This window comes from Cydia splendana, chromosome 2 (genome assembly GCF_910591565.1).
Source record: "Cydia splendana chromosome 2, ilCydSple1.2, whole genome shotgun sequence".
Taxonomy (NCBI): domain Eukaryota; kingdom Metazoa; phylum Arthropoda; class Insecta; order Lepidoptera; family Tortricidae; genus Cydia; species Cydia splendana.
In genome coordinates, this window is record NC_085961.1 from 29,800,307 (window position 1) to 30,087,465 (window position 287,159).

The 287,159-nt window shown below is 38.2% G+C and overlaps 9 protein-coding genes and 1 long non-coding RNA gene across 12 annotated transcripts; 3 read left to right on the plus strand and 7 right to left on the minus strand.

Annotated features, from left to right (window-relative positions):
- The first annotated feature begins 337 nt into the window (after positions 1-337).
- LOC134806117 (FAST kinase domain-containing protein 4) lies at positions 338-14,404 on the plus strand. Its single transcript, XM_063779398.1, has 11 exons — positions 338-457; positions 663-831; positions 1,316-1,503; positions 2,258-2,485; positions 2,909-3,081; positions 3,539-3,764; positions 5,464-5,614; positions 10,356-10,583; positions 10,924-10,990; positions 11,716-11,821; positions 12,877-14,404. Exons 2-11 carry the CDS (start codon positions 663-665, stop codon positions 12,994-12,996), a joined length of 1,656 nt encoding a protein of 551 aa, XP_063635468.1. The 5' UTR covers positions 338-457; the 3' UTR covers positions 12,997-14,404.
- A 1,464-nt stretch (positions 14,405-15,868) lies between these two features.
- Positions 15,869-23,877, minus strand: LOC134806118 (putative carbonic anhydrase 3). The gene is made up of 9 exons (XM_063779399.1): positions 23,657-23,877; positions 22,983-23,138; positions 22,365-22,544; positions 21,576-21,702; positions 19,923-20,025; positions 19,160-19,284; positions 17,280-17,403; positions 16,578-16,744; positions 15,869-16,230 (listed from the first exon to the last, which is right to left on the minus strand). Exons 1-9 carry the CDS (start codon positions 23,688-23,690, stop codon positions 16,194-16,196), a joined length of 1,053 nt encoding a protein of 350 aa, XP_063635469.1. The 5' UTR covers positions 23,691-23,877; the 3' UTR covers positions 15,869-16,193.
- An 8,276-nt stretch (positions 23,878-32,153) lies between these two features.
- On the minus strand, positions 32,154-44,552 carry LOC134806119 (carbonic anhydrase-like). Its single transcript, XM_063779400.1, has 8 exons — positions 44,344-44,552; positions 37,571-37,603; positions 36,439-36,606; positions 35,904-36,027; positions 35,328-35,430; positions 34,894-35,009; positions 34,258-34,381; positions 32,154-32,610 (listed from the first exon to the last, which is right to left on the minus strand). The coding sequence occupies exons 1-8, from the start codon at positions 44,375-44,377 to the stop codon at positions 32,350-32,352; spliced, it is 963 nt and encodes a 320-aa protein (XP_063635470.1). The 5' UTR covers positions 44,378-44,552; the 3' UTR covers positions 32,154-32,349.
- Positions 44,553-53,326: 8,774 nt separating this feature from the next.
- LOC134806123 (synaptic vesicle glycoprotein 2C-like) lies at positions 53,327-64,207 on the minus strand. The gene is made up of 10 exons (XM_063779406.1): positions 64,051-64,207; positions 62,129-62,290; positions 61,164-61,326; positions 60,193-60,314; positions 59,457-59,689; positions 59,077-59,228; positions 58,183-58,303; positions 55,748-56,022; positions 55,231-55,358; positions 53,327-53,598 (listed from the first exon to the last, which is right to left on the minus strand). The coding sequence occupies exons 1-10, from the start codon at positions 64,184-64,186 to the stop codon at positions 53,546-53,548; spliced, it is 1,545 nt and encodes a 514-aa protein (XP_063635476.1). The 5' UTR covers positions 64,187-64,207; the 3' UTR covers positions 53,327-53,545.
- Positions 64,208-67,013: 2,806 nt separating this feature from the next.
- On the minus strand, positions 67,014-75,379 carry LOC134806124 (uncharacterized). The gene is made up of 10 exons (XM_063779407.1): positions 75,215-75,379; positions 73,555-73,716; positions 72,485-72,647; positions 71,862-71,983; positions 70,485-70,717; positions 69,611-69,765; positions 69,198-69,324; positions 68,548-68,828; positions 67,908-68,035; positions 67,014-67,184 (listed from the first exon to the last, which is right to left on the minus strand). Exons 1-10 carry the CDS (start codon positions 75,318-75,320, stop codon positions 67,132-67,134), a joined length of 1,530 nt encoding a protein of 509 aa, XP_063635477.1. The 5' UTR covers positions 75,321-75,379; the 3' UTR covers positions 67,014-67,131.
- Positions 75,380-77,567: 2,188 nt separating this feature from the next.
- On the minus strand, positions 77,568-154,171 carry LOC134806122 (synaptic vesicle glycoprotein 2C-like). 2 transcript variants are annotated; one of them, XM_063779404.1, is made up of 13 exons: positions 153,894-154,170; positions 143,818-143,871; positions 87,114-87,275; positions 82,890-83,034; positions 82,264-82,403; positions 81,704-81,948; positions 80,984-81,186; positions 80,561-80,654; positions 80,394-80,420; positions 79,401-79,536; positions 78,555-78,714; positions 78,113-78,240; positions 77,568-77,661 (listed from the first exon to the last, which is right to left on the minus strand). In XM_063779404.1, the coding sequence occupies exons 1-13, from the start codon at positions 153,907-153,909 to the stop codon at positions 77,603-77,605; spliced, it is 1,569 nt and encodes a 522-aa protein (XP_063635474.1). In that variant the 5' UTR covers positions 153,910-154,170; the 3' UTR covers positions 77,568-77,602. The 2 variants fall into 2 exon arrangements, with proteins under 2 accessions (XP_063635474.1, XP_063635475.1); XM_063779405.1 differs by lacking the exon at positions 80,394-80,420 and having other exon boundaries at positions 80,534-80,654; positions 153,894-154,171.
- Positions 115,795-127,080, plus strand: LOC134806129 (uncharacterized). The gene is made up of 4 exons (XR_010146465.1): positions 115,795-115,938; positions 117,802-117,911; positions 125,471-125,607; positions 126,742-127,080. It is a non-coding gene; the product is annotated as an uncharacterized LOC134806129 (long non-coding RNA).
- A 22,374-nt stretch (positions 154,172-176,545) lies between the features above and the next one.
- LOC134806121 (synaptic vesicle glycoprotein 2B-like) lies at positions 176,546-197,701 on the plus strand. Of its 2 annotated transcripts, XM_063779402.1 has the most exons (10): positions 176,546-176,703; positions 182,982-183,188; positions 189,157-189,319; positions 189,482-189,660; positions 189,963-190,147; positions 190,446-190,597; positions 193,093-193,311; positions 193,690-193,875; positions 195,497-195,624; positions 197,544-197,701. In XM_063779402.1, the coding sequence occupies exons 1-10, from the start codon at positions 176,592-176,594 to the stop codon at positions 197,597-197,599; spliced, it is 1,587 nt and encodes a 528-aa protein (XP_063635472.1). In that variant the 5' UTR covers positions 176,546-176,591; the 3' UTR covers positions 197,600-197,701. The 2 variants fall into 2 exon arrangements, with proteins under 2 accessions (XP_063635472.1, XP_063635473.1); XM_063779403.1 differs by lacking the exons at positions 176,546-176,703; positions 182,982-183,188 and adding an exon at positions 183,276-183,384 and having other exon boundaries at positions 197,544-197,698.
- Positions 197,702-198,275: 574 nt separating this feature from the next.
- LOC134806125 (mothers against decapentaplegic homolog 6) lies at positions 198,276-239,017 on the minus strand. The gene is made up of 5 exons (XM_063779408.1): positions 238,539-239,017; positions 220,458-220,511; positions 206,792-206,872; positions 204,189-204,361; positions 198,276-201,917 (listed from the first exon to the last, which is right to left on the minus strand). The coding sequence occupies exons 1-5, from the start codon at positions 238,843-238,845 to the stop codon at positions 201,573-201,575; spliced, it is 960 nt and encodes a 319-aa protein (XP_063635478.1). The 5' UTR covers positions 238,846-239,017; the 3' UTR covers positions 198,276-201,572.
- A 26,700-nt stretch (positions 239,018-265,717) lies between these two features.
- LOC134806128 (heterogeneous nuclear ribonucleoprotein H2-like) lies at positions 265,718-285,485 on the minus strand. Its single transcript, XM_063779411.1, has 8 exons — positions 285,180-285,485; positions 283,927-284,055; positions 283,461-283,625; positions 281,928-282,066; positions 278,449-278,606; positions 277,802-277,941; positions 268,281-268,388; positions 265,718-267,926 (listed from the first exon to the last, which is right to left on the minus strand). The coding sequence occupies exons 1-8, from the start codon at positions 285,295-285,297 to the stop codon at positions 267,813-267,815; spliced, it is 1,071 nt and encodes a 356-aa protein (XP_063635481.1). The 5' UTR covers positions 285,298-285,485; the 3' UTR covers positions 265,718-267,812.
- Positions 285,486-287,159: the final 1,674 nt, after the last annotated feature.

Sequence of the window (287,159 nt, forward strand, 5' to 3'; positions counted from 1 at the left end):
TGTACCGATTTAGGAACAAAACATTAATTCATGTTAAGTTAAGTTAAATACATTTTACTGGTCAGGTCTTTCTTTTAAGTAAAAAAGTATTGCATTAAGTCGAAAATGTACAACACTATCATTGCGTTTTGTTACTCCTTATATTTATTTTCCAAAACTGTTTTTAATTTATAAAATTTTGATTTATGTATTGCATTTAGTACCTATATAAACTTGATTTATTTAGTTTTAGAAAAGTTAAAGGAATGGGTGTTAACACTATTTTTATTGTAGAACACTATTCTATTATTTTTATTTATCCAGATTTATTTACAAATTTTTTCAGTAGCAACATTTTAAGAAATGTCGTGACACTTCTGTCATTCTGTCAAAAACACAAAAATTAGATTTTTCCAAATGCTCCAAAAACCTATGATCTCTGTTTACTAACTGTTGATAAACTAATTCGAACTAAAAGGTATATATTAATATTTATCATGCCCTTAAAATTCAGTTATATGTGGAATAAAAATATTGATATCTAAGCCGTGATGTAAGACGGTATTATTTCACTCTTTTTTGCCTCTTTCTTGCCTAAATTACGTTGTTTAGTGAAACAGGAGGGTTCCACCTGTTATATGCTGCTATTTGTATAAGTGGTTGATGTATAAATTCTGTTCTAGATGCTTAAATTCAGTGGGAGTGTAATTTGGAGGTTAGGAAGTCGAGCGACCCTGAGGCAGTACTCCAGTGTCGGAGCCACAGTCGCGAAGACGGACAAGCTGGAAGTTGACGGAAGTTTACCTAATAAAAATGCCCAAAGCGCAGGACACGATAAGGACACCAAGTCAGGTAAAAATCTATAGGTAGTTCAGAAGTAATTTAGACATTTCAACCGCTAATCAAAGATTTTCTAAATCTCATCAAGAATGTAACAGAATTGACATGTCCCTAGGCATTAGGGCTCATTTAGACAGTGCAAGATCATTACATTGCGTTATTTGATTGGTCGGCTGAATTGATTGAACATCAATGGTCTGCAATGTAACTAAAATCGTATACGAGTTCGCGCGCCGTCTAATTGAGCCCTGTCTAAAATGGACTTAACATTAAGTTACAATACTATTTTAATGCATCATATTCTCAATTGTTTTTTATTAGTTTGGTCTGAATGTGAGTTCCTTAAGTCAGACATATTCCAAGTAGTATCAACACATTTATTAATTATAATGATAGATACAGATAATGTTTCTAAACCATTTACTTTTCATTAAATTTATTATCATACATATTTGTGTAAGGTATACTTTACTGACAACATTGTGTCAATCCCTAGGTTTAGTAGCAGCAGCATTTGCGACACTAAATTCTCCAGAGACAGATGAACCTAAGCGGCCCAGCCCCAAGTCGGTGAAGCAGAGCCGCACGCAGCAAATGGACATGGTGATTGTTAAGGCTACAGACATTAATGGCTTGTTGGCTGTGGCGGAGAACCCGGTTGTATCAAGGAGGCATGCTTTGAAGGTAAACTTGTACATACTATACAGTATACACGGTGGCCAAAAAATAAGTGCATTCCCGTTAAAAATAAGTTGCTTAGTATAATTCGAAAACCTCCCTGGCAACGGGAATGCACTTATTTTTTGGCCACCCTGTATACTGACAAGTCTTTTATTACCTACTCTGAGTCCTTTTTTGAATCTGTTACAAGGATGTTTCAGTAATAGTAAAATAATTGCTAAATTGAAAGTTCTTTATTTTCCACTTAAGGCATAAAACATGCATTACTATTATACCAAAAAGCTGCATTTAGGTTATTAAAGAAAAAAAGGCTACCCTATGAAAAGCTAGCATTAAACTAACCCTTGTATAAGTTTCTCAAAACAGTACAAACAGTAGTTTGGCAAGGAAACATACTAAAATTACTTGTTTTAAATTTAAATTTGAAGAAAAATTACATATAATAGAAAAAAAAAGGATAAGTTAGATATCTGACTGTTCTGAATTCAAAGTTTTATATACTTTCTTTCTGAACTATTAACCAGGTCCAAACAGAACGATCCGCCTCTTGAAGAAATTGCCGTGCGAAGCAGCTTGGTCTGTGTGTCTTTGGCCATGGGCCAAGTAAATGCACTCACGGCCGCTTTGCCTGGCACGTCTCCACCGATTGAACTGCTTCATGCGGCAATTTCCTCGCGAGCCGGATCGTTCAGTGTGGACCCGACAAATGAGAAACATAGATTACAATCAATAATTGAAATCCCCTAATCATTTGCAGATGGTATCAATCCTATCAGACTGGTCCACCTCCAACAAAGTGAAGATCACAGACTTCGAGAAGGACCCTCGCTTCCTGAAACTCTGTCGGATTCTGGCACGCACCAGCACTACTCAGGCTATGAGCTCTCTCACCATGGCCGAAGATCTGAGCACTGTGCTTGGCATCACGGGGGATGATGAGGCGGCTAGATTGATTGCTAATCTCACGCTGCCGCAGATGGTTAAGGTTTGTTATTGAAACATAGTTTATTCAGTTGTAGAGCCACGTACGGCGCGCGACCATCGTGAATGCTACTCATGCACTGTTAGTGATTGAAAATGGAGACCTAGGATCTCCGAAACATCTCGCGCGAGTGACTAAAAAACACTTGTAAAATTAGCTTAAGGTAGGTTTACGCTATAACGTGATAACTGATAAAATATAGCCCATCTACAGGCTACCTACAGGATACCTACTGCTGATCATTCATTAGTGACATTAATATTATTGAGAAAGAGATTGTCTCTCTTTTATTAGAAAGTGTTGAACAAGACAGAGCAACCTATACTAATCAAGAATTCATGCTTATACTATACTATAAGAAAACCAAATACCTAATAAATTGAATGTTAGGTATATAGACTTACTATTAATGAATTATTTTGACAGGTGATGCGAGCTCTTCATCAAAAAGGCCGCCGCAGCACGCCCCTGCTCCGAGCGCTATCATACAACATAACGCGCCAGGCCGACACCATAGACCTCAAGAAATCTGCTGACCTTCTGTTCTCTATGGCCACACTTAACTTTCCCGATCCATTGTTGCTGGATAGAATATGCAAGTGAGTAGTTATGGATAAGAATTGCAACTTAATACAACAGGTTTTTTCTTTAAAATTTAAAATGTGTTAGAACGTAACCTATGAGGTTATAGGGTTATTTAGTAACATTTTTAAGTTGAAAATTGCTCGACATAGCACCATAACGAGAAGATTTATCGAGAGCCATTGACATTGGTCAGTTAATAAAGTGAACTTGGATACCAAAGCAGGCCCTAATTTAAAGGAACGATTGTGAGATACCCTTGTGTCTTACAGGTTATTATACCTTTCTTGTGGAGTCATTTTCAAATTCATCAGTCATTTTTTAAGATTTGTTGTACTAACAATTATCACAATTATGGATCTATGGATTCGAATTAAATAAATAATTGAATTGAAATATCAAATCGAATTGTGTTAACACTCAATTGTCAGACCGTTTGACATTAAGAATTTAAATTATTCTCTTTTATTTCAGAGACGTAATTGAATGCCTACCAGCCAACAAAGACAAGCCAGCAGTGGTCAACTCCATTATAGTATCCCTCGGACTTCTAAAATACCGCCATGAGCCAGCCCTCACAGCCATCACGGAGTGGATACAAACGCATATTCAAGCATGTCGCGCGGGGGACATAGCGTCTGCTGTTGTAACATTAGCTACAGTGGATTTTGAACCGCCAAATAGTGATAAATTATTCAAAGTGAGTATCCTATTTACAGGACTAAATTGTAACTACCTACCCTTCGTAGACCCACCACGAAGTCTACTCTCACAGATATCACATAGTGGATACAAACACATATGCAAGCATGTCGCGCGGGGGACTTAGCGTCCACTACAGAAACGAAGTTAGCTACCGTGGATTTTAGCCCGCCAAATAGCGAAACGTTCTTCAAAGGGTCCTGGTCACGGCACCAAATTGTAACTATCATTTAAAGTCCAACCAGTTGTCATCGAGTGGATAAAAACACATATGCAAGCGTGTCGGGCGAAGGATATACCATCCGCTGTTGTAATGTTAGCTACAATGGATTTAGTCCCGCCAAATAGCGCCAAAACTGTTCAGAGGAAGTAAAATCTCTGCTTAGACAGGCGTGGCTCACTTCGAGATTTCGTCGCTTTGCAACAGGTAGCTAAAAGTACACCCGTTCCACACCAATTTTGGTGGTTAGCCATAAGCCGCGCGTGGCGCTGTCGCCACCTAGCGGCCATATCTGTCCTGATCGTAACAGACGCGTTTTGTTAGAGAGTGAGTCTTCTGTACCTAGTACTATTATTTTTTCTGTGGCTTAGATGAAGTGGTGCTTCGAATTAGACTACCGATGTAGATGGCGTTTTATGGCTACTTACATTATGAGGTAACTCTGGTTTTCAAAAGTTGACGTTTTATAAAAATGATTTTTGTCACAAAAGTGACCACACAACATGGAGCAGTGCAGTGCCATCTATTTCAGCTCACAAACTATGTTTTTATTTCTTAGACTTGACATCTTTTCTGTCATAAATATTGGCTAAATAATTTAGACGGGTGCATTACATTTGTTATAATTACTTTTCATATATTATAGTTTGATATATCGTTATTTTGAATAACGTAATAAGTGGCATACTACCGGAATACCTAATTAACGGTATACATAATGTTATTATTGGTATAATGGTCATAAGGTATATTTACACTTCGTCTAATATACATTGCTATATTTATTACATACTCTAAAGCATATTATTTGTTATAACAAGTGACATCACATAATTATTTATGTAGCATAATAGTTGCATGACATAAATGGGTTAGGTTAGGTTGGAACTGCGACTCCGCACAAACGAATAACTACCTAACAAAAGGAGGGTTAGGTTAGGTTAGAACTATGACCCTCTGTAGAATAAAATATTCTATCAAAAAAGTGGTTTAGGTTAGGTTTGAACTGCGGTCCCCGCAGAACAAAATCCGTGAAAAAATAGGTTAGGTTAGGTTAGAACTGCGACCTCCCTAGAATAAAATAGCTAGCAAAAGCAGTAGGTCTGCGTACTAGTTATAAAAAGTATGTAAAACTTTACGTTATCAGTAAATGAAATATGACAAAAAATTTTATACGATATATGTATTTATACTTGATAAAATTGTATGAAGTATTACGTTATACAAAAATATAATATAACAAATGTCATTATAAAACATGTCTATATACTATTTGAAAATTATATTACATTAGGCATTATATCAATGAAAGTTTAGATGAAATCACTATATAATAAAGGGAACGTATAATAAAAATTACATTATAACATACAATAATATATCAAATGGCGTTATAACAAATGTATGATAGTTTTTTTATAATTATATTAAACATTACACACCCAATTTAGACTGATTTGATTTTTTCCTCTTCCAGGCAGCAGAATCCCTGAAAGAAGAGGAGATGGCCAAGTCGTCCGCGTGGTTGGATCTCGTGTTCGCCCTACTCACACTCGACAAGGCGCAGCCGCACCAACTGGTGTCCACGATTCAACCAGAATTCATCGATAAATTGCTTTCACTGGGAGGTAAGTTTTACACATTTATCACTACACCTTATAAAACAGTCGCGTCTCTCTGTTTGTGTGTTTGTTCGCGATGAACTCAAAAACTACTGAACGGATTTTCATGCGGTTTTCACCTATCAATAGAGTGATTCTCGAGGAAGGCTTATGTGGATAATTTGTTAACCGGACGGGTCGCTAGTGTGATATAAAAAGAAAACTAATGGATTTCCTCAGATTGTTCATCAACTACAACAGGCTGTTTTGAAGTATGTGTAAAAAACCTATATTAATTGATTGTAAACCGTTTTCCTACAACTGTCTCGCTCGTGCTTACGATGTAAAAGCGAAATCTATATTAATAAACGCGAGCCGCTTTGACGGAAAAACCAAAAGAAATTATGCTCAATCGAAAGAGCTTGAAAAAATATCACTTTTGAATCGAGAACATATATCCGCAAAATTCGTATTGTCGCGTATTTTGCATTTAAAAGTGAAAAAATTTCGACAAACAATACTAAAGGCTCAATTTGTTGGTTGACATTTGACAGCTATGCGTTGCGTTTAGAAACTGCAAACATGCTTACAAGTTAGGTTGGTCGTTTTTTTTAAATAAAAAGCAAGACGAATATTACTGTTTATTTGATGACTTTCCGGTATGTATAATGGTTATTATTTGCATTAAGTTTCGTTTCATATGGATATGTATACCGGTATAATTATTACATAAATTTGTTTTTAAGCCAGAACGTGCGATAGTCTGTTACGGCTTTTAAGACGATAGCAACACTGCCTAGACGTCAACGACGGCTGTTATTCGAAAATACTTTATCCGGTACTCCAGACGTGATAAAAATCTGTTAAATAGTGTATTGTGTGTGTTAACAATAAAAAATAGTCACCGAACATAGTGCAAAGTGCAAACGCCATCGTAACGTAACGAGATTTGAACTTCAAAGCGTTCCATGGGTGTATTGTGTTTAGTATAAACATCGGTCTCTCAGTTGTATTTTAATATTTCAGAATGATTCCAAATATTCTTACATGTCAAGGCACTACTAGCTACCTGGAAATGCAAGTGAAAGCAACCTTGAAGCAGCTGTGATAAACTAATAAGTGAGCGAGATGAAAATGACGTTGTTCAAAGAAACTTTGAGTTAAGTGCCAGCTGACTGTAACTCACTCTAATTAAGTACATTGCCAGTGTGAAACAGTGCAAAAAGCTACAGTGTATTGTGGACATATTTAATAACTGTGCTTTAGACTATGAATCAAATTTGAGGTGTATCGGTGAATTGGAAAGTCAACTGCATAAAGCTAATAAGTTATCTCCGGAGTCAATGTAAGTTGAATATAAGATTAAATATAATAAGATATATAGATAGTATATATGTCGCAGTCAAAAGTGTGAACTGGTCAAAAGAACTTTTAACCGACAAAAACAGGCAAAACTGCTTTTGACTGAGCATGTTGGTCAAAAGTAGTTTTACCTGAAAATCATTGGTTAATAGTAATTGTGTTGTGACTGTTACTATCAGTCAAAAGTACTCGCAGAGATAGGTAGGTTAGGGTTATTTTTTTGCTACGCCCAAAAAACGAAACTGTTCCCAGAGATAGGTAGGTTAGGGTTATTTTTTTTTTGCTACGCCCTAAAAACGAAACTGCTGCCAGAAATAGGTATGATTTTCAGGTAAAACTACTTTTGACCAATATGCTCAGTCAAAAGCAGTTTTGCCTGTTTTTGTCGGTTAAAAGTTCTTTGGCCAGTTCACACTTTTGACTGCAACAGGTTGGGCTGGACATATGGCAAGGGAAGGTAAAGATAAGTGGGATAGAGAGGAAGCGGAATGGTATCCTAGAGATGGAAAAAGGAGAGAAGGGAGACCAATAATGAGGTGGTCGGATGACATAAAGAAGCATGCGGGACCTAATTGGATAGGGACGGCAAGGGATAGAGAGCTGTGGAGAGAGCTGGGGGAGGCCTATGCCAAGAAGGCAGACTGAAATAATTATTAAAAAGCAATGACATAAAAATTGTTTAATAAAGTTACTAAGGAAAAAATATTGAAACTAATTGATATAAATGAAATGTGAATATATTTAAATGTAATATGTGCTGAAATTTAATTTTTTGGTCAATAAAGGCTATTCTATTCTATTCTATTCTAATTTGACAGGTGACAACAAAAAAAATATTAATTCCTGCTAAAATTTCAGAGTCATAGTGAAGCGTAGTACATAGTACCAAAACAAGGTTGATTTTTAGGGTTCTGTAGCCAAAGGGTAAAAACGGGACCCCTATTACGAGGACTCCAATATGTTATTAGATCAAAACAAATTATTTTCAGAAAATATTTAATTTAGGCTTAGGGATGGTGAGGCTCCATAAGCCTTCAGTAAGTAGTGCATAAGTATACTTGGAAAAATTCGACCTATGCCGCCGTGGGTGGCCCGGTGGCAGAATGGCACAGGCACCTGCTGCAATAGCAGAGGACGCTGCTTTGATTCCAGCCTAGGGCACTGGAGGCCGTGGTCACTTTTTAGGGTTGCGTACCCATAGGGTAAAAACGGGACCCTATTAAATATTAAGACTCTGCTCTCCGTCTGTCTGTCACCAGGCTGTATCTCAAGATCTCATGAACCGTGATAACTAGATTAACTAGACAGTTTCAATTTTCACAAATGATGTATTTCTGTTGCCGCTATAACAACAAATACTAAAAACAAATTAAAGAAATATTTAAGCGGGGCCAATGCAATGCTAGGCTGGATATGACTGATGAAATGAGTAAATTTTTATTAATATGTTTTAATATGACATGTTGGTGGCAAACAAGCATACAAGGCTGTTAATGCCGATGGTAAGTGGGAGTTTAGACTAGACCTCTGCTTCTCCAAGGGACTCACATTGCTGACCGAGTAAATTTTTATTAATATGTTTTAATATGACATGTTGGTGGCAAACAAGCATACAAGGCTGTTAATGCCAATGGTAAGTGGGAGTTTAGACTAGACCTCTGCTTCTCCAAGGGACTCACATTGCTGACCGAGTAATTATTTATTAATATGTTTTAATATGACATGTTGGTGGCAAACAAGCATACAAGGCTGTTAATGCCGATGGTAAGTGGGAGTTTAGACTAGACCTCTGCTTCTCCAAGGGACTCACATTGCTGACCGAGTAAATTTTTATTAATATGTTTTAACATGGCATGTTGGTGGCAAACAAGCATACAACTCATACAGGGCTGTTAATGCCGATGGTAAGTGGGAGTTTAGACTAGACCTCTGATTCTCCAAGGGACTCACATTGTTGATCGAGTAAATTTTTATTAATATGTTTTAATATGACATGTTGGTGGCAAACAAGAATACAAGGCTGTTAATGCCGATGGTAAGTGGGGGTTTAGACTAGACCTCTGCTTCTCCAAGGGACTCACATTGCTGACCGGTTACAAATCTATTACACTCATACTAGGGTTCCGTACCTGAAGGGTAACTAAAAAACGGGAACCTATTAGCGATTCCGACTCGCACTTGGCCGGTTTTTCTTAGTAGGTATATGACATTTATTTCAGTTTTACTTCATTGTCCGTCTGTCTGTGTGTCTGTCTGTCTGTCACCAGGCTGTATCTCATGAACCGTGATAGGCCTAGGCAGTTGAAATTTTCACAGATGATGTATTTCTGTTACCGCTATAACAACAAATACTAAAAAGTATGGAACCCTTCGTGCGCGAGCACTTGCCCGGTTTGACATTTCAGGCTCCGTCACACAGGCGCGTTTCGCGTGCGGCGCGTGAGCGGGGCGCGCCGCTTTTTCATATAAAACGCTCAGGCCCGGCTCTGAAATCGCGCCGGTGTGACGGAACCTTTATTTCAGTTTACTCCACTGTCCCTCTGTCACCAGGCTGTATCTCATGAACCGTGATAGCTAGACAGTTGAAATTTTCACACATGATGTATTTCTGTTGCCGCTATAACAACAAATATTAAAAAGTGTTCCGTTCTTGATGGGTGAGTCCGACTCGCACTTATTCAGTTTTTTTTTGTAAACGAATTTAATATTAACGGATAGGCATTAATATTAAAGAATGAAATAGTAGTGATAATTTCCATACTTTCACTTTAGTGCCATGAAGGGTAGGTACAAAAGGGTTCCCTCTTTTGAGATTGGAAAGTGGGCTAGGTTATAAATGCGGCCTTCACAGAACCGATCTGCGACCAGAAAAGTGGGTCAGGTTAGAACTGTGATCCTTATAGAACCAAACTGCAACCAGAAGTAAGTTAGGTTAGAACTGCGACCCTTACAGAACCGAACTGCTACCAGAAAAGCGGATTAGGTTTTTTTAATTACATATTTGTTTTTAGATATATCGGAATAGTAAATTTTTCGAGTTATGATTGTATGTTACGGATTTAAAGTTTTCTGAGATGAGATAGGTTTGTAATCGCCTTGATGAAGGTATGAAGTCTAAAAGTAAATAATTACTTAATTCAAAATGAGTATTACCTATTACTATTATTTATTTTACCCGAGCGAAGCCGGGTTTTCATCTAGTACATTATAAACAGATTGACATAATTCAGTGACTGATTGGTAAATACGCAGGGTTACCGTACCTACGTTTTTTATTGCAATATTTTCTCGTGAATAAATGCCATCTAGATTAGACTATAGTTTGGTTATAATCGTTAGCGACTACATTTGTCAATCTCAAATTGTCTTCTAACGTTTATTAATTTATATATTATTCTTGTTTCAGAGATCCTCATCCCCTCCCGCCGCAAGCTAATGGCCATCGACGCGTACCTCCAGCTAACCACCCCCTCCTCCCCGCGCCTCCCCTCCGACATCTCCGTCGGCGTGCCCCTGGTGTACACTAAGGAGAAGACGCTATACGTGCACTCCATCATGGACACTTTTAGAAGTTTGGTGTCCGCTGATGCGTTTATGAAACGGGAGTGTAATAGCGGCATGGGATTTCTGTATGGTGAGCTAAATACACTACAATACAATAAATATATTTGTCAACACCACATGGAGTTTACACTTGGAGCGTACCATATTTTATTACTTAATTTAAAACTCTCTCCGGTACTTTAATGCGAGATATTTAAATTAAGTATCCTGGTCAAAGCACCCAACTGTAACTACCCATCTTATAGCATACTTACGAGACCTATTTTACTTTTCCTTGGAGCTTTCTTATTTATTTGGACCGTGCCACTATTTATTTGTATTTTGTTTACGTCCAAGCCGTATTCATTCAAACGGTAACATTTAATATTATAAGATCTACGTATAAGTATATATATTTTCTTTTGTTACAGACGCGGAATTCGCGATAGATTCAAAATGTCATCCAGTACCATTAGAAAAAGCAGCAAATGACAAAAGGTATAAAAATCATCACATATTTTAAAATAAATTACAGTGATAATGTAACGCTATATTCGTCTCAATGACGATTATTGACAAGTAATAAATAAGTTGTTAAATACTAAAGAATTCATGTAGTTGCCGTAAAAAATAGTTATTTCATTACATTACCTATGTCTCCCATACTGTATTCAATATAATATTGTATGATCTAGAGCAGCGGTCGGCAACCCGCGGCCCGCGAACCTCTCACTTGCGGCCCGCGAGCTTCCCTGGCTACTTTGTATGTAATATTGACAAATGACAATGTCTGATAAAGTCATAAATATTAACAAAGTGCGGCCCGCGTCTACTTCGTTAACTGCTGTGTGGCCCTTGGCTGCTAAAAGGTTGCCGACCGCTGATCTAGAGCAACGGTCGGCAACCTTTTAGCAGCCAAGGGCCACATAGTAGTTAACGGAGGTGACGCGGGCCGTACTTTGTTAATATTTATGACTTTATGAGACATTGTCGTTTGTCCCTATTACATACAAAATAGCCAAGGCGCCTCTCGGGCCGCAAGTGACAGTTTCGCGAGCCGCATGCGGCCCGCGGGCCGCAGGTTGCCGACCGCAGATCTAGAGCCTCGCGTTTGATGATTGGTTCTCTTATTTTCAAAACTCATAGACGTCATAAACATAGACCATCTTTGAAAATCGGGACTCTTTTTGCAGTACTTGTACTAACGACTGCTTCTATTACAGCGTATTCAGGATAGCAGTGCTGGGCCTGGATTACCACGACCTCACGAGAAAGTCAGCGGTGCCGCTCGGCATCTACCAACTATACACCAGGATGTTACAACTTAAGGTACATAGGCATTTCATTCGCGACTCATGTGGCCCCTTGCCGGGGTACCTACTAGGACCGATAGGTTGCCGTGGTTGCTTTGGGTGTTTATGTTTAACATACTTCAAAATTTAAAATCTAATCTCTGTATCTTTAGGTATTTAAATAAAAGTAAACAAAATCTACCCTCAAATGGCTCCTTAAGCCAGTTGAGGGTAGATAAAAACATTACACGATCAAATAATGTAGGTGAAAGTCGGGTCGTTCAGTGACTGATCCAGGCGGTTTTGTAATTGGTTGGTTAACCAATAAATGTTATAACTACCCGAAAATGTACAAATTGTTTGTTTACTTTTATTTAAATACCTAAAGATACAGAGTATAAATGGGGAAGGCTACTGTCAAAGTGCCATCGCTCACACTGTGACAGATGTAGTGAATAATTATTTTCCATCGTATTTTCACGGAGACGTACGAACGTGTCTCGCTATTTCAGTCAGTCTCGGTACAAAAAGTACTGAGGTTGACCGGGGTAGCATGACAAATAAGAACGTCTTCGAGAAAATACGAAGGAAAACAATTATGCGCTACATCTGTAACATGTTCATCGGTGGACCTTAGGCCTTTTGTAATAAGGAGTGTTTCTGTTTGTACCATTGCCAACATTAGTCCGTAAATAAGTAATTTTGTTTGGAGGGAAGTATTTTTAGGGTTCCGTACCCAAAGGGTAAAGACGGGACCCTATTACTAAGACTCCGCTGTCCGTCCGTCCGTCCGTCCGTCTGTCACCAGGCTGTATTTTCAAATTTTCACAGATGATGTATTTCTGTTGCCGCTATAACAACAAATACTAAAAAGTACGGAACCCTCGGTGGGCGAGTCTGACTCGCACTTGTCCGGTTTTTTTTCTAGAATGACTCAATGTCTCATTCCGAGTTGCTACTTAAAATTCAAAGATAGTGGGTAAAAGGTGTGTTCTATTTCTTTTTCTTATCGTATTAAATACCTAGAATTACATGACTGTATAGAATTAGCGCCATCTACAGGTAACTTTCACAATTCTATTTTGTTTCTAGGGCTTCAAAGTGCTACAAATCCCATACACGGAGTTCAACCCGCGCGACAAACTGGTCACACGAGTGCAATACATCGAGAAGCGACTAAAGGAGATTATTAGCGATAAGTCCGCCTCATAGAGCCGCGAACAATGTAAATGTGTACAGAGTTAAGTATCTGTTTTATTAGTAGAAGAATTTATATATGGATGAAATGTATTATGTTAGGGACCGTCCGTAGTGTCTGCCAACTTGTGCTAAATCGATATTAAAAATTTGGCATTGACATTTCGCACTAATAAATAGGGTGATCTTGTGCTGTCCCTACATTTCAAGTATGGTCCCTTGCGCGTTAGGATCTGCCATCTTGTGCTCTTAATCAGAATGAAAAACTAAACTAAACGTCATTAAACACGAGACTTCTGTGCTTGAAGTTCACGCATGATCCGTACGTCATAAGTTCATAGAAGTTTGACGTTTAAAATAACACTTGCACTGCGTGTGCTATCAAAAAAAAAAAAAAAAAAATTCAAAACATATTTATTTCATAGCTTGGATGATACATAGGTGAAGTACAGTGATCCCCACACTAGGCTTAGCCTGTGACGTTAAATCGTTGCAGACTTTTCTTGGTCTAACTCTAGGGATTTAATAACATTTTGCAAATATGTTCGCGCTCTAGTGTATATTTAGGGAAACATATTGAAACTAACTGGGGTTATTGTTTATTAATTTATTGTTGACTAAATCAACTTTAAGTATATTTTTTCATTTAATGTTGTTCTATTTATGTACTCGATAAATAACATACATTTTAGGATCAATGTTTGTTCTTTAAAACACACGTACGTAGAGTATAAATGTGTCGCTTAGCTTCAATCTCGGATAAATCCAATCTCCACACTCTTAGGAAATATATATCTGCCCTTATTACCTTTTCTACCAAAATCCCAAAATTATCAGTTGGATTTATCAGATTTTGAAGTTGAGCGAGTCAAATATGTGGTGCTCACATCACATATGAAGAAAAATACAGAAAATCTGTTTTCAAAGTAATGCATGTACAGTCAGTTCAAAATGATCTTGACGCGACTTTATTGTTAAGAGAATAAGAGCGTGTCAAGGTAATTTTGAACACCTCGCCCGCATAGCAACTTCTGCTGCTGACTGTACTGTAGGGCACTTATATATATGGTAACATCAGTTGAGTTTTTTTTAACTCGGCGCTAAGTTATCATTGAACGCTGTGAATAATCGTATGTACAAATATCATCCTTATTGTATTATCATTAGAATCCATGTTGCATTAGCACTGTAATGGCCCTCTTATCGTTTTTCTTGTCATACTTATACATAATTAATTAATTAATTAATTACAGACTTAATATACCTAAATTTGTTACAGTACTCGTAATGTTCAATTTGGCGATCAGAGGGTGATCCATTCACATAGTTTTACATATTTGTTGACTAGTAAAATTTGACTACGTAAGAGTATGAATGTAAAGCCCTCGGGGTCAGAATCGGAATTCAGTTTTAAGTTTTAAACTTTAAGATCGTTTTCACTTCTCATGCTCGTAAAGTTCGACTTTAACGACATAAAGTTGCTTATTATGTTCTAGAGTATAAAGTAAAATCATCTATTACGACCCTTTTATTGACTTAGCAATAAAGTCCAAATTCTGCCATACAAACTGTCAGCCCTGCCGGCGCGCCCCGGCCCGAGTACAATTTTCTTTAATCTTGAATAAATACGGTAAAATAACCTGAAAAATTTGATAATTTTGTATATTTTACTCACAATCGAAGTGAAAAGCAGAGTGCATCAGGCATAAATGTCAATTTTTGCTTCGGATAAAAATGGATCGCTAGACAAGACAAGACAAGACAAATTATTTATTTGTAAACATAGGTAACAGTGTTGGATAGGTACAAAAAGTATTTGAGAACGCTATGTTTCGCCGACAGGCATACAAATTAGAAATTAGGTATACACATACCAATTAAATTACATTACATTATTTTACATTACATTATTACAAGCAAATATACTTAACTAAAGAAATTAATCAATTATACAATAACTTAATCATAATTGCGCGTATTACAAATTCATAATTATTTATTAAAATCTATTCATATTTTTATGTCAATAAGTCATGCATATATACGCTTATGCCCTTATACAATTTACTATTTTTGGCTGTCAGTTAATATCGGTCTTCAGTCTGCAATGAAGCGTGTCTCTGGATACAATGGTAAATCGAGCTCTATTATCAGTATCAGGCCTTTCATTTGTTCGAAAGAGTCTTATGTTCATGATCTAAAAGTGCGTCTTGAAGTCAAAGTGATGATTTCTGAATAATTCCGAGCGGCTGTAGGTTGAGTGCGGAGTTAACATTGCTGTTGTGATGTTGGTAGCGCTGCTCAGATGTCAAGGAAAATGTTCTTTAACATATGCATGTTCAACAGACACCTGACCTTAACTGTCCTTATAGCAGTTATAGCCGTAACACACTACAGCACCGCACCGCGACCTTGGTGCGGTGCGGTAGTGTGTTACGGTCATTACGTTTTCTATCGAATAAGGTTTACAATTTGTGATGGTACGATGGTAAACTAACAAAATGTTGGAGACCATTTACTTTGACGTCTGTGAGCGTTGTTCAAAGAGTTGGCGTGGTTATAGGTAAATGTATGTAACTTGAGGAAGTATTTAATAAATGCGATTTTAACGTAAATAATTTTTTGTTTACTTTATACTCCATATAACTCAAATTCACTCGAAAAAGATAAAGAAACAACAACGAACACAGGAAGAAAAATAAAAAAGATGCTCTTTCCGTATTAATTTATTTACAACAATTTCGCTTAAAAATAAAAGTGAATTATTTCAAACTACCATGGTTTTATCACGAACGATGTTGAAGATAATGAAGACCATGCGAAGTGGAGGACAAAAAATCCGCTAAATACACTATTTTTTACACTTTGAAGTGGGCTTTGTTCTTGAACTGAACCATATTGGTATCAGATTTGTGCTGTGACTAATTCTATTTGTCACTACTATGCAGGGATCGGAACCGGAAAACTTAGAAATAACCATATATTTCGAATTATTTTATACTCCAAATGTAGGACTCAGTTGTGTTTTTAGGTAACGTAACGACATCGTATTATTAGATTCCCCAATTAGAAATGAAATAATTAACAAAGAACGAAACAATACCGTTTTCGTTCCCATACTATAAATACCGGTATCCGATCCCTGCTACTATGTACCTACGTCTTCCGAAATAAGTAGGTAGGTACCTAATCCATGCGTCAACATGACTTTGCTAATATTGCGTATTAACTGGCTCGCTTTTCATCATCCTGAAAGAAAAATACCACATTAAAAACAAATGTGAAAATGGGAGCAAAGCTCAACAGTAAAATATGCACGGTTGTGGACTTTATCGACAAAAGCACTGATCTAAATGGAATGGATGTGTATTTCAATGTTATGACGACCAGTGGCGCTGGGCGTGGGCGAATGGTGCCTTCATCCACGGCCTCGCACGTAGGGGGGCATCGCAATGACAACCTTTTTATTGCCTTGGGAAAACACATTGAAAAGGGCCTCGCAGATGTGGCTAGATTGGTTCATGCTATGCCACAGATGACGATCTAAAGCTACAAACGTGTAGGTAGAAGTACCTACCCTCGAACCAAACACTCACCTATTCATGTTTTTGAGGAAGCTAGCAACATAATTGTACATGTTGGCGAAGACGCCGAAGATCATTGGTTTTGGTAACCTCGAGCCCGGTCGGTACATCGTGATGTTGGAGTCTTGGAGGTCACGGTAGTTGTACCGGGTCTTGGCCAGGTATGAGAAGTCTTTGTACTGAAAAATAGGAAGGTGTCAGCTGGCTGTTGCAGAGGGGAAGATTGAAGGTAAAAGAAAGATCGAAGCAGGGAAGAAGAAATTACCCATTACTATGTTCATGTTATTTATAGGTACCTACCAGAAAGTAAAAGGAAAAAAATCATCGTAGATATGTGGCAAGGTTCTCGTGAGAATCACTTTTTTGCCTATTTTAAAGTTTAAGCTATGATTCCAGAGCTTTTAAATTGAAGGAATTAGGTTATTTATGATTTTAGATGTTATAAGCAGTAGCCGGGTCCACACAGAGCGAGCATATGCGCGAGGTAATTTCCTCGCGTACAAAATGGCCAGTGTAGACGTGCTTCGCGCGTGCCGCCTCGGCCGAAGCACGTTACACTGGCCGTAGTGGCGTAACTAAGGTCCGTGGCAAATTTATCAAATCTTGGGAGAAATAGGGGTCCCCAATGTGAGCCTCTCTGTCCCCCCGAGCCGCGGCATTTTGCCCGCTTTGCCATCCTATAGTTACGCCTCTAGTTATATAAACCATCACTACCTGTCCGTAAGTCATGAAGACGGGGTTGTCCAGTATGATCCACGTGACAGCTTCGTTGCACTCTGGTGACGTCAGAGATCCGGAGTACGTTACGTAAGACTGCTGGTTTGCCGTTAGAAGCTTTCTGAAAATATTAATTCAATTAATATTACTTTTTAATACAGATATTTATCATTACACAAATTAATACACACAAGCTCATCATGTGTTAGTGTCTTAGATATTATTGCAGGTGACTACTTAAGCTAATTTTGCAACCAACTTTTCGACGATCACAACAAAGTTAAGGTGTTATTGTAAACATCATAAATTTTTATAGAAATGTGATAATCACGTTAACATGGCCACACGTCATTGTAAATGCCCTGCAGAGTTAGCTTGGTCACTATATAGCTAAGTACGAGTCGGGGTTTCTACCCACGATTTCCGGTTTATTTGAACAATTTTCTGTAATTCCTTCCAGGCGAATTATCCTATTTGGTTAATCTTTGACGGGATACTTGCATTTGCAGTATAATTGGAAATCAATTTACTTACAAGTAGCAATCATTAAGTTAGCTTATTGGCTGCCCTAGTTGGCACTGTAACTTGTCAACACGTATTTATTATTATTATTATTTCGTTTTAGACAGGCAGCTGATGCTGGTACGTCTAAATCATAGTTCACTTAGCACGATTTCACTGTTTGTCCAGTCTATTTTTAAATTGATTCACGCTTGTAGAGTTCACAACTTCAGAGGGTAATTTATTCCAAGCATTTACTATTCGGTTTGCAATGAAGTTCTTATTTCCACCGTGTTAAAAAAACTTGGATAAACCGACTACATAGGTAATTGTACAGACCAGACGCGAGGCTCAGTGAAAATTATACGATTTACAATCTTTAATCACGACCATTAACTTCGTTACCTATAAGCACCTATATATGTTATAAACAGACATCGTAAATTTTATACGATGAAGGTTCCGTCGTTCTCTATCTGATTTATCTCCGACTTTATAATGTCCGCTTAAGTATCTAGACTAGAGGAGTAAAGTTACTGTAATGTGTACTATGTAATGTGTCAACGTACGACATGTTCAACACGATCCCGCTGAGCTGGTCCCCGTACCGGTTAAGCTGCGGCAGTTGTCGCACCACCTCCTACATCATCTCGCTCGCTATGAAGGTTCCGTCGTTCTCTATGTCCGACTTTATAATGTCTGCATAAGTATCTAGACTAGGAGGAGTAAAGTTAGTGTAATGTGTACTATGTAATGTGTCAACGTACGACATATTCAACACGATTCCACTGAGCTGGTCCCCGTACCGGTTCAGCTGCGGCAGTTGTCGCACCACCTCCTCCATCATCTCGCTCGCTATGAAGGTCTCGTCGTTCTCTATCTCCGACTTTATAATGTCCGCTTAAGTATCTAATCTAGACTAGAGGAGTAAATTTACTGTAATGTGTACTATGTAATGCGTCAACATACGACATATTCAACACGATCCCGCTGAGCCGGTCCCCGTACCGGTTCAGCTGCGGCAGTTGTCGCACCACCTCCTCCATCATCTCGCTCGCTATGAAGGTCTCGTCGTTCTCTATCTCCGACTTTATAATGTCCGCTTAAGTATCTAATCTAGACTAGAGGAGTAAATTTACTGTAATGTGTACTATGTAATGCGTCAACATACGACATGTTCAACACGATCCCGCTGAGCCGGTCCCCGTACCGGTTCAGGTGCGGCAGTTGTCGCACCACCTCCTACATCATCTCGCTCGCTATGAAGATCTCGTCGTTCTCTATCTCCGACTTTATAATGTCCGCTTAAGTATCTAGACTAGAGGAGTAAAGTTAGTGTAATATGTACTATGTAATGTGCTAATGTGTCAACGTACGACATGTTCAACACGATCCCGCTGAGCTGGTCCCCGTACCGGTTCAGCTGCGGCAGTTGTCTCACCACCTCCTCCATCATCTCGCTCGCTATAAAGTTCTCGTCGTTTTCTATCTCCGACTTTATCTGTTTATCAAACAGGGCCCTTACCACGATGTCCTAAACAGAATCGCAACAAGGACATCACGGTAAGGCCCCAGTTCATGTATTCATATATAAATGGGGTAAATATGTAACTTTTTTGGTTCACATACAAACTTTATTCACAGAGGAAACTCTTGCTTGCTTGCTTGCTTGCTTGGAAATTGTGCTTAATTTATTAATTAAATTCTTTAAAGTTAACAAATATAATTCTGGCCATCTGCTAAGAAAGTTTTGTTCTTCATAATTTGAACTGCCCTTACATAAGGTATATTATAATTTTGGATGGGGTAGTAGTGGAAATGACTAACGAGACTGAGAGGATAGGGGCAGGCGTGGAAGATGAAGGCAGAGGGTGGTGGTTGACGGGTCTGAGGTTTGGGGTTGAGGGGTTGGGGCTTTTAGACATAAAGCTGATTATTATTGACCGGTACTGTTAATATTTGTCTCGGCATCGACTTTAAACATATCAGTTGTTAAGGAATAAACTTAAATAGGATAATATTTGATTTTCTCCTTTATGAAGTCGATTTCCTTTTTTTATTATTTTTTTATGTAATTAAACATACTGTTAGGTGTAGGGTGTAGGTAATACATTTGAATTCCAAGAAAATCTTACTCACAGTTCCAAATACAGCAATTATGGCAATGCCATCTCGCTTCCGCAGGGCCTCACTTGGAGAAAGATCAGCCCGGATGTGGACAAAGTGGATCTCCATAGGATACCTGTGTTAGAAATAATGTACATAATGATTAAGAAGCAATATCATAATTTCGAGAATAATTAAAAGGTGTCTAATGTATATCCTTCTAAACATATTAGGTACCTATACATATAATACCAATATAATTAAATTATCGTGTTGAAATGTGTCTTATACCTAACATGCTTGTCTAAACAATCTACCTAGGATAGTAGGAGATCCCACATATGAATGACCTTCACCAATCTGTCTGACGGATGAAACTATGAAAGAAAATATGTTCCAGAACATAAATAAATAGGGTTGCCTTAAGAAATATGGTCAAGGCTATTTTTAATAAATTTTTGAAAAAAAATTTTTTTCGGTAAATTTCACCGATTTGTCTGACGAACGAAATAAGTTTCAATGGAAAGTATACAACTTGTACAACATAAATCAACTAGGTTGCCTATCTTTTTCCGGTCACTATTATGTGGTTGCCGTGTTTAAAGAGGTGATTTCATATCGATATTTGCACTCATCTGTCTGAGGCTTGCATTATACATCAAAATGATGGTAATTTTATTGCAAATACAATGGTATAGGGTTGCCTGCGAAAATCCGGTCATAAATAAGGGTTGCCAGGCTTTTAATTAAAATAAGAAGGTAAGACTTTTAGCGATAACTCATAAACGGCTTAACTGATCAAGTTTGTTTTAATTTTATTTGATTAAGTTTTTTAAGCACTATTTCCATGATTTTTTTAATATTTTTTGGACACATGGTTCAAAAGTTAGAAGGAAAAACCTTTTTTTTTTCTTTCTAAACGATTATTTCCGAAATGATTCACTTTATCAAGAAATATTGTTTAAAGACCCCTATTTATTTTGAAAGGCCTATCCAACGACACCCCACACTATAAGGTTGAAACAATAAAAAAATTGTCACACACATTTTGTTTCTTTCAAAGCGATTATTTCCGAAAATATTCACTTTATCAAAAAATGTTCTTCTAAAACCCCTATTCATTTTGAAAGACCTTTTCAACAACATCCCACACCCTAAGGGTAGACACGAAAAAAAAATCTCACGTACATTTTGTTTCTTTCGAGGCGATTATTTCCTAAAATATTCACTTTATCAAAAAATGTTTTTTAAAAACCCTATTTTGAAGATTGGTGAAGTCGACCATATATGTGGGATCTCCTACTAGGAGCACCAGCTCCTATGGTTATCAGTAGACATTACCATTCCATTGTCACTTTTCTTTAAAGCTAACGTTGTTTCGGAGCACACAGCGTAATAGCTCAGGGGAGCCATTTTGTACTAAGTCACCGGTGTATTACGCTGCGTCTTACGTAAGCGAACAACTCGCGAACGCGACGCAACCGCGACGGCGACGCGGCGCGGCGCGGCGGGCCCAAGGCGTTCGCGTTCGCAACGAGATCGCCCACGTAGGACACTTCTATAGGTATCAAAGGATTGATTCACCCCGCGCCGCATCGTTTCGCTTCGCGTTCGTGTGTTGTTTGCCTACGTAGTATGCTGCGTTACTTATGCTTAATAGTGGACTGCGCGAGTTACTCGACTTACTTGTATCCGTTGACGGCGTGCTCAGATAGCCAGTGGAAGTGCAGCTGCTCGAGTCTGTAGAGGTACTGCAGTGGGCCTCCGGTCAATGTTGGGTGCATGGCTTCATCGCCTTCCATTGTGAACTGGACTGTAATTATGGTGTTAAATATGGTGTTAATCTAACACCAAGATTAAGCAAGACAAATGGTGGAAAACCAAAAGCCGCGTCGAAGATCTTAATAAGGCCCAGTTTTCCTTTTTGCTTCCTAAGGCCAGAAGGAATTCGTTTTGGTAAAAACAATTCGAAGACTTCTGTCTTTCTAGACAATTCTTCAGATTAGGTTGCCAGGTGGACGGACCCCAGGATCCCCAAGTCCGCCGTGGCAAAAATGCCGCGAGACGCTAGGAAGATGATGGTTATGAAAATCGATTAATTACTATGTAAAAGCCACAGTTTCAACTTGGATTAGGGTCGAAAGCGCGGGTTAAAATACCTCATACCTAATAGGTATATTTTCTTTTGCGTCCATTCGCATGATTTTTTTAGTGGAGTCTTTTGTCTAGGTCAGCCGTCGGCAACCTTTTAGCAGCCAAGGGCCACATAGTAGTTAACGAAGTTGACGCGGGCCGGGCTTTGGTAATATTTGTGACTTTAGCAAACATTGTCGTTTGTCAATATTACATACAAAATAGCCAGGGAGGCTCGCGGGCCGCAAGCGAGAGGCCCGCGGGCCGCCTGTTGCCGACCCCTGCTCTAGCTAATACGGGCTGGTAGCTAAAGTTACTACTAAAAATAGTTGAATTGCTTACTCGTCCGTCCATTGTTGACTCCAGACACTAGCACGCTCTGGTAGCCATGCAGCCGTAGCGGGCCGTACTTGATGAATTCTTTGCCCGAGTCAGGCTTTACCAACTCTGTCCTGATGTTGATGGGGGATTGCCGCTTTCCTGCTCCCTCGCGGCAGAGGCGGCCTGGCCAGTTTGCTACAGCTAAACGAACAAAATAATTTGATACAGTAGTTATAATTATAAAGAATATCTGAGAGACCGAGCTTAGCTCGGAAAACATGTAAACTCAAAAATGCACTTTTTCCCAGAGATAAGACCTAGCTAGATCGATTTATCGCCCCCGAAAACCCCCGTATAGCAAATTTCATCGACGACGATTTCGACGACGGACGCGGCGCGCGATGCGGTGCGATGCGGTGAGTGATGGAATGGCACTGTTACATTCCGCAATTTGTAGGTGGAGCTAAATAGGTAATACTTAAACTAATACCTAGCATAATTTAGATTTAAGACTATTGCTGTGCCCTGTCATAGACAAAGGAAAGCATAATTCTCTTTGGCCCTACCAGGGTCCATGTGAAACTCACTATTACTCTGTAACACCGTTGTAACAACCATGGATGCAATAAATATACTTACTATCATACCGCCATTCAGTCCGCACTGGCTCGGGCTCTATGGACAACTTGACAGGACGATGTGTGTGGGAGTTACGGACGGTCGTGGCGGTGTAGAGCCTGTTCATGGGGATACTGTTACGAGCGCTGCCGGTGCTCTTTGCTGTTACCGCGATTTCTGTAAACAATAATCAAATTAAGTAAGAACATAATTTGACTGGTGCTCGCGACGCGGTCCCAGTACCTAGGATATGTCATCTTGAACTTTAAGTCATTGTCAATAGTCTCTTTCCGAATTCTGTCAAGCCCGGGAAGCGCTTTTTTAGCGTTTTTGTCGAGGCCGGGGCAATAAGAACTAAATAGAAAAAAAAAACACAAAAAACAATAGGTGTTATTAAATTGTACTAAGTAAAAATTATTGTTAGGTATTAACTTGCTTTAACCCGCGCGTACGTGGGCATACGTCACTGACATCCGGATAAAAGCAACACTGTGAATCCTACAATAATAATCTGGATTCCAAAATGCCATCTAATATAATCAATTGAACATCATCACTTCATAATATTAGTCTAAGCATGGGCCTCCTTCTTATGGAGGTAACTACAACTACCTCGTAATAAATCGTTACTATGCTTGGATAAGGGTATTTTCTTTTAACCTTTTAACATCTTGAACACAATCATGTAAACTTACTTATAGCTAAACTGAAGATATAAAGCCACAACATTGCTAAACGTCGGTTTAAATTATTTTAATTAAAACTGGAATTTCTCTAGATCTCTTTCACTACAATCCTGCTGCTGTTACAGCTATGCGTGAACTGATTTTCAATAGCCATTGAGTAAAGAACTGATGCCCGCTGTTTGTATACAGATCAATTAAATTATAAACATCCAGTGTGATTGGATATTATATGTCCTGTGATATCTAATACACGCATAACGTAATATACGGCGCAATTCGGGAAATGGATTAGAGATTAACTAACTTGATACGATATAGTAAAGATATGTGACGTTCCAGGGGTAAAGGTATTGCAGCGCTATGCGACGTAAGCGCCAGCCGCCATAAGGTACCTTTTGCCGTGGAACGTCACATATCTTTACTATTTCATATCTAGTGAATCTCTAATTCATTTCCCGAATCGAGCCGGATGAAGTTGATGAGCTAGCAAGTGTTTAAGGCAGTGTAGGTTCAGTCAGCAGATTTTTGAAAAATCGTAGAGCTTTTTAGGGTTCCGTACCCAAAGGGTAAAAACGGGACCCTATTACTAAGACTCCGCTGTCCGTCCGTCCTTCTGTCACCAGGCTGTATCTCATGAACCGTGATAGCTAGGCAGTTGAAATTTTCACAGATGATGTATTTCTGTTGCCGCTATAACAACAAATACTAAAAACAGAATAAAATAAAGATTTAAATGGGGCTCCCATACAACAAACGTGATTTTTGACCAAAGTTAAGCAACGTCGGGAGTGGTCAGTACTTGGATGGGTGACCGTTTTTTTTTTTGCTTTTTTTTCGTTTTTTTTTTTGCATTATGGTACGGAACCCTTCGTGCGCGAGTCCGACTCGCACTTGCCCGGTTTTTTTAGATCACAATTGAGGTCTTTCTCTAGTAACTTCATTAATGCGATCTGATTTCTTGACTTTTGCGTTATAGAAAAAAAAAATCACAAAATTCTCACATTCTAAAAATGAACTACTATAAGTAGGAACTTAACTTTGGTGTGGCCTACCTATTATAGATCAATGCACAATGCTGCAGTGACTCAACCAATGATTCAAAGATGATATGGATTTTTACGACTTGAAGGCGAAGTTTTACCTTTGTAATGTATGCATGCGCTTTGCCCTAGTAATTAGCTACTTATTTTTAGGGTTCCGTGGTCAACTAGGAACCCTAACCTAATAGTTTCGCCATGTCCGTCTGTGCAGGTATCCATGGATAACGATACTTTCTTGGTTACCTGATGGCAATGGCGATCCGTCCGCTCGTTTGCCTGTCATAAAAAAACTCAAAGACTTGTTTTAATATATATAAATGATTTATTTATTTCAGCGGCTGTGCAGTTAGTTTTATAAGGTAATCGCATTTGTCCGGCTACAGTGACGCACGACTGGCTTCCGGGCTGCCGGTTACCTACCTATAGGCACGTGATTTCCTATCCCTCCTGGCCCCAATTTCACCACGGCTATATGTCAGTGACATATGTCGAGCGACAATTGTCAAGCGACAGATGACATATTACAATTTTATAAAATATTTTCTATAGAAATACTTATAAATATGACAGGCATTTTGCTACAATTGTGTGTTACAATTGTGTTGTGAAACAAGAATTATTTTTTCTAGTCGACATATTTGTAGAATTGTCGGTGAATCTTGACAAGAAATGAGTTATATGTCGGAATTTCGTGACAATTGTCGTGTTTCTTGTGACAATTGTCATAAACTTAGCAAGAGAAATATCTGTTTTTTTCCGATATAATAATTAATAAAGTTTTTTTTAATAATACAATGATGGTGGCAAACAGGATTACGGCCCGCCCGATGGTAAGCGGTAACCGTAGCCCACGGATGCCTGTGACGTCAGCAACAGTGATGTTTTACAATTGTCGCACCTGTCACCGTGGTGAAATTGGGGCCAGGGCCTGCAAATCCAAACGTATAACTCTATTAAAAACTCCTTATAAAATTATTTTATATTGAAGATAGATTAATTTGACTTGAGACCTTTGTGAGATTGTACCCGCATCTTCAACTCAAGCACTAAATTTATTTAAATTATAGAAACCCTACCCATAAAATCGACGAACTGTTTACTGTTTAAGAATACTCTACTGCAATAACTCCGCCTTTTGTGCCATAAATGTAAATAAATAAATAAGTAATCAAGATAAATAATGATCCACCGTTCAAACGAGGTAGGTACCTATTGCCAACGTTTTGAACTTTGTTTACATACTGCTCGTAAGTAGGTAACCTAAAGCATCCCATTACAGTTTTTTCAGTCCATAAAAAATAGTTATACTCGTTGTTAACACATTCGGTGCGGCAGCGCAAAACCCAAACTTACTGCCAGTGCTATACGAGTCATATAGGTACTTCCCGTATTGAGAAAGCCAGATTTGCGGCACGACCTACATTTTCCCGTACCATGTCCTGACTTTAAAGGTCCCTACAGACCTGGAATGTAATCGATTTGAAATAAAAAGTAATTCTGATCAATAGACTATATCTTTGTGTATATACAGCTGCCGTCGCCCGCGGATCTATATAAAATTAAAAATGATATAGGCGTTTTTCATAACCCTTAATTTTACGGGAATATACTTCCCTTGCCGCACAGGCCGTATATAATACTAGTGATGGGATACAAAAAAATCGATAACGACTTTTATAATCGACAAAATTATTTATTATCGTCATCGTGTCTGTACGTAATCAAAACAAATACTATTCATCCTCATATAATTATAAACAGTTTAGTTTAGTTTTATTTTAGAATAGTTTTGTATTTAGTTTAAAATTGTAATTTTAAGTTGTTTTTGGGCATGTTTTTGTACCATATATATGAATAAAAGTAAATTATAAACAGGGGTCGGACTTTTAGAGTAGGTAATTTTCAATATAGATGTCATAGTCTTGAATTGTCGCATTAATAAAATGTCGTATCGACGCGGAAGCGTGAACAATGCGCAGCACTATGACCAATCTGAGCGCTGCGTAGGTACCCACCTTTCGGTGCGGTACGGGGTGATGGAGTACGGACAAATAGTACCCGTGCCGCGCCAGAGAAAAAAAAATACCTTTCAGTGCGTTACGCAAAAATACTTCCCGTACATTTTCTCTTTTGTAATGGAATATACTTGAAGTAAGAATATCGGGAGTATAGTCATCTTTCTCTTCCTCACACGGGAACATAGAAAAACCACCGCCGCACCGGGGGTAAGACAAGCGCAGATAGCTGCCGCACCGGCGGAAAGTCAAATACGGCCAAATGCTTCCCGTAACGCAGCGAATGTGTTAAACAAGGTTAAACATAAGTTTTCTCTTCCTCTTTCGGTGTGCCGGAGCTCTTTAGCACGTGCGCATTTCTCATTTGCCTAGGCGCGTCTAAAGGCAACTTGTACAATTTGTACAAGGTAAGGTAGAAGTACTAGTGCTCGACGCTGCGCTAGTATTCGACATGGGCACTTTATGTCAAAGTAATATAGGTTAAATTTGAACGGCGAATATTTTTCTGTATTCAAATTTAATCCTTGTCACTTTGACATAAAGTGCCCATGTCGAATACTAGCGCAGCGTCGAGCACTAGTACTTCTACCTTAAGCGCTTCAAGTCTGGAACGCCTACAACCTATCTGGAATTAAATATCATTGTGCTCTATGAAGTGCCGGATGCCTTGGCCCGGACCGTTCTAGCATGATGGGTCATCCTTAAGGGTTCCTAGTTGACAAGGGAACCCTGATAAAATAAATATGTTATAATCGGAAATGCCAGGCATACCAATCAAAGAACGTCGAATTACTGGAAAAACACTGACTTAAGATCATTTTTCATAACAATTATGAGGAATTTTATAATATTAGTCTTAAACCATTTAAATTAAACTTGTTTTTTCTACATTGCTAATACTTAATGGTTCATTAAAGGCAAATTTAAATTTTGATCCCTATCTTTTATACTCTGGCACACCAACTATGTCAGTAGACTCAGTAGAAAACTGTGCGAAATTCAAAATTTGTATTACATTTGCGTACATTTTTCAATTGTGCCGCCTTTATTACTGACAAACCTGGCTTGCTAGTTGCTAGAGCGTACCAACAGTTTGGGGTCCAGGTGTCGGTAAAAGACACTATTATACCAAAGATTGTGAATTTCTACTGCACAAAAGGGAATTTCGCAGGCAAACTATTAATTAGTAGGTACCATCACGCTCCGCGATTGTTGCGCTATTTAGGGTCCTAGCTAAATTGGTTGGTCAATACTTACACTACAGAATTTCAAATTTAGCAAGAACCCTAAATGGCATAACAATCTGATGTGGTGACTGTATATTGATGTGGTGACTGTATCTAAATAAAGACATTGAATGTAGGTATATCCTCCAATTGAGGGGGGATTTAAATCTTCTCGAGGCAGAGGTGTAGGGTTGGAGCTGGTGTAGCTTTATTTGACGTTCATGAGCTCATTGTAATATGCCTACTTGATTAATAAAAAAAAATAATCCCAGATTAATCTGATCGCATCTGGCCTTGTACAGTTAGCAACAATAGGTGGCATATGAAATATGGAACAACGCACCAAAATTTATCTAGCACCCAGGAATACTTTTCAAAATAATGATACCTATTTATTAATATAATGAATATGCATAATTGTTAGCCTAATTATAGCTGTGTCTGGTTGACTTTACATGTAACTTGTGTGTATTGACCTTAAATCTATTACCTCGTTAGAACCGTGTTCCCCGGCAACACAACACGCCGTATCACCTCTCGATTGGATAATGCCGGTGCAATCTGTATCGTTGTGCTACATGTAGATCGTAGGCTTCCTGTAAGGTAGACTGGTTAGTGTCCTAGGATCAGGGAAGTCACGAGTGTAGAGGCCTAGTACTGTCGCCATCAGAAATATCGGAGCGGTCAAGGTGTTCACAAATATTTGAACACGCCTCTATTGTCAAGGCGCTAGAATGCGTGTTCAGATATTTTTGAGCACCTCGGCCGCTCCGGTATATCTGATAGTGGCTGTACTGTACCTATCTACAAGTAGTGGTTATGCTGTAACTTGAAAAAAAAAACCCAATGAAGACAGTTGGAGCATAGTATTAGCAGCAAGAATATTAATAAGTGGTGGACATTATGTCTTATCTTTGCTATAAGATTGCAAATTTTCACAAAATAGCGTGGAAGATGATAAGCCCATAGGGCAAATGTTTAACCCCCGACCCGACGCAAAAAGAGGGGTGTTATGAGTTTGACGCCAATGTATGTCTGTCTGTCTGTGGCATCGTATTTCTCTAAAGGATAGACTGATTTCGTACCGGGTTTTTAACGTGAAAGCGAATTTTCTTGCGTTGGTCTTTAGCTATGTCTGATAAAAATCAATCACACATTTAAAGAGTATCAGCTGTTTTCCAAGTGATGTAAGGTATTTTTCGCATAAAATTTATTTTTTTAGATAATGCGTAGGGGGTATTAATTTTTTTAATTTAATAGTTATTATTCCAAGTCAAAATTTGTCTTCCTGTCATTTCTGAAAGTACATTTGAGACAATCATACAACACATCATAAAATTCATAAGACTTTCGATGTAAACTCTAAATCATAATTAGATTCCAAAAATGTTGCCACTGCAATAATTTGTTTGTAAAATAGTAAATTCCCTTTTATAAATAAATACGCTAAGATAATTTATTTATTGGTAATTTTACGCCTACGATTTAAAAAAGTACTTTTATGTACTTATTTTTACATAAATACAAGACGCGCTAGTAAAAAGTGGCAACATTGTCTTACTTTTTTTGGAATCTAATTATGATTTAGAGTATAATCATAAATAAAAGGTCATTGAGTATAATGTGATGTCGGCCGTCTGATATCCTCATTAGGTAGGTATATTAATATTTTCGTGACTATTCTTTATATTCAAGCAAACGTGTTATCCTTATAACATTACTATGACATAGATATAGGCACTCAACGAGATAATGACTACATTCAATCGGTGCAATCTAGACTAGATCATTGTGCTGCATATAGACTCTAGGTCGCACTTCCTGCAGCTATAATACCTTAGGGTCACATGTGACAGAGAACTTGTAGGTACCTACCGTTAGTGGTAGCGTCATATGTGGCAAAACACTTGTTTTCTGGACAGAAAAGCAAAAAAAATGTCCAGACAAAAAATATTTTTATAAAAGTTTAGCCTCTTTTCCCTGCTCAATCAAGGCGGATGGACTGTGAGCCAATTAGACAATCGAAACCCATGTATTTATATTACGTGTTTTATTTAAAAAGACAAAGAGAAAGTCCGAGAAAGGGGCCAGCACGCGGTTGGTATTCCGTACTTCAGGAAATATTGCCGGCCCGTTGAGTTGGGTTGGCTGGCAATATTTCCGGGAACAGGAATATAGTGTAGGTACTTATATGAGTTATATGTAAATGTTATTGGAATAAGTATTTAGGTTTAATGTGTGACCGTTAACTATTGCAATGATGGTAAAATAATGTCGATTTACAATGCTTTTAACCTAAATAGTTTTAAATTTTATTGTGGTTTTAATGTTAAACCACATAAAAATATTAGTAGTTACTAAGTTTTTAAGTTTTATGTTTTCTCAAAGGTGGCTATAATATTTGTGTATTTCTTTTGCGTTTAGGATACTTGTAAGAAACTAGGTTAGTTCTCTCGTAATAGGGTAGTAAAAACAAAAAATATGTACTTAATATGTTCATATACTTATTTATTGACTGGTTTCCTTAATATGCTAGGACAAAACACATACAACTTATAAATAAAATATTGTACTAAACAATTCTGCCAATTCCAGCAAACATCGATAGAACAAGATAAAAATATGTTCAAACTTACTTAGATAATCTGAAATATAATTCATTTAAAATGTATCGTTTAATGCTGACATAACATAGTTTACTGGGTTGCTGACATGAAAAACCTTCAGTTATCTGTTGTCATAATATGTTATGGCACTATTTGCCATTTATTAGTTTTAAATAATTCCAAAAAAAACTAAATTTTATCTACTTTACAGGTAATTAAAATGAAGCAAAATGTAGAATGCAACCTTATAAACAAATCAAGTCGCTAACAATACTTAGTTAACATTTACCGAATTACAATAATCTTACTTATTGAGCAATCCAAATATGTAATAATTCTTAACATATTGCCTATCTCATCAGTTCTAAAATCGGCCTTATGACTTATGACAAAGATGTACGAGATTTCGACTTGCCTATTTGAATTGCTCACTGCAAACTGACTTAAAATCCAGACAGTCCAGCATTAAATATAAATTAAATAATAAATATAGTAGAGTCACAGCCAACACGATAACTAATTTACAACTTATGTACCTAACGATTATTCATAAAGTGTTTTACAACTCGGCATAAATCATATTTAGATTATGTTTATCTCCAGACATCAGCCGTAACATTGTTAAATGTTGAGATATAGATTGCATCTATATTATTGATTAGGCATATAATATGCAGCTTAAATTTTAATCTTCTATAATGTAATGTCATGATTCATGCGCACATCACGTGCAATTTAGATTTCAACATGGATATAATAAAAAATATTTTATCTTTAAAACGAAATTTCGAAAAAAAAACTCAAAACTAAGTTAAGTGAGCAAAAACAATTTTAGTGTGATAAATTACCGTTAACCGTTCAAAGTTTTAAATCGAATCTTAACTTCAAACATGTCAATACTTTGTCAGTTACTAATTACATTAATAATATTTTAAGCAACTAACCTTAATGCTATTTATTATATACATATACATATATCTTACATGTTGTCATTACAATAGCCATGTATTAATTTAAATTAATTTATAAATATTGCCACTGCATCTACAATTATAATTTTCATTCAGTTTCATTCTTAAATTTTAGAAATTGTCTGTCGAGCCTATAAAACAGTGAGTTACAACTTAATCACTCGTATCATGATTATTTTATGACCGGATCTGACAATATTGGTCGTAAATGAATTTTGTTGAGCTCTTATATGACGTCAGATTGATTATACAAATTAAGTATTAATCTTTATTACTTTACGTATATTTACAATACTTAGGATAATTATAATACTTTGGATTAGTTGAAGATTAGTAAAATGGTATTTAATTTTTACTTAAATGTTCTTTAAGTGTTTTTTGACGTGTGTCATTAATTCATTATTATGCATTTATTATTTATATGCATGTAAACATTTCTGGATAGTAGTAATTTCAATAGATAGGTAAGTAGCTCAATTATAATTAACTAGCTCGAATAATCTATAAGAGTTCGTTTTATATATATTTACATGCAGTCATGCACATTTACAAGTTTACTATATATGAAAAAATTAATAATTAGATAAAACTACGTACATATATCTGTTCGTTAAAATTAAAACGCTTTCATTATTATTATTACACGACATGTACATACAGCCACAGACCACAGATTTTCCACACACTTCGTACAAACAGACACAGTCTACACAAACTTATTGTACTCTGTAATCCATGTGAGCACTATCTTCTTTATATTATTACACGACCAGAATAACGACGATGTCTATTAAAAATGAAAAGGAAGCTATTAAAATATGAATGGAAAAGACGTCGAAGACAATCAGTCAAGCTTACTGCATTCCTTAATGCTATATCCAAAAAGTCTCCTTTTCATATTTGTAATAATACAGACGCCTTTGATCAGTGTGGTCGCCATGATGGACTTGGCGCACATGACGATGGAGAGAAGAAAACCAATGAAAGTTGGAGAGGTGATGGAAGCGCAGGAGGCCATGGAGCGGTAGACGATGCGGTTAGCGGGGTGCAGGCTGCGGTAGTTGAACGTATTCCCGCCGATGTCGATCTTGCTGAACAGTTTGTACTGGAAAGAGAGGAAGAATTTAGATTTGATGCCGATAGTGTTGGTTTAAATAAAACTTGCATTACTGTTGTTGCGGCGTAGTTGTTGCCGCCGCTCCTTGATAAAATGGGTGACGGAATGTATATCATTATTGTGGCAGTATTGCAGCGACAAACATCGCTCATTTTATCAAGGAAATTGATAGATATGTACAGCGGCGGCAACAACAGTATGTACCTAATTCAGGTGCAGTTGAAAGCTTTGGACGCTTATTAGAGCCATCTTGGAATGAGAACAATACATTTTCCAGATCTGAGAAAGCGAGAGAATGCAAAGGAGAGAGAGAAGGGATAGACAAAAGCTGATATTATAACTAATAACAATTAACTGATATTTTTCTACAATACCTAAATACTGATTAGAAACTGGTTTTAAAGATAGTAGATGATTAGAAAAATGACTTTCAATTTCGATATTTCTAGTTATCAAGCTTATTAAATATCAGTATGGCGGTGCCTATTTAATTGTCGTCACTCGTTAGCATAATAATATTATATGCAAATATGACAGGCATGTGCTTAAGGGCATTTAATAGGTACGCGCAAAGCTTGGCCGAGCGTAAAGGTTGTAATATAAATAAGAGATATTATACATAAGTATGTATTTATAATTGGATGCGTGATCAGCGTGATAATAATACTCGTACAGGCGACGGTAATGCGTAAGACAATTAACAGAGCATGAATGAATAAGGATTACTCGACGGAAACAATCAGAAATTACACCACCTCGGAAGATATGGTCTTATAGTTTATTGAGGATTAGATTTATTAGGATTTATGGGCAAGTTATTCTAGTTTTAGTGATTACACTTTATACTGAAATATTTTTTTGCAAAACAGTAACAAAATTTGTTACTACTAACTTAAGAATTGGGACTATTTGTCGGCCAACAGGGCAATTTGTAATAACAATCGGTTTAGGATATTGGTTAAAATTTATTATACTATTACTTAAGTTCCGTTATTTTTTGAATCACCCAATGAGTTCAGCTAATTATTGTTTTCAGTGTTGATTTATATTAATAGTGATAATTTCTAACAAATTATTATAAAACTCCTACTTATCAAGACCTGTCAGTGAACGGAAATTATACCATGCTTGTAAACCGTGAAAATCCAACGCGAGCTGGTATGTGTACCTATTGGTTATTACATTGAAGGAAACAGATTAATCCATCAAGAACGAATTTGCACGCCCACGGGATTATGACTTCTGTTGGCACATAGGCATAGGTAGTCTTTTGAATAGTTCACTATGCAGGGTTATTTTTTTTAAACGGTCGAATATTGAAGGAGTGTTCATTGCCATATTGCAAATAAAAAAAATGAGGTGTTAAATTGAAGAGTGTAATGTATTAACGCATATTATCCAATCTATCCATAGTAATAAAGTTGGCTTAAAACTAAAAAACTAAATAGATTAACAGTTGATAATATTGAAAATAGAAACTAGGTATTTCATAATTTAAAAGTAGAGAAAATATAGCTGGCAATTTTGACGTGGAACAACAATATGCTAATATTTTGCCACAACTACTCTTCAGCTGTGAAAATATATATTATTTGAAGTAAGATTATGCTATAGAAATAGCCGTTGTACTCGTACCTGATTATCAGAGATTACTAGCGGCTTGTCCATTACAATCCAGGTGACGGATTCCTGGCACTGGGGCGTGGTCAGCGAGCCGTGGTACGTGTAGAACGACTGTGGGTCCGGGCTTAGGAGGCGGCTACAAATTATTCAAAAATTAATTAGGTGAATAAAGTGGTTTGGCAATATTTCCGCGGGGAATAGTTTTCGGCAACATTTATGAAAATAATTATGTTTAAAAAAAATATGGAAAAGTACCTAATAATTACTAGTCAAAATTAGAGGAAGGATGAAAATACTTATAAGTAGGTATAATGCTTTAAATGTAGATTTATAAACCGACTTGTAACGACGTTACTAATAAATATTTTGCTTTTCTTTTTCTTTACATACACTAAAAAAATTATCAAAAGTATATATAGGTACAGCAGCATTGACTGATAATAAAACGTTTTTGGATGTTTCCAATGTTTTTAAAAACAATGCCCTTTTCCGTCACTAATGGGCGAAACAATGGCGAAACGAAAGGCCGATCGGAGAGTAATTCGAGAAAGATAGGAAGTTTTAGACACGGCCTATTCATCTTGTACTTGAGAGGGATTTTCTAAGCCTTGAGGTAAATAACACTGCGACAATAGGAAAGGTACTTACGATAAATCGATGATTTCAGCCATGGTTTGGTTGTTAGGATCCATACGGTAGGTCAGCTCAGGTAGAGAAGGAACGATTTGAGCAAGGGCATGTTCTGCTGCTGCCCCACTCTTCAACTGAAAATAATCACATTTTAATATGTTTGACTGATAAAAGTGTTCTTAGTAAGCGAGAATAAACTTCGTTCTCCATATTCAGTAAGTCTACACAGACAGAGTCAACGAAAATGTTGACCATATATTATCTTCTTAAAATGTAACCATGCATGTCAAGAATTAAGTAATAAGTAGTACAGAACAGGAAGCAAACATAATGTAATATGTAATTGATAGGTTGCCTTATATCTAATATGATATATAATACCTATTGGTCACCTAATATCAGGGATTATTACGTTAACAGGTTTATACGAAGTTAAGAGAGACCTCACTTACCACGCAAAGCACCCCTATAACAGCGAGTCCATCAGGGCGCGCCAGGGCCTCCTCTATTTTTAGCCCAGTCTTGACATGTACCATGTGGATCTCCAAGGGATACCTATGAAGTTAATCAAAAGTGTTATTAAAACAGCCGATCTATTTCATTTGGCGGAAGAATTCTCATTCGGGTTACTGTCAAATATTACATTGGGCTCGTGGTCACCGGCGTAAGGGTCTACCGGGATGTGAACACTCTATTCATTGAATTGGCTGCCAACTGATGTCTTACCGTAAGACTTAAACTATGAGCCTAAATGGAGCCCAATGTCAACATGCCGTCGTAATAAAAAAGCTTATAGCGGTACCACAACCCCAGGGTTTGCAGAAAGTAACTCATTTCATTTATATGAATCAATGTTTCATATAAATGACTCCGTCGGTATTCCCTGACAAATATGACCTCGGTCTCTTTAAAGGCTATTACTGAACTGGTGAGCTCAATCTTAGGTTCTGCTTTCACTTTCTATCAGGTATGACTAGGGTCAATCACCGGTCAGTTCATAATAAAAGAAATATCTTACTATTACTTACTTGAAACCATCGATAGCGTGTTCAGATAGCCAATGAAGATGGAACTGGAGAAAGGTGTAGTTCCCTCTTAGGGGACCGCCAGACAATACGGGGGCTGCCGTTCCGGGAACTGCAGACCATTGTACTACGGACAAAAATAATAAATGTATCTATAGGCAATTGTTAAAACACAAATTGATAAAACCTCGCAGTAAGGTCATAAGATTTGGCTATTGTGGGTACATAGATCCACAATATCTATTATCTAGATTATTCTGAGAATGTTAGGGAGCTAATTGATTTAACATCACTATTTTTAAACCCTATTAATTATTTTTAATGCAATCGGATTGCGATACGATTCTGACAGATCAGTACCGTATCGGAACCAGATGGCACAACTAAAACCCGAATTGGCCCGTAAGAGCCACGAAATATGGACGATTTTTTTCAGAGACATTAAAAAAGTACATGTAGCGTTCGTAAGCGGCATTCTATTGTGGAAAGCTCTTGCATCTCCAGCTATCTGTAACATGTAGTAAATAAATATACTCACAGGTATGTCCATTGTTGTGTGCCGTGGTGGTGACCTGCTCATAGCCCCGGAAGACCAAAGGGCCCCGGATGTGAGCTTGGTGCCGGTCTACCACCGCGTCCCGCGTCGAGATGTCGATGGGCGACTGCTGGGTGCCAGAACTGCAAACGCCGGGCCATTGATGCTCGCCTGTTCAAGCAAATTGTCTTTAATTTTCCATATATTTAATATGTATGCTAGTTTTAAGGTATTTATGTATGGGCCACTAGTTGCCTGAAATAAAAAAATTCATTCATTCATTGTGTGTGGTGGCCAAAAATCATGGGTTCAATTCAGACCTCGATTGTGCTGTAGAATAGAAAAATTCGTTCCAGGAAAATGGTGATGAGATGATGAGGTTAGATGAGAATGATTACTAAAATTCGGAAATTAAAGGGATTTTTTTCCATTTATTTTATGCGTTGTCTCTATACCAAAACAATTCAGCGGCATTTTTTCATCAATATTCTAAAAACCGTGTTTTTGTTTTTTACTGATTTACCTACTAAAAAGCATGTTAAAGGAAGTTTTGATCATAATTTTATCACCCGTGTAGGTTGCGTGTAGGTATTAAATTAATTACCTAGAGTTACACCAAGAAAAGTCTGCAGCGCTTTTGATAGCCCACACAGTGCAAGTGTTATTTATAAATCATAATTTCATAGAAGTTTGACACTTAAAATAACACTTGCACTGCGTGGGCTATCAAACGCGCTGCAGATTTTTCTTGGTCTAACTCTACCTATTTTACAAAATTTAATATGTATTTACTAGAAATTAAATAATTTTCATTTCATACATTGTTCAATCACAATGATGAACAAACCACTTATATTGGGTTGTATGAAATGTCTGTTATGTCTATTAATGCTTCTGAATGTTTAAAACATGTCTGGCTAAGTCCAATTTTTCAATCAGCTGCTAATCTAGGCTATCCGTCTAGTTTTAAGGGGACCAAGGCCTGTGGATATATTCTGGGTAGGTAGATATTATGTTCTAGCACTTTTGTTAAATTATTCATCTGGGAAATATTGCCGACAATGAATACTAAACTATAACTGTACGAAAAAAACAAATAATTACTTTAATACCAAACAAATAAAACATTGTTTACCTTCATAACTCCATTCAGCTTCATAACTTAAACCTGAAACAAAACAGACAAGATAATAATTATAAAGATTTAATCAAAATTAGCTTTCATCGCTTTCATATTGTTTACTATACATACATAATATATATTTGTGTACATAATTCAACTATGTTCTCGCAATAAAAAATATTGATTGATTGATTGGTTGATTGATTTATAATGAAAATTGAAAACTTTACTGATACCAGTATATTCCGCAAACTGTCATTATGTCACTAACTGTATTTTCTCACACATTATAGTTTGAACTTGTGCAATGTAGGTATCAACTCTAGGTTATTTAAAATTTTAATCTATGTACATTCAGAATCAATATTAGAAGATTAACTATGCGTCAAATGTATCTGCCACCCTGGCTAACTTTTGTAGAGATAAATTTCTACAGTTTGCGTTCAAAAGTACCTACCTGTTACAGTCTAATTGTTCTACATATAGAGACATCTATTTTGTTAAGCAGTTAAGGGGCCCACTGATTAACAGTCCGCCGGACGGTATCGGCCTGTCAGTTAGAACAAAATTTTGACAGTTCCGAACAACTGTCAGGCCGATACCGTCCGGCGGACTGTTAATCAGTGGGCCCCTTTAGAGAATGGTAGACACTTTTGACGCGTAGTCTGATCCGCTACTTTTGATGCTGACTCTACTTAATTGAACAATTATGATGTCATTGGCCTCACACGTTAAATTGTTCGAGTCTATGATAAAGATGGACAAGTTAATGTTCCAATCAAAACCAAAATGGCGTATGTCATTGTGAAACGTATGTTGATAGAACTTTATTCGACGGGTGTACAATAGTGCTCGTGCCATTATGTCGTCGATACATCACCTCAAAGGGAGCCATATCAAGGCTGGACAAGTGGACATTGTCGCTCGAGTTGATAATGGGAACTTTTGATTTGTTACTACGAGTAACTTGTCGGGTGATCAATGGAGGTGTACAGTGATCGGACAAATCATCGCAAAACCATCAAAAATCATTTATATCTCAAAATAGGACAAGATTTATTAAACTCATATTATGTACCTACCTACACAGTATCTTTCAAAATTTCCAGATTATACTCAAAAACTTCAGTTCAAAATTGTTAAAAAAATTGTATCATGTTCCATACAATATTTATTTTTATCAATGTCACATTAAATTACGTCACGTTAAAGGAGTGTCATTTTATTTTTATTTATTTAAAGGAGTGTCATACTGAAATACATAGTCTGAAATTGGGTTTAACTATGTTTAACCTAGCATTATGCCAAAGAAAAAAATTCATAAATCGCAATGTTCCCATGAAATGTTCTCGGAATTTTAATTTTGCGTGTTTATTGTCAAACATTGTTACAGTCAGTTACAATTTCTATGACACTTAAAAAAGAATAAGTGACGTTAATGTTAAATGAAACAATCATCTATAGTTAAGAACATTAAGTAATACTTATTCCTTAATCTGAATGGGAAGTTTCTAAGTGGAAACTTGCATGAAAATTTTATTATGTTTCCAGAATGTTCCGATTTTTTTTAAATATTCTGCAATTTGCACATTGTTAGTTTAACCTACTGCATTTGTATTCGATTGCGACCATAAGAAACAAATTTTTGATAATCATTATTGGATTATAATTTAAATAGGAAAGGCACAATGCAGCCATTATCTGAGCACGTGTGTGAGCATAATTTATGCCTTTACGTATTATCATACTTATTATTTTATCAAGTATTTCAATTTTATTATGAATACGGATCAATAATTATTAGTGACTAAGTAAGATGTTATCAGTTATAGAGATTAATCAAATTTAAGTAATGATTATCGTGAAATGAGTTTTTGCAGGAAGATTTTAATCAAATAAGTGAGGTTCTAAAAATAAACATCTTAATTTTACAATGTGCAGATATTCTATTAAAGCATTATGGGTAATACTACCGAGTGTGTACTCTGGGCTCCGGAGCAGTACCTAGCTGGCTTATAGGTACGACTAGGTAAAATGGTGGGGTTATTCATAAACGTTTTATGAATAAAGGGGCAAGACGAGGAAGAAACTAGATAGGTAAGATATATTATATTTATTATTTAAATATCGGTGCGGTCATAAATAGGTATTATCATTTATTTAAAGAAACAATAAGGTTTTAATGGCCAGGATCGAATTCAATTCTTTCGGTAATCCTTATCGTCACGTGGCCAACTTCGATATGATTTATGTAAAATATTTTTTGTTTTTATATTAGGGGTCATCCATTAATTACATCACACGTTTAGGGGGAGGGAGGGGGTCAAGATAATGTGACATGTTGTGACAAGGGGGAGGGGGGAGTCACAAACTTTGTGACGTCACTTTAACTTCATCAGTAACCGAAATTTATTTAGATTACTTTATCCGCTATACAGTGAAATAACAAGTTTTTGGAACGATAATCGTTTTTATTCATATAATTTTCTTACCTTATCAGTTTTCCGTTATAAAATTACTAATATTTAGTTCGTCAAAAATATTTTTATAAAATATTAATGGTAACACTTAATTCGATTTGCCGATTTCGTTGAGAAAATGTGACGTCACCCCAGGGGGGAGGGGTTTGCCAAATGTGACCAAGCGTGACAAGGAGGGGGGGAGGGGTCTAAAAACTTAGAAATTCGTGTGACGTAATTAATGGATGACCCCTTAGATATATTTTTGATAAGCATTTAAAAGATCTGACCTCAGCCACGGGACGGCTTGGTCACATTGGCTTTGCAATATTTCCCGATGTTTAAACCTTTTGGCAATATTTCCTGTATTTAACCTGATAAAACTAATATTAATATTGACGAAAGAAAACAAATGAGCGAATCAATATAATTTTTAAAATATGCGATAAAAAAACCAAAATGTTGTAGGTATGAACTTTTTATTAATTTTAGATTATATTTTTATTTGATGGTACAAAACCATTTCTAACAGAGTAAGTTAGAACATCAACAAAGTGTTGTATTAAAAACTAATATATTAATTCATTAAACATTTCTGTGTGTATTTGTTTTCGTTTTATTTTGGTTGGTTTTCGTTTGGTTTCATAATTTACATTATTACATTTACTCATATTACAGGCCACACCCGGTAGATGGCAAAGGCTGTAGTAAATAAATAAAAATAAAAAGCCTTTTATTTCGTTGCAGATTACAAAAATTTAAAAACAAAAAAGTTAAATCTAATAAGTTAGTAATTCATTTTGTTAGTAATAGAGTTATTAGTGATTTAAAATATAATTTTTCTCAAAAATGGACGGCAAAGTCGACTTTGCCGTTTAAAAAATAGGTTGCGAAGCGCGTAGTTTATGGTCAGTCAAAAATTAAAAAGTTAAAAACATTGCAGTCTCGATTTTGGGACTGCAATGTTGCATACAAATTCCATTATTTGTCGAGTTCCAAACTTTTTAAAAGTTGAAATGGCCATATCAAATGAAGGCACAGGCCCATTAAACAGCCAAACAGATGATTAGTACCGCGACTATTTAGCTGTCTCAAATAGGTTGGCGTATTTTCGGCAGAAAAATACACTTCTATTTTTTTTATTAAAAAAATAAAAAGGCGGCAAAGCTAATTTTTTCAATTGTTTCTACTTTTTTCTGTGAAAATATATACGTAAGAAAGTTGCTTTTGTAAAATATTTCTATGATATTTATATTTCTTGCACCATTTTTGAGAAAAGCACTATATATGACTCGGCTGGAAGGCTACTTGCTGGCTTCGGATTCAATTAAACGGACTCCCAAGGTCGTCCGTTTAAAACGAATCCTCAGCCTGCAAGTAGCTACTTCCGAGCCTCGACAATAATGTACTATTTATTTAAATGTTCGTATTATTGATACAATTTTAATCGGCAAGAACCCCTCTGCAGGTGAAGGCCTCCTCCAAAGATAGCCAGTCCTCTCTAGATTGAAAATTGAATAATCGCATAAAACTGGTCAAAAATGCAGACACATAAGGTGAAAGGAGAGGATCTGTCCTTATACGGATCTCTTCCTGCTAACCTTTCAGAAAGCGGAGACGATGTTTTGCGAGCAATTAAGATATTTTATATTGTATTTTTTTTAGTTTATTGGAAGAGCATATACAGTTGCTGATACAAAAAAATAATAATAAAAAATGAAAGCATACTCACGCTCACTCTGAGCGCAAAGCGACTACGTCGCAGCTTGAGCAAATCGCTATCGTATTTTTCGATCCGATCCGAATGAGTTTATTTATTATCGAATCTGGTTTTTATCCAAAATGGTTGAGCCATTGGAATATGTGATGTCTGTGCAACTGCACTATATATTACTATAACTTACAAACACAAAAACAACACCAGCGTTTATTGCTTTGCAGCTTCTTTATTTAATTATTTTAAATTACGACTTTATTTATCATATACTCGTAGGTACCTAGGTAGGTACATAACATTTTAATATACAGAAGTAATTATGATGTGTTATTTGTTATTTATTTACGACTTTTTACTGCTTGAAGTTTTTATTTATTAAAACTAAATTAAATAAACAATAACCAACATAATAAAACTTAATACTAAGTACTTAACCTAACTACAGGTAAAAAAATTGCCCTAAATCGCCGTCAACGGGCAAGGTGCCCAGAAGGCTGGCCGCATTTCCTCGCTGTATAGCTAAGCTAATGCGCTGTGCGAAATACTGGCCAGCCCTCTGGTCACCCGAGGCCTCTATTAGGCGCGTCGATAGATCTTTATATAGCCGACGCGCACTTGGCCCCCATGGCCCCAATGTTTCCACGCCAAACGCCGCAAACATGTAGCTGGTTCCTAGGGCGGCATATTTGCGGCGTTTGAGGCTTTCGGCCGAGGATGCCGCAGCGCCAGCAGCAGCGCTGGTGCTTGGAACATGGGACGGTGCCAGGGTGTCAACGCAAGTAGCATCCCAAACTAGCGGCCGACCCATGCTCCAAGGCACCAGCGTCATTCCGTCAGGCCTCTTGCCGTCGTTCCGGGCCAGCCCGCTGGGCTCGAGGATTGCCGGCACTTTCGCACTAACAAGGGCCCGACGGATGACATCGTTTATACTGGCGTGGCGGGAGAGCCTACCAGCGCTGCGGACACATGAGAGGCCATGGTGGCCCAGTGTGTCCACCATGGTGCCGCATTGACAGCGATGAGCCTGGTTTGTTGATGCCCCCAAACGTAAGCTAGCTGCCAGGCGGAAGTTGGTGTTATCACTTTACGACGTATACAACAGATAATGATATTGAATCTAGGTTATAGTTTACCAACCGTTTGGTTGACACCGTCGAGTTTTTGACCGCCTCAAGGTAAAACTGTACAAGTAAATAAAGAAAAATTCCAAAACAAGATGTCTCCTTAATATTTATCTTCCGATAACGTCTTGATTGCGCAAATTTACGATTTGTGTAAATTTAATTGCTTTTTAACGATGTAGATTGGTTTTAAAGGTAAATACAATTTAACAATGGTTTACTTTTTGATATAGATATGATTTTTGTGATGTAAGAAAGTTTGCATAATATTTCTTAGTTACATTGTACCTCTTATCACTACACCTTATAAAACAAGGTCCCCTGCCGCGTCTGTCTGTTTATGTGAATGTTTGTTCGCGATAAACTCGAAAACTACTGAACAGATTATCATGCGGTTTTCATCTATCAATAGAGTGATTCTTGAGGATGGTTTAGGTGTAATAATTTGTTAGGTTTTGTGTAACCCGTGCGAAGCCGGGGCGAGTCGCTAGTGTCATATATATCTCGTCAATGTGCCTAGAAGTTTCTGTAGTTAAAGCTAATGAACTTTCTTTGACTTTAAATTAGGTGTAGTAATTAAGTAGTTGAAGATTGCTTCAGTTATACAGAGTGATTTCTTTGTGTCTGGCCATCCATTTTTTGTGTAAATCCCGGGACATAATATTTGGCACAATTGAACAAGGAATAGCAATGTTTATGCATTGCATAGAATAGAGGCAACATTAGGTATCTGTCAGTTCATTTAAATGTAGTTTAAGTATAGTTTAATAAAATAAAAAAACTGATTTGTAAGTTAATGGGACTTTGGATATTGCGATGTTAATAATAGGAAAAGTTATATGACAATAATAGGTAAATATTATATAATTAATAATAGTTCTAATAGATTTAACAGACAGGGTGGATTTTTTAAATGGGGCACTAAAGGCAGCTCCTAGATCCCTTGCTGCTGTACCAAAATGATCTCTCACATGATTGATATTTTTCAGTGACCTCTATTATTATAATAAAATAAGGGTGACAGCTGGTAGCTACAGTTACCAAAAGCAAGTGAGTGGTTATGAGACTACCCCTAACATTTTAATTATTTAAAGACCAACTTAGGATAGGGCACAAGAAAAGTTGCAAATGGAAAATATTTTTATTTTAATTAAGCATTAATTTCTTAATTTAAAGGTAGGGGAAAGTTTTCTAAGACCATTTTTCGCGTAGCAGCACGGGGCCTGGTAGCTGCAAACAGTACCTCATTTAAAAAATCCACACTTCTGTCTATTAAATTGTTTATGCAAGACGACCTTATTTTTAAATTGTTATTATTAAATATGACATCTTTATTTAATGAAATATTTTAAATAGCTCTGTTTGTAACTTACTGTATAAAAGTGAATAAATAATTGATTGACTGTGACGTATCAATTAATATTTTTAATTTCAATGTGAATTGTAAAAAATAAACATGTGTACCAATTCATTAAAAAAACATCTTACCTATACAGCAAATAATAACAAAAAACGACTTCATTTTCACACGTAATCCAAATCAAGAAAGCTCTAAATTTGAATTTATAAGTTCACATGCACACATGCACACGGGCCCACGACAACTGAGCTGTGACAGTTTGTTGTCAACTTTTTATACATTTTGCGTATTTTTTGTTTTTATTTTTTTTTATCGCGAACCGGCGCGCACCGTGTGAGTCGCGCTCTGACGTTACGAGTCTAGGCTCGGCGCGGTACAGCGGCGGGCGGAGCGGAATGGTCAATAGACACACGGAAAGACTACAATGCAAAACAGATCGACAAAACGGGCATTAGAACTAGGGAACGCAAATCGGTTATTTTTTGTATGGAAATAATCGGTTTTTAACCGAAACCGCGGTTATTTCCATACAAAAAATAACCGATTTGCATTCCTTAATTAGAACCCTATGTTACGCTCTAAATATCATTCAGCGATAAATTTTGTTTCCTGGCAGTAAAGTGCAGTAAACACCTCTGTAATGAACGTGCCAGACCAATTAGATTATCTTTCACTAACACGTCAAATAAAGACGAATTTGACATTCAACTTGTGAAATTCAAAAATATTCTAAATTTTCTTTGAGGTGTTCTCATGATTGGTGTCGTTCCAATAACTAGTTTATACCTAATACAGGCGTGGTTCTTATGGGTGCAAATGCATGTGGGAACCGTTTTCGGAAATATTGGCTGACTCGTTAATATTGCCGAGAATATACAGTAGGTATACTGTCGGTAACGTCCAACTTTCTACTTATAACAAAATACAAATAAAAACTATAAATTGTAATAATGTGGTACGTCCCACAATAAAAAAGGAAAAATATATGAACAAATAAAAACGAATAAAAACCACAATCTGTACCTAGCAAAATGCTTAACAAAAACATACCCTCATACGTACCTATAAATCTCGTAAAAGAAACTAGGAATAAAAAATAAAAAAATCTGATTCTAATCAGATCAGTTTGTCGAACTGTTGGTCTGTGTGTCCGTGCGCCGTGCACAGGTCACCAATTTACTAATAAAAATCACACTCAGGAAGTTAGGGTATAGCGGCCTATTTCAAACCCCGATTATAGTAAAGAAACACGACAAAAAATACCTAAATTGCGAAGAAAAAAAGTTTGAAAATTGTTCATTTGTTACCATACCCAGGGGGCCGATTTTTGAAATTCGACCGCTCGATTTCGTATATTTCGTTCAATAATATCTCCACTACTAGGTATTTAAATTCTACTAATAGAATTGAAAACGAGTGGTCAATATCACTAGATTCCAAATTTCTATCGCTCGTATTTCAAAAATTAGTATATCGCTATTTTCCACCGATTTCCGAGTGACGAAATCAAGCGATCGAATTTCAAAAATCGCCACCCAGGACCCGGTGCTATTATAAGTTTTAATGAAAGCTTGTGATTTCAAACACAATCGAAAGACTCTTTCTATAAGTTTAATTAATAGGAGTTAAAAGACCTGGGGCTATTAATTCCTCAAAAGCTGGTAATTTGTAAATTTTTGGTGGGTCGCTGAAAATTAAGAATATTACCTTATAGAAACTGCCTGTGCAGACTCAATGACCTGTAATGGCGGAGGTCGGATTCGAAACTTAACTTATGCCTTATTCTAAAGTAGCTACCTAGTTTTTTCCCAAATAAGGGCTTTAGTCGCTTACCTATGTTGTATAATTATGAGTGTGCAATAAAATATTGTATTGACAGGTATAGTAGATTTTACCCTACCAGAAAGGACGTGATTCCTGTCGGTAACGTAAATGTTTTTTTTATAGAATGATTGTAGGGCAGGGTCAACGATCATCCTCCACTTGTGTCACAAAAGTGACTTTACCTGACCTTATGTACGTACCTATATTATGAGATCTATTTTGAGTAGCTTAAATCTAAAATAGGCCCTTGAGGCATTGTACCAAGGATGCTGGCGGCATTTCCTCGCTGTATCGCAATGCTGATACGTTTTGAGTAGGTATCGAATTTGAACAATCAGATAAAGTGAGTTTAGGACGTAATGTTTTGGAGGTTACGTAACAAACATCAAAAATTTTAAGACTTGGGAGTATACTGTTCTTCAAATATACAACATGCACAATTCATACCTAATAACGATAATGATAAAGTAATGATGTGACTGATAACATTTTGATTATTTACGAAATTATCGTTTTGATTTATGCCGCTCGAGTAATAAGATTCTGTGTGCGTTAGAGTTAATAGAGTTATTCCAGATACGAAATTACTTAAGCCTTAATTAAATATGTTAATAAGTATCGGAAACAATATGGCTGCTAGGTCCAGTCAAGTTATTAATAATCGACACACAATCTGCCAAAAATATGTACACTCTACCTTAATGTTTAGGAAATAAGGTCGTGTATACATTTTTGACACTTTGTTCGTATTGATATAAAATATGTACCTTGACTGAACAAATTTTAATAAAATGTACCTAAATTTACGTCGTAATTAATACCTACTCGTGCCTAGACAGTAGGTAGGTATAACTCTGGACAAGAAGGATCACAATCAAGAAGATGCATCCCGACGATGAAAAAAAAAGCGATGCCCCGGAAGAAGTCACCGTCAGCGAAGCGTTCAAAATTAAAACGACGTTAGAGGACCTCGCGCTGCTCGCCGACAAAATGTTGGAGCACACGCCAACATCAGCGTCGCACCAAATCGCCGCAGTTTCTACTCCCGCAGTCTTACCACCTTCGCTACCAACACCTCCACCGTCTACGTCAGCTCTCGACGCACAGTACCTCATCGGCGAGATTAGACGGCTATCGCTCGAAGTCGCCGAGCTCCGTTCGAGACCCCGCGAAAACTATAATCAACGCTACAGCCGCTCGCACCGCCGTTTCCCATCGCGCCCACGAAACCAATAGCAAGACCGAAGCCCACGCAGCCGCAGAAGCTCGCCGATGCCGTATTGCCATTACCACCGCCGTTTCGGGATGGACGCTCAGAAATGCGCACAGCCGTGCAGCTTCAAACCGATACCGGCAACACCATCAACAGCGGAAGACTAGACGTAACGCTGGATGCGGCGGAAACCAGCGTTACAACAAGATCTCACCGCCTCTTCGTACGTGACCGAACCAGCAAGCTCGTTTTCTTGGTTGACACGGGAGCCAACATCTCCGTCCTGCCAAGAACACCCGGCACGAAGGCGCAACCCCTACCCTTTTTAACTGTACGCCGCCAATAATACAGTTATTCCCACCTACGGCGAGAAGACGCTGGACCTCGATCTCAACCTACGCAGACCATTCCGGTGGAAGTTCATCATCGCTGCAGTATCGAAACCCATCATCGGTGCAGACTTCCTGGACTACCACCACATCATAGTCGACATCACCAGGAGGCGACTAATCGACGGCAAAACCCTACTATATACGAACGCACAACTCTGTACCGCAAACATACCTACCGTGCGCAGTATAGACGTGCAACAGTCGTACCACAACATACTTGCCGACTACCCTGGTACAACTCGTCTCACCTCCATGAAGCTCAGCCCGAAACACAACGTCGAGCATTTCATCGAAACAACCGGACCACCACTTCACTGCAGACCACGTCCGATTGCACCGCACCGCTACGAACTCGTGAAGAAAGAATTTGCCAACATGATGGAACAGGGCCTATGCAGACCAAGCAAAAGCCCTTGGGCATCACCTCTTCACGTCGTACCGAAGAAGAATGGCGAATTACGTGTGTGTGGCGATTACCGACGGCTTAACGCAATCACTAAGCCCGACCGCACATAACTATACTTGGTCAAGCAGATCTTGTCAGTAGAAAAAGGCGGCAAATTTGAAAAATGTAGGCGCGAAGGGATATCGTCCCATAGAAAATTTGAATTTCGCGCCTTTTTCTACTGACAAGATTTGCTTGACCATCTATACCTATTAAATTAAAAAGTTTACGCTATTGCCAAAAAATCTTTTATGCCAAAAATGAATAACATCACATGGAAAAGAGCTGATACTCTTCAAACTACTGGGTCGATTTCTATCAAACATAGCTCAGAACCACCTCAAAAATCTTGTTTTCACGTAAAAAAAACCATATCGAAATCGGTCCTCCGTTAAGCCCGCTCGAAACTCGCGTTCGCGGCTTCGCACCGCGATTCGCACACGAGTGTGGAGCGGGCTTTAGAGAGTTACAAAGCCACAGACAGACATACAGAGATTGGCAACAAATTTATTTTAAGCACTCTCTTTGCATCGGGGGTTAAAAACCGATTTGAATTAAACGTGGCGTCTAAGATAGTATAGGATTGATAACGCTAGACTCGCAAAGGACAAAAATAGCCTCTTGATAAAAGCTTAAATAGACGATATTTATCTAGCGGGCTTATAAAAGATTCGATAACGCGTCTTTTATATGCCCGTGATAGGTAATCGTCTCTTTATATAAAGCTACATATGTCAAAAAGTGACGTTTTCGAAAATCAAGTTATGCAAATATATTTTCTACAATGTTAATATCCAGAGAGGAAAATGGAGACCACGTTTGTATGGAGAAGCAATCACACCACTTCGTCTCCTTTCGTCTTAAAGACAGATCATGTTATGTCCGGTCGGTCTCTGCGCTCCTGCAAGACCTGCATCCTCATCTTGCACTTTCCGTTGTAAGCTGCTACTACTGTCCCAATAGATGGTACTGGATGGTACTCCTGACAAACAAGGATGTCAACTACATAGAATCCAGATGTTAAACATTAGGATGTTTACCATGTTAGGGTTACCACCCATCAGGGTCCAATCCAATCCAATTCCATCGGCCCAATTTCTTTGTCCAATGTCATTACGTCTCACTCTCTCATTAAGCAAAATGTAAGACGCAATACACATTGGACAAAGATATTGGACCGATGGAATACTACCCTGGCAAAGATTCCCTTACTTTTAGGGGCTTCTCGGCACCAAAGCAGAATTTTCGTGGCTTCATAATTGTGTGATTGTCAACGTTCTGTAATAGCGTAAGAAAAAAAGATTTTTCTCTATATGTAGAACGATTAGACTTTAAACTATATATAACTGATATTTTTAAATGCGAACTCCAGAGGGGCATATTCTTTTGGCGCGTTGTTTCTGATGCTTACTTGTAACAATATCGTATAGTCTTACGATTTGATTTATAGTTTATAACGTAGGTGTAATTCAATAATAGATCAAACGGATTAGTTAAATCTATCCATGTCTACATACCAGTCTGTCTCGTGTGAATGATGGGAACACAACCAACTTCTCATTACCAGCGACCAATTCACAATTCCCATACTAACCTCATGCTGTTAGCGCCGTGTACAACTGTAAACGTAAGTTGGTCGGCGTAAGTGGATTTAAACGGATAGAAGCTAGTGAAATGTGGAGTCTAATTGGTACTTAACCTGATGTATTTTGCGCCTTTACTAAAAGGCATTAAGTAATTATAGGTGTTCTAAAAGCAACCTTATTATAAAGCGTGTAAGTTGAAAATGGAAAGAAAAAAGAAGTACCTAACTCTCTTTAGACATTGAATACAGATTCGTAGTATGGTTGATTAGGATGGTGTTAGGTGACAGGTGACATTGTCTTCGCTAGATTATGTATCTGACCAGCTGATATAAGATTTTTTATTATTGCCTGCTTAACTGATCAGATATATCGGAGCGGCCGAGGTGCTCAAAAAGATATGACCACGCACTCTAACGTCTTGACAATAGAGGCGTGTTCAGATATTTGTGAAGACCTTGGGTGCTCCGATATATCTGATGGCGACTGTACTTGCATACCTAAACATCTTTTAGTCAAAACACTAAAAGGAGCCCGATTCTGATAAAAAATCTGTTATTATGTAGAACTGGTTTTGATACGACCTTTACGATCGTCTTGGTGACGCTACGCACGACTTTCACTTCATTTAGCATGGAGCCATTCATTTATTACGTAAGACGATTTAGGGGTCGAACATATGTTATCTTTTTTCTTACAAGGGGGAGGGAGTTATACTGGGTATTCTCCGCAAGTCGACAATCGTTGTGCCTATTTGTGGGGGGAGGGGGTTTTCATACTTCTTACGTAAGATCACAAAGATGCCATTTTTTTCTATGAAATTATGACGTTTAAAATAATACTTCCATACTCTAACTATGCTATCAAACACGGTGCAGAGTTAGCTTAAACGGACTCCAGTACCTTTGTAGCTACAAATAAACATTCCAACAATGTTTTTTTTGAAAAATAAGTAAACGCTAAAACAAACCAAACAATCATTTTTTCCTTTAGATTCTTACGTAATATATGGTAATGTAGGGGGGAGGGGGTCAGCCTATTTTTTTTCTTACATAGGACGGGGTCATAAACTGGCAAAAATCGTCTTACGTAATAAATAAATGGCGCCCATGCACCGATCAGCGTAAACGATCTTCGTATCCATGGTATAATAATATACTCCGCCTGGTACTCTCTTCCGACCACGTGGCTGACACAAGCCTACGTCATCATGCGACAGCGCTATATGAAAATATGCAATAGCGCTATATAAAGTGGCAATGTTATTGTGACCTAGGCTTGTGTCACTCTGGGAAGAGAAGACCATGTTTTATTAGACTATGGTCGTATCGAAATAAAATCAACACCGTAAAAGATGTTAAATCCAGGATGCAGACTAACGGGCCAATACGAGTTTTAGATATTAGATCCGATGCCAATACGATACAGACAGATCAGTATCGTATCGGAGTCGGATCTAAGTAATAACTAAAACTCGAATGAGCCCATAAGTTCATAGTAAAAATAAATTACAATACCTAAGGTTATAACTTATAAATATTATGCGTATTGATAGGTGCCCTATTGATATTCCGAGAAAAATTACGCCGATTTTTGTTTCGCCGACAACGATTCGCAGACGGGTTGCTTGGCAGAGTAACGATTGGCCGAATCTCATTACGCATAGTAGTCGTTTGCGAGAGTAGTCAATAAGCAGAACATTGATAACTACGCATATTTACTATTCGTAGAATAATAATTTAGTAACTGTCATAATTACCCGAGACACCATTGGTCAAAACACAATAGGTCGAATGTTCATTAGGCATTAATATTGACTAGCAGAACTTCTCTCTTATATATGACTAGACTAGGACATGACTATTGACTAACCTACATAACAACTTTTAGTTTGAGTCTCATAAACATGGTTTTAGATAGGTAAGTACATTTAATTATCTACTTATTTTCACGTAGGTACACAAATGACCATAAAATGTATGTATGTTGCATAGATACAATATACATCTATTATGCTTTTGTTCATATTTAGGTTAAAAATTGATTAAAACTCAAACCAGAAGCAATCACGGTATTCTATGCCGGTACTAGTTTTTTTTTGACACAAACTATAGTTCGTTTTTTTAGCATTAGAAAGAAGGTAAGCGATCTTGACATGCCTTTTAATTGAAAAACGCTTTTTTTTAATTAGTAATTATTACTTATGAAAGCAGAAGAATATAAATGATCGTATTAGATTCATAATTGTTACATATTTGCCGTGACTTATTTTTAAAACGTGTTTTTCAATAAAAAGACACATCAAGATTGTTTACCTTATTTCTAATGCTAAAAACTTTGCTAAAAACACGAAATATAACAACGGCAGCAGGATGTAAGTATGAGATTCTTAGGTAGAACTAACAAGAGGAAAAGGATACATTAAAAAAAAACATATAAATATAATAATTTTAATAATTTTTATAAATCATCATTTACCTACTTAAAAAAGGATAATATTTTATTTCATCCTTTTGGATGTGGGTTTTCTTTATTTTTGCAAAAAGATTTTGTTTTGAAAATAACGACTTATATATGTAAAATGTGAAACGTTATTCGATTAAACATTGCTTAAACGAAACGATTACTCTGCCAAATGGAAATCGTCCAATAATAGTTCTGCTAATTTACACAGAAGCGAACTGAACGGTGTGTGAACCAAAAGTATCGTTAGTCGACCAAAAGTTACATTTACAAATAAATGACTCTGCGAAACGATGTTCGGCGAATCGTTGTCGGCGAATCGATAATCTGCTAAAAGTTTCTCGGAGAATCATTAGGTACCCACAGACAACAACAGCAAGGATATAAGAAATCAATAAATGTGCATCACGAAATGGACCCAACTTCAGCATAATGCTAGCTATAAATCCAGCGCTGCATATTACGTATTTCCAAAATGAATAGCCGGTAACAATATTAGGTATCATGTATCATTGATAAGTTTTAACAATCTACAATTAAAGCTTATATTTTAAAAATAAACCGTCTAAAAATAGCTGTGATGTGCAGATAGGATTACGATAGGAAAGATTAAGAATATTTCAAAGGAAATGACTGCTAATATTTAGGTAGATAACATTTATTATGATTAATTAGTAGGAAATTTTTATAGATCTAAAGAATTAACTTATTTAATGTAAATAATACTGACGTGATAACTGATAAGTAACTAATCGACTTCACTGGTGACCGAAGAGCTGGCAGCTTTCTCGCTCAACGTATAACATCGCAATACAGCGGGGAAATGCTGCCAGCGTCCCCGGCACCATGCCAAAGGGGCCCAATTTCTCAGATGTATTTTAATTTTATTTAGTATTAGTTTATAGTTTTAATACAGTTTTATTTTATAGATAAGTTAGTTTATTTTTCTTTTTAATGTATCTACCTGAAACTGAAAATAAACATCTCTTCCAAATATCTCATAGCAAATAATATGAAAATTGTAATCTAGTAGTATTGGGTAAAATCAAACGAAATAGATAAAATAATACATTTATTGGCGTAACTATAACTCCATAACTAGCTTGTATGTAGTTAACATAATTATTCATTAGTTTAAGTAGTTGTGGTTATAATATGGTGTCTTTTTAAAAAGTCTGTTTTCTCTATAAACATTATTAGGTATTTCTCTAATGATCTAATGATGATATCTGGTTTTTCACAGAACTATAGGATGTGAATAATATCATTGAATTTGTAATGCCAGTAAGTTAAGTACCTTAATTTCGTGTAAACTTGTATTGTATTAATTAATGGTAAATCGTGATACTTATCTTAAGCTTTTAGCTTAAAGCTAATAATTTAAAAACCTAAATTTATGGTAAAATATAACTAAGTCTTCTTTTTGCCATCGGCAGGCAGGAAGAACGAAGCTACGAGACCACCTGTAACAAATAATGTTTACTTCAACAACATGTTGCTATAAAAATAAGTGCAGGCGCTTACAGTTCCAAACTATTTTTTGGCTGCTATTTAACTGATCACCAGATTTAGTAAAATTTAATACCAAAAAAATCTATTTTACCACCCTAAAATCATGAATGATCACCAAAATTATAACACCATTTTAATGTGAAATGATTACCAATTTTATTACATTTTACTATCCTTTTAAAGGAAATGACACCAAAATAATCATTATTAACCCAAAAATAGTCAATTATTACCAAATTTCAATCCCCATTTTAATGTGAAATGATAACCAAATTTTTACATCTTGCTATCCTATTAAAGAAAATGACACCAAAATAATCATTGTAAACCCAAAAATAGTAAATGACCACCAAAATTAGAACTCCATTTTAATGTAAAATGATAACCAAATTTTTAAATCTTGCTATCCTATTAAAGCAAATGGCTCCAAAATAATCATTGTAAACGCAAAAATAGTAAATGATCACAAAATTGTAACCACATTTTAATTAAAAATGTGCAATCATTTAATATATCGTTATCCTATTAAATTAATTAATCCACTTCGTCACCTTTTTCTAGTAGCATTTTATTTCTGTAACAGTCGCAGTTCTAACCTAACCTAACCCACTTTTCTAGTAGCATTTTGTTTCTGTAAGGGTCGCAGTTCAAACCTAACCTAACCCACTTTTCTAGTAGCAATTCTTTTCTGCAAGGGTCGCAGTTCAAACCTAACCTAACCCACTTTTCTAGTAGCATTTCGTTTCTGTATGGGTCGCAGTTCAAACCTAACCTAACCCACTTTTCTAGTAGCATTTCTTTTCTGTAAGGGTCGCAGTTCAAACCTAACCTAACCCACTTAACTGATAGCAGTTTAACTTACTTTTCTAGTAGCATAACGAAATGCTACTAGAAAAGTAGATTAGGTTAGGTAGGTATGCGGTGCGGGCTACGGGGGATTGAGCGGGAGGGGCTAGTAATTTTGGCATCAGTTTACTTTATTTGGTAATATGTATAAATTTTTTGGTAATCATAGTGGTTTATTTAGGTGAAAATATCGCATTAATTTGGTCTTCAAGATTTGGTGATCATTAATGATTTTTGGTGATCATTCAATATATTTGGTATTTGAATACAATTTGAAGTGCAGTCGTAATTAAAGTGGTGGTACTTTTGTATTTTTAGGCCTTATTTTTTTGGTGTTCAGTATTTTTTTTTGGTAAGCATGATTTTTTTATTTAGGGTACCAAAGTATTTTTTGGTGGTCATTATATTTGTAGCCCTATTTTTTGTAGCTCTTCGCCTGGTTGTTTCCGACAGACATGTTATAAAGCTACGGGCCTACGGGTGCCTCTTAAGTTTGTATTATGTAGGTAATTTAATACGTTTATCCGCTATCGTTACCGCTTGAGTATACACTCAGTTTGCACAGATTTTGTACTTACTTCATCCATCTTATTGAAATAAATTATTCTTGTACAGCCTGTAAAGATATAAGAGCCGAGTATGTTGATGGTTACCAGGGAGCTCGCTCTATGACCAACCCGAGACACACCCATGCCACTGGATAAATATATCCTTGTCCACCCTGTAGTATTGCTTACTGAAGATGTAGGCAGTGAAAGCGTAGAAGCACTGATGGCAACTCGTCGTGATGTAGGAGCTGAGGAGGTTGATGGCGATAAGGACACTGGTCCGCGCCACGACCACTCCGAGACACGCCGACATGCCACTGAAAACATAGTTATAGTTACAAAGCAAATATCGATTTTCATCACGATCGTACGGAAAATTAAGAAGTTCAGGAGTCATATGGAATCGAATCCACAGAAATTGATTTTTACACGATCAGCCAAAATAAAATAAATAATTCAAAATAGCGTTCATTTTTACAATTATCAGTTTTCAACGTTATTTGCCAAAGACTAAGTTTAAATGGCTGCGCAAAACGTCGGGCGAAGCCCGAATTTAGGAGCGCGCTTCGTGCGCTCCGAAATTCAAACACACACACACGGGATACCTGCTGCACTGTTAGTAGGTAACTATAAGTTAGCAAGCTTGACATTCGGATGCATACTCCTATTGATTGAGTATTTCTATTAAATATTTTGAAACCCTCACAGATAAGACGTCGGATACAGCTCAACAAAGTACGAGGACACAATTCCAATCCCCAACACCTGGCCCATTATCCCGAGAAACAGGACGAAGCTAGCCACCTTGTTGGTGACGACGATAATCCCAGTCCCACACGCGACTGCCGCCACTAGTATAACTATCAGCATGAGCTTCATGCGAGCGAGACGGGACATTAGCCCGTTCACTAGACCGAAGGAGACGGATTGTCCAACGCTGAATATGGTGGTGAGGTATTCCAGTTTTGAAGAGCAAGCGGCCTGGGGACAAAAGTAATTAAGTAGGTATTAAAAAAAACTGGTCTAACTAACTTTTTTTTTTTTTTTTTTTTAATTTATTTAGGTAAACAAACAGCCACTACAAATGGTACTTATTAAACTAATTACTTATAATCACTACAATATGTGTGGCCCACACCGCTTACCACTTATTGCTATGAGTAATGTTCATTCAGAGCCAAACTAATCACCGTCAGTCTTAAGGACTCCCGGTGCCAACAACAACATAGAATGGTTAGTTATATAAATATACATTTATTGTGTAGGTAGGTACTTGAAATACAGTGCGAGAAAGTAGAAGAAGTACTTAGGTTGTAGGGCGTGTTAAAGCATCAATAATATGTTTTTTATAAACACTTAAACTACAACCAAAAATGTCTATGTGGTTAAATTTTTTATTGTATGTACTGACAAGTCTGCGCAGAGGAGCGCGCTCGCCAGCGTGCGTGCGGCAGCGGCCGGTTACAAACAGCTGGTGAGGGCGCGCCTCTCGCTGTCTACTGCGGGTGGGTACTCTATAGCTAAGTTTGTTGTTAAGAGCAATACAGTCAAACTGATTATTACAGATGCCGTATAGTACTAATGCTTCAAGTAATGAGCGCCTAGAACTAAGATCTAACATGCAATATTTCTTAAGTAACTCTGGATAAGATAATCTACTGCGATGACAACGATAATACATAGTATTTAGAAACTTTTTTTGAACGGTCTCGAGGGCCTCGTTATATTTATTGTAATAAGGGTTCCAAACAGATACATTGTGTTCTAGTTGAGAGCGAATTAGTGACTTGAATAGGTGTAGATATGTGTTCGGATGACGAAATTCGGTACTAGAGCGCATTACAAAACCATACATCTTGAACGCTTTACTGATTACATTATTTACATGTTGATCAAGATGTAACTTTGAATCAAATGTAATTCCAAGATCTCTTATTGAATGGACTATGGTTAGTTTGGTGTTACATAAGTAATATGAGTCATCTAGAGTTAGTCTTTTTTTTGTAAATTTGATGAGTTTACATTTGTCCATATTGAGTCTAAGTTTATTGGCATGACAATAGTCCGAGAAGCGATTTAAGTCCTGCTGAAATTTCTCACAGTCGTTGTGATTACTAACGGTATGATATATTTTGAGGTCATCTGCATAGAGTAGGATATTACAATAGTTAAAGCAGGAACTTATGTCATTTATAAATATTGCGAATAGCAGTGGACCCAATATGGATCCCTGTGGGACTCCGGAACTGATTGTAGTAGCATGTGACTCATATCCCTTTATGGTAATTTTTTGAGAGCGGTTTGTAATATAAGATTTGAACCAACGCCATAAGTTTCCACGTATCCCATTAAAAGCTATTTTTTCCAGAAGCAATTGGTGGTCCACCCTGTCAAAGGCTTTTCTGAAGTCAGTGTAAACACTGTCTACCTGTAAGTTATTATCTAGGCTTTCGAATAAGTACGTTGTATAGACAAGAAGATTCGTAGTTGTTGAACGACGTTGAACGAAACCATGCTGATTTGAAATTAGTTGATTATGTATAACTTTGTACTAAGAATTGGGCATTAGTTCTCCTAAAGCTTTTGAATTTATTGAAAAACAAATGTGGGTTTCCTCACCAATTTTTCATTCTTTCACAAGCTATTGGTAAATATGAAATCCTGACGAATTTAGAACTTCCAGAAAGGAAAGTTTGAAGGCAAGTAGGTAAACACTGTTGAATAGATGTGGCTTATTGAATACTTAGAATAACTTTAAAAGTGGAAACATTATACCTACTGTCTAGGGTGAGACTTGAATTCACGACCACTGGATCACTAGCCCAGTGCCTGCCATCTGAGCCACCAAGACTTCACTCGTGGACATCAAATATTTCCACCATGTGGGCCTTTTGGCGGAATAGTTTTTTAATAGCATCGTTTCTGCTTGATACAAGATTAATTTACTGTTGAATGAAGTTGTTGATTTGGTTGGTCAGTCGAGGGATACTTTCAGGTCGATTTTTCTGTCTCTGTCAACGACTCACTTCTCAGTGAATATACATCTCTTAGGTAATTATGCTACATCCAACAACGCATCGGCACTTACCATCAGGTGAGATTGTGGTCAAATGGTTTTTTTTTATAAAAAAAAGGACTTACCGGTTGAACATCACCGGTGTTGTTCTGCATGCTGAGGACGTCACAAACGCTGCCTTCGCTGGCGCCGTCCGCCAAAACCGTGTTGGCTATGAACGGCAGCCACATCAGCAAGCTGTTGTTACTGTGGGTGGGTGGGTTCAAGTATTTTGTATGTACGGTTATTATAATCTATTAAATCAATGGTAAATGTAAAGAGCGACATGATAGCGGGTGTAGGTATAATAATAACCGGCACTGAAGTTAAAACAGTTTATTAAACTTAATGAACACATATGATACAATACAGTCCACTAGGTATACTTTAAAATACTAAAACTATTACAATTGAGCAAAGTTATGAACGGTCGTAGGGTCGGATACGCGCACACGTTTATACCATACGGTACCGGCTACCGAACTGAACTCGCGCGCAGCGTCTGCGCGATACAACAACATGGCGGCGCACGGGCCCACTATAAGTTGACCCGCGGCTTAATCTGTTAATACGCGAGCCGGGGTCTACCTAGATTGGCTCTATTCGGACGACGCCCATTAGGAGTGCTATCTCGTTCTAACGCACGCTTAGTCATACGCTATAATATTCAAAAAGGTATTTGAATTTACATCCTTATACCCTCTCAGATTCTGTCACACATTTATGTTTTGGTTAAAGTACCTAATATTTACTTTTATGAGGTAGGCGAAAGCGGGGCATATCAGGTTATCTAACAAGAGGTCAAAGAAAGAAATACACCCAGACAGACCGAAATAAATGTCATATAAAATTACCAAGGCCTCCAGTGTCCAAGGCTGCCCACCAACTACACACACAGACTGCTTCACCAACAAGAACTTTAATAACTATAATGTTTATGATGATGATGGATGATGCGAAGGGCAATGCAGAGTACATACACGCTGTAGACCACCGTAGTAATGTAGTACAACTGTAAGGTCCTCCACAGCAGAGGAGTTTGGAACAGCGGCGCGGTTTGTTGCCAAAGAGACCGCAACAGCGGCTGGCCTTGGGCCGGCGCACAGTCTTCATTTAGGATCAGCTTTTTCACCTGGAATGTGAGCAGTTTTTATTTTCATTCTTTAAAACATTCTTCTTATAGAATGTAACTATATTACATAGCCTTAGGGCATTTAATAACTGGAGACGTCATCGCTGTCATTCTCTGTACGAATCAGTCTGCCGACTTTGCGGGGGACGGGACGTCAAATGTATTGCTACTCGTATTTCTACATGATTTGTACGTAACGTACGTATGATATAGAAATAGTTTACTCACAGGATAATGATCCTTTCCACCGTTTCTCTTCCAAATCTTTCTGAGCAGTTCCACCGCCTGGTCTTCTCTACCAGCATTGGCCAGGAACTTGGGGCTCTCGTAAAACCAGTGCAGCACCAGCGAGCTGATCCCCGCGGGCAGCGCCAGGGCTAGCACCAGGAGACGCCATGGCACGAAGCTGATAAAGCCCAGGTCGATGGAGTACTCCATGTTTAGGAGGAAATAACCTACCGCTGGAATGTTATGACGAGTTGGGTTTAGATTTTGGTTTCACAGCCCTGTGTGTCTTAATAGTAAAAACTAATCAGGTAGGTATATGCATTATTTTTGTCCTGCAAAAATTTGCTTAAAACCTGTGTATCGAAAAAGAATTATTAAAGGCTAGTAATCCATAACGAAAGCAGGATGGTTTCTATAGCTCCTTGCTAGGATCATGGTACGAGTATGCTACTGTTTAGTAGACACACCCACAGTGACAAAGTCCTCACAAGGTCCTTCGTGGCCACTCTATGCGCTTGCGACACTGCACCCTAAACCATGGTGCACCTGCTGCTGGACTGCCCCCGTGCGCGCACTCCTGCTCTGAATCTGACCTGAGAAATACCACGGTCCGGGCTGTCAGCACCGCTGCTTTCTGAGCATCCACTGTTTAGGGGAACCTCAACACGAGATAAGGACAAATCCCTCAGATGGCCAGGTAAAAGTGTCACTGATAGTAGGCACAGGCATTACTTACTATAGTAGTAGGTAGACGCGAGCATAATCACACTGGTCATGATGAGCATGTAGCTCCCGCGCACGCGCTGCCCGCTGGATTCTCCTAACAGCGCGTATGTCGTAAACTGCGCGCAACTGGAACTGAAATGTAACAATCACTCTCGTTTAGGCGGTTATCACACCGGTTGCGAATCGCTCGCCGATATTTGTGCAAGACAACTCAGACAACTCTATGCGCGTATAGCGACATCGGAGCGACGTGCGAATCGCATCCAGTGTGATAACCGCCTTAGAATACTGTCAAAAGTAATCAGGCTCAATTATTTTTTTACTTTAACAGATTAAATAAAAATTAATACCAAAATATTATTTTGCTATTCCTAATCTAATCTTTGATAATTTATTATTTGCTTTGGTAATCAAAATATTACGTTATCTTTTCGCGGATTAGCAAAGTAATATTTTGATTTTAATTAATATGGATTTTCGCAAAGCAACGTCTGATTCTATTCACTACTTTAACAGAGCCATGGCTAACGAAATGACGGTTATTGAGAAATAAAGTAAAAATTACCGCCTTGGCTACTTATCGTAGATTATATACCCGATTGCGTCTTTTGAGAGATTAGTCGGTATATCAGGCATGTGAGTCTTGCCTGAGGTGGTGAATGTTTGCAATTTTTCTTATTTCCAAAATTTGTAAAATGTCTCGAGTGTGAGGAACATTGTATACTGCTGGAACATGACTGCACGTTGATTAAACATGTTATGTCAACTTTAACCAGAATCATCGCCCACACTGTTAACTGTACATCGGTGGATCTTGAAATAAGGTCTAAAATTAATTTCTAAATGAATGACGACATATGTATTTATATTTATAATTGTAATCTTTATTAGAATGTAAAGTGTGCTAAACAGAAAATGTTAAATGACGTGTAACGCTTGTTATCAATAAACGATTGATTGATTGTTGCTGTTTGTACATACCAACTGGTGCTTAAAAACTTGAGCACAGCCAGCATGATCCAGTTCGGAGACAGGGAGCTGATGACTGTGGCCACGAAGCTACAGCTCATAGCCAGGAGGAGGCATTTCTTGCGGCCCTGCGTGTCGCTGAAGTAACCCCATGGATATGACATTATTATTGGACCTGGAACCATCATCATCATCACTAAGCTGCGTGAAGATCACGAGCAAATTGCACCTGACTCACAATCTGTGCGTAAAGCAATTGTGAGTACTTCCTGCAGGCGCACAAGTGATTGTGTATTTTCATCACCTGGCACTACTTTTCCCCCAAATAAAACGCCTGGCATTGTTATATTTGAATTAAATACATAATTAGCTATTATATCACACCAAACACAGAGCTCTATAAATTGCACACCTTCAATTGATTTTACAACCACTTTGTTGCCCATCCACTCCCACACCCACCGCTAGACAGCTGCCAGGCGCCCGGATTAATTAATAATGATAGTATGGCATACTAACTAGAGGGATTTCGTTACTATATAAATTGCATACCTATTTCTGTGGCAAGCTCTTAGACTATTCAGCGTTAAGGATGACTCACGTTAGACCGGGCCGACCGGGCCGTGTCCGAGCCAGAGCTTCCGGCACTTACTTTTTTATGACAGATGAAGGTAGAAAACGAAACTCCGGAGCTCCGGCCCGGACACGGCCCGGTCTAACGTGAGCCATCCTTTATCCGAAAATTAATCATCATCTCCTAGCCGTTTTCCGCCATAGCGACTGCATTTTACCGCTGAGAGCGTCGCTGGTGCGCTCTCAGGTGACTGACGTAGCCAATATTTGCAGAAAAATGTGCGGCCTCACTCGCTGCAGTACCCTTCCGATGTAATTATAATATATGATTGCCACAGGTGACTGGCCGAAAATTAATAATTAAATAAGGTTAATAAGGAAACCTGAAAGTAAGTAAAACTTACCAAGAAAAGGCATAGACATGAGAGTGCTCCTCTGGGTCGGCGTGAATTGAAGATCACACTGGCTCCCAGCCAACACCACGGAGAAGCCGAACATGTCGCAGCCCATCGAGAGGAGCGTAAGGCTCAGCACCGCCAGTAGCCCGTATGTGTAGCTGCCATTGCCTGAATTACAATATTTGTACCTAATTTAAATTATGACCATCACCTTAAAAGCCCAGCCTTATGCTATTGGTTGATTTCCGCACGTCTCCTCACATCTCCGCTCTTTTCTGTCTCAGTGAAAATTTTGATTCGGATGCATACATACCGAGCATCTTGGTTATCGATTAACATTCTATCATGCTGGTTAGTTATCTGGCTTACAAACTCATTGATTTTAACCTATAATATTACAGATCTGAACATATGCCTCCCCCTTTTTGGGGGAGGCCTATGTTCAGCAGTGGACGTCTTATGGCTGAGATGATGATGATGATGATTACAGATCTAAAATGTAATAGTAAGCGTCATTTTAGATTTGTGACTAATATCTTCTTCTAAGTCGGTCCCTCACTGCTGAGGATCGTGACTCCGCTTGCTAATTTTTCCTATGGCAGCTCCCTGTCGGTTGCTTTGTGGAAAGCATTGCTTAGTGTGATGTCCATCTGGGCGGATATTTGGTCACACCATCTCGTTGGACTTGGTCCTCTAGGCGACGGCCTACGGCAGACGTGCAGACGTGCCGTCCACCTTTCCCATCACTACAAGTGTCTTCAAGTTGTCAGGGTCTCTGCGAGCTATGTGACCGAAGTATCTCAGTACTCGTTGAAGACAGATGGTGGATAGTCTAGGTTCCTTTTCCAATTTGAGCTGCGCTAATATGGATACATTAGTGCGGCGTGCCGTCCAGGGTATTCGGAGCATGCGCCGCCACACCCACATCTCAAAGGCATCGACTTTTTTCCGAAGATCCACTTTCAGTGTCCAGGTTTCCGCCCCGTAGAGAAATATGGGACAGACAAGAGTTCTAACTATTCTGATTTTGGTTTTGTTGAGAATATACCTGTCTTTCCATATTCTTTGCAGCAGAGACATTGCCGATTTTGCCATACCGGTTCTTTGTCTGATTTCAGCCTCAGATCCGCCCCTGTTGCTCAGAACAGCGCCTAGGTATGTGAACTCTTCAACTATTTCATAGCTGTTAAGGCTGTGACTAATATAGTTACATTTTATTTTCTATTGAGTTGAATTGTGCTATTTGTTCGATAAAGCAAAATTGAATTAGCAACTTCTTTTGCTTTGTTTAGTGGTTAGTGCACAATGCAATGTCGTGACAATTTTATAAATTGTTTTAGCAAAAGCGGAAACTGCCGCCTACCGCCTACGTCATTTTTTCTTGCTAATAATGTATCGGTACCTAGGTAATTCATTTTGTTAATATTATCTACCTCTAACTGACTCTTGCAAAGGTCCTAGAAGATGCCGTTTCTCTGATATAATAATGATAACAACAGACAATTCATAAATTGTTTTGTTTTAAAATAAATAAAGTGTGTTGTGGATTATAATAAAACAATTCGTGTTGGGATTCAGAGTGTATTGTGTCGAAGTTCTGTGTTGTGGACATTTCGCAATAGTCGAAACCGTTCTTAGATCGCACAGAGACCATTGGTCACGATCTCATGAATAGAAGGTAAGTGTAGAATACCTATAAAGTCCGCCATGCCTCTCTGTCCAAAGCCCTTTCTGTACGACGGCGGCAAGATCGCTAAGGTCTTTTTGCATTTCGACTTTTCAGCCGACATAGATTACTTAATGAATGTATAAGAAGAATGGCGACGGGTTGTGAAGCTTGCCACCGGCCCTGATATGACGACCACGACCGCTCTGACAAGAGTGTGACGAGAAAGAAGAAGAAGAAGATTACTTAAATATGTACTTACCTGCCAAAGTGATAGCTTCTTCATAAGTATAAGCTTTGTCTTCCTTCTTCCCAGTCACAGTCCACACTCCACAATCCGTATTCTTGTCTATATTATAGTCTTTCACATCCGCAGTAAATCCTTCATTTGTCGTCATTGCGATTAATATTTATTGGGAATAACTCTTTTATTTTAGTTTTAAATGTAGTTCTTCGTATCAACCCGTATGTGTCGTGACTAACGTAATAACACGCTGTGGTTATTATTTAAAAGGTAATATATATTTTTATCGGTATTGTTCATTTTCTGCATCATTTCTAATGTGAATTAGATACATAAAGAATATGGCTATTTAGATTATTTGATCCAACTTTTAGAAGGAGGATGGTCGATTCGATTTACAGTAAACTCGTGCATTGGTTCTCGAAAACCGAAATAGTGTGGTGTCATTCTTTGATTTGGTGTAAATCGCATGTCGCTCGCGTTTTTTGGTACTAAACGAAGTTGGATCTTTACCGTGTCTTATACTTATATACAGGCCGTTTTCCATTTCACATTATCTTAAGAAGTTCTATGTTTTTTAAGGCTCCAAAGGGTCAAAATGTCACTACCAACGCGTGTCGCCTGACCAGATTTCATCAAAACATGAGCTAAGAGTCAATTTAAATGTAACTTTATGGCTAGTATTTACTAAGTGCCTAAAACTATATTAGTTAGTACATTCATTATTGATTGCACAAATTAAATTGAGTCGTATAGAACTAAATGGCAACATCGAACTTTTCCGGCCTCGCGGTACCGTCATTTCCGTGGATGCTACTTGCACATCATATAGCTGTTCAATAGAAGGCCGAGCTGAGATCCTGCCGCTGCCCCCGCGCGCCCTTCGTCGCCTAGTAATCGACAGTGGGAACACAGTTCAACATTTGTGCCCGCATATATTTTATTTTTAAATAACAAGTTATATTACCGTGGTTTCGTGCAAAAAAAAATTTCGGTTCCGTATGTCTTATTTCTCGGTAAGTGGAAGTCATTTTAATACGAATCCTATTTGATACAATAACTTATTCGAATTTTTATGACGTAATTGGAAGAATGTTCTGGAACATTAACTATGTTTAGGGTTATGAGACAAAATGTTAGTTTTATCATTACTACCACGGTAAGAACATGAAATGCTTTTTTATTGTTTATGTTCTCTTTTAACAATATTTGTCGAAGGAGAGTTATTTTTTTTTGTTGTATTTTATTCATATATTATAATATTTCACTTAAAGTGAGAAAAATGTATATGGTAAAAATGATAATTTAATTTTCACTAAGTACCATGCATTAATACCATACTAAGCACATAAAATGTCATCATCATAACACTTTAAAATTGCGAGGTCCATATCGTCGCAGATAGTTTCACAGAAAGGGACCAAAACGTTTTTCAACATCCGTGCATCCTAAACATTTGATTATGGTCAAACAAATACCTAAAATAAAGATTTTTTAATTTTTTACCGTGGACTTGCCAATTTACACCAAATCAAATAATGACCCTTTTGTGAAGTGGATCTGCTGATGAAGATCGAAAACTGATGGCACACGGTTTTGTGAAGCCGGTCCTTATTTTGTTAATGATTATATTTATTTAGAAACGAGATCGTAAAACGTAACAACACATCAGTTATTTTATTAAACGTTTTGATTTAAAATCCATGGATTATAAATTGCATGTGCACTCTTGCAAGACTATTACACAAGTGCTTAGGTATGAGTTTGGATGACACGAATAATGGCGCTTTTTAATGTTATCTTTTATTACTGTTTTAATTACTTTTCTACTTATTTTTATCTATGAATTTACTTATAGGTACTATTATTTACTACCGTAAAATGGGGTGAGTAGGATTCGCGGGGAGAGTTGGGTTATGAATGGGAAGAGAAGGATTTAAAGGGGGGTGAGATGGGATTTTAAGGCTACTGCTACAAAAATAATGTATTCCAATTTTAAATGGAGTTATAGTAATAGGTACTCATAATATAAAAAAAAACGATCCAACAATCTTCCAAAATCACCTTTGTATGAAAACCCAACTAACCCCAAATACGAGGGACTACGGGGTGAGGTGGGATTTCCTATTTATCGTCAAAGTTATGAAATGGAACTACCCAAAATAAAATAAAAACTAAAATACAAACGTTCGGAACACTTATTATATACTTACACTAATCAGTTTGCATATGTAAAAATAAAATGTTATCGAGGTTTGAATGTCAGTTTTACACCTACTCACCCCATTTTACGGTACTCCGCCGTCTTTAGTGCTATATCAAACATCTTGTCCGTGTATAATAATAATAATCCTGACAGAATGTTTAGTCACCTTTAAGGATGACTCACGCTAGACCGAGCCGGGGCCGGGCCGGAGCTTCCGGCGCTTCGTTTTCTATGGAAAGCACCACGCCACGAGATCACCGATCAGCCGTCATAGAATATGACATGTCGGATGCCACGGTCCGCGCGGGCACGGGCCGGTCTAGCGTGAGTCATCCTTTATGCATTTTATTCGAGGACGGTTTTTTCTGCTCTATACAGAAAAACCGAGGTTTGAATCTACGTATTTTGAACACACACATAATGATAGGTTTAAACTACGAAATTACTAGCACTGTATCCTTTTACAATAATTGGCATTATCTCTTATACTTAACATTTTAAACAACATTTACAACGATTTAAATGATAGTCCTATTTACTACAAACAAGCAACGGATTGTAATCAGTACCAACTGGTACCTTCTCGTATCACAACCAATTTTCACTTCCTAGGCGGCACATATATCTTTTGTGCGCCGATTTTAATCATTCCATATGTATTGGGACAAGGATTGAAGAAAAGTCAAAGTTATTGTTTAAGTACGTACCTATATTTATTGAGTATCATTATCTCTATTGGTATAATTCCGGTGTATGGCTCCACCAAGAGCCAGCTTCACCACAAATCACAGACTGATCGACGTCACCCAGCTAAGAACTATGAAACTTTCCATAAAAATTGTGCGAAAGTTTTAGCGGTGACAAACGGTTTGACGGAACCGGTCCTAAGTGACCTAAGTCTTCTTCTTTGCGTCGGAAGGCAGGAAGAACGAAACGACTAGACCACCTGTAACAAGATTTAGATTGGTTTAGGTTCTTATTTTAAAGATGTTGGATTATAATGACAGGTGTTATTAGGGTTCCGTACCCAAAGGGTAAAAACGGGGCCCTATTACTAAGACTCCGCTGTCCGTCTGTCTGTCCGTCTTTCCGTATATCTGTCTGTCACCAGGCTGTGTCTCATGAACCATGCGATAGCTAGGCAGTTGAAATTTTCACAGATGATGTATTTCTGTTGCCGCTATAACAACAAATACTAAAAACAAAATTTAATAAAAATTTAAGTGTGGCTCCCATACAATAAACGTGATTTTTTTGCCGTTTTTTGCGTAAATGTAACGGAACCCTTCGTGCCCGACGACGACGACGTGAGTCCGACTCGCACTTGGCCGGTATTTTTTAGCATCAGGTCATAATCTCGGAGAAGATATTGCTATTTGCCACGTTCCTATTATACTCCCGCCATTATGTATGTACCTATGTAAGTATTTCTTTATTTCAGACTTTGTTGTCCATAGGGTAGAGGGTAGGGTAGGGTAGGGTAGGGTATGTGCAACTCGTGGTTTGATAATGCAAAATACGTTCCTTGCTTCCCCTGCCGCCGCGCCGCTGTCGCTCGCGAAGAGTAATCGATTACATGCAGAGAGAGAGAGCTTGCAATTTGCGTCGGTCAGCCAACGCGACTGGATTGCGATAGCCTTATAGGTTTATAGGTAATAAAAATGCTTACTAAAGATGTAGGCTGTGTATGCGTAGAAGCATTGGTGGCAGCTCGTCGTGATGTTGGAGCCGAGGATATTGATGGCCGTCAGCGCGCTTCCTCGCGCCATGATCACGGCCAGACATGCTGCCATTCCACTGAAAATATAGAAAAGAATATTTTAGGGCAGCTTTGTCCTGATTTTTTCACTAAAGATGTTGTTCAAACCTACCTACCCAAAATCACACCTAGCCGTCCAAGAATTTTAGTATATTTATAAATATTTTGTAAGATAAACATAGAATAAAACCTTAATTTGTTCAAACGCTGAAGAATGGCATGGTGCTATCATAATTGAGTTTTGCGTATGGTAAGGTACTTTTAGTTGGGTTAAGAAGTAAGTACTGCTTTGTTAATGTGGCGGCAAATTTGTAGAATCCCTCTTAAGGGAAAATGTGTGTGATTACTGATTAGAAAAGAGAAGAGTCGTGGAATGTATGGGGCCCAATACATTCCACGACTCTTCTCTTCCCGAACAGACTCTACATACATTTTACCTAGCGCTTGTCTGTATTAAGTTGTCGAGTCCATATTCAAACAAATGTCTTATGTTAAGGATTAACTCTGCGTCCTTAGTCCTAGGGTAGGTAGTAGGTAGGAAAAATCTTACCGGTACGATGTGGGATACAGCTCAATGAAATAAGAGAAAATGACTCCAATCCCAAGCCCCGGCGTCATAATCCCAAGGAAGAATAGGAAACTAATGGTATTGTTCGTGGTCAGTATGATGACCACACCGGACGCGGCGGCCACGGTCAGGATGGTCACCAGCATGAGCTTCATGCGGCCAGCGAAGCGGGACATGAAGACGTTTATCAGCGTGAACGACAAAGAGTGGGTGATGCTGAACAAGGTTGTGAAGTAGTCGAGCTTCGAGAAGCAGACGGAAGCCTGGAACCAAATAATGAGACACTGTTACCTACATTGTTTGAGACTCTGCTATCGAGAGTCAAGAGAAAACTGCAAGGCTAACTGTACCTACAGTATTTCAAGATCTGACCGGCTAGAGTTAGACCCAGAAAAGTCTGCAGCGATTTTGATAGCCCACGCAGTGCAAGTGTTATTTATACGTCATAATTTCATAGAAGTCTGACGTTTAAAATGACACTTGCACTGCGTGGGCTATCAAAATCGCTGCAGACTTTTCTTGGTCTAACTCTAGTATGGTTTGAAGTCGCGCTAGATGTATAGTCGCGTGGGAGAACGCAACTCATGCTAGCAAGTCTGATGGAATTAAAGATTATGATACTATTTACTAACTTGTTGGATATGAGATGCGTCTTGCGAGCGAAGGATCATGTTGCAGAGGCCGCCTTGGTCTGCAGAGCCATCATCTGTCAGAAATACGTTCAGCAAGAATGGGTACCACATCAGCAAGCTGTTGTTCCTGTAAACAAGATGCTCATTATTAAAAGACTACTTACTGGATACGACTTTCCCAAGGATGGCCAGAATCAATTCTCATGTCGTCTTCAAACAAATCGTTTCTTGACTTAACTAAAACGTTGGCCCCTTCTTGTCGTCTCGGAATGCGATGGCTATTCAAGAATCACTCTCACAGCATGAACAATGATGTGCCTTAACTATTATTTAAGTCTGGCGACTTAGTTAGATCTCATATTAAGTTTCAGCTAGGATTTCTACATGAAGGATCCAAAAAGTCTAATACGTACACGGCATAGAGCATGGCGGTGATGTAGTAGAGCTGCAGGGTCCGCCAGAGCAGCGGGGGTCGGAAGAGGGGGGCAGTCTGCGCCCACAACGATTGAAGCAATGGAAGCTTCTGCGCAGGCGCCGTGGAGTCCTCGTTAAGGATTATCTTTTTAACCTGAAATAAACACACAATGCTTAGAGGCACAAACCAGCCAGAAACCATTTCAGATAAACTTTACTGAGAATGTGACTTCAAATAGACAAAACAGAATTGAGAGTCGGCGCGACTATGTGCTCTGATGATTTCAAATCTAATATCTATAATATAGATCTAACAACTAACGAATTTGCTCAGAGCCAATATAATAGATAACCTGGCACAATTCAAATTTTATTGTGGTGGCTCTTAAAGAAAGGCTACTTAAAAATTTACCTATACAAGATATGCAGCAAGAACTTCAAAAGTTAATTGCACCGTGGTTATCCCACAAAGTTAGTAAAGGATCCTTTAACCCTATTATTCCACGATCAATTTAGTGAATCGTCAAACTCATATTAAAGATTGGCAATGCTTTATATCCATATACCACCCTCTTGCATGAGCGTCAAAATTGCTGGACCCATTAAGCTTATTTCTAAGAGTTCACGTGGAACGTGTACACAGAAATTTATAAGATGTCACGCTGTATTGAGGATAATTTGAATTTACTATTTTTTGTATTTAGATGAAATAGCATTTGGTAAACTTACAGGATACGCATCCTTCCTACCGTTTCTCCTCCATATATTTTCTAGCAACTTACCGCCTAGTCTTCCCTGCCAGCATTAAATTTCTTTAATGACCCGCTGTTAAATGTGGTTGAGTCTCATAGAAGTTTTTTTTAATGAACTTACGGGATATTTCCCCTTTCCACCGTTCCGCTTCCATATTTTTGCAAGCAACTCCACCGCCTGATCTTCTCTGCCAGCATTGGCGAGGAACTTGGGGCTCTCGTAGAAGTTGAGCAGTACCAGCCAGCTCATCCCCATGGGCAGGGCCATCACCAGAACCAGCAGACGCCAGGGCATGAAGCTGATAAAGCCCAGGTCCAAAGAAAACTCCAGGTTCAGGACAAAATAGCCCGCCACTGGAAAGTAAAATGTTATGTTATAACGGATTTACCTACATTGAAGACGATATTAATCGGCTAATAGTTATCGTTTCTGAGTTCGTGTGTAACACGGAGGTACAGTCACTATAGTCAGTTATCTGCTTGAATTCTTGCATAACAATAACGTGCGAAAATATATTAATTGTGCAACTTACTGTACTTTTCCAGTTAAAAAGTTTTTTACAGTCATACCTACATATTCAAGAATGATGACATTCCACTTTTATTCATTCAGTAAAACGGTATTTGTGTTGTAAATTTTTTGCTTGTTCTATTTTCATTCAGATAATTATAATAATACGTAATCTACAATCTACGTACAGCTAAAGCGTAGGTGTACTATTTGCTATTCTTTGTATAAATAGTGATAAAGAATGTCAAGACCTACTACACTAAACAAAAATGACTTTGCATGTTTTAATTGAAACATGTATACATATGTTGGTATCCAACTAGTATACCTCTAGATCAGCTCCGTGATGAGCTAAAATTATTTTATTTTTTACCTAAGCCGCTCAAACGAATTTCGCTTCTTGAAACAGGTAAACAAAATTGCATTTGTCAAGAAACTACGAAAGACAAGTTTGTGCTAACTCTACACATCATCATACGGGTCAAAAGACCGAAACTTGGAAAAGCACGAATATCATAAAATATTCGCATTATCAATGGCCACTGCATCCCTGACGGATGATTGTTGCAACGCTGTGTCAAGAGCGGTTTAGACGGCCTATCGCAGCACGGCACTTCTTGCCGCAGAAGGGTAACATTCCATTTCTGACCGCAGCTGCACTACTGGTACTGAACGCGTCGGTGTTATTGTCAATTTCCATAGTAAAATGAACAGTAGTGCAGCTGTCGTTGGAAATGGACTGTTACCTTCATTCGCATGTGTGAATTTGTTGAGCCTCTGGATTTGAGACCAGGCTACCAGCCCGATGACGCCTGTGCCTTTTATGTCTCAAGTTTTCCAGCCACACTTCGTCGTGCTTCTTCACTCCCACCTCCCACGCATACCTAGGTCTCTACGCTACTCAGGTCTCATTGCAGCATGTTCCTCCCAGCCGTCGGTACGGTTGAAAGGAACAAAGTCAAAATGGCAACTATGGGAGCAACTCACCGAAGTAGAAAGTGGGTGTGAGCATAAGCACACTGGTCATGATGAGCATGTAGGTGCCGCGCACGCGCTGCGAGCTCGACTCGCCCAACAGCGCGTACGTTGCTGACTGCGCGCAACTGCAGCTGAAATGCAAAAAAATCTTTTAGAAAAAATGCCGGTGTACAGTGACATGGAGTTCTTCAAGGAGTATATTATCTGTATTGTAATAAATAAACCAACGCTGAAAAAGTTACTAGAAAATACCCAACTTTTTCAATTGTTGCGTTTCAAGACCGTCATAGGTGTACCAACAAGGAGAAGCCAAGTAGGTACACACATAACAATACCTCGAGTAGTAGATAACATTTGAAATCTACAATATTTGATTATCTCGATATAATTTGTATCAATATGCAATCAATGCTAACCCATATATATAACTGCAACTACGAGTAAAGACGCGGAATCGAAGTGGATTTCAATGGCGATACTCTAGCTTTATAGACGATGATTTTTAGTGCATTAGGCTGTGCATCCGTGATGAGACTATTGACTCCATCTGACAGTCATATTGACAGTTTCAACCACGAGACCACAAATGCTGGTTAGATTAGAAGGAAGCGCTAAAAAAACAGATAGCTTACCAACTGGTGCTCAGGAACCGGAGTATAGCGAGCACAATCCAGTTTGGTGACAGTGCGCTGGCGACTGAGGCCAAAAAACCACAACTCATAGCGAGAAGGAGACATTTTCGTCGGCCCCGCGTGTCACTGAAGAAGCCCCACGGGTATGACATGACTACTGGGCCTGGAAACATTCAAGAACTCATTTTAGCTCATCATGGGAGGATTACCATCGCAGAAGGTGGCAGAATAATCGAGACTTCTCTCCTTCTTTGTAGGTCCCTCATTACTGAGGATCGTGATCACTTGGTTTTACAGTTCCTGTGATTTATCTCCATCGGTCTTGATCTGGCGTAGTCCTCACCGCATGAGGGAGTTTGCCTGAGGTGGCCTTTTTAACTTGGTCAGACCATCTTGTTGGTAATTAGTTGCAGACTGACTATACGATCCCTCTCATCAGGGTGTGTAGCCAGTGCCAATCGTTTAAGCTCCGTAGCGAACAAACCGCAACTGTCTCTGTCGCACTAATTTGGAAGAGTGACAGAGAGCGTTAACGATTTGCAAGTTGGCAAGGGACCTTGATGTGAGGACGCAAACATTTATATACATAACGCATAAAGATACTTGTACAATTACATATGTACAAATGTAATATCTCGCATCGGGTTGGAACAATCGGCAGATGTCAAATTATATTTCGTACATAAGTAGGTACATTAAGTACCTACGTAAAGGATCAAACCAAAAATCCATCTCCGTCTTGTAGCATTTTCAAAAGAGTTACATTCTTAAGCTACACTGGGTCGTATGTAATGCTCCTGGCTTAGAGCATTTAGTAACCGGAGTCGCCTTTAAGAGCTTACCCCTCTGCCGAAAACCTTGCACAACTGTGCAATCTTTTGTATGCCCTGAAGTTTATCTGACATGGCTATTTGTACGTTATCACTTATCATGTAGAAATAGCCATACATTTGACGTGCCCCTCCGCCCCTTCCCCCGCATAATCGGCAGAGTGTATTTTACAGAAAATGAAAGCCAAGGCGTCTCCAGTTACTAAATGCTCTAAGGCTCCTGGGTATTGTTGGTCTTACCAAGGAAAGGCATGGACATCAGTACGTTCCTCTGGCCAGGTGTGAGCTGGAGATCGCACTGGCTGCCAACCACCACCACGGAGAAGCCGATCATGTCGGTGCCCATCGCCAAGATTGAAAGGCTGACTACCGCCAGCAGTCCATATGTGTAGCGGCCATTGCCTAACAAGAAGAAAAAAAAACGGTCAAGTGCGAGTCGGGCTCGCGTTCGCGTACATTACCCAATTATTAACAATGTATTTATTTATGTAGATTGTGAATCAAATGTCTTTAAAAACCCGTAGGGGTCGGATCAAAAACTAAATAATTAGGTCCGACTCACGCTTGACTGCACATTTCTAATAGGTTTTCCTGTCATCTATAGGTAAAGAACTATAAATAAACAGAGTTTCCCGTTGATCATGAACGCTTTATAAGATCCCAAACGTATAGTTTTAGCCTAGGCTTATACATATAAATATAAGTTTATACACAGTAGTTTTACGCAGTGTAAGAAATATGGAATTATTTAATACCAATGGTGTTATCTAATCAGCATGCCTTGAACTTTTGGTGTCATTTGATGTCACGATGCATAATATTATGTGATTTCAACTAGTTTTATGGTACAGTCGCAATCAGATAACGATATATCAACCAACCAAAACCACCGATCCGCTCCGATGAGCGGACAAGCTGTTCACTATATCTGAACACGCGCTACATATAGCCGGTCAAACAAGTTTGTCAGTAGAAAAAGGCGTGAAATTCAAATTTTCTATGGGGCGATAACCCTTCGCCTAAATTTTATAAATTTGCCTCTCTTTTCTACTGACGGAAATTGCTTGACAGAGTATATAATTACTTATTAAATACTGCTTCAACACACTTAATAGATGTAAGGGTTATTAGAAAACCAATTTGAATTAGGAACTTATTGCACTACAATTAAGTAGACAATTGAGCGAATTTTTAATGACTGTTACGTCTGTTGTATGAAAAATTGTATTATTCGTGCCGAAAATATTTCTTTTTCCAATTTTCGGTTATACGAAAAAAATTCGAATAAAATATAATTTGTGTTGTAAATATAAAGTTGCTTTTCTCGGAGCTTTTAATTCTTTAACCCCTGGAGCACGTACGAGTGAATTGCATAAAAAAATGTACGTAATTAAGCGCAGTTAAGAAGCTGTAATTATAGTCTTAACTTAATTGATTCATTTGTGTTAGGAAAATTAACTATGTAAATTGTATTGTATTGTATTTATTGTACTTAATTCGTACACATATATAATAAGTCTATAGCATACGCTAACATAATTTCATGCACCTAACTTAAATAGAAATGGCTTAACTGTGGTAAGACAAATTTAATCAATTAACTTTAGACTAATTACAGGTGCTTAACTATGGACAATTTTTTTGCAATTCACTCGTACGTTGATGCTGTTAATAGTTAACCCATGCAAACGCTAGCGTTTCGTGGCCATTGGACCTTAGAAAGAAAGGAGAACTTCACATTCCGACACACATTAATGATTTTTTAAAGAAAGTACCACCGGGAAAAAGCCTTCGTCAAATGGTTTTTAAATTTTCGAGGACAACTCACTCATACTAACTGCCTTTACATTCTTATAAACATTGAGAGTATAGGTAATAAAAGCTTGTAAAAATGTCTCACCTGCCAAAGTAATAGCTTCTTCATAGCTATATACTTTATCCTCTTTCTTTACCGCCATTTTGTCAGTTTTCAGGTCGTTTTCAGTGAACGCTTCGTTAGTAGCCATTTTTAGAGGTACACTGACTTTTTGATAGTCTCAGATTTATACCCTGTGTTACCCCTGACGAGTCGTGATCGCGACTGCTTTGATTTCACAATGCGAACTTTTATTTGTTATCGTTACCTATTCTTATCGGATTCTGTTTGATTTGAGCTTAGTTTCTAGTTGTTTTAGATAGGTAGATACTTATTTGAAAAAATCGTCATCATTTATAATAAACCTAGAAAAGTAAATAATTAAAATATCATAATGTAAAGACTTTATTTATAGTCCATACTAGTACATGTTAACGTATTAGTTTTTTACAAGAAATTATATACCTACAATTATTTATTTCCGTGGCTGGTATCTTATCAGCAGGGTTTGAACTCTTGATGTCATAATTTGATGTACATATTACCTAATGTGGTATGATTTTAACTAGACTAATAGTAGTAAATACAGTTTTTCATCATTGTGCAATATGTATGATTCATATATTTACAATACATGTCAGTTAATATTGTAGTAGGTATTAAAAAGTATTTATTTTAAGATTATTAGAGCAATTCTCAAAAAGTTTGTACATTTCGATCACATCTTAGATCTCTATAAAACTTGGTATGCTGGTAAAGTACATAAAGCTGAACAACTTCCACCACATTTCCCAAAATGTCCCAGAAAGTTTCTAAGAAACATTCCTTTTTTGTTACCGTAAAACGGGGTCAACAGAAATCGCGGGGTGAATAGAGAAATTTTGAACTTTTTCTTTCAAGTTGTTATATTTAAAAACGTACATCTCGAAAATTAGATTTTTTGGAATGCGTATATAGTAGACTATTTATTCTCTACATTGATATCAAAAGAACTTAATCAAACTGCCTAAAAGTTAGATTTTTTTGACTCTAAAGTAAGGTCTCGCCGAGGTAAGAAATGAAGCCTGTCTGAACTTTGTTCTAACGGTAAATGTTTTGATATTAACTAAGTAAAAGTTAGCTAATCTGGTAATATAGTATCTGTAGTACCTAAATAATAAATAATATCACTAATTTCTCTATAAAGAAGCATTTTTTGCAAAAAACTAATAACAAGGAATTTAACGTGATAAAGGGGTCAGTGGACACGCATATGGGGTGAATAGTTACGCCATAGGGGGTGATTAGATACAACAAAGGGGTGTAAAGACACGCCTTGAGGGTTAAAAGACACGAACAAATAATTTTGTGTGAAATAGCTGTTTAACAGATATATATACCATTTACCAATAGAGTATCAGCATAATAATGATGATTTTCGATGCCTATGACAACTAAAACTTAATATTTCTATTCACCCCTTCCTTGTGTCTATCGACCCCGTTTTAAGGATATGGAGAAAACAGGCAGTTTTCTTTGATTTTCTCCGAATTGAGTAAGTAAATATTTATTTCACAAATGCAAAATTGAAGAACTAACTAAGACTCAAAAAATGATATCAAAATTTTTACTTTTATCATTTGATTATTGGCGAAAATCGTCCTTGAAGTTTCTTTTCACCCCGTTTTACGGTACCAAATGTGTAAGGAAAGGAAATCTGATTTTTATAGAAATCTAAGATGTGATCGAAATGTACAAACTTTTTGAGAATTGCTCATTACAGTGGAACCTCGATATCACCAATCTCAAGGGAAACGCCAAAATTTGTTTTCACGTTTGTAAAATGACGACGCCGTTTGTAAACGGCGGATTCTTACAATTTGACTGCGATATACAAGACGAAAATATTTCACAATTTTACCACAAATAGGTATGCCAAATGTGTTAAAATCAAAATACTAGACCCATAAATAAAATAAGCGTAGTAATTGTATATGTATTATGTAAATGTACCTAAAACATGAATTTTACATGAAGCAATGCATTTTGAAATGAGTGTTTTTCTTATATATTCGACGATTTTTATATATATTCATGTAAATTTATAATGCAATGCTATTGTGAAATAGATAGATGTACTATAAACCACCACGTATTATCTGATAGCGTAGTGTATGTATCTATGTACATATACCTACTTATAATATACATTATAAGCTAGCTGGGAGCCTAGATGAAAATCGTTTGCACTAGCTACGCTAACGAAACGCTATATGTTTATCTATCACTCTACCATATTCGTAGATAGAGAGACACATAATATAGTCCGTCGTCGAAGCGCGAAAGATTGTCATCTTGGCTAGACTGCCTTGGGCTCAACTCCCAACGCCATTACTTGTGTTAGGAATAAAAGACCGTATTACTATAGACATAGAGTTTATTAACAAATACAGGTTACTCCGGCCGCTCCGGCCGTGTGCTCTTCGGGAGGATGATGCAGAGAAGTCCGCTGGCTGCAACAAACATTAATAATTAATCGGGGTTCTTTTTAGTATGAAGCCTGGGGGCTTAACCAAGTTGTCAATCGTTGATAGAAAACGCCAATAGAAACTTCAGGGTGCGTAGACAACATGTCAATCGTTAACGCTCCGTAGCGTATCGTAGTTATCTCTCTCTATCACTCTTCTGTTGATATGTTTAGAGTTAGACCCAAGAAAATTCTCCAACGATTTTGATAGCATACGCAGTGCAAGTGTTATTTATACGTCATAATTTCATAAAAGTTTGACGTTTAAAATAACGCTTGCACTGCGTGTGCTATCAAAATCGTTGCATGCAGGCTTTTCTTGGTCCAACTCTTCACTTTTGCACCTTACTTCTTTGCAGTAAGGCGAAAAACGTAAACATATTATCTTTCACGTCGATTGTACATATAAATGATTAAGTAAAAGGTTATATACGTACATATAAGTAATCCCCCGAAGATATATATAGGCACGACGCAATGCTGGTCCACTAGTGCTCCGAATACCACGTTGCCGACGATGGCTCCGACTCGACCGCACATCACCGCCACTGCCATTGCAGTTGCTCTGAAATATACATTTAATAGTCATTAGATAAACGCAAGGGCGGCGCCAGCTGATGGGCTGGGGGTGACGAGGGGGGGGGGGGAGGTTCAGTTCATACAAGGGTTCAAGGGGAGGGGGAAGGGTATACATTTAGTTAGTCTTAGCGACGCCCCTTGGATAGACGTTCAGGTGTTTGACAACTTTAGAGCATCTGTGTCATATTCTGGGATATTTACGTTAGCTTATTCTTTTTGTTTGGTGGTTGGGGTCTTTTTTAACAAGGCAGGACATCGACATAATAAGAATAAAGATTTCCATTCACATAATATACTTACGCTACTTTGGTGGGGAAGATTTCACAGATGACACAGAACAGCACAGCCTCGGTGCAGCTGACGATGGATTCGAAGACGCATGAGAGGATCAGGTTCTCCAGCGCGGAGCGCACCAAGCTCATGCCCAGCACGGCCAGCCCTGAGCTCATTAACATCATCACTGAAAGAAGAAAAGTAATTCGTATTTTGTACCGGCTTTTCGAGAATATTAGACTTAGTGCTTCTGCTGTTTTGCGCATAGTTTGAGCAACGCTAACTGACGCAGACGCGTGCGATGGATTTTATCCGCTACATATGGTAGCCGTGGGCGTGCACCCGCTCCGTATACTCGCGTAAGGCAGCGGAGGCAGTTGGAACCATTAAAATTGGCCATCCATAGTAAATAGGTAGGTAAGTAATAAATAATCCCACACAACTATCTGCTGTTCTCAATGTTCTCTCACTCTTCTCATACCTGTTCTACCATAATTAATTCACAGATCACATAAATAAATGATGAGAGAGAGGCTGTAACCTCAAGGAGTTCAGACCAAAAACCAGTTATGGTTAAGTTTACATTGGTTAGGATGCAACCATCTCACTGTGGAACGACGCCATACTTGTGGTTGAACATCAGAATGTTTTGTTTTTGGAGGACATTTTTTTGGGGGTGGATAAAGAATCGTAAAATTGGGAGGGATAGTCCTGTTCAGATTCCCAAGATCCTTTCTTCATAGATTTTTGCTGGGAGAATAGAAAGTTATCGTCGGAAAACAGAACATTCTCATGTCCAACCGGAAGTATGGCGTTGTTCCACTGTGCATCTGCTGAGATTGACCGCCTAGTGCCTGTGAAGATATTCCTCACCGAGCATGACCTTCTTGCCGACCATGTTGATGAAGACGCCCACACCCAGCGCCACGGGCACGCAGCTCAACGCGACCACTAGCGTGTGTTGGTATACTTGGGATGCGACCGTCTGCTGGCATTGACCGTCTAGTGCCTGCGAAGGAAACAAACGACATGAAAGTAAGGTAATGGCTCTTGTATATGGCTCGTGTATTACTGTTATAAATATGCAGAGAAGGCCCGGCTTTTAGTGATACGAATAAGTTACCTTACGCCTAACTATAGTATCTAGGTATAAAAATATTTTTGACTAAAGTTAATAAAAAAAAACAAAAAATAATAATGGGACAATTATGATATGCCTCTATTTTAGTTACCTACAGGCATTGAATCTTAATTAAGCTTAAAATACTGTTACAATTACGATTTTAGGCCGAGAACACATAAAGAGATTTGTGAATAAATAGGCCTACCTATATATATACTTAACTCTTACGAGTGTGAAGATAACTAAGCAAAATAAATATTATACTTATTTAAAATATATCAAACAGATCTTACTAAAAGAGAAACTAATGTAAGTAAGAGACTTGTTTCACAATTTTATAAACAAATTCCATGTCCGCCTGTTTGTCTGTCTGCCCGCAGCTTTGGTCCGTGCTCGTTAGCAAAGCTGCAATTTGACATGGACAAAGTGGTAAAATAAAAACTAGAAAAATTTTTTTAGGGGAACCACCCCTCCCCTACACGAATAGTGGGAATGATTTAGTAGCTGGAAGAGTACGTTAAGCGGTCTTACCTCAGTGTTCGAGATGTTGGCGGACACCTCGCATACGCCGGCAGGTCACCACATCATGTAGTTTAGGATGATATTCCACCTATCCAATTTCTTTGTCCAATGTCATTGCGTCTCATTATCTCATTAAGCAAGAGACGCAATACACATTGGATAAAGATATTCGATAGATGGAATACCACCCTTAACTGGAAGAGCACGTTAAGTGATCTTACCTCAGTGTGCGAGATGTTGGCGGACACCTCGCATACGCCGGCGGGGACGTTAGGGTTGCCCGTTGTGAACTGACTGAACCGCTCGAAGAGTCACATCCACATTATGTAGTTAGTTGGAAGAGCACGTTTAGTGATCTTACCTCAATGTGTGAGATGTTGGCCGACACCTCACAGACGCCGGCGGGGACGTCAGGATTGCCCGCTGTGAACTGACTGAACCGCTCGAAGAGGTCAGGGAACCACATCATGAGTGTGTAGTAACTGAAAGCAGAACATTTCATGTGAAATTTTTATGAAATTTTCGAAAACTTTTTGAAAACATTTACATTTGTATACTTAACTAGCTTTTACCCCCGACTTCGTCTGCGTGGAGTTAGTAATTTGGGTAGCTTATTTTTTATCCAAACAGCTTTTTATCGATTCCCCATACAAACATCCACCCCCTTTTTACCCCCTTAAAGGATGATTTCTGGGATAAAAACTACCAAATTTCAACTAAATCGGTTCAGCAGTTTAAGCGTGAAAAGGTACCTAACAGATAGACAGGTAGACACACTTTCGCATTTAAAATATTAGTATGGATTATCAACCTGAACATGAGGCCGAAGTCCACGAAGCAGCATAGGATAAGCAGGCCGATGAAGGGCTGGGTGGTGAGCATCTTCTTGCGGATCCAGAAGTTCTGCCAGCGCTGCTTCCAGGTGAGGGCCGCCTTAGTCTCGTTCCCGTTGTTGTCTGCTGTCACTATCTCCTCCTCGTCGTCGCCTTCGCCGGCGCTTATCATGGATTCCACCTGGAATTACGATGTTTACAATTAAGGACTGTATCGTATCGAAAAAGAAAATATACAACTTTAATAGGATTCTATCTACTATAAATACGTATACGCAACTTCAATGAATAAACTCTTGTATTTGTGGATTCTATGGGTATGTGTCAGAAACAATATGATATTTGTTTAAAATTGTCAAACGCGTTATTTAGAGAAAAGGAATACCATTTTGGACGACTGGTGCAAAACTAAAGGTATACCAATTGGAAGGATTTACTGGAGTCAAAAATTTGAAGCTCCCATTTATGATTGAAATTGCAATTAAAAGCTCCTGCAACCGTATTTAAATGGGCTTTTTCGACTACCTACTGTATATCATTATTAGCATCTTAAGAGCTCTGCTCTTGTCGGTGGAGTAATCGGCACTCATTTATTTCATGGACCAGTCTGTTGTACAGAAGCTTCAAACCCCTCAAGCTACATCACTATTTTTGAAGAAAGTTTAGCAGGAATCGTACATAACTAAGCAAATACTTACTGGGAAATCCTTAGCGCTCATCCTAGTATTGACCACGAAGATTTTCTGCAGCACCTGCAGCGCCTGCTCAGGCTGGTTCACATACAGCAGGAACCTTGGACTCTCTGGAAACGGCAGCAGCAGCAACACCACCAGCAGACTTGGGATTCCGCAGGCTGCCACGAAGACGCGCCATTGGTTGAACTTGAAGTCTTCTGTGTCCGCCCAGATGAAGCGAGGGTCTTGGATGATTAGCCAGGCTATGCCTGGAATAAGATGCAGAAAATTCGTAATATATAAGACTGGTTAGATGGAAGTGCGAATAATGTGGGGGACTTAATATTAATGGCGAAAAGGGCGAAAAGGGACAAACCGAAAAATCAAAGTGGTTTAGATTCTAGTTCCCACTTTCCGTATTCTTCATCAATACTAACCCAGTAAGCTAACTTCGGTTTTGTCATCACGTTCTCAAAGATTGAGCGACATGTTTCGCTTTATGACGAGGAATCTACCACTTAAAATACCTATTTGAGTGACCCCATTTAATATATTTAAGATACATAATGTTTAAAGAAACTCACAAGGCAGCAATATACACCCAAGCGTCCAGAACACCTCAAGCCGGCACAGCATGACGTCCCGATGCCGCAGGGAGAGGAAGTCCCCGAAGTAGGGGAAGATGAGGCCCGTGGCGCCGATGATCCCGAATCCGGAGAAGAACCTGCGGACGGCCACGTCTACAAACAATAGGTAAACAGGCTGCTGGGGAACGTGGACTGAACAGAGCCAGGACATTTTGCAGTCTATGAGCTGATTTTGAGTTCTATGTCATCCAAATAAGACTGGGCTCGAACTGGACTATCGCAAATTCAGAAAACGTGACCTCCGAATCACGCCTTCAGCCAGGAATTCGGCCGCGGTACGCGCACCACAAAAGAGTTAAAGTGCACGTGCGATCGAAGCTGGAACACCCTCAGCTAATCTTCTAGTGTAGGTACATACTCCTCCACTTCAGCAGGCATAATACAGCACCAATGCAATGGAAGGGCAATACGCAACAACTTTGAAAAAATGTAGACTTGGTAATTTGTATCGGTACCGTAAGTCCGATTAGACCATGCTGGACATGAAAGCTGCCAGTGCGTCCAGTAGGGTTCCAATTTATTGCCTTCTTGGCTGCTGCAGTAGTAAGAGCCTCAATAGATACCTGCAGGCCAGGAAAGCGGGGTAGCTCTGCACTACGCTGGACACAAAGGCAGCCAGCGCGTCCAGCAGCAGGGCTCCGATGATGGCCTTTTTACGGCCCCGGGCGTCCGCCAGGTTGCCCCAGAAGTAGGAGCCCACACACATGCCTGAAACAGCGGTTAAGCATTATTTTTAGCTCCACGGGAGTAAATTCCCCTTAAACCGCACAGTGCTCCTTTTAGTTGTAGGTTTATATAAAGTTATATACTTACTGAGTATAATTGCATGAATTATATAGTATTTTAAATTGTATTTTTCTTATTTACTGCATGTTAATTATAAGATGTAATAATGTTTCGAAAAGATATGTCCCGCCGAGTTTGTTGCCGGTCCCGTATTGGTATACCCTCCTCCAATTGAGGGGGGATTTAAATCTTCTCGAGGCAGAGGTGTACGGTTGGAGCCGGTATAGTTTTATCCCATCAAAAACATAAATGTAAAAAAGGAGAGCCAAGTTCAATACAAAAATTATGCTTGGCTGTGGGGTTCGCCGCAAAAAGAATGGAGATCTAAATGAGTGCCAAGTTCTATGCAAAATCCAAATATGTATTTATAAGAACAAAATAACATTATAAACAAGTATTAAACTCTATTTCTTTGCTTTATTGGATACCTATAACAATTGCTGTTATTTAAAAAAAATGTGAGATCTTAAAGTAGGTTAGATTTGACTTGGCCAGTTTTCATTACATCAGTCATTTTATAAAGTTATTCAACATATATATATATATATATATATATATATATATATATATATATATATATTGTAATTCTGATAAAAACTAGCCAAGCCAAATCTAACCTACTTTAAGATCTCACATTTTTAGGGTTCCGTACCTCAAAAGGAAAAAAACGGAACCCTTATAGGATCACTCGTGCGTCTGTCTGTCTGTCTGTCTGTCTGTCTGTCTGTCTGTCTGTCTGTCCGTCTGTCACAGCCGATTTTCTCCGGAACTACTGGACCAATCAAGTTGAAATTTGGTACACATATGTAAGTTTGTGACCCGAATACGGACATGTAACGTAAACAAATGAATTTTAAACATGGGGGCCACTTTTAAGGGGTAAATGAAAAAATGAAAAAAAAAAATTTTCAAACTATATCATGTTACATATCAAATGAAAGAGCTTATTGTAAGGATTTCAAATATTTTTTTTTTATAATTTTCGAATCAACAGTTTAGAAGTTATTCAAGAAAATAGGCAAAAAATGACCATTCCCCCCCCCTTATCTCCGAAACTACTAGGTCTAACATTTTGAAAAAAATACATAAAATAGATCTATACCTATAGATGACAGGAAAACCTATTAGAAATGTACAGTCAAGCGTGAGTCGGACTTAATTACAGTTTTTAATCCGACCCCTACGGATTTTTTAAAGAGATTTCACTCACGTTTCACATAAAAAATACATTGTTAACAGTGCCGGATTACTTAGAGTAGTAGTTTTCTTAGAGTAATTGGTGATAATTTTCTGATAAGATAATCATTTTAAATATTTAACGGTCTTACCTACTTACGAGTAATTGTAAGGTCAAATTAAAAATAATGTTTAAAAAAAATGTTAAATTGAGAGCTAGCTTAAAGTTTTTTGTACTCGTCGACTTTAATGGTTGAATTAATAAAGACTTTGTAACCAATAAGCAAAACAAGCACGTGCTTACGGCACCACGTTCAGGGAGGGCACCAAAATGCCAGGTTGAAAAAGGTGAACAAATTTTAAAATTAGGGACAGACACATCGTTTTTACCACACGATTTTTTTAGCTGTCCAAAAGCTAATTTGCAAAAATAATGGCGCGTAATTCTTTGGGAAACAATCGGTAGCAGTAGAAGAGTCGTGATTACATGCATAGATTCGATTTCAACCCACTCTTTTGCGGTTCGGCGTTAGGTCTTATGCGAGGCCTTCTGCCTTACGGCAAAGTTGATCTTCTGCCTTAATTACACTTGGGCGTGGATCCAAATCCAAGCTTTCCTCTTTCGCAACTGGGCCTACTGCCTTTCTCACACTTCGCCAATTCAATTCCAAGCTCTCTGCTTTCTTGCATATTTTATGCATGAAAACAACCTCGCTGAGACCCTTAAATATCGAGCCCTATGTGAAGCTAGGCTGATAGAAAACTGTCCCATCCCTTCTCTGTATGAAATCCTGGATTCGCGCCTGGTTGGGACTAAAATTAAAATTGCGTTTTTATATCGAAAAATTTTCGCGCTCCCTTCGCTCGCGTTTTCAATTACTTTATAAGGATATATGATAAAGGTGACATTCGGGTGGCGACTGCAGCAACATTACTCTGTTGCAACGTTACTGCTGCAGTACTGTCAACTTCCGTGATAAAATGATGTGACTGATTTCCATACTAAAAGTAAAAATGTACAACTGTCTATCATATTGCGTTTTTATATCGAAAAATTTCCGCGCTCGCTTCGCTCGCGTTTCTATTACTTTCTACGCTATGATAAAGGTGACATTCGGGTGGCGACTGCAACAGCATTAGGTACTCTGTTGCAACATTACTGCTGCGGCACTGTCAATTTTCGTGATAAAATGATGTGACTGATTTCCATTCTCAGCTGTAATGCGGCAATGAACTTCTCTCAATTTACCAAAAAATCAATGTAATCTTGATGACCCTAGGGAGAGGGGGCACCTAGAAATGCTTAGGGCATCAAAATATCTTAATCCGGCACTGATTGTTAAAAATTGTGTAATATACGGAACCCTTGGAACGCGAGTCCGACTCGCACTTGGCCGGTTTTTTTTAAATAACAGCAATTGTTATAGGTATCCAATAAAGCAAAGAAATAGAGTTTAATACTTGTTTATAATGTTATTTTGTTCTTATAAATACATATTTGGATTTTGCATAGAACTTGGCACTCATTTAGATCTCCATTCTTTTTGCGGCGAACCCCACAGCCAAGCATAATTTTTGTATTGAACTTGGCTCTCCTTTTTTACATTTATGTTTTTGATGGGATATCAATACTTTTTGTAAAGAAAACAAGGCAGGTATTGAGATTTAATGTTTTTTCTTGTGTTTCCGCCGCATGTTTTTTCACTTCTTATCTTTGTATTAATTATGTGGTGCCGCGCGCCGCCAACGACACACCGTTGGCCGGTCGTTTAACGCGTATTACAAGTTTTTTGTATGGGGACACCACTTATTTTTTGACTTAACTTTATTTTTATATTTCTTTTATATAGCAAATATAATAATACATATATTGGGATAGTTTCAAATATCTGCTTGTAACGGTTCCAACGCTACAATTAAAAAATATTTTTTTGTATGGGGACCCCCCTATTTTTTACCTTTTTTTATTTTTAGATTTTTTCCTACGCTTACACACAATTACCGAGCTGGATTCCAAATTTCATCCTTCTAGGTCATCTGGAAGTAGGTTAGGTTTAGGTACTATATGTCAGTCACAATAAATAAAAAAATTGTATGGGGACCCCCCCTATTTATTAACTTTTTTTTATTTTTAGATTTTTTCCTACGCTTACACACAATAACCGAGCTGGATTCCAAATTTCATCCTTCTAGGTCATCTGGAAGTAGGTTAGGTTTAGGTACTTATATGTCAGTCACAATAAAAAATGGTTTTTTTGTATGGGGACCCCCCCTATTTTTTAACTTTTTTTTATTTTTAGATTTTTTCCTACGCTTACACACAATAACCGAGCTGGATTCCAAATTTCATCCTTCTAGGTCATCTGGAAGTAGGTTAGGTTTAGGTACTATAAGTCAGTCAGTCAGTCCCAAAATTTACGACTTTTTGACCTTCATATCTTTATAACCGTTTGAGCTAGCTTCATGAAATTTGGGCTTCTAGATGTCCTTATGGATATAATTAAACACACGTAGTTTTATGTGTTTACGTTAAATATGTTTTGAGTTATAGAAGGGTCAAAAGTGGCACCAAGTGGTTCGTGTAAAGATACACTCGGCGCTGGCTAGCCAGTTCCTTTGCTTGAACTTGGCTTGACACGCTGCCGCGTGTCTAGATTTGACGCAAGCGCATTGTAATATGCCTACTTGAATAAACTATTTTTAGTGTTCCGTACAAAACTTTGTTCACGGAACACTTATGGGATCACTTCGGTCTTGAAAATCAGTTAAATGCGTTTTTTATCTTTTATCTTTTATAGGTACGAGTATAGGGTGTAGGGTATTACCTATAAGTGGCGTGGCGGTGAGGCTGCCCTTGTCCGCGGACTTGAGTTTGAAGTCGCACTCAGCCGCCGGCAGCACGAAGCTGAGGGTGGTGGTGCTGAGAGCGCACACGGCGTACACTGCGCCGCACGAGAGGAGTAGCATCCATTGGAAACAACCGTAACCTGCAAGTAGAAACTTGTTTAGGGCATGAATACCATCCGGAATCCCGGCATACTTGGTCACAAAAATATGTCTGAATCTCAGCAAATAGGCCATGTTTGTTACAATTTCTAAAGCGCACAGATTTGAATTTCTTTCCTTTCTTTTCTGAGGATACCGAGATAAAATGTCGGATTTTGGACTTTACATTTTGAAGTTTGTATATAAACACTGGTTGTGATAGACCGATTACCAATTATAATTGGTAAACAAAACAATATATTATTTACATATAAATATTAACGGCCTCCCAGCCTGGCCGGTAGTGCATTCATGAGTAGTAGTAGTAGTGCCTAAGGACTTTTGCAGCTGTGTAAAGCAAGTGTTATAATACGGAAAAAGTGCAAATATTTTACGTTATAAATATTTAGTTAGTTTATTTTGGCGTCCATCGTAATTTGTCGCGAATCAAACCCATCGCAAACACGCTCGGCCTTGCCACGCCCGCCATTCTATTAATTGGATGAGCGTTTGTGACTAAATCCCATTTGGTTCTGCCGACTACGCTATTTCGGGGTCATTATCAGAAACCACTAAAGATACCAGCGTTTCTTCTGTACACTTACATAAGCCTTCTGAGTCGATCACGGAGTCAATGTTTAACACGTTCCCTGTCCGGGTGCCCCATGTGGGGTCATGAACTCATGAAGCTTTTTTTCAAAGAGTCCGTGCGTCCACTATGGGGTCACAACTTCAAAAAACCTTACAACTTGGGCGTGTGTCTTTGTCATGTCATTTTGTATGGGGACAGTGAATGTGTTAACAATAATCGAAATTAAACTTTCGTGAGACATATTTTAAACTGTTTAGAATGTAGTTTGTGTTTGTTTCGGGCCAAAACATGTCACCAATAGCGACTAAAAATTCAAGTGAGTGAAACCGTTGTCGTCTAAACAGTGTTAACAATATTATACCTATAAATATGTCGAATATACTGAAAAAGAAAACACTTGACTAGGATTAATTTTTATCACGCTACGCCTGCGAGCGATACTACATTTTTTATATTAAAGAAAAAAATTAAAACGAGGGCCCGACTTTCTTGAAGTAGTGATTTTTTAAAGTTTTTCTATTATTAAAGGGTGGACCTTAACGCGCTTCAGCGAAATTATCTGCTTTTGCGAAGGTCGTTAGACGTTTTTGAAGGTCGGTACTGTGCAGGTGGCGTAGCCAACCTAACCCATGACAAATTTGAGTTCTCTGAAGAGAACTCAAGTCTCTACAACAGACTGAGGTCTCAAACAAGTTGAAATAACTCGAGTTTCCACTTAATTATAAGAGTCTGAAAAATTTAGTCGACTCTTAAAGCAGAGGGCTCAAAGGAGTCTAAAAATAATGTGACAGGATTAAATAAATACATACAATTTCTACTCGTATTGGAATCTTAATTACTTAATTAATTTAGGATTACTTAGTACAATTTGTCCCCAAAGAGGGTACAGACAGATCTCACAAAAGAAAGTTCTTAGGTACCCCATTTAGGGCAATTTACTAGGGTTAGCCAACTAACTCGGAGCTAACCATTTATACAGGGTTAAACTGTAGGTACTGTATAAACGGTTAACTCCGAGTTAGTTAACTAATAAACAAATCTACAAGATTCTCATAGGCGTCGGCTGCTAAATATTACATAAGCAAACAAACTGTTTGTTTGTTATATCCCACGTGCCACGACTTTGGACTTTGTCACCGGCGTCTATTTTTGCGCGTGACGCCAAGACAGACAAACGTATATATTTATATATAAGCCGCAAGGTTACCGTAATGGACTTCCCGCCCTGTTGTTTCCTTCCGTGTACTAAAAATTTGTAGATAAATTGATGATGTAGATTAACTTACCTATAGTCTGTATTTTTAGGTATTTAAATAAGGCTACAAATATAATGACCACCAAAAAATACTTTGGTACCCTAAATAAAAAAATCATGCTTACCAAAAAAAATTACTGAACACCAAAAAAATAAGGCCTAAAAATACAAAAGTACCACCATTTTAATTACGACTGCACTTCAAATTGTATTCAAATACCAAATATATTGAATGATCACCAAAAATCATTAATGATCACCAAATCTTGAAGACCAAATTAATGCGATATTTACACCTAAATAAACCACTATGATTACCAAAAAATGTATACATATTACCAAATAAAGTAAACTGATGCCAAAATTACTAGCCCCTCCCGCTCAACCGCCCGTACCCCGCACCGCATACCTACCTTACCTAATCTACTTTTCTAGTAGCATTTCGTTATGCTACTAGAAAAGTAAGTCAAACTGCTATCAGTTAAGTGGGTTAGGTTAGCACTGCGACCCTTACAGAAACGAAATGGTACTAGAAAAGTAGGTTAGGTTAGGTTTGAACTGCGACCTTTACAGAAACGAAATGCTAGTATATAAGTGGGTTAGGTTAGGTTAGAACTGCGATCCTCACAGAACCGAAATGCTACTAAAAAAGTGGGCTAGGTTAAGTTTCAACTGTTACCCATACAGATACTAAATGCTACTAGAAAAGTGGGTTAGGTTAGGTTTGAACTGCGACACATACAGAAACGAAATGCTACTAGAAAAGTGGGTTAGGTTTGCTATCCTATGAAAGCAAATGACTCCAAAATAATAATTATTCTAGAAACGAAATGCTACTAGAAAAGTGGGTTAGGTTAGGTTTGAACTGCGTCACATACAGAACCAAACTGCTATCAGAAAAGTGGGTTAGGTTAGGTTTGAACTGCGACCCTTACAGAAACCAAATGCTACTAGAAAAATGGGTTAGGTTAGGTTTGAACTGCGACTCTAACAGAAAATAAATGCTACTAGAAAAGTGGGTTAGGTTAGGTTTGAACTGCGACCCTTACAGAAAAGAAATGCTACTAGAAAAGTGGGATAGGTTAGGTTTAAACTGCGACCTTTACAGAAAAGAAATGCTACTAGTAAAGTGGGTTAGGTTAGGTTTGAACTGCGACCCTTGCAGAAAAGAAATGCTACTAGAAAAGTGGGTTAGGTTAGGTTTGAACTGCGACCCTTACAGGAAAGAAATGCTACTAGAAAAGTGGGTTAGGTTAGGTTTGAACTGCGACCCTTACAGAAAAAAAATGCTACTAGAAAAGTGGGTTAGGTTAGGTTTGAAAGGCGACCCATACAGAAACGAAATGCTACTAGAAAAGTGGGTTAGGTTAGGTTTGAACTGCGACCCTTGCAGAAAAGAAATGCTACTAGAAAAGTGGGTTAGGTTAGGTTTGAACTGCGACCCTTACAGGAAAGAAATGCTACTAGAAAAGTGGGTTAGGTTAGGTTTGAACTGCGACCCTTACAGAAAAAAAATGCTACTAGAAAAGTGGGTTAGGTTAGGTTTGAAAGGCGACCCATACAGAAACGAAATGCTACTAGAAAAGTGGGTTAGGTTAGGTTTGAACTGCGAACCTTGCAGAAAAGAAATGCTACTAGAAAAGTGGGTTAGGTTAGGTTAGGTTTGAACTGTGACCCTTACAGAAACGAAATGCTACTAGAAAAGTGGGTTAGGTTAGGTTAGAACTGCGACTGTTACAGAAATAAAATGCTACTAGAAAAAGGTGACAAAGTGGATTAATTAATTTAATAGGATAACGAAAATTATATTAAAAATTTGCACATTTTTAATTAAAATGTGGTTACAATTTTGGTGGTCATTTACTATTTTTGGGTTTACAATGATTATTTTGGAGTCATTTGCTTTAATATGATATCAAGATTTAAAAATTTGGTTATAATTTTACATTAAAATGGAGTTCTAATTTTGGTGGTTATTTACTATTTTTGGGTTTACAATGATTATATTGGTGTCATTTCCTTTAATAGGATAGCAAGATATAAAAATATGGTTATCATTTCACATTAAAATGGGTTTGAAATTTGGTAATCATTTTCTATTTTTGGGTTAATAATGATTAGTTTGGTGTCATTTCCTTTAAAAGGATAGTAAAATGTAATAAAATTGGTAATCATTTCACATTAAAATGGTGTTATAATTTTGGTGATCATTCATTATTTTAGGGTGGTAAAATAGATTTTTTTGGTATTAAATTTTACTAAATCTGGTGATCAGTTAAATAGCAGCCTTTAAATAAAAGTAAACAAAATCTACTATTACCCTCAAATGGTTCCTTAAGCCAGTTGAGGGTAGATGGAAACATTGCATGATAAAATAATGTAGGTTTTAAGTCAGGGGGCCAATTCCAGAAGGCACATTTGACGTTTCGATGGAATATCCAGTTGACGCGGATAATTCGTCACTTGTCGAATTGCGTACACTTGCCATCTGTCAGTGAACTATATCCTCACTAGAGGTGGGGCGTTGTACTGAAATAGTTTTTGGGACAGGTTTTTCTTAATGGACGACTTTTTGTTTGTCGAGTATTTAAAAGCACGGACTTTAATTTTCAAAATATAACAAATATGAAGTTGCCAACACCTCGTACCTCCATTCTTACCTTTACTTTAAGTAAAATATTTTTTTGTTAACTGACAGTCGTACGGGTATCTGTTGGATCAAAAAATAATGGAAATAATTTTTACATTGTTAATATGTCATTTGATTAATGGCCTTGACTCAAAACGTCACCATACGTCGGATTCCTACTAATGAAAAGTCGATATTTGCATAAATAACCCTTATTTGTAAGACGCTTAAGTACGGTAAACACTTAAATTGCCTATTTGGGGTGGTACATGTAAAACTGGTATTTTCATAGAAACGTACTTTTGGTACGCATTTTGCCAACGTGTCCCAGCTCTAGTTAGGATCGCAATGGATCGCAAGTTGTTGCATTTGACAGCGTGCGATCGTAACTGTCAATGAAATCACATCATCACTAGACTTTTTTGTCGATGGGTGTGGCCGCCATATTTGGATTTATGACATTCAAAAGGGGATCCTACGGCATAGAGTAAACTGCATTCTTATTTTTCTACAATATTTTGATTCTTCTACTGGACGCAAGATGGAGTTAGCATCTTGGCGTTATAAAAATAAACCGCAAGAACATGACATGCAGTTGCGTGTGGTTGCGTGGGTGTAGATCTATCATGAAAACGAACATGACTGTGACAATTGTCTATGATTAAAAAAATAATTGACAAATATCATAAAGCAATACATATACTCCAAAATGGCAAAAAGAAAACAGATTTATTATAAACATACTTACAAATGATATAGGTAAAAAGTTTGATTTGTAAACCAATGGTCGTGGGTCCTAACCCCGGCTATTATTAACAATGAACTTGTTGTAACTATCTTAACCGATTGCTTTTCGGTGAAGTAAAATATCACGAGGAAGACGGAGTAGCTACTATAAGGTATATATTTTTCCCCTCTGGGTTAGATGGCAGGGAGAGATAGTGAAGAATGCCTGAAAATAAGCATTTATTTTGTTGTTAGACTAGTTTTCTTTTATAAAATTTTTAATTGTCACAACAGCAAGCTAAAAGCCCTAAGCCATGAGCCAGGGTATGTTAGGTGCAGGCTTAGGGGCTAATCTCGAGGAAACCGGAGCTTCGGCGACTAGCTGCCAACTTTCCCAACTCACTTTTACATCAGCTCCTTTGATTAATAAATTCAGGTAAAATTCGTAAGAACTAGTGCCTGTGCCATACTCTACATTGGACGCTATGCCTAATTAGTTGTTATTAATGTTGAATTTTCAATGGCATATAAGACACCGGTCGTATACCAACTTAGAAATTTGGATTTTCTCAGTTTGAATGAATAGCAAACTGGAGAGTTTTAGATTAATTTAAAACTTTACTTATTATTCATTTTAGGTATTTTGTGAAGAAAGGTCTTCACAGACATTGACAGAAAATCGGGAAACACCGGCCAGGTGCGTCAGACCACGCAAAATATGCCCACTTCTTTTACCATGTATATCCATATATCATTAAAATACCGTCTTCGCAGCACTACACTTCAGTCCTTTTATTAGAAAAGTAATATGTTTACTTGTTTAGGTACCTATATGTAAGTAATTTTGTTCTGTGAAACTTATTGTTTGTGTTACGAGACTTACGAGTAGGTAACTTTGGCACAATAAAGCCTAGATCCCAATAAGGCCTAGTTTACCCTCTGGGTTGGAAGGTCAGAAGGCAGTCGCTTTCGTAAAAACTGGTGCCTACGCCCATTATTGGGATTAGTTGTCAAGTAGACCCCAGGCTCTCTCTTATGAGCCGTGGCAATTATGCCGGGATAACACAATAAAGAATATTTGGCTAAATAGTTAAATCCTTATTTGATTAGACTCGTGTATTTAACCTACTCGTATTTTGCCACCTAGTAGGCTCGAATTGGTTGTTATTTGTGGCTTTCCATAAAATAAGGGCACGTCTTTATGCTTCAAGTGCAATAAGGACGTTTTCATCAGAAATTCCAATAGAAATTGGACTAAATTGAACTAAAAGCCACATTTTTACAAGTTTTTATGTAGTTTCACTTTCACCTGTCCCGTTGTCTGTTTGTAACAATCAAACCTAAAGACCCACTTTCCGGATGTTCAATGAACCTGAAAATTTGCATACATAAGTAATCAAGTTTTCACAGATGTTCCGAATAAATATAGTTTTTTCAAAGGACTGTCTCATTTCAATCGTATACAGAGACAATCATACTATCTTTGTCTTACACATTACACTAGTACTAGCATCCAAAAGAAAAGGACGACTATAGTTTTCCCGGTTCTTACTGACTGATAAATTGGTTTGACCAACTATATAACATTGATGGATCAAGGCGGTTTGTTTACAGAGGGCTTGCGGCGAAACCCGAAAATCGAAATCTCTTTATCTGCCACTCTATCGCTCGGATATGCAAGAGTGATAGAGAGGCAGTTAACAAAATTTGGAATTTTGTGTTTCACGGTAGGCCCATTGTTTGTGGTAATTTTTCCGCAAAGACGAAGTACGCACGATAAACGCCAAAAAGTTAGTATTTAAATGTTTATGATATTCATTTAAATCGTCGTTGGTGGTTCTTGCTTGTGTGAGTCCTAATGTCACTGTACTATCACCTGCGTACTCAACCTTCACGTTATAATTTTTTTTTTTAATATTAACGCTGTCATAGTAACGAAAATAATAAACACGTCAATCGAAGTAAAGAATTTAATATCCAAGAAAAAAATGCTGAATATGTAAAGCATCATTTATTATAGAATTAAAATGATATACCAATTATACGGGTTACATCTTAAAAAAGATGATTATCTTGGAAAGGATACACAGGTGAACAAAGTTAAGGTAAAATAGGTACATAATTCACTCGGCTTGCCTGGCCCACGCATGCTGCACCTACCACAACCACAGCCCGTAGAAACCTGGGGGCCCGTAGAGGCGCAAACCGGCGGAGCGCAGCGCAGATCACTTTAAAATTATCAATGTATTTTCTTCCCTATTTCAATTACCTTCAGGTATAAATTTAAATGCTTTGAGACCGACTTCGGAGCATCACGGAGGATTGTTACTCCGTGGCATCGAGGAGCACGTTAGAGGATACCGCGGCGGTAGGCGCCGGCATGCCGCGGCATCCCCCGGCATGCGCCGAGGCCTCCCGCGGCGTGCGCCGGAGTAGCGCCGGGACGACGGGGGAGAACTCGTGCACACTAGTCACTAATCCCTTGTGATAGAGTACACGCGGCGGCATTTCCCGGCCTGCGCCGAAGTGCTCTCTGGTGCGCCGGCCGCCAGCGCTTGGGCTGTGCGCGCTCGCGATATCGCGGGGGATTTCACCTCGCCGGTGAGCGCTGCGCGGCGTAAATCCTCCTCGGTGATCTGCGCTGCGCTCCGCCGGTTTGCGCTGGCCTTTATACCTATATGCTTCTGGTAATGCTCTAGGTAATGGGACGAACATCCACTTTGGTGGACACGTTCAGAAAAAGGAGAATATTATACAATGAGCTTTATTTCCATATGACCCAAGACTCTTTCGAAGATTTCAGAAACCAATATCCAGCAAGCACCGTCTGGCTTTCCGCTTGGAAGATATGGAAATACAATGCACGTACCTACATATATAAATATGTGTAATCATGTGCCGAAGCATATTAAGTTATTAAGAGGAAAGGGGATGACCGGTTCTCCATACAAACGTAGTCCCCATTTTCCTCTCTGGATATTTATATTATGGAATATAGGTAGTTAGCCATCAACAAACTGTAGTGCCCAATGCATTTTGCTACATTGTACAAATTTAGATTTCAGTTTGTCAGGTTTTGGCATTATTTTCTTCCATCAATCCCACGTTCTTCAGTGTTCATGTGTACAGATTTTTTCAGTTTCAGGAACGCGTGAAAATCTAAAGTTTAAATAAAAGAGAAGAAATTTCCGATGGCTGTGGGAATGTAACAAAATTTTAAAGTAGCGATTTAAGATAATCAATCATCTACAAACACGTTTTCGGCCACAGCGAATACGTTCACCACTAAGAATGTCGGTGGTGCGCTCTCAAAGTAAAAAAAAAGAGTAAGTAAATATTAACTACTAGCTGTGCCCGCGGCTCCGCCCGCGTGGAATTCGGTCTGTGTCAGTAAGCGGCTAATTTCTAATCCTAATTTCTCTCCCTCTCCCCTGGAGGCGGAACTTGAAGTAAAGTTGACAGATGGATATGCTAGAGGATTGCATGTAGTCCAGATAAAATATTTTACAGTTACCACTAAATAAAACTACACTCCAAAATCAATAGTTTTTTTCACCCTTATTCAAATTTTACACGTGATTTAAACGACAGAGTAGTAGCTAGGTGTACCTATATCGGACGATACAGTAAGGTATACGCGCGCGAGCGATAGCGAAGAGGCCTACCTGGCTAGAGCGCCACTCACCGTGGTCTTCTTCAGACTCCTGAGGAAGACCACGTGCCCCTTGTAACCTCAATGCGTTGCGAGACTTTCGCGAATGATTCGATTTTTAGGGTTCCGTACCTCAAAAGGAAAAAAACGGAACCCTTATAGGATCACTCGTGCGTCTGTCTGTCTGTCTGTCTGTCTGTCTGTCTGTCTGTCTGTCTGTCCGTCTGTCACAGCCGATTTTCTCCGGAACTACTGGACCAATCAAGTTGAAATTTGGTACACATATGTAAGTTTGTGACCCGAATACGGACATGTAACGTAAACAAATGAATTTTAAACATGGGGGCCACTTTTAAGGGGTAAATGAAAAAATGAAAAAAAAAAATTTTCAAACTATATCATGTTACATATCAAATGAAAGAGCTTATTGTAAGGATTTCAAATATTTTTTTTTTATAATTTTCGAATCAACAGTTTAGAAGTTATTCAAGAAAATAGGCAAAAAATGACCATTCCCCCCCCCTTATCTCCGAAACTACTAGGTCTAACATTTTGAAAAAAATACATAAAATAGATCTATACCTATAGATGACAGAAAAACCTATTAGAAATGTACAGTCAAGCGTGAGTCGGACTTAATTACAGTTTTTAATCCGACCCCTACGGATTTTTTAAAGAGATTTCACTCACGTTTCACATAAAAAATACATTGTTAACAGTGCCGGATTACTTAGAGTAGTAGTTTTCTTAGAGTAATTGGTGATAATTTTCTGATAAGATAATCATTTTAAATATTTAACGGTCTTACCTACTTACGAGTAATTGTAAGGTCAAATTAAAAATAATGTTTAAAAAAAATGTTAAATTGAGAGCTAGCTTAAAGTTTTTTGTACTCGTCGACTTTAATGGTTGAATTAATAAAGACTTTGTAACCAATAAGCAAAACAAGCACGTGCTTACGGCACCACGTTCAGGGAGGGCACCAAAATGCCAGGTTGAAAAAGGTGAACAAATTTTAAAATTAGGGACAGACACATCGTTTTTACCACACGATTTTTTTAGCTGTCCAAAAGCTAATTTGCAAAAATAATGGCGCGTAATTCTTTGGGAAACAATCGGTAGCAGTAGAAGAGTCGTGATTACATGCATAGATTCGATTTCAACCCACTCTTTTGCGGTTCGGCGTTAGGTCTTATGCGAGGCCTTCTGCCTTACGGCAAAGTTGATCTTCTGCCTTAATTACACTTGGGCGTGGATCCAAATCCAAGCTTTCCTCTTTCGCAACTGGGCCTACTGCCTTTCTCACACTTCGCCAATTCAATTCCAAGCTCTCTGCTTTCTTGCATATTTTATGCATGAAAACAACCTCGCTGAGACCCTTAAATATCGAGCCCTATGTGAAGCTAGGCTGATAGAAAACTGTCCCATCCCTTCTCTGTATGAAATCCTGGATTCGCGCCTGGTTGGGACTAAAATTAAAATTGCGTTTTTATATCGAAAAATTTTCGCGCTCCCTTCGCTCGCGTTTTCAATTACTTTATAAGGATATATGATAAAGGTGACATTCGGGTGGCGACTGCAGCAACATTACTCTGTTGCAACGTTACTGCTGCAGTACTGTCAACTTCCGTGATAAAATGATGTGACTGATTTCCATACTAAAAGTAAAAATGTACAACTGTCTATCATATTGCGTTTTTATATCGAAAAATTTCCGCGCTCGCTTCGCTCGCGTTTCTATTACTTTCTACGCTATGATAAAGGTGACATTCGGGTGGCGACTGCAACAGCATTAGGTACTCTGTTGCAACATTACTGCTGCGGCACTGTCAATTTTCGTGATAAAATGATGTGACTGATTTCCATTCTCAGCTGTAATGCGGCAATGAACTTCTCTCAATTTACCAAAAAATCAATGTAATCTTGATGACCCTAGGGAGAGGGGGCACCTAGAAATGCTTAGGGCATCAAAATATCTTAATCCGGCACTGATTGTTAAAAATTGTGTAATATACGGAACCCTTGGAACGCGAGTCCGACTCGCACTTGGCCGGTTTTTTTTCGGGAAGGCATGGAAATGCGTATAAAATGCGAGTCCCAAATCGTTTGACTCCGCAAACGACCAGGGCCGGATTAAGTTATTTTGATGCCCTAAGCATTTCTAGACCATGGTGCCCCCTCTCCCTAGGGTCATCAAGATTACATTGATTTTTATTTGGTAAATTAACGTTCATTGCCGCATTACAGCTGAGAATGGAAATCAGTCACATCATTTTATCACGAAAATTGACAGTGCCGCATCAGTAACGTTGCAACAGAGTACCTAATGATGCTGCAGTCGCCACCCGAATGTTACCTTTATCATATCTTAGAATGTTATGTTATAGAAAACGCGGGCGAAGCGTGCGCAAAAATTTTTCGATATAAAAACGCAATTTGATAGACAGTTAGTTGGTTATACATTTTTACTTTTAGTATGGAAATCAGTTACATAATTTTATCACGATAATTGACAGTGTTGCAGCAGTAACGTAGCAACAGAGTAATGCTGCTGCAGTCGCCACCCGAATGTCACCTTTGTCACATAATAGAAAGTAATTGAAAACGTGAGCGAAGCGAGCGCGAAAATTTTTCGATTTAAAAAACGCAATTTGATAGACAGTTGTACAATTTTACTTTTAGTATGGAATCTTTCATTTTATCACGAAAATTGACGATGACAGTGCTGCAGCAGTAACGTTGTAACAGAATAATGCTGCTGCAGTCGCCACCCGAATGTCACCATTATCATATATTAGGAAGTTATTGAAAACGCGAGCGAAGCGAGCGAGAAAATTTTTCGATATAAAAAACGCAATTTGATAGACAGTTGTACATTTTTACTTTTAGTATGGAAATCAGTCACATCATTATATCACGAAAATTGACAGTGCTGCAGCAGTAACGTTACAGCAGAATAATGCTAAATTTTTCGATACAAAAAAAAAACACAATTTAATAGACAGTTGTACATTTTTACTTTTACCTAATGCTGCTGTAGTCGTCACCCGAATGTCACCTTTATTATATCTCAAAAAGGCATTGAAAACGCGAGCGAAGCGAGCGCGAAAATTTTTCGATATAATAACCACAATTTGATAGACAGTTGTACATTTTTACTGTTAGTCCCACCCAGGCGCGAATCCAGGATTTCATACAGAGAAGGGATGGGATAGATTTTTATCAGCCTAGCTTCGCATAGGGCTCGATATTTAAGGGTCTTTTTTTGCCTACGGTTTTGGTGCCCCCTAGACGTGGTGCCCTAAGCAAGTGCTTATTTTGCTTAAAAAGGTTAATACGGCACTGCAAATGACAGAGGTCAATGTTTTTTTTTTCAAAGTACCCACCTTCGTGGCCGGCGATACGTATGAATATGGATTTGATATGGATGCGATATAATTACAATCAGGTATAATTCATGACGGAGAAAATTAATAATTTTAAATAATTATACAATTATACGCGTGTTGATATGTGTGTTTATTTTACCACTACGTAACTACGTAAACTCATTTTTAGTTTTCTTGATTACTTAATGTTTACTCAGTACCCCAAAAGATGGCACTGTGCAATGAGGGGCAATTAATTTACTGTCGTTTAATTTTGTTGTATTATTAAATCAACATAATTATTCAATTAAATTTGTTGATATCCATACACCCTCTTCTAAACTTAGAGTTAATTTGGCAAAATCCCTCCTCGGTGGCTTATTCAGGTCAACACGTATTAAATTCAGCGCCATCTGTTAGTTTACCAGGGTACTCTATAGTGGTAGCACATATTTGAAAAAAGTTTGCCCCTCCTTCCTGAGTAGCGCCATAAGATTCAGGGGCAAACTTAAGTCAGTCGAGTATTGTGGCTACCCCCCCTTTTAGGGGTTGAATTTTTATAGCCTATAACCTGGCCGGGGATGTTCTTGACAGATTAGTTAAGTTTGCATCAAAATCCGTTCAGCCGTTTTCACGTGATGCGCGTTCAAATAAACAGACAAACAGATAAACAGATAAACATACAAACATACAAACAGACAAAAATTCTAAAAACTGTTGGAACGTGTTCTGTTATCGATTCTAAGTATCCCCAGCCAACTTTTTTTCAAATATCTTCCATGTACAGACTTTCGACCCTCTTCAGCTTTATTATATGTATAGATTAAGCTCATTACACGAATTGTCTAACAGTTACAAAAAATAAACTACATACTTATTGGGAAAAATATTTTGTTTGTCGATAATAGGTAGTTGAAATTTACTAAGCACTGTAAGTTTAGGGTTCCGTAGCAATAATGGCAAAAACGGAACACTAACAGTTTCGTCATGCATCTGTCTGTCTGTCCATAATATGTCACAGCAATTTTACTCAAAACTATAAGATAATGAAGGGAAGGTCACTGTGGGCAAGTCCGTCTACAAGGCAAGCCCGTCAACATCAAAGAGATACCTAATCACTACGTTTTAAGAGACGGGACTTCCATACTAGCGACTGGAATCAGTTTTTGTCAGTCTTTGGTTCTCCAACCATACCAACATGTACGACAAAGAACTGTCAAAGAACAATAGTACCAACATAACAGAGTCCAGGGCTCGGAACCGGTATTGATACACCGGTTAATATCGTTCATAAACCGTTATATTATTTCGTTCATTAATAAACCGGTTAATTGATGGAACGCGAACTTTAAAATTTAGTTCTCTCTTCTAACCGGTTAGTTGAGAGAACCAAATGTTTTCGTTCTCGAGGATCGATATAATACCGGTTAATCTCAGCCGTCTACAATATTAATACATTACCGGCTTCCCGCTCTAAGTACTCGATCTCGATGTTGACTTGACGGTGCTGCTTGCTGACTGAATTGTTTATTTTTAGGGTTCCGTACCCAAAGGGTAAAACTATTACTAAGACTTCGCTGTCCGTCCGTCCGTCCGTCCGACCGTCCGTCCGTCCGACCGTCCGTCCGTCCGACCGTCCGTCCGTCCGTCCGTCCGTCCGTCCGTCCGTCCGTCCGTCTGTCTGTCACCAGGCTGTATCTCACGAACCGTGATAGCTAGACAGTTGAAATTTTCACAGATGATGTATTTCTGTTGCCGCTATAACAACAAATACTAAAAACAGAATAAAATAAAGATTTAAATGGGGCTCCCATACAACAAACGTGATTTTTGACCAAAGTTAAGCAACGTCGGGCGTGGTCAGTACTTGAATGGGTGACCGTTTTTTTTTGCATTTTTTTTCCGTTTTTTTTTTTGAATTATGGTACGGAACCCTTGGTGCGCGAGTCCGACTCGCACTTGCCCAGTTTTTCTTATTTATACTTTTTGGGCGTGTGAGTTTTGACTGTTGGTGTTGGTGGTGTTTTGTTACATTTAAAATGGATTCACAAAGTTGTAAATATATTCCGGACAGTCAACCATTTTTCAATGAAGAAGAGACCGATAATTTCGATTCTGACAACTGTGAGTAAAATAAGTGGGTACACATTTTTTGATAATCCTAGTCTGAAAGGATATAACGCTTTGAATTGTATTATCAGCTTCTCCTCCTCTCCTCCTTGCATTTTGTATGCAAATTAAAAAGAATATGAAATGTTGGTGGACGTAATTAAGCAAACATGCTGACACGCTGGCGTGCAAATTATTTATTGTCTATAGATATTCATTTTGAATTTTGTTAATCCTTTTTAACCGAGTTCCAAATCCCAAAGGAGGAGGTTATCAATTCGATTGTATGTTTTTTTTTATGTTTGTTACTCCATATCTTCGTCATTACTTAATTACTGGACCGATTTTGAAAATTATTTTATGATTGTACGTATATGCATACAGATTGGTCCCGTTTTTGTCAAAACCCAGTTCTGATGATGGGATCCATGAGGAATCGAGGGAACTCCTCAAATCTTAAGGGCATACATATAGTGATTTTTGGGTTTTTATCAACAAAATAAGCATATACATCCAAAAAAGTGACATTTGATGAAGTGGAACTGCTGATGATGATCAGAACGGAACTCTTCAACGACGCATAGTTCACGTTTGGCGATTTGTCGTCTTTGTTATGTTTGTTAAGCAAGTTAAGTTTTTAAGCCACATTTTTGTCAAGCTCGAGTTCTGATGACGGGATTCATGAGGAATCGAGGGAACTCTTCAAATCTTAAAGGCATGCGTATAGAGATTTTTGTATTTACATCAGAAAATCAAGCATTTTCATTAAAAACTGTCGCATTTGATGAAGTGGAACTGCTGATGATGACTAGAACAGAACTCTTTAACGACGCATAGTTCACGTTTGGTGATTTCGAATTTCGATTTTGACTTGGACTGCGACCCGGACGCGAAACCAGAACCGGACTCATACCCGGATCCGGTTCGGACCTGGACCCGGACCTGGACTCGGACCCGGATTCGGACCCGGACTCGGACCCCGGACTCGGACCCGGACTCGGACCCGGACTCGGACCCGGACACGGACCCGGAACCGGATTCGGACCCGAGCTCGGAACCGGACTCGGACCCGGACTCGGACCCGAACTCGGACCCGGACTCGGACTCGGACTCGGACCCGGACTCGGACCCGGACTCAGACTCGGAACCGAACTCGGACCCGGACTCGGACCCGGACACGATCCCGGACTCGGAACCGAACTCGGACCCGGACTCGGAACCGGACCATGACTCGGACTCGGACTCGGAACCGCACTCGGACCCGGACTTGAACCCGGACTTGGACTCGGACCCGGACTCGGACCCGGACTCGGACCCGGCCTCGGACTCGGACTCGGACCCGGACTCGGACTCGGACTCGGACCCGGCCTCGGACCCGGACCTTGACCCGGATAACCACTATGATACCTTAACTAAACATGGGGGCCACTTTTAGGGGGTCAATGAGAAAATTTAAAAATAAAAAAGTTCAAACTAAATCGTGTTGATATGTATCAAATAAAAGTTGTGAGAATCCAAATATATTTTTTTTATAATTTTAGGATAAACATTTTAGAAGTTATTCAAGTAAATAGGCAAAAACTGACCATTCCTCCCTTTATCTCCGACACTACTGGGTCTTTCAAAAGTTTTTTTGAATAAAATTCATAAAATAAGGTAAGTACCCCTATTAACGACCCCATTAAAATTGGCATTCATTACCGCGGTATGTACGAAATAGCGTTTAATAAGAAAGCTTATTAACTTTCTTTGAATCTAAGAACACAGAAATAAAGCCTTATCTTTTGACTGTCGAATAAGTATAACATTACTACGAAAACATCACGCAAAAAGTCGAAAATCGTAAACCAGCGCATCAGGAGCGCAAGATTTGGTTGCTCCATACTAACACGCAACACCTCAAGTAAGTAAACGCGTATTCTATTTAGTGATTAGCGTAATAATAGTAAATATTATGGAAAGACTAAGACTTGAGATTGATTCTTAGTTATTATCTTTATGATTCCCAAATACTTTATTTGTGATATTTGCTCGGCAATAGGAAAAAAAATGGAAATTAAAAACCTCGGTGTTAGGTTCCATTTTCTTTGTGTGACACCTAATTTCGAGGTATACCTCGGTAATAACCGAAACAGTATTTTAGATTCGAGCGATCTTATATTCATATATAAATGCACATTTCCTTGACTTTTGATGTTATTGAAATATTTAACCACCTATAAAGCTAAAGAGCTATTAACGTGATATGAAATCTATGCAAGAACTCTTAATTTTGGTTACAATTTTAGACACCTTCTCAGACGTTTTCTAGAAACCCTTATATGAGAAACTCGTTCAAGTATTCATATAAAAACAGAAGTATGGATATAAAGTTTATTTTAACCATTGTTTTGTAATATTTGAAATCATCTATACTGATTGTATTTAAAAAATACGAGATAACTATTTATTTTTAGGGTTCCGTACCTCAAAAGGAAAAAAAACCGGCCAAGTGCGAGTCGGACTCGCGTTCCAAGGGTTCCGTATATTACACAATTTTTAACAATCAGTGCCGGATTAAGATATTTTGATGCCCTAAGCATTTCTAGGTGCCCCCTCTCCCTAGGGTCATCAAGATTACATTGATTTTTTGGTAAATTGAGAGAAGTTCATTGCCGCATTACAGCTGAGAATGGAAATCAGTCACATCATTTTATCACGAAAATTGACAGTGCCGCAGCAGTAATGTTGCAACAGAGTACCTAATGCTGTTGCAGTCGCCACCCGAATGTCACCTTTATCATAGCGTAGAAAGTAATAGAAACGCGAGCGAAGCGAGCGCGGAAATTTTTCGATATAAAAACGCAATATGATAGACAGTTGTACATTTTTACTTTTAGTATGGAAATCAGTCACATCATTTTATCACGGAAGTTGACAGTACTGCAGCAGTAACGTTGCAACAGAGTAATGTTGCTGCAGTCGCCACCCGAATGTCACCTTTATCATATATCCTTATAAAGTAATTGAAAACGCGAGCGAAGGGAGCGCGAAAATTTTTCGATATAAAAACGCAATTTTAATTTTAGTCCCAACCAGGCGCGAATCCAGGATTTCATACAGAGAAGGGATGGGACAGTTTTCTATCAGCCTAGCTTCACATAGGGCTCGATATTTAAGGGTCTCAGCGAGGTTGTTTTCATGCATAAAATATGCAAGAAAGCAGAGAGCTTGGAATTGAATTGGCGAAGTGTGAGAAAGGCAGTAGGCCCAGTTGCGAAAGAGGAAAGCTTGGATTTGGATCCACGCCCAAGTGTAATTAAGGCAGAAGATCAACTTTGCCGTAAGGCAGAAGGCCTCGCATAAGACCTAACGCCGAACCCCAAAAGAGTGGGTTGAAATCGAATCTATGCATGTAATCACGACTCTTCTACTGCTACCGATTGTTTCCCAAAGAATTACGCGCCATTATTTTTGCAAATTAGCTTTTGGACAGCTAAAAAAATCGTGTGGTAAAAACGATGTGTCTGTCCCTAATTTTAAAATTTGTTCACCTTTTTCAACCTGGCATTTTGGTGCCCTCCCTGAACGTGGTGCCGTAAGCACGTGCTTGTTTTGCTTATTGGTTACAAAGTCTTTATTAATTCAACCATTAAAGTCGACGAGTACAAAAAACTTTAAGCTAGCTCTCAATTTAACATTTTTTTTAAACATTATTTTTAATTTGACCTTACAATTACTCGTAAGTAGGTAAGACCGTTAAATATTTAAAATGATTATCTTATCAGAAAATTATCACCAATTACTCTAAGAAAACTACTACTCTAAGTAATCCGGCACTGTTAACAATGTATTTTTTATGTGAAACGTGAGTGAAATCTCTTTAAAAAATCCGTAGGGGTCGGATTAAAAACTGTAATTAAGTCCGACTCACGCTTGACTGTACATTTCTAATAGGTTTTTCTGTCATCTATAGGTATAGATCTATTTTATGTATTTTTTTCAAAATGTTAGACCTAGTAGTTTCGGAGATAAGGGGGGGGGAATGGTCATTTTTTGCCTATTTTCTTGAATAACTTCTAAACTGTTGATTCGAAAATTATAAAAAAAAAATATTTGAAATCCTTACAATAAGCTCTTTCATTTGATATGTAACATGATATAGTTTGAAAATTTTTTTTTTTCATTTTTTCATTTACCCCTTAAAAGTGGCCCCCATGTTTAAAATTCATTTGTTTACGTTACATGTCCGTATTCGGGTCACAAACTTACATATGTGTACCAAATTTCAACTTGATTGGTCCAGTAGTTCCGGAGAAAATCGGCTGTGACAGACGGACAGACAGACAGACAGACAGACAGACAGACAGACAGACAGACAGACAGACGCACGAGTGATCCTATAAGGGTTCCGTTTTTTTGCTTTTGAGGTACGGAACCCTAAAAACGGAACCCTTATAGGATCACTCGTGCGTCTGTCTGTCTGTCTGTCTGTCTGTCTGTCTGTCTGTCTGTCTGTCCGTCTGTCACAGCCGATTTTCTCCGGAACTACTGGACCAATCAAGTTGAAATTTGGTACACATATGTAAGTTTGTGACCCGAATACGGACATGTAACGTAAACAAATGAATTTTAAACATGGGGGCCACTTTTAAGGGGTAAATGAAAAAATGAAAAAAAAAATTTTTCAAACTATATCATGTTACATATCAAATGAAAGAGCTTATTGTAAGGATTTCAAATATTTTTTTTTTATAATTTTCGAATCAACAGTTTAGAAGTTATTCAAGAAAATAGGCAAAAAATGACCATTCCCCCCCCCTTATCTCCGAAACTACTAGGTCTAACATTTTGAAAAAAATACATAAAATAGATCTATACCTATAGATGACAGGAAAACCTATTAGAAATGTACAGTCAAGCGTGAGTCGGACTTAATTACAGTTTTTAATCCGACCCCTACGGATTTTTTAAAGAGATTTCACTCACGTTTCACATAAAAAATACATTGTTAACAGTGCCGGATTACTTAGAGTAGTAGTTTTCTTAGAGTAATTGGTGATAATTTTCTGATAAGATAATCATTTTAAATATTTAACGGTCTTACCTACTTACGAGTAATTGTAAGGTCAAATTAAAAATAATGTTTAAAAAAAATGTTAAATTGAGAGCTAGCTTAAAGTTTTTTGTACTCGTCGACTTTAATGGTTGAATTAATAAAGACTTTGTAACCAATAAGCAAAACAAGCACGTGCTTACGGCACCACGTTCAGGGAGGGCACCAAAATGCCAGGTTGAAAAAGGTGAACAAATTTTAAAATTAGGGACAGACACATCGTTTTTACCACACGATTTTTTTAGCTGTCCAAAAGCTAATTTGCAAAAATAATGGCGCGTAATTCTTTGGGAAACAATCGGTAGCAGTAGAAGAGTCGTGATTACATGCATAGATTCGATTTCAACCCACTCTTTTGCGGTTCGGCGTTAGGTCTTATGCGAGGCCTTCTGCCTTACGGCAAAGTTGATCTTCTGCCTTAATTACACTTGGGCGTGGATCCAAATCCAAGCTTTCCTCTTTCGCAACTGGGCCTACTGCCTTTCTCACACTTCGCCAATTCAATTCCAAGCTCTCTGCTTTCTTGCATATTTTATGCATGAAAACAACCTCGCTGAGACCCTTAAATATCGAGCCCTATGTGAAGCTAGGCTGATAGAAAACTGTCCCATCCCTTCTCTGTATGAAATCCTGGATTCGCGCCTGGTTGGGACTAAAATTAAAATTGCGTTTTTATATCGAAAAATTTTCGCGCTCCCTTCGCTCGCGTTTTCAATTACTTTATAAGGATATATGATAAAGGTGACATTCGGGTGGCGACTGCAGCAACATTACTCTGTTGCAACGTTACTGCTGCAGTACTGTCAACTTCCGTGATAAAATGATGTGACTGATTTCCATACTAAAAGTAAAAATGTACAACTGTCTATCATATTGCGTTTTTATATCGAAAAATTTCCGCGCTCGCTTCGCTCGCGTTTCTATTACTTTCTACGCTATGATAAAGGTGACATTCGGGTGGCGACTGCAACAGCATTAGGTACTCTGTTGCAACATTACTGCTGCGGCACTGTCAATTTTCGTGATAAAATGATGTGACTGATTTCCATTCTCAGCTGTAATGCGGCAATGAACTTCTCTCAATTTACCAAAAAATCAATGTAATCTTGATGACCCTAGGGAGAGGGGGCACCTAGAAATGCTTAGGGCATCAAAATATCTTAATCCGGCACTGATTGTTAAAAATTGTGTAATATACGGAACCCTTGGAACGCGAGTCCGACTCGCACTTGGCCGGTTTTATTAGTCGTAAATGCGTTTTTAAATTATTTGAATTGAACCGTTTAACGATGGTTAGAAAAGACATCACTCGGTAATAAGCTGTATGAGAACCTAATACAGACCCAAAATTTTAATGTAGGTACCGTTGCACACAATATTGTTTCAAAGGCAGCAAACATAAAAGGATATATGTAATTATAAATAAAGTCAAAGTAAATATTGGTTTTTAGATTTTTGCCTAGAAGTTAGCATTTTTTTATACAACACTTGGCTATTGTGATCTTATAGACAAAGGAATCATATAGGTAGTATTATATAGAAGTGCTGGAGTAGAAAAATAAATTTTATGTTATTTTAATAACAAAATAGACACACAAACATACAGCATTAACATTAACTTACACAGATCTTGTATATTTATATTGTGTAGAATATAATTGTGATAGCTTAAACTTTTTGGCGCAACTTGCCCTCCATGTCCGGTTGAAATAATTAAGTACCGATTTATTTAACGTAGATAGGTAATCAATTAAACAAGAATTTCGACAGCATCACACTTGCTCGTAAAGGGTAGGTAACCCACGATGTTATTAGCGTTAAAGGAACCAACTATTTTTAATTAAATTTATTAATTAAGTCTTATAATATGAAAAGCGTACTGTACTGAATACCTATACCATTTTTTATCCATTATTGTCAAATAAATATTATTTATCATAATTATGGAACTAAAAATGTGACGGGTTATCCACCCTCGTAAAAAGGAACCCACATCCGCGGTATTTGGGTCACAGTGGTCCATTACCACGGTAATAGGCGATTCCGACATGTTAGTTTTGATAATTATTTTTTCCTTTATAAGTTTCTAAAACAAGGCCAGAAACTAAAATAATATAAACTTTAATTAACAAACTAACATAAAAAAATATGTCTTGGTTCATACACCGCCGGTTTATGCTTAATTTTTGGCTCTTTTTGGAATACTTGCTTAACCCCCTCGTTAATAGGGGTACTTACCTTAGTTCTTTACCTATTAGATGACAGGAAAATCTATTAGAAATGTGCAGTCCAGCGTGAGTCGGACTTAATTACTTCGTTTTTGATCCGACCCTACGGGTTTTTCACTCACGTTTCACATAAAAAATACATTGTTAAAAATTGTGTAATGTTACATTTCTAATGTACGAACGGAACCCTTGCAACGCGAGTCTGACTCGCACTTGGCCGGTTTTTTTTTTAATTTTCAAGCAGATGGGCTAATTGATGGTGGCAAATATGAAACTGATTAGTTTTCTTGTATAAATAAATAATTGGTTGATTTTAATCAATAATAAAAATAATTAATAATACCTTCTTCTATAATCATTCTAAAGCTGCTATAAAAAAAATTATTAAATAAAATTATAAAATAAAACATCTGAAACTATTATTTATTAACAAACAGGAAAAACATGTAACAAACATGCACTAATTAATTAATAAGTAGAAAAGTAATAAAAAAACAATAAACAAAAAACACATATTTCGGCACACACAGCGTACTGCAGGACGCAAAAGGATTCCTACGCAGCGATACGCTTCGCTTTTTCGAGGAAAGCACTGATATTCTGCCGGTTACAAATAATAATACTCATTTTATCTTGCTGCGACGTTTTCAATTTAACCGGTTTATTTCGTTCCTCAAGAGAGCGTAATTGGTGTAAACCGTTATTTCAAAAGAACAGTTCTTTAACCGGTAACCGCAAACGGAAACGAAATCCATTTCGTTCCCGGGCAAATGAACGAAACCGGTTTGAGCGTTGAGAACGGTTTCCGAGCCCTGTAACAGACTTAAATAGTGTAGTATGCTACATGCTTGCGTATTTTATCGATATCGATAAATTGGGGAGGGTTGAAACATAGGCCTGGTTAGGCATAGGTTAGAATCGATCACTGCGCACGACGGCCTTTCAGTCCTGCTTGTGACCAGTTAGAACTGTTTGACGGGATGACGAATAGGAACAGATTTGCCGTGTGACCAATAGCTACAAAACTATGATGTGACTTAATGACTGACGCTGACGCTTTTGTGATGATGCTGATGATGTGACTTTTTTTTGAGAACTCAATTTACTTGTGAAGAATTGAAACAAATAATTTCGCTTTTGGCGGTGTGACAGGTTATAACAAAATTTTGGTGTGACGAGTTGATGCCTGAATCCTTTTTGCATGGTGTTAGGTACTTTATTAAATTTTGATCTCAGTAAATTAAAAGAAACGATTGAAATTCAGTTTAAATGACTATTGATCCTTTATTTCGGAAATCAAAAAAATAATTACCTACGTGTAATTATTTGCCAAAAAAGGTTTACCACCCCATTTTCGTAGTATATGGGCGACTTGCCTTTGTATTAGAAAAATGGTGTTTATTTCTAATCTACACCCCATATTAACAAGTTTAAAGTACACTTTTCATTGTCTTGATTCGTTCCTTTTAGGAATTTGACTACGAACATAATATACGCACCCATAGATTGGCTGATATCATTACTAGACGGACTTCCCTTAAACTGCACGGGAAGTCCGTCTACTCGCCAAATTAAAAAAAAAACTATTGTTTTTGCTTAATTTGTGTTTGAAATGATCTGTCACTAAAGCTAAACTATTAATCGAACGAGCGAGCGAAGCGAAGTACTTACATTCGACTTTGAACACGCGGCTGGCTAGGGGCACGTCCTGGCATTTCGATGTTTTTAAGCTGAACTGGCAGAAGATAGTTTGATACTCAATAACTTAAGTAAATTTGTTCTAATTTAAATGAAATTAGGTAAACGTGTAGTCGAGGGCATTATATTTTAGTCATTAAATTATGAGCAGGCCCGATCAAGGGGTTATTGAGCTAGAAGAGCTTAGAAGGCCAAAAAGCTGTTTGTAAGAGGTCTTGCTATTCTGGTAATTTTAATTGCAAGAAACATGGTCGAGTTTGGTATCAAATGAAAGTGCTTGGTTTACACTTTTATAATATCGTTTTTAAATTTACCATTTTGGAATAATTAGCAAGATAAAAATAAAATAAACATAAGTATTTGACATTTGACAGGAAATGTTTCAGGTTAGCACAGATACAGTTTATTTTTAACCGACTTCAATTTCATAGAAGGAGGAGGTTCTGTATTCGGTTGTGGCTATTTTTTTTTTTCTATGTACGTTCACCGATTACTCCGACATCCGTAGTCCGATTTGAGTAATTATTTTTTTGTTTGAAAGGAGCTACCTCCGAGTTGGTCCCATTTTAATTTGGTTCTGTTCTGATGATGGGATCCATGAGGAATTGAGGGAACTCCTCAATTTTTAAAGGCACATGCATGGTGTTTTGGGCGTCTTCTTAAGCAACTCGAGCATTTTCTCCCGAAAACCACCAATTTGATGAAGTAGACCTGATGATGATGATTATTTTGATGATAATGATGATGATTTCTTTAAATGTAAGTATGTTCAGCGATTACTCCGGCACCTGTGATCCGATTTGAGTAATTCTTTTTTTGTTTGGAAGAAGTTACCTCCAAGGTGTTTCCGTATTATTTTTGGTTCTGGTCTGATGATGGAATCCATGAGGAATTGAGGGAACTCCTCAATTTTTAAAGGCACGTGTTAAGTGATTTCGGGGTTTTCTAAAGTAACTCGAGCATTTGCTTCCGAAAACCACCAATTTGATGTACTGCAACTGTAGCCTTACCACGAGTTTGACATTGACACATTCGCTAACAAGTCGTTATTCCCTAACAAGATGCATCTAAATGTAACTTTTTATGCATCTCGCTCACACTAAGGTTAGTACGAGCGAGATGCATAGGAAGCAAGTTACAAACATGCTAGCGAATATATCAATGTCAAACTCGTGGTAAGCTGGTAAGGCTACTGATCGGGGATTAGGGTTAGGAGTTAAGGGGTCAGGGATTAAGGGGTCGGGGAATGGCGGTTGAAGGGTTGCTGGTTCAGGATCGAGGGGTTCCTGGATCAGGGGTTGATGTGCTGTGAGGTTGAGTGATCGGGGGGCTGAGGGATTGGGTCAGTGGCGGGGCGGGCGGATGGATTTAGTTGACAGGAATTATAATTTCCTAGACGGACTCGAGAAAATTTCTGGTTCAGGGTCGAGGGGTTCCTGGATCAGGGGTTGATGCGCTGTGAGATTGAGTGATTGGGGCGTTGAGGGATTGGGTCAGTGGCGGGGCGGAGGATGGATTTAGTGTAGTAGTGACAGGAATTATAATTTCCCAGACGGACTCGAGAAAATTCCTGATTACATATTTATTAAAGAAATAGGTACACGAATTTAGTGTTAAACATGATCTTGTTTTTCATTCATGCGTCGCGCTCTTAACAATGCGTTAAAACTAAAAATGGAAAAATAAAAACTTTTTACAAAAAAAAGCAAACCGACTTCAAAAAGGATGAAATAAAATATTATCCTTTTTGAAGTCTATGCGTTACCAACTGATATGTTTGAAGTCGGTGCCAAGCCAAGTAGTAACAATACCAGTCAAAAATAATCAGCTTTATGGCTATAAATCCCATTAGAACTGTACTAATAACTATTACAAATGTGTAAGTAATTCTGTCTGCCTCTTTGTCGCCTTTTCATGGCTAAACAACTGAACCGCTTTAGGTGAAATTTGGCAAGAAGGTAAATTTCTTGAATTGTTTTATATTTTGAAATGTAGTCCTCTGGATAAGGGACGGGAAATTACTCAGTCCCAATCTCACACTTGCGTGCTATAGACTGTTCGAGCATTAGTAAGAAATGCTCTTTAAAAAATACGACGGAAAAAAAATGCATTGGATTTCCACTAATGTGCCGACAAACATGGTACAGACTGCGCCAAGAAGGTTTGATCGTGTGTTCTGAGGTGTGTTCTTAGATACAATCGACGTCAAAGATATGTTTACACTTTTGCACCTTACTCCTTTGTTATAAGGCGAAAAGTGTAAACATATTTTTAACGTCGACTGTACCTACAGAAAGTATGTTCATTGTCGTCGTGTAAGGCAATCCAACGTAGGTACATCCTTATCGAATCGCACCAAAATCATGGTATGCTTCAAAATTTGGCTTGGCACCGACTTCAAACATATCAGTTGGTAACGCATAGACTTCAAAAAGGATAATATTTTATTTCATCCTTTTTGAAGTCGGTTTGCTTTTTTTTGTAAAAAGTTTTTATTATCTCTATGGTGGTGACTTAAGTCCAGGGGAGGGACAGCCGTATACAAAGCCCTTTATTCGAAAAAATAGCGCCATCTATATTACTTAACGCTAAACTTTTTTTTGTTAATATGGCTTCACTTTATTTCGTCAGAACGTCTTAAAAGTCTTGTATCCAGGGCATGAAACAAACAAATAAACATCTGATAGAACAGATTATTTATCGCGTTGCCATACTTGCCATGGAGGCAATTGTCACAAAAAAACAACTTTGTCGAATAAAACTCAAAATATTATAACACCGTATTTATAGTCTGTACTACGACATAATTCATATAAATAAAAATACTTTCAGTTTTACAATGTTAAAAGAAACAAAGTTTTCATACGCCATCACAGTTGCTGAGAACTTTATTATCAGAAAATTCAGAAAAAATCAGGGCGGGTAGATTCACAACCTGTGCTGCGTTCAATTGTGTTTTGTGGTCAATTGTGTGTTATTCCAGCCGTGTATGATAGGTACTTTATTTACATCAACAGTCAAGTTAAAAGTACCTAATCTGTTTTCGTGTATTAATAAATATCCTGAAGCCTTTCTTCAAAGTCGAAGTTTTTTACGTTCGCAACATAGGTCCTTAGACGCTATTTATGCCCCTTCACCCCTGATATTGACGTTGATGTTTCTGGTTAAGAATTACAGATGGCGCTTCAAAATTGATGCAAAAAAGTTCCACTAGAAGTTCTCTTTGTCCTATACAGGGTGTCCCTAGCCATTGGACAAAGCCGAAATGTACATATGCATCAGGGTATTTAGAACCAGTATACAAAGTATCATAACAATCGGTGTAGCGGTTACGAATAAATTAACAAATTACAATTTTTTTACTTTGGAGCAACCTCTGTGTCAATAGCTCCTGAGGTAATAAATAGTATAAAACCTTCTTGGACCGTTTTGATTATCTTTTTTATTTATGACATTAATAAGATTCTGACTTTTGACAAATGTCATCATTGTCGCACATTTTCAAAAAAAATGCCAAAAGCACTGCCAATGATTAATACAGTATGTTTCTTTTTGTTGTCGATTATTGTTAATAACTTTTGTATGATAATTTTTTTTTTTTAATTAAAATAATAATAACCGTTAGAGCATTTCTGCGAAGTAACCCTACGTGGGATATCAGGGTTTGTCCAATGGCTAAGGTCACCCTGTATATAGATGGTCAAGCAAATCTTGTCAGTAGAAAAAGGCGTGAAATTCAAATTTTGTATCAGACGATATCCCTTCGCGCCTACATTTTTCAAATTTTGTTCTATATATAGATGGTCAAGCAAATCTTGTCAGTGGAAAAAGGCGTGAAATTCAAATTTTGTATCGGACGATATCCCATCGCGCCTACATTTTTCAAATTTGCCGCCTTTTTCTACTGACAAGATCTGCTTGACCAACTATATTATACATACTACTCTTTGCTTAAATCTGTCAGTTGCCGCCTATAGTGCGACATAAAATAGTAGAAATTAAATAAAATGGAACTCAAAAATGTCCATACTAAATTGTTGCCATGTGTAAGCATTTTACGTCAAAAATGTGACAGTTACGTAGAAACTGGCGCCCTCATTTATTTTCTATTATTTTATGTCACTATACGAGTACCTAAGTAGGTGCAACAAAGTCAATCGCTATATAATTTTTGGTTAACCGCGAGTTCTCAGTTCGGGGCGAACTACTAGTTATTAAATTCTTCATCGTATGCGATTACAAGCGTTAATGTAGGTTAATAATTAACGGTACTAGATCACTCCAAAGTGAAAAAAAAGTATGCCGGTCTTGCCCACAGTGACCTTAAGTATATTTAATTTTGTAAACCTCTACTTAGGTTACAAGTTCAACCGGTTGGTGGTGGTGAACCGATTTGGAAAATTAGTTTTTAGTTTGGAAGTATATACATAGTTCCAAGTTGGTCCCGTTTTTATCCCAGTTCTGATGATGGGATCCATGAGGAATCCACGGAACTCTTCGAATCTTATAGGCATACATATAGCGTTTTTTGTGTTTTCATCAATAAAGCAAGTAGGTATTTACATTCAGTTTTTATTTATATCAGTTAAAGTGACAATTAACGAAATGGAACTGCTGACGATGATTAAAACGGAACTCTTTAACGATGCATAGTTCACTTTGGCGATTTGTACTCTTGGTTAAGTTTACTAAGCCCGTAAGATTTATAAAGAACATTTTTATCAAGGTTTAGTCTGATGATAGGTTCCATGAGGGATTGAGGGAACTCCTCAAATCTTATAAGCATACATACAGCGAGTTTTGTATTTTCATCAACTAAATAACTAAGCATTTACAGTTACAAAGTGCCATTTGATAAAGTGGAACTGCTGATGAAGGCTTGAAGTCGGTTTTACTTTTTTTAGGGTTCCGTACCCAAAGGGTAAAAACGGGACCCTTTACTAAGACTCCGCTGTCCGTCCGTCCGCCCGTCTGTCACCAGGCTGTATCTCATGAACCGTGATAGCTAGGCAGTTGAAATTTTCACAGATGATGTATTTCTGTTGCCGCTATAACAAGAAATACTAAAAAGTACGGAACCCTCGGTGGGCGAGTCCGACTCGCACTTGTCCGGTTTTTTCTTAATTATCTTAAGCCTTTTTACGTAATTATATACTTTTTTCGACTTTTAAATATTTGACGCTGTCATGTTTTTCGAATAGTAAAATAAACATGTCAAGAGAAAAAATAGTGATCTTATTTATAGAAATCTACTAAAGTATGAATAAATACCTACGCAAGAGTAACATAACAACATAAAATGTACTAATTAAGGTATTTGCTTAAGTAATTAAGGTATTTGGTATATCGTGTAGGTTGTTTGTGTTATCCGCCTGTATTTTAGGATTTCGTTATCTATCCGAAACATGCGCACCCAAGTTATTTCCATGTTTTTGTCCCCCAAAACCCTGATCGTGTGAAGAGATTTTATTTACTTTGACAAATAGAGCATTTGCATTAACTACAGATATGAAAAAACGGGACCCTTTAGGTATCACTTCGTTGTCCGTCCGCCTGTCGGTGGGTCTATCCGTCCGTCTATCCGTGTATCCGTCCGTCCGTCCGTCCGTCCGTCCGTCTGTCAAGACCCTTGATCTCGGGAACGGGTGGAGGTATCGAGTTGAAGAGGAATAAAGTAAATACGAGTATTATTATTTACTAGGTATACAGTATGTCCAAAGGAAGAGTGCTATGATAAGCAGAAGTAATTTTTTAGGGTCCGGTACCTCAAAAGGAAAAAACGGGACTCTTTAAGGATCAATTCGTTTTCCGTCCGTCCGTCTGTCCGTCTGTCCGTCTGTCCGTCTGTGAGTCCGTCCGTCTGTGTGTCTATCTTTCTTTCCGTCTGTCCATCCGTCCGTCTGTCCGTCCGTCCGTCTGTATGTCAAGACCCTTTATCTCGGGAAAGGGTGGAGGTATCGAGTTGAAGAGGAATAAAGTAAATACGATTATTATTTACTGTACAGTAGGTATGTCCAAAGATTTTCAAATCTTTTATATACAGGTACTTATAGTATATTTTTTCCACGACAAAGCATGGTTTCATGAAACATTTCCCGAAAACGCGTAAAGAGGCACAATCCACCTGATGATGCCGACATGGCTCCCAGCTTCAACTGCCACAAATGCGGTCGCAAATGCCGGTCCCGCATTGGCTTATACAGCCACGAGAGACGTTGTTCCTCGCTTACAGACGCTGCATAAATCATCTGTCAAGATGTTAAAGGCCTGAATGATGATAGTATTTTTTTTAAAAAGCTTTTATTAGGTAGACCTGTATGTAACTAACTATGTAATGGAATCTAAGGTAACTAATTTAACCATCTTCCAAGGATCGTAGCGTCATGAAAATTGGCAGCTGTATGTAGTTCTGATGACAATACAATAATATTATGGTACTGTCGAACTGATCTGATGATGGAGACAGCAGGTGGCCATAGGAACTCTGTGATGAAACAAAGCAACCTAATTGTGTGTGTAGGGAACTTGTCCATGACAAGTATTTAATAGGTGTTTGGGCTTAGGCTTTTAATTATTTATTATTTATATCCTCCCGGGTGGGGAGAGACGAAGGAAGAGACATTGACCAAATTCCACACGGGCAAAGCCTTGGCCACAGCGAGTATATAATCACTCCACCTTATAAAACAAAGTCCCCCGCCGCGTCTGTTTGTGTGTCTGTTCGCGATAGACCCAAAAACTACGGATCGAATTTTCATGCGGTTTTCACCTATCAACGGAGTGATTCTTGAGGAAGATTTAGGTGTATAATTTGTTAAGGTATTGTGTAACCCGTGCGGAGCCGGGGCGGGATGCTAGTACCAAAAATGGCGTAGTTGGTGTCAATTTTACGTAGGTTTAGGTAGAGAATCTTCAAAAATAAAACAATAGATACCTACAAAGCAGTTGTTATTGGCCCGTCTTTATACACCTGTATACAGTTATACATACACCATACGGAACATTTCATTTAATTGGATGGGTGATGGGAGGCATGTTTGACCTTATAAATGACTGTGCCCAAACATTTCCGAAACATATCGAACGTTTTAGTTGCAGTTTTCAGTAGTGTAAAATAATTGGTATATTTATAGTACCTCCTGTTATAAATGTAAGTATAATATATTATTTTTTAAGGTTCAATGGACTGGCACTGGTTTCACCAAGAACGATGAGCGAGAAGCGATTGGAGCTACAAAATAAGAAATGAGTTGGCGCGCGAGCAGCGAGAAGCGAGTATAGTTCTGGTACTTACTTCTGATAGTTTTGTCGCCCGGCTATAAAGCGAGTGGTCGAATACGAGTTTGACGTTTTAAACACTGTATTTAAGGTTAATAAGGTCTACAAGGAAATATCAGCCTTCGTGAATTAAGTATTGTAACCTTAGTCACAGAATAGAAGTACAATGGAACCTCGATAGCACGGATCTCAAGGGAAACGCCAAAAACTTCGTGTTAACGAGGTTTCGTCTTATAGAGGGCATCGACTTAGAGAGGTTCTTGTAGGTTTTTGTTCGTCTTAAAAACGCATTAAAAATTCGTATTAGGCAGGTAATTATAGAAACGTAGAAATACAGTTTCTTTTTTTCGAGTTACAGAGGTTCGTTAGTAATATCGATATAGATGTGGTAAAACAATACGACTATTTTTTCTAGTTGCATGGTCTCTCCGACCGCCAAGCGAACATCGCTTCGCGAGTACCTACCGCTGAGCGATTTTATCGTTGACAGCTTTTATCGCTGCGAGTAAAGAGTGTAATAGTGCACTGCCTTATGGGAATTTAGTTCAGATTCGGAAACCGCTACCAACTTTTAGTATGTTGTTGGGCATGGCATTGGGTCTCGAAAACTGCCGGGAAACAGCGGCGCCGACCATCTACTTCATTCAGCCTCGATTAGCCTTTTATAGAAGCAAATTTTAACTACGAGCGTAGCGAGTAGTTCGAAAAGTGGAATCTTGAGTGTTGCAAGGGCTTCAAGGCTGTGAAGGCTGGCAGTATTTTCCCTCTGATCCTCTGAAATACATACAGGTCAGCCCTCTGGTCATTTGAAACCTCCATAAGGCATCTTGCTAACTCATAGAGGCGACGCCCGCTAAGCCCCTAACAGTTACTCTATGGCCTGAGGGTTTCAATGTTAGAAAAATTATGTACTACCTACTGCTTTTTATTTCTCTTAGAGTCTGTGCGGAGAGAGACGACTCATAGAATGTATTGATTCCCTTATGTTCCACGACTCTTCTCTTTCCGCACAGAGTTTATAGTTTATATTTGTAGTGCCAGGCAATGATAATAAAGGTCTAATTAATTTTAATCTTTTGCTCGACTACGGCAGAATTTGCTGTCTATGCGTGCATGTACTGTTTACATGAAACTACTGAACTTATTTAATAAATGAGGTGTCAATTCATTCGTGTTTGTAGCCCAGGTGACAAAAGCCACATTTTAACCAACTATCAAAGGAGGAAGGTACAGTTCGTTTGCTTGTTTAACAAGCAAATTCAATTTATAAATTAAGATTCCAGTCGAAAATGTCGTTTTCATGTATTTTATGTAATGTCCTTTCATTTAATACTCGATAATTAGAACAATTCTTTGCATAATAAGAGCGCATTAAGATAGAATTGTACAAATACAAATACAAAAATAATAGAAATGTTGGCGCGCTTTAGTTTTTTTTCTACAACTTTCACAGTTTTTATCGGAAATTTAAAATTTAAATTGTAATGTATAGTTGAATAACTGGTTTCTTTAATATTATACGCAACATTTTATTAACGTTTTTAGTTTAGCCAGGGGTGCGAAACTCCTGACTTCGGCCAAACTCGGCTCCGCTCGGCTCAGCATTGCTCCGAGCAATTATTAGGGTTGGCACCACTTGACTTCCTTTTGCATGCACGACCACAGATAAGATAATCACTTGAATTTTGACAACCCTAAATAGCAGAAAGAGATAGTGCCATATATTAGAAAGGGATAGCATGATTCGACCCTGAACCGCTGTCAAACTTCGGTTTTGTAGGAAGTTTCCTTTCTGTACGATAGTACTATTATTTGAGTCGCTTAAGTTCAAACTCGGGTAAATCCATCTGTCAGATTATGCGATTTTGGTATTAAGAAAAGGTAATAGGGTAGATATTTGCTGAGAGGGTCGAATGGATTTACCCGAGTTTGAAGTTAAGCGACACATTTATTCTGTGGTTTAGCTATAAAATCGATATACACCTACTTTTTTCATAAAAAATGGTATTCCTGTGTTTATAGCTCTTAAACCATATTTTTTTTCTGCAAACAATGTTTAGGTGACTTATAATACATTTCATTTCATAATTTCCACATATTTGGTCAAATTTGGATTTTTTTGATATCAGTGTATGCCTTGAGATGTCATCTTTAATGTTGTGGTACATTTCTTTAACGTCCGACTTTTGGTTTGGTTATAAAATCCAAATAATCGAATATTTTTTTACCTCATTTTGTTTATTTTGTAAATAGCTCTTAAACTGTTGTATATTTTGGTACACACTGTATAAATGAAGTATAGAATATTTCATTAGCTTTCATTTAATACCCCACACGTGTATGTGCCATGCATAGTTTGGGTGCAATATGCAATATTCGCAACGAGACGGGAGTCATTTTGATGATATCATTCCGCTGAAGGCCTGAAGTAGATGGCCGGCGCCGCTGTCTCCCGGCAGTTTTGGAGACCCAATACCATGCGCAACAACATACTAAAAGTTGGTAGCGGTTTCCGGATCTGAGCTATCTCTTCGACTGTTTCCCATAAGGCATAGTACTTTAAAGAGAGTCCTCGTGCAATGTGAACAGCCAGCGATCAACTATTAATATACCTATCTATCTCTTTTACCGACACGGAATCTCTATCTTATCGCTTACGGGTCATTTTATTTAAAGTTGTCCCCTACACTTTTTTTTTAATATGGGAAATTTTATGTTATTTCTACTCAGAATCACGAGCTCTTTCTATCCTAATAGAAGAAAAAAAGTGTGCCAAGGTTTTTATTTCCATTCCGGTACCGTTTTTCATAGACTTTGTATGGCAGTCACGGAATGTAAAGATCGAAAATTTTATGGGAATTTCGGGACACTTTTTTTCTCCTATTAGGATCAAAAAAAGCTCATGATTCTGAGTAGAAATAACATAAAAAATCCCAAATATGAAAAAGAAAGTGTATGGGACAACTTTAAATAAAATGGCCCTTACACGTCCTTGAACTAGTGCATATCCATCCATACTAATATTATAAAGGCGAAAGTGTGGCTGTCTGTCTGTCTGTTACCTCTTCACGCTTAAGCCGCTGAACCGATTTATTTGAAATTTGGTATAGAGATTGTTTGAGTCCCGAGGAAGGACATAGGATAGTTTTTATTTCAGAAATCATCCCTTAAAGGGGTGGTGTTTTGTATGGGGACTTAACACCAACTGCACAACAAACTTTGTCAATAGGAACTGTCCCGCCCGCGCGGTGTAGTACCGGCGCTGGTGCACGATTTAGTTGGGTATAGAATAGGGTTTACTAACGAATGGGCCAAAAACGTTTCCCAAAGTATCACATCCCAAACTATGTTTCCCAAATTATCATTTCCCAAAAAAATGTTTGGCAAAACAACTTATCGCAATTTTTCAGTTAGCAATAGTCTTTTTTGGCAAGTTATTGTTTAGCAAATAATTACTTGGACAAGTTTCATTTTACCAAGTATTATTTAGTCAAATAAGCATAACATTGCATGGCATACAGTTTACATACCAATAGATATTTTTATTTTTGTTTTATTTGAAATACTTAATCCCGACCTTGGTATTTTTATCATTTTGGTTATGTTTTACGCATAGGGGGAAGCGGGGCAGATAGGCACAAGGGGCAGTTTTGAACACCCACACTAATTCCTTAACTAAAAACTTATGTTCACCTTCTGCAACACTAAAACGTGGCTTTGTATGTGTGATTGAGGTACCAGCTTCGGCACATCTCTCCTGCCAGCCGTTGCCGCTTAGTGCGTGAAAACGTGTTTCCGCGGTCGCATAGTAAATAAATTATGATTTTTTTATCGAGTTGTGGTGCGAAATTTTAGACTTTACCGGATGAACATCATAATGAGCGCTTAGTACGTTTATTCAGTAATAGAGTAAGCTTATTATTTTAATAGTATATTTTTAATAAATTATTTTTCATTTATTTGACCATTGGGGTACTTTGGTACAATAAAGATTGGGGCAGTTTTGAACATGTCAAAGTGCCCCTCTAGTGTATCTAAGTGCCCCTGCCAGTTTTTTTGTTGTGAAATTTTTTTTTACTGAATAGTGCGAACGTACAAAGAGAAAAAAAAATGACAAAGAAAAGTTAAAACAACCAAAGTAGCTTTTTGTGAAAAACTGACACTGATTTCATTTTTTGTAGTTTTAGTGCACCTGCTTAATAACTGGTTGTCAGCACTTTTTATTTTACTTCGTGTAAAAAAACGCCGAAATAACTATATACCAACATGACAAACATAATTAACTTTAACTTACGAATGTAACATATTGAATATAAAATAACTTATTAAAACAAACTAAAACTACAAAGAAATTAAAATTAAAACTAAAATAAAAGAAACTTACCTATAAAATAAAAACCTAATTATAAAAAGAATACCCCCTCTAGCAGGTCCGCCTGTGGCATGGTACCCATTACGCTGGCGGCGTTTCCTCGCTGAACCGCCAGGGCGATTCGTTGCGAGAAATACGCGCCAGCTCTGGGGTCCCCTGTGGCGTCAATCAGCCGCCCCGACAGGGCCCTCACAAAGGCCTGCATGTCGGCTGACCAAGGGCCCAGTGTCTCTACCGCGAGCGCCGCAAACTCGTAGTCCTTAAGTAAGGACGAATATTTGCGGCGCCTGAGAACCTGGGCCTGGTCAGCCGCGCCGCCGGCCTGGGTGCGGGTCGCCTGGATATGGGACTGTGCGAAGGTATCTACGCACGTTGCGTCCCACACCAGGGCCCTACCTAGTTTCCACGGCACCAATGTGGCCCCGTCGGGGCGCCTGCCATCGTCCCTCGCCATGCCCGCGGGTTCGAGAATCGCAGGCACAGACGCGGTGGCAAGCGACCGACGGACCAAATCATTGATGGTACCGTGGCGAAATAGGCGGCCGGCGCTTTTGGGGCATGAAAGGCCATGTCGGCCCAGCTGATCGACGTTTTTGCCACAGGCGCAAGTGTGAGGGACACATATTTTGGACCCAAGCCTTAAGCATATAGCTATTCTCAAGTTACTTGGGTCAAAAACGGTGCCTATTTGACGGGAAGGGAGTGCTCGTAGCCAATAGCCCGACTCGGGGGCTGATACGGCTAGAATTCGGGCACGTTCGAAGTCGTCCGGACTATCCTGAAGAAGTGTGGTATGAGCTGCTTTTAAGGGAGGGGAGTCCCAAGCCCGCTGAATGTGACGGGCGACTGGGATGTCCTCACCCGGACACGACTCACACCAGGCCTCCCTGGCCTCACTTAGATTCGCTATCTCATCGTCAGGTATCTGAGGAAGGTTTAAAATAATACCGACGAGAGATAGCGAGCCGTATACTGAGGACAGGAACGCGGGTAGAGCCAAACTGGCCGAAGTGCGAACGCCCAGTCCACCCAGCCTTATGGGTAGAACCGCTTGGGTCCATGAACTATTGTCGAGATGAATGTTCAGTGTTTTGGAAAGGCTTGCCTGAAGGGAGGAGTCTATGGAAGACAGGATGGACGGAAATTTCCAAATTGGGCAACTGCGGAGTAAATACATAAATTTGGGTGTAAATAAGCAAAAACGAATGAGGAAAAGAGCCATATGGGGATTTATTTTAAATAGGAGGTCTGATGTATTATTGAATAAATTTAATTTACAGTTAATGACGGGTGCGATTGATTCGTCAAAAATTGGTGAGCCTAAAAGGGTGAGGGATGTTTTTGAATGAATGGAAATATTAGGTAAAACTGCGTTAAAATTTGTTAGTATATCTATTTTTGTATTCAATGGAACGTGATCTGGAATAAAAATTTCGCATTTAGTGAAATTTAATGCAAGCCCGATTTTCGAAAATTTATCTATGATAGATTGTATATCTTGTAGTACGGTTAGTGCGTCTCCGCCAAGGGAGCCGTCATCTAAGTACCAACAATTGAATTTTGAATTTAGACTAGAGATGATGGGGTGAATGACCAAACTAAAAATGGCAGGCCCAAGCGGATCTCCCTGTTGGCAGCCCATACTTGACAAGATAATATCATTTCCAAAAAGTAATTTTGAAGGTGCTCCGTAGCATTGCCAAATGTATTTGTAAAGTTCTGGTAGCTCTTTTTTTACTTCTGCTAACAGAGCACCGCGGTCGACCGAATTAAATGCATTTTTGACATAACTGTAGTATGTTCTAATAGCACCGCACTTAATAGACGTTTTGTAATGTTTAAAAAGTTTACTACTGGTCAGCTAACTGAGTTGATCTGTAAAGTGTGCTCTGCGGGGCAGTTTGAAACACTTACGGGGCACTTTGATTCACGTGCCAAAGTACCCCAAAACGATGTATCAAAGTGTCCCATGTAATGTATCAAAGTGTTTAAAGTTCATTTTGAGGCCTAAAATCGATTTCAAAAAAAGGTGTACCAAGCTGCCCCGCTTCCCCCTACGGATGTGATTAGTTGAACCATAAACATTATAATTTTTAAGAAAAAAAATACCGATTTCTATGGGGGCCGGTGAAAGATTATTGTAGATGGTGCACTATGTAGAAAAGGAGGTAAAACCACCCACTTTTCTAGTAGCATTTCGTTTCTGTAAGGGTCTTAGTTCTAGCCTAACCTAACCCACTTCTCTGATAGCAGTTCGGTTCTGTGAGGATCGCAGTTCGAACCTAAACAAACCCACTTTTCTAGTAGCATTTCGTTTCTGTAAACCTAACCTAACCCACTTAACGGCTTTTTTGGAATATAATATTAGCCAATAAAAATCGTAATTAAATAATTTTTTATCCTAACAACATTTGACAAAGTAAAATCATGCCAAGTGATAATTTGACCAAATAAATTATATGCGAAGTGTAACTTTGCTAAAGGTTCCTTTGGGAAATGAAACTATTGCGATAAGTTTGTTGGGAAGTGAAATTTGGCAAAAGGTATTTGGCCCAAACGAAAGTACACCATAGAATAGAGATAGTTTGACTCCCGGGGAACGACAAAGGTTTATTTTCATTCAAGAAATCACCCTTTAACTGATTGAATAAAATAATAGCTACCTACCTAAATTAATAATTCCACGCTGACGAAGTCGCGGGCAAAAGCTAGTATATATATAACAGTAAGCTACAGAGATGAGCCACTGAAAATATCATTGATACACAATTAGACACCTAACCTATTTTTGTAAGGATATATTATTATCACTGCCAAAATAAGTGGGCAGTCAACGTGAAATATGTTCAAATGCTGGAAAGTGCAGGGGTCAAAATGTCCATACGGAACCGGCTGTCTATGTGGCAAAAAGTAGGTAGGTTAGGTTCGTTAGGTAGCTTCAGATGCCCGAAGGGCAAACCGCCGAGAAATAGGAGCCCCGCGAAGCGGGGCTCCGTCTAGTTACGTCTAGTTGCATAGACAGCCGGTTCCGTATGGACATTTTGACCCCTGCACTTTCCAGCGTTTGAACATTTTTTAACGTTGACTGCCCACTCCCGGAATGCCCTCTAGTAGTAGAAGGTATTGTCATACAATGAATGGTATTATATTTTTTTTTTCATATATATACTATGGACATTCCTCGATGGCATCAAGTTGCAACCGGAAAGCGATGATCACACGGCAAATCAAATCCTGAAGACTATAGCAGCCACGTCAAAGAAAGATATACCTATCTACCTACCTACCTACCTACCTATTAAAAAAAATGTTTATTCTTTCTCGTTTGATATGTAAGAATGTATGTCAATAAGATGTTATTCGTTAAGACTGCGTCGACCGTCCAATGGCACCCTCATTGGGGCAATTATGATTTCTAAAAAATACAAGGCAATTAATTAAACTATCATATAAATGATCATATTAATATAATATGGGATCCTATTTGAAAGCAATTTTACAATCATGATCATACACGCCATATTTGTTAAAATTGTTGTTATTTAATTACCCTATGATTAAAAATTAAATTAAATTGATTTAAGACCAACAAAGGATCAATTTCGTCATTTTAATTTTAATCTTTCAACGAATGTTAGTAGGCATACGCACAAATTTATTAACTAACTACATATTTACAGATGATGGTGTAATAACAACAATTTTGTGTGGTACTATACAGCACGTCCACGGATGATTTTATTATTTCTTTTGCGGTACATATTCATGAAAAGAAAATTTTTAATCATGACAGCGATTTTTGCAGTATGACTGTCACATTTTGATGTGCTTGTACATAGTACAATTTGAGTACATTTGTTTTGTATTCATTTGACATTAAATTAACCATAAATATAGTGTGGTCGTGCCAGGCAGTATCTACCCAGCACGACCACGACCTGTATGTCGCTATGCCAAAACCGTGCGAGTACATTTTTTAAAAACATAAGTACATAAAAGTACATTTCTTTTCATGAATATGTACCGCAAAAGAATTAATAAAATCATCCGTGGACGTGCTGTATAGTACCACACACAATTTTAACAAATTTGGCGTGTATGATCATAATTGTAGGATTGCTATCAAATAGGGTTCCATATATATGATCATTTCTATGATCTCATTGCGGCCTTTGTATTAGAACAATAATAATCCAACCTAAATTTCGGGTCGACTATTGAGTCCAGGACTGCTGCCAAGAAACTTGATGTCCTAATATTTAAGGTGAGGCGGCACCAAGCATAGGTCCCTTCGTGCATGGAATACTGCTGCAACCTATGGGACGGTTCCGCCAAGTATCAGCTGGCAGCCCTGGACTCGATAGAGCGCCGGGCTCATATACTTTTTGGCGATGGCTGTCAAATCAAAGTTACAAAGTCTTGTTCATATCATCGCCGACGAGTTACATGTCTATCGGTGTTTCTAGGGAGTGCGCAAAAGAATTGCACGACCTGATCCCAGCTTTCCCTTTCCGGACGTCCAGGCGCGAGGAGCGAATGCACCCGTTCGTTGTTAATATTCCATTTGTCCGCACAAAACGATTTGCCTCATCTTTTTTGGTAAGGACGATTAAGGAATGGAATGCGCTTCCGTCATCTGTGTTTCCTGGGAAATTTGACCTCGGTCTCTTTAAAGCAAGAGTGAATAGGCTATTACTTACTGAGCCGGTAAGCTCCATCATCTTAGGCTCTGTTTTCACTTTCCATCAGGTGTGACTAGAGCCAATGCCCGTTCAGTTTATTATAAAAAATATATATACAAAGAGTACTATTGTATTATTTCAGTAGTTAGTGCCTTTGGGTATAGTGCGACATAAAATAGTAATTAAATAAACTGGAACTATAAATATTCAATACTAAATTGTTGCCATGTTTAAGCATTTTACGTCAAAAAAGGGATAGTAACGTAGAAAGTGGCGCCCTCATTTATTTTCTACTGGTTTCTGTCGCACTGTAGTTTGAGGCAGGAAATAGCCAATATTACGCAAAACCCTGCGTAGAGGGCGTTACCGTCCGTGCATTACATGACATGCACCGTCAAACTATTTGTATTTGTGCATTACCTGTAATGCACGGACGTATCGGTCCATGTCAGTAGTGAAGGCGAGGGACAGTTAGTGTTAATAATAATAGCACAACCCAGGGCCTATCACTCTTGGCCATTCGATCGACAGAGAGGCAGACAACGAAATTTCGATTAACGCGTTTTGCGGTAGGCCATCTGTAAACATAGGTACTGTAAACAAATCACCTTGATGCATCAATATCATAGTGAAAATTGTGAAGAAACTCCGGGGGGTCAGGGCTTTGCACATAGCAAGACCGGGCCGGGCCCGCACCGTGCCATTCCCGAGCCCTGCATGGTGATGACATAACGCTTTGCATAGAAAACGAAGCTCCGGAAGCTCCGGCCCGGCCACAGCCCGGTCTAACATGAGTCATCCTAAACTGGAAAAAAACCGGAAAAACTAAATTTTGTGAAATGATCGATAAGCATTTGATTTTTTCCGGGATTTTCATCCCTAATTCCACCCAGTAATAAAAAAACGGACTTTTCTAAATATGGTTAAAGTACAACTTGGTTTATGAACGTGAATAAGCATTTTTGAGCGTTCATAGGTGAATGTGTGGAGCGAGCATTATTTGACGTATAGGTGTGGGTTTAACAAAAAGAACGCTTGTCAATAAGGCGTTCGTGCTGTTAAAATTCAATTAATAATAGCCTTTATCGACCATCAACAGTGTAGTCCCCTTTTGATTGATGGAAATTGTCACGTATAGTTCCACTACTCGCCGCCGCACCGTGAATAGCGCGTTAGTTCATCTATCGCTCACAAGATGTCATTAATTCCTGTAAACGTATATACTAAAAAAAAAAGCTTTACTCTATGCTATAAAATACCCTTTCGCACGTCAAAAACTCCAAGATGGTGCCCAAGCCCATGGACAAAAAAGTCTAGCGATAGTATCCACACCTGTCAAAATTTGACATTAGCAATCCACAGTTAGGTGACAACGAAACCAAACCGACGTAACCGACATACCCCGAGTTCAAAGTTATAATAAACCGTATAGTAGTAATAAAACAAAGTTGATTTTTTCTTACTTATTTTTTCGATCGCATGTTTGCGATAGAATGCGATTCGACGAACATGCGATACAATCAACTGAGGATATGAAGTGGATTTCAAATGTCAGATAAGTACGTCTCGAATTAGGCCCCTGGTCGTTCAGTGACAGATCCGGGCGTTTTTGTATTTGGTTGACTATAACCAATAAATGTTATAACTACCCGAAAATGTACAAATTGTTTGTTTACTTTTATTTAAATACCTAAAGATACAGAGTAATATACATTGTAACATGTTTTGTAATTGTAAGTAGGTACATGGTCTAATAAAACATGGTCTTCCATTCCCAGAGTGACACGCGATTACGTCACAATAACATTGCCACTTTATTTCAACATAACATGTTACATGGGTACATTATACCTATGGTTAATAAGTTAAAATATTTCTTTATAATTTTATAATTTTCATTTATATGTATTTTAGCTTAAATTTTACAATAACACGTCATTTTTAATTACTCGTTAGCAATATCTTCCGATTCACGAAAGAAATTTCAGACTTTCGGGTAATTCTGTTTATACTACTGGCAACACAGGATAGCGCTGTGGACATTTGACAATTCGGATCTAGATAACTTCATGCCCTGACCGTCATCCTTGTCGAACGCGTGTTAATTGTTATTTCCTTCTCGCTCAGTGTCAGCAGTCGCAGTGTTTTCCAAACTTTTCACGTCGTAAGCTTGGTAATTAATGTGTAACTGTGAATTAGTTTTTTAAACGTTTGTCTTGTATAGATAAATAAAGTTTAATTTAATACATTAGATTTGTTTTATTTTACTATGTTTCTACATGAATAACTTAAAATTAATGCCGTTAAAATAATTTTCACCGTTGGTTAAAATTCTACCACATTTCAAAGTTTGAGAACCTGTAAACAGCATGATGACGTAGGCGCGTGTCAGTTAGGTCATACGCGAATCTCGGAATGGAGTACCAGGCGGAGTATATTATTATACCATGAGTAGGTAGTTATTCGTTGTAATTTAATTTTGGTAGTATACAGCAAACTTTCCTTAGTCATAATAACATAATAGTAATATTTTCGCTAGGTACACCTGTTCCTAAGTAAAGGCACTCTTTGTACCTAGATACTTCAAAAACTAAAGAGAACATTGCATTTTGTCCACAAGATAAGTATGTTTTGAGTTGTTTCCTCAAGTTGGCTGGTTGAATTAACTTATAACTTAATGTTGATTTTGAATGATTTGTAATGTTTTACAAGTACCTAGTATTTTCCTCAAACAACAACTTTGCCTCCTTAAAATAAATAATTATTTCCAAAATCCTGTCATCGTAGTGCCTATTTTGGGACACCACTTTACTACGCTCGTATTGATCGTTTCAAACGACTCATAATACTAATATTCCCTGTTTGTTTGTGCCGACACATAATAAACCTGCTTTACGATCCCCGTAATGGCCAGCATGTTACGTCCACATAGTTAATTGTCCATTCGTAAACCCTATTACCAAGTGCATAAGGTCGACCAAAGGCCTGCGTTTTCTGCCATCATTGACTCAGTTAGTTGACTATGGATAGTCCTTATTTCTAGGAGATAATGACTACCAGTGGATAGTTAAATGTGTTTAATTACCGGTATTGAGTCGTTGGGATACTTTGAGTAATAAAATGGTTTTGGAATAAACCAGCTGAACGCGTGGAATAGTACTGGGATGTACCTAAACTCATGCTATGGCTAATTAAAAGTATTGGAGGTTTTGCGGAAACTGCTACGATATAAATATAATATAAAACATGTACAGTTTAGTACTGTGCAACTTTTTGTGTCAAAAGATTAACTTACATCAAAGTTTTTGAAATGATTAAATGACAAATGTCAAAAAACAAAAGTGATTTTTTATTACTAGTGGCTCCGTGAGCTGTAGACTTTGCGATAGGGGTAAAAAAAACTTCGTTGAGTCATTATTGCAGCGACCTCACAATAGTTATAAGTGCCACTGGCGCTTAAGTCCTTTAGACAAATTTCCACCATTTTTAACACTTTCCACAAAAACATGCTCACAAATTTCACGAGATCCGTTTAACAAATGCGTCCTGCAGTGAAGAACATCCGGACATGCAAAGTATAAGCTGAAACGGAGACCCTCGCTCACGCTCGGTCAAAAATACAGCCCGAACGTTCGTGGTCCAAAATTTACTACTAAACCACAGATGCATTCTAATAACTTATCAAATTCATTATTTATGCCGCCGGTGATTTCAATTGACATCCTTAGAATAATCAATTCATTAAAAAATACGAGAAGCACTGGCTACGATGACATTGATACTACGATTCTGAAAAGCGTTGGTCATATAGTGGCACCAGTTATCAGTCATTTAATGAATCTATGCATAGTAAATGGAGTTTTTCCTGATAAATTAAAAATAACTAAAGTAGTCCCACTATACAAAAACGGAGACAAAAATGATTTGGAAAAATTATAGACCAATAGCCTTGCTATCAATTATATCTAAATTTTTTGAGAAGGTGATTTATTCAAATATTTACAACTATTTTGAAACAAAAGGATTACTTGCTTCAGAACAAGAAGGCTTTCGTAAAAATCGGTCCATTGACGAAGCGATATATGAACTGGTGTCAAAAGTTGTAGTTAGCATGGACAAACGAATACCCGTAACAGCAATGTATATGGACTTGACGAAAGCGTTTGACTGCGTGCATCCCAAGATCTTAATAAATAAGCTAAGAACATATGGTATTAGAGGCAACGTACTAAACCTAATTGAGTCATATATTAGTGATAGGAAGCAGTATACAGTAATAACGAAGCTATGTTATGAAACAAAAACAGAAGTCACATATTCGTCGGATTTGAGAGAATCTTTTTATGGGGTGCCGCAAGGAAGCATGTTAGGGCCCCTGCTCTTTATTATCTATATAAATGAGTAAATGACCTTCCCAAAATTACTAAATATCCAATGGTTCTCTTTACGGATGATAGCACCGCTATTTTCACTGGTACAAGTTTGAATAATTATGACTTTGATATTAATTTCGAAATGAGTAATGCTTTGGAATGTATTGTAAAGTGGCTTAATGAAAACAATCTAAAAATAAATATTGAAAAAACAAAAATAATGAATTTTAGACAAAGGAAGAACGAACTGGAAGATTTAGATGTCAAATATAAGGGGCAACAACTTGTAGAAGTCTACAACACAACATTTTTAGGATTGGTTTTAAACAGCAACATGAATTGGAAAGGTCAGATTGATAATTTATGTAAAAAGTTAAGTCGTTACTCCTATGCACTGTATATGCTAAATAAAGTATAGTGCGTCAAGCAAATCTTGTCAGTAGCAATGTAAAGCAAACTAAAGTGGGGCAACACTCAAAGAGTAGTATTGCGCTAAAAAAAGCAGCAATGTACAATGTACATCGAACCAAAACTTTTTTTTCCGCTGAAATCCCCCGCCCGTCAATTCAAATTGTCACTCGCGGATTCTCTATTGAAAATATTTGAATTTGTTATTTAGGTATAGACGGACAATTTAAAAGCGGTGTGTGATGTTGATAAAAATGATTAATTAATTTGAAGATCTCAAAATAAAATTAGAAGTGGACTATGCCGTTAAACAAGAATGTATGAATAAAATCATTGCTTCAGCAGGTAGTTGTCCTACTAAATTTTAATATTTTATTAGATTTCTCAGTTGGCACTGTAGGCATTGTAGGCATCTTAGCTTTGATTAAGCACAACCTTATTTAAAATATTGGTATTTAATGGTGACACAGCAGAAATATCTCTTGAAATAGAATCGATTCAGAATGTAAACAAAGATGATGGCTGTCATTCGCGATCCACATTCCACAGATAAAACACAGATGACACGCGATTTTCGAATTATTCGAACACAGTGTTGCTAACCCGCGATTTTTCAAATTTGCCGCCGTTTGCTACTGACAAGATTTGCTTGACCCAGTATAGCTAGCCAATCTGTTGTGTTAACCGCTTATCATGCATATGTATCTTCTAGTCTCCGATATGGCATCATTTTCTGGGGGAATTCGACTGACTGGTACCTGGCTTTCAAAGCTCAGAAAAGATGCCTTAGAGCGACTCATCATCTACTGCCCACAGTATCATGTAAGCCATATTTCGTAAATTTAAAAATATTAACTTTTCCTTGTATGTACATCTATGAACTAGTAATTTTTGTGAAGAAACATCCAGATATATTTCGATGTCTTAATAGTCAACGTCTGCAACACATGGTCTGTGCACATCCGAGAACTGCTTGTCAAAAAGCGTTCTCGGTATGGCTCCTAGAGTTTATAACAAGTTACCTGAACATATAAGGAAAGTGTGTGACATAAATAGATTTAAAAAACCTGTAAAAGTATTTTTGGTTAGGAAGGCTTTCTACTCATGTAATGAATTTCTCATTGACAACCTTTACTGAATCATTATTATTAAATTGAAAATGTGATATGTATAATGATATATTTTTTTTATGATTTTTATATTATTTTTAATTGATATTACATATTTGGACATTTTACTTAATTTATTGTTTGACATACACACTGCCTGAAAATCTTAATTTAGTGCATGGTGCATGCTAATTGCTATTAGCAATCAAACTTAATTTCGTATGCCCTTGGGTACGACATAGTGGAACAATTTTCCTTTTTTACCATCTTATGCAATATCATGTTGTGTACACCTATGATCGACGAAAAAAGCATTTGTATTTGTATTTCCATTACAAATCCTACGTTTATCTTATATAACATTAGGAAAAAAAAATGTAACAATGAAAAATTGGCCGCATACATCAGGAACAACACGCCAGACAGCACATGAGACGAAAAATTCCACAGTAAAATATAATTGGACGGCATTTTCATGGCGCTTCGTCAAGGACGTCTGGCGTTAGAGCTACAGGCCCTAACGTGAAAAATGAAATTTAGCTATAATGTTAATATCCAGAGAGGAAAATGAGGACTACGTTTGTATGGAGAATTCTCCTCTTTTTAAATCAATCGACAGAAGCAATCATAAAAGTTTTCCGACTGCCGGGTCAATGGCCGCCGCCTACGCACATGTGACATTTCAGGCGTACATATACATATATTTGAATATACGGATACTCAGTGCACAATTGTAAACACTTTACAAATTAAATAAAGGTCTTACATACCCTGTGAACACCATTATTTTCCATATCTCATAATGTCGCATACGCCTCCATCATTGGTAAAAGCTAATAAATTAACCTTACCTAAGACCGCCTGATGCTACCTTTATTTATATTGTAAGTCTGTTTTGAATTTGTTTTGTATGTGGTGCAATAATAGTACATTACGATACAAGTGCATAAAATAGGGAATTCGCAACGAGTGGCGGTAAATTAAAACACGACTGAAGGGAGACAAACGTACAGTCACGCGTGGCTCAGTCCGTGATTTCGTCGTGTCGCTACAAGTACATGCAGCCCACACCAATTTTGGTGTCTATCCATTGTAGTTGCACTACAGGAACTGACGCCTGCTCGCGCTTACGCCACCTAGCGGTCATATCTGTCGTAATAGACGTAGACGCGTTTTGTTAAAGAGTGAACCTTCTGTACCTAGTACTGTAGCATACTCTATAAACGCACCTGTCACAACATCCTTTGTAAACACAACGTGCTGTCAAACCTTAGCAAGTGTCACTGTGACAGCACCCTCTTGCGATATATCCTTGACACGGGACATAGCTCGCTCTAACATAATATTAACAATATTGTAAATATCTTTAAGTGGACGTTAATAATAAATACCCGAAGACTTTCCTACATTCGTTTTATTGATTTTATTTTATTTATTCTGTGACTCTACTCCTGCGACTATTGTTACAGAATAAATTATAGTACTAGTTAGGTACAGAAGATTCACTCTGTAACAAAACGCGTCTATTACGACAGATATGACCGCATGTACTTCAAGCGACGCGACGAAATCGTAGAGTGAGCCACGCCTGGTACAGTATACATGTACTTGTATACATATACATATAGTCGTGAAATGTATATGGTCGGTGAACGACCCAGCCCAGCGTAACTAAATAAATAAGTAAATGACACCTACATTCATGTGGGCGGTGAAATAATATAATTTTAGAAGTATGTTAAATTAATGATATCTTTTTTAATCACCATTGCCGAGTGATGAAAGTATTACGACATTTATTTCACTCAAAAACTTCAGTCGTGGGATGAAAGGAATAACGCTTTTTACTAGCGAGGAGAGTGGCATGCGAAAATTGGTTTATTTTAGTGACTAATATATGGAAGACCGCGCTTTGCTCGGAAAACATATAAAAACTCAAAAATGCTCGTTTTCCCAGAGATAAGACCTAGCCAGATCGATTTATCGCCCTCGAAAACCCCCACATAGCACATTTAATTGAAATCGTTAGAGCCGTTTCCGAGATCCCAGAAATATATACCTATATATATTTTTAAACAAACATATAAATATTTAAACAAGAATTGCTCGTTTAAAGGTTAAATTAATTAGTCAATCGTAGGCGACAACACATTTATTTTACACTTTTTCTGTTAATGATTTTCTGAGTTACACTTTAATTGGTCACTAATACTCACATGATAATACCGCGAATTGTAAAAAAATAACCAAGCTTATCAAAACGAGATCTAAGACAACGCAAATTCGTAACGATTGACGAAAGTTAAGAATAGCCACAATAACAGTAAAAGAGCAGACAATGAAAAACTACGTTAAATGAAAGAAAAACAATTGAAACATAACATCGTTAAACGGATGATTACCAGCAACTCTGTACGATGATAATAAAACAACTTCTAATAAGTATAGGGGTTCCGTAGTTTATTTTGAACATTTTGAACTAGTGGTTCTGTGAGAGGTAGACCTAGCAAATCTTATGGCTCCGCCATTTTGAAAAAAAAATTAAACCACAATAGAACATTAAATTATCGAGTCTGCTAAAATTTCACGAGAATCCGTTTAGAAATACGACATGTAGGAGACAACATACGAAAGCATTTTTGCTCGCTCTTCACGCTCGCTTGTTCAAAAATGCAACTACAGTTTCATTTAATATCTTAATTTAGACAAAACTTATATCTATCTATCTAATATCTTTAAAGGAGCAATTCTTGTTTAAATATTTATATGTTTCTTTAAAAAAATATATATAGGTATATATTTCCGGGATCTCGGAAACGGCTCTAACGATTTCAATTAAATTTACTTTAAGGGGGTTTTCGGGGGCGTATAAATTGATCTAGCTAGGTCTGATCTCTGGGAAAACGCGCATATTTGAGTTTTTATGATAATATGTTTGCGAGCAAAGCTCGGTCCCCCAGATATTGTATAATTGTATACCAACAACACCTTTTGGAAAGGAGTTTAATAACTTGCCTTTTTGCATTTGATTCATTAGCTCATTGCTACGCGTAGCTACGACGTAGCAATGCTACGGGTCTACAGCCGTATACGGCCCCTGTAGACCCCTTATAAGGGGTCCAATCGTCTATTCGAACTTCTTGACAAGCATCATACACAAATATCATAAAAATTATCAAATGAGATGTTAAACTCTTAAATTGACAACGTGATTCTATATGTACTCATTGAAATAAAATAGCCTCGGAGTAATTAACAATGGAGCCGCCATTAACAGGCGTTCCCCTCTGTCGAAAATAGGCGGCCAATGGTCAACCATATGTATGGACTGACGTTTATCTGACATGACGTACCTATACATTTGATGTGCCCCTCCCCCGCAAAAAACGGCAGACTATTTTGTACCGAAAATTTTAGACATGGCGTCTCCGTTGGTTATATCCTCTAAGAAAATAGCTTATTTGCTTAAAATTATTACCTACTCTAAGTTTTTGTCAGGCAGTGTATGTAAATAGTTGTAATGTTAGGCCTCCGTTGCATTTCATACGGATCTCTAAAAAAGCTCGCGTGGTTATTTTCGCCTGACAATGCGCAGTTGTTTGTAATTACCTCAAAATACAATCGGCCGCTGCCTCGAGCTTTGCAGTTTTTGCGTTAAGGCGAGGTATTCTCGGGCCGGTTAGTGATCGTAACGACGACGAGTTTTAAACTAGCGACATAACTTGCATGTTTAATTCAGCTTTATTTCAATAGCTAGTATATCGATATCGATAGTATGACGATGAACTTTTACGCAAACTGGGAATTGTTCAGGCTACGCTACGTACTTTATTTTTCACTTATTAATCACGTTAATATTTCTAACAGTTTTTTGAGATACAGTTTGTTTAACATTAGTGCGAAAATCTGTGTGTTTCAACCCTAGCAAGTAGATCCTATTGAATGACATGTCATGTGTCAATTTAAATTGTAAATAACTTTGTAGGGTTGTCACTGATATAAAAATATTAAATTTTAATGATATAACGATTTTGTTTTCTTTTAAATCCAGCTTTACGAGTATAACAACTCGATTGCAGATCACTTAGATAATACTATCCTTTCAGCTCAGACTCTAGAAATGTTCCAACCTGTATAATTTCAACAGAAATCACACTCCGCGAGAAGAATGTGTTGTCTAAAAGTCGTCATATGGGAACAAAGCTGAAAAACAGTCTGTTAACGTCGTTTGTAAATTTGCTTGTATGAAAACTTTGACAGTTCTCTATGTGATGACAACTCTGCTGCCACCGCCATGTTTAACGTTGATCCATTTCGTTGCTTGTTGTTAACCTACCCCACCAGTCTTCATTATTCACTGGTCTCTGCTTCAACCCTTGTTCTGAACGCTAGTATTTGTATGTATTTGTCGGGGGGTTTTCATAATTGCCGGGGATTCCCCTCTGGCGCCGCGCTGCCAGGCTTCAGTGCGTGATTACTGATTAGTTTATAGTATGTTGAAATCTATAAGGCAGATATGGTACAGAGAACTTAAATCATGGTTATAATGGCGTATAATAATAGATTAACCAAGTAAAAAAACGGACGACTATTTAATTTGAACGCGAACGAATTGAATATTTAATTTAATTTATACAGTCGATAAAGTGATAGTGAGCTTCTTCTATAGATATGTCATGTCGCTAATTATGTCTATATTATCTGTGTACAAGTACATATTATTGACCATATACCTACGTACAGTACTGATGTACCCAGTAACGATTGTTTTTGCGTGGGCGACTGCTATTAGCTAACGAAGGGAGCGTCCTATCGCGACGTCACGCGGATACATCCTAATCACCCGGATCGGGTTTCACGGGTCAATATTATTGATGGCACGTCAATAATTTAGCGATTAAGAGCTATTATGTACAGCTTTATACTTGCGCCGATAGAATCTTGTTAAAATTGTATTATATCCCTAATTATGAATGGCGTTAATAATAAACGTCTTTGAAATGTAACGGTATAAAGGATAACTCGTGTTAGACCGGGCCGTGTCCGGGCCGGAGCTTCCGGCGCATCGTTATGGAAAGCATCACGTGATCACTTGTCATGTAATAAAAAAAGTAAGCCCCGGAAGCTCCGGCCCGGACACGGCCCGGTCTAATCATCATCTTCAAACCGGTTTTGCCTATTTATTTGTGATGATGGTGTGATGTCATATTGATGTTGGTGTTTGTATGAGACTAAATTTTATAGAGCTTTAGTCAGTACACAAAAGTAATAAATGCAAGTTAACAATCAAATAAAGGTGTGCTGGAAAATTAAGTGTCTTGGGTTGAATTTTTATCGAACAAATGAACCGTCTTCCGGCTGACATGGTTATTATGATGATAGTACAAATAGGTATTTAAAAAAAACTTACACTGAAAAAAAAAATGAGCTATCGAGCACACATTAAAATTATTTCATTAAGATTAACTGCTATTACAATATCAACTAATCTACGGTCGTTCGTACGTAACGTACAAACAGTAAACTTTACTGCTTGGTTCGGTAGGCTCATATGGAACTGTTTAAAGCATTAAACGTTAATGCAATTTCAATTATTTTAATAGTTATTTGTACAACAAGAGATCAAAGTTTGATATTTCTTCGAGTGCTTATTTTGAGTCCCGTGCAAGCGAAAGATTCTATAATAATCTAATTTAGAATCTTGAGCGTAGTAAGGGATTCAAAAGCGCACGAGATGTAAATAACTTTGATCTCCTGTAGTACATAAAATTTTTCACCTGAGCAGTGAGAACATACCTATTAGACAACTTGAAAAATGTAATCATTCTTCGTCACTTAATACCTATGCACTCATACTTTCTTAACATATACCTACTAACAATTAAGTTTAATTACCGCAATCGAACACAAAAACAAAACGTAATAATAAACTTCAGTAAAATAATATGGAAATAACGAACATCAACTGACACTTCAATGTGCAACTTTTTTTGTAAAAAAAAACCTCGTAAGATACGGTCCGAATTGCGGATACGTACTATTTGTCAACTATAGTAGAAAGTCTTAAAAGTAGAATAATTAATTTTGCTTGATAATTTTTTGAGTTCATTATTTTAATTGTACAATAAAATAGCTAAAATATTGTGTTTTTACTACTAAATGTATTTAAACTTTATTTATATTAATTAATTATTAAGAATTCATACTCGTACGTGGTTTGGAACGATGCGTTCTAACGTTTTTCGGGGGTCTATTATAAACCGTCAATATACCGTTGAATGTCGTTTGAACTTTTTTTTGTCTATTTACTTTTGCTAACAGTGTGAAAGGAATAGAACCCAAGTATTTCGAACTTGTATTAGACCCCGCATGTTGAAATGACATTTGACTATAAAGGTCACTTGAATGTCATTTTGTCTCACTCAGTGAGCAAAATCGCATTTTGCTCACTGTTTTTAAGAAGCATAGTACCCTTGTTCGAGCAGCTGAGGTGAAAACGATTTTTTTTCTCAGTGTAATAGTGTCCGTACCCGTGTTTGAAAAAAAAAGCATCAAAGTGATAGCGTTTGTAAAAATACTCTTGAGTTTCTGCTTTCATTTTCCGTCTTTTTCCTTACGATGCTATTTTTGTCTGAGCAACGACGCTGACTGCCACGTTTGAAAGTGAAAATGTATGAAGTGAAATACAACGTAGACTAAACCAAAGTTTCGTCGAAAGCAATTACTGCTAGTAAACAAAAGAAGGATACCATTCAACTGTCTGTCGCTTCTTTGATCTTGTAGTATTGTATAACCTGACATCGTCAATTTTGTAACAATTTCGGTGCAGCGTAGTTGAATTACTTAATGCATTCACTGCCACTCCCACTCCCGTTTCATGGATATTCGCCAGGTGAGGCACTTTTCTGGATGCCCCAAACGGACATGTGAATTCAACTAACTATTACCCAGTGCCTCAAACGCAGATATGAGTGCATACTAGACAAAGGTAGAACATAGAAGTATATCGACTGCGTTATGGACCGTGATTACCTTTTGTATTGTGTTCGAGCTCCCGATATTAATCGCGAAACTAACCGTGAATCATTCACCATTCATAACTATTAAAAGTAGAACATTTCAAAATTTTGATGTCACATAATATGCGTTGAAAGCACTGGGCGAAAGTCAATAAATATATGTATGTACTCACAGACGCGTTCAAGGCACTGGGTGGACTTTCGCTCTACACGTGACGAAATCATGCAGGACTCGTGGTATTCGTAATGTCTTGGATAGCACGAAAACGAGCTCATTATTAATTCATAAGAAGTAACTTATTTTAACAAGAAATCCAGTAATTAATTGGGACTATTATTGCCTACTATTGCCTGGCGGTCTAGCCAAGATGATAAGTAATCTTTGATAGAAAACGCCAATCGAAACTTACATAATGTATGGAAATATGTAGTCACGTGACTTTTCGAAGCATCTGTCAAACCGATAAATTTATTTTCGATTGGCGTTTGTTGTTTGTTTGTAATAATATGTTAGAGTCGGACCAAAAAAAGTCTGCAGCGGATTTGATAGCCCACGCAGTGCAAGTGTCATTTATACGTCTTAATTTCATAGAAGTTTGACGTTTAAAATAACACTTTCACTATCAAATCCGCTGCAGACTATTCTTGGTCTGACTTTTCAGTTGTTACACAACGAATATCGCAAAAATATCTGACACGATCTTATTTGTAGTGACATAAAAGCGTGTCACATATGTATTTTTGCGGACTTTGAAGAGTAACATACTATTGCAGAAACTGTAAGATGGGCTACACTATACTGCAAAACGTAATTCAAGACCAAAAAAAGTAAGAAATGTTGTCACTTTTTTACTAGCGCGTCTTGTATTTACGTACAAATAAGTAAATAAAAGTACTTTTTTAAATAGTAGGAGTAAAATTACTAATGAATAAATTATCTTAGCGTGATTATTTATCAAAAGAAATTTACTATTTTACAAACAAATTATTGCAATGGCAACATTGTCCTACTTTTTTTGGTCTTGAATTACGTTTTGCAGTATAGGTACACTTAACGACATAACCATAGGTACTTTTATTTCTCCCCACATTCCACGACGGTACACCCAACTAGGTACTACCTAATACGTTTACTATATGACTACGACGTAACGAATGTATCTACATGTGTGTCGATAACGGTTGTGACCGCTCGTTACTTTGTTTGCAAAGTTACGAAGCTCTAAAGGTCAGAGACAAGGGCCGGCGAGGTTATAGACATACAGGCAAACCGTCCATTTTGTTCGGGGAGTGAATCTCGTTGAGAATCAGGTATATTGGTTATAGTTTGGAGATAAAAAAAAAAAAAAAAAAAAAAAAAAAAAAATTATAGGACATTTTTTACACAAATCGACTAAGCCCCACGGTAAGCTCAAGAAGGCTTGTGTTGTGGGTACTCAGACAACGATATATATAATATATAAATACTTAAATACATAGAAAACAACCATGACTCAGGAACAAATATCTGTATCATCATACAAATAAATGCCCTTACCGGGATTCGAACCCGGGACCATCGGCTTCGTAGGCAGGGTCACTACCCACTAGGCCAGACCGGGCGTCAAACGAAACGCCTGCAAATATCTTTTTATCTAGAAACAATGTTAACATCAAGTTGCTTTTTGTTTTATAAAGGAATAATATCTGTCATCCATACAAAGTTTGGTTGGTAGATTTATATGATAAGTACCCATAAAAGTACAATATTTACAAGTTATCGATTCGCTAAGGCTTTCATCATGCAGCTTTTAATGTTTTTTAATAGGAAGCTTTTTACCATGCCGATATTATAAAAGTTTAGCAAGCAACCTAGAACCTACTTAAAGTCTATTTACCTATTTTATGATGTCCGCAGCAAAGACTTTTACAAAAAATACCTCAAGTAAAAACATTCTGCGCAGTAGCTAATACCCGAATGGCACCATTTAGTTGTTAAAGCAATCACTAAAGTTTATTAAGGAAGATAACGACAGCTAATTGTCGTGAGCCGGCTATTAGCGGCCACAGTCAGGGTGCGGTCGGGGCCACGGAGTGTTAGTCGTAGACGGAGTGAGGGTGTGACGGCCACGGGGTATTTTGAAGCGGCCATGAGATCGCTGCAGGGTGCAGCTGCGGACCAGAGCTTGTAGACAACATGGCAGTCGTTAACGCTCCGTAGTCATACTATATCTCTATCACTCTTCCATATTAGTGCCAGTTTCGTTGTCTACGGAGCGTTAACGATTGGCATGTTGTCTACGTAGTGATCCAAAGGACTCGAGCCTTTTAGCTCTTTTTTTAGGGCTCGCCTCATTTCTTGACGCCTAAATGGCTAAAAGCCTATTTAGCTCTTTAGCCCCCGAGCCTAGTTCTATTTAAGATCCTAGACTCTTGGGGCTAATAACCTTATTAAGGCTTGGGGCTAAAGAGCTAAATATGCTTTTTTTTAGGGGCTTAATAAGGTTATTAGCCCCAAGAGTCTAGGCTCTTAAATAGAACTAGGCTCGGGGGCTAAACAGCTAAATAGGCTTTTAGCCTTTTATGCGTCAAGAGATGAGGCGAGCCCTAAAAAATAGAGCTCCAAAGGCTCGAGTCTTTTGGATCACTATGTCTACGTGTTTATAGGCCGATTCTGAATTTAAAAAAAAAAATATGGTTGGCTGTAAAGTCGGTTTATGGACGATAATTTTGCGTGATAACGTCATAAGACAACATTAATACATTACGTAACGTTACCATGGAAATTTGGCCACAACGTTACCATGGAGATCCGTCCACAACGTGACACTTTTTCGTGCATGCTACCGGTGTTCATCGATTTATAAGACGTTATCACGTCAAAATGACAGTGAAATCGCCCGTGTCAACCCTGTTGCAGCCGGTTGCCACCGTTTGGTTGTGCATTGCATTGCTTATCACTATCTAAGTAACAAAACTGTGTAGGTATATATTTAGAAAACTAGATAAATTATACATTATGTGGCCTAGACCTAAGAAGTCAGTTTCCGCATGGCAACATTCCGTTACTTTATTAGATAGGTAGTTTATGTCTACCTTGACCGTTGCCAGAGCTGGCCCTTTTTAGTACCGACCCTTTAAAGCCAGTGATGGTCATTGAACAAACCTGTCCACGACCATATACGTTTTATACCTTTAATGAAATATACATAAAGTTTTTGTTTCTCATAATATTTACGTATATCGCTAGTAACTGATAATTTTATTTCATTTAAAGTAAATCATGGTAAGTAATCTATAGAATATAGACCTGACATTGTAAGGCAATGGGGTTGGCAACTGTCAAAGGTTTGCATAGATAGCGCCATCATAGCTTGCCCCTTTCACTATGAGATTTGGCTTAAAGATATCCAGGGCACAAATTCCAATAAAAAACAAAAATTTGACACAATTCTAGGGATTTACAGGGCAAGCTATGCTGGCGCCATCTGATATTTACTTCGACCGGCCACCCCATTAGGTTTTTGGGCATTTTCATTTTAACTTGCACTTTAAAGCGCGACTTAAGTCGTGTTTCAGTAACGTCTAACCGTAGCCTGACAAAATGTATGGGATTTGACATTGACCATCAGTTTTGTAACGATTGCTAACCGGCCGTTAAAGGTGCACAGTTAAGTGAAAATGCCCTTTTACAAATGATTTGACGACCGGTCTGGCCTAGTGGATAGTGACCCTGCCTGCGAAGCCGATGGTCCTGGGTTCGAATCCCAGTAAGGGCATTTATTTGTGTGATGAACACTAATATTTGTTCCTGAGTCATGGGTGTTTTCTATGTATATGAGTATGTATTTATCTATATAAGTAGGTATATCGTCGCCTAGCACCCATAGTACAAGCTTTGCTTAGTTTGGGGCTAGGTTGATCTGTGTAAGATGTCCCCTAATATTTATTTATTTAATTTAGTGTACTCACCGGCATGGTGCAGCGCGGTCTCGAAGGGCGCCCGGCGCACGCGCTCCTTGCTCTCTGCCAACAAACGGATTTAGATCAGCAATGTGCCAACTGGACGGGTAAAACATGCCCCGCACGGGACAATGGGAATCTTTACTGGTGGACTAACATTAGTAAATAATAAGTTTATAAATAACTAGGGATTAAGGTGGTGGTACTAGTGCTCGACATGCTAATGCCCAATAGATGACATCCTGCTGTCACCTCTATTGACAATGACTTCAAGAAGGCTGATTGAAGTTTCAAGATGACATGTACTGGGACCGCGTCGAGCACCAGTACCACCACCTTATATCAAATTATTTTCATTTAGTATTTTGATTTGTATTCTAAGTACACACACTCTTATATTATAAATAGTAAATTGAAATAGAAGTCATATACAAATTTTCTATCCCCCCCAACCCCCACCAAACAAATTTCTATGCAGCGCGGGGGGGGGGGGGGGTCACTTAACTCTGCAGCTTACATTGTACAAGGTTTCATTAGCATTATACAAATCTCTTAGTAACACTCTACAATTTGCTCGGACTAGCGAAATTTATTTCTGTCTCGGGGTCTATAAATTTTCGGGGTAGTCTAAGGGCCAGTTGCACCAACCACATTTGACAAACTGATCAACGTCAGCCGGCGCGCCCCCCCAACGCTTTAGTATGAAACTTTCCATACATAAAAATTTAGCGAACTCTTTAACGATACGAACAGTTTGGTGCAACCGACCCTAAGAGTCTTCATTATTATGACGTTAGATAAAAGTGAAAAGCCGTGCACTTGGCCGAGATGCGCGCGAGTGGAAATAGCACCGCGACCTGCGCACTGCGCGCACACATTACCGCTTCATTCAAGTAGGTAGGTATGTTGCTATTACACACTGTAACTAAACTACTGAGTGTCTACCGCGAACCATGTTCGACGTGTTGCCTCTTTGTCGCTCTCGTAAATTCGTACGTTAGTGTGAGAGGGAGGCAACACGTCGAACGTGGTTCGCGGTAGGCCTTCTGGGGCGGCGTTCGAACTACGAACCTAGCCGAAATTATGCTCTCATTTTAATATAATTATGCTCTTATTTTTTTATAATGCTCAGGCTTGTATAAAAAGTATTAATGTATTTATTTGTTAATTTAATTGTTATTAGGTCCTTACCTATGAAATTGGCGTTTTTGTTCATAGATATAAGTCTGATCCTAGTTTTTTTTTTTTTACAAAAGTACATACACAATTACAATAAAACTACAGTGCACTCAATAAACAACGATTTTACATACAATTAATTGTTATTTTTTATTGTTAAGTGTTCAGAATTAAGCCTTGAAAATAGGTCTTTTCATGTGCTGTCGGTTCGAGTATTAAAATTACTTATATTTTTCTAATGGTACCAATTTTCAAGAAATGGAGATATTGAAAACATACCTTAAAGGTGTCAAAAATTACTGGAAAAATTTTGTTTGGTTTGAATTAGCCATCAAAAAAATATCCGCAAAATTAATTGTATGGAAATTCGTGTTTCGTTGAAATTCTCCGTACAAAACGCCAATTTCATAGGTAATGACCTAATATTAGTTTATTACCTTCTGTATACTAGCATAGACTAAGGCATTGTTAATAACAACTTTTTATGGGCCACAGGCTTGAATTGAAGGAATATTTAATTTAATGTTTTTTAAACGACATTCTGAAATAGAGTCGAACCAAGATAAGTCTGCAACGATTGAACTTCAGATATTTAACGTTGTAATTCTTCTACTTTTTTCTTACGCACTATGTTTAGCAAAACTGTAGGTGTGATATGACCTAAAATCGCTCTCTCCATTAAAAATCTCTTAGCACAAAAGACAGACACAACAATTGGCACTGTTAATGTTATGAAAACATTGAAGAACTATTCCTTCTTGAGAAGATCTAAACAGAGTTTGTGATTGAAATATAATTTAATTCGTTGACTGTACTCTTATTCTTATCAGTCATATCTATATATCGGGAAAATTCTGACAAAAATACTCGTATAATACACTTACAACAAGTCAACAATGTTTTTGAAGGTAGGACGAAAGTGGTTGATTTATTATGTAGTTTTTTATAGCTACTAAGGTAAACGTACGGAATAAAGCCCATCATCATCAGCCCGACATCTGTTCGCCACGGGCACACTTAACTACGCCTGCCAGTTTTGCGGTCGTGGTTGCCGCTCCCGTATTGGCTTATACAGCCATGAAAAACGTTGTCGCCCTGCCTGACACTGTTTGTATAGTCTGCAATAGACTGAAAGGCCTGTGTGTGTGTAAGGTAAACGTACTAGTGCTCGACATGCTAATGCCCAATAGATGACACCTTGCTGTCACCTTTACTGACAATGACTTAAGTTTCAAGATGACATGTACTGGGACCGCGTCGAGCACCAGTACGTTTACCTTATAAGGTTTTATGTTATGTCGGCTATGTCATCTCATGAGGAATGAGGATGGGTTATTTCATATAACATTATCTATAACCACGTACGACAATGTAACAAAACAACCGTTACTAAAGTCTAGACAATAATGAAAGACTACAAGATTTTCAGCAGATTAGATATGCAACCAACAATCTTGTCTCACCAAACGATCGTTTTGTTTAATCCTTTTCAACCTTACAAAATTGTATTTTATGTAAAGAACAAATTAGTTTGTTAATTGGCTGTTATTTTGCTTAAACATCTACTTCAGACGTTACAGAGAATGTTATGTGGCTTCGCAAATTATGCTACTTTGTTAGATGATTTCATGCTGAAAAAAGATAATAGTTTTACACTCTTTTGGGTTATAAAATGTAATTTTATTGATAGAACTAATTTTATAGGAACTAAGGCGCCGAAGTGTGCACATTATGCATATTTGTGTCCTTACTATCTACATATGTTACGTAGTGATTTAGATGAATGAGGTATCAATCGTTTCGTTTTGCTCTGTTCAAGACTGGAAACCATCGGATGAAGGCAGTACCCGATTGTTCTTAAAATTCAGAGGCGTTGCCAAGTAACAGTCGTTTAAATAGAAAACACCAATATAAACTTAAATAATCTATGGAAACACAGTCATATGCCTTTTCGTTCGCATCCGTCATCCCGATACATTGTTACTTTTCAGTTGGAATTTGTCGAAAAAACACTGTCTACTAGGCTATGATGGTGACAAATACTTCTTTTATTAACAGCAGAGATGCGCCCATGATTTTGTGTTTGCACTCCATTAACTAAAGTCAACAGGCTGATTGTGGCAGTTAAAACTAACACTCACTGTAATCTCAATGGGAGCGATTATCAACGATACAATTATTAATTGTGCTGGATTAGCCACAATTGCAAAGAGCTGTTTAATTGTTCGCACACATTCTGCCAGCTAAATGTCACCGCCGAAAATAACTCATTAATTTATTGTATTTTTTTATGAAACAACACACAGTCACGGCAAAGATCTAAGAATGGCTGAGGCCTTGATCTCCGGTTTGGAAAAATAAAACCATTAAGTTTTTTAGAAACCGAGTTTCTTTGGAAGCTATTTGATTTCATTTGACCAATTCAGTGGGTATATCATGCTTTCACAAAATACTAGACCTAACCAAACTGAACCTAACCTAGCATGTTCTACCCCAATTATGACTGGATTTGTTTTAATTGCCTGCAACGTTCACTGGTTACAGGGCGGCTGAAGTTGATATGAATTGGATTGGCTGTAATTAAGTAGAATTATTGGTTCAAAGATGCACGACTCCGCTGGTTCGGTCACCTGGAGAGGATGGGGGAGGATCGTGCTGTGAGAAGAGCGTATGTGGGGCACCTGGGCGGAAAACGTCAGTCTGGGCGTCCCAGATACCGCTGAACGAAGCTCTAAAAGACCTGTCCGCCCTAGGAATACCCAACTGGCGTGAAGTGGTGCAGAATAGGGCAGAGTGGCGCTCTCTTGTGTCGGAGCCCAAGATCTTTTTTGGGTCACTGAGATGGTAAGTGAAGTAAGTGAGTATTGGTTCAAACCGATGAGTTTCTTGGGACTTATGTAGAAAACAGTGAAAGAACAAAACTTGTAGGTTCCTATGCTTCTGTCGAACAACGAAGGCCGAGTAGCTGGAAGGGGTCACACTATGTAACGCACACACGTTTCTCGTACAAAGTACCTTACTACAAATACATAGTAAGTAAGTAAATATTCTTTATTGCACCTATAATTATACATTTTACATAACTACATGTAAAACTACACAGAAATTTTAACGGAAAAAATAGAACCCGGTAACAACAGGCGGGTTAAATATATACCTCTCTGGTATCGTCTACCCTTATTTTTTAATTGATAAGGTAATTGTAGGGCTTCAACCCCCTTTACATATACATATATCCAATTTTTTGCGCATAGTTGTGACATCTAGAGCCGGCATAGTAAGCATACCCGTTCCCGAGTACGTCAACGCCGCCCTTCAGGGCAACTTTAGGGCGCACAATTTGACAACACCAGAGGGCCTAGACAAGATTCCAATCGTTTGCGCCGTAGCGAACAAAACGCTTATGTCTCTCTGTCGCACTTATATGGAAGAGTGATAGAAAGACGGATCGAACGATTGGCATCTTGTAACCCAGGTACCTAATATGTCCCTGAAATTCGTCTCCTTTCAGTAGCTATCGCTTATCACGTGATAACGTGGTAACGATGAGCCTATCGACGTCACGGTGCTCGGGCAGTGGCCCGACAGGCTTTATCTATTTAATAACATACGCTGTCGATGTAATATCATGTGTCAACGAGTACTACGATTAAGGACAAAGGATTTTTAGTTTAGTTTAATATCTCATCGGTGCAACTTTCATGCTTATCTATCTGTTCATTTGTACAGTCGACGTCAAAGATATGTTTACACTTTTTGCCTTATTACAAAGGAGCAAGGTGCAAAAGTGTAAACATATTTTTGACGTCGACTGTACAGAACACTTTTTACCGCAGATGTTACTTTTTGTACCTAGTAGTTTTTATGTGAATCTAGGCAATACAAAGAAAAACTTTCCTACCTACCTATATCACCTTAAAAACTTGTTTTTAGTCACTGATTTTTTTTTAACAATTAGTCGAAACTAGTTTTCACCAAGGGCTTTACGGAAAACTAGTGACAACACGTTTTCACGGAAGCGATACGGAAAACTAGTTTTAATTGGGGAAAACGCGTTTTCATTTACAACAGTTTTTTCCGGTAACATAATTAAATATGTATTTAAATTTATAATATGAGTTTCATTTTTTTATCTTTTTATTTTTGTCAAAATAATTTGATTCAACCGTATATAAACGTGTGCAACATGAAACAGCTAGATGTAAAAATTATAATTTAATTACAAGCATGGCAATTACAAATTATATTTCCCTGCCTTCATAATATTTAAATTCAACATCCGAGTCGCTTTAAAAAATTCCATCATTAACACAATAAGGCCAAATAAATATATAAAAGCTGCTAATTCCTAAAACCAACCATTTCCAGTTCATACAAGTCAAAGCAATCCTTATTTGCGGCAATGTTTTTCCTGCTAGTTATCGAATGCCTAACAAGACTCGTTGTAACAGCGATGGATACAAAAATAATGGCGTGTCAAAAGGTACCCGTCTATAGCGCCGCGAGTGCGCGCTGATGTTTTCTACACATTGCGCGCCTGGTTAGCACAACTCATGTAGAGCTCGCATAAAGCGTGCAATGTATAGAATACATACAGAACTGGAAGTGCCATCCAATCATTCCCATGTATGCATCGCCTTGGCATTGGCGTCGGTATGTTACGCAAGAATAGAACTAGACTGTGTCGGGACTTTGCCCGTGTGTGAGTTTACCTGATGCACAGATGTTTTTATTGGGGTTACTAATAACAAGAGCCCAATTCAGATATGATAATTTGTTACGTTTTAGATTTTATTTTTATACGATCTACACGGTATGAAAATCGGAATAATAAGTAGGTTTAGTATAGAGTTGTTTTTTTATAGCCTATTTTGTGTCCCACTGCTGGGCAAAGGCATAGAATATATGGGAATCGAGATGATACTTACCTGACTCAAAATAATTCCTATATTTCGGTAGGTATTGTATTGGTATTATATTTAAACCGTATTTACCGTCATATCGGTTTTATAATGTATAATTATGTATCTATAAGTACGTACGTTATAATAATACATAATATGTTATAATACCGCTGCCACCGCTTTCCGAAAGGGTTAAACACAATTAAGAAAAAAGTCACTTCTGTGGACAATACGATGAAAGTTGACGACCCGGGTACATATATATCACGTTTTTCTTATTTGAGTCGCAAGTAGGTACTGAAAAGATGTATCTCGCCTTTACGTGCACCGGGTGCTGCGTAAAAATTAACTTTTGTTTATCTTAACTTTGAAATATCTACAGGAAAGACACGAACGAGTTAACTAAAGTAATAAAATGTGAATAACTCAAACCTACACCATGTTACGGTACAAGGTTTTTATCACCAAATTGCTTAGAGCATTCAATAACTGCAGTCGCCTTTAAGAGCTTACCCCTCTGCCGAAAACCTTGCACAATTGTGCAAACTTTTGTATGGACTGACATGGCAATGTGTACGTTACGTACAAATCATGTAGAAATAGCAATACATTTGACGTCCCCTCCCCCGCAAAAATCGGCAGACTGTTTCATACAGAAAATGACAGCCATGACGTCTCCAGTTACTAAATGCTCTAAGCCAAATTGCATTGTACCCCAGCCAAGGTTAGGGTGACCCTTGGAAGCTTGATTGGCCGTGTAGGGTCTACAGTCGGTTATTTCGTAGTTTATCTAGAAATGTCTGCTTGATATCGCCTTACCCCGAATTGTGCACAGGCGATAGCGCGGTGAATCAACCCGTATTATGACGGGTGTTATGTCAACAATAACATTACTTGTTTACTATGAATATTGATAATTTGCTCGCATTTTTGACCTTTTTAACAATTTAAACCTATATTAAAAGCTAGCTATTTTGATTCAGAAAATAATAAAAAACAACGGGTTGCACTCCGGGAGTGCCGGCAGAAGTGAAAACTCAATGACATTGTAACAGTTTTTCGATCAGGTCACGTGTCCGTCTTACGTCTTACCAAAGAGAATATATAGTATAGAGGGGTCCTGTCATAGTTAATTTTGTAGTCACAGTAAATTGACTGCCATCTATCGACACACGACTAAAACTCAAAATGAAAATGTATAAAATTATCAAAAAAATGTATATATAAATGGATAAATGATTTTATTTTTGTATATAATTTTGACCCACGTTCATTCACTGATATCTATGTGTTAAAATTGTTAAATATGAAACGGTGTCGTCAGGCCATCTAGCCGACCATAGGCCAAAGGTGTGTGCGCCATCTATCCGAGAATGACTTTTTCTTGATTTCCGAGGCACGTTTTTTTCTTAGACTTTATTCATCTTATACGGAGTTACATATGTCTTTGGTCTTAGGAATCTTACGGTCACGTGACCTGTCGCGAGTTTAACAGTTTTTCCCCATCAAAAAAAGTGCACAGCGCCGCTAAAGAAGTTTTCACTTCAAAAACTTAGTTTTACGATTTATGATAATTATAGCAGGCATTCAAACAGATAAAACGCCTGACGGTAACCGACAAACAATCAAGAAATCATTTTATTTCGTCATCATAGGTGTAAGTACCAGGCGCCAGTTTGTAAGTTTAATATTTAAAAAGAGTAATTTAAGTTTGTAAGTATATTGGAGAGATACAAAACATTGTAGTGCAGTTTAGCGCATTCTCTGCCAGCCCGAGCTACGCGCTACGAGCGTAGCCGATAACATGGTTTTTCTGTTTGTAGCGAAAAGCGCCTACGAACGGAGCGGGCAGTGAATATGCTAGTTGATAATTATGTAAAATATGCTCTTTTCTAGAGTCTGGCCAGCGGAGCGTGTGACAAGCTAAAGCTTAAATTTTATAAGGCAAGAATTTGGCCTATATATTTATTTCAAGCTATCAATTAAATTTTCTACTACTTTGATTTCCAGGTAAGTGTTTTTTTTAATTTACCGTCTTTGCCTTATGAAACGTATTTATGAAACAACTTGCCGGCTATATATCGTATGTATTGTCATATTTTTTTAGATCTTAGAATTTGAAAATTAGTCATGACTTTAGTATAGTTAACTAGGTAAATTTGAAATGATAATTTCTAAGATCTAGCCACGACATATTATTTATACATCATTATTCGTTATAATTTAGTATTTTAAAATTCCTTGTGTGTTGGCGTAAGCTGTAAACTTATGAAAGAGGCTTGTGAAATAAACAATGAACAATATCCCATTTACGCTATAATTGTTCTACACAACCTGAATAGGCTGCACAGCCAATTGAGTGTAGGCTCTCAATAAAATCTATTAACGCTCAATAACTCTTATCTATCGACTGTTACGTAGTTTTATTTGTAACCCTTCAACTATTATATTGTGAATTTATTTTATTTTTATTACATATATGGAAAACCAACAGCTATAAACATCTCTAAAAGCTACAATAGATTACAGAGCCAATTACAGGTTCTCACTTATAAAAATTATTTTACTACTAAACTACTTACTTTTACTAAACTAAATTACTTACTTTTATAACTTTTACTTGTAAGAGAATTCGTGAAGCTAAATTGAAGTTGATGGAAATTATCATTACGTATTATAAGTCCTATACCCACTGAGGAAAAGCACCCACGAGATGGTCAGATGTTGTGAAAAGGGTGGTGGGCGGCAACATGCAGTGCGTGACCCATATGGCCTATGATCGCACACTGTGGAGACGTAGCATACATGGTCGCGATCCTCAGCAATGAGGGACCGAGGAGGAAGAAGAAGATTATAAGTCCTAAGAATCAGCCTACATTAAGGGCGTCTAGTCAACTCTATTGTCTGCTGCTCGACGCAACGTTGACGCAGCTGCGCCGCGACGCCATTTTTCATAGCGCCTACTAGACGCCGACGCTCAAAAGACGCTAGTGTGAGGTGGCCCTAAAACAACGTTTTGTCTTATATTTAAAAAAATACATCTACTTGATCTAATTACTTTGTATTATATTTTACTTTATATTTCATATTTCAAAGTTGCAAAAAAGCAAACTCCGTCTTTGAACCCACACCCTTCAACTTATCTTATCCATTTGCTTTGTTTTGTTTTCCTTTTAATTAATGCAGCAGCATTAACCTCATTTTTTATCGGTTGCTTATTTTAAGAGCAAAAGCTTTTGCGGTTAAAAGTTTCTTGAGCTATTCGATTAAATTCTTTAGATACCAAATTATGAGCCAATTTTTATTTGGTTGTCGATTTTTTTTCGTCAGATTTCGATTAAGTTTGGTGAATATATAGAGTTCCCTATTCTGTACAATATAAGCGCAATTTCACCGTGCATTTGACATGCTAAAAATCTTTCTCTGAGTTAAAAAAACGTATGGTATTTTCGTAGCTCAACGGAAAAAATACGAAATCAAAACATGTCCTGAACAAAAATGTATGTATGTAACATTTTTGTTCAGGACATGTTTTGATTTCGTATTTTTTCCGCCCAGAAAAAGGAGCTTTTGAAACCAGTCACATGCGCATCTACGACCCCCAAAATTCAAATAATACAACGATATTTTTATAAAATGTTAATAAAATTAAAAACACTTAAAGTGCGATGCGCTCAAAAACTTTTTTACTATGAGTTAAGATTGCATATTTTCCGTGGACAGTTTGAAACAAACGGACTCTAAAGCCTAACTTTCTTACTTTATCATTGTAGGTATCTTATAACCTTCCATTTCTTAAAAGTTGTAAGTATGTATGATAAAAATCTTAGAAAAATGTATCCAGACCGTTAACTTTTGTAATGTCCACAGAAAAAGACGTCGGTTTTCCCCGAACGTTTTCGACCCGTTTTTTTTAATGTGATAGTCAGCAAACGAGCAGACCCGATGCGACAACAGTTCCAAAAATAATTATTTTGATTAAGATAAAAAAAAGTTACATACCTCCTTGCTCTTCCATTGCTCACTAAACACAAAAAATCACAACACTACAAAACTAAACTTAAAAGCTAATATCACACCTGAATAAAATAAATTAAAAAACAAAAGTCACTTCAAGTCTTTTCAATTTTAAAACGTCTTTTAAAAGTTCGCTTATCCCATTTGTTTTTAAATTTTTTTTTCTATTTATCTGTGGTGCTTGAGTCGTATCTTGAACCTTGGCAGCATTGGTCAGACGTGTGAGGCGTGCGAGGAATCATTGGCAACTGAGTTGACCGCTGCCGATTCGTTGCTATCTGTCCGTACGACTTTTTCTACATGCCTTCACTCACATACTTTTATTTTGAATTAGGAATAGACTAGCATATAAATAATTCAGGCTTATTAGTTAAGGCGTTGAGCCACTTGCCAGCACCAGGTTTAAATTAATAAATAATATTTTTTTGTCAATCTTGACACAGAAAGAATATATTTTACTACTTACAGAATAAAATGAATTTGAAGATGAACCCAATTTTTTTTCTAACTATGGATAGGTACGAGTAATACGAGTAGAGTAGGTCCCTATTATGTAATTTTGATTTATCAAACCCTTAAACATGTTCGACTAAGCTGAAACATATATATACTGGAGACATATTCAAATTGTAATAATAAATTATGAATTTGGTCTGGATTTTTTATGGATATGATGCGTCAGTGTCAAAAGGGACATTATTTCAAGCAGACACTCACTTTCACACTCACAGACACTTCACTTCACTTTTGACACTGACAGATTATATCCATAACACATCTAGATCAAATTCGTAACCTGTTGTTACAATCAAAATACGCCTCCTGGAATTTAAACTGTTGTGAGACATACTAGAGTCAGACCAAGAATAGTCTGCAGTGGATTTGATAGCCCACGCAGTGAAAGTGTTATTTTAAACGTCAAACTTCTATGAAATTATGACGTATAAATGACACTTGCACTGCGTGGGCTATCAAATCCGCTACAGACTTTTTTTGGTCCAACTCTAACATTTAATCAATGCATTTTACGGCTTTTTATTTTATTTTATTTATAAGGCACACTATACAGACGACATTCAATAAATACATGATTACATTAAAAGTGGTAGGCTTTATATAGAAATGCCAAAAATAAGTGAGCACAGCAAGAACAATAAATAACAACGAGCAAAAAATATCCTTAAATTATAAAAAAAAGACAAAATATCTTAAAAACATACTAAATTTTAAAATTACATAAATGATCGTAACATGTAAAATTGCTTACTATTGTTGTTGTGTAGTATGATGGCCAAGAACTCTATCGATTTGCCTCTTGAAAACCGCTAGCCGTGAGTTGAAAATATCGACGTCTCTTTATTGTGAAACTAAATATTGTGAAGGTTTAGAGTCTAAACTTTAGACTCTAAACCGTATAATTACGCCTCCAGAAGCACTACCACCAGTTTTAACATTGACATATTCACTCACGTTTAAGTAACTTACTTTCTATGCATCTCGCTCGTACTCGCATATTAGTGCAAGCGAGATGTATAGAAAGTAATGTACGTAGACGCGAGTTAATCTGTCAATGTCAAAACTGGTGGTAGCCGTACTGATTTGTACATATATTGAAGTAGGGGTGAAGGGTGAGCTTTGTGAACGTAAATGGGGCGGCATAGTAGTTCCTTCGAATGGTTACTTTTCAGTTGGTTCTGGGCGGAAGCAAAATTTGAGTTTCCGGATTAATCTCGATACGTTCCCGTTTCAGCTTCGGGAAAATGCTTGCGATTCTCCAACTGTCTGGCTAATTTCCTCTACAGATCGAATTTTTCCATCAATTCTCGTGAAATTTTGTATGCAGTTTCATTAATTATAATAGGTTATTTTATCAATTCAAGTTTTAGATTTTATTTTGAATAGCGGGACCATGGGAGAGGTCTACATTCTCTACATACAGCTCATAGAGCCCCTGCTGGTAATATCAGAATTATACTCTGAAATAGATAAAATTTATTTTTACTGACTACCTAAATGTGGCTTTCCATCGGCGAATGGTTCTTTCCATCAGAAATCAGTCCTATTACACATTTTCTGATCGAAAGGTCCGGATGCACACAAGCACAATGACGCCTCTCTATGGAAAGTCACAAGTAACCCTATTAACACGCTGTACAAGACAGCCGCAAATGAGGTCACCACCTAATAATAACTTTTAATTTCACACTTTTTTATTTATAGCAAGCAGTTAATGGAGTAGCTAGATGGACTGATGATGTTTAACTAGTACAGTCGCCATCAGATATATCGGAGCGGCCAAGGTGCTCACAAATATCGGAACACGCCTCTATTGTCAGGGCGTTAGAGCGCGTGTTCAGATATTGTGAACACCTTGGCCGCTCCTATATATCTGATGGCGACTGTACAGTCACAGGCGATAATATCTTATAATGTCTTGTAATGTAGGTCGAGTCGGCTATTTTTGTGCGCATCGTCGTGTAAGATATTATTGTAGGTGAGTATACCGTAATATAGGTAATAATAATTCGGCCTATAATAGGTACAGTCAGCAAAACTATTACTAGATGTGGTTGTGAAATAAACTAACTCCGTATTGAGGTTTGCTCGAGGGATTGTAGTAAATATAATTTTTAACAAATACGGGGCTTAACTATGTAAACTTATGTTTTTTTATATATTTGGTTTAAATCAACGGATTATAGAATGTCCCTGGTTCATTAGCTATCGAAGTATAAAATTCAATTGGCTAATTGCAACTGGCCAATTCTTTTCCACGAGAAATGTCATACTAAGAAAGCTCTACGTCGACGGCTGGACTTGCTGGCACCAATGATGAGACTGAAATTAAACCACAAATCCTGTAGTTTTTAAACACTGGCACCATTTTACCACTAACAAGACTCATAGGGCTACTTAAGTTTAACGTTTCATTAATTTTTAATTGTCTGTTTAAAAATGACGCCATACTGTACATGACTTGAGAAACAAAACATATTTTCAATTTGCTAATTTTATTTATTTATTTATAACTTAGCAACAAGGTTCATATTACAAATAAATACCTTACAGACTAACATACATAATGTAATAAACTTAAAACTAAACACTATATTTATGCGACAAACCGGCGTGGCTCCGTTGAATCGGCTGCTCTTGAGTCGGATTCGGCAGTTTGCCCCGGAACCTCCGAAACACGACACCCTTCCGCCAGAAGTCGGCCAGAAGGTTTACTGGTACATCAGTAAAATATCAAAAGCCCTCCATCATTTCTGTTAAATGTCTCATGATTGGTGCCGTATGTTACTCATGGCGGGTGGATGACAAACAGGGTCACAGTTCGCGTCACGGGGTGGATGGCAAATACAGCGTGTTTGCCGACGCCCTTCGCCCGACCCGTGGCCTTGCCTTGACTGTCCGGCTAATCCGTCTTTAGTATCCTCTAAATTGCGTATCGGAACGCAATTTTGCCGTCAAAAAATACAATAAAACCATACGAATTTTATAGCAAAACACGAACCACCTTCACAAAACAGTAGGTATGACATCATATACATTGATCTTCTTTAAAAATTCCACTTTCTAAGAGCAAATGGATGAGTTTCTACTCAGCAGTCAGTTTTTGCACAAAGTCAACAAGCTTGGTCTAGTAGGTACCTACCTACTTGTGATGCATTTTGAGTTCAAAATCACTAGAAAACAGACTTGTCTTATGACTGAAAAGGCCCGGCTGCTGGAGTGTTGCCGTTTTTGCCGTTTCTTTGGGAAAGCATATCATTGGCAAATATATTATAATTTAGTTTTCACCTCAGAAGCTCGAACAAGGGTACTTTGCTTCTTAAAAACAATGAGCAAAATGCGATTTTGCTCACTGAGTAATTTTGTCTCACGCAGTGAGCAAAATCGCATTTTGCTCACTGAGTGTGTCTCACTCAGTGAGCAAAAAGCGATTTTGCTCACTGAGTGAGACAAAAATATATTCAAGTTACCTTTATAGTCAAATGTCATTTCAACATGCGGGGTCTAATACAAGTTCGATATACTGGGGTTCTATTATCTCTGTCCCTCTTGGTATGTTCTCACTGCTTAGGGTGAAAAAATTTGTGTACTACACGAGATCAAAGTTATTTACATCTCGTGCGCTTTTGAATCCCTTACTACGCTCAAGATTCTAAATTAGATTCACTCGCTACGCTCGTGAATCTATTATAGAATCTTTCGCTTGCACGGGACTCAAAATAAGCACTCGAAGAAATATCAAACTTTCATCTCTTGTTGTACAAATAACTATTCTTTCGTTTTATCAAACACATAAAGGTTTTTTTTTCAATAAGGATACACGATCAATAACGATTTTGGATTTGACTCGTTTATAAATAGCGCCATAATTAGTCTCCATATCTGCACGGTTTAGGCGGAGTATGTCACTTTCTTAGGAGGTCACTTTCGAGTTAGGTCACGTTCTGAGGACGTCACATTCTGAGGAAGTCACATTCTGAGTTCGTCACTTTCTGAGGTCGTCACATTCTGAGTACGTCACTTTCTGAAAACACCACTATCTGAGGACGTCACTTTCTGAGTTCGTCACTTTCTGAGTACGTCACTTTTTTTCATAGTAAGATTTAAGCGTAACAATGGATACAAGCAATTAGCTGTTACGGCATACTGCCGTTTTTATGTATGATATACATGATGTTTTTTGCAGTGGCCATTGAAGGGAAATACGAATCTATAGACGATAACGGGAAAATGTCTTAAGGTACCTTTCGGATCCAGACTGCACCTGCTGCCACAAATGTAAAAAATCGGGGTAGCACTATCGATATGTCACCCTGTATGTCATACATAAAAGTGGCCTTATGCCGTACAGCTAATATAATTGCTGGTATCAATTGTTCGTGCAGGCGCACGTTGCACGTGCATGCTAAAAAAAGTGACGTACTCAAAAAGTGAAGAACTGCGAATGTGACGTCCTCAGAAAGTGGCGTTCTCAGAAAGTGACGTACTCAGAATGTGACGACCTCAGAAAGTGACAAACTCAGAATGTGACGTCCTCAGAAAGTGACGTCCTCAGAACGTGACCTAACTCGAAAGTGACCTCCTAAGAAAGTGACATACTCCGCCTAAACCATCTGCACAATGAACTCCTAGAACATAATAAAAGTAAAGGCGCATGTGACCGACACCATTCACAGCGAAGTAATGGAAAATACAGCACAGCGTGACGCCTAGAGTCCATTAGCAGACAAAGGGTTAAGAATAGGATTATTCTACAACCTAAGTAACGGGTTTGCACTGACGTCATTGTTGCCTGTACATCATCATCATTCTCTTGCCCTTGTCCCATTCACTTGGGGTCGGCGCAGCATGTCTTTCTCTTCCACACCTCTCTGTCGTTCGTTTCATATCATCTCTTACACAGTCCATTCACCTTTTCCTCGGTTTTCCTTTCCTTGTTCCTTGTTCTTTCATTGTTGCCTGTACATGTTCGTACATTAAAACCAAAATATTACTTTGCTAATCCGCGAATTAGTAAAGTAATATTTTGGTTTTAATGAATTTCCGCAAAGTAACGCCTGAATCTATTCACTATGTTCGTACATGTTTGTGGATGACTGTCACGAATAAATGTCTTTTATCTTTATCTTTATCAAATATTCGGACACCATTGTTTCAAAAATATATAAAAATAAAGATAGTATCTACATTTCAACCTAACACTTCGTAAGTTACGTCACGCGGTCACCGCGTGCTCACACCAATCAGCATTTGTACAGATTCTTATTAACACTAATATGGCCCTAGGGTTGTCACTGCACTGTTACACATGCCTTATGCCAGTATGGAATTACGAGAGCTGCTACACACCCAGAAACAACTCGTATATCGATAGCGCCGAGTTTCTAGCAACAAAACATTTTACAAGGTGGAGGCCTGGAGGGAAAAATTTCCAGCATGCTGCCGGCAGTGTCCATTTTTTTTCGGATTACCTCCACATCTGACAAAAAAACCGGTCAAGTGAGAGTCGGACTCGCGTTCCAAAGGTTCCGTACATTACCTACACAATTTTGAACAATGTATTTTTTATATAAGTGAAACGTGAGTGAAATATCTTTATAAAACCCGTAGGGGTCGGATCGGAAACTAAGTAATTATTTTATTTTATTTTATTTTATTAAGGTTCACCAACAATTGTTGACATCGATACATTTAAAACGTACAAGCTAATACATGTAGGGAGTGATGTCACAATCACTTACAGGTAAACACCGCATGAAAAATATATATAAGTAAACATCTAAATTTAAACTTATTTTCTAATTATTTATGTTTTAGGAAATATTTTCGGACAGATGTTATAAATGCGACTCTCGCTTGGCTACATATATCTAATAGGTTTTCCTGTCATCTGTTTGTTAATTTTTTTCAAAATTTTAGACTCAGTAATAGTTTCGGAGATAAAGGGTGGGTGGTGGTAATTTTTTTGCCTATTTTCTTGAATAACTTCTTAACTGTTTATTTTAAAATTATAAAAAAATAAACTTGATATTCTCACAATGAGCTCTTTTATTTGATATGTAACACGATAATATAGTTTGAAAAACCATTTTTTTTTTTAATTTCGGCATTTACCTCCTAAAAATGCCCCCCTTGTTTTAAATTCATTTGTTTACGTTACATGTCCGTCTTTGGTTATCTTTGGGTGTTACCTTTGAGCCATCTTAGATGAAGGCTTATGGGGCCCATGGTGCAAGTAAGATACCATTTCTAGGCAGTTTTTAGGCTTGATTAGACAGGTGTCCGATTTTTCAATCAATGGCCCGGTAGTAAGTCCTCAAGGCATGAGGATAACATCCGCTCGGCTGACCCATTACATTCCATTATGTTGCCGAATGGTCCGTATGAAAATGTAAAAAGGAGGGATTCTTTTATAAAATAAATATAAATGCTTTGGTAGCCCTGATTGGACTTTGATCACGGTCAAAGTCCACATCCAGATGTCCCAACTTATTTGTGAGCCATCCAACTCCTTACTACCGTGCCTTAAGGTCTATTTTAACTAGTTTCTTTTCGCAAACAATTTGGTTAAGATGTTCGATAGATGGACAACGCAGAATCATATAAAATGGCCAAGGTTTCATTTACTCATATCAATAAACACACTGTGGACTTTGCTTTATTGAGATTTGTACCCACGATTCACATGAGTGACCCATTATGGACTTTAATGCAACGTACTTAATAATAATCCAGTAGTCGAATTCTGGAGTATTTCATGTTTAGATAAATAGGTACATAGGTATATGTACTTATAGACTCTGACCAAGCTAATTTTGCAGGGCGGTGGCAATGTCATATCTAAACAAAGCAGATCTAGAACTAAGAATATTAGAATAAGGAAATATGTACAACATTTTGTCAAAAACTATTATGGTGGAAGAACAGATTTTTTGGTCCCAAAAATATATAATGAAATAGAATGGTTAAGAGAGGAAAATAAATATATCATAATGGAAGTATTAAATAAAATAAAAAAAAAACACTTTTAGATACGAGTACCACTTACCTTGACGTCAGCCACCGTGTATTATTATTAAAATTAGATTTGATGTTTTTGCACAGTACCTATATCTTATTTATTTTCTGAGAATAACTTTAATGTTAGATTTAGGGTAAGCATAGAATGATAACAACTAAGTAGGTGCATAAAATTGTAAAAAATGAGCGCTGTCTCGCCAACACACTGCATTTTAAGTAGTTTGGCGAGTAACCTTAAAATTGATTATGTATGTGCCGTTGAAAAAAAATTCACAGATTTCGTGCCTCACACGACTATCGAGCACATTGGAAATGAATCTACGGAATTCGAAAAAATATTGTAGCTGAGCGACGAGAAAGTCTGGATAAGGCAAAAGTTACAAAATAAAACTACAACGTTGAATGATAATTATTTTATTCTTAGACTAACACAAGTATCCTGGACATAACGCATGTGAACAAACAAATTGCAAAATTTCCACACGCGTATCCAAGTTTGAATAATTGTCGCCGTGGCGCATAAGTATAGGTACATATTTCATTTTTCGATTAATAAGCAGGATATATTAATGTTCAATGTACAAGAAAATTATTACACGGCAAATCCGTAGTCAACTCGAGAAGTGGTGATCGGCAGCGGCCCATTTGCTGCAAGATATGAAATTTTCTTGACAGCAGTTTGACGCGACGAGAGATGACCATAACAGCGTTTGTCTATGTTGCACCAAACCTGAGTTCCAATAGGTACTACCAGGGTTCAGCATCAGCTATCTTGGGTAATGCTCTACCATGTGCTCATCATGACGAATCGGGTGTCCAAAACAGCGTGTGCCTATGTTGCACCAAACCTGAGTTCCGCTAGGTACAACCAGGGTTCAGCATCAGCTCTATCTTGGGTACTACTCTCCTAAGTGCTCATCGAGACGAGTCCGATGACCAAAACAGCGTGTGTTTATGTTGTATTAAACCCGAGCTCCACTAGGTACTGCCAGGGTTCAGCATCAGCTATCTGCTAGCAGCATGCTGAGGTGAGACCATTTCGTGGCACTTTTTCTTTTTTATGTTTCTCCCTCTCCCTCTCCCTCTCCCTCTCCCTCTCCCTCTCCCTCTCCCTCTCCCTCTCCCTCTCCCTCTCCCTCTCCCTCTCCCTCTCCCTCTCCCTCTCCCTCTCCCTCTCCCTCTCCCTCTCCCTCTCCCTCTCCCTCTCCCTCTCCCTCTCCCTCTCCCTCTCCCTCTCCCTCTCCCTCTCCCTCTCCCTCTCCCTCTCCCTCTCCCTCTCCCTCTCCCTCTCCCTCTCCCTCTCCCTCTCCCTCTCCCTCTCCCTCTCCCTCTCCCTCTCCCTCTCCCTCTCCCTCTCCCTCTCCCTCTCCCTCTCCCTCTCCCTCTCCCTCTCCCTCTCCCTCTCCCTCTCCCTCTCCCTCTCCCTCTCCCTCTCCCTCTCCCTCTCCCTCTCCCTCTCCCTCTCCCTCTCCCTCTCCCTCTCCCTCTCCCTCTCCCTCTCCCTCTCCCTCTCCCTCTCCCTCTCCCTCTCCCTCTCCCTCTCCCTCTCCCTCTCCCTCTCCCTCTCCCTCTCCCTCTCCCTCTCCCTCTCCCTCTCCCTCTCCCTCTCCCTCTCCCTCTCCCTCTCCCTCTCCCTCTCCCTCTCCCTCTCCCTCTCCCTCTCCCTCTCCCTCTCCCTCTCCCTCTCCCTCTCCCTCTCCCTCTCCCTCTCCCTCTCCCTCTCCCTCTCCCTCTCCCTCTCCCTCTCCCTCTCCCTCTCCCTCTCCCTCTCCCTCTCCCTCTCCCTCTCCCTCTCCCTCTCCCTCTCCCTCTCCCTCTCCCTCTCCCTCTCCCTCTCCCTCTCCCTCTCCCTCTATTTCTATTTCCACCACCACAATAATGCATAGATTGTCGAATAGTGCGTTATCTACGCCCGTCTCAAACAGGACAGATAGAGTTAGACCAAGAAAAATCTGCAGCGATTTTGAAAGCCCACGCAGTGCAAGTGTTATTCTGCCGTCATAATCCCGATAATTCACAACAAACACCGATAACGAACTCTGCGAAACATGAAGTCATAAATGTCCTGTGAAAAATGTCGTTCTGACTTTTTGACTATTTTAAGGTTAGGCTACAGGGCAAACCCTTAACCCGATCGTCTTTGTTTTAGGCTCAAATTGTAGCTGACTAAATTGTCCAGAGCCGTTTTTCTCAAATTTTTGATATCATTCTTCGTTTCCAAATTATCGAGCACCAAAATCAAAAATTCGGAAAAAATTGAATTTTATTTTCACTATTTCGACCATAACTTTTTTTGTTTTTGACTTTCTCGAATAATTATTTTTGAACCTTACAGCTCTCGTGATTATGCGTCTTTTGAGCCTATTTTTTAATATCATATCTTCACAACTTTCGGAGATATAAGGGGATCGCACTTTTTCGTGAAATCGGACCGTATACTGGAGCGAACGAAAAGACATTTCCAATGTCAAAAAATGTAAACTTTATATGAACATATGACATTTATGATGACACTCCTTAACTTTAAGGGGCCCACTGATTACTCCGCCGGACGATATCGGCCTGTCAGTTAAAAGCACAATTTGACAGCTCCGAACAACTGACAGGCTGATATCGTCCGGCGAACTGGGAGCCGATTTTTGAATTTCGAACGTTCGATTTCGTCACTCGAATATCGGTGGAAAACGGTGAAATGCAAATTTTTGAAATACAAGCGATAGAAATTGGGAATCGAGTGGTATTGACCACTCGTTTCCAATTTTATTAGTAATCTTTAACTGCCTAGTAGTGGAGATATTATTGAACGAAATACACGAAATCGAGTGGTCGAAATTCAAAAATCGGCCCCCTGGTGATCTGTGGACCCCTTTTCTCTAAGCTTCAGCTCGGTCGTGGTGTGCGTGCCTCGGCCGCTGCTGGAAACCATCGCGAGCGCGTACTGCTGGCCGAAGGGTGTGGTATTTCGGCGGTTCCGCGGTAATCTGCCGAATCCTGCACCGGGACACGCGACGCAACACAAAACAAAAATAAAGAAAAGCTGGTGCAACTCAGCTGAAACGTCGGAATTAAAGGTAAAAACAATGAAATTATATCGCGGTAGACCCGTTTGTGCAATTAAATATGTGTACAAAACGCGAGAGTTTAAAGTGTTAAAAATAAGAACAAAGAATAAACTGTGTCGCCTAAATAATGTTTAGCTTTTAAGGTTTTTATTATTGGATATTATGTTAGTTATTAAGGTAATCGATGAGAATGAAAAACATTTATTAATATAAATTATTAAAGAACATGAAAAGGAATATAAAACTAAAACTAACTACAATTAAAATTAATAAAACTAAAAATTAAAAATACCTTTCAAAATTTGGTGTCCTTGCCCAACACGCAGGTATTATAAGGTATTATATCGGTATAGGTATTATATATAGTTATTAAGATATATTGTATAATATGTATGTTAGTTTTAAGGTTTTATCCATGGGCCTTAGTTGCCTGATAATAAATGATATTTAATTTTAATTTAATATTTTCATTTATTCACTGACCAAAACAAAATTTAAAAAAAAAATAGTTTATATGTAAGAAATCCGCAACGCAGGCTGCAGGTTTTTATATTTTTGTTTTAATTGAAACATTTTCTTCATCAGCTCTACAAAGACCGGATAATGAAATGAAAATCTTTATTTTCAGGCAAATAGATGAAATGCCCTAAAACTAACATACATATTATACAATACCGTAAAACGGGGTGAGTAGGTTTCGCGGGGAGCTATGGGTTATGAATGGGGAGAGAAGGATTGAGAGGGTGAGAAGTGTGAGGTGGGTTTTTAAGGCTACTGCTACAAAAATAATGTATTCCAATTTAAAATGGAGCTATAGTAATATTCATAAAAAAAAAATCGATCCAACAATCTTCCAAAATCACCTTTGTATGAAAACCCCTCTCACCCCAAATACGAGGCACTACGGGGTGAGGTGGGTTTTCCTCTTTATCGTCAAAGTTATGAAATGGAACTAGCCAAAATAAAATACAAACGTCCGAACCACTTATTATATACATCATTCAGTTTTCACATGTAAAAATACAATTTTATCGATGTTTGAAAGTCAAATTTCACCCAACTCACCCCATTTTACGGTATATCTTAAAAACTAAAACACACACTATGACTGCGATGCATTTCGCAACCCAGCTGTATCATAATATTCATAATGTTTTGAAAGTCAACAAATGGTAAAAATAGGGCTTTTTACTTCCACGCGCATGAAGGCGCGAGCGCAGGCTAATTAATATATGATAAATAAATAGTAATGCGACATTTGTAAGTTGACAAATCGAATAACGCAAAACAACATTCTTTCCCGCGCGATCCATCGCCAGCCAAAGTCCAATGCTCTTGTTTACATGACTGTTTGGACGTCTGCCCACTTCTGTCTACGCACCTGTAGCGTAAGATACACTAAAACCATAAAGGGACTGAAAAAACAAATATTTACTTTATTTGTTGCCTAGGTACCGATGGATCAATGAGGTCCAGAAAGACCTGTGTGACATCCAAGCGGCTGAATGGCGTCAGATCGCACAGGACAGGAACGAATGGCGAAATCTAGTGTCGAAGGCGAAGATCCACTACAGGTCGCTGAGCCAGCGAAGTAAGTAAGTAAGTATTTTATTCCCGACAACTATTTATGTCGTCGTAGCCGTCGCCTCCTAGCGAATAAAACCTCTCACACAGTACACCAGTACTCTCCAATCGTCCGCTCCCGGACACTTCTTGCTGCACACTGCGACTTGTTAGCTTAATTATTTAATTATTGTCATATTAATCATATAATTTTATTACTATAGCTTTTCTAGTACATATTTAATTTTACATCGCATTGGCCTCATTGGCGCCCCTAGCTTTAACGCTGTAAGATTATATCTTAATAATTAAATATCAATATCAAATATCAAAATTATGGCGGTCGTCTGAGCGAGATAAAGACAATGTCCATCTATCATTTAATCATTTAATCATTTAATCATTGCAATCATTGCAATCATGTACAACATTAACAGTATACAAGGTAGGTACACATATGTGAACATAAACCCAGACAGGGTATAGCAATTAATTTAAATCTTATACTAAAGTCTTATCACAATAAATGCTCGTAGTTTATACAAAAAACATAACAATGTATAGAATTTACATTACATAAACCAACAATTACTCTAATTAGGTCTTAGATGTATGTATTTGTAAGATTATGAAAAATAGAGCATATCATTATAGAGTTAAAAAATACTCTAATTATGTGTAAGAAACCCGCAACGCAGGCTTCGTCCGGTGGCTACAAATGCAAATCTGCAACATGCTTCGTCCCAAACATAACAAGGATGATATACGCAACAGGCTTCGTCATTATAAAATCTAAGTTAAACAATACTTAACCGTCACGAATCGTACCTGGCTCAAAGCTGTCGTGGCTGACTGGTATTATACACCGTGTTTTTATTAAATTCCGTTAACTTCGGGGTATGGTAAAGTACGTTTAAGAGAACTAAATGGCATAGTTAATAAAAAAAAATATTTTGCTTAAAAAAAATAAAAATTAAGTTTAAAAAGTAATTCAATGTAGCATATAGCGTTGTTGTAACACGGGCATTACATTTAACTCAACCAAACAATTGAAATCCGTGACATATCAATGTCATTTCGAACATCGATCGGCCGAGATCGTACTTAAGGCGCGGTATGTAGTAAAATGCGCTTTTTTGTCACCATATTTACAGACTTTTACATAGATTTCATGCATTATTTTCTAGTATGTATAACTTCAGTCCTTGAACTACGTTATTGCTTGTCAGAAACACGACGGCTCATAATTTTCTCGATAGAATCTTAAGTTGAAAACATGCCTAACACTGTCTTTATTTCCTTATGTTAGAAGTACTACGACGAAAATGTATATGAAACTTACTTCAGTCGATAGCTTTTAAGTAAATCTTCATTATTGCTTGTCCTTTTATCGAAACGTTAATGTTTTCATTCATCATTTGATGAATTCAACATTTTGCTTACTAAATTACACCCTACGCGGCAATACCTTGCGCCCATTCCTCACGCCAGTACGCCCGTGACCACTGTCGGCGTCGGACCTATGCTAGTTTAGCGGACGTTTCATAAAATGGGTAATCACAGTATAAATATGCAAATATGTTATACACACAATGTTTTTCAACATGCTTACGAAGAAAAGCAAAATAATTCTTAAATACGGTGACATTTCAGACATTCGTCCGTCATATTGTCATTTTATAACAAGTTGGGCAGCAAAGGCACACACCCATCTAACCAATCCGGAATTCAGTCACGATTGATAAATTGTGTTAACATATTTTAAAAGGCTATAAAATTAATCAAATTGAATAATTTTTAAACATAGATATACAGGATTCAAATATTTTAGACTGGTCATATTTTTCATAATATCGATTTCGACTGGCAAATCGTATTACTTTTTGGCAACCGGGTTTTTTAACCTAATTAGACCCCGCTGAATCCGAATTTGCCGGTTGCTTGATCGAATTCTTGACCGGAAGTGAGATATTTGATATTAAAGGACCCTTTTTTTAGTTTTTCGTAAATAACTCTTAAACGGTGGCACATAGCAAAACATATTCTATTACATAAGTAATCTGCATAAAATTGCCTACAAGAAAGATTTAGTACAATTTTTTGCTAGGATCAATATTCAAAGAGATATTAACGCGGGAAATTCAATTATAATCACTTCTAAGGTCCCTTTTTTTAGTTTTTCGTAAATAACTCGTAAACGGTGGCCAATATCAAAAAATGTTGTAAAACGTTAATAATCTACACAAAATTTTTACAAAAAAGATTTAGTACACTTTTCGCAGGGATCAATATTTAAAAAGATAATAAAGAAGGAAAGTTAATTATAATAAATTCTAAGGTTCCTTGTTTGTATTTTTTCGTTAATAATTTGAAAAGTATGACTTATTGCAAAAAAAATCTTATACATAAATAACAACTTACCCGCTGCTTTGTCTTTTTAGGGTTCCGTACCCAAAGGGTAAAACGGGACCCTATTACTAAGACTTCGCTGTCCGTCCGTCCGTCCGTCCGTCCGTCCGTCCGTCCGTCCGTCCGTCCGTCTGTCACCAGGCTGTATCTCACGAACCGTGATAGCTAGACAGTTGAAATTTTCACAGATGATGTATTTCTATTGCCGCTATAACAACAAATACTAAAAACAGAATAAAATAAAGATTTAAGTGGGGCTCCCATACCGCAAACGTGATTTTTGACCAAAGTTAAGCAACGTCGGGCGTGGTCAGTACTTGGATGGGTGACCGTTTTCTTTTTGCATTTTTTTCCGTTTTTTTTTTGCATTATGGTACGGAACCCTTCGTGCGCGAGTCCGACTCGCACTTGCCCGGTTTTTTTTAATATTGATCCTAGCGAAAAGTGTCCTACATGTTTCTTGTAGGAAATGTTATGTTTATTATTTATGTATAAGATTTTTTTTGCTATGAGTCATACTTTTCAAATTATTAACGAATAAATAAAAACAAGGAACCTTAGAATTCAATATAATTAACTTTCTCTCTTTATTATCTTTTTAAATATTGATCCCTGCTAAAAGTGTACTGAATCTTTTTTGTACAAAATTTTGTGTAGATTATTAACGTTTAACAAGATTTTTTTATATTGGCCACCATTTATGAGTTATTTACGAAAAACTAAAAAAGGGACCTTCACCCCCCCCCTCACCCCTACACCCTCAGCACACCCGCTAAGCTCGAGGACATTAAGTATGGTTATCTGGACACCACAAGGTATAACTGTGCCAATTTTCAAAATTATACGAATTATTTCCGCAGATTTTTTTTATTTTCTTGAGCTATTAACTAACTCGAATGTCGAAGTAGAAGTGTTTTTTGTCATTACAATCTTTAAATGCTTGACTTTTACTCGTCAATTCAAAATTAGAAAAATATTAAGTATTACAGTTAGAGTTATAAATTGTTATAATTCTTTCTTGTGAAGACAGCTAATTTTATGTACTTATTGGAGCTATGCATAACTCAATAGTCCCACAAATTATCTTAGCTTTGCTAGTATTCTTCCTTATTTTCACTACCTACTTGCCCGAAATTGACTGCTAGAGTTAGACCAAGTCTGCAACGATTTTGATAGCATAGGCAGTGCAAGTGTTATTCATAATTTTATAGAAGATTGACGTTTAAAATAACACTTGCACTGCGTGTGCAATCAAAATCGTTGCAGATTTTTCTTGGTCTAGCTTTATTACATTTTTAATGTCTATTAGTATAAGTACTATTTGTCTCATAATAATTTGGTATCATTTGATTAGATTCTCAGTTTGTCGCGGTATACACTTATATTGTATATAATTAATAATTATTTACACTCACCGTCTTACCTACCATTTTTAATTTCATTAAGTACTCATCAAAATTCGAATTTGCTAATAAATCTTATTCAATATTAATTGCCGGAAAAAATCCCGGAACTGACAATTCAGAATACCGATGTCGTCAGAATAAGGACGTAGACGTGCTGCGCGGGCATGGTGCGGTGCGCCGCGCGGGGCGCCCGCCTGCCCGTTCTACCACGCGTCTGCTTCACCCCCTTGAAAACGTAAAACTCGAGTATAAGAGCGCCTTAAGTTTAGTAGCAAATGTATGGACTCATTCTAAACACTAATCAATATGTAAACCGGCCCTAAGGCAAGTGTACACGCTTGTAGAGGCCTTATAGGGAAAAATTAATTATTGATTATCTCCGAAATGGAGTTAATTAGAATATCGGTGTCTTTGAGAAAGTTTCTTGATTTAAGCTTAGGAATGCACCCTTGAAATTAACGAAAATAAAAAAAACACGGTGTGGAGTGTGTGTGTGTATAAGATTGTTATTCCTTTATTTATAAGTAGTTGTTTCAATTTGTTAACAAATGTATCATAATTTTCTTCTGTTATAATTTTCTTTCTTCTTAAATCTCTTTCAATGGAGTGGTGTTAAAGTTGACACTTATTTCAACACGTGAAAAAACCCGTCCATAATTAATAGAAGCCGATTCTACGCCTTATCTTAGCGAGACCTTTATTTACATAATAGATAGGTACCTTATATACAGAGGTATCGCGGGTTCAAACCCCGGCTCGTACCAATGAGTTTTTCGGAACTTATGTACCAAATATCATTTGATATTTACCAGTCGGTTTTCGGTGGAGGAAAACATCGTGAGGAAACCGGACTAATCCCAATAAGGCCTAGTTTACCCTCTGGGTTGGAAGGTCAGATGGCAGTTGCTTTCGTAAAAAGAAGTGCCTACGCCAATTCTTGAGATTAGTTCCCAAAGCGGACCCCAAGCACAAGTAGACCCTAGGTTCTCATGAGCCGTGGCAAAATGCCGGAACAACGCGAGGAAGATGAGACTACATTTTTAAGGGATCGGCAACGCGCTTTTGACACAAGTTCAGTTGCAAACATCTATGGATTAGTAACTGCTTAGTAACGGACTGTACGCTTGTTTGCCACAACCAAGAGCCACTCCCCTGCCACGCCTCCGCCACGCAACTGCGACGCAACACAAAGCAAATATCGTCGTAATGTGACTCCGCTGTCGTCTCGTTTACTTTGTGATGTTTACATCTAACACAATGATTTGTAATTGTTATAACTGTTTTGGTCAACAACGCCACTGCTTTTTGCATTTGGAATTGCCTGGCTAAAAATAACCGGCCAAGTGCGAGTCGGACTCGCGCACGAAGTTAGTTGTATGGGAGCCCCATTTAAATATTTATTTTATGCTGTTTTTAGTATTTGTTACAGCGGCAACAAAAATACATCCTCTGTGAAAATTTCAACTGTCTAGCTATCGCGGTTCATGTGATACAGCCTGATGACAGACAGACAGACGGACAGAGGAGTCTTAGTACTAGGGTCCCGTTTTTACCCTTTGGGTACGGAACCCTAAAAACTGCTATCTACGGTTAGCTTTTCAACACAAGCCTGAAGTACCAAAACCCAGAAGCTAAACATTTTGTATGTACCTAATGAGATAATACTTGAAATAAGTTTTTGGCAAAAATTTCATTTTTGGTACAAGCTTTTATCGCTGACTGTACTTTTCTTCCCACAGGTAACTAATACTCATCGAGACAATTCTAAATACCCCAAACACAATTAGGTTTCGTTGTTTTATCACAGAGTTCCTATGGCCACCTCCGGTCTCCATCATCAGATCAGCTCGATGACACCATAATATTGCATTGTCACCCGACTTACGTATGTATGCAAAATTTCAGCTCAATCGGAAACCGGGAAGTGGATCAAATTTAACTTTAACAAGATTTGATTACAGACCGACAACGGGACAGGTGAAAGTAAATAAAAGCTTGTAAAATATTAACTCACATTTATAGACGGGTCTAACGCGAATTTTATTCAATTACCTTGATTTACCGACGTTTCGACACAGGTTTCACTGGTCGTGGTCGCGGCTGCCTGATGTCCCAGCAAAATGACAAAACAGAGATTTGTGCAACTACCCGACGAAAAGTGTATGGAAAAGTTTGGCCACGACCAGTGAAACCTGTGTGTGAAACGTCGGTAAATCAAGGTAGGTAATTGAATAAAATTCGCGTTAGAACCGTCTATAAATGTGAGTTAATATGTGTTCAAAACGCGAAAGTTTAAAATATTATATAGCTTGTAAAATCATACAAATTTACACAACACATGTGGAAGCTGCAGAAAATTTGCAAAATATTTGAAAATTTCGCGGAAAGTTCAGCCAAATTTCCGAAGAAATAAATAAAGTTGCATCTCGGAAACGCAAAATATCGTTTCTCATGGAAAATTAACAATTTTGGAAACTTACCGATGGCACATTAGTATTTTACACATAATAAGTAGGTACTATTTACGTGCTTGTAAAAACCTACATTAAACGAAATGCACCCGTTAACCTCCTAAGTCCTGAGTTCCTTTAAAAAGAACAAATTAAAATCGAATTTTGAACTATAATGGAATAAAAGAAGGTTCCGAATTCAAAACTGCAAAAATGACTCTGGGTCTTCGGAGGATCTAGAGAGCTACTTTACATCTTCGCAGTTTACCACATACAGATGTAGTGCATAATTATTTTCCATCGTATTTTCACGTTCGTAACGTGTCTTGCTATTTCAATCAGTCTCGGTACAAAAAGTACTGAGGTTGACTGAAGCAGCATGACAAATACAAACGTTTCCGAGAAAATACGGTGGAAAACAATTATGCACTACATCTCTACCATTATTCATGAACCAATTTGACCAAATACTAGAAGGTTTTTTTGCGTAACTGAAATCATTTCATTTAAATTTATTTTACAGACAGACAGACAGGCAAAGTCAAACAAACGTCTCGGTAAACATAACGCATGTGATTTAAAATCAAGATCACATTAACACGATATTTGTGTCAATATTTAATCTTTGTATTAATAATTTCCCCTGTTTTGCACAGGTACAATCGAATGTTGAAAATGTTTGCGGAGCCATATATAGCCGGGTCGTAGTGAAGAGAGAAAAAGCAGGCAGTGACAATTTTATACCCAATTAGTACTAAGTAAGGTGTTGGTTGGTACTGGTGCTCGACGCGGTCCCAGTACATGTCAACAAGAAACTTAAGGCATTGTCAATAGAGATGACAGCAGGGTGTCATCTATTGGGCATTAGCATGTCGAGCACTAGTACTACCATAGTATGTAATGACGTTATGTTACAGCTACATAATACCTAATTATGTACAGTTACATACACCGCTTTATCTACATACATATTATAAACTCTATAATGTGTTCAGGACCATGTTACGACTGCGGCATTTGATTTCCTAGTTTAATATTCTTCTACTCAGCATCAGACAGACTCAAGCTAAGCTGTCGTTGTTGTCGCATGTTGCGCAAGCATTTCTTCGAGAAGCTCAGGCTTAGTGGTTAAATTGTCCATTGTAATCATAGTATTTTTTGTATTGGGTACATAATGAACTCTATTTAATTATGGCATATATTATAAATCGTTCTATTGTTTGTTTTATGTTACCTATCTATTCTTTTTTTTTGTTTATTGCCTGCACATACTACTGTTCCTTTTAGGCATTAAGTCCGCCATTTGTACCCTTTTTACCCGACTACGGCAACGCAAAAGGAGGGTTATGATTTTGACCGGTATGTATGTGGGTATGTATGTATGTATGTATGTTCATCTGTTCCCTCATAACTTCTAAAGTACTTATTGAAATTTGACAAACGACCTGTCATTCGAATCGTCTTAATCGTCCGCTGGTTATAGGCTATATGACGTCACAAAAAAATGAACACGGCGCCCTCTAGAGGTCATAAAGTCACGAACCAAAAAAATTAAAATAAGTAATGATGACGTGATGTATATCATTTGAAAGAGCTCAATTAGCACATTTCAAATATATACATATTGTTAGCTTTTGCACCCGGTTTTGCTTGCATGCACCCGATAAAACATTAATTTATCTGGTAGGTAATTCGAACTACGAATCTACAATCGCTCTGGATTCTCCCTATCCGCGTGTTACGCGACTACGGCGACACAAGAAGGATTTTCAAAAGAAATTTGTTTGGCCGCTATTCCGGGTGTGGCCTGTAACACGAGCAAATAATTAAAACATAGATTGTACTCCTCAAACGGTGAAACTTTTGTTCAACAACTTTTAAAACTTATGAAGTATTTAGATTCCCTATTTTTCATACAAAATAAATATTATCTTCAATGGACGCCATCGCCATATCATTGTGATTGACGTTGCTTGTCACGCCTTAAACATAACAAAATTCGCAATACATTGCGTCTTAGAATAAACTTTAAACTGTATTAAAAATCAAACCATAAGTTATTTTTAAAAGTCGCTGTATGAGGAGTGCAGCCTACAGTTTAATTTTTTGCTCATATTACAGGCCACACCCGGTATACATGGTGTTTTTTAATGACCTGCAATATTTTATAACGTGAATAGGTATAGAAGTCCAGATCAGCAAATTTTTTTACGAGATCGGGTTTGGTCCCATGGTAAAAGTTGCTTAGTATATTCACCTCGTAAAATTCGCAGTGGTCAGGCGAAGCATACTGAAACGTACCTATGTGACGCACCGGACTCGGTCTAAAGGGCGACACTAAAAGGGTCAGGCGTAGCCCGATGTACGTGGCGCGCTGTACGCGGTCCAAAGCCGGGCGCTAAAAGAGTCGGGCGTAACCCGACGTACGAGGATTGATGTACGCGTTCCAAAGCCGGGCGCCTTTGGCGCCCTCATACTAAAAGAGTCGGGCGTAGCCCGACGTACGAGGCATGATGTACGCGTTCCAAAGCCGGGCGACTTCGGTGCCCTCATACAAAAAGAGTCGGGCGTAGCCCAACGTACGAGGCCTGATGTACGCGTTCCAAAGCCGGGCGCCTTCGGCGCCCTCATACTAAAAGAGTCGGGCTTAGCCCGACGTACGAGGCACGATGTGCGCGTTCCAAAGCCGGGCGCCTTCGGCGCCCTCATACTAAAAGAGTCGGGCGTAGCCCAACGTATGAGGCCTGATGTACGCGTTCCAAAGCCGGGTGCCTTCGGCGCACTCATACTAAAAGAGTCGGGCGTAGCCCCACGTACGAGGCCTGATGTACGCGTTCCAAAGCCGGGCGCCTTCGGCGCCCTCATACTAAAAGAGGCTACAAAGCCGGGCGCCTTCGGCGCCCTCATACTAAAAGAGTCGGGCATATCCCGACGTACGAGGCTCGCTGTACGCGTTCCAAAGCCGGGCGCCTTCGGCGCCCTCATACCAAAAGAGTCGGGCGCAGCCCGACGTACGAGGCACGATGTACGCGTTCCAAAGCCGGGCGCCTTCGGCGCCCTCATACTAAAAGAGTCGGGCATAGCCCGACGGACGAGGCTCGCTGTACGCGTTCCAAAGCCGGGCGCCTTCGGCGCCCTCATACCAAAAGAGTCGGGCGTAGCCCGACGTACGAGGCACGATGTACGCGTTCCAAAGCCGGGCGCCTTCGGCGCCCTCATACTAAAAGAGTCGGGCGTAGCCCAACGTACGAGGCCTGATGTACGCGTTCCAAAGCCGGGCGCCTTCGGCGCCCTCATACTAAAAGAGTTGGGCGTAGCCCAACGTACGAGGCCTGATGTACGCGTTCCAAAGCCGGGCGCCTTCGGCGCCCCGGGCGCCCTCATACTAAAAGAGTCGGGCGTAGCCCGACGTACGAAGCTCGCTGTACGCGTACCAAAGCCCAGCGCCGTAGGCGCCTTCATGCCAAAGGTTGTCGGGCGTAGCCCGATATATTCGGCGCTCTGGGGGCCGATTTTTGAATTTCGATCGCTCGGTTTCGTCACTCGAAAATCGGTGGAAAACGATGAAATGCTAATTTTTGAAATACGAGCGATCGAAATTTGGAATCTAGTGGTATTGACCACACGATTTCAATTCTATTAGTAGAATTTAAATGCCTAGTAGTGAAGATATTATTGAACGAATTACTCGAAATCGAGTGGTCGAAATGAAAAAATCGGCCCCCTGCGTGCATTTCTGTACTGAGGACGCCCTCGCAAAAGTAATATAAAGTGACTTCAAATATTATTAGTAAGTAACGAACTTACTTTACCACTTTACCTTAAAGTTTATAATCGTGGCATACTTCCACGGCGATCCTTTGAATATCTCTGTAAATATATAAAAAAATGATAACTCTTATAATTTTCCTGTAGGATAATTTCAGATAAGAATTCTATCTTGTTTCATACTTTTTAGAGCGCGATTTGCAGTAGTCGGGTTTTAGTTTTTGAACTTATTTTTTATTCTTAATGCAGTAAAATTTTAATGAAAAAAAAAATATTCAATACTACTCGTACTTTTCTCTCCTCACTACGGACGGAGGAATACTGGCAAACTTACTGTACACACAAGAAAATCCCTCTTCAAACATCGAAGATACATGCGAGAGATATAATATACCGTACGATCAGCTGTGATCTCATTGCCTCCAAGAATGCCTCGGGACAATTCGGTGGGTTTACACTTTAGGACTAAATTCAGTTTTTGCTGATAAGATGGTGGCAGGGAACGATGTGGAGGCTTCGGGGAGGAAGGAGGAGATTCCTCACGACCACCTTTTTATGGTGACGGGGTTGTCTTCGTCGAATTTGGAGAAGCTGGCGCATGGTAAGTGTTTACTTATGTTTATACTTTTAGCTTGGCAAGCCATTTCCATCAGTAGAAAAAGGCAGTTGAAAATTTAGGCCTGCCTTAGAAAAATTAAATTTCACGTGTTTTCCTACTGACAAATTGGGTTTGCCAGGGTATAGTTAGTCTTTTGTCTTTGTTTTTACAAATTTTTGAACTCTTATCCAAGGATCTTAACCTATTGTCTGTGCTGATAAGGATTCTGACCGAATGTTTAGTTAACTTCTTAATTTTTTTTTCAAGAACGATTTTTTCTGCTCTGTAGGTACCTATAGGCACCTAGGTACATATATTTGGCTACCACATATATATGAAAGGTTAAGTGATTTGTTTCCGAAGGAATTATTTTGTTAGTCACCTAGTGCAGTGCAATATGATGCAAATAATGTACACTATTACGTTAAATTAAAACTATCACTACTATCAGTAGCGAACAATACGGGTATTTGACTGTAAACATTGATGTCTGTAATATTTCTACTTATCTAAACAAGCAAGAAGATTCTTCAAATAGTAACAGCATAATAGCAGTACGTAGTAACAATAACAGTAGAGTAACAGAGGTAACTTATAACCCACATAAACTGAACATATTTTAATTAACTTCACGCTGGATTACATATATTTTTTATAATTTAAACTTTTTAAAAGATTTATAAGTCATCAAAATAAAATTATTGAAGACGCGCTAGCCACAACTCCTACCGCTACTTAACAATACAAATATAGAACACAAATGCAATGAAAAGGTTTCCCTTCGGTGGTAAATTTTCATGAAATTTTTATTGCTTTTAAACAGAAAATCAATCGGAAAAACTCATTTTTTTTAATTTACATCATACAACCGAACTCATGTCAATATCTCTCTTAAAACTCGGAATGCGACGCACGCGCACGCTTTTAACGTGTGTCTCCTCAAGAACATTGATAACAAAAATACACGGAATGTGAACGACCGGGGACCTGACACTGAAGTGCCCCCAAGGTCCAACCGGGAATAGCAGTGGCCGTGGTTCGACTTTGTAGCACCCGTAAATTAACCACGATGACGTCAATGGCGATGGTGTATTTTAATATTGCTTATAATTATCGATGTGGCGCAAAATTCATTAAAAGTTGAAAAAAAAAAATAAGAAATTAAATTTTTAATGATACTTTTTTGTAATTGAAGAAATCGTGCTCTTCAATCAGATCAAATCATTTAGCGACCAATATTATAAAAAAAGTTATTTATACCTTACTACCTATTCATTTGACAGAATAAGTATTTCATCCACCTAAAAATTCCTATTTGCTCCGGGCACCACTGGCAATCATCATCATGGCTTGTCGCGTCTATCGCATAAAATATCTGCGTGCTTTATTTTTTGTGTTGCGTTGCGTTGAAATAAATAAAGTCTTATAGCATCGTGTGCATCTGTTTGTATAGGTAATATATCTGCAACGAAATTGCAAGGTGTGTGTGAAATCCCCGGTTTGAATTGGGCTAAATCTTTTTGTACTTACATACAATGAGACGAGGCATACCCAATGACTAACAGAGCATATGGTTTCTAATAGTTACCAGTTTGCTTTTCTGAACATGTTTTAGACCACGTCCGAGTCTCCCACAAAAATATGCTCAGAAAATCGTCAACAAGGTTAAGTACGTTAAATAATTGACCCATAAAAGCGTAGATCAAAACAAAATACGTCTCAGACTAGTCTACTCTACATAACTGCCATATTGTTGCCGTCTTTTTCACCCAGTTAAATAATAAAATATGAGTGATAAAGATAGACTGATTGATGGTTGGAAGTTGTTTCAGTGGTTGACGCTCTGGCGTATTGCCAGGCTATAACCTAAGCGTATGTTCTCATTGATAGATTTTCAACGGCGAGAAGAGGTGATGCTTCAGCCCAGTGTAACGTGAACTCTTGCCCTATAGCAAAATAAACGTAGTTCTTATACTGGTTTAGACGAACTATGAATTCGCTTGCGCTTTTCAAGCGGCTGTAATGAAACTGAGCGAATGACATTCTCGCACTTTATATTCGAATGGTTATTTAACGGTAAAGTATTTATAATTTATTATGCCGAAAGTACCCATTTGGTGCAAGTGACGTCAATTGACTTTATTTATGGCAAAATTTAATTATAATGAGACGCTTTAATTTTTTATAGGAGTTTAAAACAGTGATTATTTAAAAGTGTTATTTTTTTCGACTTGTTAGGTCATACTATTAGAAGTATTAGAACAAATTAAATCCAGCCTGGGGCACTGGAGGCCTTGGTCACTTTTTCTTACTATATGACATTTATTTCAGTTTGTTAGGTCATGATATCACCAGGCTACACGTGTCCCACTGCTGGGCATTTTCCCATATTCATAAGAGTTATTGAGGTATAGCCACGACGCTACCCCAAGGCGATATATCCACATATTTTGTTTGGGAGTGCCTACTATTTAATTACATATATAGGACAACGTTTGCAAGGACAAATTATAACACAATACGTGACATTGTATTATTTGTATTATTATCTGGAACAAACAAACATGTACCTACAGTCAAATTATGTATTTGCACTGTATCACACTGCATCTAACACAAATATATTTTGTAACGTTTCAAGGCAGGTATTACGTTGAATCAAAGGTAAATGGCACAGCAGGGTCGTATGCATTGAATCTACAGAGTTACATGTTACTAAGTAACTAAACTAATAATGACTAAATTTTCTGCAAATGTTCATAGGGAGTTGACGTAATATAAGTGTTTTTTTTGTTACATACGTTTTTTTGTATAATTGATGAAGCCTAATAAATTTAAATACTTATTGATAAAATTAATATCCTAAATTATATTTTCTGGATCGCAACGGTTTACTAGGTCCATATATGTATATATGTCGCAGTCGGATCGTATAATCCGCCGTATTACATTACGGCTAGCCGTTTTCAAAAACAGGGGCGTTTTGAAATGCGGCGGTTCAACGATTAGCCGGATTGAATGCGGCTGAATGAGAATCCGCCGGAATGTATTCGGCGCCATACGTTCTTCAACACAGCTAGCCGTAATGTAATACAGCGAGTCATTAGCCGCCGCTTTGACAGTTTTTCGTTCCAATATTTAACACTCGTGGCGCTGCCTGACAACAACAACAACAAACTATGAAAAACGCTGGGGTGTCCATCAAATCTGGAGTTCGTCGGACTGTTTCTTTTCAAAAAACATTTCCTTCACAACTTAAATAGACGGAGCCCCGCTTTGCGGCTCATTTGGGGCTCCTATTTCTTGGCGGTTTGCCCTTCGGGCATCTGAAGCTACCTAATGCACCTAACCTACCTACCTATTGATTTAGTGAGACGTCCGTGAAAACATTACACTTTGGGGAAAAAAGCGTAGGTAGGTAAGTAGGTTAGGTTCGTTAGGTAGCTTCAGATGCCCGAAGGGCAAACCGCCCAGAAATAGGAGCCCCGCAAAGCGGGGCTCCGTCTATTTAAGTTGTGAAGGAAATGTTTTGGAAAAGAAACACATGTAGTGCGGTGGGACCATGGTAAAAATAAATTAAATTGCAAACATTGTCAAACTCCGGTTACGTAGTCGACCGAAAGAACTGGTCACTCTACAATCTAAATAGTAGTACGATGCGGCTAAACGTAGGCCGCCTTATTGAAGAACGTATCGCAATGACAATCCGGCTAATCGTCGAGCCGCCGCATTTCAAAACGCCCCTGTTTTTGAAAACGGCTAGCCGTAATGTAATACAGCGGATTATACGATCTGACTACGACATATATATGATCTAAATATTTATAGGTATGTCTTTGACGCACCGGAAAATGTTCCATACAAAAATCGTATATTTTTAATGCTTATACCTATCGACAGAAGTAGAGATAAGTAGGTACTGCGTAAAAAAACAAAAAAGTTAGTTTTGAAACAAAAATTATTTCGTTCAAAATATCTCGATCGCCCTTATTAATTGAAGTACCTAATATTATTTGGGTTGGGGGCAGCCCACTTTTGCGAGGGGGGTAGCCCGGGACGGGTTTCAGTAGGTAGTTTATATTTATACATATTTAGTTTAAGTATCTATATTTAAGTTCAGTTTTTAATTAATTTTATGTGTTATTAATAAAACTTTCTCCTATTAATAAATCTTATTCCTACATTATTGTTACGCATTTAAATGCAACAAAAGGACATATGAGTCAATCAGATAAAGAGTTCAACACCGTTCCGGGCAGTCACCGATTTTGCGCCGACCTTAGTTGGGGTATGCCGTTATCAGCTGGAGGTGGATTGACCCAGAGACCTAGACCTAGACCCATGGTTCATTAAATAAAACAAAGGATCGGAAAGGAGTAGTGAAGTCGTGCAATTCTCACCTCTTTTAAAAAGATCTATTCTTATTTTTTTACATATATCCTGAATTATAGATTGACAAAGTAAAGTAAAATTTTATTTTCTGAAATCAGGCAGTTACATATATATCATTTTAGTGGATCACACTAGGCTAAGCCTGTCCTGTGACTTCACGTTTGCGCATTATGTTAAGAGCAATTAAATACCTACCATACCTACATTAAATTTATATAGTTACAATTAATACATCAAATTTTTAAACGTATATCTAGTATTAGTTAGTATAAAAATGCAGCAAATTAAAAAAATATAGGCGCGAGGAGTTGAACTCCATTAGAAAATTATAATTTTGCGCCTTCTTCTACTGACAAAGTGAGTTTGCCAGAGTTTATATTCAATGATAACTAGGAGGCCGATTCAAATGTAAGATTTTGTTATGGTTTCAATACGACCCTGATGATCGTCTTGATGATTTGAAGCGCATCTCGCGCACGATTTTCACTTCGTTTCGCGTGCACCAACCAGAGTCGGCTCCAATTGGTGTGATAAATAAAAATCTGGTGATATAAAGTCCCAGATCATGACTCATTAAAATCTATATATTCTATATTTGCTGGCTATGGATGAGGTCTTGGTGGCTCAGATGGCAAAGCTCTGGCTGATGGAGTATCGATCCAGAGGCTGTGAATTCAAGTCTCAACCAAGACAGTAATTTTTCCACTTTTAAAATTTATTCTAAGCTTAATAGCATCGTTCGCAGACGTTTCTGCTTGTTAAAAATTTTAATCATTAAAATCTATTGAACAATTAATGAATCTATAAATTATATCTTGAATGTTACCTCTTTCATCTACAGGTATGTAGTTTGTATTGACAGTACAATCAATGCAATGCTATGTGAAGCGGCAAGAATTCTCAAAGATAACATCTAATACCTATGCCCAAACAACCCAGCAAAGTGCAAAACAGTTACACGTAATATTGAGCTGGTATCTGGAAAGTTTAATTATAACATTATGTTGCGCCACAGTTCGCAAACAAAAGTTTCGAGTTACCGGCAACGTTTCATTAGCAACCAAATTTCGTGGTTTAAAATGTCTGTAGATAATTATTTAAAAACATTTAATACTGTGCGATCCAGTATAATAAGGTTCCTGGGTCTAAACTTTTCGGAAAAATACTCGTCGCGACTTTCTTTTCTTGGACTTTACAAAATTGAACGAATACAATAACTAGGTGCATATTTATCATACAAAGACACTTATCATACAACTTTTACAAAGTAGAAGGTTTTAATCTGCTTTTAAGGATAAAGTAAGAAAATTCGTCTTTAAAGTCCGTACCTATATTTTAATGTCCATAGAAAAACGCTTAACTCATAGTAAAAACGTTTTTTACCACCCTAGATTCTTAATACCATGATACCAACCATGCCACCATACCATGTTACCAACCAGGCTTTAAACAAGTCTTTTAGTGGAATGGTCAGTTAACTTTGTAAATAGCACATTTTAGTATCCTGGATTACGGATGACTCACACTCCGATGTTGACAACACGTGAATAATATTTTTGTTTTCGCACTGATTTGGCTGAATATACCTACTCGTACGTGCACGTTTGTATTTATTTAGAATGCGGTTTTAAAAGAACAAATCCTTAAATATTCCTTAGGGAAATATGTTTAACATACAATGGCTTTTGGATGGTTCAGCGTTGGTGGAATTGGATGGTACAGTTAGTAAAAAGAATCCATACTCTAAAAATTTGTCATTTAATTTAAATGATTGATTTTGTTTGCTATTTTTAAGAAGCATTTCTTCAACTGTATCATGTTAAGCATATTAAAAACACGTTATTGTTGTGAAAATGTTAGTTATAAATGTACTTTTTTGTATTTTACAGTACCAGAACCGCCATCAGACTTCGAAACGGCCATCGCTGCCACAGGCTCCGGCCGCTTCAACGTGGCGCTGATGCTGTGCACCTTCCCCGCCTTCTGGAGTGCCATCTCCGTCACTAGCTCCACTAGTTACATCTTCACCAGGGCCAAATGTGATATGCAGCTTAGCTTGCTTGACATGGGCACTGTTAACGCCATCACCTATGGAGGTATGTATATCACATCACTTACTTAGGTACTAATACACCTTCATACATTTACGTTAGGTACTATATATCTTCCTTATACTTTTCTGGAGTGCTGTGTCTATCACCAGCTCCACTAGTTACATCTTCACCAGGACCAAATGTGATATGCAGCTTAGCTTGCTTGACATGGGCACTGTTAACGCCATCACCTATGGAGGTATATACCTACCATCACATCACTACATAAGTTTCCTTACCTACTATGTTTTCTTTGATGTCTCACGAGAATCTCATAAGTCCGTGCTGCGAGCCTAGCCAAGATGACATACCTTAATAGAAAACGCCAATAGAAACTCAAATAATCTATGGAATTTGTCAGTGACTTAATTTTCGTAGCATGTCTTATCGATACATTTTTCACTTTTCGTTTGGCGTTTGGCGATGTACGGTTGTCAATTTATCTAGGCCCCCAGGGCAACTTACAGTTTGGAACGCACTTATAGATCGGTTTCCAAGGCTTGAGTGCAAATATACCTTTCTAAGTAAGGGAACTGACTGACATACCCGTAGTCTCAAGAGGCGTGCCTCAGGGTTCAATCATAGGCCCTTATTTTATTTCATGTTATAAGTTTAATCACTACTCAATAGTCTAATAATACGCAATTAAATAGAAAAATATAACAGGTTGCCGACTTAAGACTATCTTTGTCGTTCGTTTGATGCACTGTTTACGCCTAAACTTCCAATTAAACCCAATATTCTTATTCCATCTCCCGCAGGAAAATACAGTAAAGCAGGATGACACTTCAGTTACAATATCTATAGTAGATAATGGTTCGCAACAATGCGAAATATATCAGACGAGCAGAGACACGCGAGTCAGCGATAACGTTATTAATTGATACTTGTGGTCGTAATGTTGTGACTGATGTCGGTACATCAATAACCGAGGTGGAGTCGTGACCTTCGACCTGTTTGTAAAAAAAAGTTTTTTATTACTGAACTGATAGCTAGTACAGAGGTAGGATAATAGCTTGAATTAATGCTTCATAAGGCTTCTGTAAAATCTCTAAAAAGCCAATAATATACTTCAGGCTTCCTAGATAAATATTAACTACATACCTACTAATTAAAAATACTTAGTTACAGAAACTACCGTTGCTGGTTTACAAGGTGGCCTAAAAATACGTTGTTTTTATACCGTACAATATTGTTGATTTTACCAAATGTTTGCGTTTGTGTATCAATTCCAACGGAGAATATTTTGAAGATAATATTATACGCTAGTGTAGATTTAATTTTGTAAAAGACAGGTGTGTAATAAAAATATTTAATTTTTTTTTAGTCACCATTACTTATTTTTGTGCCAACCTGTAATGGGCCATGGCATAGGTAGCGTTGCATAAATAAGGATAGGTAGGTAGCTAAAATCAAAGAAACCCGTTGGATCATTTGCGAAAATTGTTTTTCATCAGTCCGTTATTTGTTAGGTCAGTCCCATGACTGTGACATTGACAATAGGTATTATTATGTACACGTGTAACGTGTAAGGAAACACCGGAAAGTTTGCAAGCCAGCGTGTATGAGTGACGTTCAAATCCTCCGGCAAACGGTCACGACGTGTAGGTAAACGTAGAAGTCGTAGCACCGTGACGTTAGCTACCGATAACCTAGTCTGGCTTTAAAACCAAAAACAAGGTAGAACTTAATTTTTGTGATAAAAGCATCGGTGGGTTTGGGGGCAGATTTTGCCACTAAAAATATAAACAATAAAACTCTCATGCAAATTACCACTTACAAAGTTCCCGGTTAGATTAGCCATTATTAATTTATTACCTACTCAATGTTTTTAACTGTTGACGACTGTTTCATTTTAACATTTACGTCACCTATTGGCTTCTATTTAATAAGAGGGTTTGCCAATAAACGCTCGCAAACAAAAATACCGAGAACATTTCATTCATTCTTTTAAAATTATGGCTTCAGCCCATTGGGGCTATTTCGCCAGTGTCAAGGTCGTAGTAGCAGGGTAAAACGATTTAAATTGTACGGTTAGTACAAGACAGTGTACGGTGGTTTAGCTCTTGTAAAGCGATAGCGGGCTTTACAAGAAACACGTGGACAACCGGCCGTTGACTCCAAAATGATGGTTAAACGTGCTTCAAGATAAATTCTCCATTCACTGCACACTACCACATTAGTTTACTGTATAATAGGCTATCGATATTACACTTTAAACAATATTAATGAGCAAAAAACAAAGCAATTGATCCCGACGAGTGCCATCAAGATGGCGCTCGAACCGGAAGTCGAGAACATTTCATAGCATTGCGGAGTATATTCACAAGTGCGCTGACAGCAGACGCGAGATTTATATTGAACTGTCAAAAATTTTATGTAAAATCCGTGCTAGCTTAGTTGAAACAATCTTTTAGCTTTACGTATAGGATTTTTTTGAAGCAGAAAAACTATAAATGCCATATAAAGGTCTCTAGTTGACTACGGAACCATAATAAATGCACATCCAGTGAAAGAAATAATACTTTATGTATGTTTTTGTTACATCTACGAAAATAAACTTTATCTGAATATTGAAAGTCATGATAACACGTGTTATTTTCAATTAAAAATAACAAAGGAACATTCCAAAAAAGGAGTATTTACTTAAGTTATGACTGCTTAGTCAATATTAATTGTTGCTAATATTATAGAACAAAGGTAATTAAACTAACTTAATTAAATAATTACCTAGCCGACATAAATAAGCTAAATAAGGAGCGTGTACACCGCCAACAATATAAACGGTAATTCGCAAAGTCACATAGAGTAAATAACGCTGAAATTATCGCGGGAAAGTTTGTTTTCAGATTACTATTGCTCGTGAACATTAAGTAATATCTAGTATATTAGGACTACTGGTATGTTAGGACATAATAATCAATCCCATCAAAAACATTACATGTAAAAAGATGCAAGTCTCGCAATGCAATTCTTCTACTACAAAAAAGTTTTGAGATGTTATGTGAAACCAAGTCGGTTATTTTAGTCAGTGCCAGGGGGTGTTAAACCGTATCAATAAGATATCTTTAATTTTTAATACGTATAATAATAAATAATCATAATCTGTTCTCGAGAATGGTCGTGCCACGCTCTATTGGGATCGATCTATCATCACTGACAGAACTATTGTAGCCAATAAGCCTGACATCGTGATAATAGATCGATCGCAACGTCGGGCCGTGCTCGTTGACATCACCATCCCCCATGATGAGAATCTCGTGAAAGCCGAGAAGGACAAGTCCAGTAAGTACCTAGACTTGGCTCACGAGATAACCGCCATGTGGGATGTTGATTCGACGATCATTGTCCCGATAGTCGTTTCAGTGAACGGTCTAATAGCGAAGAGTCTCGACCAACATCTTGAGAGACTCTCGCTAGGTGGTTGGATCAAGGGTCAGATGCAGAAGGCGGTGATCTTGGACACGGCGCGGATAGTCCGCCGGTTCCTCTCTCTGCGGCCCTGACCACCGGTAGCTTGGGCCCTGCCCCGCTGCTGGCGGCACCCTAGGTTAGGTTTTTTATAATGTGTTTATATTATTTTTTATTGTTTTGTAAGTGTTTTTATATTTTACTTTTATATTCATATTATAAATAACCTAACTTAAGATGAGAAATGAATAAAGAGAATAATAATAAATAAATAATTTCTTTATTCAGACAAATACAGTCCACATTTGTTAATCTGCTACTTATAAACTAGGTTAATTGTACTTACATAGGTACTTATACTAAAATTATACAGGTATTTTATTTAACCCCTTACCGCACACGAAGCCATTTATGGCGGATATAATATTCAACTCTATTGACAGCTATTAAAGTTCACATTTAGAACAACAAAATTTTCAAAATTTTTTTTTTATGTGCAGTACTGGGTTAGTTTATATAATAAACATCCCCAATATGGGGGTTTATTAGTGCGGACATCCAGTGTCTTTGCAAAAGACTGTCTGGCCTATCCGCTAACATATTTAGAATGCTGTTGGGACTACCCTGGATTCTGCTTCTAATAGACACAATCTTTTTGCGCATTACGGCGTGGAAGTCCTCTACGTGGGCGTCAGCGAACATTTCAGATGCGCTGCAGAATCTAGGGAGTCCCATCAGGACCCTAAACATGTTATTATAGAGGACTCGTAAGGCGTTGAGTGCTCTCTGAGTGTAACTAACCCACAGGCCGCTGGTGTAAAACGATTGACAGAAGGACTTGAACAAGGTTCTTTTTACTTCCCCTGTACAATGCGCGAACCTGCGAGCCAGCATATTCCCCCGAACAGCCAACGCCCTACGCTCCCTCTCTATATCACTGTCGTCTTGACATCGTATAATGACTTGGCCATCGCACGGCTGCATAATGACACAAGAATCATCGTCAGCGCGCTAGCGTTACGTTTATAACGCTAACGCGCGGTAACCGCATGCAGTTTAAGTATTATACATATTTCCGATTACGAGTACGAGTAAAATGAATGAAATGAATGAATGAAATTAATTTATTCCAGAATGTGAATCCATATGTGATTAAAACATTTAAAACTAATTACATAATAAAATATTATGATTAAATTAAATTAAATTAAAGACGTACACAAACACAACAATTAATTATAAGGACCGGAGTCTCGGGTCACCCCGACCCCGATACGACAGGCTTGTGGTAGGCCCTCCATCGCTCGTGCAGCGGACTGGCGTCCCACTCTCTGACCGCCGACAGTAGTGTTGGTAAAGCATTATGTGCGATTGCCAAGTCATTATATGTATTAAAAATTAAAGATATCTTATTGATACGGTTTAACACCCCCTGGCACTGACTAAAATAACCGACTTGGTTTCACATAACATCTCAAAACTTTTTTGTATTAGAAGAATTGCATTGCGAGACTTGCATATCTTTTTGATGGGATCTCGTCTCTTTTTGTATGTAGTCCATCTTTTCGGGTACCACTTCTTGTACGTCAGCTATCACTTTTATCAAAGCTCATACCCATCCCGCACTATACTCGTACACCTATACAATACTCATGGCCATACCAAACTATACTTGTACTCATACAATACTCAATACCCAAGTACCCATCCTACAACTCCCACACCATACCCGCACTCATACCTATGCCATATTCATATCCTTACCATACTCATAGCCGTACCATACCTACTCGTACTATACATATATAATAACTACATATACACATCGTACATCCATCACAGACCTTTACTTTACCTACTATTTGTTGGAACTGCAACAGTAACTTTGTAATAGCATATATTTATATGGGACTACAAACTTACTTATGCAGTTCTTAAATCTTTAAAACGTGACTGATATTGCTATATTTTTAGGTTTTCTATAGCTTCATAAGCTGAAAACGACTTATGTTTAAAATTTGAAGCTTGTGGGTATGCTAGAAGTACCTTAGAATTATGATGATCGTGAGTGAGTGAGTGAGTGTGTCAGTGTCGAAACTAAGGAACTTTGACGTACAATAATTCTTAAACTACAAGTTCAAATTGAATGTTTTTGAGAATATATCTAAAGCATGTTAAGACCTATATGTCACTGAAAATTCAGGGTTCTAGCTTTAGCCAGCACACAATTACAGGACGTCGAAAATCGCCTGAATCGCTTCGGGAAAAGGATGGTACGGTCGTGCGTCTTTGTCTGGCTCGATTTGGCGGGGACACTGCCGTGCCCCCAGATTTTTACGTGAATCGTGGTCGCAATCTTCGTCCGCGTATAAAAAAACTGATTCTCAACAATCGGCCGACGGATGGCATGCCCGGTTTTGCGGTGTAGCGCCGTTTATTCCAGGTACAAACGATGGTACTGCATTCATGGCAGTGATATCCGATTAAGTCTGGCAAAACTTAAAAAAAACAATTATAAGTCGTGTAAACCTCCTAAAACATTTGCTTCCCGTTGTTCCAGGAATGATCTCATCGGCAATGATCTGGGGGTTCTTGTCTGACACACTGGGCCGGCGCCGCATAATGGTGTGGGGCTTCTTCTGCGCGGGGCTGGTCGAGGTGGCCGCCAGCATGAGCCAGAACTTCCCCATGCTGCTGGTCACCAGGTTCGCCAGCGGGTTCCTGTAAGTCACTGTCTTCTGGTCGGACACTTTGGGCCGGCGCCGCATCCTACTTTATTTTATCGACTTTATTTCCATTGATTTTAATATTTCTGAAACGACGCTAAGTTACGTAGGTACCTATATTCACAAAATCTAATAAATTTTCTTTTCTTGACTTCCCAGCTTCAACGGCCCGTTCGCAGTCCTGATCTCATACTTGGCGGAGATGCACCGCACGGAGCTGCGCGCGCGCGTCATCCTGCTAACCAGCCTCTTCTACACATTCGCTAACTCCACCCTTCCTCTACTAGCCTGGGGGGTGCTTACACATGACTGGACTTTCCAGATCACTGAGAAATTCGGTAAGAATCACTAGCCTTTTCTTCACGTTCGCTAACACCACACTACCCTTTCTCGCCTGGGGAATGCTTACACATGACTGGACCTTCCACATAACTAAGTCAGTGGTAGTAGTCATAACTATACTGATCAACATCATCTTTACATCGACCAACAACATAGGTACCTGCTCGTATGTGCCAAACTCAAACATGACCGAATGTTCCAAATACCTTACTGATAAGTTAGGTAAAATGTATCACCAAAAAAATATATTTGCCATTTGGTTTCAAAAATACTTGATAATTGAAATTTCTGTCCTCAGTGATCCACTCCTGGAATCTGTTCCTCCTGGCGACAGCTCTGATGCCGCTCCTCACGGGTCTGGTCTTCCTCTTTCTGCCGGAGAGCCCCAAGTTCCTGATGTCGCGCGGCCGGAATGAGGAGGCCATGCAGGTGTTCAGGAAGATATACAGGCTCAATACGGGGAACCCGAAGGAGGATTATCCGGTAATTTTCGTTATTATTCATAGGCATATCCAACATGGCAATCTTTTATTGTCAAAAACTAATTGAAAAGATTACACAATCAAGCCTAAACTATAAAATATAAATAAACTTAAAAATAATCTAAGTCACTGCCGATGGGCAAGTGTGTCCAAAAGGCTGCCCGCATTGCCAAGTTGGATGGCATGATGCTAATCCTTTGAGCAAAATACTGGCCAGGGCCACATGTGAATGAAAAGTAACATGTGATTTCTATAAATGTTACATTCTTATGAAGTTTTTCTTCGTCTCATACTTTCAGATCAAATGTCTAGTGGAAGAAAAGACAGAGCAGCAGGCGAGTGGCGTGGCAGCACTCAGGGGTGGTTGGGCACAGCTGGCCCCCCTCTTCCGGATGCCTCACGTCAAGTGGCTGGCGCTCATCTGTGCCATTCACGTTTTCACCATGTTTGGGTAAGTTCCAAATGTTTGACATAAAGTCAACATAAACAGCCGATGGAGGATTAGCTGGATTGAAAGGAAGACAAATGAAGAGGTCCTGAGTATGATAGGAGAAAAGCGATGCTTGTTAAATGCAATAAGGACGACCGGTCTGGCCTAGTGGGTAGTGACCCTGCCTACGAAGCCGATGGTCCCGGGTTCGAATCCCGGTAAGGGCATTTATTTGTATGATGATACAGATATTTGTTCCTGAGTCATGGTTGTTTTCTATGTATTTAAGTATTTATATATTATATATATCGTTGTCTGAGTACCCACAACACAAGCCTTCTTGAGCTTACCGTGGGGCTTAGTCGATTTGTGTAAAAAATGTCCTATAATATTTATTTTATTTTTATTCAATTAGGGTCTTAGGTTAGGGTTTTACAATGTGAGTATAAAAGTAAAATATAAAAACACTTACAAAACATAACAAAAATATATAAACACATTATAAAAAACCTAACCTAGGGTGCCGCCGGCAGCGGGGCAGGGTCCAAGCTGCCGGTGGTCAGGGCCGCAGAGTGAGGAATCGACGTACTATACGCGCCGTGTCCAAAATTACCGCCTTCTGCATCTGACCCTTGATCCAACCATCCAGCGAGAGTCTCTCTAGGTGTTGGTCGAGACTCTTCGCTATGAGACCGTTCGCTGACACGACTATAGGAACAATGATCGTCGAGTCAACATCCCACATAGCGGTTATCTCGTGGGCTAAGTCTAGGTACTTGCTGGACTTGTCCTTCTCGGCCTTCACGAGATTCTCATCATGGGGGATGGTGACGTCGACGAGCACGGTCCGGCGCTGCGATCGATCTATCAGCACGATGTCAGGCTTATTGGCTACAATAGTCCTGTCAGTGATGATAGATCGATCCCAGTAGAGCGTGGCACGACCATTTTCGAGAACTGGCGCAGGTGAGTACTTGTAGTACGGCACTTCGCGGTCCACAAGGCCGTATAGGAGGGCAAGCTGCTGGTGAATAATTCTGGCTACGAGGTTATGTCTGTGCAAGTACTCGCCGTTAGCAAGATGAGAACAACCGGAGATAATATGCCTGAGTGACTCTCCGGGACGGCGGCATGCCCGACAAATGTCGACCGTACCGTCCTTCAGGATATATTTCCGATAGTTGTTCGTCATCATCACTTCGTCCGCAATTGCACAGGCAAAACCCTCGGTTTCTCCGAAGAGGTCCCCGAATCGTAACCAGTTCACCGACGCGAGCAGGTCCACATCGGGTCCCGTGAGGGCCTTGTAGAACCGCCCGTGTAGCTGCTTATCCTTCCATACCGCCTTGCGGTCCTCGGTGCTTAGTACTACAGGTTTGCGCCAGTTCTCGTTCGCCAAGGAGAGCGGCGTGAGGCCCTTGTCAGCTGCCACCACATCACGATGCATCCCACACTCGTTGTTGAGGAAATAATTCCTGAGATTGTACAACTCACGGTTGTGGAGATTTTTGGCGTTTAGAAAGCCGCGACCTCCACATTTCCGTGGGATGTACAATCTCATAACAGACGAGCGTGGGTGCAACATACGGTGAGTGGTGAGCAGCTGTCGGACCCTCCGATCCAGGGCATCCAGCTCGGTCTGAGTCCACCTTAGTATGCCAAAGGAGTATGTGAGTAGAGGCATTACCCAGGCGTTGAAGGCGCGCACTTTGTTGCCTCCTGACAAAAGACTGTTGAGTACTTTTGTGAGCCGACTGAAAAAGCGCTCCTTCACCGACCGTCTAATACCTTCTTCCTCAATACCCAACGACTGTGACATGCCAAGGTATTTATAGGTTTCTGATTCAGAGATGGATCTGAAAGACATTGTCTCAGAAAGTTGTAAATTTGTTGAATTTACAACTTTCCCCCGCTGTACATGCATAACCGCACATTTATCGACACCAAACTCCATGTTGATGGCATTACTGAAGACTTCGGTAGTTTTCAGTAGCTCCACCAAGTCTTGGCTATTTGGTGCAAATAATTTGAGATTTTTAATATTTATTTATTATTATTATTTATAATAAGAAATAGGAGAGGCGTGATGTTAGGACACCTTATACGGCATGATAACTTTTTCCTAAACATCCTGGAAGGCAGGATTGAAAAGACAAGAGAAGAAGGGAGACCTAGAATCACTTATCTCAGCCAAATAAAAAATAATGCGTCGTATGAGGAAATTAAAAGACTGGCACAAGAAAGAAATGATTGGCGATTACTCCACCGACAGGAGCAAAGCTCTTAAGTTATGGTGATGATGATGACATAAAGTCAATGTGGTGAAGACCAGCATTAATAACAAAAGAAAATAAATAATAAAACTAACGTACGTAGCATGCTCTACTTGGCTCTTCCAGCAACCACTTCGACTTTAAACTTAGTAATTGGGCAATCGAGGCGCTCGGCCAACACCCTGAGAAGACTGCCTTTTTACTTGATGGATCGTTGACTACATAAACACTAATTATTTACAGGTCCAACACTCTTCGCCTCTGGTACCCCCAGCTCGCTGCCATGATCAACTCAGACTCTTCAGAGAGCCTCTGCTCGGCCATAGCTCCTTCTAACGTAACAGTTGTCTTTGAGGAAGGCTGCCAGCCCATACAGACGGACATGATGACGTATATGCAGAGTGTTATAGTGGGCGCTGGCTCGGCACTAACCTATGGGATTGGAGGAATTCTGGTTAATCGGTAAGGGTCTTCTATAAAGCGAAATAGGGTAAATTCTCTTACTGAGCAATCATAGATAAATGATACAAAATGGCCAGAGAGGAAAGTCTAGAATTCTAATTAAATATTTAAGTAGTCCACTCATTATAAATTATAGGTACCCTTTTAGGAGAAGAAGTCCAGGATAAAAGTACGGGTATCCTGTCCTTTTCTAGGTTAAAAACTATGTGTTATCTGTGTGCCAGTTTCATTGGATTCGATGATTTTTGCGTAATGGAGGAACAAACCTATAAACTATCACATTGATTTTATTTTCAAAACAAAGTGTTTATAACTCTTAGCAATAAACCTTGCTTAGTCGTTATTCAGTATGATGCATATTAAATTTGTGAATTCCAGGTGCGGTAAGAAGCTAGTGTCAGCGGCGTGCAGCATCACCAGCGCCGTGGTCGTGATCCTGATGCCGTTCCTCGGCAACAGCGCTGATGCTGTAGTGGCTCTGATGACCACAGCCTTGGCGCTTACGTCGCTCAGCGGGGCTGCGCTGTCCAGCATCACCGTAGACCTGTTCCCTACTTCTCTAAGGTAATGTTTTGTTTCTAAGGCATCATGATTATCATCCTGATGCTCCTCGGCATCAGCGCTGATGCTGTAGTGGCTCTGATGACCACAGTTTTGGCGCTTACGTCGCTCAGCGGGGCTGCGCTGTCCAGCATCACTGTGGACTTGTTCCCTACTTGTCTCAGGTAACATTACAATTACAATGTGTATACCTACTTGAAATAAAACCTCTAAGCGCCACTTGCATCGTACCACTAACCCGGGGTTAACGGCTTAACTGGTTAACCCCGGGTTAGTGGAATAGTGCAAGTGGCCCTAAGAGAGTGAAAATGAGGTTGAAAAAGTTTGAACATTTCTACACCGACTCTCTCCCATTAGGAGGATGAAAGTAGGGGTAATAGTAGTTTATGTGACTGCTACATAATGAAAGGCATTAAAATACGAGTGTGGGTTTATGAAACGAATGAAATGAGTTTCATAATAGTATCACACGAGTGTTTTAATGCCTAATTATGTACAGTTACATACACTGCTTTATCTACACACATATTATAAACTTTCTATGATATATTCACTAACCTCATATTACAGCCGACATTGGGGCACTTTGCTCTCTGGCGGAACTCGCGGATATGAGATGGCGTCTCCGAAATATCTTTATCGCACATTTTACACGAAACTTTTGTTATAGTTACTTTAAAAACAACAGAACAAATTATTTTTTACTTACAAACTAATTAAAAGATAAACTGTACGTCAAATGGCGGCAAATGAAAACTTTTTTCACGCACGTCACGCATCCATAGTTTTTTTTTAATTCAAAGACAAACTAGAGTCGGGGTCGATTACCATATCGTCCGATACCAACTTACATGCGAGATTTGTTAATATTGTATGCAATTGTCATTTGATTTCGAATAAAACGTCATCTCGACTGATATTAGAATAGGGGTCAAATCAATTTGCTTTTTTTTCAGAGATGTTCGAAATTTGAATGCATTACCAAATCGATTTTGATATAGTAATGAAGCTATTACCACATTTTCACAGATAAGAAATTTGCTGTAACAAAACAGTTTATCGTAATGTGGGCCATTATTTACGGATTTTGAAGGCATCATGGGTCAAACAGATCACTGTGTTATGTCTTTCCTGTAGACATACACAAGAGTTAAGGGCTATAAAGGTTAATTTTCTTATTTAACCCTTATCCACGTGAAAAGGTCCTCCTTTTATTTAGAGAACTATGATAAAATCATTGCTTACATGCCCACAAGCTGTTAACTATTGCCCACAGGAGAGAAAGAAAAATGTACTGTTCGCGATAACACACTAGTTTTCTCTCCTGTGGGCAATAGTTAACAGCTTGTGGGCATGTAAGTAATGATTTTATCATAGTTCTTTAAATAAAAGGAGGACCTTTTCACGTGGATAAGGGTTAAATAAGAAAATTAACCTTTATAGCCCTTAACTCTTGTGTATGTCTACAGGAAAGACATAACATAGTGATCTGTTTGACCCTCATAGAGAGTTTATGATATGTGTGTAGATAAAAGTTTTTGGCGGCTTATTTTCGGACGATATCACGGGCAGCCTCCGCCCTTTCCACCCTGTAATTACTTATAAAAATGTCATTATGTTACAGGGTGATGGCGATGGCGACATTCTTGATGATGGGGCGAATGGGCACCATAACCGGGACGGTCACCTTCCCCGCACTCATCGACTTCGGCTGCCTTCCACCTTTTATCACCATCTGCACCGTCTTAGCTGGTAATTATACTTCTTCTTTTATGCCTTCTAGTACATAGTTATGGTGAAAATTGGAATTAGCTACGAGTAGTTACAGCTTCGAGTCGGTTCGAGCAGTTCAACTTCACAATAATTTTCAATGCGACTTAGTATGCGATCTTTATATGGTCTACTTCAGGCACTTCAGCAGTTACGTTTTATCAAATGTAGGTAGTATTCTGAGAGAAAATACACTAGGTTTTTTTATTAATACGTCGGTGATCACTGTAGTAGCTAGCTAGCTAGCTATACCTATGGACACATGCGCATTGCCGACCTTTAAAACCCTGTACAGTTGTATACTCTTTTTAGGGTTCCGTAGCCAAATGGCAAAAAACGGAACCCTTATGGATTCGTCATGTCTGTCTATCTGTCTGTCCGTCCGTATGTCACAGCCACTTCTTTCCGAAACTATAAGAAGTATACTGTTGAAACTTGGTAAGTAGATGTATTCTGTGAACCGCATTAAGGTTTTCACACAAAAATAGAAAAAAAAACAATAAATTTTGGGGGTTCCCCATACTTAGAACTGAAACTCAATTTTTTTTCATCAAACCCATACGTGTGGTATATCTATGGATAGGTCTTCAAATATTATAATGAGGTTTCTAATATATTTTTTTTCTAAACTAAATAGTTTGCGCGAGAGACACTTCCAAAGTGGTAAAATGTGTGTAATTTTATTATGTTACTTGCTGCTACGGAACCCTTCATGGGCGAGTCCGACTCGCACTTGGCCGCTTTTTTGAAGAACTCCATACTGTAGTCTCTCAAGTCAACCTCTACTATAAAAATACACAGTCACTATAGGAAAACTTTTCCTATACTGCCCTCTTAAGCTAAAAAGCCGTATTTGCATTCAGTTTTCATACGAATTGACTGCAAATACGGCTTTTTAGCTTAGGAGGGCAGTATAATAATTGATGAGTTTTCTCGACTTCTCCAGGATCCCGTTATGAGATCCTGATGAATGAACAAACTAATTAATTCTAATATTTCAACATCCCAACCTTAGAACATAAGGGATTCCCCGTTTTACAACGATATTCATGAGTAGTGACATCTAGTAAATCCTGTTAACACTAAGTTATCAAATTTTGTTCTTTACCTCACTATGATAGGGTACAATTAGTAGGTAGTAAGTAGTAAACTCAGTTTGGCGCATTTCTGTTCAACGCAAGCTACGTGTGTGCAACTGTGCACAAAATGGAACGAGCGAGTTCAAAGAATGCACGATAGATGACGCTATTCTTAATACAAAGTTAATAAACTTTGGGGGAAGGAGAAAAATAATTATGCTTAATCATTTGTTTCTTTATCACTTCCTGTAGTCTGAATCGCTAAACCCGTTTATTAGTCATTATTTACCTACTTAGGTATGCCAAGCACCAAGGGTACATAGAAGTAGGTAGGTACAGTCACCTGCACTAGTATGTTACTATCCGAAGGCGCCAAAAATATGTGACATGCTCTTAAGGCTCTACAAATAAGATCGTGTCAGATATTTTTGCAGCCTTCGAAGAGTAACATACTATTGCAGGTGACTGTACAAATGTGCAAGTTGCAGAAAGTTGAAAAAAAATTGAAAAGTTCTCGGAAGTATCTTGAAAATTTCACAAACTTAAGAAATTTTCATTTAATTTTTCGGAAACTTTCAATAACCATAAGATACCTGTTACCATATTCTAGCAAATAAAGATATTTTGATTTGATTTGATTTTGATCCCCGTATAATTTAGTAGCTAATAAATTCCTACTACACGTGACATTTGTGTGTGAAATTTTAAAAACTTACGTGTTTTTTATACTTCCTAGAGTTGTTAGATCCAGTCATGTCACTAGTCATAAATTATAGGATTATTCGGACTTTTAAAACTTAACCGTAACTATGTTGTTTACAGTTTGTGGCGTTGCTTGTTTCCTTCTGCCGAATACAACGTTGAAGAAATTGGAATAAAATTTACCTAGAAGCTTTGTTTTTATATTACTAAAACCACTAAAACCAACTAAAACTAAAATATAAGTACAGGTTCAATGGCTACCTGGGATATAAAAGCTTGGATATGAGATTTTTATTTTTATATTTGGGTACTGCCAGGTACCTACTGCCTAAAATTTATATTATGAATTTTCGTGTTTTGTGACTTTTATCATTTGGTTATAGTACTTTGTGTACCTACATACTCGTATTTAGTCTAGATATGTGATAATGTGAACTGTTATTAGCGTAAATATGTGTGCTGTATACGGTCAAATGGGGTAAGACAAACTCTGGGACAAGAGTAACACTTGTAGGGAATCCTCATACTGTTACTCTTGCCCCGACTAAAATAAACTATGTCTATCTTACCCCACATGACCTTAGTATGTTTAAGAAAACTTCTTGTCATTCCTGGCCCCGTAGACAACATGCCAATCGCTAACGCTCCGTAGCTAACGAAACGCATCTGTCACTGTCGCACTAATATTGAAGAGTCATAGAGAGACAAAGTGATTCGATGGCGAAGCGCAAGCGATTGTCACCTTAGCTAGGCCGCCTGTTTTATTCTATTCCATTTTGTAAATATATTTATGTTGTATTTGTTTCTATCAACCGTCCACGCTAGGGATAAAAAATAATTAAAACTCAAGTGTAAAAATAATCTGTTCTTTTATTTAATTCCATTTTGATCTCAGGCGCTCACAACTTAGGTCTTAATCAGGGATAACAATTACTACCTATCTACATTATTTAAAATTTATATTATTATTTTTTATTATCAACATATTTTTAAGTAATGTATGTAAGTTGTGTAGGGTCCGTGCACTTTGTGCGTGGACTTTAGAGTCCGTCTAAGCTAAGTGTGCAATCTGACATCGACAAAGTGTAACCGCGCCACTATAAATGCCATATTTTCATAGGAATAAGACATTTATAACAGCACTGCCACACTCTTGTCGCTTCCGAAATCGATGCAAACTTATCTTCTAAATTTTAGGGGTCAACATTAAAAGACAACTAGAGTTCCCATATCGATAACCTATCGATACTTTTCCAATTTCAGTCAATTAATTTAATTTCATTATCATTTCGTAACTTGTCACGGTGACTATCAATATAAAAGTAAGTAAGGACCTCATACCTATTATCGTCCCTGTGACAAGGTACGAATTGATACTGTAATAACTCCTTGACCGTGACCGTACTAGTGATCGCTCCCAGCATTCAAAGTGTTATTTTTAGTATTATTATCGAGTAAGTGATACGGAACCTTCAAATTATCGCCAGATTCTGTCATTTAATTTTGCCCCCCAAAATCCGATTTCTCCTCATCTTAGACGGGATCTATACATTGTTTAAAAATACGTGTATTTGTTAAGGCGTACATCAGTCTAATGCAATGACTAAACAGCACATTATCTTTTAAACAACATTCGGTCCTACCTAATGCTTTAAAATCAACATTATGCTTCAAAACATTCAAAAATTTTGTGACCGCGTAAACAAGAGGCGTTCTATCTAGATAGGCACAATCTTAACAAGGTCAATATGGGGAAGACCGTCTACAAGCGCTTTCGTCGCTTTTAACCATTACATTTGTTCACATAGATAATTCTTACAGATGGTCGGTAGAGCAGGAGTGAATCTTCCTCTCAGACTGTGTCTGAGCGAAGTACGCATACAAAGGCATCGGTCATATGACGGTCTTCCCAGTAATAAACTTATCCGATCTTCCCTATATTGACCTTATTTTTTTATAGTGACTGAAATTTCAATGGCTATTATCAGCTAAATGTATCTATTACTGGCATGTTATTACCGTTATAAATAATATTTTAACAAAACTATTGGATTTTATAGACCTATCAAACGGTTTTAAAAACAGTTTTTTTTATGTAAAATTAAACTCTTGGACAGTTCAAGTGTGACAAAAGTTTGATTTAAATATAATATTGGTCAGTGGTCATTATAATTTCAAGATTCTCTATTGTCTAAATGGAGCTACGTGTAAATATGTAGCCGCGATAGCTTATTAATTCAGAGGGCCTAGCAAATATGCCAATCGTTTGCGCCGTAACGAAACGGTAATGTCTCTCTATCACACTTCTGTGCGACAGAGAGACATAACCGTTTCTTTGCAAACATTTGGCATCTTGGCTAGGCCCCCGGAATGAAACAATGAATACATTGAGCAGTGCCTAGTAAAGTTACATAGAATTCGCAACAAAGATAGTCACAAGTAGCCGCACAGTTCAAGTCATTTCTTTATCTGTTCCTTTAGAAAGACGGGTACCAATCGTTGCTTGAAAAATGCGAATTAATAGGTAATACTAATAAGAATCCAAAACAGTAAGTATTAAAAAACGTTTAAATTATTAGACCAAAGGATTAAACATGGATTAAGCCGACCGGCTACTTGTGATTTTATATCTACATAAAAAAACTACTCCCTACCGAATCGGCCAAAATGCATGCAAGTATTCTTAAAAGTGAAACTACACATCAGTTTCATCTGGTTTGCATATACATAGAAATGCCGAAAAAATATTTTTAGAAACAGTCAATAGTGAAACCGGTAGTGACAGCAAACGGTAACGGTAGTGACATTGACAGCGAGTCACCCTGGCCGAGACGGCAGCCGCGGATAACGAAGCAAGACCTTTAAAGACTAGATAAACTTTATTGTCATCGACTCACTCGGTCCTAAAGCGTGTTATGTATATACTTTACCCTTAAATTCGAGCTTTTCCATTCAAACATTTGTATAACTATGTAAAGACTTAACTTTATAGGCCAGTGAAATTGACAGTAGTATCCTACGTAAATTTTGGATTTATTATAGGTACTTGAATACAACGCAAGGCACAATGTTTATTCTGTAGACATTACCTATCTATTTTTAAATCGTTTTATTATAAAATTGGCAGATCTTCGTAGTTTAAGAGTAGTGTCACGTCGGTCGGTTGACAGGAATGTCAGCACTGTTTAGTGACATCGCCATGGTTCCCGGTGTAGCTCGGCGCAAGGCCGCTTAAAAATGCTTACACAGCCTTCACATTAAACAAACTATCTCGCAATACATCAGTGTCAATTACTGTACAAAAAGAACTCTATACACTAACTCTTAAATAATTGTACAATCTAAGGTAAGGCATATTTTAAAATATAAATAGTTTAATTACATATTTATAGTACATAATTGTAAGTATTAATTTATTATTTACAGTCTCGCGTTGTCTTAAGTCGAGTGCTATACATAATACAATCCATACAATTGTATAGGTGACTATACATGGTGCACACAGCGTTGACAGTAAGGCCTCATAAATATCATGACTTTCAAAAGTGCTACGTATCACACGACTTGCCACTACAAATATATCAGCTACGAAAATATGTCATGTTACTCCTTAAAAACAGGAAAAACATGACGGTATATAAACATAACTGAAATGAAGGCTATTGACACGTGTTAAAAATGTTATCAAAATGTAACCACCTCACTCGTGGGTATTGATCTGTCCTGAAAGGGTTAATGTCAAAATGAAGCTGACATATTCGTAGATGTAAACATGTGATACAGAGCAATGCTCACAGAAAACGCAGCAACGAATAGAGGCAATAAGTCGCACTCCACAAAAAATTGGCTTTTCCAATTTCAGCGAGTTACTTCACGAAAAATGGCGTGACATGGTGATGACTCGAAGTGACATGGTAATGACATGAAGTAATGCGGTAATGACAATGGTGGCTCTCCTAACGTCCCGCGTCTCCCGTGAGTACACATTCACACAATAAATTCATTAAAATCACTGGTTACAAGGCCTCTCCACATAAACCTGTTTAAATTTTAACATCACATAAATAATTGGTTAAGTTCATAAACACCGCGTCCGTAAAAACGTTTATAAAAACACAATCCCGTATAAAAGTTTTACAAGCACTAGGGTCAGCTGGGGGGCGCGAGGAGGACTTCGAGCCAGCAGGGGCAGGCGGTGACGTCCCGGCGCGAGTACTTGGGGCCCCAGCCTTTGGCGAAGGAGATCCGCACGGAGCGCGGGTCCACGGGGCCCACGTGCGGCAGCGAGGCCGCGGGCGGCGGCGCGGCGGGGTCGAACACGCGCAGGCAGTGCCCGGGCGGCACGCGCCACACCAGCAGCGCGCGCGCGGCCGCCGCGTCCAGCGCGGGCGAGCTGCAGAACACGGGCTGCTGGCTCCTATTGTATAGCCACACGCCGTCTGACTCTAGGGAGAGAGTCACGCCCAGACCGATTTTGGAACGGATCTTCTTCACCTGGAACCAAATAAATGGTTTCGTTAGTTCTCATAAACTATTATTAACTTATCTGATGACGCTCCTTCAGGTTTCTACAGTAGGTACCTACAGAGCATTTTCCTATACCTATTTTAAATGCGAAAGTAACTCTTTCTGTCTGTCTGTTCGCTCTTCACGCATAAACCGGTCGATCGCTTGCCTGGGGTAGGACATAGGACAGTTTTTATCAATCTTCATCATCATTTCACGGAGACGAAGTCGCGGGCAAAAGCTAGTTCATCATAAAAAATATGTTTAACCGCGAGTAGGTATGCTAGTTAAATGACTAGGGCCATATATAACGTTTGGGGTTATGAAAATGCATAATTTTATTTTAATTATTGAACCTATTTACTAGTACGCTAAGTGGTACTAAAATGGTACTCATTTCATTAGCTGCGTACCTAATTAATACTCGAATTCTAGTTATTACTACTGTTAGGTTATAATTATAATAGATCACGATCACGATCGTCGCTCTCACTAGCCAGTAAATACCCAGTCGCCGAGGCCGAAACCGGCTAGGACAGGATGATGATGATGATGATGATGATAATAGATTAAGCAATTAAAATTTTAGAGCGCTGATGTAAATAAATTCTCTTCGTGTTTCGAAAGATATTGAAATCCTGTAGAGGTATAATTGTAGACAAATATTTATACCTACAGAGTAATTTAACAACAGATGTGGGTCAATATTAAACGATATTGTAGTACAGAACAGTCAATAAAAAACACTGATTTAAACTTTCACGATTATCAAACATTAAACGTGATTATTAAACGTCGATTAAACGTGATTATTAAACGTCGATTAAACGTGATTATTAAACGTCGGAGGTAAATTTTAAAACTTAGATACGCGATTAAGTCCCGATTGCAGTTTGATAAGTTCTAATGAAATGTAAAATAATATGCAAGCACGTTATTTAGGTGCAAGTGATACATAGTATGATAAATACAATCTTTATCAAACTAAATTTAGCACTGTTTTCAATACTGCTCGTAGTAAGACACGATAACCTTTGGATCACTAGAATCATTGTATAAGTCTATACGGCCTTTATTATTTTGCAGGCAAGCGTTAGTAGCTTTTAAAATTTAAAGATCGTATTATGTACAAACTCGTGCATTATCGAAACGCAGTTAGTTTTAGGTCTTAAAATTTTGTGAGAGACGAATTAAACGAATGAAATCATACACGCGAATTTAGTAAAACGTGTATGGAGGTAAGATTTCTAAATTAACCTTTTGGACGCCAATGACCGATATATCCGCACGGCGTCTTATTTATAGGCTGAATTATTGTTGAGAAATCACCGTCCACACTATTTTATTTTACCATTGACGAATCGTAACCCTCATTGCAAAGCCGTAGAGTTGACCGATGGTCAATTGGTCAGCTAAATAGTTTTGCTGTTGGTACATGCTTCAATTAATAAACACCAGAGGAAATCTGCCACCGGTTCAAACGGCCCGAACGATTACCCTGATGTGATAATTGTCGACCATTAATTCCGTAAATGGTTACAAAAGTGCTTTAATTGCATAATTTCTTCATTCTTAAGAGTTAAGATATTTATATTTTACACTATTAGATACCTAAAGATGATAAAGTGTCTTACAATGCGTGGATACATTTAAAAACCATGTAAGTTTACGTACTTACTTAAATTGGGTTTTTTTTACTGAGTTTAATTTAGAATTGATCTTGTTATGAAATCAGAATCTGATAAAGGAATTTAGAATAAACTGAATCCAAAGTCTGGAAATATTATTAAAGGCATACCTACAATAGTAACTGAGTTATTTCTATGGGCCACCCTACACTAGCGTCTTTTGGGCGTCAGCGTCTAATAGGCGGCGCTATGGAAAATGACGTCACTGCGCAGTTGCGCCAACGATGCGTCGAGCAGCAGCCATAGAGTTGACTAGAAGCCGACGCTTGGGAGACGCTAGTGCGGAGTGGCTCTAAAGCAACTTTATCGTTTGGTCCCAGTTGGTAAAGCGGAACTACTAATGAGGTCCATAAAACCTGAACGACTAAACAGTAGGTATGCTATGTTTTCTTGTTATTTAGACTGACTTGCATTTGGTGAAGTAAACATGAAATTATTTATTTATTTATTATTAAATACAGCAACTATTTTTACATGTAGATCCTAATACAATAGTGTCTTTAAATTAAATGAACCTTATTTCTACTTACTTATGGCTTTGTTAAATCTTTTTCTGTTAAAGGTTGTTTACCTGATCAGCTTTAGTGGCGTCCTCCAACGCGTCGAGACAGAGGCCGGCGCGGCCGGCGCCAGCGCCGCCGAACACGTCGACGCAGCGCACCCGCACGCCGAACTGGCGGCCCACGCGTCGCGCCAGCTCCCAATACGCTAGCCGGCACCACTCCGTTTCCCATGTGCCTTTCTCTGGAATTGGGAAAAATACAATAAGTTTCTAAACAACAGGAATTCACAAGCATGGCGGCTGCCAAATAGTTAATGAACTATGAACTGCATTGCCAAAATCGAGTATTTCCATGCATTATTTCAGTTAAGACTGGCATTTTCTTCAAATGTCGTCATTCCCTATGAGACAACAAATTTTGGAGTTTTTACGTTTGATCCCATGATAAAAGTTGTTCACCTATGTATTACCTATTCATCTCGCAAATTATAGCTAGAGATGATATGAAATAGTTCAGTTCATGTATTTCAAGTATGCACGCTAGTGCATAAACAGGTGAGTTCAAAGTTCTTATTTATAACCCCGCAAGGAATCCGGGCTCGCCGTGACAGCAGCATTAATATTAGGGATTACATCACTCATTGTTGTCGGATGTCGGTTCCAGCAGAGCATGCCAAGGTAGAAAGTCCACGGTAACTGGCGTGTAACGTATGGAAAGCGTTTTCACGCCGGCTAGTTTTGTTTTAGAGATTACCACATCCTAGGTTTGAATCCTTAGTTTCAGTCAGACTGTGATTGGTTATGGCAAGAGGGCGAACATAAAATAGTTGAAATATTGTAACTTGATAGACTGACAGTATGATAACAGTCCTTATAGTAGGTTTTAACATAAGTAAACCTTACGGGATATCGATTTATCTAAATATTTTATCTGGGTAACATTTAATGTAGGCACCAGGTAACCGTGGAAGATAGTCATTTTTCGATTGAGGTATTTCACTAACGATCTACGCCCAGGGGGGCGATTTTTGAAATTCGATCGCTCGATTTCATCACTCGAAAATCGGTGGAAAACTCGTGGAAAACGGCGAAATGCTAATTTTATAATACGAGCGATAGAAATTTGGAATCGAGTGGTATTGACCACTCGTTTTCAATTCTATTAGTAGAATTTAAATGCCTAGTAGTGGAGAGATATTATTCAACGAAATACACGAAATCGAGCGGTCGAATTTCAAAAATCGGCCCCCAGGAGACTCTAGACAACACAAAATCAAAATCCCACGTTCCCCAGTAGACATCGCAGTCCCACGCCGCCGGCGTGGTGGCGCCGGGGCGGCGGCGATCGATCGTCAAGGTTACACACGTGGTGCCACGGCCCTGGGTTTCTGGGCGGATCATGCTGGTGTAATACGCGAAAATTGTGTTTTGACGGGAAATACTTCGCCTCGAAGAGACCTAGCAACATATTTAACTATGTAGCTCTAACTACTTATTTTCGAAAATTACATATATACAATCCAGCCCGTTAAAAACTTTAAAAAGGTAGCCAAGGCTTCACGGCCTAAAAAGTTTGGAATCCCTTGCTCTAACTGCTTTAACCTTCTGGCCCAAACTTCCCATATTTGAACATGTTTCAAAATGTTCCTGTCAAATGTCATGAAGTTTTGTATAGTAAATGTTAATTCCCATAAAATAATTACTCTACCATACTGTTCTGTCAAACTCATTGCAGAATTAACTTAGACGGACTTCATCAACAAAAAAAATTCAATTCGAAATCAAAGTTCGAATTCCACTCCTATTCTCCTCCACGTATCTTCACCTAGTTACGAGTTATCAGGAACTAAGTTCGAGTGCGAGGCCGTTGCTCCGAGATTTAACTTTAAACCGTGTTTGTCCATACGTGACGTTATCTGCTTTATAATAGGTTATAAAGGGCTAGCCCTACTTACATAATAGATAAATGATGTTAAAATGTATAAAGTGCAGGCGAGGTTCGGTCAATGTTTGTTGATACTTTTGATATACCAGGCCGCCGGTGGCAATCTTGCAACCAAGGCGGTTGGAAAGCGATCACCATAGCCTAATATAGATGCTTGCGAATGCAGAGGTACTACTACTCTGTACGTTGCTCGTTGCCGATCGTTTAAAAACCTGTTGTTCCATTCTTTGAAGAACTCGTTACCTCTCTACAAACCTCTGCGGGTTAGCCAAAGATCTGGCTTCGGCCAGAAGTCGACGCACTCGCTGGCCTTCTGTAGAGGTAGCGGTACGCGCACCACTAAAGAGTTGAAGTGCACGAGTGGCGCGATCGAAGGTAGAACAAACTCAGCGTGTAACCAGTGTTCTGATGTACATACTCCACCACTTCAGCAGCCGTGGCGGTATGATGCAAGCGCGACACATAAAACGCCTTACTCGGTAGTGATTTGTATGACGCCTCGACACTGAAAGGCTTACTTTCGGAAGATACTACCACTACTACTACTTAATGGCGCAGCGACCCAAAATGGGTCTTGGCCTCCGACACGAGTAAACGCCAGTGGTCTCGATCCTGCGCAATCTCCCGTCAGTTATCGGCTCGAAGATCGCGCGAGTCCGCTTTAAACCTCATCGCCCCAGCGATACCATAGTCGATAAAATAGTAGATAGGATAGTAGGATAGTTACCTTCGCCGTCAGTGGCGAGGGAGCCCGCAGTTAGCCGCTCGTGGTCCGTCCTCCTCGCGTCTGCTGTGCTCTCTCCGTGGTCTGGAAACAAACAAACATACATCGTTAAAGAAACGAGAAGAAATGCAGACCTGCAAATGGGGCAGAATGACATATGGCAACCCTAGCTACATATGCTAGTAGGGTGTCATCAGTGTCAGGATTGCCCCTGCCATGTCAGGATTGCCCCTAACATGTCAGGATTTTTAGTCCTTCGTCAGGATTGCGGGGGGACTTAGCGAGTGTCAGGTTTTTTTTTGGAAACCTCACCAGAATATAGTTAATAGTTCAAAGTAGGGCAGAGGAAAGGGCGGCGTGATCCACGAGGTTTTGGAATAAAGAATTTTATTTGAACTAACAAGTTATCGTATTATTAACACCGCTCAGGCCTGTGTAGCAAAACTTACAGTAATAAATCAAGTTGTGAGTCACTTTCGTACGTCAAAAATAAAGTTTCATTTAGGTAGTTATATAGCCTCTTTATGACTTTTGCCTTTATCAATGACTGATTTAAATATAGTTTAAATTATCATTCAAAAAAACTCAAGGAAAAATCCTGAGCCATAACCAAAAAAACATACGATCATATATCGACTATAGGACCTGTCTCGAGATGACATCACATAAGGACACCTGTGGAGAGGCGGTCCAAAAACAAAAGATCAGTCACTCCAGGATTCTAGACTTAATTGATGTTGCATAAGATCGAGATTAGATTGGCCTTGACTGTGGATTTATGTCGTTATTGGTTCTACGCAGGCGTGTGTGCGTGTACGCACACGGCCGCGTCGCAGACGGCTTTATAGACCGTCTTATACTTGTTTATTGCGAGGTTCGGTACTGATGAATGATTTTGGTGATATGTGATTTCTTTTATATTATACTAGCCGTGTCTGCGGCTCCGCCTGAGGGGAAATGTGTCATTTCATCTCCCCGAAAAGGGTAATTTCCAAAATTATAACCCACGTCCATCCTATGGGCTTGCACTCTCTATATACCGTATGATTCAGAATATTTGAATGTTAGCGTAACATCAATAGCTGAAAAACTGAAATAAACATATTAAAAAACTTGGAGAATAGTAAAAAAGCAATCTAATTACTTAAGTCGCCAAGTAGAGTAAAATAACTGCCTATAAATTACTAGGACAACTTTTTCCTGACAGTATGATAATAGTCATTCGACTAAAAGAACCACACAATACAGAAAAGTTAGTTGCTTGATCGTGCAATTAAAATGTATACAAACAGTATATATTAGGCTTATATATTATAGTATATAATCAAGAAACATACACAGGTATTAGCATTTAATCGACCAAATGAAGGTCGTATAGCTTATATACGTTGTAATTATGTAAAACTCAGACCACACCTATTCTACTCATAATACAAAATAATAATGAATTAAAACGTACTTTAATACTGATACATATCTTATTTTATAACATGATAAAACGTATAATTAAGTGCTTTGAAATTGGCCATGTTTAAGGTAATATTGCGATTTTGATGATAAAATCTGTATCATACAAGGTGTAACAAAAAATAGTGGGGATCCGTTTAAGGGCATATTCGGTATCTTGTTCTGATTAGGAAAAAGTTGAACATTTTTTTTCGCGCCAAAATAAATTTTCCTAAAAAAAAAAAATATACGGCCCAGGAATGATTTTTTTGCATTTGAACCCTTAAGAGAGTCATCACCTGACACATTTTTTTGTTAGTTAGGTAGTTAGGCACGTTCTATTACATTCTTGAGTCAAATCGGGCCTCACCGCTCTCAACATTTCATGTAGAAATGCTATGTTTGGAAATGCCGACACGTGTACATGACATAACGCTGTACTGGAAGAAACTGTTCTTTAACAACATACTCTCTGTTTTTAACTCTACATAATAATGGGCGCTGGAATGTCACGCTTGGTGAAGCTTTGAGTTTACCGAAACGCGATTTAGAAAGTAAGTATAATTGTTTTAAAGTCCGACTGATTGGATTTTTTGTTGGATATTTTGCTAAATAATTCCAACAAAAAAGATAGAGATGAAAAATTATTTTAACTGCATAAAACATTTAAGGATGACTCACGTTAGACCGGGCCGTGGTCGGGCCGGAGCTTCCGAAGCTTCGTTTTCCATGGAAAGCAGCACGTGATCACCGATCAGCCGTCATAGAAAATTACATGTCGGACGCCACGGTCCGGTCTAGCGTGAGTCATCCTTTAGGCACTTTCATCGACAAAACGACTTCAGGGATTGCGTAGCATTTCAATATACAATGATTTGAAATTAGTCTTTGACATATGTACCAATATTTTGTTTGACTATACATGATGTACGCACATCATTGCCATATTATGTACACTGCTTGTAACGACACTATCGGCTCGATTCGGAAAATGAATTAGATTTCTACTACTTCAACAAGTAATACGGATAATTTAAAGATATTTGTAAGATAGATATGTCAAATTTGACGTTTCCGCGATTCTGGAGGTCCTCTTGAACGATTTCGACAAGTTATGACTTAGATATCCAAGTCACATCTAGTCGATATCTAATGTAGATAAGAGCCTCGGTAGAGAGTACCATTTTGTACCATTTGGTGTTGAAACTCTAGGTCCATGGGGTCCCAGCGCGCATAAGTTGTTTGCAGAAATCGCGAAGCGTCTGGTTGACGTAACTGGTGACCGAAGAGCTGGCGGCTACCTCGCACAACGTATCAGCATTGCGATACAGCGAGGAAATGCCGCCAGCATCCTTGGTACAATGCCTCAAGGGCCTATTTTAGATTTAAGCTAGTTATTAATTTCGTTTAGTAGTACCACTGTATATATATTGTATGTAAATAAAAAAATGTAGATCTAGTTGATCTCTAAATCGTCTCAAGATCTTGTGATTATCTCGAAATCCGAATAGGCCTGTATCTCAGTTATATAATCTTTTTAGGCTTGGAAACGAAGTTGAAAGAAAATTCTCAAATGAAAATCAAGCATAGTTTGAAAATCGATAGGTTAGTATAGCATTAAAAAAATAGAGAATAGTGATGTAGTGCCGAGCGTAGCGGGAAGTGCAATAAAAAGCTACGTGGGCATTCCTCGGCCGCCGTGTCATTGAGCTTTCAACTATTCGGCGCCGGCGCACAGGGCCGTCATACAACTTATTCTTGACCGAGCGAAGCACGAGCGAAGCGTTCAGCAAAAAAGCTCCTTTCTCTTCTCTATACATAGATCGCATTTCTCAACAGATTCTCGTGAACTTTTGTGAGCAGCCGGCGTATTATAGATGGCTTTATCCATCTTTATCCACGTGATAAAATAACTGTCACTTTTTAACACCGTGGGATAGAAAGTGACGCACACCGTTTTATCACGCTGTCACGTAGAGAAGAAGTGACCATCATAGCCGTACAGGTTCGAATTTTGGATTTTTTGTCGATTTTTTAAATTACAAAATGGCTGAGCCATGATGTAGGTACCTACTTATTTTTTGATTTTTCAAATTGTTATTATCTTGTTTGATGTTATATTGGTTACAGTTATAGTAGTGCGAGTATGATACGACGACTTGGCTCATTCAAACATGGCAATAATGATAAATAAATCAAGAAAATCTGAAACATATCAAAAACTTAGGAAGCGACAGCCCTGGAAGCAGCGTGTGAATTTCCGCGCCATGGTAGCGACAGCGACTAACGATAAGCGGATAACGACAGACATATATCGCTAGCCTTCATAAGATATACGTTTAAAACCAATAATACAAAAAATGGAACCTGTGATTTTGTCTAGGGTTAGGGCGACCAAATTTACTGCCCAAAAGTACCTAGCCTAAAAAAACCTAGCCTAGCCTGCCCAAAAAAACTCTTACACGGGAATACAAAGATAACAGACAAATTACCATGCAAATAAAAATAAACAAAATAAAAGTACATGATAAGATGTGCAAATAAAGGGGCCCACTGATTAACAGTCCGCCGGACGGTATCGGCCTGTCAGTTCTTCGGAACTGTCATAATTTTGTTCTAACTGACAGGCCGATACCGTCCGGCGGACTGTTAATCAGTGGGCCCCTTTATTAGCACATCTTATCATGTACTTTTATTTTATGTATTTTTATTTGCATGGTAATTTGTCTGTTATCTGTGTATTCCCGTGTAAGAGTTTTATTTTCTATGACAAATGGTCATAAATATGATGCTTCAAATGCCGAAACAAAAGTCGCAACTCAGGAAATAAAATACATACCTATGTATGGGACGGTCCGTGAAATTGCAAGTTTTTCATAAGAACACTAAAATAAAACCCACTAACTTTTATTTTGCCCCATAACTTAAAGTAATCACGTTAATGCACAATTTTGTCGAAACTCCAGTTAGGTGGTTTGTTTCTGGCCATAAATCAGCTGTGACGTGTTAAATCGACCACACCTCGGACACGCGACCCGTAGAACGAAGTTCCGTTTTTAGGGTTCCGTAGCCGAAATGGTAAAAACGGAACGGTCACTTCCATTATACCACGTCAGTGGCAAGTCTTGTCTGTCTGTATGTCACAGTCATTTTAACTTTGTAGGATTCTGCTCGGTACATTTCTAAAAGGCATCCGACCTTCTTAGGTTTACTAAAGATAGAGTTTTGTACAATTTTGAGAATGACGTTTGGTTTTACGCTTATACTATGTCCAGATGTTTCGCTATACGATTTACATAGTACGATTTTTTTTTGTGTGATATTGTCTTGTTCGCAAACCGCAAATTTTCTTGTAGTATTTGTCAGCAGTCGTAATTGTTACTCGAGAGGATCGGGTAAATTTGTCCAAACCATAAGCTTTACGTCGAGGTCCCAGGACGAAATGTGTTCCTTATTAAAGCCCTAATTAAAGACATGTGTAATTACGAAATAAAAATATAATACAAAAAAAAAACGGCTAAGTAAAGTTGTCCCTATAATTAACGATACGGTCTTTACCTACTTACATAAATTTTAAAAATTTGGTCACTTTAATAGTTTACTTAGATTCGAGTTTATGAGGGTACAATTTTGAGAATGACGTTTGGTTTTACGCTATACACGTTCAAAAAAAATTACTACCTACCTAATCAGTTTCATCAGGCTCCTTTAACATAAATTCTAGTAGAATCACTTATAATTTTACAGTAGAACTCTACCGTTACTAGCTTTTACAGTACCGCAATAAAAAATAATGTAGACTACAAATAAAAATACAGTTAACCCTTTAAAACTAAACAATTAAACATACCACTAACATGTTTCCCACTTATACACTCAAGAGCAGTGAAAACGAGTCAGTTTGTACACAAATTGCCATACAAAGTGACCAATTTTCATTGCTATTGAGTGTATGTTTATCAAACCCCATCCGAAACTTAAAAGCGCTCTTAAGAACTTAGAAACGCTCAGAAGCATTACGGTTTCGTGCAGAGATAATCATCAGTATCAATGGAAAATTAACCTTAAGCGTTTGCGCTTAAGGTCTTATTTTAACAAACAAATCTCAACTCTATCATTTGTGATAGAGTTGAGATTTGTTTGTTAAAATAAGACAGAGCAGGAAGATATAAAATATGCTTAATTTTGAAAAAGGTTTTTTCACATCACCTAATCAGAAAATGGATTTTTCTTCCCTGCTAGGATGGATCAAAGTGGCACTTTTCTGTTCAAGGACATTTCATTGCCAGTATAAAATATTAATATAATTAACTATGAACTTCGTATGTACAGCCTGGCAAAAGAGAGTAGAAATTAAAAAGTGGCAACACTGTAGTGTCAACATTAAGATTTTTTTATTTTCCTCATAGTTGATGTGAAAAGCAGTATGTGTCACACGGTATCAAAATTATTTCGTCTTGGGCGTTAACTCTTCAATCCCTCATTACGCTCAGGATTCTACTTTAGAATCCCTGACTACGTTCGGGAGTCTATTGTAGACTCCATCGCTTCATTCAGGATTCAATGTACGCCCTTGACGGAAATATATAATTTTGATCCCTTGTAACCTTCGAGCAACACCGGCTTCCGACACATCGGAAGGGAGGGGCCCAAGCGATATCTCACCGTACAAATCTTTCTGCCATTTTTCGCGGGGGGAAAGGTGCACACAGTCGCACTTCTCACACACTTACATACAAAATCCAATCTGTAATGACGACACAAATACATAGAAAATGACACACGTCAAAGACAAATCTTGCAAACCTCGATCTCTTTTTGTGTACGGACGTGTGACAAGTGTCACAACACGCACACTAACACATTTTCGTTGAAGTATGTTATTGTATTCTGAGAGATGAGAAGTCGGATTTGTCGCTCGACCGATCCGAAATTTGTACTGAGCGAGCAAAATCGATAAATCCAACAATTACATGAGACTAAAATATAATAATTGTGTTTGAATGTAATTAAACGTATGATATGTAAAAAAAAATATTACATGTGAAATGTAACACTTTCTTTTTGTAGATTTGATGTCCCCGACCTCTTTTTATAACAAAAAACCGAGCAAACAAGCATTTTAGTGCAGCAGTGTTCACGCGCGCGTCTGGACTCGGTCTAGTGAAAAATCCAAGTGCAACTAGTTTTATTACCCGCGTTAGATTAGATTGACGCGCTAATCTTGTACCTCGGCAGAGGGGAAATAGTGCGAATGCCGCCTCCCTTCCGTGTTGCTCGAAGCTTGTAACACAAACTACTATTAATCTAAGAGTTAATGCATCCAGCCAGCCTTATTGAGAGCTAAATCCGTTCTAAACAAGGTTTTTATAGCCTGAATGTTCATATTACATAAGTACATATATAAATTTTAATAAATGCCCGCATGCCGGTAACACATTGTATACTTACATCATTTTAAAAATTTGGTCACTTTAATAGTTTACTTAGATTCGAGTTTATGAGTGTACCTAACCTACTACTAAAAGCTATCTCTTTTAGGGGTCATCCATTAATTACGTCACACGTTTAGGGGGAGGGCGGGGGTCAAGAAAATGTGACATATTGTGACATGGGGGAGGGGGAGACACAATCTTTGTGACGTCACTTTAACTTCATCAGTAACCGAATTTCTTTTTGATTATTTTATTCGCTGTACATTTAAATAACAAGTTTTTAAAACGATAATCGTTTTTATTCTTTTAATTTTCTTTCCTAAGCAGTTTTGGGTTATAAAATAACTAATATTTATATCGTCAAAAATATTTAGATCAAATATTAATAATACTTAGGTACTTACTTAATTCGATTTGGCGATTTCGTAGAAAAAATGTGACGTCACACTAGGGGGGAGGGGTTAGCCAAATGTGACAAGGGGGGGGGAGGGGTAAAAAAACCTAGAAATTCGTGTGACGTAATTAATGGATGACCCCTTATGAACAAAACTGGACCCTAAATATACCTATCTATACATGACGTAACTTTAGACATTTGGAGATATTAGTAGGTACCTACTTCAGATAAAGGCAGAGCCTTGAACCCAAAAAAAAAACAGATTAGGAACTGAGGTTTCAAAACAAGTCCCAACAAGTAAAATGAGACGATTTCAAAAAACACTTAGCCCGCTATCGTTTTCCGAAAACTAATTGATTCAATAGATAGGAACGCAGTTTCCTCTCAATGGACCTTATTTTTTTCTTTCAAATTCCTTTCGGCTCCATTACTTGATGACAAAATCAAAAGCGTTCGTCCCTCATCTTAAGACAATGGATTAGAGTTCATTTTGATAGAATGCGAGAGAAAAAACAAAACAAACATCTGAAACATACAAGTAAAACCAAAGCGTTCATTACCGCTTTTAAAGATAACCTGTTAAAGTTCAATTTTGAACAATCCAAATACAAAAGAATCTACAACGTCTATGTGCTTGCATTGCCACCTTTAAATCAATGTATTAAAGTCTATATTCAAGTTAAATAACCGTATAATCGAAAAGTCTTCTCACGTGTGTTTCTTCGAATTCATTCATTTACATCTCCGAGTTTTGAAATTCGAATGTCATTCGAATTTCAGACGTTGGTCTTCGAAGTGTGCCTTAGATGCTGAAAGATTTTGAGTCGTATTATGTAGGTTTTAAGGTTGATTTGGGGTTGTGAGTAGTTTAGGTCCTGTTACTAAGTGCTCTCGTATCGGTTGTGATAAGAGTCCATTAATGCTATCATGGTACCGAAGCGCCGGCTGTAGGTGTTCCTACGCCCGTCCTAACACGCAACTTCAGACTTTTGGTCGTTGGGATAAAATCTGAATTCGAGTGAGAGATTACGATACTTTTAACGTGTTTAATATACTGTGGGAGTATGAGAATCCCATTGATATTCTGTTTACAAAGTATAGGTAGAAGGCATCCTCTGCGCTCTACGCAATATAGTATCTAAAATCGAAAGACAATATTAGATTGTTAACCAAGGGATGAAAATCTACCCACTGGGCCATAATGGTCGTCAATATTTGCCTTAACATAATTATGCCTAGTTACTATTCGTAACAAAGCAATCCTATTTAATTCCCCTATTTGACTAGAAAATATTAGCAAAATGGCGAATCGCGGCGTCCAGAGGGGCGAAAAGGGGAAACCCTATGATGAATCCTGGTTTCCCCACAAGCGTACGGGATTTTCCTCCATCTGTCTGGCTCGATCATTGGATAAGTACTACACTCGAGAGCAGTGAAAACGGTTTGGTTTAAAAGTACATTTATTTACGAGCTAATTAGTGTGTTAATTTTTCTCGGATGGAGGCATCGGAGTCTTGTTTCGTTTGAGACTTAGAATAGTTAAAATTGATGCTGTGGAAAGTTATGTTACGAGTATAAGTCCCAATTCTAGGCATAGTTCTTTTACAGCGGAGGGGAATCTAGGGAATAGTATGAAGTAGGTACATATTTATTTTTTTATTACGCTGACATCTATGATTCCTTGAAAGCATTCCTTTGCTAAAAAACAAGATAAATATATACCTACGGCAAAAATGTACACCCTATAACGTCATCTTTTTTAATTTTTTAAGGACTTTAAAGAGGCGCTGAGGCTTGAATCGTGTATTTTTTTATCCGGACCGTTAAGGGCTTAAACTTACTTCGAGTTTTGAAAGCCTAAGTTATACGTTAACCAGGCACATTAGAAGACCACCAAGTCATATACGAACGTTGCGGTCCACAGAGCCCGAGTCAAAAGGTAGATAACCAAAAGCGGTGCGAGCTGCGCCGGAGTGGAATCCAGTGCGCTGTTCCCACAGCTTAGCTAGCGAATCGGGTAACCAGTATAAACGCCTCTGCACCTTGCAACAAATCACATGCGATCAGATTTGCCGGCTAAATGGTTCAGCGAATTAAAATTCGATTAAAGGCTCAATGTATCCAAAATAGTATGAAAATTTGAAGCCACTAAAATTTTCTTAAGCGCTTGTATGAGTAAGGGTACATTACATTCTACCCAAGAGGCGAACGAAAGGAATACCTTACATATGTCTCTAGGGGAGCGGAGGGGGGTGAGGGGGGATCGCCCTGCAAAAGCTCCCCTTTTAGATATACCTACTTATCTCAGATGCTTAAATGACAGCTCGATTATCCACTTTGTATCTTTAATTCTTACCACCCACTAGATATCTTTAATTCTTATGATGAGCGACAAAATCGGACAACCAAACAAAAATCAGGGATAAAAAAAGGTTTAGCGAGTAATGTCAATATAAGCTAATTTTTAAGCTTGAGCTAAACTTCCACTGGTTAACAACATCGTCAACATCCCACCGCTCGTCAGCCACCGGGAATGTGCCGCCGGGCGGCGCCCGCGCTTCCCGGAACACTCGCTAGAGATAGGCCCAGTCGATAACGCTCACGATAAAAAATATAAACGCCCTCAACTATTTTAAGGGTTGATCGGACCGTACTGACAGCTCGGATCAGCTATTTTATGCATTCCGCCATCGATTAAGAACGTTACGATTCTTTTTTTCTGAGAATGCTAGGAAGCAAAGGTTTGAGTTAGTTATATGTATTTTTAAGTAAATTTTCTACTATTTTAAGATGTAGGTACCTACCTATACCTATATTAATAGCGTAGCGTTCGTAAGTCGTGAACTACCCTAGCTAAGTATCGTAGAATGCTCTTATTACCTCATCGCCTTTCAAATGGGATTAAATATTTAAATACAAGCTGTCAATGCAAGAAATAAAAGATCAGCTTATAACATCAGATCAGCAGAACTGTAGGTATTTGCAGTTTGACTGCAAGTACAATATTCGCAGGGACAAATGGTAAAATAGTAGTCATTATTAAATGTAGTTCCCATTATTAAGATAGCTGCTTTCGATTTAAAACAACTTGTTATTAATCGAGAGGTCACATCGGTCAATTTCGCGTTGTATATGTAATTGCTACCTATACATTACTATCTCAGCATGCATGTACCGCGATAAACTAAAATAATCAGCTACTTATACATGATGCATACTTAGTTATACATGCCCTAAGCTCCCGATTGTATATTATATCAATTATACTATGTATAAAATGGCGCCTGCGCGTTCTATAGTTCGCTGAGACGAGTGAATCACGAGCGATAACTGATAACATTATCGGTGCTAATTAAATACTCGCATGTCCATCGACAGGCTATTCAACTAATTAGAAATAAGTATACTTTGTATAGATCTCACTATCCTTACATCGAATCAATCTGAATGATGCATATTCGTGAACAATACCTCGGACGAAAAGTATTGTAGGTACTTGCAAGGTAAACGGGCCGATAATTTTTGTTTTCGATTTTTTTTAATTAGATTTCGATGATATTTGGTGGATAGAGTATTCTGTACAATATAAGCGCAATTTCACCATATGTCCTAAAAATTGTTCCTCTGAGTTACGAAAATATAACTCAACGAAAAATTACAAAAGTACCTAATTTTTTCAAGTTGTGATTTCGTATTTATTACACTCAAAATGAGGAGAAATAGCAAAAAATCCTACAAATAAAACCCAAACCCAGTAGTTTCGGAAATAAAGGGTAATTTTTTGGCTATTTTCTTATATAACTTCGAACCCGTATTTTAAAATTATAAAAAAATTATATTTGAAATTCTCAAGATGAGCTCTTTAATTTACGATATAGTTTGATAAACTTTATTTTTAGACTTTTTAATTTGCCCCCCAAGAGTGACCACATGTTTAAAATTCATTTGTTTACGTTACATGTCCATCTTTGGGTCACTAATTTACACATATGTACCAAATTTCAACTTAATTGGTCCAGTAGTTTCCGAGAAAATAGGCTGTGACAGACGGATAGACAGACAGACGCACGAGTGATCCTATAAGGGTTCCGTTTTTTCCTTTTGAGGTACGGAACCCTAAAAATGTGCCCACACATCAGACTAAACAAATCTTACTTTAGTAAGAGTTATAAGACCATCCCCGAGATCGCGATTTTTTTTTACTGTTCCATTAAAAACATCGACATGACCAGCCAAAATGCCAATGTTTCTCCGCAATTTCTGAGAGGATTCCATAGCATAAATTGTTCAGGCAATAGAAATCACCTCAGACTACATGATTTAAAGGTTGAAAAACCATATATTAAGATATATAATTATTTCCTTTTAGACAGATAGCAGGCACTGGTACTTATCTACATTTATAATTCACTTAACACGATTTTACTGTTTTAGATACGTATTATTCCATAGAATTATCTACTGGGAACACCCGATAGTTCACGATTAGGATTCGGGTCTAAGTCCATCTCGTCATTGAAATTGCGATCCGGATATGACGTCAAATAGAAAACGGACCTTTTCTAGGCAGATAACACCAATAACAATATCTGCATCCGTGTACTTTATTCGTAAACATATTCAACATACGCAGGTTCAAAATCAGAAGTAGTAAACAGTCACATAAAGAACGAATTCACGATATAATATTCTAAGAATGTTGATTTACTCGACTACTTATCTAAAGAAGCCAAAAATCTGAAAAAAAAAGACAGAGCTTGAGCAGCATTGAGCATTTTCCGTACAAACACGATTTTTTAAAGAATTTAAAGAGGGCTCAATATTAACGCGGAAAATCATGTGACGGAAGAAGAATGCGTTTAGAATTTGAAGAGATAAACCATAAAAATAACCAGGTTTCAAATTGTCAAACTAAACAATCCTGTAAAAGCTGTAGGTAAGAAAATAATTTAAGGTATACCTACATAAAGATGTTTTGTCTGACACTAATATTTTAAGCCTAGCCATTAAATATACTGAGATTACAAATTACAAATAGAGATGATATCTTGAAGTAATGTAAAAATATTTCTAAATCGAAAATATCGTGCTCAAAACTGCATCGAAATCGAGTGCGTCTCATCCCTACCGCGCATTCCATCGGGCCGCCATCTTTAAACTACATTATTAATGTGTACTGCCCCGGTAAACATCAAGTGGCGTTTTTAGGCACCACGCTGGGGCAGATATATTTGTTTTTAATCTACTTGCCCGACGCTAGGGATGTGTCAATCGGTTTGGGGCATAAAGGGGCACGTGGGAACGGATTGTTGTGATTTATCGACGGAAATAGTGAAGGGATGATTATCGGCAATATTGTGGCATATTGCCTTCTAATCCACAGTCAAACAAAATGTAGTTTTGTGGAGCATTGTCCTTAACAAAAAAGTTGTAACTTCTTATATAATAAATAACTAAAATAATAAAAAAATAATAATAAATGGAAATAAATATGGAACTCTATTAAACTTTTCGGTTCATTACTATTCGTATTCGTACACTACAACTCTTGCATGAATCTAAATGCTTTAAGTAGTAGTAGTATATTAAGACGAAACATAATTTTCTACAAACCCTATGTTACCTTAGACGTCAAGAAAAATAGTGTGCGTTAAATTTTATTACTAATACGAGTACTTGTCCTCGCCCTACCGAAAGCTTAGGTTTCTTTAAAAATTAAATATACCTAGTTAAACTATATTTCATTTTATCAACCCTAAATATAACAGACCCTACAGATTTGAACTGACAATCCTAGTTGTACACTTTTGACCCGATATACTTTAGTATTGGATTTTCGTAGAGCCCTTTTATATAAGTACGTAGATAATATTTTCTAGGAAATAGATGTTTCTTGTAGAACTACTTCTTCACATTCCTAACTAGTTTATTTTATGATATACATTTACATATGAGGCAAACGAGCAGACTCATCCCCAGATGACAAACAATTACCATAGCCCATGGATACCTGCAACCCCAGAGGGGTTGCAAGTGCTTGCCGGGCATTTAAGATTCACGCTCTTTTCTTAAAGGTTTGAAGGTCGTATCGGCAGGGGTGCGAAACTCCTGCCTTCGGGCAAACTCGGCTCCGTTCGGCTCAGCATTGCTCCGAGCAATTATTAGCGTTGACACAACTTGACGTCCCTTTGCGTGCTCGACCACAGATAAGATAATGGCTTGAATTTTGACAACCCTAAATAGCAGAAAGGGATAGTGTCATATATTAGAAAGGGACAGCATGATTCGACCCTGAACCGCTGTGAAACTTCGGTTTTGTAGGAAGTTTAGCCAAGCAAGGCAGAAAGAATCCTTTTCCTACTTTATTTTATTACTTAAACTTAAAACTCACCCTTAGTTTTAACGTCATCCATCGCGTACGGCGTGTATGGCGGGGGAGGGATTTCTGTAACAAACATACAACATTATAGCTTCATACAAAACGTCATCGTTTATGTCATTGCAAAAATCCTCTCTATATATTATTTTAGATAGGAGTTTTACACGACTCTACATTCTAAAGAGACCCAGCTCATTCCATGGGAAATTAACACATTCAATACCACTAAGTGCTACGGGTTACGCTCGTAGCGCATAGCCACGGTTTCGTCGTATGTAGCGCGTAGTCGCTACGAACAGTGTACCCGACAGTCGGGTTCTTGGTGTTGAATGTGTTAAATTAGTTTTACAAGAAATTTCATTCAACGTAAGTAGGTATGTCGTTTTAAAATAAAAGGCAGCTTAGACTGTTGGCTTAGAACAGTCTAAGCTGCCTTTTATTTTAAAACGACATACCTACTTACGTTGAATGAAATTTCTTATAAAACTAATTTAATTTCCCATGGAATGAGCTGGGTCTCTTTAGAATGTAGAGTCGTGTAAAACTCCTATCTAAAATAATATTTTTTAAGCAATAACTTATTGACTCACATTTATAGACGGGTCTATCGCGAATTTATTTTATTACCTTTATTTACCGACGTTTCGACACAGGTTTCACTGGTCGTGGTCGCGACTGACTGATGTCCCAGCAAAATGTCAAAACAAAGATTTTTGCAACTACCCGACGAAAAGTGTATAAAGCGATAGACCCGTCTATAAATGTGAGTTAATATGTGCACAAACCGCGAAAGGTTTAAATATTATAACAACTTCTTGATTTTAAAGCAACCCCGCTACAGAATAGACTCTCTACCAATGAAAGAAGCGAAGAATTCCTGAAGCATCTTGACCAATTAGAGCAAAGAAGAACAAATAACCTCTAAATCTACCCAAGACCAAGCCAAACCCAAACAAGATTATGCAAATAATTAATCAGTTTTAAAAACAATAAAAGTTCTAATTTCAAACTCGCCCGACCAGTCCGGCCAACCGCGTTACGTCAAAAAAAGAACGTTAAACAAACATGGCGCAGGTAGGATTCCGACCGTAATTACCCGCCGGGAACCGAACCTTGATCCTCGACAACCTATACTTTGACCTAGTAAAAATTTTGTTTGGGAACTGTCATTTTCGTAATGTTGGTTGTTAGAGTTGAATTACAGAAATAATTTCGTAAAAGTGGTGTTTTTGTTGCGTGGAATCGTCTTTGAACCTATTATAGTGTGCTTAAGGTTTTCTGATTGGTATCTAATATGTATAAGAAGTTTTTTTATTAGAAATTATAGAATACTGTAATAGTCGTAATACCTTTATGAGACTCTATTTCAACCTTCTTTTATTTTTAAACGAAGAGTTAAAGATCCATCCAATAAGGGCAATAAGTAAGAAGTAACCATCATGAAGTACCCTAAACATTTCAACACGAGATAATATGTATTTGATCTTCTACTTCTATCATAATAGAAAATCAAAGAATATTAATTTTAACTAAGCTCCCTTGAGACTCGAACATATTACAATATATTTAAACGTTTATTCGACTTTATTCGAGAGTGGCGCTTAAAATAATAATAAAAAAAAATTATATAAGAATATTAAATGAATGAATTAGAGACACTATGTGAAACCTGTAAAACGCTATAACGAATTAAAAAGTAAAAGAAATTACTTATGTGTGTGAAGGGAAAAAAATAACCTTTAAAACCCTTAATATACTTATTATTTATGCGAGTAATTATTGACATCATATTGAAGAAAAATCAGCCAACAACGGGGCCTCGAAATATGTTTTTTTATAAGGAAGGTAGTTATTTGCTCTCAAACAGAAGCCGAGACACAAATTGCCGATGTTGAACGCCAAGCACGCAATCGGTGATTTCCAATTTGGCGCCACCGGGTACGTGTCGCCAACCATTTGGGTTCCGCACATAATATATCAATGAACCACTACACTCTTTATTCCTAAAAACACTTTGTCAACGTGTTTTGGGTCACCTTGTACAAAGTCAGTACCGTAACATGGGGTGAGTAGGGTTCGCGGGGAAAGTTGAATGAGGAGAGAAGGAATGAAAGGGGGGTGAGATGGGATTTTAAGGCTACTGCTACAAAAATAATGTATTCCGATTTAAAATGGAGCTATAGTAATACTCATAATAAAAAAAATCGATCCATCAATCTTCCAAAATCACCTTTCTATGAAAACCCAACTCACCCCAAATACGAGGGACTACGGGGTGAGGGGGATTTCCTGTTTATCGTCAAAGTTATGAAATGGAACTACCCAAAATAAAATAAAAACCATTCAGTTTGCATATGTAAAAATAAAATGTTATCGAGGTTTGAATGTCAGTTTTGCACCTACTCACCCCATTTTACGGTTTCAACCCCCTATCCCAAGTTATTTCAAATAAAACTAGTTCGCGTTCCCAGCCTGTTGTTGCGACAACTGCAGGCAATAAAATACAACGTGAGTCAGCGGCTGAAAGCAGAAAAAGACGAAGTAAATGACCCTAAACGCATCATGTTAGAAATAATATCAGTTCTAACGCGGGAGCTATGTGTAGTGCGCGGGTATTGCAAATGCTTCGCGAGCTTAGCGATTAGGGAAACTAGTTTTTATAACACGTCGGTGGTAAATAAGCATAAGAACCCCTTGAGAAAACCTCGGCAGCTCATTCCACAGCCGGAGCGTCCGCGGCAGAAAACTCGTCTTAAGCCGCACAGTAGTGTAAATGTTGTTTTTAGATAAAGTAAAAATTTGAAAAATATAGTTGAACTTGTGGCTTCAGGATACCGGTCCATAACTCTACCAACTTAGCCACAGTATCTTTGACCTAAGACTTGTTATACCTAACTAGTTAAGTAGAGTTAAGTAGCTCATGAGCTCTACTTGTAGCGATACGTAAACGCCTTTAATCTTATTTTGTGTTTTCTTTTATACTATGTACTGTTCCGATTGTTTGTGCTTACGAATAAATCTATTCTATTCTATTCTATTCTATTCTATTCCTAATATGTATATTATGTAACCTCTCCGATCCGACATAGTTTTTAAAGATCTCAAAGTTATGTTACGCTGGTTACCCTGAGACCTCGGCTCAGGCAACTCTTGTAACCAATAAGAATGAACGAGCAGTGCCCATAGTTTAGAGGCGAAGCGCCGACGAGGTTGTCGAGCCCGCCGCGATATCGTACGCTCTTCAACGAGATCGCCAGTACACATAGTAATGTGTATAAATACAAAGTGGCGTGACTGAAATTTCTCCTCAAACTATTACGTCATAACCACCAAAACGGGCCTAGGGAAAACCAACTTTACATTTCAGGAATAAAGCGCAATTTTAATCACGTCTTAATTACAAGTCATTAGCTCATTCCCTCAAAGCTTAAACAAACACGTCGCGATTTAAAACGAATTGAAACCACATAATTTCAAGGTTCAAATTGCAATGTGCGTGCGTGATATATCGTGTTTCAATTATTGAAGAAATCAGTCAATGAAGAATGGGTTCTGTTTAAATTTAGATAGAGTCTAAATTAGATAGGCGGTGATCGGAATGCTGGCTGATGAGAGAGAACGGTGGCGAGTACGGCATGTGTAATTAATCTGAACATTCAATCTATACAATAAATACCGACGGTATGTCCTTCGCCGAGTAACTGGCGAACTGGTCAATCTAGACTCCCTTATTGATTGCTTTATCGATGGAAAACTGACGTTCGCCCTTAGGTAACCTCTTGTGTTGACTAGGGCTCGCGGTCGTGTCCGGGTTTCGTGTACACGTGTTCGGTACCCGTTTCCGAACTACACGTACACGGTTTTCTGACCCGTTCTACACGTGTAGTCGTGCACACGTGTAATTAAGATCCGTGTATCCGGGTACCCATGTACCCGTGTACACGGCGAAACGGACCTTAAATACACGCGGGCCTAACCCGTCCTTGGCGTGTAGCGGAGATTGTAGTAATGTATATATGGATGTTCAATGTGATTGATATGTGTTGTACCAATTTAATTTATTTTTCACCTCAGCAGCTCGAACAAGGGTACTTTGCTAACAGTGAGCAAACTGCGATTTTGTTAAAGGAAAATATAACATATTCCGTTCGTGGTAGTTTCAGTCAGAGATGGGCAAAATTCATTTGAATGACGAATTACGAATGAGAATTACCAAATCATTCGCGAATGACGAATAAATTTTTCGAATGATCATTCGTGTTCAATTCATTCGCGAATAATTTATTCGGCGAATAAAATAGCCCACGAATAAATTATTTGCGAATAATATTGTCGAATAGTTAGCTTACAAAATAACTATTTAGCTGTTTTATATCCCAATAGTAAAAAGAAAATGTTTTCTATCGGTTTATCTGGTTGGTTGATTTGAGGTGTGGAAACTGGGAATACGCCTCATGTATTGGCGGTCACGTGGGGCGAGAACAACTGGAAATACACCAATAATGGGGTATTCCCGTTTGTCCCCTTCGGGAATATGTGGGAAAAGACAAACAATCTTTCCCATTTGTCCCCACTTCATTGAAGCAGGGACAAATAGGAACACACCTTTAACGGGTGTATTCTTATTGTTCCCCGCCGGGAACAGATGGGAATAGGCGCTGCATATAAAACATTTCCATTTGTCCCTCATGTATAGCGTAGGTCACGTGGATAGGGGACAAATGGGATTACATCAATAATGCACCCATTATAACCAATAATGGGTGTATGCCCATTTGTCCCCGCGGGGAACATATAGGAAAAGAAGCCGCATATAAATATTTCCCATTTGTTCCCACCTTATTTTTGTAAGGACAAAAGGGAACACACCATTTTCGGATGTGTTCCCATTTGTCCCCGCCGGGTACAGAAGTGATAGGATTTGCATATAAATATTTCCCATCTGTACCCTCCTTATTGGTGTGGGGACAAATGGGAACACACCATTTTCGGAAGAATTCCTATTTGTCCACGCCGCGAGAGACATTTGGGAAAAGACGCTGCATAGAAATCTTTTGTATCGGCACCAAATGGGAACACCAATATCGGGGACAAATGGGAACACCAAAACTCATATAAAACATTCCCATTTGTCCCCGCCTCATGTATGGCGTAGTTCACGTGAATCGGGGACAAATGGGAATACACCAATAATGCACCCATCATTACCAATAATGGGTGAATTCCCATTTGTCTCCGCGGGGAACATATGTGAAGACCCTGCATAAAAATATTTTCCATTTTTCCCCACCTTATTGGGGTGGGGATAATTGGGAACACAATTTTCGGATGTATTCCCATTTGTCTACGTCGGGAACTGATGGAATAGGTGCTGCATATAAATCGTACCCATTTGTCTCCGCCTCGGGGACAAATGGGAACACCAATATCGGGGACAAATGGGAACACCAAAACTCATATACAACATGCCCATTTGTCCCCGCCTCATGTATGGTGTAGGTCACGTGAATCGGGGACAAATGGGAATACACAAATAATGCACCCATCATTACCAATAATGGTCGAATTCCCATTTGTCTCCGCGGGGAACATATGTGAAGACCCTGCATAAAAATATTTTCCATTTTTCCCCACCTTATTGGGGTGGGGATAATTGGGAACACAATTTTCGGATGTATTCCCATTTGTCTACGTCGGGAACTGATGGAATAGGTGCTGCATATAAATCGTACCCATTTGTCTCCGCCTCACGTATGGCGGCGGTCACGTAGGGCAGGAACAAATAGGAATACACCAATAAAGAGTGTATTCCCATTTGTTCCCGCGAGAAACTTATGGGGAAAGACGCTGCATAGAAATCTTTTGAGGTGGGGACAAATGGCAACGCCAATATCGGGACAAATGGGAACACCAAAATTCATATAAACATTCCCATTTGTCCCCGCCTCGTGCATGGCGTAGGTCACGTGAATTGGAGACAAATGGGAATACACCAATAATGCACCCATTATTGGTGTATTCCCATATTACTAATAATTACCAATAATGGGTGAATTCCCATTTATCTCCGCGGGGAACATATGGGTAGACCCTACATAATAATATTTTACACAAATATCGGATGTATTCTCACTTGTCCCGGCCGGGAACAAATGGGAATAGGCACTGCATATAAACAATTCCCATTTGTCCCCACCATGGATGGCGACGGTCAGTTGGGGCCTTTCCCAAAATTTTGCTTGGCTGTAAAATACGCTGCAGTTGCATACCTATTCAGATTTGCCATCTGAGTGTGTATTACAAAAATCCTTCGTGTAATTTATTCGAATAATTCATTTGTTATTCGAAATTCTAAACGAATGGTTTATTCGCGAATAATTTATTCGCGAATATTAATCTCACCATAATTATTTAGATTAAAAATGATTCGAATAATGCCCAACTCTGGTTTCAGTAAGCATAACTATCTACTTTTGTATTAAATAATCATTTAGGTTTATATAACACTTTAAACTCTCGCGTTTTGTACACATAATTACACAAACGGGTCTACCGCGATATAATTTCATTGTTTTTACATTTAATTCCGACGTTTCAGCTGAGTTGCACCAGCTGTGGTCACGGAAAGACTGACGTCCCAACAAATGGTAACATGGTGGTGGTGGTATTTAGGTTTACTTTAATTATCAAAAAACTACATCAATGAAGAAACTGAAATACCAACAATGAAGTCAACGGTTACTGAGATATTGTTAATATTAATCTTGATTATTGAAACAAATTGTACTTACCTACCTATTATTGACATTACAAATCAATCCAGTAAAACTGCAAAGTAGGTAATCGAATCTTCCTAACCTTCCACATATTCAATCGTATGTCTTCATAGCACGAATCTCCGCTACACGAGAGTGAAGGGTCGAACCGGCGGGTAAATAAGATCCGTTATTTCGTGTATCCGTGTACCCGTGTACACGGGTACCCGTGTAAACGTTTCCGAATCCGGGCGGGTTCGTGTAGTTCGGGTTCTTAAGCCCGGCGGGCTTAAGAACACGGGTACCCGTGTCAGCGTGTAACACGTGTATCGGGAGCTCTAGTGTTGACGTACGAGGCGTTATTATTTAGTTCCTGATTACTGTAAGTGTTTACTTCAAGCCAAATTAAATGGATCTTCTGTAAATAGCTAGGCCAATCAGAGTTACACGCAGTGCTCCTACTACACCAAGTGTTGAAGAAAATCAAATGGGAGATTTTAATTCATATAAAGAAAATACAGTTAACAAAACGCGGTGACTAAGTGATTACTACGTCAGATCTTTCGACTGTATTCCATTATTGTGTAACCTTTTGTATGTAAATAAATCTTGAATTTGGTGTTTATTACCCGTACTTGAATGATGAAATAAGCATATAAGTACAGTTAAAGATGGATGCGTGTGTGTTTCTTTAAATGTTTTATGACAAAAGTTATGGTGTGTCAAATTTAATCTGTATCTTATTTATAATCGCCGGAGATATAGTAATCATTATTTTAAGAAGTTATCATTTCATAGCCGATGATTTATGTTCAATTCTTTAATGTAGTTAAGACTTAAGACATATCTAAACATTTAATAATTAATTATACTATTTGTCTTAAAAGTGAAAATAAATGATAAATAAGAATGAAATCCAGTCTTAAAAAATCATAATATACGAGAAATCTCAAATATAAATCGGTATGCAAAATAAACAAATAATAAATTCAATTTAAAATGCTATAAATCAGAGCGGGCGAGCTAAATATTCCGGCGTTTGGGTCGCGGGCAGTGTCTCAAGGACAGAAAACAGGAACGAATCAAAACTTTACTTTTAAGTCTAGCTTATGAATTTACTATATTATAGAGGTGTAGGGTTGGAGCCGGTGTAGCTTTATTTAACGTTCATAAGCGCATTGTAATATGCCTACTTGGTGAATAAACTGGCTTTATCTTTATCTTTGTTACTTGTAACTTTATCCTTCTTCTTAAGGGGCCCACTGATTAACAGTCCGCCGGCTGGTATCGGCCTGTCAGTTAGTACAAAATTTTGACAGTTCCGAACAACTGACAGGCCGATACCGTCCGGCGGACTGTTAATCAGTGGGCCCCCTTTAATTTCAAAACAGTGTAAGGAGATTGCAGAAATACGTTAAGGTTGGATAATTAATACATACCTATGTCTAAATTGAAAAATGCCAAATTTATAATCCAAATACATATTAAGTTAAGTTATGATGTAGACTAAAGTTAAATAGAAGAGTTAAGTAAAACATGAAAAAGTAAGGCGCGTGAAATTCCCGAATGACCCGAAAGAGAAATAATCCAGTAGAAAGCAAGGTGATAACGCCACGGTAAATCAAACAATAACGCACCCCACCTAAAGCTTCTAAAATTCGAAAAACGAACGCGTGTGAATCGCTCGAAATAGCCCGCCCGAATTATAACATGGGTGGCGCCAGCGGCGGCGCCGGCGCCCACGCGTTGCTTAGTGTTCTGTAGTGCTGCCACCTGTCGGACAGCTGCGTCTAGCCTAGGAGCTTGTCCGGATCCAGACTTTAATGACAGCTCATTTTGTCGCCGGTAAAAAGCATGAGTTTAGATTTGATCTCAGATTTTCTTTTCAGTTTGCTAATATTTACTTGGAATCATACTCATTGTGAGTGACTTCCTGGAAGTTTGAGAGCCGGAACAGATAGGCAATTCCAACGTCCAACAATAGTATCAGTGTAGGAAGATTGACGCTAAATGTTTATAGTTTTTGCTCGGAGGATTATTTTTTTTTTATGTTTAATTTCGTTTTAATGATGTCACTTTAAACAAAAAATTATAAGAAGATATATTATATAAGCACAACAGTCTTAAACTTGAATCATCAAAATTCTTGATATTTTTTTCATTTTCATAAAAAGAAGACAGACGTCGCTACTCAAGAACCTCAGGCCGTCCATCAACTAGAATCTGCACTTTGATTTCCAGCCAGATTATTACGTGCACGAGCTGAAATATTACAGCCGGCTGGTCCAAGTCCAAAAATTCTTAGGGATCGTTGACTCTCGGCGATAGAATGTAGTGTGACGCGAGTGGACCTTGCCAGCACACCGGAAACATTGCATACGGAAGGAATCCGTCGCCATGTTAAGCTAAACGTTAACCTATTTTGGATCTGCTTAGATGTAAACAACAGTACAGTTGGACATAGAAAACTAAGATTCTAAGTATGCCCACGACAGCTTTCAACGTTCGCTTGACGTCTTTAAATTTCTTGTGTTGCGTCAATCGCATGCCAGAGTGATTGCTACTACGCATGTAACTTAATGGCATTTTGGGCATCCATTTCTGGCAAATAGGTATTAACATAAAAGAACATTGGACCAGTTGGGTAACAAAACAGAACAACTCCAAACGGCTATAAGCAATAATTAGATAACAATGCACATACTTAAGTAATAGTAATGTTCGATGTTCGATGTTCTAAAAACTCGATTAGAAATTAATGATGCCATCAAGTAACAGGATGAGGTAAAGTAATAGCCAAATGCTCAATAAGGAGACAATTGAAATTCTCCTCACATAGCCGGTAAGACGACATACGACGCCAGGAAAAAGTTAATTTATGCCCGTTTGCAATAAAACTGCAATTCCTGGCTCCATTGAATTTTAATGTCAAACTAAGCAAGTTTCACGTAGAGATGAATTACTAATTACAGTTAATTAGTCTCTACATTGGTGGACTGAACGTGGCGGCGGTTCTTTAGAAGAATTAATTAACACTCATTAGTAAAACACCAAATGAGCAGAAATTTTGTTTCCACACAAGTGTTGTTTTCTTATGAATTTTATAGTGGGAAGTGTGATTGTGGAATCTAATCATTAGACAAATAAGCTGTGTGTAATGTACGAATTCTCGCATAACAATTACAGGAATATATAACTTTTAAGTCCGTGCTTTGTCAATTACAATACAATTTATACAGTTAACAGTTACAGCAAGAGCCAATAATGTAGACCTTTATATTATAGTGTTTAAACTGCAGGATTTCTTAGATATGATTCTGAGATCATAAATTCTTAATATTATGGTTGTTTCCAGCGATTTATCAAACATTTCAGGTGATAAATATGTTAGTTCCCGGCCGGTACTACAGTTAATAATGTTATGGATTGGATCACGTTTTGGGGATAAAGTATTGTTAATTTAACAACTGTTAAAAATGATAGAAACTGTAAATTAGAATGCCTAGAAAAATACCTACTCATATTCATGACTAATGCTGTATTAGTATTAAGACTATTAAGTAGATAATTATATATATACTACTTATGTATATAAACCTGTGTATATAACTTTAAAAGCTAAAAAGAGAAAGTACTTATAAAGGATTGAATCACATAATGTCAAGTGCGCAGGAGCGCCTCATAAAGCAAAATCCCTATTTTATTGCCGTCGCCTAGGTAGGGCCCTCAGGTTTTCCTGGTAAGATCTAATAAAGCTTGATTTAGTGACTGGTTTGTTGGTTTTACGAGCTGTCTCTGGGCCCCTCCGATCGCTTTGCGAATACCTAAACACGATATTTTTTCCAGTTTCGCAAGCACGGGAGCAACCGGTTCCGCTCAGGCGCCTGTCAATGGGCCTCGCTCAATAGTTCTCTAAACATTCGACCGATAAACGTCTAGAAAACCATAGTGTTATAATACCTAAACTTTAAACAGGCGACGGTGCCAGACTTCCGCATAAAAGAGTCGTAAACAACGTCGATAATAAGACAGCCATTCACAAATCCAACAAAACCCAAAAACATCAGACAATCGAAAAAAAAACCAATCACGAAAATCGAGTTGAGCTTACGCAGTGTGGTGATCGTACCTGCGCCGACGCACCCCCCTCCGGCGGGGCCCCCGCCCCCCGCGCGCGCCGCCCCGCGCGGGCGGCTGCGCGGCGCGCCTGGCGCCGGCGCCAGCCAGCCGACAAGCAATTATGGCTAAATAAATATCGGCCATGCCGCCGCCGACGCGTCGCTAACAGATGGATTCTTATACGGTTATATCTAGACGACATCATTAAATTTTGGCTGTTGTAATGGCCAGGTGAAATGGCGTGTGGGCACAGAATCACTTGTAAATGGTGGTTACGAGACGATAACGTCGCCGGCTAATTGCCTGAGTAATGGACACCGATTTTGTTGTATCGGGATTAGCGGACGATGAGCGATGTTTGTCGGTGAGGCAGCGTCGCGGCGTCGGCGCCGATAAGATAACGATCCCGCGTCGCGCTGACGCCGGCTCTCATAAGAACATTTACAAATAAAGGCCGCCAGCACCGAGATTGGCGCCGAAACGCGAATAAACGCCTTGAGCATAAACTTACTGTACGTTCGAGCGATTCGTGCGAGAGTTTTGAATTTGCGAATTTATGCCTGCAATAAAATCGCGGAAAATGTTGCGAACCCGGCAGGTGTACACGTAACAGCTGTTAGTAAAGATGGTGAAGTAAATCTTTTACAGACAGGTTCGTTTCATAGTTTTAACGAAACACGGTGACATAATAATTTAAACGGCGCTGCCAAAAGCCGGGATGACAAATGATCGGCGTGTCGACCTGTAGTCAAGGGAAAAAAACAGAAACAAAACAACGGCGGTTGAAAAAGTGCACGCAAGTCGAAAGAATGACGATTAAGACGGCGTCGACGGTATATTTAGCGGCGTCTGTGGGAACCGCCGCGAAAGTTGACAAAAACAGTGGCGGCAGTCGCGAGTCTTGCACCGCCACAAAAAACGGCGCAGGTGAGGTCCGCTGACAACCGACATTGCCTCCGGATGTGCTCACTGCACCCATAAGGGAAATTTGAGACGAAATTACAAAGAAGACTCCAACTGGACAAAGCTAGACCCTAAATCACCAAGATACGGACAATAAATCAACCATGCCGGCAATAATTCAGTGAAATTAATAAATATATCGCTCATGATTACTGTAAAGACACTAGCCGGACCACCATTTATAGAAGCTATAAAACTTGAAATTTTATTGACCACGCTATCAGATTATTCTCACGAACAAGCGTCTGTATGGAGAGGCATTAAGTACCTATTTCCTCGGCTTTCTTCTTAATTAATATGCTAATAGGCATTGTCAACACACCTACGTGGCTCCTAAGTACTACACGTGGTGTGGGCGGCGGCTGTGCGTTCGTTGATGTCATGGCCACTCATTACTTACAAACTGATTCTGTAGAGATTGACATGGTAGTTAGTTTTGGAATCGAATTTAGACGAATTCAGCAGAATCTTGCTACCTTTTATATGGCACAATCTGATATAAGGCAAAAATGAACAGCATATGAGGAGGAAGTCGCAATCTAACATTAAAATGTTGTAGCGATTGACATGGCGAATAGTTTTGGAATCAAATGTTGACGATTACAGCTAAATCTTTTAAGAATGTAGACATTGAATACTAAATTTAATTAACAACATCAAGAGCTTAATACAAGATCAAAAATAACGGAGAAGACGCAATTGTGGTATGTAAACAGCTAGAACCCTGAACCGAAATATATTGAAAGCAATTTAGTTCACGAGTATGCCGCATTCCACACCAATGAGAAACAAATGAAATATGTTAACATGTCAAACGATTATGTCGCATATTTAGTCCGCATACCAATTTACAATGTGGTAACATTAAACGAATACAATATTATTGAAACATATTTAAAAATTATTTGTGATCATCGAAATCTAAAGCGAGATTTTGAGTCTCCCGAAAAATCTTAACTTCGAAATTCTTAACTTTAAGACCTTTTAGCTAACTTAACCGATCCTACAACAAGTAAACAGTTTCGTTTCATAATTTACTTTGTAACAAACCTTGTTTATAAAACTATATTACTGTATGCTATAGTAACATTATACACTCAGCGTCAAAAAAATCGCACACCTTAACTTTTTTCTTTCAAGCCGTTTTAAACCTTATATTATATAAGGCAAGATAAGACTATGGGACCTTATTTGAAAGGTTATGAAACCCTCTATTGGAAAATGTCATAAAATTGATGATCTACCGCATAAAAAAGCCTTTTTTCAGGAAAAAGGAATCAACGTGTATTCAGGTTAAAATGACAAAGAATAAAAAACACTACAAAATCAACAAATACAGAAAAAAATTACTTAAAACTAAACTTAAAAGCTAGTGCTACCTCCTCTTGCCCTCCGAGTAGCTTTCATGCGATCAGTCATGACTGTCATGAGTGCCACGATGCGTTTTGAGGAAAGTTGTTCCACTCCTCAATAATGGCGTCTTGAAGCTTGTGGAGAGTGACAGAAGCAGGATCATGCGACCGCACCCGCCGTTTTAGCTGATCCCAGAGATGTTCGATTGGGTTCAGGTCAGGGCTCCTTGCTGGCCACTCCGTTACGGTGATCCCAACCTCACGCAGGTAGTTTCGCACAATCATCGCAGTGTGGCAGCGGGCGTTGTCATGCATAAACTGCAAGTTGGGTCCAACAAAACCAGCATACGGGACCACATGCTCCTCCAAGATCTCCGTTATGTAACGCCGAGCAGTCAGGGATCCCTGGCTGTGACCACATTCAGTGCGGGAAATGCACACGAGATCAGTTTTCCCGTCGGTCGAAATGCCGTCCCAGAACATGCGAGATCCGCGCCCTTAGCAGACGGTCTCTTCGGTGCAGGCTTGCGCGAATTGCTTTCCCTGCGTCCTGTACACCCTCCTGCACCTGTTGTTGGTGCAAAGGCACACCCTCGTCTAGTCGGAAAAGAGGACATTCCTCTATTGTTCAATCGTCCAATCTTCGTACAGTCGGGAAAATTGCCTCCAGGCTATTCGATGAAGATTGCTTTAATTGGGGGCCTGTAGCAGCTCTACGGGGCAACATCCTCTTCTCTTCCAGCCTTCTTCCGATCGTAGAAATGCTTACTGCTGTTATTCGAGCTGCTTGAAGCTGCTGTTGCAGCTTAACAGCGTCGGAGAAACGGTTCTGCAAAGAGTTCGATAAAATGTACCGGTTGTCTCTAGCGGAAGAACAGCGTTATCTTCCAGATCCAGACTTCATGATGTAATCACTAGCGAGACTCGACGCACTCGGAAACCGCTTATGTTAAATTTTTCAGCATCTTGATACTGCCATAGTCCTGTTTGCAGCAGTGCCACCTCTTGAGCTACTTCTTCTGGCCTGGTATCCATGTCCAAGGGTTTTTTCTTGCTGTAACTGTTCAGTAGTGACCTCAGTGACCTCTGGAGAGCGAATAACCCATAACTAACCTTTACCCCCCATTTTATACCCGTCCAAGTTTGCACAAGAAGGGATCCATTAAAATCGGATCTCGGCCCTTTTTTAAACAAACCGCCGATGTTTGGCGATGGTTGGTTTTACGGAAAATGACGATGCATCTTTTTAAAGTTCATTAATTGCGCTTTCAAATGATACCAATATTGACAGGGTACGATGTATAAGATAAGAGCTATATTTGCTTGAAACAAATTTTTGGTTAGGTGCGTTTTTTTTGACGCCGAGTGTATGTATTAGTTTCCTTCACTTATTTTGTTCAATCTCGTCATACCAATATTAACTACACACTAAATGAGCGCGTGCTCGGTTTTACAAGTTCTTTATCTTGTTATTTTGTATAAAGTACATTTAGATATTTGGTAAAGATTTGATAGAGAATTAGATATACACGATACACTGAAGAAAAACAGTGATTACATAAGGTAAAAGAATAATATATAGATAGCGAAAAAAGTACTGGCATTGAATTCCTAAAGAAGTTAAGTATATTTTGTTTGTGCCAGTTAAAACTAAATCAATGTACTGATTGTTTGAAAAAAAGGTTTTAATTTAGTAGGTACACTTGAAACAAAACCCGATCGACTATAACGCACAAGCCCGTCTCAGCATGGTAGCATTTTTTAAAACAAAAAAGTCTTGAACAAAGACGGGCCTCAATTTCTTGGGCCGGGAATTAAAAACTTGACTTGGCATGCATTGTGGACAAGTTCTGCTACTTTTCATTTTGTGCCCGTCGTTTTCAATTGGCATTCCTTCCATTAGCTTACCCGTCTACTAGATTTCAAGGAACTTGATAAAACATACGTTTTTTTTTGTGTTGCAACGTTCCTCTCATGCTCCGACACATTTCTTATTTTAAATACAATATAACAGGTATGTATGAATGGATCGATTATCACAATCAGTTTGATTGCAAAAGTATGATTGGTTTTAGCTGATTTAAATTAGCTGTGGGTTTATTTTTTATTTATTTTACGTTTCATGAAATTGAGCCCCAAACCCCAAGTCCCCAAGGGGACTAAAAAACGAGTTGAACGTTTTTAACGACTTCTACGCAGACTACGATCTCAAAAAATACAACAAACCGTCAACAATATTCATTTAAAACATAGCAAACCTTAAATATTGTCTCAAATATTGGGTAGGGGAAAAATTACCAACGATTTTACATTTGACAGAATAACGCCAGTATAATCGAAAACGAGATTCTTCGTAGTTTATTTCGCGATCCAGCTGGATGCGCGAGCGTCGCGTCAGGGCGGCGCCGGCGCGACCTTGCCTGCTATCGCCGAGTGACCCTCGCAGATTAGCTGATTGCAGGGTTACCATGCCGTTTGTATGGTGACTAAACCATACTAAACACAAATAAATATTAGTTTCTCAAAAAATCGGTTTAGGAAAATTTCAAGATAAGACAGGTGTCTTGAAATTTCCAAAAATTTGGCATTGAACTTGTGGACATTAGTGTAGTACTTGTAGTTGTAGTACTAGCTAGACTCTAGTTGGGTGGTTTGGGTTTACTGAAATGAAATTTCAAGATTTGCCCAGTCATTTTAAATCAGTCAACAAGATTTTTCTGATACATCAGGCCCTACTTCAGGGTACGTCATGTCAACAAGTTTCTAGTAGTTAGTTTCTTCATTTGGTCGCTTATTTTAACTTGTCTTGAAAATCGGCTTTTTGATAAATAGATGGATGGAGATGCTTGTTTTGTTCAGGTATATTGATCATTCTTTTAGATAAATGCTTTTTTTAATGGCAAGCTCCTAGTATAAACACAATGGCATGTCGATATTAAAGGTGCCATATCAAAGCTACGAAATAAGATGATTGTCTCTAAATTTTGAACAATCCTCGTCGTCATATCATATCTTCTAAAACTGAATTAGCCTGAAGAGTGACCTTTTATTAAGGCTGTAAGTTTCTTGGACAGATTAAGAAGATATAGGCACATAATTACGAGTAGATTGCGGAATTATTTGAGAAGGTACTATTTCAGAATCACTTCTGGATTGAAATGGTGTTGGACTATCCAGACAACACTGCAAGATGAATAGACAATATGAGAAATTTTAAAAGGACGTTATATAAATAAACAAGTATATTCTTAGATTCTTTAGACACATCCTGTGATACTGTGTGAGCTATAGATTTCTTAGTCATGTTAGGAACTTCGTATAAATGATACCATGCCAAATTGATATATCAAATATCAGACTAGGATCAAATAACTATGTGTAAGTATTTAGGAATGCCAATGGAATCATCTGTATAGTAACATAGAAGCCATTGCCATGGAACCATCTGCTGATACTGCTTAGACGAGAATTCCTTTTGCTTTTTCTCAGAACTACTTTAAGCATACAAATGTACGTTCATATATTTTTCTTTATAGGTAATTGTACTAACATAACGCAATCGTTGGTTTTTTGTTTACGTGGTGTCATATTCATGTTAAATACAAAATTCTACAGATTCGACAATTTGGCTTGATTTAAATTCGTCTTCTTTTAGCATGAGTAATAATGTCTGAATAAGTAAAACTAACAGAATGGCGTTAAATAGTAATCGTCAGCTTAATATTATGAATGGCGTGGTTTTAGATGACACGTAGAAACGTGAGAATCCAGAATTTGATGATAAAGGATTTCCAGCAAATAATGAATGGAACGATTAAAGGAAATTATGATGAAATAATGTTTTGTTTTCGTAGTACGATAATATAGTTAGACAAGGAGGAACACGTGGTGGCTGATATCATAATTGGGGAGTATATAATTATGTGTTAGTCATATTTAACGTAACTTTGAATTTGATAATGTGTTATAGCACAACATTTGTCATTTGCTTTAATGAAAAATCTGATGGGCATCTAAGTGAAGTCTTATAAGAAATATTTGAACATGAGAGCCAGAGAGCCTCGTACATCATTTTGAAGATGTTTTTATGGGGGATGTAAGTTTTCTTATAACAATTGACGCTCAACACTTTTAACTTAGGTATTCAACAAGTGCTAGTAAGTTTTAACGGATCTTATTGGATCTACCTACACTTGTATCGAAACATTTGAACTTAAGAGTTTTCCGTTACATTAGTTGATAACAACTTCTCAGCAACCATAATGTCCATGGTGCTTGAAAAGTTTTTGATGCATGTACGGGGTAAACTCCTGTTCCAACATGAATTGGACTGGATGGCATTGAAAACGATGTAATCATAAAAACTGGACCCTTTAGATTTTGTTTAGAAGTTTTAGAACACGTTCAGACGCTGATGTAAGCCGCTAAAAATAGACGCGCACGGAAATGTTTACTATCCCTCGTAGATACAACCGAGTAACTACCAGTAATCAATGATATACATCTTTTAAAAGATAAATTCTAAAATGTTGAACATACTTTTAGGAAAAAATTGCTTAGTAATTGATAGATTTTAAATTCAGCGTGGTATTTGACGCAACTGCTATGTAGGTATTCCCACGCTTCATACTCAAGAGCAGTCTAAAGGTTTACACTAACGATGGCAACACTCTAAACAACCGAAATGAAGAAAGCAATGCTTGACGTGACGTCACTATAACGTAACGAAGCTGATACAGAGACAAACAGCAGTGATAAGTGGTGATAATGATTTGCACTGATACCGCTGCAACGGCAAGCACGTGAAGAAAAATCCAGGGAATATGCTATTTCAACGCAGAACACAGCACTGAACACTTCACTGTTTACTTCACTTGTTGCTCGGGTCAACGCCCTTCACGTACCGGGTTCCGACAGTCTGCTCCAATGGTGAGGATTGCAGCAGTTCTGCTCCCGGCACACCGGGAGGCGCCTCAGCTCGTTGAGGTCCCTCAAGTCGGGGAATCTGAACAGTCTGGTCACAACGAGTTTGAGATTGGGGTCCGCTGGCACACATTCTGAGGCGGGTGGAGTGTCCAGCGCGCGAGAGAGTCTCCTGAGAGTGTCGTCGGGGATGTGGTTTGCGCCGGCGGCTGCTAGCCGCCGCCGCAGCGCGCGTCTCCGGAACATCACATGCCGGCAGCGCTCACGAGGCGCGGGACGGCCGCGCATCACCCGCGCACGACATTGCTCGCCGCGTGCGCCCGCTCGACTGGCCGCGTCCGGCCACTGACGCGGCGGCGCTGTGTTGCCGGCGTCTACTTTTTAATGGCAGAGATAATAGTTTGAGTTTCAATGTCTACGAGTTGAATTGACGCCGCTTGAACTGGAGCGACCTTTTATGTCCCCCAGATTACTTAGTCTTTGTGAGTGCTACAACAAGAGTGTACTACTCATAACAAAGTCATTATTGGTAATTTTTTCATAGATTGTATTTTATAAAAAGTTGTAAAAAATTGCACATAAACATTATTTAATTTATAAATTTATCAAGGCCTTTTAAGAAGTCTTAACATGTCTTAAATCTTAGCGAATATTTAAAGTGTCATGTAAATGATTTTCAAAACAAAATTTATCTAAATTTCAATTGATATAAATACTGAGTTACTGACTCAAAATGTTTAGATTTTTTTTTTTCAACCAAATGTCAATATAAAAGTACACAATCTTTGAAACTCATGTAGAGTTTACAAAAATATTCAAAATGGATAAATAGTAATAAAGAATGTTCAACGGCTAGAATCACTAAAATATAGTAAAATATTTTAGATTGAGTTACAAACCCAACAAGACTTAAAGAATGATACCTAGAGTCAGACCAAGAAAAGTCTGCAGCGGATCTGATGGCCCACGCAGTGCACGTGTTATTTTAAACATCAAACTTCTATGAAAAAATGACGTATAAATAACATTTACACTACGTGGGCTATCAAATCCGCTGCAGACTTTTCTTGGTCCGACTCTATGTCTCTCTGAATCTGAATGAACGTGCATAGAAGAAAATTCTAGGAAACCTATGCACTATTAAAAAAAAATCTCCTCAAAGCCTATAGTTCTAAAATAGTCTTCCTAATAAATCCTGAAATATTTAAAAAGAGTCAACTAATGAGTTAAGCGACTCTAGCTTGACTAGCTTATAGCTATAATTATCAAAACAATCGCAACTATTTTAATTTTTAAAAATCTCGACTCTCTCCAAACCGCTTAACCCTGGCCACCCCACGGCGGGTACCGACGCGCGGGGGGGCTGGCGCCACCGGCGGCGTCAGGTGCCTACTCGTGTGTGCGTGAGGCGCCACAACCGCGCCGAGATTATACAGCCAGACGGGACACACGGTGACTGTTTGTAGAGCTTGTTTTGTGAGCCTCTGAAAGGGCAGGTAGTTTAATATCTTCTCAAAGACTCACGTGCTGTAGAACTAGTGCCATTCGTGTGTGCGTGAGGCGCCACAACCGCGCCGAGATTATACAGGCAGACGGGACAGACGGTGACTATTTGTAGAGCGTGTTTTGTGAGCCTCTGAGAGGACAGGTAGTTTAATCTTCTCAAAGACTCACGGTAGAACTAGTGCCATTCGTGTGTGCGTGAGGCGCCACAACCGCGCCGAGATTATACAGGCAGACGGGACAGACGGTGACTGTTTGAAGAGCGTGTTTTGTGAGCCTCTGAGAGGACAGGTAGTTTAATCTTCTCAAAGACTCACGGTAGAACTAGTGCCATTCGTGTGTGCGTGAGGCGCCACAACCGCACCGAGATTATACAGGCAGACGGTGACTGTTTGTAGAGCGTGTTTTGTGAGCCTCTGAGAGGACAGGTAGTTTAGTCTTCTCAAAGACGCACGGTAGAACTAGTGCCATTCGTGTGTGCGTGAGGCGCCACAACCGCGCCGAGATTATACAGGCAGACGGTGACTGTTTGTAGAGCGTGTTTTGTGAGCCTCTGAGAGGACAGGTACTTTAATCTTCTCAAATTTGGTGTAGACGCACGGAAGGACTAGTGTCATTCGTGTGTGCGTGAGGCGCCAGAGGTGAGGTGCCAGATGTAAAATAGAATAGAAGGAAGCTAGACGAAGAAGTGGCTTGTACCTACTAGCGACGGTATCAGAATTCAGACGTCAGATGAATCTGACTACAGCTGGCACTTATTAACTGTTGGGACCTAATACTACGTAGTAATAAACGTGCGTACTAGTATCACTACGTGTAGGCTTAATTCCTTACCACAATCGCGTCTTCACCCCCGCTTTAATAAAATAAAATATCAGATAAGGATAAAAATTACTTATCGTATGCTACTACAATACTATTTTAGGTAATGTTTAAACAACCGCCTCAGAGTAGAAATTACCCAAAAGATGTAGGTTTTTCGAAAAAAAACAAATGAATTTATACACTTTTCTCTGAAAAATTATACACTTAATTTAAGTGAACGATTAAGCAACCACCTCTAAGTCACTCAGTATAGGCATAATTCCCCACAATCGCGTCTGTCACTGCACTACTCTATGGCCCGCCGTCGTCCGGAATGCGCGGTAAAGACACATCAAGTTAATAAATATCGGCGCTCCTGCGAGTGCGGGTTCGGTCCCCGCGCCGGCATTTAGGCATTAGGCTGCCCTAATGTCGCTTCTAGGAATACTCTTGCACTTGCACCATCCCACTAACCCGGAGTTAACCGGTTATACCGTTAACCCAGTGTCAAATTGTCCTGGTAACTCTAGGTTTAACCGGTTCACTCCGGGTTAGTGAATGGTGCAAGTGGCTCTTAGGCGTTTTGGGTTTTTTATTACCGAAATTATGGAATGCGATAATGCGATGTAATTAAAGTTTCCCAATCCTGATTATGTGCCAATTTTTTATTAGATATTATTTAATATCGACTGGATAAATTGGGTAAATCCAACTGTTACTATAATATGTATAAGAATAACAATACAATTTAAATTTAATAAACACGCAACATGCAAATAAAATGCACCAATTTTGATAAATCAAGTGTAAGAACCACCGCTAAGTAGAGTTCGACCAAGAAAATTCTGCAGCGATTTTGATAGCCCACGCAGTACTTACAAGGTGTTATTTATATTTTATACGTCATAATTTCATAGAAGTTTCACGTTTAAAATAACACTTGCACTGCGTGGGCTATCAAAATCGCTGCAGACTATTCTTGGTCTAACTCTAGTAAACCTGCCTTCATATCAAAACGGTTCACCCATTTAGTGCCACTTGCACCATCCGACTAACCCAGGGATAACCGGTTAAACCGTTAACCCAGTGTCAAATTGTACTGGTAACCATGGCAACTCCAGGTTGAACCGGTAAACCCCAGGTTAGTGAATGGTGCAAATGGCCCTTAAGAGTTACAGTACTTAACTTACCACATAGCGGTCAAAATCAAACCACCCAATAAAGTAGTAGGTATATTCCAAATTCCAATTTAATTCAAACAGAATAGGCTACATTCCTACTAGTCAAATCAGCTTCTTTTTTAGAACTGTCAAAACGATTTTTTAGTATGGAATTTATATGAAATCGAATATAGTGACGTCACGGTAAACTCACCTACTTTTTATACTTCCATCCGATTTATTAAATAGAAATTGTGTTTAAAAATAGCTGCTATCTATGTTTTTCTAATAATTATCTGGTGCTTTATTTCGTGCACGGTTTGAAATATTTTATTTTAAGTACAGGAAACATCCCTATTGGACGAATGCGTCGGTGCTTGACTATCAATACGTTTTCAATCCAATTTCAACTCATTGAAAGATTTCAGAATAGATTCGAGAACGGTAAAGTTAATATAAAATATCCTCCTAAGGCCCAAGGTTCTACCTATAGTACTTAATCATTTCGATGATATTTAAACCAGAATAAAATAGGAATAGAGTTGCATTTGTTTTGTTTCGTTCAATTTTCGAACGATACAAACTTAACTCTATTCCCTGCATTATAGGTTCAAATTTCGGTGGGCCTTAGGAGGCTATGGTAGCGTAGAAATCTGCCTCTTTGTCTTTTAGGAAGTCGGGAAAACTGATAGAAACTCTTAAAAATATTTTTTGGCAAAAATTACATTTCTGGTACAAGGTTTTCTCGCTGACTGTACTTTTTTCCACAGGCAACTAATACTCATCGAGACAATTCTAAAAACCCCAAACACAGTTAGGTTGCGTTGTTTCATCACAGAGTTCCTATGGCCACCTCCTGTCTCTATCATCAGATCAGCTCGTTGGTACCCGGCTCACTTATTTATGAAATTCAGCTCAATCGGAAATCGGGAAGTAGGTCAAATTTAGCTTCCAAGATTTGACCCACACTAACTAACAAACTTACATAGGTACTAACAGGACAAGTTAAATAAAAGCTTGTAAAAATATAATAAGCAATAATTGACAAGGAATATAATAATAACTAATAAGGCCATGTGTTACATTGCGACCATATTTCACAAAATAGGGAATACTATCCAATTTTATCGAAGTTCGCCGGAATCAAAATAAAAATCTATCCAATAGGGGATATTACTGCAATGTTCTGCCGCCAGAGTGCAGCACTACCGACTCAATAAATTCATAGACTAACTTATACATACTGTGCCTTAAACTGTTTTTTGACAAGTTTTCACAGACAATAAAATATGACATTGATGCATCAAGGCGGTTTGTTAACAAGGGCCTACCGGTAAACGCGAAAATCGAAATTTAGTTATCTGCCTCTTTATCGCTCGAATATACAAGAGTGATAGAGAGATTAGATAACGAAATTTAGTTTTTTTTGTTTCGCGGTAGGCCATGTGTTAATGTGGTTTGTTTACTGTATGTGCCACAAAGGTGCCACCTACGCAGAGCTTTGCCTAATATTCCCTATTGTCTTCATTTAAATTTACTTAAGACTTGAGTCGATCGTCCAGTGGCGCCCTCTTTAGGTGACAAAGTCAAATTCAGATTTAACAATTGATTACGATTATGATCTTATCTTGATATGACCTTGAAAGGCGCTCACGCTGATTGGTGCATGCGAAATAAAATAATAGTCATGCGTGAGTTGCGTCAAAGTCGTATCAAAACCATAAAAACTTGATAATTCTGAATCGTGCTCCAGATATCGCTTCGTAAGTTTGTCAGTCAACTTGTTAGTGTAGTCTTATAATGATATGAGAGTAGTGTATTCAGATTAAAGTTTATAATGTGAGCTAGGCTCGGAACCGGTTTTTTCTTCATACAAAAAATACCGGTATTATTACGTTCTTTTTCGTTCTTTGGTTTATTATTTCATTTTTAATGGGCCATTCTAATAATACGAAGTTGTTACCGAAATACATGATTCAGTCCCACGTAAAGACCATAAAATAATTAAAAATATTGGGCTATTTTGGGATTTAAAAAAAAACCGGTTCCGTGCCTTGAATGTGAGAGACGACCATGTGTTTGTTAACAATATTTACAGTATACATATGGTGCTACTTAACCGCCCTAGGGCGGGATTAAGGACAATACGTGCCTGTGTCAAAAATTTTATGATCCATATGTACTGTAAAACGTTGTACAATACACGTGCGAAAAGTTAATTCGCAACTACATGTAATGTGCCTACTATATGTGTTAAAATGTAGAAAAATTGATATAAGTTTTATTTTAACAAAAACTACTGACGCGTCCGCTTTATAAGTTGACTTACCTTCTGGTATTTCTTCATAATATCAATCACATTATCTGCATTTCTATCGCAAATATTAGATTGATCTTAAAAGATGATAAATTTACTGTTACACGGAAATTAATTAGTAACTATAACTTGGCATAGTCCCAATTTCTTTTTAAATGGGCGCCCAACATGGGGCCAAACAACATATACGGGGTGTGGCCTGTAACACGAGCAAATAATTAAAACATAGATTGTACTCTTCAAACGGTGACACTTTTGTTCAACAACTTTTAAAAATTATGTAGTATTTAGACTTCCTATTTTTCATACAAAATAAATATTATCTTCAATGGACGCCATCGCCATGCCATATCATTTGTGATTGACGTTGCTTGTCACGCCTTAAACATAACAAAATTCGCAATACATTGCGTCTTAGAATAAACTGTAAAGTGGATTTAAAATCAAACCACAAGTTATTTTTAAAAGTTGCTGAACAAATGTTGGTCAGTACGAGAAGTACAGCCTACAGTTAAATTTTTTGCTCGTATTACAGGCCACACCCGGTATTTGTTTTATCCTGTTTCTATTCTATTCTTACATTCTATATTAAATGGAGAAAAAAAACAGTTTTTCAATTAACGATATCCGTTGTAACTTCAGAGTTGCTTTTAAATGCACAAAAAAGCAGGTAGGTTAAGAAGCATAGAAATAAAATATTTCAATAAATTAAAAATATGATTGGTATAAAATAATGAAATTATCAATACCTTTTCACTCCGCATGACAGTCTATAAACATCACAAACAACATCACAGTCAAAAATCCTCAACAATTTATAAACGTCCAGTTTCAGAAACGGCATTTAACAACACTAAAACTTCAAAAAATATTAATGTGACATTTGGCTTAAATGTCTCGCATTCATAATAAAAAAAAAAGATTTGCTATAAACTTCTTACTTTTTAAATATTGTCGCGGGAAATTCGTAGAGTATTCATTGAAAATGGCGTGCGCTCCGTTCGGAAGCTGTGAGGGAAATGGCGGGAAAAGCTGTGGCGGCCGTATTTATGAAGGGGCTTGTGAATGAACGAATCCTTTAGAAGCTGTAAAGTTTGCGCGTTAAACAATTCACAAGTTGTCTATGGTCGTTGATGAGGTTTAGTTTGATGTCTTTATTTACCATAACGTTTTTATTTTGTTTGATGAAAATATTGCTTAGTTGATAAAGTTTTTATTACAAGAGTTTTTACGCTTTTCAAATAAAGGCAGTTTGTAATTATGTAATATTAAATGTGTAAAAATATGGAGGCATATATTTGTTTTTTTTTAAATGTCCGCCAACTTTGTAAATTTGTGTATCAAATTCCACTGTTTTAGTTTATAGATGAATTAATTATGCCATTTATAATATAGGAGCTTTAACCTTACTAGGTAATATTTAAAAAAATGATTTATATTTTAAATTGACCGAGGATTCAGCAATGAAAATAAAAGTCTCATTTATTAAATTCTGATTTAGCCAAATATTTTTAAATTATACATTGCCTGTAAAAATCACTAGGCGTCTTTACCTTTATTTACTGGCACATACAATAAACCTGTTTTCCACAACAAATGGGCCACGTAATTAAGTATTTAAGTAAGTAGATATAATAGTAAGTTGGAAGACAACAAACAAGTAAGACGTAGGTGACTGGATGGCGCGGCGCCCCGGCGCCCGCCGTGCGGCGCCAACCGAATAAATCCATACAAATATCGACAAATAATTAAACAACCATATTAGAAGGGGTAGACTATTGGATATACTGTTGGCGAATAGTTGTAATAGTTTTTTTTTTAATTTTCATAGATGAATGCAGAAAGTTTGATTGCCGCCGCGACGTCGCGGCGTCAGGCGCGGCTTCAGCATACTATGTATTATTATCTAGTTAATGTGGTGCCATATACCTACCTACACTGATATTCAGAATTGAAAGAGAAATGCTTGTATTTAATAAGTTTACATGTAATACGTAAAGTTAAAGTTACTTTTGTTTTTATAGTTTTAAGTTTTTTTACAAGCCTTTAGGCCCCGTTCGCACGGCAGCTTTTTCAACGCGCGTTAAAAAAGCGTTTGAATGACGCAAATGGATAACCATGTATGTATTCACACGAAGGCGGTTTTTAAGCGCGGCGCTTTTTTATCGAGCACTGTTCGATTTTCGGCGTTGAGCGTTGACGTCAAATTGAATAGAGCATACGGAACTCCGTGTATCTGTTCTCACAAGCGTTAAAAAAGCGCCGGCGCTGCTGTCAGTTGGCTGTCAAGTGTCAATTTTTGGTGTCAATCGTCAAGATTATTATTAGTTTCACCTTAAAAATGTCAACTTTTGCTTACAAATTCCTGAAATATTCAAGCTATATTCAAATAATACGTCGTAATAGCAAATAAAGTATGGCTTTGCTGAGATGCGTACGTGGCAGTACGACTCACAAGTGATTTTTAAGCGTTCATATGAACACAAATATTGGAAACGGTAAAAAAGCGCCAACGTCGGGTTTTAACGCAACGCTTTTTAAGCTGTCGTGCGAATGGGGCCTAAATCGCAATTTATGAAAGTTTTTTTATTGCAATAATAGTTTCTCTATCAAAATGTGATTATGACTTATAGGTAATAATATTATTTGATTTCTGTTATTGCTATCTGTATACCTAATTCTAGTAATAAAATACTAGAGTCAGACCACGAAAAGTCTACAGCGATTTTGATAGCATACGCAGTGCAAGTGTTATTTTAAACGTCAATTAAGCGTATAATTAATAACACTTGCACTGCGTGTGCTATCAAAATCGTTGCAGACTTTTCTTGGTCTAACTCTATAACTAAATATTCCTTTCGAGAACTTAATTTTAACCTTAAGTTCTCAAAAGGAAATCGATATATCTAAGGGGTCAAAAATAAAGTCCATATTTTAGAGTTTAGGACGTTTGAATTACCGACTACCTTATACTAGTCTGAATTTAATCATTGTTCAAGTACCTAACAGGAGAAAAAGAAAGGCGTCTAAAGTTATGGTTTTTCTTCATAAAACAATTTTTTTAGTGTAAAAAAATTATAAAATAATTAATTAATGTAATTAACGTGTCTAACGCAATTAAATTTCATTAAGTACCTACTTCAACTTTAAAAAAAAGTAATTACATGCGCGTTGCCGACCCTTCACTCTCGTTGAGCTCTGGTAACCTTAGCAGTAGCACCATCACTTGCACCATTCCACTAACCCGGGTTAAGCGGTTAAACCTAGAGTTACCATGGTTATCAGTACAATTTGACACTGTGTTAACGGTTTAAATGCTTAACCCAGGGTTAGTGGGATGGTGCATGTGGCCCTTGGTAGTCACCGACAGGAACACAACAGTATGAGTATTAGGGTCTAGTGTTATTGCGGTTTTCTGTAAGGTGGAGGTACTCCCCCAGTTGGGCTCAGCTCTAGCTCTGGAATGACATCCGCTGTGTTGTGAGTGTGACTCTTAAGAGCCAACGGGAGTGGTCATTTCTCCATACAAACGTACTCCTCGTTTTCCTCCGTGGTTTTTGAAGCTAGAGCATTGTTTTTTTTTAACACAAATTAATATTGTCAATATCTGTGTCGGACCGTTTTGCTTTTTTTGATATTTTTGTTTTTTAAGGCGCTAGAGCCCTTCAAAAATGGCCTAATTGACTATGCCGCAATGAGAGGCGTGGCATTCAAAACTGATATCAATTAGCCAAAAAAGCAAAACGGTCCGACACAGATAATTTCATAATCATTTAGATTTCCAAATTTGGTTACGATTGGTTAAGTTTTGGAGGAGGAAACAGAGGAGTAACCTCGATTTTTGAGATTTTTACGAGGGATTTTTCGCCTTGTCCTTATCGCACTACTTTTAGGTGCCGCTTCCGTTAGCGAGACGGGTATATTTACCTAAAATATTTAAAACTCAGCTCCTGTTTCCTCTTAAACATAGCTCAAACTACATCGTCCTTTCCTAGTCGATAAAATTGTTGTCGAAAGTAGATCTACATTATTTTTTGTTTACATTTTTAATGAATATCCAATTTCTTTTGTACAAATTATATAAAAAAAGTATGCATAGGTATATCCACATTTTTTTTTACGTGTACATTAGACATATAATAGCAGAATGAATTTACCATTCTTGATTTCGACGAAAATGATACCAAACTGTACCATATACCTACCTATAATTTTTTTTTAACTCACCCCTCCTCTTTAAATTAAAAACAATCATCAAAAATGTAATTGGTTTCTCTTCTTAAATCAATCTGTGAGTCAAGAGGACTTGCATGAAAAGCTTTAAGTACTATAGGTTTCGTACTTAACTTACACATTGTTAGTTATTCAGTTACAAATCTTATAAGCGTATAAAAAGCAGAGTCGAGAAGTCATAGCTTTTGACAAATAGCGCTACTAACTGCTATGATAGTATTTATGATCGATAGCATCACGTCAAGCGGCGAGGAAAACGGGGAACAGCGGTGACCGAACGGCGCGGCCGCGCGGAGCCGGCGCGCCAACGCCGCCACCGAAGGCCGTTCGGATTACACCACAATAACTAACCAACAACAACAAGGCGGAGGCCTATGTTCAGCAGTGGACGTCTTATGGCTGAGATGATGATGATGATGATGAACTAACTAATTAACTATTTTGGCTCAGCGATCCAAAAAGAATCTTGGCCTCCAAAACGAGAGCATGCCACCCAAAGAATAAAATACTCACTAGGAGAAGAACGGTAACTCCATACAAAAAAATGTCCCCTTCCGTTTATACTAGTGGCGCCTTCGTTGTGTACCAATGGAACTAAAGTTGACAACCGGTTTAGCCTGGCGGGTATTGGTAGGTAGTAATTCTGTTGATAAACATATTTGTTATCTTCGTATCACGAAATATATGAAAGATGCAAATATTACCCCTTGTTTGTGGTATTATCAATTGATATAAATAAAAGGCATATTTATGTTTATAACATTGTATTATTTTATTTATTAAAAAATGGTTTACATATAGAAACATAGACCAAATAGGATGCCGTTCAGCATTTGCAGTGTCTGTAAGACACTGCGCTGGTTTTCAGGCACCCAAAATTAAAAATTAAAAGGTGTGTTTGTTAATTTGCTGTCACATCTCTGTATCTGAGGATCCCTTAAAAACTAGACAAATCCTTTTACAAATTGACATAGAATTTTTGTAGGCGAAGGCGGACCGATCGGATTCCGGTACCGAGTAAGTATAATATACTTTGACAAATAATTATAAAATTTCTGCTGTTAATTTAATGACTCCTTAAAAGACTAAATATATGGGTTTCTTAACACTTTTAATGAGAAGAAAGAATTTCGCGGTAAGAATAAAAATTCAATGGTGAGCTGACTTAAGCACTTGTGAATCACTAATCAGCAGTACCTAATCACCAATGCGCATTTAAGATGATGAATTAATTTAAAGTGGCTCTAGTTAGGAAAATGTTAGATAAGACGTTCGTTAGTTGACATTTTAATTGAATTACCTAACAAAACGAAATCGCAAAAAAAAAACAACGGGTTGCACTCCGGGAGTGCCCGCAGAAGTGAAAACTCAATGACATTGTAACAGTTTTTCGATCAGGTCACGTGTCTGTCTTACGTCTTACGAATCTTACGGTCACGTGACCTGTCGCGAGTTTAACATTTTTTCCCCATCACAAAATTAAAAGTGCACAGCGCCGCTAAAGAAGTTTTCACTTCAAAAAACAAATTCTTAGCTGGAAATATGTAAATGTAAAAGACTGTTGTAAAGAGTATCCGAACGCCCAGTTGCATCCGCCATCCGGCGCGCCGGCGGAGTCGCACGCCTGAAAAATTATCATCTCCGGCCGGACCGGGCCCTTACGAGCTTACGACTTACGTAACGTGTAAATAGAGTCGAACCAGACTAACTGTGCACGTCATTTGCAATGGTTCATAGTGTTGTGTTCCTGCCGGTGAGTAATGGCTCCTCTACACGATGGGCCAGCGCCGGCCACTCCAAGGGACGCATTTATGCGTTAGAGGGAGCAAGTGATATTGCTATGTCATTCTACCACATGGCTGCGTCCCTTGGAGTGGCCGGCGCTGGCCCATCGTGTTGCCACAGTGCTCAACGAGGGTGCGGAGTGTTAGGGTCGGCAACGCGCATGTAACACCTGGAGTTGCTGGCATCCATAGGCTACGGAGACTACTTACCATCAGGCGGGTTGTATGCTTGTTTGCCACCGACGTAGCACCTATAAAAAAATTAAAAGTGTGGCAAATGAAGACATTAATATGAAATTACTATGAAAATATGACGTTTAGACTCTCCTTCACCTTGTTCCATTCAAGACAGTGCAAAGTTAGCTTAGTTACGTAACACTACGTTACGAAAACATTTTTGAAAAGCCTGAAACGCTGATGCGGTAGCGCTTCGCGCTCGTTCGATAAAAAAACAGGATGAACCATAATTAAAGTTCTACTTAACCTCCTTAGTCTAAATGTACGTTACAATGTACATAATCATGCAATCTAATTTGAACCTTTCATGAACCAAATAAAGTAGCATTTCTTTTGTTTCATTGCTTTTCAAAACAAACGAAATTCGTTCCAATTTACTTATAGAACAAGGTTCAAATTAAAAGTTGAAAACTTTCTATGGTGGGTCTTACGAGGTTTATTACAATTATTACTATACAATGACCGTTGCAAACCACAGGCGGGGGGCAAAAACCCAATAAGTCACAATTTAATTGGTAGTGAGGTGTCGTCGACATGCTCGCGCATCCAGCTCACAAACATCTGTACGTACGGTCCAGGTCATAATTATGTATACAATTTATCACCCTTTTTAACCACATGATGTTATAGTTCACCATTGTACATGTACCTACACCATTGTATGTTTTTGTACACCATTGTAAACACAAATTCAACAAGACAACAAATAAATGTTTAACTGGATGAGATCCCTCAAAGGGATAAGGTCGCCAAGGTCGGTACTTCTTAGTAATTGTATGTTATTTTTAATGTATTCTTGTACAATAAAGAGTTTACTACTATTATTACCTACTGATACTTTTGTACTTCTGAGTTTTTTCATATTGCAATTGAAATTAAATTCGCGTAGCTCGTCTACGACTATTGCTACAGTGCGGTTTTCTACGAAGATGCTTTTTTCATTTTTCGTAGCGTCTTAGAGATAAATGAGTAAATGACGGATAAAAGTACAAAAGTAGAAAAATTATAGAAAACGAACCGAATTCTACTCAGAAGTATACGGAAATCTAACCTATAGGTGGAGTAGTAAAAATCTGATCTCTGAATATCTACGCTTACTTTTTTAGGTTCACATTATTCTAGTAACCGAATTTTAGAAAATATATTTTTCAAATAATGTAGACCTCTCTACCTACTAAGAAAGTATTTTTTTGCAATTCAAATCACTAGAGCAGTGAAAATGGGTTAGAAAGTTTTTAACCCACTTATTATGTAAGGCCAGCAAGGTGCCTATTCGAACTTACACTTTGACATCAACATGTTGTCTGTTTGTATCATCATCAGTGCGTCTCTTTTGCACCAATACATGAACTAATAAGCACGGTCGAATTGCCCTCGCGAATGATCAGTTTATATCAAAATTAACGATTGAATTCTCCTCCAGGAGCCCGATTCAGATTTAACAATTTGTCACTGTTTTGATCTTATTTTAACCTCGTAGGGCCCACCATACAAAGTTTCCCTATTTTTAATTTGAACCTTGTTGTACTATGCTACTTTATGTCGTTTTCGAAAGGTTCGAATTAGATTGAAACAGTGTGTACATTGTAATGCACATTGGGCCTTACGAGGTTAATACAAACTTGAAGATACGAGTAGCTCACGGTGATTGGCGCAAGCAAATTGAAGTGAACAACTCACCAATCACCAAAACAATTGTCAAGGTCGTGTCAAAACCAGATAAATGACCATAACAAATTGACAAATTAGAATCGAGCACCCTGTCGTTTTTGAATGGCTGACCATCAGAATGGATGGACTAACATTATAGTTCGTTTTTTTTAGCATTAGAAAGAAGGTGAGCGATCTTGACATGTCTTTGTCGTTATTGAAAATAACCATTAAAAAATATGTCACAACAAATATTTTAGAATTATAAATCATATACGATCTTTTACATTCTTTTGCTTTCATAAGTAATATAAACTAATTTTTTAAAGCGTTTTTCAATATTTTTTAATAAAAAGACACGTCAAGATTGTTTACCTTCTTTCTAATGCTAAAAAAACGAACTATAGACGCAGACATCAATTAGTTCTAAACATAGGTACTGCTAGAGTTAGACCAAGAAAAGTCTGCCGAAATTTTGACATCATACGCAGTGCAGGTGTTATTTTAAACGTCAAACTTCTATAAAATTATGACGTATACATGGGTGTGCTGTCAAAATCTCTGCAGACTTTTCTTGGTCTAACTCTAATGACTTCTAAGCAAACTAAATCGCGGGCGGAAGTTATCTGAAAACAAATAGACTGTAGCCCTGTAGGTGTAACATGATTTATAAACGGTCTGCGTTGATTTACGATCCAGAACTGGCGACTCACGCGCATACATTGTCGGTTATCGGATCCTGATGCGATATTCATAAGGGACATTAGGAACTTCGGTGATTTGAATAAAACAAACAGCTGAACAATTTGTTTAAAGAAGTAGGTCGCACTTCAAATTCTGTAGGTAACAAAGAATCAAAGATTCATTGATTGTATAAGAGGGAGGTGCTACTGACAAAAGGTACCGTAAAATGGGGTGCGTAGGGATTGCGAGGAGAGTCGGGTTATGAATGGGGAGAGAAGGAATTACAGGGGGGTGAGATGGTTTTTAAAGGCTACTGCTACCTAAATAATGTATTCCTATTACAAATGGAGCTATAGTAATATTCATAATTAAAAAAATCGATTGAACAACGTTTCAAAATCACCTTTTGTATGAAATTCCATCTCACACCAACTACGAGGAACTACGGGGTGAGGAGGGATTTTGTGTTTATCGTTAAAGTTATGAAATGGAACTACCTATAATCATAAAAAAAAACTAAAATACAAACGGCCGGAACATTTATTAATAAAATTAAGTTTGCATAAAATGTTATCGAGGTATTGTCCCTACTCACCCCATGTTACGGTACTTTTTTCATAAAATTTCCATTTCGGGCGAAAACGGTTTCCACTAACTAATAAATCTTAACTTATCACTTTGATTTTGAAGTCGATCGCTTCAGCATAGAATATTTTAGGTTTATAGGTTTCGTATTGGTTACTTTTTTTGTATTGCAAATTTTGAAAAACGAAAAACCCGTAAATAAAAGTTTTTCATTGTTTCAATAACATACTAAAAAATCATGAAGAAAGGAAAATATTTAAAAGTGTAAAAACGTTTTCTCTTTCTGTATTGGACGAGTACCTACGTGCTATAGGTAGAGGTAGGTACCTATTTCCCTCATAAGGACAATTCATACTTCAAACAGTTAATGAATGTAGGTGGCGCTGCGTTGCAACGCTGGAAAATCTTCTGAGGATGCGAATACCTAACCAATTCTTTGGACATCATCCGGCGGTTCGTGGTCTCGGCCGCCATTATGCTTTGTATTGCTGCTCAAGCTATCCTTCAGTGCATCGTGAAGGCCTCGACGGTTAAGTGAATATCGACGACTAGGAACTAGATAAATATCACTACACCTTATAAAACAAAGTCCCCCGTCGCGGCTGTCTGTTTGTGTGTTTGTTCGCGATAAACTCAAAAACTACTGAACGAATTTTCATGCGGTTTTCAATGGAGTGATTCTTGAGGAAGGTTTAGGTGTATATATAATTTGTTAACCCGTGCAAAGCCGGGGCGGGTCGCTACTCGCTAGTATCATATATATCGAAAACACTTGCCTAATTACAGTCGACTCTCGTTAATTCGATACTCAAGGGACTTTTAAAATATTACGAATTATCGAGAGTTCGAATTATTGAGTAATAATCAATTATGATTTATTAACTGCAATTTTTTTAACAATATCAAATAGAGGTACATATTTACATGCACAGACATAATGTGAATTAATTATTAGTCTTTCGGAAGAAGTCTGTAATATTAGTTTGCTTCAAAGCACTTGCTGAGACTGATCAATAACCTTTTTTAGGGTTCCGTACCCAAAGGGTAAAACGGGACCCTATTATTAGGGTTCCGTACCCAAAGGGTAAAACGGCTAACGCCGTCTAAGACTTCGCCGTCCGTCCGTCCGTCCGTCCGTCCGTCCGTCCGTCCGTCCGTCCGTCTGTCACCAGGCTGTATCTCACGAACCGTGATAGCTAGACAGTTGAAATTTTCACAGATGATGTATTTCTGTTGCCGCTATAACAACAAATACTAAAAACAGAATAAAATAAAGATTTAAATGGGGCTCCCATACAACAAACGTGATTTTTGACCAAAGTTAAGCAACGTCGGGAGTGGTCAGTATTTGGATGGGTGACCGTTTTTTTTTTTGCTTTTTTTTTGTTTTTTTTTTGCATTATGGTACGGAACCCTTCGTGCGCGAGTCCGACTCGCACTTGCCCGGTTTTTTATCAGAAATACCTATCGCCTGAAATGCTTTTACAATAACAAATGCTCGTGCAACGATGAACTTGAAATTGTCTCAAAATGTAGGGTAAGTACGTACCTCTGCAATCTGATAACTTTGAATTATCGAGTGTTAGACGCCTATGAGTTCGAATTAACGCGTCGTTTTGTTATGTAGCGATGATTTTATGTTCGAATTACCAAGTGCTTAAAAATTTATTGATTTTATTCGAAATATAAAGAGATTTTCTAGAGAACTCGTGATAACTTCGAATTATAGAGAGGTTCGAATTATCGCGGGTTTGAATTAACGAGAGTCGACTGTATTACTAATAAAAAAACACAATATTGACTTAGAAAATATAAAACTCATACAAAGACAGGAGTAGCAGTCATAAGTGTCTTGTTTACTTGTCAATGACTGCCCGGACTTGAGGGGGAATCGATAAGGCACCCCTAAACAGTGTCACCATTGCTATGCAATCCAAACACTCAAAAACTATTGGGCAGTGCGGTGTGGCTGGGGAACGAGCGGGACGCCTAGCGGAGCGGACTACTGGTTGACTACAGGGCGCGTAGCCAACGTGCCAAACGTTAACGCTCCGTAGCGTATCGTAGTCATCTCTCTCTTTGAATCTTCTAATACTAGTGCGACAGTGACAGTTGCGTTTCGTTCGCTACGGAGCGTTAACGATTGCACGTTGGCTACGCACCCTGAGTTTTCCAATTTGCGAAATTTCGGAATAATTTCAGGCTAAAAATCATATTTTTGTATGAGAAACAATATTTTCTATTTCCAAAATGGGAAACTTCTTTAGTTTTGTGAAATTTTTGAATATATTTTCCAATATTTTGGAAACTTATCTCACGAACTAGAAAAAGCGTTCGTGGTGTCCCTCGCTAGTTTAACGGCCTCGTGGCGCGGCCGCCGCACCGGCGCGCCGCGCCGACCGGCGTCGGCGCCGCCGCGGCGTGCGTTTTATTATAAACACGCGTTACTGAATGGTTACAGATAACATCTTATACACAGTGTCAGCTTACACTGTCTTAGAGGAATGACATTTTAATTAACCTTTTCAGGGGACGATTAAACTTCGAATTAAAGGTTAATCTAGTCGTCGCCACAGAAGATTTAATACTTAAATAATTATTGAATTTTATGTGGCTAGGTATAGTCCTAACAGTTCTAGCATTGTACCAAAGACAACTTTCCAAAGTTGCCAAAATTCTAAAGTTCTCAGAAATTTATATTTAGCAAACAATGAAAGCATGTTAATAAGATATTTCCTCAGCCTGTCTAATATGTGTAATCTTACTAATTTTAAATAAGGTGGTGGTACTAGTGCTCGACATGCCAATGCCAGTAATGCCCAATAGATGACACCCTCCTGTCACCTCTATTGACAATGACTTAAGTTTCAAGATGACATGTACTGGGATCGCGTCGAGCACCAGTTAACTACGGTGGGAGCCCAAATTTTCGAGTATGAATATGTTCTAAAAGTAGGTATTTAGGAATGTGGGAGTTGCATAACATTCACAATAATGCAGGAACATTCTCGGAAATAGCGGTGGTGGCCGAGTGGATATGACGTCCGACTTTCAATCCGGAGGTCGCGGGTTCAAATCCTGGCTCGTACCAATGAGTTTTTCGGAACTTATGTACGAAATATCATTTGATATTTACCACTAGCTTTTCGGTGAAGGAAAACATCGTGAGGAAACCTGCATACATCTGCGAAGAAATTCAAAGGTGTATGTGAAGTCCCCAATCCGCATTGGGCTAGCGTGGGGACTATAGCCCAAGCCCTCTCGCGCATGAGAGAAGGCCTGTGCCCAGCAGTGGGACGTATATAACGGGCTGAAATGATGATGATGATTCTCGGAAATAAAATGTAAAGCAATTTTTGCATTAATTAAGAAAGATTCATGAAGGTAAGAGTTTTTCAAAAAAGTATTATAAGTACATAATAAAGTTGACATTATCGTATGATTGCAAATTCTTAATGATTGCGATTTTATTTTAGTTGTAATGATGTTAATTTTAATTTTATTTATTTAATTCAAATTGTGTATTTTAATTTGCATGCCACTATTTAAATGGTGAATTGTGTTGAGCTATGTTATTTTAAGTCCATCGCAACACATTGTACCTGACCTTAACTGTAGCAATTTAAAACTTTTAAACTTTGAACTATGAAGAAGAACGACATCGGAGTGGAAATTTGATATATGTATGATACAAAACCCCCAGGAGTCAAATTTCCACTCCGATGTCGTTCTTGCAATCATACGATAATGTCAACTTTATTATGTACTTATAATACTTTTTTGAAAAACTCTTACCTTCATGAATCTTTCTTAATTAATGCAAAAATTGCTTTACATTTTATTTCCGAGAATGTTCCTGCATTATTGTGAATGTTTTGCAACTCCCACCTCCCCTCCCTCCTCCTCCTCCCCTTGATCTATCTATCTAATCTAATACCTTTAAACGAGCAATTCTTGATTATATATAGGTATATTTCGGGGATCTCGGAAACGGCTCTAACGATTTCGATGAAATTGCTATATGGGGGTTTACGGGGGCGATAAATCGATCTAGGTAAGTCTTATCTCTGGGAAACTGGCATTTTTGAGTTTTTATATATTTACCGAGCAAAGCTCGGTCTCCGATATTCATAATAATGATACCACACCATATTAACTTCAAATGGCAAACTTTTTGAAGTTCACTAACGAAATTGGGCCCCTATTGACATAATCACTATCACAATATTCACGCTGCATCGGGACTTCGGGAGCCGTCGAGAATTGGGGGACGATCTGCAGCGGCCGGCGCCCGCCGAGGCGGCGCGGCGCGGGCCGAGCGCCCGGCGCCTCCGGCCCGGGGTTGTCAGGCTGGTGATAGTCATACCAAGAAAAGTTTGCAACGATTTTGATAGCATACCATACGCGGAGCAAGTGTTATTCATACGTCACAATTTCATAGAAGTTTGACGTTTAAAATAACACTCGCACTGCGTGTGCTATCAAAATCGTTGACTTATCTTGGTCTAACTCTAAACAGAACCGACTTCGAAAAACAATCTTATATGCAGTACCATTTTTACAAACGTCGCATTTAAAGAAGAATTTATTTAATCTTCATGGAGAAAGAACCATCTGGTTTCTTCTTCTTCATTCTCGATCTTCACAAACAAATCATATCTTTTCAGTCATTCATCGCGCCTACGTTTTATTTGCCGCTCTTTTCTTTTCCAATGACGGAAATGACTTGACAGACTTAAGTACAACTTCACAAAATTCAACAATGTCTGGGGAAATTTTGCCTGGTCTGGCAACTCTGCATGTTTGTTTTGGTCACCGTTGGCTCGAAGGCCAAATGGCGCGGACAGGAATCAGCTCGCAAACAAGCATGGACTGCCTAATGAGGCACAATAAATGGCACAATACGTTTTATAATCTTTTATCTGTCTTCACTTGTTTTATTATTTACGAGTCTTGAGAGGCAAATATTTCTACAGGAGTAGAGTTAACTTTTGCTTTTATTATCATAATAAACTGCTACAGTTACCTAACAAAACTTGTAGACAAAGATATTATGTAGAGTCTCGTACCTTTAGCCTCATATGGACCTTATGAGGCTAAAGGTCCGCCATACAAGAAAAGCCATACAAGTGAAATTTAAAACGATGGTTTAGGAAATACCTAGGTAGAGTTGATTTTGCTCTGTTCGAAAATTGAAAATTTATTTGTTACCGTAAAACGGGGTGAGTAGGTTTCGCGGGGAGCTATGGGCTATGAATGGGGAGAGAAGGATTGAGAGGGGGGTGAGGTGGGTTTTTAAGGCTACTGCTACAAAAATAATGTATTCCAATTTAAAATGGAGCTATAGTAATATTCATAATAAAAAAAAATCGATCCAACAATCTTCCAAAATCACCTTTGTATGAAAAACCCTCTCACCCCAAATACGAGGCACTACGGGGTGAGGTGGGTTTTCCTCTTTATCGTCAAAGTTATGAAATGGAACTACCCAAAATAAAATACAAACGTCCGAACCACTTATTATACACCATTCAGTTTTCACATGTAAAAATAAAATAAAATTTCACCCAACTCACCCCATTTTACGGTACTACCTCCACTCCGACGCCGTTGTTGTTAGAAAATTAGCTTTCAGGCTAAGCTCTGTTTTCCTAGGATAGCGGTGCCGACAATTTAGCGGCCGTGTATACAAAATAATACGGCTAAATATGGATAGAGTAGTATTTTGTATGGAGACGGCCGCTATATGACGGCAACGCTATCCTAGGAAACCAGAGCTTAGCTAGTCTTTTTAACAAGCTTTGTTGACCAACAAAAAAAAAACATAATTATACCCTGTATGACTTAGGGACCCCTGGGACCCCTGGGACTAGGCTAGGCCCGTATGTTTCTGTGGCTTATCTACCTCGTTATAAAATGGTAATAGGTAAACATTATCTGGCATAGGTAGTAAGACAGTATGTTGGCGCCCGTGTATTTGGTCGACGGCGCGCCGGCCCGCCGCCGCCGCCGCGGGTTGCCGGCACAAGCCACGGGAAGTAGCGGTTAGTTGTCAGGTTGTCACTCATCAAAGAAGACTTAAAACCCCCTTTTATTAAAAAAATACTATTTATTTTACCAGACAATCAGATTAGGTATAAACAACATTCTTTATTACTTTGTCTTTCTACAACTTGTAAATACAATGATTTAATAACTTCTATCATTAGAACTTTTACATTGGCTGGTCTTATATTGCAGTAACTGTCTTGCTACTGTGCATTTCTATGAATTTTTGAGTAGGTTTGTCTTTTGATATAGCTACTTAACCATTTATTTAAGTTCTACGTTTAGGTATTTATTAAATCCAACAGTTTACACTAAGTTTAGTACAAAAACGTTATCATCATGACGAACCATAGAAGGGTGCGCTTTTTAACGATGAGATCGCTTGTTTTCTTTAAATATGTACCTAAGTAGGTAGGTACTGTAGTTTATAAGTAATTATGCTATTCATGTTGTTAATATCGAAATATTAAATATGTCGGACCCTGACATCAAAAAGACGTATTGCAGCGTTATAGTTCATTATTTTAGACGCCTGTATAAAATCGATTAGCAATGTTGAGCTACGTATTATTTGGTTGTAACAAAATAAATAAAGTTGTGTAGAGAGTAACTCCGTCTATTGGCGCATTGTTGAAATAAAGTTGCGTAGAGAGTAACGCCATCTATTGGCGTGTTGTTGAACTGAGATGACAGGTAGAAGGCTTTGGAACGTCGAGAGGTTTCTCTCGAGTGAGCGTAGGCACGAGTTGGCGTTTTTGTCGGTATGTTGGTAGACTGGTCGAGCAGGTTTGCCAACTTGACTGAGGCGGGAGCGGAGAGGCTCCGCCGCTGGTAGTTCTTCTCGATCGGACCGCGCTAGAGATCGGACGTCCTCGTTAGCCAACCTCGTGCCTAACTCGCTACGTTCCTGAAGGTTTATACCTGAAGGATTATTCTGATAGCTTATAGAATCCCGCGTTCTTTAACCATTTAGCTAAGTGTTTTATTTCAAGTGTTATTTTGATTTCTTATGTTTCATTAGAAGCTTACTTTTGTGAAATAAAGAAATGATGTGTTATGTGTTGTTTTAACTTGTTTTGAAAAGATTTGTCCTTCTGAGTTTGTTGCCGGTCCCATATAGGGCTAAATCTTCTCGGGTCGGATATGTAGGGTTGAGGCCGGCCTAGTTTGACTTGAATAAAGATTTAAACGGTTTCTTTTTACTTTCATATCGCTCCCTTGAGTTAAAAATAGCTATTAGTTCTTTTAAACATTTAGTACTGAAGTATAGTAGGCACTAGTATGGTTAACGAGTCCTAATGTTTATTTCATGCACTGGTAGCAATGGTAGCATACTGGTTTAGCTGTGAAGTAATACTTTATCGTACTACCCCCACGCGCCCACCGCCTTTGAGACCATCGTTAATCGACAAATATATTATTTTATTTTAATTATAATTTATAATTTGTATTTGTATGTGTGTATGTAGGCCCTAGGTACCGCTGGAGAGATGAAGTGCAGAAAGACCTCGGCGCCGTCGACTGGACAGAAACGGCTTTGGACAGAGTAGCATGGCGGTCTTTGGTGTCGGAGGCCAAGATCCACTTCGGGTCGTTGCGCCACAGCAGTAAGTAAGTATTTCCTTTCCCGCCGCCGCTCGTAACTTGGGCCACCCCCACAGCCCCACTAATGATTGCTCATGATTTATTTGGGAGCCCATTTTTATAGCTCACGATTTCGGGGGTCCCGACCGAGCCACGGTGGCGCGGTGACTATTGTCTTTGTACAAGGGGATAATAACGTTATAACAATTTAGAGGTTAATTACGTTTTAAAGGTAATAAGTACAAGGTTGCGGTGATATTGGAACGAAAAAACGCTGATGACACTGTAGTGGTCTTTAATGGCAGTTCATGGGACGCGGTGTATGAAAAAGCTGAAAAGGGATTGCATAAGATAGCTACGTGGTTGAGTCATAACTTACTAACTCTTAACAGCGATAAAACTAATTATATATGTTTTTCAAAGTATGCGAACACACAGCCACCTATTGATCTTAAAATAAAAATACACACATGTAATCTAGATAACACTCAGATAGGTATGTACCTGTCAAATTATTCAAAAGGTCTCCTCTACTAAATATCTGGGAGTTTTCTTAGACCAGCGGCTCTCCTGGCATAACCATATCGAATACCTAAACGGAAGGATCAGGAAGCTCATTTGGCTGTTCAAAATCCTTAAACATGTTGCGTCTACACAATTACTCACCCAAATATATGTCTCACTTGCCCAGTCAGTTGTGACGTACTGTGTTCCCATCTGGGGTGGAGCCAACAAAACCAAATTCTTACAGGTCGAAAGAGCCCAAAGATGTCTGCTCAAAGTAATATTTTCTAAGCCGTACAGATACCCGACTGACGAGTTGTACAAAGAATGTAATTTATTATCTATAAGAAAGCTTTATGTTCTAGGATGTGTCACAAAATTACACACAACAATAAAGTACAATACTAGTGCAGTAACTCGTAGGAGAAAGCGCAAAGCTGCACCAGTGCCTCTAACAAACTCTAAATTTGCCAAAAGACAGTTCTACCATCAATCTGCTAAGCTATATAACACCATAAACGAGCAACTCGATATTTACCCACAGCAACTATATGACTGTAAAAAATCGTTACTGAATGGCTAAAAATTTTAACATACAAAGAAATTGAATCTATCTTGCAATAAAACTAAAAAAATAAAATAAATAATAAAAACAACACATAGACACATGAACACACACACACACACACACACACACACACACACACACACACACACACACACACACACACACACACACACACACACACACACACACACACACACACACACACGCATATTAAATAGAAATTTGTCAAAATGCATGGTAAATTGTATTAAAATTTGATTTAGTTTTTAATTTAAAGTATCTTACCTTATATTAAGTATAAGATTAAGACTTAGAGAATTATGGTAAATCTTTGTAACAAATGGAAGAGCGGAGCCTTCTGGCACAAGTATTTGTTTACTTAAAAGAAGGTTCTTGTTTTAGTTCTAGTTAAAATGTATTATTGTGTAACCAATAAATCATTTTTCATTTTCATTTTCATTTTTCAAAAAAACCGGGGAAGTGCGAGTCGGACTCGCGCACGAAGGGTTCCGTACCATAATGCAAAAAAACGGCAAAAAAAAACGGTCACCCATCCAAGTACTGACCCCGCCCGACGTTGCTTAACTTCGGTCAAAAATCACGTTTGTTGTATGGGAGCCCTACTTAAATCTTTATTTTATTCTGTTTTTAGTATTTGTTGTTATAGCGGCAACAGAAATACATCTGTGAAAATTTCAACTGTCTAGCTATCACGGTTCGTGAGATACAGCCTGGTGACAGACGGACGGACAGCGGAGTCTTAGTAATAGGGTCCCGTTTTACCCTTTGGGTACGGAACCCTAAAAAAGAAAAAAAAAAACTGCAATTTGTAAACCAAATGTAACAAAAAGGATGGTAACGTCACCAATAGGGTATTTTCCTACTAGTCAAATCAGTTACTTTTTTAGAGCTGTCAAAACGATTTGCTAATATGAAATTTATATGAAACATTACATCGTGACGTCACGGTCAACTCACCTACTTTTTATATTTGTATCCCATTTATTAAATAGAACTTGTGTTTAAAAATAACTCCTATCTGTGTTTTTCTAATAATTGTCTGGTGCTTTATTTCATGCATGGTGTAAAATAATTTATTTTAAATACAGTATAATACCCTATTATGGGGCATTTAAGCGAAATATTGGAGTATCTATGTACTAGAGTACTACAGACAAAATTGGCGTAAGTACTGACTTACTTTTGATATTTCACTTATAATATTAAACTGTCAACTCGATAATGTATTGATTTATTTGCAAACGTTACTAATAAATAACTGACGTGCCCGCAAAATGCCCCCTCGAGTGCGATGTATCTACGGTAAAACGGTAATTCGTAACTCGTGTCGATTTAAAACACTTCCTTCGGTCGTGTTTTAATTTATCGCCACTCGTTGTGATTTTCCTACTTTTCGCACATGTATTGTATCGTAATGTATAATTACTGACGATTAACCTTTTGGACGCCAATGACCGATATATCCGCACCGCAGGTTCAACGCCAAAGACCGATTAATCGGTCACAGACCACAGAGCAACATAGACCTACGTGCATATGCATAAAATTCAATTTCAGTTTTCACACTTCGGTGACGTGGCGTCCGAGTGAAAGCTTTTGTATTTGACACGGCGCCGAAAAGGTTAAAATTGCATCAATTTTGTCGGATATTTATATTTCGTTTTGCATGAATGCCATAAAAAATTTATTAGTTTTGGAACACTTTTTTTCACTCGTGATTCTGAGTGGAAATAGGTACCTAATATAAAAATTCCAAAGTCTGAAATGCAAGTTAGGGGTACAACTTTAAATATAAATGCCCAAATGCGACACACAGAAAACATCCGGACATATGAAAGCATCTTTGCCCAAACTTAACCTTTTGGACGCCAATGACCGATATATCCACACCGCAGGTTCAACGCCAAAGACGGATTAATCGGTCACATACCACAGAGCAACATAGACCTACGTGCATATGCATAAAGTCCAATTTCAGTTTTGACACTTCGGTGACGTGGCGTCTTTTGTGTTTGACACGGCGTCGAAAAGGTTAAATGTTCGCTTCGCTCGGTCAATTATTGCATTTATTTTATACCTGATGCGCAAAATCGCAGTCATTAATTCAACCACACTATCACCCCCTGAGCGTCGCTTGCACCATCCTACTAACCCGGGGTTAAGAGCCAACGGGAGTGGTCATTTCTCCATACAAACGTACTCCTCGTTTTCCTCCGTGGTTTTTGAAGCTAGAGCAATGTTTTTTTCAACACAGATTAATATTGTCAATATCTGTGTCGGACCGTTTTGCTTTTTTTGATATTTTTGTTTTTTAAGGCGCTAGAGCCCTTCAAAAATGGCCAAAATGGCCTAATTGACTATGCCGCAATGAGAGCCGTGGCATTCAAAACTAATATCAATTAGCCAAAAAAGCAAAACGGTCCGACACAGATAATTTGATAATCATTTAGATTTCCAAATTTGGTTACGATTGGTTAAGTTTTGGAGGAGGAAACAGAGGAGTACGAAACCTCGATTTTTGAGATTTTTACGCAGGAATTTTCGCCTTGTCCTTATCGCACTACTTTTAGGTGCCGCTTCCGTTAGCGAGACGGGTATATTTACCTAAAATATTTAAAACTCAGCTCCTGTTTCTTCTTAACCGGTTAAACCGTTAACCCAGTTGTAGGCGACGGACCTACCAACCTCCGTGCTGCGCGCGTGCTGGCCGGTAAGAATGCCGCGGCCAGCGCGCATCTTTTGTTTTTGTAAATATTTTTCACTGTGAGTTTTTCTTTGCGAATGGTAGCAACGAATGTTTTGTGTTTTGCACATAGTTTGTATTTTAAATGTGTAAATTGCCTCTAGTTGTATATATTCTGTGTACTTTATGTGTTGTGTAAATACTGTGTAAAAATAAACTGTACATATTAAACTTTTCGCGTATTTTTTCGTCATCGGCGGCCCGAATGCCTACACCAGTGTCAAATTGTACTGGGAACCATAGTAACTCCTGCGGGCTCAGCACGGTTCCATTTTTATCGACTATCACTATGCGCGTCCCTTTCGCACTTACATACTTGTTAGAACGTGACAGGCATGGTGACAAGGGATAAAAACGCGACCGTGCTAAGCCGCCAGGTTTAATCGGTTAACCCCGGGTGAGCGAATGGTGAATTTCCCAGCCTTTTTTTAAAGTGTTTTTCTATGTTTAAAATGTTTTTCTAATTTCGATGCCTTTCTATAGTTTAGGTTGTACGTTGTATGTGTCCCTGCTTCAGCTGCCATAAATGCGGTCGCAAATGCCGGTCCCGCATTGGCTTATACAGCCACGAGAGACGTTGTTCCTCGCTTACAGACGCTGCATAAATCATCTGTCAAGATGTTAAAGGCCTGAATGATGTATGTAACCATATAATATAAGTAACGCGATTATTTTATATACATAATTAGATAGGAAAATGTATGGATAACAAGTTACCCAAATAAAAGTCCGTAATATTTATAAATCATATGTAATATAAAATTAGAATTAAAGCTAGATGACATAAAATACTTAAATCGGGTGTGATGAAAAATTTCCCGAAATACTTTCATAACTATAAATCATATAAACTAGTCTTCTTGTTACATTTATTGAACAGTCAAGTACATAGAGATATTAGACGAGTGCCAAGTACTGTACCTGCAAATATGACAGCTGTTGTAGGTGGCGCTGCACGAACGTTTCCGTAAAACTACCCAACTGTCCAAAAGCTCCCTCCGAAACAAACTTCAGGAGTGACTAATATTCGAATGTCGCAGTTATAAAGGAAAATGTGACGGTCCATGAGTAAAGGTACCTGGCGGTTGGCGCTTACATCACGTAGCTCCGCTTTAGTACTGCAGCGTGTAATGGTGTAAGCGACGATCGCCATAGGGTACATTTACTCATGGAACGGCACAAATTATTTTATAATTGGAAGTAAAAACTCGGACAACACCAAAAAGATTGGGTATTGATACTTAATTACGTATTGAACTAGTGAACCCTAGTTGTAGTACTGGCACATAAATAATAGTAGTAGGCACAGAAGGTTCACTCTAACAAAACGCATCTATTACGACAAATATGACCGCAAGGTGGCGCGCGCGCGAGCAAGAGTCCGTTCCGTAGCGGTGCGCGGTAACTACTCCTGCTAGACACCAAAATTGGTGTGGGCCGCATGTACTGGCAATGGCATGTACTTGTAGCGAAGCGACGAAATCGCGGAGTGAGCCACGCCTGGTACACTACACCATCACATGACATGATGATGATGATGTGGTCGTGGTGACTACAGTTGGGTAGTTTTAAGGTAGCATATTTTAGTATTCCTCGGTCTGCGTTCAATAACAATAAAAAAATAGGGTAAAAATCTTATAGAATTTCCGTACAAAACGTACCTATTACATTACTTATTAGTTCATTCATTGGAAAATTCCATCACACCAGGACCCCGTTTTATAGTATAAATTACAATTTAACATGTGTAAATTGGCAACATTAATAGCCCTTTTGACCGGTGTTGCCAGTACAAAATTTGTGGAATTGTAATTTGATTTATAAAATCGGGCCCAGCTCTTTTGACAGCTTATCTGCCGTGGAAGGTGCCAGTGCCACTCGTGGCAACTACATATAAAATGAGTAAGAAATCAGTATCTAACTTAAAATATCTTAAGAAATCTGACCTTGACCGGTAAAAAATATAGTTCAGTTTGGAAGGGTTATTATTAATTTATTTATGTACTTATGTAACATTTAGTCTCAATTTTGTTTCTAAAACTATAGTTGAATGTAGCAAACTTCATACATTGCTGTTCCCTGTGTTATTGTTGTTTGATAGTCAATATTCGTAATCATTTTTAAAGGAACTTGAAAAATGTATACCTCAGGCGAGTCTAATCATAATCAGTGACCAGTTTTCATTAATTTTAAGTGTAATTAATTTATGCTTACTGGAATTGCCTGAGAAATAGATTTTTCGATAATTTTATTCTACATACATTTATTGTAACTGTATTTAACATATATCTATTTGAATTTTTTATGTAGATTTAAATCAAATTAAAATTCGAGAAAGATTTAAATCTTTACATTCAAGACGTGCCGATATCAGCATGGGTTTGGAGGGGTTAAAAGCCTTTAAACGCCTATAGCAAAAGTAGCAGCACTTAGTATTGAAATATAAACTTTAGTGCGTGGCAATAAGATTCAATTTCTGAAGTTGCGTTTGGCCTCGGAGCCATGAGGGGTAGTTCGACATACTACATGTCTATTCATAAGAGCTGGCACGAATAGAATGAATGAGTGAATGAAAACATGTATGTGTGTATTACATTAACCAATAAAATGGTGGCTCTGACTGTATACAGATACAGGTGTCACTTATACAATGACAGTTTTGTTCACTCCGTGCCTTGTACATTTGCCTGTCGGTGTATTGTACGTGGTAATATAAACCGTAGTGGGTGGCAATAGAGTTCAGTTTCTAAAGTTACGTTTACCGGTGGTCTTTTTAAGTTTGTTTATTGGCGTATGTGGCAATATAGACCTTAGGGTGTGGCAATTGGGTTCAATTCCTGAAGTTACGGTTGGCCTTGAAGCCGCCGCCGCCGCCGCCTGGCGCTGATTTTAGGAACAGTTCGATGTAACGGTGGTCCATGTTGTTTTTGTCACGACGCATGGCCTGCAAGATTAAAAAATGAGATATTTCAGGAAATTTGATTAATAAAATAATATTGTTATTTGATAAGAGAATCATTCGGCTTCGGTTCGAGAGCGCAGCAACGAAATCTCGCGCACGAGATAAACTGCCTATCTTTTTCTAGTTAATACAATTAATTTTGTATTACAAGAGATTTAAATTCAACCTCGGTTCAAACCTCAATTTTATTGTGCTGTATAGAGTAGATTTTTTTTTTTAATGCTAAAGGATGACTAAAAATTCAGTTGAATCCTTATCACAGACCAGAGGTTAAAGACACTTTTTACCAATATTACTACCAAATCAGTTTGTACAAAAAAATTATGTGATACTAACCCGCATGGCGTCCTCGTGACATTCAAATTCGACGTCAGCCTCTCCCGAAGGCCGCCCGCTGTTGTCGTACAGTATGTTGATGTTCATCGGCCGGATGGGTTTGAAGAACTGTAAGCAGAAATACAAATGGTTGGAGCTTGGATGGCCTCCTAGCCTAGTCGGTAGTGACCCTGCCTACGAAGCAGGAGGTCCCGGGTTCGAATCCTGGTAAGGGCATTTATTTGTGTGTTCATCACAAATATTTGTTCCTGAGTTATGGATATTTTCTATGTATATAAGTATTTGTATATTATATATATCGTCGTCTAGTACCCACAACACAAGCCTTATTGAGCTTACTGTGGGACTAGGTTGATCTGTGTAAAATTGTTCTATAATATTTATTTATTTATTTATTAAACTAGCTGTGCCCGCCGGCTCCGCCCGCGTGGAATTCGGTCTGTGTCAGTAAGCGGCTAATTTCTAATCCTAATTTCTCTCCCTCTTCCCTGGAGGCGGAACTTGAAGTAAAGTTGACAGATGGATAATTGGATATGCTAGAGGACTGTAGTCCAGATAAAATATTTTACAGTTAGGTACCATTAAATAAAACTACACTCCAAAATCAATAGGTTTTTTCGCCCTTATTAAAATTTTACACGTGATTTAAACGACAGAGTAGTAGGTGTATATCGGACGATACAGTAAGGTGTACGCGCGCGAGCGAAGGCGAAGCGGCCTGCCTGGCTAGAGTGCCACTCACATGGTCTTCTTCAGACTCCTGAGGAAGACCACGTGCCGCTTGTAACCTCAATGCGTTGCGAGACATTCGCGAATGATTCGATTTTTTTCGGGAAGGCATGGAAATGCGTATAAAATGCGAGTCCCAAATCGTTTGACTCCGCAAACGACCAGTGCCGGATTAAGATATTTTGATGCCCTAAGCATTTCTAGACCATGGTGCCCCCTCTCCCTAGGGTCATCAAGATTACATTGATTTTTTTTTTGGTAAATTGAGTGACGTTCATTGCCGCATTACAGCAGCTGAGAATGGAAATCAGTCACATCATTTTATCACGAAAATTGACAGTGCCGCAGCAGTAACGTTGCAACAGAGTACCTAATGCTGCTGCAGTCGCCATCCGAATGACACCTTTATCATATACTAGCTGTGCCCGCGGCTCCGCCCGCGTGGAATTCGGTATGTGTCAGTAAGCGGCTAATTTCTAATCCTAATTTCTCTCCCTCTCCCCTGGAGGCGGAACTTGAAGTAAAGTTGACAGATGGATATGCTGGAGGACTGTAGTCCAGATAAAATATTTTACAATTAAGTACCACTAAATAAAACTACAAGCCAAAATCAATATTTTTTTTCGCCTTTATTCAAATTTTACACGTGATTTAAACGACAGAGTAGTATAGCTAGTTTGTTACTGCACGACACCTTGCACTTTGTGACTATGCGCTGAAACTTGGCACAGTTGATTCTTAGCTGGTCATGAGCAGATACAGACCGGGAGACCTCGAGAGCCACGTCTCATTTAGTGGGGGGGAGGGGGGAAGTTCGACGCCGCCGCGCTTCACTTGGAGCAACATTTCTCTAAAACTGTACCTATTAGGGCATGTGATATATCATTTTCGGTTAAATTAAGGATGAGGAATTTTTTTTTGGAACCAAAACAATGCACTTTCTAACAAAAAAAAAGCATAAAGTAGAAAAGACTAAAAAACGTATTTTTGATTTTTTCATAATTGCCAATTTTTTTTTAAGTGTAGCAGGAATCTGAAAACAAAAAATACAGTCGTAAAGCTACACTTATTACGTTTAAGAAAATATATAGTTTATTATACAAAACTCTTGATAAATGGGAGATAAAAAATAATATTAAGCGTGGGCCAGAGTGATCTCAATACAAAATATTATGAATGTGGGAAAGTTACTTATAATTTGTTCTACAATCGTTTATTTTTTAGTTTTTCGTAAATAACTCGTAAACGGTAGCCCACAGCAAAAAAATATCTTTTACGTAAATAATCTGTTTCAGATTTCTTATAAAATAAGTGCTCCTTTTTTTCGCTAAGGTCAATATTAAAAAAAATATTGAAGGGAGAAAATAAATACTAAGGTCCTCTTTTTTAGTCATTCGTAAATAACTCGTAAAGGATGTCCAATAGCCAAAAATATTTTAACACAAGAATAATTAGCATAAAATTTCCTACAAAAAAGGTTATTCAAACTTTTTCGCTAGGATCAATATTTAAAAAGGGGACCTTAGAATTTATTTTCTCTCTTTAATATCGTTTTTAATATTGATCCTAGCGAAAAAGTTCGAATGACCTTTTTTGTAGGAAACTTTATGTAAATTATTCATGTACTAAAAATTTTTTTGCTATTGGCCTTCGTTTACGAGTTATTTACGAATGACTAAAAAAGGGTACCTAAGTATTTATTTTCTCCCTTCAATATTTTTTTTAATATTGATGGTACCGAAAAACAGTAGTACTTATTTTATAAGAAATCTGAAACAGATTATTTACGTAAAAGATATTTTTTTGCTGTGGGCTACCGTTTACGAGTTATTTACGAAAAACAAGAAAAATAAACGATTGTAGAACAAATTATAAGTAACTTTCCCACATTCATAATATTTTGTATTGAGATCACTCTGACCCACGCTTAATATTATTTTTTATCTCCCATTTATCAACAGTTTTGTATATTAAACTATATATTTTCTTAAACGTAATAAGTGTAGCTTTACGACTGTATTTTTTGTTTTCAGATTCCTGCTACACTTTAAAAAAAAATTGGTAATTATGAAAAAATCAAAAATACGTTTTCTAGTCTTTTCTACTTTATGCTTTTTTTTTTGTTAGAAAGTGCATTGTTTTTGTTCCAAAACTAGATTCCTCATCCTTAATTTATCCGAAAATTATATATTACATTCCCTAATAGGTATAGTTTTAGAGAAATGTTGCTCCAAGTGAAGCGCGGCAGCGTCGAACTTTCCCCCTCCCCCCTCACTAAATGAGAGGTGGCTCTCGACGGCTCCCGGTCTGTATCTGCTCAAGACCAGCTAAGAATCAACTGTGCCAAGTTTCAGCGCATAGTCTCAAAGTGCAAGGTCCCCATACAACGGTGTGCAGTAACAAAGCAGCTAGTAGATGTATATCGGACGATACAGTAAGGTATACGCGCGCGAGCGAAAGCGAAGCGGCGTGCCTGGCTAGAGCGCCACCCACTCACCGTGGTCTTCTTCAGACTCCTGAGGAAGAACACGAAGACCACAAAGTTATTAAAAACGCGAGCGAAGCGAGCGCGAAAAAATTTCGATATAAAAACGCAATTTGATAGACAGTTGTACATTTCTACTTTTAGTAGGGAAATCAGTCACATCATTTTATTACGAAAATTGATAGTGCTGCAGCAGTAACGTTGCAACAGAGTAATGCTACTGCAGTCGCCACCCGAATGTCACCTTTATCATATTCCATAATGTTATTGAAAACGCGAGCGATGCGCGCGCGAAAATTTTTCGATATAAGAAACGCAATTTGAATTAGAAAGTTATTGAAAACGCGAGCGAAGCGAGCGCGAAAATTGTTCGATATAAAAACGCAAATTAATAGACAGTTGGACATTTTTTCTTTTAGTATGGAAATCATTCACATAATTTTATCACGAAAAATGACAGTGCTGCATCAGTAACGTTGCAACAGAGTAATGCTGCTGCAGTCGCCATAACTTACAAAGTGATTGAAAACGCGAGCGAAGCGAGCGCGAAAATTTTTCGATATAAAAACGCAATTTGATAGATAGTTGTACATTTCTACTTTTAGTATGGAAATCAATCACATCATTTTATCACGAAAATTGACAGTGCTGCAGCAGTAACGTTACAACAGAGTAATGCTGCTGCAGTCGCCAACCGAATGTCACCTTTATCATATCTTATAACGTGATTGTAAACGCGAGCGAAGCGAACGCGAAAATTTTTCGATATAAAAAACGCAATTTGATAGACATTTTTACGTAGTACATTTTTACTTTTAGTCCCAATCAGGCGCGAATCCAGGATTTCATACAGAGAAGGGATGGGACAGTTTTCTATCAGCCTAGCTTCGCATAGGGCTCGATATTTAAGGGTCTCAGCGAGGTTGTTCTCATACAGAAAAGATGCAAGGAAGCAGAGCTTGGAATTGACCAAGTGAATGTGAAGTGTGAGCAAGGCAGAAGGCCCAGCTGCGAAAGAGGAAAGCTTGGATTTGGATCCACGCCCAAGTGTAATTAAGGCAGAAGATCAACTTTGCCATAAGGTAGAAGACCTCGCATAAGACCTTACGCCGAACTGCAAAAGAGTGGCTTGAAGTCGAATATATGCATGTAATTACGACTCTTCTACTGCTCGCTCTTTGGCTTCACTCGAAAGCGCTACTTGATAGGATGCTTTTAGTTTTCGGCTTTTACGGGGCCCCTTATAACACTTTGACAGTTAGGTCTCAGGATCGCGGCTAAGGAGCAACTCGGCTTGGCCGACAAATCTGGCGTGCAGGAGAGGATAATTCGCTATAAAATCGGTAACGACGGTAACCTATGTCGAAAAAATCGGCTGGCCGCAAGCCCGAAAGCAAGATTTTTTTCCATGACTTTAAGGGCCTCCGCGTAAGGTCAAATCGAAAGCCTACGTTGGAGATGTTCTTACGTACCCTCACTCTCTTACTTGATCCCTACGACCCTTCGTTATTAGATGGCTACTTGTACACGTATAAGTTTCATGTAGGTACCTACTCCACGACGACTGCAATGCTGATGCAGCCTGCGCGTTTTTTTGCCTACGGTTTTGGTGCCCCCTAGACGTGGTGCCCTAAGCAAGTGCTTATTTTGCTTAAAACTCTAAAAGGGTTAATCCGGCACTGCAAATGACAGAGGTCAATGTTTTTTTTTTCAAAGTACCCACCTTCGTGGCCATTATTAAGTGCATAAAGGAGGCGATACCTACGTATGGATATGGATTTGATATGGGTGCGATATAATTACGATTAGGTATAATTCATGATGGAGAAAATTTATAATTTTAAATAAATATGCAATTCTACGCGTGTTGATGTGTGTTTATTTTACCACTACGTAAATATGTAAACTCATTTTTAGTTTTCTTGATTACTTAATGTTTACTCAGTTCCCCAAAAGATGGCACTGTGCAATGAGGGGCAATTAATTTACTGTCGTTTAATTTTGTTGTATTATTAATTTATTAAATCAACATAATTATTCAATTATTTTTGTTGATATCCGTACCCCCTCTACTAAACTTAGAGTTAATTTGGGCAAAATCTTTCCTCAGTGGCTTATTCATGTCACAACGTATTAAATTCAGCACCATCTGTTAGTTTACCAGGGTACTCAATAGTGGTAGCACATATTTGAAAAAAGTTTGCCTCTCCTTCCTAAGTAGCGCCATAAGATGCAGGGGCAAACTTAAGTCAATCGAGTGTTGTGGCTACCCCCCCTTTTAGGGGTTGAATTTTTATAGCCTATAACCTGGCCGGGAACTTTCTCGACAGATTACTAAAGTTTTCATCAATTCAAATCCGTTCAGCCGTTTTCACGTGATGCGCGTTCAAATAAACAGACAAACAGACAAAAATTCTAAAAACTTTTGGAACGTGTTCTGTTATCGATTCTAAGTATCCCTAGCCAACTTTTTTTCAAATATCTTCCATGTACAGACTTTCGACCGTCTTCAGCTTTATTATATGTATAGATGGTCTTTAATTTGTTTTCCTTTCATTCCTGTGACAACAGTAAGGCAAATTTGATGTTAAATTTTGAAGTTAAGGCTCATTTAGACGGTGCGAGAACTCGCATGCTAGTTTCATTACATTGCGGTATTTGATTGGTCGGCTGAATTGGATGTAACCAATAGTCCTCAATGTATCTTAAATCGCACGCGAGTTCGCGCGTCGTCTAAATCCGCCCTTAGGGCTCATTTATACGGCGAGCGAACTCGCATGCGATTTTAATTACATTGCGGACCATTGAGGTTACATCAATTCAGCCAACCGATCAAATAACGCAATGTAATGAAACTCGCATGCGAGTTCTCGCACCGTCTAAATGGGTTGTCTATTGTTTGTCCGAAAATTATATAAAATAATACTCATATGCCCGAATTTTATTTGCCCGAATTTCATATACTTAATTTCATATTATTAATTGGCTACAAATATAATGACCACCAAAAAATACTTTGGTACCCTAAATAAAAAAAACATGCTTACCAAAAAAAATTACTGAACACCTAAAAAATAAGGCCAAAAAATACAAAAGTACCACCGTTTTAATTACGACTGCCCTTCAAATTGTATTCAAATACCAAATATATTGAATGACCACCAAAAATCATTAATGAACACCAAATCTTGAAGACCAAATTAATGCGATATTTTCACCTAAATAAACCACTATGATTACCAAAAAATGTATACATATTACCAAATAAAATAAACTGATGCCAAAATTACTAGCCCCTCCCGCTCAACCCCCCGTACCCCGCACCGCATTTCGTTATGCTACTAGAAAAGTAAGTTAAACTGCTATCAGTTAAGTGGGTTAGGTTAGGTTAGCACTGCGACCCTTACAGAAACGAAATGGTACTATGAAAGTAGGTTAGGTTAGGTTTGAACTGCGACCTTTACAGAAACGAAATGCTATTATAAAAGTGGGTTAGGTTAGGTTAGAACTGCGATCCTCACAGAACCGAAATGCTACTAGAAAAGTGGGTTAGGTTAGGTTTCAACTGCGACCCATACAGAAACGAAATGCTACTAGAAAAGTGGGTTAGGTTAGGTTTGAACTGCGACCCATACAGAAACGAAATGCTACTAGAAAAGTGGGTTAGGTTAGGTTTGAACTGCGACCCTTACATAACCAAACTGCTATCAGAAAAGTGGGTTAGGTTAGGTTTGAATTGCGACCTTTAGAGAAACGAAATGCTACTAGAAAAGTGGGTTAGGTTAGGTTTGAACTGCGACCCTTGCAGAAAAGAAATGCTACTAGAAAAGTGGGTTAGATTAGGTTTGAACTGCGACCCTTACAGAAACGAAATACTACTAGAAAAGTGGGTTAGGTTAGGTTAGAACTGCGACTGTTACAGAAATAAAATGCTACTAGAATAAGGTGACGAAGTGGATTAATCAATTTAATAGTATTATATTAAATATTTGCACATTTTTAATAAAAATGTGGTTACAATTTTGGTGGTCATAAACTATTTTTGGGTTTACAATGATTATTTTGGAGTAATTTGCTTTAATAGGATAGCAAGATTTAAAAATTTGGTTATAATTTTACATTAAAATGGAGTTCTAACTTTGGTGGTCATTTACTATTTTTGGGTTTACAATGATTATTTTTGTGTCATTTTCTTTAATAGGATAGCAAGATGTAGAAATTGGTTATCATTTCACATTAAAATGGGGTTTGAAATTTGGTAATCATTTACAATTTCTGGGTTAATAATGATTAGTTTGGTGTCATTTCCTTTAAAAGGATAGTAAAATGTAATAAAATTGGTAATCATTTCACATTTAAATGGTGTTATAATTTTGGTGATCATTCATTATTTTAGGGTGGTAAAATATATTTTTTTGATATTAAATTTTACTAAATCTGGTGATCGGTTAAATAGCAGCCTTATTAATTGTAATAATATTATTTAATAGAATATTTAACCTCACCTAACCCACTTTTCCAGTAGTATTTCTTTTCTGTAAGGGTCGCAGTTCAAACCTAACCTAACCCATTTTTCTAGTAGGATTTGGTTTCTGTAAGGGTCGCAATTCAAACCTAACCTAACCCACTTTTCTGATAGCATTTCTTTTCTGTAAGGGTCGCAGTTCAAACCTAACCTTACCTACTTTTCTAGTAGCATTTATTTTCTGTATGGGTCGCAGTTCAAACCTAACCTAACCCACTTTTCCAGTAGCATTTCTTTACTGTATGGGTCGCAGTTCAAACCTAACCTAACCCACTTTTCCAGTAGCATTTCTTTTCTGTAAGGGTCGCAGTTCAAACCTAACCTAACCCACTTTTCCAGTAGCATTACTTTTCTGTAAGGGTCGCAGTTCAAACCTAACCTAACCCATTTTTCTAGTAGCATTTGGTTTCTGCAAAAAAGAAAAACAACGGGTTGCACTCCGGGAGTGCCGACAGAAGTGAAAACTCAATAACTAGTCCAAAATGTTTGCAGCACTATGTATAATTGACCCATCCTCCTTTCTATTGAAAAACTTTAGTTCCGAAATTGCTGGCCAGTGAACTTAAATTTGTAGCGTTAATTGTTTAAAATTCGAATAGAAATTGTAAAGTTACCTTGCAGACCTCGCATCTAAATATATTTGGTCATGATATTTTGAGTTTTATTCACCAGTACTAGAGTTCACTTTTATTAGCGATTTCATCAAGATGAGACTTTATTGAATTATATTGGAGTGATATAAAGTTAGAATGTAACTGTGAGATCCTCGTATTTCAGCCCGTACAAGATTAGAACATTGAGCTTTATTGCTTAATATAAAAGTCCAGTTTTAAATAATTGACCTGATTATGATACGTTATGACTAAAGTTCTTTGGTGAATAACATTGTCCGTCACACATGACATAACATAGCGCCGCCTACATGAAACAGCAGGCTCAGGCATACATTTTCGCCGTGCGGTAGACAGAGAGGAGAGACGCCTTACGCTGTCCCGAGTTTATCATTTTTTCCCCACCTCAAAAAGTGCTCAGCGCCGCTAAAGAAGTTTTCACTTCAAAAAATATATTATGGCTAGTGATAATTATGGCTTACAATGATGATGACAAATGATATTATTGAAATTGATTTTATGGGAAACAAAGTTTCTGGCACGAGACTAATATAGTAAACAATAAGTATTGCATATGTAATTATGGGAAACAATATAATGGCTGTTGACTATTATGGCAAATGAAATTCTGGCAAGTGGTGTATACCGTATAAATGAGCCCTTATTCATAGATTCAGCGACAGTTTTCATACGCACAAAGCTAAAATACCACCAAGGGGCTGTCCATAAATTACGTCATCGATTTTTGACGATTTTTGACCCCCCCCCCCCTATAATCATCCAAAATCATGCTTCAAATGACCCCATTTCCTCCTACTTCATGCTACCGTCATCCGATGTCCAGACCCCCCCCCCCCCCCCCCTAATTTGAAATGACGTAATTTATGAATAGCCCCCAACACCTACAACAATGTGTTTACCAGTTTCTGCTTGAATTTTAGGATTGATACTGTTTAGAGTATTTTTTTCTTTTCAGGGTGCTTTTTGAAGGCCGTTACCGTCTACTTGTAATGGCTTATTAACCCTTCGAACGTGTGCGGAAGTTGCCCAAGAAGTTGTCGTAACATGTACCTAGTTACGCGACGACATCTGGTGGCGACGCCTTAAAAGGCATCTCTCTCATAAACACTCAGTGGAACAGGGATGTATGGAGGTGACATGGTGTACTTACGTAGGCGACATCTTGTGGAGACGCCTTGAAAGGCAGCCCTCTCATATGCACGCAGTGTCCGCCGCCGCCGCCACCGCCGCCGCCGCCGCCTCCTCGTCGGAACCCGCCGCGACCGCCAAAGCCGCCGGAGAAGTTATCGCCTGCAACAAATGATTACTATAATTATTTAATTTTACTCTTCAGAGATCCACACCTACCTAGCGTGTTTTGAGCATCGGCGTCTAGTCAGCGCTATGGAAAATGGTGCGCAGTTGCGTGAACGTTGCGTCGAGCAGCCGTTACGTTAACTTATCAATGCCAAATTGCAGCTTTCAAGCATTAACGATCACAGAGCAAAGCCTCGGGCGAACAGACAGATAGACAGACGGGCAAGGCGCAACTATAAGTGTAAGGCCTGAGTGGACGCTCGAAGCGGAGCGTTCGGCGGGGCGTGCAGCGTGGCGTCGGTCTCACAAGTGATTTGAGCAGCGTGCACTAAGGCCGCTCCTATACGTTTGCATTTGTTTAACATGCACGCCGCACGCTGCCCCGCTGCACGCTCAACTCGAGCGTCCACTCAGGCCTTACACTAAGGGTTCCTAGTTAACTACGGAACCTTAAAAATGAGCCGTTCGAACTGCAGAACAACTTGCCTCTGTTGAAGCCGCCGCCGCCGCCGCGGCCGCGCGTCGGGCGGGCGGCGAAGCGCTCGTTGCGGTCGTAGGGCGCCGCCCGGTAGCCGCGCGCCGAGCGGAAGCCCCCGCCCTCCATGCGCGCTCCGTACGCGCGCACCTCGTCGGCCGAGCTCAAGAACACCTCTATGTATCTGTGGAGGAAGGGTGAGGTTACTTGTTGTTCGTGTTTGTATGACGACTCTTCGATACGCGAGCCTAGACCAGAAAACTTGAAGTGCGGATTCGCTGAATTTCGCCTGGTTTTTTTTTTAAATATTAGCTTAGCTAAACTAATGGACAATTTCAAACATATTTCAATTTATATGTTTAAAAAGAAAAAGATAAACTTTATAAAATAAACAACACAATATTTTTGTTATTGCTAAGTTGTGTCTTGTTGTTGTGTCTAGGGTTACCAACTTTTTTTTGGTGGAATATAGTATTTTCCAGAATAAGGCATAAATATAAAAAAATAGTATTTTTTAGATAAAATACTAAACATGAGTGTAATATACGTTTAATCGGAAATATAGTATTTTAGCGTACTATATATTTTTCCAAAAGTATATAGTACAGAGAGCCAAAATATAGTACAATACTATATAATATAGTACAGTTGGCAACCCTAGTTGTGTCATTGGCTCGCGTAACGAAAGAAAAAAAATCGTTTCGTTCGTATTACAATATTTATTTATTACAATCATATCGTATTTATCATGAGCTTTGCACGGCACCCTTGAAGACTTTTTTTAATGAAGGACAACGTTCTATTAATCCTAAAACCCGTAGTGCTATACCTAGAAATAGTGTTGTGGGTACACGTCGACATGAATGATGGGTGTATAGATTCCATATTGCACCTCGGAAACAAAACAGAACTCACTCAAAAAAAAGTGACATTACGAGGTTTACGACTGAATTTCTGTCAAAGATTAACTGTAAGTATCTAATATAATTTTATCTATACTTTTTCCATATATATGTGTATTACCAAAAGCCTGAAAAATTCATCCGCAAAAACCGTTTTATAAGCTCAAATCTACAAGACAATTTGCCTTCAAGGTTACCTCTCAAAACTCGTGCCGTCTGATCAATTCACATGTTTGTCACTACATTAAGTTTATACAATGCAATAAACTATAATTATAATTTTACTTCCTTTTATACAATGCAAATCGTAATTTAACTGCGGTGTCTCTTACAGTCGTACCTGATGTATGCACAAGGAAAGGTCAGAGCTATTATGTTAGAATGAGAAATATGAATTCACTCAAGCAGATGTCTTTCCGGAGGCGAGAAAGCGACTAGCGATCGACTATTCTCTCGCGTATAAAATATATATAAAACATATAAGATTCCGGTGGAACAAAAGCTTTATCAAAATAAGAACAGACTTCATAAATCTGTATGTCATCATTTTATGGTCTTGGGCCGGGAATACACAAACTAAAAAAATTGATAACCCTCTTTCGAACTCTTACTCAGTCAAAAAGAAGCCCACATTCGTCGTTGATCGAAGACTGTTTACATTGATAGCATTTTTTTCAACTCAATCGTAAAGGAACACGCTCATAAGTCTCATAACTACTCGCTATTCGCACCCTTCTGACATGTCCTATACCCGAACGACATTACATCAGGATAGACCGTGAGTATCGCCCTTTATTTAAAACTAAACGCTGTCATAGACAACCGTTTTCACCCAATACCACAGACTAATAATCCCGCTCGTTCCTCTTCCCCTCTCCGCCCGCCGCCGCCCCGCTCCCGTCCCTCGCTCGCCCAACCTTCGACAACTCAACAACCAATCACTGGTGCACTATAATGCTGCCTTGTATACTGCGTCTGCGTACAAGTCAGCTGTAGTTTCTGCGGCGCATTTTACAAAGTTACAATTTTACAAGTGGTCAAACGCTGTTTTATACCTGTAAACTTGAAGCTTTATAAAATGGGATTTTAGGCCCTCCTGCATAGAAGTTTACTTACAGGGAGGGTCAGATATATCTGCAGCTGACAGTACCAGCATGGAGACGTAGCAGTGATACATTACGGTGATTTTGCTAGTCATAATGACTCGGGGACAAAAAATATTAAATTGCAAATTTGCCGCACAAGACTGCGTATAAAAATATATTTGGTCATGTTATTGTGCAAAATTATAGGTTTTTCTTGTCAATATAGATTTATATTGAAATTACTATTACTTCCCCATCACTTACAATAAGTTTAGTATCATCTAACAACATAATATAACAACTCAGCAACTCAGCTGAAACGTCGGAATTTAAGGTAAAAACAATGAAATTATATCGCGGTAGACCCGTTTGTGTAATTAAATATGTGTACAAAACGCGAGAGTTTAAAGTGTTACATAACATAATATAAAATAAACCACCACGATCATTCATAAACATCCCCTGTCGGATATATGAAGTTACAAACCAAGCAAACAAAAAACGATTGTCTTTTCTGTATTCTTACAAAAATGTAACAAATGAAACTAACAAAATCACCGCAATGACATCCATAGGCAGCATTACAAGTGCAGTAATTTAAACCAACTTTTTATGCAATAATACATCCCATATATTAACTAATTTAACTCCAATATGTTGGCCACCTTGCTTTAAAGAATAATTAAAGTTGCGTCATTTTAAACATAATTACGCCCCATTTCTGTAGCTCTTTTTGTGTGATGTAGTATTATGAACATAAAACATACAAGTTCTGTAAAGCAAGGCTTTAAAAGTAAGAGGGTCCCAAGAATAACCCACTACACCAATACTGTAGTCGTGGTTTGGTTTTGCTCGTAATTGGGGGATGGCATTAACTAACACATAAGCCTACCCCTTAAAAAACTTTACTTTTTGATACAGTATATTTTCGAGCCCACCTCTCGAAATAATATTGTCTTATCTGTTGTTATAAATTTAAGTTCAATAGACTTCCATTTGGCAAAGGCAGACTGTATTCATGCCAATTTTTTTAACATAATAAATATAATAATATTGATATGCTTTCAAAATATACAAGACAAACATTATCTTTAAATTGTGTGACATAGACTAGTTAATATTTTATTACGTTTTATGTCTGGTGTCACAGTTACAAGTAAATAATTTATATTTGTGGTTTGGTACACTTATTTCATAAAAGTTTCACAAAATGAAACAATATGTAAATCAAAAAACGCAATTTGGCATGCATTTAGCAAAAATAGAACTGGAATCAAGCCATTAATTGCTTTTTACCCCTCCACTTTCCTAAATTTATTCCATTTAAAAACACCTGCCAATACGGCAAAATATTGCCAGTTCTAAAACTGCTATCAGCTTGCACTGCAAATCTTGCTCAGCTTTTGTTTTAAACTTGGCCAAGCACATTGCCACATATCTAGATTTCTTTTTTAATCCGCCCTCTCACCACCCCCCTCACGGCCCAAACCCGACAGCAATAAACAACATTCCCCCCACCTGTGTCCTATTTTCTCCCTGTCCCTCGACAGCGCCTGATCGGCGCTCTCCTTGTCTGAGAAGTGTACGAAGGCCTCTCCGGAGGCTCGACCCGTGGCGTCCGATAGCAAATGCACCCCGTCAGTAGCGACGTTCAACCCTGAGCCCACAGTGTGTAATCAGATTATATCATGGAGTCACTAGTGTAAGTTACATCGATGGTTGTCTCGGATTGAGAATTACTTTGACTCGCATTACTACTAAAGCAGTTTGGTCGAAATCGGGGAGGTACCCCAATCGTCGATAATCGAAGGTTCGTCTATTTGCCTCTCTGTCAATATAGATGAACTCGATTCTCGATGTTGTTGCGATAGCCTCCCGGAACGGCAAAACTTTGTTTTCGTTACCTCCCGTAAAATCTTGTGAAATAAGAAAGAAAACCTTTTCGCTGTACTACTTAGTCAGGAAAAATCTTTCATGTATCTTTGACAATGTGTGACCTCTTGATGAGGCGATTATAGTACTGTATATTATTGTGTCATAAAATAGTACAGTAATCATTAAACAGTTTTGAACGAACAATATGTTCCCAAAAAATGTGAGCCTTTTTGTTTAAAATAAATTTAGACGTGCTTTCATCGTTGTAACTTATAAAAGTGTTGATGCTGTTTTCGATTAAGGGGTGAAAAGGTTTGTAATTAGTGTGTGTGTAAGCTTTTAGTAAAGTTCCGATCCAAGGGTCTGCCTCACGCGAGCTTTGGGTTAAAATAATGTAATTCAGACGCGAATTGTGGGAAGAACCTCTAGTTCTTTTGAAAAGATCGATAAAAATTATAACAGGAATCTGGTTCTCTTTTAAGTAACGGAAACGCGCATAATGTAGCATAGCATATATTGTACGCCCCGACAAATTTAGACGTGGCGGCACATTTTAGTGTCTTGTTGCAGTTAATAATATACAAATTCGAATGTTGGAACAAGTGTTGTTCTTTTAGGCTTTGATACATACAAATTATAATCATTCTAGAATAAATAGTTAACTAGGTTAAACCAACTCTAATTTTCACATGCCTAACGGCCGAATGTATTAAGGGCCCCCCCACATCTGGCGTCTTGCGAGCGTCGGCGTCTACAACTCTATGGCCCAACGTCGACGCGACGTCGACGCAACTGCGCAGCGACGTCATTTTCCATAGCGCTGACCGACGCCGACGCTCGCAAGACGCCAGATGTGGGGGGGCCCTAAGGTTCGGTATCTTTATTGTAACATCCCTTTTCTTTTGAATAAATGATAATTCAATTAAATTCTAATTGTAGTGTGGTATTGTTTAAGGATATGCGAGTACCAGTTAACTGAGACGTAATTTTTGGTGGCACTGTACAATCCAGGAAAATATTCAGACAAATATGTTTATGTCCACACTTCACCAAAAGTCTCAGTTAAATGGTATCTCCAAGTCGAATGTGGTCGAGTTGTGTATAAACCTTTTCACCCCTATGTGACAGGAGTTTCCCCAAAAATTATATAACAGCAAGTCTTCACAATAAACTTACCATCGAAGAACTGGACAATTTCTTCCTTCGAGCAGCCAAACGGCAGGCCTCGGAGCTTGACGATGCCCATATCATCAGTCACGTGGGGGAGACTGCCAAAGCCGTTTTCGCTTTGACGCATGGCGTTTAGAGCCCATTCCATGTCCTGGCGGTCGGTGGAGAAAACTGGAAGAGAAAATTAGTTTATTTTAGCTACATATACAAAAAGGTTATGAACAAATGGACTGCCTTAACCTCGTAAGACCCAGCATATAGTTTCATATTTTTAATTTGAACCTTATTCTATAAGTAAATTGGAACGAATTTCGTTTGTTTTAAAAAGCAATGATGCAAAACAAATGCTACTTTATTTGGTTCATGAAAGGTTCAAATTAGATTGCATGATTATGTATATTGTAATGTAGTCTCAGGAGGTTAAAACCTTATTTTTAACAGCAGTACAAGAAAATAATATCACCAAAATTACCTTCAATGTATCTCTTCCCCATATTCTCCTTATCCTTTTTCAGGGCTTCGTCAACATCCTCTGGAGTCTCGACTTCCACAAAGCACTCTCCCGAGGGCCTCCCAGGCCGTACTTCAGTGAGATGCACACCTGGCAATAAAATACATCATTACAGTATATGATACAGCATGGTACAGATAGTTTTTAAATGGGTATTGGTATATTACAGTAATTTCTCTGCATGTAGATTAACTAATATATTAGATAAGCCGGATTCACACAGAGCAACGCCGCCTCGGCCGTTTTGTGCGCGAGGAAATTGCCTCGCGCGTATGCTCGCTCTGTGTGGACCCGGCTATTGACAAACACATTTTAAAACAAACCAGTCAAGCAAAGCTTACTTGAGGTTCAATAGGCGGGTTCACACGGAGAGAGACAAACATCCATACTTATGAGTTAGATACAGTTTGAATTGGTAGATGCAGTTGCATTTTATAAAATTGTTGATGTAAGTATTGTTATTATTTTTGCTTGTATGTAAATTCAATGTTGATGTGTAAAAGTGCCCTTGTGGCCTATTTGCTGAATAAATGTTGAAGTTTAAAGTTTGTGCAGCAGCATGCTTGTGTAAATTTTATAGTGAGCATGTTTGCCTCGCCCAAGCCAATTTAAGCGGCAAGTTGGCTCTGAATGCACTCACTGCCATGGTTTATGTATCTTTTATTTTACTTTCCAAAGCAATAAAAAAAAACAACAGTTGTGTTTATTCATTTTGACCGGCCAAGGAAAACGCGCGCGCTATCTCGGCCGAGGTACATCTATACTGTACTACTAGCGAGGCTACTCACTGTCCAAAATTTTTGAATGACTAGATGTAAATATAATGACTGTAAGCAGAAAGCTCTAGGGCTCTCCCTGAAATTGTAATTCAACTCGCTGACTGATACATTCATCAATCTTAAAAGTTATTCCAACAGCTGTATCAGATGAGATCAGCCTACGTGACTAACGTGACACACAAGTCACTCCCACAAGTCAGTCCCTTCAAAGCTATTTTTACAAGTTATAAGGATCATTGATAGCGCGGCGGTTCTCAAAATCGAAATTAAAATAAATGCATAAAAACCAAGTTATGCGCACTTTCCACAAGTCGCCGGCGTCATTGCTTCTGGCAGTAAAAATATCAACTAAAAAATAATCATCCGTGAATAAAAGAGAATAAATAGACAGACTGTTTTTTTTTTACATTAAAATACAAATAGTTAGGCCCTCACCATCCTTTCCGTTCAGTACGTTGACGCCGCTGAGAAAGTCGAGGACGTCTTCAACGGTCGTGGAGAAAGGCAAGCCTCTCAGCTTCACAATGTTGCCGCCGTCGCCAGACCCCAACATTTTCGACACTTAAACTACACCAACAGTTCAATATTATGCACGAAAAGCAATACTCAAGTACACGATCGGTGGTCAAGCCGCCAATGATATTTAATTTTAGAAAATTTTGGCGTCGTCGGCCATCACATCACAGCACGCATGCGTGAACGCGAACGTCATTTCAATAGTGTGGAGCATTTGACGATGAATGGTGGATATCGATATTATAGTTTTGTCGGTGAGCCTATTATAGCTGGTCAAGCAAATCTTGTCAGTGAAAAAAGGCGCGAAATTCAAATTTCCTATGGGGCGATATCCCTTCGCACCTATATTTTTCAAATTTGCCGCCTTTTTCTACTGACAAGATCTGCTTGACCAGCTATAGTTAAAGCGGTTATTAGATCCACACTTGCGAACGGATCCGATCTCGGCTCGGATCCTGGTCCGATGTTGATGTTGGGCCCTAGCAAGCATCGTTTCCCTTTTCACGAAATATCAGGAATTAGAACATCGTCAACAATATTTGACATGTATAAAATATTTTGTCTCGAATAGGGGATATTACTGCAATGTTCTGCCGCCAGAGTGCAGCACTACCGACTCAGTAAATTCATAGACTAACTTATACATACTGTGCCTTAAACTGTTTTTTGACAAGTTTTCACAGACAATAAAATATGACATTGATGCATCAAGGCGGTTTGTTAACAAGGGCCTACCGGTAAACGCGAAAATCGAAATTTAGTTATCTGCCTCTTTATCGCTCGAATATGCAAGAGTGATAGAGAGATTAGATAACGAAATTTCGATTTTCTTGTTTCGCGGTAGGCCATGTGATTGACGTGACGTGTGATGTGTCAATGTGGTTTGTTTACTGTATGTGCCACAAAGGTGCCACCTATGCTATATAGAGCTTTGCCTAATATTCCCTATTGCCAAATTTGGCAAAAATGTTCAATGTTTGATTTTTTTGCATTTAAACTATTGCTTAAAATTAATTGATATGTTAAACAATAGTCTAAGTACTTGTTAACGATGTTCTGATGTTTCGTGAAACGGAAAAAGACCCTTGCAAGAGTCATCGGGCCTGACGTCGGCTTCCGATCGCAAGTGCCCGGCGGCCGTGTGGAACTAATAAGCCCTTAATGTAAAGCAGGAATAAGAACGAGACAGCTGAATCAAATTCGAGTTGAAGGCCTTTGGATGGCTAGTTTTATTAAAAATTACGGTTGTAGGAAAATAAAAAAATACAAATAATAATTGTTTATAATGTGTATTGTCAGTCATGTGAGTCATGTTTTCAATCAATCAATCCTCTGGCTTTTATCCCTATTCAGGGTTAGCCCTCATGGTACACTTTCGCCACTCTTGATTGTGGTGATTTTGTGTCATTTCCGTCGTTTAGCCAACAAAGTCATCAACAAATCTTTTTGGACAGTCCGCACCGCACCCAGGTGGCTGGTGAACGGCCTCTGTCTTTTTTGCCTTCTTTTATAGCCAGCACCTCTCCAATCATGCCAGTCATGTTTTATTCATGTTAAATTAATTTGGCTGACACCATTTCGATAAATGAAACACTAACCAAAAATTGCCAAAAAATATTGTAATATCGTATCTGTTTTATTTTATTTTTAGATACTATTTGTCGATATCGACATAAATAGAATTATTTCCACACTAGACGTGACCATAACCAAGAACGCAACCACAGATAACGCAATACATAATGCATAGAAGGTAGGATCTAGGATCCTATAGAAGTGGTATACGCGTGCCTCCGTGAGGGACAAAACATACGCAATGCGTCACTATGATTGGTCGAATTTATTTGTTGCCCACCATTATACATACTAAAAAAAAGGTGGCGAACAAAAAATATGTGA

Bases quoted from the DNA above. Each gene is read 5' to 3' on its own strand.
- LOC134806117 (XM_063779398.1), top strand. From the start codon at position 663: ATGCTTAAATTCAGTGGGAGTGTAATTTGGAGGTTAGGAAGTCGAGCG. The intron at 2,486-2,908 runs GTTTGTTATTGA...TTATTTTGACAG, and splicing joins CGCTGCCGCAGATGGTTAAG to GTGATGCGAGCTCTTCATCA. The intron at 3,765-5,463 runs GTGAGTATCCTA...TTCCTCTTCCAG, and splicing joins ATAGTGATAAATTATTCAAA to GCAGCAGAATCCCTGAAAGA.
- LOC134806118 (XM_063779399.1), bottom strand. From the start codon at position 23,690: ATGTTGTGGCTTTATATCTTCAGTTTAGCTATAA. The intron at 20,026-21,575 runs GTAAGTCGAGTA...TTTCTAACACAG, and splicing joins CACGCCGTCAACGGATACAA to GTATCCTATGGAGATCCACT. The intron at 19,285-19,922 runs GTGAGTAAGATT...TTTGATAAACAG, and splicing joins TAATTGCTGTATTTGGAACT to ATAAAGTCGGAGATAGAAAA.
- LOC134806119 (XM_063779400.1), bottom strand. From the start codon at position 44,377: ATGAAGTCGTTTTTTGTTATTATTTGCTGTATAG. The intron at 37,604-44,343 runs GTAAGATGTTTT...GTTTTGTTTCAG, and splicing joins TGTTATTATTTGCTGTATAG to GTTTAAGTTATGAAGCTGAA. The intron at 32,611-34,257 runs GTACGAGTACAA...CTCTCTTTCCAG, and splicing joins TAGTAATCTCTGATAATCAG to TACAAACTGTTCAGCAAGAT.
- LOC134806123 (XM_063779406.1), bottom strand. From the start codon at position 64,186: ATGACGACAAATGAAGGATTTACTGCGGATGTGAAAGACTATAATATA. The intron at 62,291-64,050 runs GTAAGTACATAT...ATTGTAATTCAG, and splicing joins AGAAGCTATCACTTTGGCAG to GCAATGGCAGCTACACATAC. The intron at 58,304-59,076 runs GTATGTACTCTG...ACCCACCCACAG, and splicing joins ACTACGGTGGTCTACAGCGT to TAACAACAGCTTGCTGATGT.
- LOC134806124 (XM_063779407.1), bottom strand. From the start codon at position 75,320: ATGGCTACTAACGAAGCGTTCACTGAAAACGACCTGAAAACTGACAAA. The intron at 73,717-75,214 runs GTGAGACATTTT...TCTTCTTGTTAG, and splicing joins AGAAGCTATTACTTTGGCAG to GCAATGGCCGCTACACATAT. The intron at 69,766-70,484 runs GTAAGTTCATTA...TGTTTATTTCAG, and splicing joins GTGGAAAGGGGAAATATCCC to GTTAAAAAGATAATCCTTAA.
- LOC134806122 (XM_063779405.1), bottom strand. The intron at 83,035-87,113 runs GTAATACCCTAC...CCGCTGTTTCAG, and splicing joins CACCGCCACGCCACTTATAG to GCATGTGTGTGGGCTCCTAC. The intron at 78,715-79,400 runs GTGAGGAATATC...TTCTTCTTTCAG, and splicing joins CGGCAAGAAGGTCATGCTCG to TGATGATGTTAATGAGCTCA.
- LOC134806121 (XM_063779402.1), top strand. From the start codon at position 176,592: ATGGTGGCAGGGAACGATGTGGAGGCTTCGGGGAGGAAGGAGGAGATT. The intron at 183,189-189,156 runs GTATGTATATCA...CCGTTGTTCCAG, and splicing joins TAACGCCATCACCTATGGAG to GAATGATCTCATCGGCAATG. The intron at 189,661-189,962 runs GTAAGAATCACT...TTCTGTCCTCAG, and splicing joins CCAGATCACTGAGAAATTCG to TGATCCACTCCTGGAATCTG.
- LOC134806125 (XM_063779408.1), bottom strand. From the start codon at position 238,845: ATGCGCGGCCGTCCCGCGCCTCGTGAGCGCTGCCGGCATGTGATGTTC. The intron at 204,362-206,791 runs GTAACTATCCTA...TCCCAATTCCAG, and splicing joins CCTCGCCACTGACGGCGAAG to AGAAAGGCACATGGGAAACG. The intron at 201,918-204,188 runs GTAAACAACCTT...ATTTGGTTCCAG, and splicing joins ACGCCACTAAAGCTGATCAG to GTGAAGAAGATCCGTTCCAA.
- LOC134806128 (XM_063779411.1), bottom strand. From the start codon at position 285,297: ATGTTGGGGTCTGGCGACGGCGGCAACATTGTGAAGCTGAGAGGCTTG. The intron at 282,067-283,460 runs GTAAGTTTATTG...CTGTGGGCTCAG, and splicing joins AATTGTCCAGTTCTTCGATG to GGTTGAACGTCGCTACTGAC. The intron at 277,942-278,448 runs GCGGCTTCAACA...CATTTGTTGCAG, and splicing joins GCGCGGCCGCGGCGGCGGCG to GCGATAACTTCTCCGGCGGC.